Raw genomic sequence first — 285,322 nt, forward strand, 5'->3', positions numbered from 1 at the left:
AGGAGCTGTAGGTTATTATATGACAATAAAGCTGCTTAAGTCTTGAGCCTGTAACATCAATTTCCTAATGGAAGAATACAACAATTTCACAATATGCATCTGCAGTCACATCACTTTCACTTCCTATAAGATGTTATATTAGTACTTTTAAAGAAATTCCAAAAACAACCAGCAAACTTGTGTAAACAAGGCGCTGCCTGAAACACCCTAATGTGATTACTGAAGCTATGTTCAGTAATAAAGTCTACTAGAGGCCAAAGTCCCCAACTTTCATTACGCAATCCTCGTATTTCCCCATGAAGACCGCTCAGACATTGGAAATGATTACACAGTAGCCTGCTAATATGCCCCCACTCCACTTTAAATCCAACTTTATAAAGCACCATTGGCTCCTGACTATTCATGAGCTGCCTCAAACTCACTGTGTCAGACAACTGACGCAATTGTAAGTCATGCTGAGTACAGTCCATAGGGGAGCTGTGAAACAGAACATAATGATGATGAGGAGGATTGTGAGCAAATGAGCCCCGATCCTTTGTGAGCAAAAAAAGTATCACAGCCACATTACACCCTCTCACGTCTGCTCAGAAACACTGGATAAAACTGTATCGTTCGCTTGTATATGCACCCACGGTCCTGTCCTGGCAAACCACATCCACAATCAGGAACACATATGCTCCCACACGCACCAGTTGCTTCTTTTCTGTCCACCCCAGGTTGTCACAGAGCTAATGGCCTCACGAGTGCATCAAAGCATCTCTGGCTGTGGTGTTGTGGCTGTCGAGCTCATCGTCAGTTACAATAAAACTTGATTGGTAGGGGCTTATGTGGCTCAGGGAGCGGCTGTTATGTGCACAAACAGTCTATGCGCTGTAGCATTCGTGTCCATCTGTTCAAACACACATGCACATACTCATACATATATACATGTATATATATTAATTTTTTAAAAAGGCATAAATGATGGCAGCACTCAAACCCAGCTGACATATTCAGTTGCTGGGTTATTGGTTTGTGCTGAAAAGGAACTGCATAATCAGGGGACAGAAACTAATCAGACCCGTGACAGAAAAGCAAAGTCCAGGCACAACTGTAGAAACCCTCCCCCTCCCCAATCCCATGTATCCTGAGCTCATGTCAACACCATCCACCACCCCCGCAAACACATTTCTAATATTCTGCGCCCCTGCCGATCGTTGTTGTTCCATAATTGCTGCCCAAAAATGAAAGGAGAAGTTTATGCAAGTGATGCAAGTCATTTATGGAGAGTTCCACTTCGCAATGATGAGTGTAGCTGCGAGAGTGTCCAGTACAACCGTGCTGCTGTGCATATAAACTGTCAAGTTTGCGAGCCCACGTATATGACCGTGTGATACTTCTCTCTTATCCTTTACACACTATAGCATTTATTTCCTCTTACTTTACTTCTGCTGAGCATACACACACGGGAACACACACACCTACTCGTATGCACCTGAACGCCCTCCCTCTCTCTCTTGTGTCTCACACACGCACTCACGTGGTTCACTATAACCTGGAGTGTTGCAGGGAAAATGGTCCGAGTGCAATTCATCACTTCTCCTCTGTTTCATCTCTCCTCGAGCCATAGTGACCTTTCACTGTGATTCATATCACCACACACAAGCTCACAGTCGCACATATATAGGCGCAGATATACACTTTTTCCTCACATGTTATGCCAGCGTGCAGTTTCGAGCTGTGCGGTTTAAAATGTAAAGCTGAGTTGATGAAATGTTCAGTAGCCAGCGGCGACTGGACTAAGTTCTACAGTAGCTCAGCGGAGCATTGTGATAACCTAAGGATGAAAAATACATTGAGTTATTGGCAAATGGGTTCCAATTCCATTTCCTTTAATGATGTCCATCTATCACAGCCTTTATTTGATTATTTTTATGCAGATTTGTATTGTTATGGTAATGTTACAGCTACTCATCCCATTTCTGTTCTGCTGACTGCGCCGTCCTGGTGCCAACAGCGAGTGTAAGTTCTCATTAGAATTCAATAGTTTGTTAATGTAATTGTGTTTCCCGCTCTATAGTTTAGTTTTTTTAACAGCACTTCTCTCTAACTTTGCCAACTGAAAGTGCAATCGGAGAGAAGACATCGTGACACTGTGTGAACCTTTTTTTTTTTTAAAGGAAAGTTTCTTAACGTCAAACAAAGAAAACAACTCCAAAAGTGAAATTACAGAAGCCCCTAAAAATGTTTTACTCACCTGTCGAGTTTTACCTCGTAAGGGCTCTTAAGATTTTGTTACCACCTGAGTGAATCCAACAAGCAGCTTGTTTCTATCAAACAGCATCAATTAAACACAAGCGATGGCGCCATCAGCGAGGAAGCTCCCGGTGAACTAGTTCAGCAACCCAGATACAAAGAGGGAAGGAAGGAAAGAGGGAGAACTGAAACTACATGAAAGAGAAGCGGAGAAAAGAAATCAGGGTGAGTTGAGGGTGAGACGGGAAGTAACGACAGATTAGGAGAGAAAAGGGGGAAACAGGCACAGAGGGGCAACAAGTGATGGAGGCAGAAGGGCAGACTAATTGAAAACAAAAAAATAAGAGGCAAAAATGATGAGCTCGTGAGTGGGTGAAATGATGGAGAAGAGGATTAGTCAGTGAGGAAGATGAATCTACTAATGCAGATACCGTGTACTCTCGTCTGGGCTGGAAATGTGTCTTGTTTTGCACCGTGTTTCTCCTCTCCACCCAATTTCCTGCCTTTCATCAGTGTCAGTAAGCAAATAAAATCTTTAAGGAGGATGGATTACCCCTTTTTCTGGAGGATGGCAAGAAAAACAGAGGCCCCAAGCACAGATACTGAAAAGTGTCGCCTGATACCTTAAAATAAATTGCTATGACCCGACACTTTTGATTTGAAAGACAGCAGGTTAATGCGGCAAATCAATATATGGCTGGCGGAATAAACACAACTGAGATACTGTTAAATTGTTTCAACCATCTTAGCTAACATACATAGTACAAACTTATAAATCCAGTGTGAATTAAAAGGTCTACAGCCATGACCACCACAGTTAAAAGAATATTGTCATATCCATCTGAGGTCATTTACCGCATTTTTTTGGACCATAAGGCGCACTGTCGATGAACGGGTCTGTTTTCATACATAAGGCGCACCGGATTATAAGGCACAGTAAGCGAAACAAAACAGTCAGATAAGTCAGACTTTACTCAACTCATTCTTCCTCTACTTCGGTACTATTGATTAATTAATGTTGAATTCTCTCGCAGCTGCTCCATTCCCATGTTGTTGCAGTATATTTATGACTAACCTGGTATTGTGGATGGATTATCTTAGTTGTTCTCTTGAACATTGCATTTGTCCCTAACCATCAGGAACCCTCGTGTTAACTTTTATCAAGTGGAAAAAGTTAGCGTTCATCCTCCAGCTTCACTGTTTATTATGCTAACATAGCTATGTGGCTAGCGATCACGTAGCACATCATTATATACCAGCTAGCCTAACTTCAGTAACCCTACAAAAGTCACTGTTGTTTAGTTAGCGTTCATCCTCCAGCTTCACTGTTTATTATGCTAAGCTAGCTATGTTGCTAGCGATCATGTAGCACATCATTATATACCAGCTAGCCCAACTTCAGTAACCCTACAAAAGTCACTGTTGTTTAGTTAGCGTTCATCCTCCAGCTTCACTGTTTATTATGCTAAGCTAGCTATGTTGCTAGCGATCACGTAGCACATCATTATATACCAGCTAGCCCAACTTCAGTAGCCCTACAAAAGTCACTGTTGTTTAGTTTTCTGTTTTCATTTTTGTCAGAAGTGATAGCAGAGCGGTACATTTTAATTTTTTCAGAAATCTCTCAGTCAGAACATGGTATATCATGTTTAGGTGGAAACTAGTGAGCTAACTTCCCTGCTAACTTCTAAATTCGCCAAAATTAATAAATTCTGTAATGCTCAGACAATCCATAAAATCGGTGCGGCTTTGTAGCTTACCAGAGTCGTACTAAAACATTTTTTGACAGACTTTTGAGTGCAGTGTACAACATAAAATCGGTTCGAGGTCAGTAAGCACAACCAGAATTCACACATAAGGTGCACTGTCTATTTTTGTGAAAAATAAAGGATTTTAAGTGTACCCTGTAGTCTGAAAAATGCAGTATATTTGGAGGTTCGGTTCTGTGCTGAGAGGAGCAGGAGGATCTCCACATAGATCTGAGCAGGCATGAATGACAGTATCAGTATTAGACACAGCACAAAAATCACAGCTTGGAAGAAGCTGGGTGGCAAAACGGCTTGCAGATGCATGCCAGCTTTGGACAGGCTTGAAAAGCGAGCGCGTATGACAGTTAATCAGCAAATATTGCTGGGACTGCATAAAGCTTGATCTCAAGACCTGAATAAACTAACTCTAGCTCAGTTCTCTTTTAATAGTGAAAATAACTAGCACACATCATAGATGTATCGTACAGAATACTATCACATTTCTCAGTAGAAGTTTCTAGATCAAGTGAAATTAGACTTTGCTCTCCCTTTGAACCCAGAAAGCCAAAAGAATAACTGTTAAATGTTAACCAGTCTTGCTCTGGTTGGTACCATTCATTTTTAACTCTTGTTTAGTGAACAAAACGGTCCACAAGTTAAAGTGTGTTTTACCCTTTAGAAATACATTTGCACTTCATTACGCTGATTGAACAATTTCAATTTGTAGGTAAGGCTTCACGTTAAAAAAATACTGATTAGCCAACAAAAGCTGAATTAAGCACAGATAATTAGAGCTGCACTCTGCTAATGACCATATTGTGGTCATTAGCAGAGTCCTTGCTTAATCATGCATTATTTCTTTTGAACTCACTGAAGAAAGGCTGATTAAGACCTGGAATCATGCACAACTATGTCAGGTTTTACAGTAAAAGCCTATCTGAGCAACCTTTTTTATATATAAAAAAACAGCTGCTATTCATTAAGTGTCATTATACAATATAATGATAGTTAATGAATAAGTCTGTACCTTAATGACATATAAAGGATACATGTGTTTCAGATGAGCCTCTGAACTGAACTCACACACACAGCCTAGATCAACCACATGAAAACAACCCAACCATGTGATGATACTGGAGGGTTAAAAAAAGAGGAACAGACAGAAGTGTGTGGGTTTTTTCTTTGTCAAAGCAGAGAACTAGCTTGGGTGGAACCTTTGCTAACCTTCAGCTCATAGAGAAAGGCAAACAAACCTTTGTTAGCTACTGTTGCTTCTTACCAAAATCAATTATCAAGTATTTAAAATAATTTGAAGTTTGAGATTTGAGATAAGGATTAAATTTACATGAGGTTGGAGCTACTTAGCTTAGCGTAATAACTGCAAATCGGGAAATTAGGGCTAGGCGATATGACCCAAAATTCATATCTCTGTTCAAAACTTCTACTGCGTGACTGACAGCCTGGAGTTTGAAATCCGCTTCAGGTGCCATTTATGGTCCTTATACACACACAATACGGAGGCTCCTTGGTAGCCGTAATGCTCTGACAATCCATCAAGCGGTGCAGCTCCGTATCTTACCAAAGTCGTACTAAAACATTTTTTTGACATATTGCTGAGCGCCGTGTCCCACATAAAATCTGTTCGCGGTCATCAAGCACAACCAGAATTACAAAAGGCGCACTGACAACTTTTGAGAGAATGAAAGGATTCTAGGCTGTGCAGTTCCTCTGGGCTGCATGGCGTTAGCGCGGTTAGCTCGTTAGCGTGGTTAGCTCGTTAACACGTTGACGCCGTCCGGCGATGCGCAGTAACTCGTTAATGGAGATGTGTCCATCTTGTCGCTGCCTGCAGGTGAAGCGATGGGGGAGGAGGGGGAGTTGTGTTCAGTGAAGGAGAGGCGAGGCGGAGTAACGTTGCGTAGAGACAAAAGTGGACGAAAGAGAGGCAAACTTGTGGCTCCACAACTATAATTATAACGTAACATAGACTATATCGATATAAAAGATATTGTCACATCTTATATCTCGTATAAAAATATATCGATATTTTAAAAAAAAAAACTCGATATATCGCCCAGCCCAACGGGAAATCACTGCTCTGGTAATTTCACATTACAGCAACTCAACTTTTTGCTATTATAAATGGATACTGGTTTTTAAACCACCAAAAAAATAACAAAAGTGTAAAATGTCATGTTCCAGTTTCACAAGTGGCTTTGTGTTGAATTATATATCTTCATCAAAGTCACCAAGTTACACTTTTATTTCTAAATAGTAAATAAAGATACCATTTTGCGATATTTTTGATTCTGGTAAGTGTATTTTTCGATTCTAGACAGAGCTAGGTTAGCCGTCTTCTTTATTTTCATTATTTATATTAAACTCTGCAAACTGGCTACAGATATGAAAGTGGTGCAAATCATCCCAGTTCAGCGCTGACACATTTGGGCCCTGTGTGGGCTCATTGTGACATGTTTGTCTCGGTTACAGCTCTGGCAAATGTTATGTGGAGTGCATGTGGCCCAAAAGTCACCAGGCTAGACAAAAACACAGCTGTGTTTTGTGGCCCAGATGTGGCCCAAATGCCACTACATAGCTAAACATATAGGGTGGACTGAGGCTGAGCTGAGTCATCGTGAACCAACAATAACTGCAGATATGGACCACTTTTGGTCCAAACATTGATTGCTATAAATGATCAAAGCACACTGCTTTCCTCTGTCAGGCTATTACTTGTTTGTTTGTTATCAGATGGGATATCAGATTTGATATGTTTTGATATTTTTCTGCACTACAGAAAAATACATTTTTACCCATTTATATATTCCCAGGCTTTAAGACCTTAGGAAGAGCTGGTTCATAAGACCAGCAAGCTAAACAAGGGCGGGGTGGATCAAATTAGAAAGCTAAAGGCCAGCTTTGTGATCACAGAATGACTTGGTAATACAGCAAGGGAGCGGTCCGTATATAATGAGCATGTACCGAGAACAGTGATGAAAGGGCTCGAGTCGAAGCAGCGGGCTGCAGGAGTGGATTCACTCTGATGTAGGTTAAGTTTGCTCTCTCTCTGTGTTCCTGTCTCTTTCACATGTGCCATCCTTGAATTTCTGTCTCTCCAGCTTATTTTTATTCCGTCAGACGATGTCACCTTCTCAGCTCCTCCGTTACCTTACCTCTTCCTCTGCACTCTCAGACACCTCTCAAATCTCTTGGACTGCTTTTACTTTTGATCTGTTCATCTGCTGCTTTTTCACTTTCTTTGTCTGTGTCGCTGCATTTCAAAGTAGCGGGTACACACTGCATTTCTAATATTTTTTCAGAACTGGGTAACCAAATTGTCCTTTTCTTTCATACCACCTTTCTTTTCTTCTCTTTCTCACTCAGGTATTCAAAAACTCCTTCTTCGCCACCAGCACAGAGCTAACTGACTGAACTTGGAAAATATTCGAAAGGACAGAGTGCAGCTGTGGTGGTGCCGGTAGACAGGCTGTGTCGGGGCATTAAATTGAAAGGAACATTTTGGGATCTGCTTGGACACAGCCGCAAACACACACATACACACACACAGATGGGTGCACTGAAACACACTGAGTGGTGGTTTGGAGACAGTGTGGGAGTGCATACGCCTCCATTTCCCAAAATAACTAGCAGATGAGGGGCAGGGAGGCAGGGCGAGGTTGGTACAGGGAGATATAAATGGATGCTAATTGTATAGCTTCTTCGGATGAAGCTCAAATCCAGCAGACTCATGCACAAACGCACACTTTCCGAGCTTCCATGCTTGCGTGTGAAAATTATCCTGATCATACAGAGTGCGTAAGAGCTTTGACACTCACACACTGTCATGGATGGCAGTTTTAAGGGGAGTACACACACACACACACACACACAGATTAAAGCAGATATAAACTGTATAGCTTTCCAAATCCAACCCAAAGTCCCTTGTATAATTTCTATGAAATCCATCCCAAAATAGAGGTCAAAAGAAGTAAAAAGAACAGATGATTTAATCATTTATTTTCTGAGACGATCCATTAGTGTATGAAAGGCTGACTGTGCAGACTTTGGATGTTTGTCTAAACTTGTAAACTCACATTAGCTCCATTTGGATACACTGAACCAGAGAATGCTGCATCACATCGCTTCAAATCACGTCACAGTATCCACAGAAACAGTTTGTTCCTCCTGTTCAAGTGTCATTTACTGACTCTGCATAAACAGACTGATGGAAAGAGAAGAATGATGTAAAGGTGGAGATGAGGACAAGAGGCAGCGTTACATTTTTAAAACAAGTTAAAGGTTAATAATTACATGGTTGACTTTTCTGTGGTGATGATGATGAAGTGCAATCCACGTGGGACATTGAGCCATATACAGGTTTGCTTGAGGCCAGGCTTTCACATTATCAGTTCTCTGACAGACGCATTATTGCTGAAGCCGTAGATATGCAGGAACTCCCTCCGGAGTTGTAGTTACACGTAGGATAACAACAGTTTATGCCCATTACTTTCTTGACTTAAGTTGCAGCTCAGTTTGTAGTCCTGCCTCCCCACCTGGTGCTCTCACAGGGAATAGCAACAAATTGCTGTCAGTCCTCCCTGCACTTCATTTCAGGAAGGAGAAAAGAAAAGAGCATTTTTCATCATAAATGTAATTTAAATGACTATGGAGTTACTTCTACCTGCTCTTTATAAGGCAAAGTTTGTATTGTATTTACAGTCATATTAATCAGATACAGTAAATGTTTAATCCACTGCTGAATTAGCATGTTTGTTCACTTAAATGCTCACTTAAGTCTCAAATGTTTGTATTAGTTTCATTTTAATAGAAAGAGACAGAATATCAACCAAAAAATCTAGAAAAAACATTACATTACATAAAAGTTATAATTTTATTTGCATGTCATTGAGTTAAAATGAGTATTTGATCCCCTATAACTGAGCCAGAATTCTGCTCCAGACAACAATCAGTCAGTCAGCCATTTACAGATACTCCCAATCTCAACTCATTATATAAACTTATCTATAAAGCACGTCTGTCCACAGAATCAGTTTCTTCTGTTGCAACCTCTCTTCCAGACTGATTATTTGGAAATGGAAAGATCAGTCACCCTCAGTTTGAAGCTCTGTGATCCAAAAATCTTGGATCTTAGATCATGGGGTGACAGTGATTATGAGAAAAGTGGTTGATTAGCCCAAAACTACATGGGAGGAGCTTATTAATGATCTGAACGCAGTTGAGACTACAGTCACCAAGAATACCACTGGTAACACATATACCATAATTGAATTCATAACTGAAATTTTGCAGCACCTGCAATGTACAGGCCTGTCTTAAGTTTTAGCTCAACCTGCCATGTTTGAAGAAGCTGAAATGCTGAGTATTACCTGAAGAACACCATCCCTACAGTCAAGCATGGAGGTGGAAATATTATGATTTAAGGCATTTTTTCTGCTAAGGGGACAGGACGACTTCACTGCATTGAGGGGCCAATGGATGGGGGCAACAAAGCAAACAAAGGAGTGGCTAAAGATGTCTGTGAAGGTTCTCAGTGGCTAAAGAAGAAGCACATTAAGATCATGGAGTTCCCTAACCAGATTCCATAGAATATATATAAAATCTGTGGAGCAAGCTGACGCTTCAAGTTCCCAAGCAGTGCAGTGCAAAACAAGAAACTCTAGATGTTCCAAAGTTTTGGTGCTTTGGTTTAGCAAAGTTATCCTTACCTTCACATGGGTACATGGAATCATAAGAAGGCCCCTGTCTGAACCTAAAAACCTGACTTGTAGAGCTGGAGTGGAGCAATTTAATAAAGGTAAGGCCACACTTTAAGGCCATAAAAGTCAGATCCACAGTGAAACTCACACTTTAAGGCCATGAAAGTCAGATCCACCATGAAACTCACTTCTGTCCAGTGACAGTGATGCTGAGGTGAGTTATTGAGGCTATGCTGAACCTTTCTGTCTGCTTTTACGCTTTTAGCTGATGCTCGCTGGCATTAGTGAAACTTTCTTTTAAGTGGCTCTAACATTGTAAGACTCAGACATTTAGCAAATAAACTCTCATGAGACATAAGAATGTAAGCAAACTTTTTATTATATCCTTTTTAGGACACTCAAAACTAAAATTAGCTGGCATATTAGCTTATATCCACTGGCTGTTGTCATTTAGCCAGCTGTCTGGAGATGGGAGGGTCACATGTTTAATCTGCTGATGATAATTACTGACAACAATACTGGGAATGAATAAGCATATTCATAGCAATAGCACAGCAACCAAAAGAATGAAGTTGTGGAGAAATTATATCTTTCCACTCGTTTCCCCTGGATGAGCTGGTAGAGGCGTCAGATAAGTGGTAGAAAATAGATGGATGGATGGATTTTTATGCAGGTGACTTCAGTTCAGGATATAAAATTTAAGGTTAGGTGGATGATGTTTTATCCAGATGTGTTGTCTCTTTCCTTCAATTGTTGTATTGTTTCTTTAAATTTTCTTTTTCAGATGATGAAACATGGGTATGATCCGTCTTGTATTGAGTCTAAAAAAAGGCCAAAGGCCTACGAGTTCTCTTCTTCTTTGCCTTTGGCGTACCAGCTATGTGGCTGGTCTCTAGCCACATATATAAAACACAATTAGGCGGGATGACAAGTAAAGATGGTGGAGAAAGATGGCAGCTCCCACAAACTATATCCTGCTCTTAAGTATTTTCATTGGCAGCTATAAATCGTGATGATTATACAAAAGTATTTGTCTCAATACCATCAGGGGTTTGTATGCTGTTTAAGAATCAACCTAATACCACTTCATTCCACAGGCCGTTGGCATCTCCAATACAAACTTTTGTTGGCAAGATTTGTTTTCTAAGCAATCTAAAAGCAACATTAAATCTATCAGATCTTTATTTCAGAGTAGTATAACCACGGTACCATATGTAATTTTTTTCTGGAACCGGTTGTCTGATGGTATTATGTGGAACGAAGTTTGGAGACTCCCTAATCAGTTTTTAATTACCAACAAAATTACAGATATTTCTTATAAATTAATACACAGAATTTATCCATCTAAAGATTATCTTCAAAGCAAATTCATATTAGACATTAAAACAAGCTGAAGCTTTTGTAAAACTTCCAAGGAATCTACTATACATCTTTTTTGGTTTTGTAACCTTGTGCAAGATTTTTGGCAGAGCTTATATACAAAAAAAACAAAGACAATTCAACTTTGATAACAGATATATGATTAACTTGTTAATTTTAATGGCTAAATTTCATATTCACAAGTCCAAATGTTTAGGAAGACATCCCTCTTTTTATGTATTCTCCTTTGAACTTGTACAGTATCTTAATTCAATTAAGAACTCCACTAACCCAAAAGCTATAAAAACTATGGGTGTTTGTGAAAAAAAAATCAAGATCTTTCAATCACTTTATTCTTTGGTTTGATCAGTTACTTTTCCCCCTAGCATGTTTATATCGTAGGTTCTGAATATTGTTCATTTATTTGTTTGTTTATGTTATGCAATCTTTTTTTTTTGTAAGTACAACACCATTAATGTGGTACTGTTTAATTCTATTTTGTATTGTACTGTTGTTTAAATAAAGGTTTGAATGAAAAAAAAGTATTTTCATTGGCATAATTCTAAATTCATAAGAAGGCATCAGTTTGTTAGGAGATGTAATGACACACTAATAAATGTATATTTTATGAGTGCAGCATATTTTTTTCCTATTAAACTAAATAAAAAACAAAACAAAAAACAAATAAAGACTAACTGTAAAATTGCAGTACTTTTAATTTAAGAGCATTTTTTTATGCAACCTCGGTATTATTTATTGTGTAGGATTGTAAAAGCGGGACTCTTAGATATAAAGTTTTATTATGCAATTTTACGAGAAATCCAGCAGTTAATTGGTACTGCGCATCTACGCTGCATATTACGGTAAGCCGGTGAGACAAACAAAGGCACAGCCCAGTCCTAGCTCGCAACAGTGACGTCAGCGCGCCGCTGCGGTGCAGTGACGCGCGGCGATTGGGTGAGCGCGGAGCTAAAGTGTGCGGTAGAGTAAAAAGACAAGACGCGGACAACAACAGCTGCGACCGCATGAAGCAAACTAAAGACACACTCGCACTTTTGAGACTCACACGATAAAGATTCGGGTAAGGAGTCATTTTTTGTGGAGTCATTTCCTTACAAACGCTGCTAGCTAAGGTTGGCCGGAGCAGCTTCCGCCCTTAAGGAACTTTCTTTTGTCCTGTTCAGTCAACAACAAAACAAGCGACAGAGTGTGTTTACCGAAGAAGAAGGTGTATTGGTTAATTTAGCAACAGTCAAGGGTCAAATCCTTATTAATAACACCAAATACAGGCCCGTGTTGTCAAAACAAGTCTGGTATCTTGTGGGTAGTTAAAGTGAAATACCTTTGGACCGGCCAGTATCAGGGGCATTAAAAAGAAAGATATAACCCGCTGGGTGTGCTCGGTGGCTGTTCCACCGATACAATGAATTATCCCATTTTACGAGTCTTAGGTATATTTACACATATTTGGGTAATGTGTTATATGACAATAAAATTGCACAAATGCAATATAGCAACTTTTTGCAGTGCAGTCTTCTGTTAGAATAAGATGTAAATTTAAAAAAATAATCAATTTATCATTGTGGGTTTTTTTCTATATCTGCTTGAAAGGTCAAAGGCAAAGCAACGCCAGTATTAACCTGCTGTGGTCATAACAACATTGATCTGTTATGTGCATGCACTTAAGGACACACTGTCATTTCTTTAACCGTTTTTGTCGTTCATATTTCCAACACCACCCTATCTCTCCAGATGTCAGGATGGCTGCAAACTTCAAAATTTCAGACAGTGATTCAGAGACATCAGAGGAGGTAGGGGAAGGAGAAAACCAACAGTCAGCAAGACAAGTTCAAGAAAGCAAGCCCCAGACGCTCTCCCTTCCTGTAATCAAAACGACAGGTAGGAACACAAAATAAATTGTCTGATATATGGTGGAATAGCCAACCCCTTTGGACCATATCAAGACTTGAAATTGTGCATAATTAGATTTGTGGATTAGTGATAACTCCCCAGCTCACGCGTTCAGATATGGTCACATTGCACCCGGTTTCCAAAACAACAGCCAAGGCCACAATGCCAGGCTTGAGGCTTTCAGACGATCTCCCACAAACCAGAGGGTGACATCGCTGTGGCTTCCTCTTTCTGTTATGTACAGTTTGAATCACGAGGTAGAACTGGGGGGGAAGCAAGGTGTGTCCTTATTACAGTATGATATTAATTTTGGTAAGCAAACAAAAAACAGACTTAAAACACACTTGCTGAAAAGCTGATTGGTTTGTTTGTGTCTTTTAGTACAACCCAACCAGTGGCACCCACTTGGCATGAGGGGAGCAATTATGTGAACAGATTAAAACACTGTTTTTTTTTTTTTTTTGTATATGGTTGTAAACATGTTTATAGCTGCAGTATTTATTTATTTTTAACTGTACTTTAAGAGGGGAAGCTGTTGGGACTTGTGCACTGGCTTTACTGTTCAGCCCTGGATGTTGCACCTTGTTGTATGTTGTGGATTAACTGAGCAGAAGTTCTGTTGGCAAAACATATATTGCAGCATACGTGACCACAGCCTGCTCTAGATGAGATCCCCCCCACCCCTTTATTTAGCCATTTCTTGGCTGTATCTGTAGAGAAGTTTAGAATCTATCCTTTCTCCTTATTTTTCTTGAGATGCATTCTGGGGTGGGACATTAAAATGAGGTTGCGTTGTAAGCTAACCTGTTTTGCATTTTGAATTGCTTCATTCAAAGCACTATAGGAGGATGTTTTGGCTCCTTTTACCGTGCAGCTGAAAAGAGCCAAAATAACAGTGTACAATAACAGTCGCTGGTCGCAGAGACAATTAATGATTTAAATTCCTCTATTCCTACATTATTCTTTATTTCCTCCTTTCTATCTGCCTTGCATTAAAACACGCTGAGCCTATCTCACCTTTCCTTTTTCCATTTAGCTGCTGGAAGGCTCAGGGTGAACTCAGAGTCCCACACTTCCTCAATTGCCAGGGATGAGGAGCTCATGGCGAGAGGGGAGGATGAGGTCTGTACTCCCACAGAGGGAGACCCATTCAGGCGAAGGTCAAAGTCAGCTCCCCCTGCTCTGTGGGCTGCCAAGAAGTACGGCAGGCAGCTTCGACGAATGAGTGACGAGTTTGACAGCTTACTAGATAAAGGGGTAAGAATGGGAGTGAGTCAAGGCTTAAATTAGTTTTTTGGAAAAAAAAAGATGAAAAAGATGGTGATGATAGGTTGCTAACTTGACATTATTCCTGTTTCACTGTGCAGGAGATGAAGCTCAAGAAGCTGCACCACTCTAAAACCTGGTGGAGCTATCTCTTTAGTCACCAAGAGACTGAAGGAGAGAACAACCATCTTGAAAACCACAACCAACGCACTGAGTAAGCACTGAGAGGACAAGGATACAAGGTCCGGAGGAGCGGATTGGGGAAATTGTAGCCGAGAGACAATATTTAAGATCAGAACAAGACTGAAGAGGATTTGGCTCGATCAAAAAGAGTGGGACGTGCAGTAAAAAGCAAAAAAGTACATGTTCAGTGATCCCATCATAGTCATGCCATTTTATGTCATTGTTAACTACCTTTAAATAGAACTTTTGTACTCGTGTTGAGTGTGGTGTAAACAATGTTATTGGGAAGTCCACTGTGGAATTGAAAGGCAGCGATGAGGAGGAACTGCTGCCGGAATCCTGCAAAACGGATAAAAAGATGGGCCGAGAGAGGGGCAATAATCTCTTCTAAACACACAAACAAAGCCTTGTTTAGTCGTAGAAGAGACGCTCGGTTTAAAGACGCTTAGCATTACAGTTGTCTCTCACATTGACATTGCACGATGTGCTGTGTATGGAGAGAGGAATAACACCTGACTACTGAAGGCCAAATTGAATGCTGTTAGATTTTTTTTTCCTTCCTGCTTTCCTCATTTTCATGAGGAAATCTCCAGAAGCTGTTTGTGTTTGACTTGCACGCTCATTTTGTGCCAAAACGATCTGCCGGCAACAGGAGACAGTACTGGCATTCAGTTTAGGCCTCTTCTTAAACAACTGTACTCAACTATCATCTGCTTTATATCACAAATTTATCCAAAAAAAAAAAAAAAGAAAAATCTTTTACAAGGACAATCTCTGATGCAGAAGTAATATCTTTTTTGTAAAACTTCAGGGATAATAGCTGAGGGCGTTAAACAGTAAGGCACAATCCAATATGAATATGTTTTTAAAGCCTTGGACGAGCATAAAAAAAACAATTGAAATTTCTATGTGTAAATATTTTAACATTTTATGAAATGGTAAAGGGTGGGGAGGGGGTGGGGGGTGAGTAAAATGGTTTAGCCAGATTTTATTAACGAGGTTACCGTGCTGTTAAGCTCGGCTAACCCAGCAATAGGCAGTGTACAATCCATGGCTGTTGTGATAAATGTTGCGTGCTGAGCTCTCGGTGCATGGATGAATACAGAGTCCAGTCACATTAAAAATGAGGGATTTCCACTTGCTTTTTGCTGGAAGGATTTTCAGGAGAAATCACATCCTGAGGTTTTGTTTTTGTTTATTTTGTTTTTAATCAGTTTAAATGTGAGTTGATCACTTTGACCTGTAAGGGGATGTGATTAAAACTCTCATGCCTTAGCTTTAGAAGTGCTGATCATCAGCTTTGCTGGTGTTTTTTAGACACGTAAGGCGCATATATATACTTTATGGAAATTCTAACTAAGGGCAAAGATCAGCATTTCTGTGCAGCTCGGTAAACATGAGTGGGCTACTTGTGGCTTGTTTCTAAATACGTGATTGCTGAAAATGGTAGTGGGTTTGTTCAAGTTGTCTTATTCTTCCTTCCTCTCGACTTGTAGCGTTGAGTTGTGAAGCGCTCGGGTGTGCAGGCATTTATATGGTTTTCAAATTCAAATTGAAAAATATATATATGCGTATATAAATATATAGCTTGGTTTTTAATCAGAGAATTCCAGACAATCAAACGGTGGCCACTTTACCTGACACTCATCCTGTTCTACCATCCTTTTGGTCACATGTGTTTTGACTGGTCATTTGTCAAATTTAAACTACTTCCCATTATAAAAAAGGGATGAGGAGTTTTCTGATATCAGATTTCTAGAGACACGAGTGTTTAAGCAAGAAACAGCATTTTGCATTTTAACACGTTAGACCCATGTTATCCAATTGCCGGGAGTGCACACACAGTTTTGAGAACTCTGGGTCAGATTATAAAGCTTTACTCTGCTGAAAATAAAGATCAGATGGAATTTAAATGAATTTAATGTTGCAAAGAACTGCCTTGAACATGCTGTGACCTGTGACGCCGCATAGCCAGCCTCGTCTGTTTACCCAATTACAGCCTTAAACTTCACTGCTCGCTTTCACAAGTTACACTCAGAGGAAAAACAGAAAGCACAAAAATGTCCCGGTGCATTTACTGTCATGACATTTTTAAGTGACACACGCGTACACTATAAAATGGCTGATGTGGAGTTTGGCAACTCTTTTGACTTTAAACATCCGTGACAGTGAACACACCCCAAACCTGCCTGGGCACCTGGATTTTTTGCAACCATCCTTAGTATTACTTGAATCTGGAGATGTGTGTGTGGAGAAAATAAAAATGTAATATTACTTTTTTTTCTTATTTTGGTTTCTTTTTAATTTTTAATGACTTGTAAATGTATTTTCTCTACAACTGTGAAAACTCTGGTCTAAATAAATAATTTTAAGAGAGCTTTTAAAAGGTATTTTGTTCTTTTAATTGTCTACTACACAGGCTTAGAAGACCTTTGAATTATGTTCAGTGGAGATTTCTGGTTAGTCAAAGAGATTATGAAGAATAATGAGCAACAGTTAAACTCACAGATATGTAAAAGTTTTTGTTATCCAATAACAAAGGGAAAGGTTCTCACTAAGACATGGCTTATGGTTGACAATAAAGTCATGTGATGGGTGACGTTGCATAGATTTAGAGTTCATACCACAATATGCTGTACTTTTGTCTTGAAATTAACAAAGTGTCGACACAAAACTTGTAACAGCTTTAAAAAAAGACTACCACTGTAAAACTGAAGACAAAAAGGCATCATGGAGGACACAAGCTGGTGTTTCAGGCGACCCCTGACGGATCCCAGCAGTACTTCTGTCCACAGTCCAAAGCTGACAGTCTGTCCATGTCTGCGTCGCTCAGTGTAAAGTCAAAAAGTCTGGCGTTCTCCTGTATTCGGTCTGCGTTTGATGACTTTGGGAGCACAGCGACACCCTGCTGCACCGCCCACCGCAGCAGCACCTGAGGAGAGGGACAGAAGAACCTTAAAATGTTTGCAATAAAAACAAAGGTATACCCAAGATAGCAGAGCGAGTGGGCTCACTTGTGCGGGGGTGCGTTGGCACTGCTTTGCCACCTCCAGGACCACAGGATCAGTAACCAGATCTCCTTGGCCTAAGGAGGAATATGCTTGGAAACAGACTCCATACTCCTCACAAACACTCTTCAGCTCTGCTTGGCACAGACGTGGGTGAAACTCTACCTGAAGAACACAAAACAAACGTGAGATTTCAAACAGCTGCTAATGTCTTTCCCTGTCCTCCATTCAAACTCCTGCATTGTACCTGTAGAACTGCAGGGGGGACTTTGCAGCTCTGCATTAGTTCTCTCATGTGAGCCACTGTATAGTTTGACACTCCAATGGCCTTCAGCTTCCCCTGGCCATGCAGCTCCTCCAGCGTGGCCCAACTCTGAGCTCGGTTTCCTGGGATCAAATATTTATTAGGACCTCATCTCTGCTGTTACTCAATGCCAGCTATGTTGCAGTGGAGGAATGAGAGAAGACAGCTTGAATGGTTTTTGTGCAGTTAGTGCAGCGATGAAATATAGATCACCTGAAACGCTTGAGAAAAAAAAAAGTGGAGTCTACCTGGGTTGCTCTGATCAGCCACTGCTAGACCCTGCGTGCCAGGCCAGTGAATCAAATAGAGGTCAATGTAACCCAAGTCCAGCTGAGACAGGCTGTGAAGGGCACCTTCCATAGCCCGCTCACCCTGATCCTTAGGGCCCAGCTTACTGAAAAACAGGAAGAGAAACAGGGATCTGAATGAGCAGCGCAACACCTCAAGTCAGCTTTAGTGCCCCCAATGTGTTCTCTTAGAAATCATGTGTCAACTTATGCTTTAGAAGCCTGTGCATCACCTGGTTATGAACACATCCTGTCTGGTCAAGCCGTGCTTGGGCAGGAGCTCCCTCAGGGATCGGCCCAGGTCGGCTTCATTCCGGTAGACGGCTGCACTATCAAAGGCCCGGTAACCCGCAGCCAAGGCGGCATCCACAGCCCGATACACTTCTTCAGAGCCGTGCAACTTGTAAGTCCCCAACCCCAGGAGGGGCATTTGAACCCCAGTATTTAGGGTAACAGAGGAGGTGGTGGTGGACGACATCCTGGGCTGCAAGGCACTTCTTTACTTTGCACCCTGTTAGGAATAACTGGTTTGCCAAGCTCTGTCAAAGACGGATAGAGAAAGTGAGTTTAGCTGGTTTTCTGCTGCCCTTTGTCCCATTTTGTGTGTTACATCACTGGAAAATTGTTTGAAAGCACTTCCTTAAACTTGGTAATAATACAGATTTTATCTTGTTTCACTAGATACTTTTTGGGGCTTCTCTAACGCAAAATAAGAAAGGCAAGCAACACGAAGATGTAAACTAACATCACTAATTTAGCTGGTCACAGTGTATGAAGACTATGACACTTGAAGACCGCTTTTAATAATTTCTGTAGGCAGACACGTGGACATTACAATGCAGGAAGGGGACGGTATACTCTAATATATAAACAATTTTACGTGAAAAATATTTCCACCCCACCTTTTTTTCACCTCAAGTGACTTCTTTAGGAAAGGCGGTGCATACACTGGCAGTGTCCTCTCGAAGAAATTACTAACAAGTTATAAAGCAAAGGTAACTTCCAGCTGAGCACAGTTTCCTACTACTAGCTATCATATGTGGTCAGCTGACAGTCACGTGACAGTTGGGTCGGTTTTCGCCGTCACCATAGTGACACCTGCTCTGACACTGTGGATTGGAAGAAGACGTGAGGGATCTAACGAATCACAGCAGCCCGAGCGGCCGGAAGGCGGGAATACATCCTTCTCAGCAAATCTCGAGACAAATTAGACGTTTGATTGACGGATACAGATTTAACTGTTCACGGTCTGCTCGAGGTCGGAGATAACCCAGTGAACGAGGTAGTGAATTCGAGGTCGCCGTTTTAAGCATTAGACAATACGGTAATTAAAAAAAAACTAAAACGAGAGAGAAATTTTGTTTTTTTAACATATGTAAAGACAGTACTGCATGTGAAATTTGCCCTGTAAAGCTATCTGAACATTTTCTCCCTGCTGTATTTCCTATTGAATCCTCACTATAACAATGAATACATGAATTGGCTAATTTTCTCATTTTATTTCCTAAGCTCATTTAGGTCGACTATGCCGTTGCAGGCCTTCTCATTTCCTCTCCCAGAAACTCGATTCTTTAAAGCAGGGAGTTTCATCTACAAGTTCACGATCAGAGGAGGCTCCAGCTACAGGCAAGATAGTGTTATACACAGTGTTTCATACTCAGGCTCTAGTTTATATGTACACAGCTCAGAAAAATGAAAGGAAGGCTTTTTAATCAGAGTATAGCTTAACATTAGCTAAACTTCAGCAATATTGATGTGGTCAGTTAAACAGCAGATGGGGTTGTTAATTAGTTTCAGCTGCTGCAGTGTTAATGGAATTAACAAAAGGTTCACAACAACTGGGCGACAATAAGACAACCCCCAACACAGCAACGGTGTTAGAGGGTGGAGGTCACTGACATTTTCCCCCTCCTGATCATTTGTGACTATTTTTTTAACAGTTTTGCATCTGGCTAGTATTAGTGTCACTGCTGATAGCATGAGGTGATACCTGGACTCTACAAAGGTTTCACAGGTAGCGAGACTCCTCCAGGATGCCCGACATTCTCGGGCTTGCATACAAGCGCGTAGGGGCCATGCAAATTACTGGGTACCATTTTGAGTTGTTCCAATGAAATTTCGGCCCATTTTCAGAGTTTTTCGAGTTCACTTACTCTCTAGGTTGATAATTTTCATTTTCAGGTAATTCTGCATGCTTTCATTCCTAATACACGACTCAGTCAATATCAGTATAGTTATCAAGCATCGTAGTCACAGTGAGAGACAACTGTAAGCGCCTTTAAACCAAGCGTCTCTTTAGTCTACTACTAAACAAGGCTTTGTTTGAGATCTGATGTGTTTTCAAAGTGTTCCTGTGATTTTGTGATCAGTGCGTTTTGCCTCTCTTCAGTATAGAGAATGAACCAACGTCACATCCCCACATAAAAAAGCAGAAATAAACATGGTAACAGTCAAATCCTAATTGTGTGCTAGTGAAAACTTTCTTGTTTGCTCGTTTCTTGGTAGTTTTTCTCCAAACCAGAATGAGCTTTACTAGCATTTTTCAGCAATGAAATAATTTAACTGTGTCTAAGCCTGAGACGATTCCACTTCCACGTGTATCTCTTCAAAGCAGAGCAAACCTGCAGCACAGCTTGAAATCAGTACACGCTCTGCAGAGAAAGTAAGGATTCAGGTTGCACCTACCTTTTTTCTTCTTGCCACGTGGGACATCCCTTTTCCTTTGATAGTCTAAGTTCTTTACAGCACTGTAAAATGTTTTCAATCCCCAAATCAGTTGGGGAAACAGCTGTGCTTCAAGCTTTGATGATTTCCGTGCTTTTAATGCCACTCTTTATAAGGGTTTCTGTTATATATCACGATATATGATTCCTGGCAGTTATTTTGATCAGCAAAAGAGAAACATATCTCACTGGATCTGTCTGTCTTTATTCCAGGATAATGCCCCATAATAAAAGTCTGAGTGATCCTTGATTCTGCCTTAAAGCTATTTTCTGTTATTTAAAATACAACATACATGCCCTGCAGCACTTAACTGTTTCTATTTCTGTCAGGACAACTTTAATCAAAATATTCTCACCACAGTGTGTCATATTTGTTCGTACAGTATGGCTCTGCTCTGGTGTCCACCCACACTCTATCAAAGCAGCAGCAGCAACAGAACCTCAGTGGTAACAGAGGGGGTGGAGGTGGGTTGCAAAGAAGCTTGCAGAGTCATCAAAAACTATTAATGCTGAAACGGTTTAAATAGCACAGTCCGTATGGGAATTCCAAGCAGGATGGCCAGGTTGATAAAAAGCCTTTAGTGACACGATAGATATTATATTTAACCTTACTGCTTTTGTAATAAGTTGACAACTTCTTTAAGAGAGAAACTTTATGTGAGCATCTACTGGGTGTGTCTCAACAGCCAACAGGATGTTATGGGAAAAGTCGCCTTCAATCAGGAATTGGAGGTAATTGTGGATCCTTCTCAGCACTCGTGTTCTTTCACACACTGTTCTCTTTTAGATCCTCTTTTCATGTTTGTGCCTCTTCTTCTCTGTTTTAAGGAAATTATTAGAACCGTTCTTGGCAACCTGGATGACCTTCAGCCCTTCTCCTCCACCCATTACATCATCTTTCCTTGTATCCTTCACCTCTGCATCATCTCTGCGTTTAAGCGCCTCTCATCCCTCAATTTGACCCATTATTTCTCTACCCATGCTACTAAACTGATATAATACAGTCCATAGGCATGTAATGAGGATCACAGAAGTCAAAATGTGAATGGTAGCTCCTGCCTGGTGTATTTTGTTAACTGTAGCTGTCAGATAAGAAACAGTGGGAGAGTGTGTGCAAATATGATGAGATGAATCTGAGCGTCTACCCTTTCACTCTTATCCTCTACCTGGAGAAAAACATGCAGAACGGTGAGGGCAGCTGCACGTCTGCTGGATATCTTGCAGCTTTAAAGCTGACGTACTAACATAACACACTATAAAGTAAAGGAAGCTTCAACTAAACAGATGTTTTAAGGACAGAATCTGGGAAGAGAGATTTAATTCGTCACCCTTATTTATGTTTTTGTGTCATCAAAAGCAAGATGCAAGCAGAGGCATGGACGAATACTTTATAGAGGTGTAGCAGTTTTCTACTCTTTATTTTATGCCACCTTGTTGCTTTTCCTCTGTCCATCTCTTAAGGATGACTCCACTTCATCTGACAGATAAAATATGTCAAATGGCCCATAAAATATAACAATACATCATAACACAGCTATATTGTGCAATACCTCATATTAACTGTTTTCATTTAAAATTATGGCTCCAAAACAAAAAAATTCTTTCCCTGTTGGTTTACACCTGCCTTCTTTATAACTCATCTCTAAGACACGAGGAAATAAGGGAAGGAATCTAAGAGAGAAAATCTTGGAAAATGAGAACAATGATCAAGGATAGTGTTCAGGGATGATGATATCTCATGTCAGTTTATTTGTGTTCTTTCAGGGTCTCAATCAGTGGAGGTGAGTGGATTACTACGTTACTCACAAGAGTACACGAGAGGTGAAGGATACAAGGAAAGAGAATGTTTACATTTTATAATAATAGTTAATAGTTTGACTATAAAATGTTTACATTTTATAGTCAAACTATTAAACAAAGAAATATATGTTGCTGTGGTTAGTGCCGAAAAGTTCTGCTCTGAACACATAGTTTAAAGTTAAAATCAGTGACTAGATGAAAGGTTGTATGATGTTTTCCTTATAATATAATAGAGTGCAATCAGGTAATACAACTGTACAGTCGAGCTGGGAAGTCATTGAAGTGTCTTTCTGTAGGAGGATGATGTAACGCAGCACATCCCCTCCATTCCTGAGCCTCAGTTAAAGAGAGATTCACCACTAGAGGAGGCCATACTAAAGGACTTAATCAATGACATGGAGGCTGAAAACAGGGTGGCAGTGACTGGGTGAGTGTTCTCTCTCTGCATACATCTCTCACAAACTGCATTTGCTCCACTTGTAACATTTAAAATTGTCTTTGAAAATGTAAAAATTGCATATCTTCAACACTCACCTGGTTCTCTTGTGACAAGTTTTATGCTAATGGAAAACAGCAGAGGTTGCACTTGGTTTGAAGTGAAATGGTGAGCTAGTTGAAGGTGGCGAGAGAGCAGACACATAGTTAGCTACTCCCCTAAGTTGGGCATAATAAACCCATCACATACTTTAACAGGCCAAATAAACGTGAGATGATGGGTGGTGGGAATGAACAAAGAAGTAGAAAAACGAACTGGCTGCAAGACAAAGCTGTGGTACAACCTGGAATCGTCTTGGAAGGCGAAGATGGCACAACAGAGGAAGTGGACGGCCAAGTTCACAACGAGACACTCTGAGTTTGGCTTGCTACAATCGGTAGAGACATAAAAGACCTTACGCAAGAGCTAAAAACCAAACTAAGCACTTTAAAAGACGAACTGAAAAGCGAGTTAAAAGAAGAAATTGGTGCTCTTCAGCAGAAACTTAAGCGTGAGCTAACTGAGCATGTAAACAAACTATAGACGTAGAAGGTGAGACTCACTGAAGCCCAGGTGCACATAGCAGATGGAGTTTTATCTTCAAAGCTGATGTTTGAAGCAGGAAAAATGAAAAATTGAACGATTTGAGTGAGTCTAACAAGGACCAAACTGTGATGGCTGGATTACTGGGTCAGAACATCTCCAAAACTGCTGCTCTTTTAGGGTGTTTCCATCTGCAATGGTCAGTATCTATTAAAGTGGTCCAAAGAAGCAACAGTGGTGAAACAGAGACAGGGTCATGAATGGCCAAGGTTCGTGGGGAGGCTGGCCTGTAGCCAGTAGCTCGTCTTATCCAACAGACGAGCTACTGTAGCTCAGATTGTAGGAAAAGGTTATTATTGGTTCTGATAGACAGTTGTCAGAATACACAGAGTATCACAGTTTGTTTGCATAACCACAGACCAGTCAGGGTAATGTGTAACATACCGACGATGTGTCACACCCCTAGGTGTCACATAGTAACAAGAAAGGTACCCTTCCGTGTCCTTATCAAACGCTCGCGGCAGTAAGACACGCTTAGAGAAGAGGCCAGCCGTCCATTCCAGCCCTAAACGTAACCCTGTCACATAGTGTTTTCCAAAGGGATTCCGGATCTGAAAGTGAACAGATTTAATGTACATAATGTGCAAATATTGTGCAGATGTATTGTTTATAAGGTTGGGGAAACCTGCAGTCAGACTGAAGACCGAAGAAGTCACTTGCATGTCTCCGAACGTGTAACATGCTGATAATTTGTCACAGTCGTCGGTATGTTCCACGTTGGGATGAGAACGTGTTGGTCAGGGTGTCCATGGTGGCCCCTGTCCACTACTGAAAGTACCAACAATGGGCATGTGAGGATCAGAACTAGACCACAGAGCATTAGGGCAAGTGGCATGGTCTGGTGAATCACATTTTCTTCTACATTATGTGGTTGGTTAGGTGCACTATGGGAAGAAGGCAAGCCGACAGAGGGCGTGTGATGGTTTGGGCAGTGTTCTGCAGGGAAACCTTGGGTACCACCTACGTAAACAGTGTTGCAGACCTTTAATGAAATCAAAAGCAAAAATGGTTTGAGGAGCACAACAAAAAGTTTGAGATGTTTACTTGACCTCCAAATTCCCCAGATCTCAGTCCACTTAAACATCTGTGGAAAATAAGTCTGATCCATGGAGGCTTTACCTCGCAACTTATAGGACTTGCCAGATTCCACAGCACACCTTCACGGGTCTGGTGGAGTCTGTGCCTCGACAGGTCAGGGCTGTTTTGGAACCCAAAGGGTTGACAATTTAAATCGGACCAACACAACAACAACAACAACAACAACAAAAAGCTGTCCAGTTCTGCTTCCTCTAAATTAGATCCAGCTCTAGATTTAAAACCAATGCAAACTGCAGCAGCTCTTCGCATACAGAATAACATTGTTCTAATCCTGACTTCATGGATTAATCCGTTTGCTCCCTGTGCATTTTAGAATTGATTTTAAGATAATAATAACTTCTAAAGCACGCCCGGACCTGCCCTCTACTTCATTTGAGCCAGTCACAGCGTTAGATCCACGGATGGAGCCTTTCCAAAGTCAAGTTTTCAGTCTGAAGGTCACCATCCTTTTTCAATTGGGGCTTAGAAGAGGACATAAAGCTTGTAGAGTCAGTTCCTTTAAGGACTTGCTTTTTATGTGATGACATCTTTTATTGCCCTTTTTCTCACTTTTTTTTCTATTGATTAACATATTTTAGTCTTTTGGTGTATTCCTTTTTTTATTTAATCGTTATAATTATTATTGTTATGATGATTATTATTATATAGGATCGGCCCATAGCTGACATACTTTTGGCTATCTGGAGGACTGCACCAATGCACATCTTGTAGCTTCTGTATTGGCTCTGTGTACACGCAGAGCTCGACAAAGGGTCACACAGTGGGGGCCTTAACCCTCGTTTAGATTTACTCTATTTCAGGTGAAATAAGGTGACTGAGTCACTGAGGTGACTGACATAGGTAAACTTTCTCGGAAAGAAGCCAGTGCATATTTTTGTGTTCTCCTTCGGAGTCCATTTATGTTGCTGTTATAAGACGATGCGAACAATAAGAGGACACTTGTTCATACAAGTATTATACTGGCACAGTTTAGGGATCAAAATCAGTGTCCTTGTTCATAAAATCACTAAGTCATTCATTTTGACGACCACTTTGTTTCACACACACAAACGCACGCTTCAGTGGTTTTTGCAGTTATGAAACAGGCAAGAGGCGCCACCTCAATCACTCTGACAGTCAGATCAGTGGGGCGAAAATTATTATTTGAAATGTGTGCACACACATAAACAAGGTCCCGTGTTCCATCTAGTTTGTTTTAACTTATGTAAACAGAATTGTCTCCTTTATAAAACTCAGGAAACACACACACACCCTGCAAACGGCACAGCCTTAAGCATCAGAACCAATTCACAGGAAATAAAGTTTCGCTGAGATTTTTAAGCCTAGTCTTGAAAGTAGAGATAGTGTCTGTCTCCCGAATCCAAACTGGAAGCTGGTTCCACAGAAGAGGGGCCTGAAAACTGAAGGCTCTCCCTCCCATTCTACTTTTAAATACTCTAGGAACAACAAGTAGGCCTGCAGAGCGGGAGCGAAGTGCTCTAATAGGGTGATATGGTACTACAAGGTCATTAAGATAAGATGGGGCCTGATTATTTAAGACCTTGTATGTGAGGAGCAGGATTTTGAATTCAATTCTGGATTTAACAGGAAGCCAATGAAGGGAAGCCAAAACAGTTTGTCTTTGTGAATTTCCTGTTTTACTTTGAAGGTCTGTGTCTGTTATCACTGTGTCAGCTTGTGTCTTCCTGTCGTCTTGTGAATTAGCATCAGCTGTGCTTCCCTCTCCTGTGTGCCATTACTTGATTACCTTTTGTGTGTACATATCGTGAGTGTCAGTCTGTGCTCCTTGTCGGTTCGTCTGTGTAACCTGTGTCATTCTGCGTCTTGTGGTCATCGCTACGTCTCTCTGCGCCACACTCTGATCTCCCTTCCCAGCTCTTCATCCCCTGCGTACCTCCTTATGTTTTCCCCGCGTGTGACTTTGTGAGTTATGGTTTCGTGTTTTGTTATTATTAGTTTTCCCCAGTTTAGGTTCATGTTTAGTTCTGCCCTCGCCTTTTGTTATTGAGCACTGTAAATAAACCTCACTCGCATCTCCACCACTGTCTGCAACTTGGGTCCTCATTCACTCCACCACACGGCTGCTGACCCAGCTGTGACAAGTGGCCCCAGACTCTGGAGCTCTGTCACATTGAGCCCGAGATCTGTGGTGTCTTTTAAAAAGCACCAAAAAAAAAAAAACTTTTTAAACTTACTTTTGGCAAATAGTTGGTTCTTATTTTGTTCTTTTTTTTGTGTATTTTATTTATTTTTTGTCATTGACCTAGCAGATTAAAGTTCTTGGACTAACATGTTTTAACAGTAAGCTCTTTATTTGGCCGGACTTGGGTGGTGCTTTCTGTGAAAATAGTAGAACCTGCTTAGAGAATGACAAAAGCTCTGATAGTTTGCTTTTACTGTCACAGTATCAGAGAGAGTTTTTAAGAACTGTGCAGACTAGTTACAGTTAGTAGAAATGTAAAAGAAACTAGATAATCTAATAAATGACCAAAGATCTGCCATCAACGATGTGATTCCAGGTTCTGACTGTTTGCTTATGGTGATAGAAGTTAGCTAGTTGCTGTGTATCCCTTACTTTTTGAAAGCCAGCATTAAAGTGCAGTACCACTCTCTACTATCTTGGATATGTATATATTAATATGAATACATTCATTTTTTGCTGGGCTTTTTTTTATGCAAGTGTGTAATTTGGTCATATTATCATATTTTAAAGACTGCTAGTTTGTTCGAGGCTGGGTGTCATGCCCAAGAAAAGAAAAAAAACATCCTTCAACAATCCCAAAATTTTATCCTGGGATCTGCAGGTAACTGTTGCGGCTGTTGTGCCACCTTGCATGCGTCACCAATCAGAAAGACACTGAACACAAACTTCAAAGTGACCAAATCATAAAGACCAGGCCTCAACGATAGAGATGTTTGCTGTAGTGAGACAGCTGCTCATCAGAAGACCCTCAAAGCAGCTGTAAAGCCAGTTGAAATGTTTGATTGCTTGTTCCTCTGCCTCAGGGACTGGGTCAGGTACTTGCACTGATTCAACTACGGTTTGTGAATAATGGCAAAAGCATTTAAAGGTTATGTAAGGCCTTGTTTCTAAAAACTGAAGTAGACATGGAATTGGACTTTTTAACAACATCCTAAGCAAATACACAAAGGACTGAATGCTGATAGACGGGCTAGATTTAAATCCTATTTTAAATCCTCAAATATATCACCTTAATCTGTGGAGCCACAAAAATCAAAGGCGAACAATTTCCATTTGATGACAAAGGTATCGATCTGTGGTGGCCGAGCGAGCATAACGCACACTTAAACGATCACACCAACACACTTAAATCAGGACAATTATTGCCGAGGCAACCAAAACTGACTGACAGATCTTCTTGTATTCATAATAAAGTTCCTCAGATACTTTTAAAGTTGTCTGTGTCTAAATTACAGCAAGTTGGACTTGGTCGGTGAGCACTCACGGGGAAAGACCAAAGAAGATCCAGGACACGTTGACAAGGTGATCCTTTCCAGTTCGACGTTTTACTCGTAACTTCTGATCGATTCTCACACTCTTCCGTGTAAAATTGAAGCGTCAGTCATTGTTTAGAGTTTACCGATTCCAACGCTTCAAACTCTCATGTCAGTCTCGTAACACCCTTTCATTTCCTCTCTGACACACACTCTTGTAGCATCTTTGTCTTTATTGCAGCCCGAGGCTAACATTAGCGCAGACAGGTAGGATAACGAGTGTCATTAAGGTTAATAATAGCATTACATCAGACACAGAACTCTGTAGTTGTGTGCATGTGAGAGAGTGGTGATGTGCTTTGGTTTAATTAGCAGTAAAATCCAAAATTACCCCTCTCTCCGTTCCTTTCTCGTTCATGCCCTTTCATCTAACCTGATCCTCTGTTTCTACATTTGTCCACTCTGTCTTTTTCCACCTCTCGCTTCTGTTCCTTTTTTTCCCCTTCAGCATTTGTTTCAAGTGGAAAAAATGATTTAAACTTGTTATGTCAGCCCATTGAGTTATTATTGTCTTAACACTGAGAAGGAAGTGTCGATACAAGTCTGCGAGCTTTAAAAAGAATTATGTTCGAACGTTGTGGTCTTGATGATGTTAATGTACATACGAGCTTTAAGAGAAGGATGGCAAACATTTTTATGAAATTAATTTCAATTTAAACTAATGTTGACTGCAAATTTGTGGTTATTTTAAGGAGGTAGTTTGCTTTTCACATGTAGTTTTAGTAACCCAGGACTTCACTTACTGAAAGAATTTTGTGGTCGCGTTTGGTCAGCCAAATGTGCACTTGCTGGTCACCTTATTACTGTTCAGTAAACCTTGCTACTATCAGTTTGGCTCAGCTTTTGCCTTCAGAACGACCTTAATTTTTCATTACACAGATTCAGCAAGGTGCTGGAAATATTCCTCAGAGATTTTTCTCTGAGTCTTTCACATGACAGCATCACATAGTTGCTAGACATTTGTTTGCTGAACATCTGTGATGTAAGTCTCCTGTTCCGCCAGATCCCAAATCTACTCTATTGGATTGATCTGGAGACCGTGGAGGCCATACGAGTACAAAGAACTCATTGTCATGTTCAAGAAACCAGGTTGAGATGATTTGAGCTTTGTGACGTGTTGCGTTATCATGCTGGGAGCAGGCATCAGACGATTGGCTCACTGTGGTTGTGTACCAATGGATGTGGTCAGCAACAGAATTCAGAGAGGCTGTGGTGTTTAAATAATGCTAAAGTAGTACTATGAGACCCAAAGAGTACCAATTGTGTACCACTAACACCAACTTGAGCCATTCATATAAGGCTGGAGGGATCCATACTTTTATGTTTTTACACCACATTCAGACCAAGTTGAATTTTGCAGCAGAAATCAGACTCATCAGACCAGACAACATTTTTCCAATCTTCAATTGTCCAGTTATGGTGACCTCATGAATTGTACCCTCAGTTTCCCATTATTAGCTTACAGGAGTGGTACCTGGTGGGGTCTTCTGCTGCTATAACCCATCTGCTTTAAGGTTCCACATGTTTAGCAGGTTGTCTGGACCATGTCTTCACGTCTAAAGCCATTGAGCGATGCAATGAATATGATTGGTTGGTTACATATTTGAGTTAACAAGAGTTGAAAGAGTGCACATAACAAATTGGCTGTTGAATGGACCACTGAAAACCTCATACTGGCTTAGTTAATGCATCTCTTCCTATGCCCTTTTGTGGCTCTGTCCTGGTCAATTCACATACTTGAACATTTTAGATTTGTTTTGGGTTGTTGTTGGTTTTTTTAATGCTTTTTGGGGTTATATCACCATATGGGAAAAGTGGTGAAAACAAGTTATAGCAGGTCTGTGTTATTTATCTACATTTTCTTCTCTTTTTTAAATAAAAGCAGCCTGAGATAGTACTGCAGGAGCAGGGGACACATGTGAGACCAGGATTTCTGAAGCAGCTGGCCAGGTCAGTATGACAGTGCAGTGCCAACACCATCAGTAGAGTTTTTCCTTGAATGCTGCAGGCAGACACAGCAGGGTAACAGTCAGACAGTTGATTGATTTTTTTACACCCAGGGGAGAAACAAGAGCTGATTTGTACGGTCGATCTGCTGATAAAATAAGATGTCAAAGATTACAATGGGTTGGGAAGTCCCACTCTGCAGGAATGCTGTAATTCCTGTGCATGTAAGCACAGAAATTACAGTATTCCTGTGAAATGCCTGCTCACAGTCGCCCGATGTCCTTAGGCATATCAAGGACTGACATGAGCATGTTCTGAACGAGCATGCCAAACCATCTAACAAGTCTTTTTGTGGTGGTAATGAAATACAGTAGCAGCTCTGTGGGTTGAGCCCAAGAACCCTGTCTTAATGTAATCAAATGTGCATTTTGTTCACTGCAACAATCTCTAAACGTCTTTGTTTTTTCTCTTTGCAGCCATGTCTTCCCTTTCTCATTGTTCGTCAAAGATCCAGAGAATTAGAAAAGCATTTCCTCAGTAATATTACCAACTGAATTGTTTATTGATATGATGCGTGTACAGTGAGACAGTGATGAATGAGGTTGATAGGAGCACAAACTCACTCAATATTTATCACTTAATTCAAGGCTGAATTTAAAGTTAAGCTTAGGGATAGAGGTTGTGGTTAGGCATGTTATGTGACCGCTTAAGTTTATTTGTGCGTGGTTGTTAAGAAAAGAAAATAGAAAATTCACAGAAATTATTTTAAAGTTGCAGAATAGAAATTTATTGACATACAGTTTCATTACAAATTACACAGTGCATTGTTCCTCTTTTTCATTTCCAACATTCTTTGGTTTCATCAATAGATATTATTTACAAAATGACTTTAGTTCAGATTCTTAAATATAAATAAATTGTGTACATTCTTTGGTCTCATGACTGTGATTAGTGGTTACTACAAGAATGACATTCCTCATATATTTGAGCTTTACATTGTTTCCAAAGACGGTATTTCAACTTTTTTGTTAATCGAAGTCAACAAAGACATGACTCGACTGCTATGTTTTCATCCATTTTATATTAAAGTCATTCTAAATCTGACTTTTCATTCCTGCGAGTTTGATTATATCTGTGTCCTGACACTGTCCTCACACTTTGAGTCACAAAGTGTGATGAAAGATGATTGAATTATGAAGTGTTTGCCAAGCCTCAAAGCCCTGAGGCAACACTATAAAAATGTTTAGTTTGTGTGCAGTGTGTGTGTGTGACAGAATGGTTTCTACAGCCTAAACTCAAAGCATGTCAATCAAGTTTCTCTTACATCACATTTTACACAAAAAAACTAACAGTACATTAAAAAGCGTGAATTTTTCATGCAGTAATAAAGTAGTTAGATCTGTAGCCAGAGAATTTACTGTCTACAATTTCAGGGTGTCGTGGTCTTTAGTACGTTTAGTACTGCCGGGAGCTTTTCTATTTTGGATCTTTTGTTATTTCATTTCCTGTTATGCTTATTTTCGATCTTGGACTTTACTAGAGTAGCTTTGCATGAATCACATATCAGATTAATCTTTAATTATCTAATACTGAGCTTTGGTGCAGCCCCTCAGCTCTTCCACTGTCAGAAATAAGTCGTTTTAGCTCCTCCCCCTCACCTCAGGCTCACTTTGTTCTGATTGGCTGTCTGTCTTAAACAAAATATTTGAATTGTGTGCTATATATGTAAACTATATATATGTTTACAGCCAAAACGCTGTGCTTCTGATGACCATATTAAGGATGAGTTTAATTAATATGAGCGTCCACCACTAAAGAAAAGTATATATATTTCACAAAATTAAGGGAAAGCATAATAGGTCCACTTTAGTGAAGGAGACCCTGCTATGAAAGTACCATATTACAATGTCAGTTACAGTTAATTTTGTTCAAACAAGCCAAAATGGACAGAAAAAGAAAAGTTGTCAGTATTTTACTGCCTACACTGTAACCTGGTTTCTCATTGTGGTTAACATTAGTATGCAGTATAATATCATTGTGTATCAATAGCGTGATTTTCGGCACATGTCACAGCGACACGCCTTCGCTGTCAGGATCTCTATTTCGTCATGGTGACGACCCTGCGGGCAGTCCAGGCGAACTTTGACCTAAGTGAAGAGAAGCCAAAGAAAATGAGCAACAGTAAAAATGAAGCAGTAGTTGCTCCTATAAATGTTTCTTCAACATCTCCCACCTCTTACCTTGGCGTCCTTGCTAATGGTGCAGCATCGTGAAGTGGAAGTGATGTTGTGGGTGAAGTTGGAGGCCACCAGTACCGAGTATCTGGATGGAAAGGCACTGGACTCACAGTAGCCCACGCAGGCGTAGACCAGATGGGTGCCTTTACATGTGCCGCGACGGTCGCTGCGGATGGTCACGTTGAAGGCTGGAGGAGGGGGGAAAGTACAGGTGAGTGTTTGGTTTGCAGATCCATGCAGGAATTTAAGACTAACCAATAGCTCACTCCCAAAGTATCATGGTCTTTGATATGCATTCGCACTAAGTCCAAGAGTGCTTAGTTATGTCCCACTGTCATACAATGAAATGCATAAGAGTTCTCAATGTATACATTTTCTCACCACTAGATATCAGTAGATTGCAGATTCCAATCAACTGAGTTCTGTTTTCTTACCTCTCCCAATTCAAGTGCATAGTCCTTGCTATGGTGGCTGCTGTAGGACAAACGGCCAAAAAAACATTCAATCCGTTTGGACTGAATCCATCCGGGAGTTTTTCCCTATCTGTGGAAGGCTGCCATTTCCACATTTCACCTCACCTGCCAATGCTGTGTGAAAAGTGTCCAACTTTATTTACACTGGGAGACGCTATAAAATTTGTGAACAAAAATTTGTGAAAAGAGTCCCATACAAATCATCAAGTCAAGGAAGCTTGCTTCTGAAGAATATTACTGTGGTGATTTGTGAGGATATGCTAAACTGATGGTAGCGTTGCTTTTTTTCTTTGCCACCCTTAACTACTGTACTGTCTATTAGCTACTGTTAGCCTCTATCAGCTGACAATAATAAAACTTTCTTTGAAGTGACACTGGTGCACTTTGGCACTTAGTGAATTAGCACTCATGTGTTGTGAGAATGTAATGGACACTCAAGCTTAGCATTAGCTGGCGCAATGCTTTGGTGTACTGCAAATGTGCTGGGTCTCTGGCTACATGGTGGAGCACGGTGGTTTCCACCAACTTCAGACCAGTTCCTATGTACTTTTAATGCATGAATTATACGTTTATGAGAAGGCAGCATTCCGGGCTGCTCCCAAGTAACCTTAGGTAAACTGAACCCTAAGTTGCTCCCCAGTGCGTCCATCAGAGTGGGAATGTTAGACAGAAAGCACTTAGGTAGAAAAGGTATAGAAAACAAGAGCATATATGAATGAATGAATAAATGAGACATGTTGTATAAAGCATTTTGAGTGCAGTGAATAGAAGAGCACTATATAAGAACTAGTCCATTTACCTTTTATTACATAACCACCACCCCCTCCCAAAAAAAAAAAATGCTGAGTGTACTTTTTAAGTCCACAATGAAAATGTCAAAATGATATTTTGACCTGGGACAGACTGGCGTCCTGTAGAGTGTACCCCAGCTCATGCTATGGCAGCTGGGATAAACTCCAGAACCCCGCGGGGCCGCTGAATTGGATAAGTGGAAGAAAGTGGATGTATGATACTTTGACAAGTACATACAAATTGATTATGGGACGATTACTTCTCGGTCATGTTTATAAATGCAAAAGCCTATAAGTCAGTTTAAATCAGACCTCAGTCTCTGAGGTTATTCATCCATGACAAAGTAAAATATGTTAAAATAAAAAAGAACCACAATTATGAAAAGTATGGTTTGGCACTGTCAGGATAATGCTGCTAGAATAGGACATAATTTAAGTCTGTGAGGATTTAATGCTAAAAGCTAACTTTGAACAAAAAGTATATCTAAGTGGACACTGCAGCAACACTGAACTGTTTCCATTCTGGTTGGTGAACCTATATTTGAAGCAAAACACCAAAAATTTGGTTCTTGTTTGGTTTACAGTTTGGAAAGTAACTGTGTCCACTGGCCTCAGTGTCTGCTGAGAAACAGCCCACACTGGAAGAGGTTTGGGAATTGATCATCGCATAAAACTGTGCAGCCAAAGGTGGGGTAATTTCCATAGTATGAGCATACTGAATCCGCGAATCATCTGTGAATTTCTTCTGGTTACCTCTTCCACAAACTTTAGACCTTTCTTCTTTTTTTTTTAAACTAAAAAGCTGGCACCTGGAAACTGAACTATACAGTTTAAAACTTACGGTAAAGGTGACAGCCTGGGGTGAGGACATCGGAGCTCCAACCAATAGAAGAGGAGAGCAGCAGGAGTGAGATCACTGGTAGGGCCAGCAGGCAGCGATGTGAGGTCATGCACAGCGACATCTGAATGGTTCAAACAGAGGGATACGTTAAATGTTTCTACAAGAACCCAGGAAAGAGAAGTGTTTTGTCCCCAGCTTTTAAGGAAATCATGCAAAATGCACAGGGCCAGTGGTTTCCAATCACTGGCGCAATAAATCAGAGTGGCCTCAGGATGGCTCAGAAGGATTATTGCTGCACAAAAGAGTTTTTCAGCTTTGTCTTATTTTATTTCCTGATTTCCTGTAAAATCTTGGAGAGTTTAACCTCTTTAAGCCGAACAGGCATTGTTTGGTTTTGAAGAACATGCCAAAAAAAAGTTGGAGCCAGTCATTACGTCACTTAAATCAGATTTGCATTTGGTCTTCTGGACCATGAAGAAGCCATGATGTCTTTTTTTTAAATCTTCTCAGGATGAACTTTCCCCTCAAATGAAAGGCCTCCTGAGAGCCTCCTGCTCTTTCTGCCAAGGTGGTTTCCCATCCTGCATGTCTGCCTGTGTGTCACTCGGTTGAGTAACGGCTGATGTGAATAAAGACAACACTGTCTCTATCTTTACAGTCTGCTTCATTTAACAGGTACCCGCTGACACACGCACGCACTCCGTTTAAGTTCACAGAACGTACACAGCCACAAATATATATGTCGAGCGCACTCACAGACGAACACAAGTTGCGATCGATGAGCCTGAACATCGTAGGTTTGACGTACCCACGTGTGCAAACATTAAATTCACGTTTTCCTGGGAATTTCATGCTGCTGACCCCTGCCCTCTAAATTTGCAGCTCTTTCCAGCTCTACTTCCGAGGAATCACGACTGTGGCATTGGCAGAAAGGCCTGGGGGATGCCATTAACGCTGCCTGTACAACCAAATCAACAGTCCAGCCGCTTACATATGACCGCATGACAGTAGAAATTTCCCCACTTTGGGAAAAGTTTTAGGCTTCTCTGAAAATAAAAAAGTAAAAGATAAATATTTAGCTTTAACTTAACCTGTTTCCTTAACCCTAAAGCTCTTCCTGTGAATATGTTACACTAAAATAAATACATATTAGTGTGTTATATATGTTTGTTTGTTTGTTTTCATGTTAGGGACTCAAACCTAGCTGAAAATTAGCTACACCGGTGAGATGTAAAATGAGTTTCAGTGTTCAGATTGTAAAGATCTAATTCATATAAGACCTAAAAACCATTGTGTAAATGATATTCACTTTGCTTAGTTTTGCAAAGATAATTTTGAAAATAAAGGGATACAATTGTAGTCATGACTTTCAAAATAAAACCCCTGCAAAACTCTTTTCTACAAACTGCATCATTTGGATGTATTTTTGAGAAATGCAAATGAATAAAAAATAGCATTTTTTCATATTTATGGATACTTGATATGACGCAAGGCGTGCTTTTACTGTGATATGTTTCTTATTATATAATACATGAAAAATCCTCCCACAGCAGGATGTTAGGAAGCAAGAAAAAAGATGAAAGCTCTCCCTTAAAATTTAGTAATGTCAATATAATCTAGTTTGTAGGAAATTAAGAAAGAAAAAAGCACCATTTGGTTTAAATGCATTAAAGTTTAGATCTGGTGTAAAAAATAAACTGAACAAAAAGGAGAAGGCTCTTACCTGGAGATGCAGAGCTGAGAGTTCTCAAGTGCAGGGGTGTGTCGTCTGACAGGTGTCTGTGAGAGAGTGCTTGTTCTGAGCCTCATGCAGGGATATAAGTAACACAGGTAAGAACGAAGGCACTTATAGCTCTGGACACGCCCACAATTAGAGAGCTGAGCGTGTCTGAATCTTTTTTCTTTTCCTCTGCTCCCGTTTTCTCCTCCTCTGTGGCTGCTCTTCCTACCTGCGCGACAAAACACTTGTGGTACTGAATTCTCTCTATATTCTAAAATCGAGGTGAACCTTTTTTCCTGAATGACTTCTTCTTGGAGCGTGTTACCATCCCTTCACCACTCCCTCCCCCTTTGTCTCAGGCTCCCCAGTTTTTAACCTTTTTAAGGGGACCGCTGCTGTGACACAGAGGAAAACTAGATAGGTTTTCCATCAAGCTCACAGCTTTGCCCCACACGCATGCACGGAGACACACATGCACACACGCACAAATCACACAGGAAATAATAATGTTGTAGGCCTCGGTTGCCAGTTGATACACAGCACGAGTGAACTGAAAGGCGGACCTCACACAAGCCCATGCAGAGTCGCGCTGGCTTTTCCATTTGTGGCTGCCGGAGGAAGGACGGGGTCACGTCCGAAGATTTTGTGGGTTTGGGTCAACTGTGTGTTAGTAAGAGAGAGAGACACATGGTAGGTATATTGTATATTGTGGGGAACATCTGGCTCTGCTTCTCTTCTTCCTCATCATGAACAGAGAGTCAGCTTAGCAACCACCCTCATCCAAACTCCAGCAGGTAAAGACATCCTTTTAACAGACTCCCAGATTATTAGTTGGATTTTTAACAGCAGCTTCAGCAACATGTCGCTAATGTCCCAAACTGCCAGATCAGACCGCTGATGGCTGTGTAAATCTTTAAAAAGGCTCCCGAGGGATGCTTTAATGTCTTTGGTTTTTCATTGAGTTTTATTTAATGCTGTGAGAAAGAATCTGGGACCCGAGTCGACCACTGATGTTAGGCTATACAACTGTGGACCTTTTAAAGCCATCTATGCCCCTGACAGAACTGGATACTGTGCCAGTAGAGACGATTTTAAGAAGTCAATAAAGTCAATGAAACTTAACTTTGGTTTGGGTTCTTTGAACAGATGTTTCTGAGTGAAACTGTCACTCGAGATCAGAAGGTGAAACTCTGCAAGCAATTTCTGAAGGTAACAACAGTGAGTAAGACAGGAGGGCTGCTCTGTGCTCTTATCAAAACTTTGCTTTCTATATGTGCCTTCAAAGATTCTGCTCTGTGATTTACTTATAGATAAATGTGGAGAGAAAATGCAAAAATACCAAGTCCCATGAGTCTTATCAAAAGATTTAGACCATCAACCATAAAAACACTAATACTTTAGAACTTTAAATTGGTTTAAAACAAATTACTAAATTACTAAAGTCACATTTTTATATTTAGTCCACATGCTGGACTTTTTTGAGAAATTAATGAAACATAAGATTTAACCAGTAAATCTGATTTTCCTGTTCAGTAAAGCCATAATTTTAAAGACTGTAATCATTTTTGGCATCTTAATAAACTGCTTTTTGTAAAAGCACAGATTTTAAAATTCACTGATAATAGCAATTATTATATTTTAGCATTAAAAATATGATTCTGATTAAACTTTTTTTTAAATTTAAAAAAAAATGTTTACTGTAAGTTATTTAGTGGAATGATTTTTATTTTACTTTACAATAGCAAATGATAATTTATACACCACAATCAAAAAAATGGCTTTAGAAAAGAATCGGCTGATTTGCACTGTAAGGAATCAATAAATAAAAATATACATAGATTAGAAACATTTTTAAAATTTCAAGCCTGTTGCTTGTAGGCAAAAGTTAGAAAGCTGGGCTTTTCTTCCTTGCAGCTTCTGCTCCCTGGCTTTTAAAGACACCTACAGTGTCTCACTGTGAACAACACTGAAAACAACATTGCAAAATATATCAATACATCATTAGAAAATTAGAAATATAAAATAGTAATGACGCTGTCTGGGATGGAGAGATATTCTGCAACTATAACTGTAACAATATTAATGACATGTGCATTATTGACAAGACACATGGATTTCACTTTTATCATGACTTTGAGTTTGTAGCTAAAACATGGTAACGTTTCTCACTACAAGGACACTGTGAACACTTTATTTGAATGACATAAGCGGTTATATCTCCATGGTAGTGCAAAGCAGTTCAACCCCTGAGAACATCGGTGCTTCCAGTGTGTGCAGCCTCACTCACTCTTCTCTCTCTCTCACGCACACACACACCTTCTTAGGAAAACACAATTATCAATATGGCCCCTCTACCCCAAACATTCCCACTCCAGTTATGTCAATGGAAAATGGAATGTGTGACATCATCACCGTGAACCCCTCACCTATACACACACGGAGACATAAAACTATTAGCCTGTTGACCCCACGTGTCATGGACGGTCACAGTGTGTGTGTGTGTGTGTGTGTGTGTGTGTGTGTGTTTCCTCTTATTCCATGCCAACCAGAAACAAAAAGAGAGAGAGACAGAGAGAGGTTATAAATCTGAAAGGGCCACAGCACCTCATCAGGAGTCAATGAACTGAGTTGAAGCGCACACACGCACACACACACATATTACTCCAGTGTGACTCAGCGGGGTGACTGATGTTTGTATCGCTCAGTGTCCCCGTCACTTTCAGCTGCCATGGAAACCATGGCGTCTTGAATAACTATAATATCATTAATGTGTCCGCTTCCACTTCTGCCCTGTTATTTTAATCTCATTGTGTGCGTGTGTGTGTCTGAAGTGAGGGTAGGGATATTGTGTGCGACTGTTATTCTAAGCGGCGTACGTGTGTGTATCATCACGTCTGACGGGATATTGTGTGTGCTGTCAAAGTGTTGAAGTCAATGTGAGTTTGAGATAAATTACGTGTGTGTTATTTTGGGCACAGAGACAAAGCACGGAGAGGATTAGACAAAGTTTTCCTGTTTCTAAGATGATGTTTTAATCCTGCCGACCCATTTGCTTCCACTGATAATGCAAACAACCTTAGACACACAGACGCACACACAGACGCACAAATTAACAAGCATACAGTCTTTTACTTTTTCTGTATCTTTATAACTCCAACAATAAACACAAATCAGCTGTAAATAACTATTTGTGTGCATCTGAAATAGCATCATATATCTCAGACTGCACACACAAGCTCACAGAAACACAGACACACACATAGAACACTTAACTAATTTAGACTGACAGGAGGAAAGTGGAGTTTCCACAAAGTGAGCTCAAGGTGTACCATTCTGAGGACACGTGCACACACACACGGAGGAGTGGAAATATAAAAAGGCCAGCATTGTCTACAAAAAGCAGAGCAAAAGCCCGTGGAATGTGTTCCTGTGAACTCATCTGACAGTCAGCGTGCCGAGGAGCATCAGGATGTCACTTACTGGATTAAACTCTGCCTGCATCCATTTGAACAGTGTGAGATTTATTTGAAGATGCCTGACATGTGAAGCTGCTCACACTTATTTCCATTTCACTTACAGCGCACTGTTTAACCACTTGATCTCTCACTGTTGATACAGTGCTAAATCCTTTGTAATCTGTAGGTAAACCAGGAGGCAAACTGTGGGCATGTGTCAGAAACTGCAGTTCCCTTAACAGCCACTTGAGGCTGGCTGTAAAAGTGAAACAATAACCACAGACTCCTGAGTTGAAATGTTTGACTTTACAGCGTTCAAAAGCATGTTTACAGCCTGTTTTTTAGTCTCTATAGTTTCCGTCCTCATATCAACTCAACTTGGTTCATGCACTCGGACATTGTGAAGGCTTGGAGTGGAGTGAGGGGATTGCTTGATTACTAAGGAGCCATGACTGTTTCGGGTTGGGTGGTTTTCACCTCCAGTAATTGAAGGTACTGAACTGGAACTCTGTGTTTGTGCTGCTGGTGCCTTTCTGCCTTGTTTTAATTGAAATATTTGACTAATATCTGGCTTGCTATGAGGTGGAGCCGGTCCAAGTAGAAGAAGAAGTAATTCTACCATTTTATTAGTCTGCGACTTAGCATGCATTTAGCATGTGCCTGTGGTATGTGCCAGTACAGATTACGAATGCAGCTTAATACTCTTCATTCGTATATTGTAAGGTAAAGACATTACATCAGTACAGACAAAATCCCAGCAATCAAACGTCGCCCTATGAGCAAGCACTTGGTGACAGCGGGAAGGAAAAACTCCCTTTTAACAGGAAGGAGCAGAACCGGGATCAGGGAGAGGCGACCATCTGCCGAGACTGGTTGGAGATGAAGGGAGGAAGACGGGACAGAAGAAACTGTGAAAGAAATTACTCGTGGAGTTGTGTATAACCACACAGAGAGCGAATAAAGGTGAGTGAAGAACAAACAGTGCGTCATGGTAAGGAAAGTGCTCTATTGGGCCACTTCACACACTGATGGGTAGAAAGCCTTTGACCAGCCTGCCTTTGGAATTAATGAAAATCTGCCCACATCTGGAGCACATCTGCCCACATCTCAGTAAATACATTTTAATTGTTACCATTTCCTTTCATGTGCACTGCTGTCATGTCTCTGATGGCAGACAAGCAGATGCTATGTCCAGGAATCTGAGAGGTTGCAAAGAAGCCAAATGGAGCTCTTTAGGTTTCTGAAGATGTTTTGCGTCTCCTGTAACGAGGGCTGTCTCCTTTGGTGCCGGTTTTGAGGGTCCCGCGGAGGTTTCACCTGCTAACCCCAGTGACGGTAATGACCCATCCGTTTCTTTAATGTGATGACTCATATGATCAATAGCGAGTTAACAGCCCTCACCTCCCTTGCATTAGCTTTCCCTTTTATTTTCACCCATGTCATCTTTAATGTGTTTGAAGCCTGTTTTATGGTACAGGTAGCTGCGTCCCATAGTTTTTGCTTGCTTACAGTGTGTTTTTCCTAGTTTAAGTATTACATGCTGATTCATTGTTTTTTTTAATTTTAAAAAAATGGCACATTTACTGTAATGTTCATATTTGTTGTATTAAAAATTGAGTTATAAGAAAGGTAATTCCACCCTGCAGAAGACGAAGAGCTCTTGCAAACAGTGCACTGCATATTACCTGTTTTGCTTTGTTTTTTCAGACATTGATGTAAAAGTAGGAAAACTGCGGGCTGGAATTTTATTTTATTTTATTTTTGAGTATTCCCAAACATATTAGTTGTATCCAATTTCTGTATAACTTGGTACACAAGGACAGGAAAACTGTTACATTACAAAATGCATTCAATGTTAATTTTTGTGCAGTCTATATAATGAGAAACCGAGTATCGTGAGCATAATGAGTATGACATTACTTGTATTTTTTACAGCAGATGCAAAATAGATGCACATTATTGTTAGTTGACAAAGTCATGAAATATCCATCCTGGACTTTTTTTGTTTTTCAGTATAAACATCCTGCTGTTATATCTTTCTAAGTGCTATCACCACCAATTTAAAGTTTGAATCACAGGTTTTTATCTTTTTTCAGTTCAGCCATCACACTGTTGATGGAAGCATTTAGGGAGAGGAGAGCCTTGTCTGTCAGAAGGTCTCACACTCTGTGTCCTGTGTGGAGCACACATCGCAGTGGCACTCCAGAGCCACGGGATAGTGGTAGAGAGGGGAGACGTCAGGCTGGCAGCCGGGCAGCCGGGCGGTCATGTGGCGACTGCGGTTGTACGTGCACACGCGGTGGTGACGGTGGATGTAGGGGGGTTCTGGTACAGGTTTCTGCAGGGTTCACACACACACACAAACACACACAGGTGAATCACAGGTTGCGATTGGAGGAAACAAAGCTTTTAAGAAGTTGAACTAAAAACAAAGAAACATAAATTTTGGTGGGTTTTTTTGGTAGTTTAAAAACAAACTTCAAATTTTATGTAGTAATAGTTGACATAAAAAATGAGTCTGAAAAACACAGAGACTGCAAGTTGTTGTTGTCTAAAGTTACCCAAAGGTACAGCATTAACATGTCAAGTTTTCAGAAGTACAGTGAAGGATTGGTATCCCCTGACTGGGATCTGAGCATTTCTTATAAAAAAAAGTTACCAGAAAGCTAACGAGACAAGAACAGATCATCAGCTTTGTTATAGTTTAGTACAAGTCCTAGGACATGTAGGTGGGACGTTCAATCCGAATATCGATAGTTTGATACCAGTTTTGGTTAAAAGCACTTCTTCCCTGCACATCATACGCACCACACTCGCTCGTATATCCCCCATGTTTCGATTATTGTATCGTCTGAGTCGTCTATGTCCTCGTCCTGGATATGTCTCTTCTAAGATGTTTTCCTGTTTTGTTTGCAAATGAAGTTGTTGTTTTTTAAAAGATTGTTTCTAGCACGATGTTTCTATCTGCTACCTTCAGTATATAGCCCACTGTATTATCTGAAATCTTATTTACTTATTTTGTTTATGGAAGTAAAATAATATACCTCAAATATGCACTATGAAAAATGCAGGTGTAAATAGACTGACAGGAGGAAATTTCACCTGCAGTGAAATTGGACCCCCCCGACCATACATACATAGCAAAGACATAACGTGGGGACACAGGTCGGAGAGCCTATATCACATATCGCATTAAAACAACAGAAAATAACCCAAAGTCCTTTAGAAACAGGCGTATTTACATTCCATGTCTTCAAAAAACCCAGTTTCAAGATATATAAAAAGCTGAAAGGTGTGTCATTACTGTGAAAAAAATGAAAATCACAGTGATTAGGCAGTGATTAAAAAGTGTTCAGAATTTGCAAATTGATGATGATTCATCTCATAAATTAAAACACACTGCTCTCCCCTACACAGGCTGACTCTATAAGTTAAAAATATCGGTATCGGCCCCGTAATTACTTCGTGTCGGATCAATACCAAAATTTGTAGTATCGACATCTTATTAGTGCACTAATAGGAGATGACTCTTTTATTGGATGTTTCAGTATCCCAGCGTTAAAGACACAAACTCCTGTGTAGGTTACAAGTAGCTGATGTGACATTTATTGTCTCTGTGTGTGTGTGTGTGAGAGAGAGAGAGAGATACCTCCCACGTGTGACAGCGCCCCCAGCAGGCCTCTGTGGTGATGCGCAGCCCCTTGCAGCCAGGCTTGTGGGCCACAAAGGAGAACTCCCGCACTGCGCATCCACGGAAACCCTGGAGCACTGTTGTCACGTTGACACACAGCACGGCTGCCCCGGCAACCAGCAGGAGGAAGAAGGAGAAGGTGACACGGTGGAGGTGCATGCTGGGTATAATGGAACAAAGAGGGTTAAGTTCAGCAGCTTTGTGGAATAAATCATATTATTATTTCACTTAATCATCAGGAACACATGATGTGGTGTGATACATGGAAAGATGCTATCATTGATATTGAAGAAAAAATATTAAATGAAGAAATATTATCACTAATTACTTAAAGAATATGCCTATACAGTGTATATCTCTTCTTGTATATTGAAAACAAGTGATAATAGTCAGTAAAGGTGGTGAATTGCCAATAGTTTACATGAGAACAGCAGTGTGGCAATGAGCATGACTCACAACTCCCTCTAGTGTCTACTCTGGCTACTGCAGCCAGAAACGCCACTAAAAAGTTGGACACAAAAACATTTCTTAGTGTTGAGTACAAACATCTTTGCAGATGGGAAACCTGACACTGGTGTTTACGTGCATAAAACCTCATCTTCGTCTTCTCTTGTAGGACACAGAATAAACGTGTCTTTTCAAAGGTCTTTAATGCTACAGGAGACGTTTACTCAAAAACTGAACGTTTTCAAGCAACCCACCTGAAGTTTACTGAAACAGCTGGATTTAACTCAATGTAGCCAGACTGTTAACTGTTTGACTGGTTTCTTTTAAGAATACATAAAACCCCATTAAGTTAGCAGAAAATTAAATTCTTTCAGAAGCTCTGAGACCACTGTCACTGGACTCACTCTGTAATGACTCTGTAAAGACTGCGAAAGCATCTGAACAAAACCATGCACATCAGGCTCAATTTGTTATTGTCGCATACCCATCCTACCTTATTTTAAAAATGTTTCACAAGACGATCTCTCACCTTTTCAGCTGAAGATCTTTTAGAGGGTTTGAGCTGCAGGACTCAGGTCTCTCTCTGTCCAGACAATCCAGTGAATGGAACCAATCTGTCCTTGTTATTGTTTTTAGAAGGCCAATAGGGCGGACGGACACTCTGACATCATAGCAATTACAATAAAATACCATTAGAGACCCCAAGCCAGAAATAATGGAGACTCCCTGGAAAATAATGATGCTTGTCTGTATTTTCTTAACCTCATCCTGTATTGTATCTCTCTCTCTCTCTGTGTGTGTGTGTGTGCAGTTTCATGTGGGGAGCTGCAGTACTGAACTGTACACCAGAGTTACAGAATAGATAGAAATATACACAAATCTTGGTAAAGGTTGTTGGTTAAAAAACGACTAATAACTTAAAGACCACAGATATATACACATATATACATATACATAGCATCTCTGGTGTATGTCCTACCCATAAACTGTATATAAAAGATGGACATAAGTCTGAAAAGCAGAGAGACTGTCTTTAACCTGCATTCTTTCTAATTCCCAGCAGAGGCGATTCCTCTGATTTATCGTCTTCCTTTACCGGTGTCGAGTCTCATTCAATACAACAAGTCCGTTAGAGTCATAAAGGATAATAAAGTTGTGTCGTCCATTGTTATATCTGGTTTCAAGATGACGACAGCCAAAATGCACAAGCCAAACCGCTGACATCAGCAGTGTTTGCAATCTTCATTTATATGATCTTAATGAATTTATTCAGAATACAGATTAACTGTGTCCTCAGCTACAGAACTGTTTAAACTGTGACCATCGGGGATGGTCTTTTGCACTCACACACTGGCACTGCCAAGTTGAAAATCTAAAAACCAGAGTCACAATTATAGTCAGTTTGTTAAAATACCCCTGTGCGCTAGCAGATACAAGTAAACAAAATCGGAACTGAAAATCAGGATCTCTGAGCACAAAAGCAAGACAAGAAGTGCTGAAAGATTCCCAATGGCTAAGTGTCGTAATTCAGCTGGCAATCTTGCAAATTCTCTTAAATTCCAGAATATAGAAATAACACTTCTTCCTAAAAGAGGCGGTGCCTGAGAAACATTATTGCTACAAAGATAATCATACTGGATTCATGCCCTTCACACAGAAACGCTTGGATAAACAAATATTGTCATATTATAGAATGTTTATGTTTTACTAATGTTTTACTGTCTGATAACTTTAGTCGAAATATGTCTGTGAAGGTTCTCAGTCATCCAGGTCATCATTGTCATGTATTGAGATATGGCTATGTCTTAATGTGATGACTTTTGAACCGGATGTTATTGTCCGAAGGAGGCCCCACTAAGTGGGTAGTTGTCAGATCGACAGTGTTCAATAAAGCAAGAGCAAGACCGTGCTGTATGTCCTGATTTAATTCAGAGTGCTCTGCCTAATTCAGTAATAAGGTGGGCACACAACAATGGCGACGAGGATGACACAGACCTGGAATTGTTTTTGTGAGAAGTAGACCCAGCGGCGGCACGGTGTTAGCGAAAACTTGTGGGCTAACATGGAAAAGTCGGGTATTCAACCGTTCGCCTGCTACACTGATCCAGCTACGCTCGGACCGAGATGGACGCGGTGGTTAACATCCTTCGAGTTGTTTGCTGATGGGAAAGGTCTTCTTTTGACGGATAATGCTACAGATGCGATCAAACAGCGGAGACGCGCTCTTCTACTGCCCTCGGCCGGACAGGACGTGCAGGACGTCTTCTCCACTCTACCACAGACGAGAGAGGCAAAGGATTACACCGCGGCGGTGACTGCGCTCAACACTTATTTTGTTCCTCAAGTGAAAGCAGTATACGCACGCCAAACTTTCCACAAATTGTCCCAAACACCAGGTGAGACTGTGCAACAATTTTGTACACGTTTAAGGCGAGCTGCAAAAGACTGTGACTTTCAAGGTGACAATGGCTGTATCCCACGCTTGAAGTACGCGCACTAAGCGTACTACGTACGGTGCGTACTATAAGTACGAGATGTGCGTACGTGAGAGGCTTATGAAATGGGACGGTCTAGCCTTCGTAGCGCTGTTCAGGTTGCCTAGCAACCATGATACTAACCGCGAGAAACGTTACATACAGCTTTGTTTGACAGAAATGAAGGAGAAAAATGTTTTGTTGGTCAATCATTTTTGTCATGACATCACTTTTATTAGTTGAGTATCTGAGGCTGAGACCACAGGACTGTAAAACATGATTGTTGGGCTTCATTTCTGTACTGAACAGTTATATCAAGAGTAGTTAGTAAATAACAATTAGCTGATGTTGTTCATGAGACTAAAATCATCTCACTGTGGTAATGTAAATATAATATGGCCAATATTATAGTTATTGTCAGATTATTATGATATATATATCATAATAATCTGACACACACACAAACACACACACACACACATATATATATATATATATATATATATATATATATATATATACATATATATATATATATATATATATATATATACATATATATATATATATATATACTTTATAACTAAGGCTTTACAACTAAGTTAATGCTGAAAGTACAAACGTCACTAATGTCACACAACTTTGCCACATGTGGCCAACAGCAATGTTTTAATGTTCTTCATTATTAAACATTTGCACATGAATAAGTGACGTCATATTCAGTACTTACTTTTGACAGTTCACTCTTGGCCGCTCCCTTCTGCCGTATTTTGCGGCAAAATTATCCACACCCACCGCCGTGCTATGAATTGTGGGATATATGGGACCACGACGCGTGCACCGGACCACGCTTGATATTTGGGGAAATCGACGGCGCATTTGGAGTATGCATTTGAAGTACACTTCGAATTGGGACAGCCGTCGTCGCGTGGCGGTGACGTAATCACACTTAAAATGCGTACTTCAAGCGTGCAGACCCTAAATTGGGACACAGCAAATGATAACCAGATACGGGACGCTATCCTGAGTAAATGCACTTCTGAATATGTACGGAGAAAGCTGCTCGAGGAAGGTCCAGGCTTAACCCTAACTCGCTCGTTGGAGGTGGCTTCACACTGTGAACGCGTGGAGGAGCAGATGGTGGCGATGAGCGTCGCCGGGGAAAAGAAGGGAGAGGACACGGTCAGCCGGATTTTTACAGCAAAAAAAGAGAAGAACAACAGACCAAAAGGAAAAATGAAAGATGATAATAAAACAGACAGACAGTGTTACAGGTGTGGTTATACTGACCACATGGGCAAAGATCCCAAATGCCCAGCACGAGGACAAACATGTCACAAGTGTAATGGTAAGGACCACTTTTCAAAAATGTGTCGTACAAAAAGACAAAGAAAACAAAATGTGAAAGCTGTTGAACAAGATGATTACGCATTTACTGTAAATGATGATAATGTACCTGAGAAACTTGCTTTTTCTGTTGGGGGAATAGAGTTGAAAATGTTAGTTGACTCTGGAGCTACAAGTAATGTGATGGGAGAAAACATGGGAAAAGCTAAAAGCTGAAAAGATAAAATGTCACTCATATGTACCCAAAGAGCAGAGGAATTTATATGCATATTCCTCAGCACAGGCACTCATGGTTAAAGGTGCATTCAGATGTGAAATCAAGATTGGTGACAGGACGGAAGAGGCTGAATTTATTGTGATTAGAGGTAATGGTGAACCACTCCTGGGAAAAAAGACTGCTACAAAGTTAGGAGTGTTGAAAATAGGTGAAAACGTGGCAGCTGTCACAGATTTAAAGCACACTCTTAAAGAAAAATATCCAAAAGTGTTCAAAGGAGTAGGAAAAACACCAAACAGATCTGCCTGTACATTGATCCTAATGTGAAACCAGTAGCACAGCCACTGAGGCGCATACCTTATCATTTGAGGGATGCAGTGGAGAAAAAGATCAATGAACTAATCGACATGGACATTATAGAACGTGTAGATCAGGGGTGGGCAACTCCAGGCCTCGAGGGCCGGTGTCCCTGCAGATTTTAGATGTGTCCTTGAACCAACACAGCTGATTTAAATGGCTAAATTAGCTCCTCAACATGTCCTGAAGTTCTCCAGAGACCTGGTAACGAACTAATCATGTGATTCAGGTGTGTTGACCCAAGGTGAGATCTAAAACCTGCAGGACACCGGCCCTCGAGGCCTGGAATTGCCGACCCCTGGTGTAGAAGGACCTACAGCTTGGGTAAATCCTGTAGTGGTACTCCCAAAGAAATGTGACAATAATATCAGAATGTGCTTAGACATGAGAAAAGCAAATGGGGCAATAATCAGGGAAAGATACCCCATACCCACTGTGGATGAAATCTTGCAAGGACTAAACGGTTTTGCAATCTTCACCAAACTAGATCTCAAGTGTGGATACCATCAGCTAGAGCTTAGCCCGGAGTCAAGAGAGATAACTACGTTTGCAGTGCACAACGGAGTTTACCGATACAAAAGGCTAATATTTGGAGTCTCAATATCAGCATGAGATCGCCAATGCACTAGCTGGCATTGAAGGAGTTGAGAACATTTCAGATGATGTAATCATACACGCGCCCGACCAGGAAACCCATGATAAGCGCCTGCATGCTGTGATGAAGAGACTTTCTGACTGTGGCCTGACACTAAACTCAGAGAAGTGTCAGTTCAACATGGACAGACTCGTGTTCATGGGAATACTGCTGACGCAGAAAGGCATCGGCCCAACTGAAGAAAGAGTGAGAGCTGTGGTGGAAGCCCAAGAACCGAAGAATGCTGCTGAGGTGAGAAGCTTTCTGGGACTGGTAGGTTTCAGTAGCAGGTTCATACCACAGTTGGCTCCACTCTCTGAACCACTTAGACGTTTAACTCAAAAGGAGACTACGTTTATATTTGGGCAAGAACAAAAGCAAGCATTTGAAAGACTAAAGACTGAGTTAGCCAGAGCAGGTACCCTAGCCTATTTTGACAAAGAAGCCCCAACCAGAGTCATAGCAGATGCAAGCCCTGTAGGCTTGGGCGCAGTGCTAATACAAATACAGAACGGAGAAGAGGTACCAGTGTGCTACGTAAGTCGGAGTTTAAACGACTGTGAGCGAAGACGTTCTCAAACAGAAAGAGAAGCCCTAGCACTGGTATGGGCATGTGAGAGACTACATCCATATGTGTATGGCAGGAAGTTTGACCTCGTCACAGACCACAAGCCATTAGAGGTCATATACAGCCAGAGGTCTAAACCTTGTGCATGCATAGAAAGATGGGTTCTCAGACTGCAACCATATGACTTTAAAGTAGTGCACATTGTGGGAAAACAGAACATTGCAGATTCACTGTCAAGACTGCTGTCAAAAGAGATACACAAGCATGAATCTGAAGAATATGTGAGATTTGTTGCAGTTAATGCTACTCCAAGAGCACTCACAACAAGAGAGGTTGAAGAAGCCTCTGCTACAGACTCAGAATTAACAGAAGTGCGAAGAGCTATTGAAAATGGACACTTTGAAAAATGCAAAACATATGCACCCATTGCAAATGAACTGTGTGTCATTGGCTACATAGTTTTGCGGGGAACTCGCATTGTATTGCCGGAAAACCTCGGAGCTCAAGCACTGTCACTAGCTCATGAAGGACATCTAGGAATTGTTGGAACCAAACAGCATCTCAGAACAAAAGTTTGGTGGCCAGGGATGGACAAAGCTGCAGAAAAGTTTTGTAAAGCTTGTCACGGATGTCAAATAGTAGCCAGACCAGATCCACCTGAACCACTGAGAAACACACTTTTACTGGATGGACCATGGCGAGATGTGGCGGTAGACTTACTGGGACCACTACCTTCGAACCACTCAATACTTGCACTGATAGATTACTACAGTTGGTACTATGAATATGATGTAATGTCATCTACAACTGCTGAAAAAGTCATTGACTATTGACTGTATATTTAGCAGACATGGGCTACCAGTTACCATCAAATCTGATAACGGCCCACAGTTCAAATCTGAGTTGTTCAGAGAATACTGTGAAACTAATGGAATCAAACATATAAGAACTACACTAAAATGGGCTCAAGCACATGGAGAAGTGGAACGTCAAAATGCATCATTGATGAAAAGAATCAGGATCGCACAAGCCAAAGGACTTGACTGGAAGCGAGAGCTAAGAAAATATGTGACAGTTTATTGCAGCATTGAACATCCAACCATGGGCAAAAGTCCAGCAGAACTCCTGTTCAACCGCAAAATGAGAGGAAAGTTACCGAACATTGGTGAGGCAAAAGCAACGGAGTTGGATGTGCGTGACAGAGACGCTGAACAGAAAGGAAAATCAAAGATTTCTGCTGATGAACGAAGGGGTGCTGAGTATTCAAAAGTTGACACAGGAGACACAGTGCTGGTTCAACAAGACAAAGTGGACAAGTTTACAACACCATTCAACGCAACACCACACAAAGTTGTAAGCAGAACTGGAAACCAAGCCCACTTCCAGCCTACCCGGCTTTTGGAGGACCCGGCCCACTTAGACCGCGAAGGCCGGGTCCTCAGGTGGATGCAGCCTCTGAATTTGGACACCTGGTGAAATCCAATTTATTTAGTTTTTTGTATATATGTATATGTATGTTCACTGTCGTTTTTTTGTATTTTCCCTGGAACACTCTCTCACAGTCTGTTCTCTAAAACCTAAAAGAGGAATTATGGATTGGATCAACTGGTCCCTAAATGCAATTGACACCCTTTTCTCAACGAGAAGTTTGGGCTTGGGTGAGCCTGAGTGCTGAAGATATCTACCTATTTGGAACCCTGATAAAAGGGTTCTTGCTGATCGGAGCTGGCTTGGCCCTGACTTATCGAAGAATTAAGAAAGCGGAAGCGGCTGTTCAAATCCCCACAAGGCTGCCCGCTGGGATTGGAACGATGGAAGAGGCGTGAGTTTCTCAAAATGGGCCCATTGAGTCAGCACGGATAAGATCTTGGAGAGGCTACGGCTACTGTGAATACTCAGAATAAGATCTCTGACTGCAGACTGGATACATCTTGGAAGGGCTAGCCCGGAATAACATCTCTGGGCGCAAAATTGGATGACATCTTGGGGAGGCACACTGTCGTGAGTTCTCAGAAATTGGCTCCTTTAGCACAAGAAATGACAACATCACAGAACGCAAGTATGGCGAAGCTCACGGCTCTCCAACGGGAGATTGAGAGACCAGTGTTCGACTGTAGAACTGCTTTGAAATTCATATGAGCTGTTCGCACTAAAGTAAAAAATAACATCACTTCATTTGGATACCCTCTAGGCGCCAGCTGCAAGGCCGGAGCTGAACAAAACACCCTGATAACGACTGTGTTGAGTCTGTTCCTTCCCATTCCATGCAAGGCCACCAGGGTTGACTGGAAGACTGTTTACTTAGCCTGGCAGAGCGAAGGACACTGTCTCAGCTGAACTATGGACACGCACACACATACATATACTGATACTGATAAGCACTCACTGACGCATCACCCTCCCTACCCCGGATCCAACGCCACCTCCAACGCTTACCTCCCCTCTGATGTGGACATAGGGTCAGCTGGAGGCGCAGTCGAAGATTGCAGCGGTCCCAGATCAGATGTACACACTGGAACACTTTCCCATGTTGCTGTCTGTGTTTATTGTGCTATGGTGTGTTGATATCTGTGCATTCCTGTATTATCCTTTTGTGTTACACATTTCGATGTTTTTTTCCTCGCTACCTAGCCTGACCTGTCTCCCCAATGTGATGTTTGTGTATTGTATGTACGGTCGGCAAGGTCTGTCATCTCGGTTGTGGGCAAAAGACCTGAAACTGACAAATAAAGGCTATCTCTCATCATCATCTCATCTTTTGAATGTCTCCCCAATTCTGAGGTCTCAAGTTTGGCAAGTATGTGATAAGTATCGCAATCATGTCTGGAAATGGAAGAATCATTGATAGGAATTAGGCAACACAAAAAAGACACAGACTCCAGAGTGTTTTCTCAAAGTGAAGTTTTAGTTTTTAGCACATTATATTTTTTTCTCCATTCTACACTTCCCTGTAATGATACATACAGTAGTAAGCCACTCTACATTCAAACCCCCCCACCACTGTGTTGGTCCCCAAAATATACATCTTCTTCGTCTGCATCATCTTTATCATTTTCTCTTGTTTTTTTTTCTTCAACACAACAAACAGACCATTGGGCAGACAGTGCAAATCTAGAAATTCAGTGAAATTGCTACGTAATGCAGTAGTAGGTTTCGGTAACGTTATATTCTCATTCTGTTGCTCTGACTTATTGCCATTCTATCGTGTCTATGTCTTTTCTTTCCTCTATCTTCCCCCTCCTGTTTTCTTTTTTTGTCTTTACTGTCTGTCTTTCATCAGATCCACCCACATCGCCCCTCTGACTTAAAGCATTTGTTAAAATCTGGCCTCCTGAAAACGGCCACAGAGAGGAAATGCGAGCGTCCATGAAAGCAGCGCTTGATGGCTGTCTGTGAGGCGACACCGGAGCTCTCTACAAACACTCTCTCCTCTCTCACTTCCTGTTCTGGAGCAGTTCCTGATTGGATGGCAGAATGCTAGAATTGAGGAATATTATTATTAATCATTATCATGGAGAATTCTTGAACAGTGGGAGCTGGGGTCATCCCAACAACAACAATCTAGAGGGTTTGTGAGTAAGCAACCCAAGAAAAAAAAATCATGAAGCAAACCAAGTTTAGTGACAGCGAGGTCAAGTTTTGTCTCTGTTCGATTGTGTTTCTGAGTGTCACCTGCCTGAATCAAGACATTGTTTGAAATCCCAAAAATGGAAGGGTCTCTCGTTGTCAGCCAGGTGGTGACGTGGAGTAAATTATAGGATATAAGAAAGGAAATGTTCCACTTGTGTTTGGAGTTTTAGGTGATTGAGGATGACGACGAAATCAGGCTTTGGATTTTTGCACTCTTTTTGCAAAATACAATCAAAGAAAAAAGTCGAATTAATGAAACCAGCACCAATAACTTATCTGTAGTTGCCTGCTTCTAGCGTTACTCATAGACTTCAGTGGTGTTCAGTTGTCCTGTTGTTGTAACGATAAGTCAGGCGCCTTTATGTGACGTAGCTTTCAAACAGTCGCACAATGAGTACGGGAGCTTTGTGCTAAATTGTCACAAAATTTGGTTTTTGGCGCCAAAGGTGACATAAGTTGTAAGGTCTTTATAAAAAAGAAAGCAAAACGCAAAGCTGCTTCACCAAAGTTTGAAAGCAACAAACCCTTTTGGTACGAAGCTGGAAACGATTTCGAAACATTGCTGATTCAGACAAGTTTTTAAGTGAGCGTCTAGGAAAAAAACGGTTCTGCGGGGTTTTTTGAAAGTTTGGTTCGAAGCAGCCGACACTTAGTTCTGCCTGTCAAGCGTAAAAAAAAAGAACAATCAGTTTTGTTTCACGATACATTCGGATTCAAACCCTGTCCCACAGGAAGGAGAGAAGGCGAGAGAGAGAAAAGGAAGCAAAGAGACGACTACTTTCTCCCGTTCTCTGTCGCTCTGTCTACGCATATCTCCTGCTCGCCGAATCACTCACTGGATACACGCTCAAGCACCCACGCACGCAAACACATGCGCGCACACACACACACGCACACACACACAACCTGACCGTCAAATAAGGTTACATTTCCTGATCAAATAGAAAATAAATAGCATCAGACTCAGTTTTCCACAAAAAACAAGATTATACAAAAACCAATAAAATTAACAACGTAATTTACAAAGCAAAATCATTTCTCATCAAATAAATCTACACAGAAGGTACCTTTAAGACAATGTGAATATCAAGGACGCAACAGGAGTAAAAACAAGAGTGGGAGGTAAACGTTTCAGAGTGACACCCACTTCCTGTCGTCACCCCCTAAAAAACACAGATTATCCTGAAAGAATGAAAATATTGCTAAAATAATTTTTTTTTCAGTTTTTTTCCTCCCTCTCTTGTATCCCATCACTCTATCATAATGATCAGACAAGAATAAACAGATTTTTGTTGGTTCACATCAAAAAAAAAAAAAGCTTCCTCATCATGGTCACAATCTAGCAGCTTTTGGTCTGCTCGAACCTGCAGACGTTCCAGGCTCAGAAATCCAACTGGATTGCTGTGTTTTTCTTTTGATTTGACACACATGCGGTGGGTTTCATTCATTCTCATGTGTTGGGTGGGCTTTATGAGTCTGCTTGGATTCGTTTAAATGTAATACTCTGTGATGAGGTTCTAAATTAGCGAATAGACACATGTACACACCAAAAAAATATCATCATTTGGTGCCAAATTAAAATTAAAGGTAAGCCGTGGAACTTTTAACCAATAAGAGATGATAGATAAAGCGTGTTTTTATGACTGGATCCAAGTTTTGTTTGCGTGTAAGCAACACATTCACAATACTGATTTCATGCTGTTCTCCTGATCCAACATTTAGTGGCAGCAAAGAGCGACGAAATGTAGAATTTGTGCCAGAAAATGCTGGAAAGTGAAGCAAATGTGCCCAAAATCGCAGTTCCTCAAATGACCACTTGAAGCTCTCCTGTTGAAATATTTATTAATGGTGGAACCCAACCTAGCTGTCTGCTAATCTGACCCAGTCAACTAGACCCACGTGGAAAGCGTTTGTGGGGCTGGTGTGCTCTCTTAGAGCTCGGTTAAGAAGCTCGATCATCCAGGAGGCGCTCAGACTAAAGCTGCCACTTCACCATACAGGTGGTTTGTGTCCTAAAGGCCCATGTATGCTCAACATTCTCGGCCTCGTGAATGACAAAAGTGGCGTCGTATCGCATGCATCAAGTTGCGCTTGGTTACTTTTTGGTGCGATCGCGTCAATTTTCACAACCATTTTATTGACACAGATTTACAGATTGCAACAGTATTGAAAAGATGAGACCTTCTGGAATAAATAAACATTCAGTGATTTCTTTATTTACGATTTTGACCGAACCAGCGCTAATGTGGAGGTTCTGTCTGAATCGTGACGCCTATCATTTAGGAAAATACTGCGGCGAGTACCGAGTCGTGGCAAAGCCATTATTTGCAGACACGACGACCAACACGTCGAGGATTAATTAGCCATCAGTCACAGATGGATGCATGAATTGAGGCTATGCTACTCCCATTCAGTGTATGCATCTTGCTAACAAAGGTTGCTATCATTAGCCAAACTTCAAAACAGGACTTCACAAACCAGTGGGTATCATCACAGAAGCTAAACCTAGCATATGTAGCTTTTTTTAGCTAGCAAAGGCGGATGTTAAAAATGTAAATTCGCCAGGGCTCCCGAACAGACAAAGTACATTCATGATGAGTAAGACATCTACGTAAAACTGTGTTTAGAACAAAACTCCACACGGCACCTTTAAAAAAATGATTCACGAGCTTTAAACGTGGAATGTTTGGGGATTTCTTTGTTTGTTTGTTTTTTAAATCCACCACACCACAAGTAATGAATGAAAGCAAATCCACCCATGCCAATCCAGTTCATTCCTCCTCCTTTTAAGGTCTGCTAAAGGGGAATTCTGCTGAATTTCAGCACTCACATTACAGCCTCATACATTTAACACGTGATGTGAATTCAGAATTCGAGTGGACCTTCCCCTTTATGATATCTGCTACACTAGTGTTTCTCCCGTAATACACTACAGAAATATCCAGAGACATATGTATATATATAAAAACATTATCATCATCAGTAGTACTTAGAGTAGAGTAATAGTAGTAGAGTAACAAGTAAGAAGAAGGAACATTATTGTACTTATATCATCATCTTCATCAGCGGTTATTAGGGACTTCAGGCTCATCCTTTGGTGGAACCCGGCAGACTGGGAGAGGAGTTAACGCCAGAATCAGCCGTGTGTGTCTGTGTATGTGTGTGCGCGTGTGTGTGTGAGACAGTGTGATTTAAAGTAATATTCAGGTGCATGAATCAGCTGTTGGCGTGTGAATTGTTTAACCTGGATAAACTCTCTGTAGCTCTGTCCTCTGATATTTACAGTAAAAATGTACCTGCGCCCGCGTCTATGTGGCGGTTCGTGGGTTCGGCAATAGTTTTGGGACTTTTGTGTGAAATTGCTTCTTTTGTTTATTGATGTATTGTGCTATCCACGCATGAAATCAGCATCTCTGACCAAAAGATAAATACGTGGCCACGGCGCAGACTCGTTCTCCCTTAGGCGACTTAGAAATGTGTTAAACGTGGTAAGTGTTGCACCAAAAGAGATGTTATATCTCTCGTTTTGAGGCAGATTTGAAGCAGGCCAGCACTGATCTGCCGTTTCCACGAATTTAAATGACAGTCTGCACTCGGACAGTATTTATCTTCTGGTCTGCAACATAATGTGTGTACAGCAAAACGTGAACCAGTTTCACACAACTCTGTTAGAAAGAAGGTACATTGTTTACCTTGGATCACCGAGTTTGCGCCTTTTTACAAAAAGCAACCACCTCCGTGACACAAGACGACAGAGAAAAAAAACAGTGGACTTGTTTTGTACCTTTTTCTGTCTCCCAACACTTTTACCGTCATCTTCCTGCTTTCTCCCTGTCCCCTAACCCTCCCCTCCCCCCCATTTGAGCTAATGGAGTGACACCTAGGTGGCGCTCTCCCCAGCTCCAGAAGAGGCCCCGCTGGGCTTGGGCTCGGGCTGGTCGGAGTGAGCTGTCTGCGGGGAGGAAGGGTTAAGCGTGTCCCCTCTCTCGCCTCGCTCCTGGAGGTTGCGCTGGTTCCTGGCGGCCTCCGTGAGCATCTGCATCCGGCGCTCCTGGTACTCCTCCAGGCCTCGCCAGAGCTCGGCACGCTCCCGTTCTCGCTTCAGCTCCCTGGAGAGGCGGCGGAGAAAAGAAAATAATTAATTATAATTAATGATTGTAGATAAAGAGTACTTGATTAAGATGTTACATCTTGTACAAGATATTCTGACATTTTGCTAGTAAAATTAATGTTGGCAAATAGTTGAACGCAAACCATGCTGCTACCATCACCATGCTTTATAGATGGAATACGATTCTGATGCGAGGGTACAGTGTTATTATTTCCCTGAACACAACACACAGTCACAAGCATTGTTCATACAGCCTATTGGTTTATCCAAATGGGCTTTACATGTAACAAAATGCAGACTAGCACTTTCTCTGATCAATAGCTAAAGAGATACTTTTAGTTGTTAAAAAGTTACCTTTGTTAACTCTTTTTTTGTCTTAGGTTTCAAGAAAACGTCTTTGTTTGTTCCACATTTGTCTTGTGAAGATTAGCCTTTGATAGCTAGCAGTCCTTGTTTGAGTCCTTTTCTTTTAACTATAATTTATATCTGCCATCCCTGACTCTAATTTCAGCTTCTATTAAAATGCTAATTCTTACAGAGTTAGAAGAGTCTGGTTCTAGATCTAGTTCGTGAATAACAGGGTCCAAAATTTCTATCCTAAGCTAAACCTAGATAAATTCATCTAGTCTTTACTTCATCACTTAACAAATAAAACGTGTCTTTTCATTAAGAGATGATCAAACTGCTGAGCTATCCCTGTAGATTTTATTTTCCTCTGGTATCTACTATCTTGAGGTTGAGGCTGGAATTATGATGTGATCCGTGTCCAAAAGATGACCTAAGCGATACATACTTACAACGTGAAACACAATGTGACGGATAATGGAACAAACGCCGCCTAAAAAATGACTTAGTTCTTAGTTTCTTCCTCTTGTTGTCACCGTCGTATCCAGTGACACAAAGACGCACACAAAAGCAGTGAGTCACACTCACTTCTGTTTCTCCACTTTGTAGGAGGCAGTGAGGTCATCAAAGAGTTTGCTGTTCATCTCCATGAAGGTCTTCAGCACGTTGTAAATCAGAGACACGATGGTCCTGGAGAAACACAGATGGGTCATCAAATGCTTCAATGATGGTGAGAATATGAAAAAAGTCATTTGGTGTGTACCTAAAAATTTAAATGAATAGTGAAAAGTAACAGGAGCTTGTATAGTAATATGGCAGTATAGTATCAGGGTCTGAATACTGTGTGTGATAAAGACAAGAATAAAAGGACTTCTGTTATGGCTAACTTAAGGGTTCCTACCAACAATTATTTTCATTAATTGACTCAACTAATTTGTAGCCTAAAATATGACAAAAGATCTTCCCAAATGAACTTGCCACTAACAGTCTAAACTCATAGACTGAATATAAAAGATGGAAACCAGCCCCTGCCTACTTTAAGCTGTAAAGCTTTGGCCTGAGTATTTTACATGTTGCCATCTTGGGGGTTTGTAACCGAATATTACGAATGAGGAGCAGATCTCAGTGAGAAACGGAGGGTTATGCATGCTCGTGGTGTGTGAGCCACACGGCTGCAGACTCCTTTTTGACTCTAATGGGACCATAAATTGAAAGTGAACATCAGGCTGTATTCAGAAGGACTTGAAGCTAACGACTAAGCCTGTGAACCCATCAGGACCTTTTTGTAACCAAAAGACCCCCCCCCCCCCCCCCCCCCCTCCACTGGCTTCAATCTTCAGGCCTGTAAGCTACTTCCATCTTTGATACAGTCTGTGTCTGAAAGCATCGTTCAATTGGTCAAAACATGGGACGGAGAAAATCTGGAATGAGGTATTGTTTTTCAGGAACGTCTTGACGCATGCTCAATCATCCAGGTAATTAAATCCCCAAAAGTTGAGTCTGTTAATCTGGATGTAGCGTTTTCAGTGGGAGAAACATGACATTGATAATATAGAGATCTCAAGAATTCACAAAAACATCATCAAATATGATACACTTGGCGTTAAAGGTTTAATCACATAAGCTGCTTTTTTCCTCAGTGGTGCTCCCCGATGACCCTTTTCACCCTCTGACTGGACAAGTTGTGATATTTGCTCGTAACAGAGGTTAAGCTCCACGAGGAAAAGCTACAAACAAAAAGTTATGATGGGAGTGGTTATGCGTGCCACTGACTGGTTCCAGTGCTCCTTGGAGACTCTGTAGAGGGTAGCGAACACCAGTGGAAGGATGACTTGACAGTTTTCCTCAATCAGACTGAGGATGTATTCATTGTTCCAGAAGTAAAGAGCCCGCTCCGCTACCTAAAACACACACACACACACACACACACACACACACACACAGACACACAGACACACACACACGGACACAAATCAAAGAAGAGTTGATTTTCTTTCATCAGAGTTGTGCAACATTCTTTTTATTAAACTGATTCGTCTAAGAAGTAACTGATTTCCCAGCCTAATACCTGGAGGTAATCAGATTACTATAATCACATTTGTTTTAATCCTGGCTACACCCAAAGCAGTTTTAATCTGTGAGTGACTTCTGTGGTTATTGTTTCCACTTCTGCGTTGTTTTAGCACCTGGAAGTGAGGACTGGAGATGCAGGCTGCTATCTGCTTGAAGAGCGGCTCCTGAATCCGCATGAACTGAGATGGCTCTATCACATCCAGGATCTCCTCGATCTCCCCCAGGAACATCACCTAAGTGCGTGCACATTTTTTAAAATGCAGATACAGAGAGATAGGGAAGGACGAGTTAAATCGACACAGTTGCAGCGATGCAACAGTTGAGGAGAAAGAAACATCAACAGCTTTTTTGTCGTCATCGGTCTCACCTCTTTCTGCGTGCAGGTTTTAGGCCAGTACTTGAGCAGCCCTCTGATGATCTGCAGAGCAAATATGAGCACACGTTAAGAGAAATAAACACTGAAGCCATTAGCTCAGCAGGGTAGCTGGCTGACACCCATCTCTACCATCTCCAATGAGTCATTTCCATGCTCTGGCTTTTGCATTAAGAATAATGTCTTTAAGTTTTCACTGACTCTCAACTGGCTGCATGGGTAACATTAACTATGCTGCTTAAAACTCCTACTTGCTATCTGTCTAAAGTCTAGGATCATGGGGTTATTTTAGTTATTATTAAAAAGGCAAAAAAAAAAGAGAAAGATTTTTTTTAAACATATTAAACTGGTTTCTTCGGGGGGTAAAACTAAAATGGCATGCAGCTAAATGTTCAGAATAATTTTGAATTTCCTGTAAAGTGTGAACAGAAGTATATCTAAACCAAAATAATGAAGTTGTGGGCCCCAAAATCAAATCAGGAAAAGATCAAATGACTTAGTTTCAGGAAATTCACAACATATGGCTGCCCCTCGCTGAGTTTTTCTTTCCCACTGTCACCAAGTGTTTGCTCATAGGGGCTCATCTGATTGTTAGAGTTTCTGTATTATTCAACCCAGTATCAGCAAAACATGTAATAGACACACCGGTCCACCGTGTCCATGCTTTGCCTCTCCAAAATGTGAAATAGACATGCACGCATGTTGCAGCACCAGCAGGGGGAGATAATATCTTTAAAGCCAAGAAATCATAAAACATATGGAGTATATTCCAGGGTTAATATGTGTTTACATGTAAATGTGTTAATAATGTCAGTTTAAAACTTTCCCATGATTATTATATTGTTTGCAACTTTTATTGTTTGCAACTTACTGCAACTTCTGCGTGTGTATTCCCTTCACGTTTTGGAGAGGAAAAGCGTGAAATGGACACACTTTACGGTGATATCAGGTTGTGTTTTTGCCAGGTCTTTACTTTGCAATCAAGAACGCTTTGAGGCGACTTTGTTTTGGCGCTTTATGAATGAAATTCAATTCATCCAATAACTTTTTGTGAGTTTATCTCTACAGCTGTGTTTCCTCACTTCACAAATAGTCAGACGACCCACTGTTTACCTTAAAGAAATGATTCATACAGCTTTGAAGCTTCTATGATTATTCACATGCATTATTTTCTCCCATATTTTCAGTTCTTAGGAAAAAGTAGAGCGAATGAAGAAGCAGTCTTACATATTCAGTGACTGTGGCATCTTTCTCCATAAACTGCACCACACAGTAGGCCAGCTGTAACGACAGAGAACACGGGGTTACGCACACACAAACTGTCACACTCACACCTACGCACTCTCTCTCTCTCTGGCGCTGTCAACGAGACAATGGGGAATTTAGCACTTATCCCTCAGGATTACACACTGCTAAAGATCGGAAAGACAAGTTTTCCAAATGTGCGCGAGTGCGCGTACGTGTGAGTGTGTGTCTGCAGCTACATCAGCTTTTGTCTCCTCTTATATTAGCGGCAATCATTTCCTATTATTCTGAGATTGTGTGTGCATTTGTGTGTTTGCATATGTGTGTTCTGCGGTTGCCCCCTCCGCCCAGGCCGGTTGCCGTGGCGAGTGGGCACCGTGGCGACGGAGACTGTGTGTACGTGTGTTTACTTCGGAAGGAGTGATGTCACACACGCAAAGTCCCTTAAGGGCAATGTGAGATAGAGGTTAGACCTCTTGTCTCTCCCCCTCCGTCTATCCTTTGACTGGTTCCCAGTATTACACTAGTGGTTCATTTTATCTTCATAAGTTCGAGCCGAAGTGACTCAATTAAAAGTTTTTTTGGATTATACTGTCATATTATTGATGATGTTTTTAGATCTTTTTGTAGGACAGTTTTCTCCTTTGTTGTTCCTTCCTTTGCCACCTTGTTGAACTGCAGCATCATTGTCTGCCTCACTGTCTGAGCTTTCATCTCTTACAGATTTTTCTGTCTAATCTCCCTTTTTCTCCATACTGGCTATCTTTATTGTTCATCTTCTTCTCTCCCTTCATCCAAGACTTTCCTATTGCTGCACCCGTGGCACAACATGTTTACAAAAATACAGTGTAAGAGGGAGTGGCGGCTAAAAAAGGGAGTGTTGAAAGCTGGAATATAAAGAAAGCAGGAGAAAAGAAGAGGATTAAAATAAAGTGGGCAAACTATTTAAAGCATTAGTGAGGCATTTGAGAAACCTGGGGTAAATATGACATTGGATTCTGCTGTCGAGTCAAGGTTTGCGGTTGCATGAGGCCATTGTTAGGCAGGGATTATGTAGTAGACTTCTGTGGACCTTTGTAAAGATTTTACTGATATTGATTTGTCAGGGTGACAGGTCAAATTAAGGTCTATTTTTGGAGCTGAAGTCAGCTCTACTTGATATTCTGTCAGGAAATGCAAGGCAAGCCCTGCTTGCCCCAAAAAACCTAGCAAAAGACATTAATTAAAACCCAAGTGAGTGCTGTCTCTGTCCTTGCATCCCAAACAATCTGTTCCATAAGCTTCTCTTTAATTGCCTGTTTGCACCATCTTTTAAATTACTGTCATCTTCTGGCCACAGTTGGCTAGTGTCTCTAAAAACAGCTCTGCTTGCCCCTGGTTCCATTGAAATCTGTCTATTTCATGTGCATGCCTGTGTCCAGTTAGCAATGACTGGAACATGTCAAGCTAAGAGGTCTAAAACTTTTTCTGGTTGAACATGTGAGAATTAACTCATAGCATATCAGTTTTTTGCTCTTTAAATACAGTATTGGAATACAAATATTACAGCTAAATAAAGCCTATGACCAAATCATCTTTGTAGTGTCTCTATACTGTTTCCACACTTTGGAATTAAAGAAAATAAAAATATTGAAATCAGAGGAATGAGACCGTCCAAGAAGGACTGCTTGGTTCATAAAAATAAAGTTATTACTATCATAATCCGGTCGTTAAGTCTGACGTCACTAGCTGTGTCTGGGCCTGAACTATGGCATTACTGAGAGTTGAAAAACTGTCTAAAGTCTTTCATCTTTAATAAAATGATCAGCGTTCTGCTCTACCAGAGCAGAACAATTGTAACAATTGAGTTTAACATCCAGGCATCCATGACAACGGAATTTATGACATTTAACGGAGTTAGAAGTTAGCAGGAAGTTAGCTCGCTAGCTTCTATCTAAATACAATATAGCATGTCCTGACTGCGGGGTTTTCGAAACAAATTAAAACGTACAGCTCTGTTATCACTTCCAACATAAATGAAGACAGAAAACTAAACAGCAGTGACGTTTGTAGGATTACTGAAGTTTGGCTAGCTGGTATATAATGGTGTGCTACGTGACCGCTAGCGACACAGCTATGTTAGCATAATATAAACAAGCTAACTTTTTTTCCACTCGATAAAAGTTAACGTGAGTGTTCTCGGTGGTCAGGAACAAATGTAATCACATGGCAGGATGCTGTAAAAGGACCAAACTTCAGCCAGGAGAACAACTGAGATAATCCATCCACAATACGAGGTTAGTCATTCATATACTGCTGCATGGGCTGGGCTGTAGTTACATCCTAAGGTTTTAAAAACTGAGCTTAAATAAATGATTAGCGGTAATAAAAGCTGAGGGAGGTCAACAGTGATCACTGACTGTTTTAGGAGCTTTTTGAGATTAAATAGAAGAAAATACAAAACATTAAACATGTTAACAACACAAAAGCCATATTAAACGCAGACTACTTTAGGCCCGGAAGTAGGATTCATCACGTCATCACTTAACGACCGGATAATGATAGACTTCAGTCACTTCAGTACATCTCACACTTCAGTATCCACAGTAACTGCTCAAAGCCTAACTATATGCTTAAGAAATGAAAATATGTATGTTTTTAAAATCTCAGTGGCAAACAGTAGTGCATGGACCTGCAGCCAAAAATAACAGCCATAAATCGCTCAGGAACACACTTTTTAATTACACTGGTGACACAGTTAATGACTGGCAATGGTTAAGGGGTTAGGAGAGCAGAGAACTCCATTTGTGTTCATGAATAATTTTGCCAGTGCACAAGTGAATAATAAAAAAGCCCCCGTACTGCATCCCTTGCTTCCCCATTTTATAATCAGATTCCGATCATAAACGCTTGCCACCCTGGAAGTTCCTGTTTCTGTATATGAGTTTATATCTACTGCTGAAACACAATCCATTGTTGTTTTAAGAAGCTTGCAGCAGCCAAATAAGTGAAAAATTATTTAGCAATGTTGTGTTTAATTTATGTTGAAGCAAATATATCTGCATTTAATGAAACATGTTTGTGTGAGACGATGTGGACATGTTACTGATGTTACTTGTTTTATTTTCATCAGACAGCCAAAGACGTGTAGCTCGGTTTAAGCTGTGATTTTAAACTAGCCGTAGGTGTGAATGTGAGAGTGTGGTTATCTGTTTGTCTGTGCTAGCCACACGATGGGCTGGTGACCTCCAGAGTGTAACCTGTTTCCACTCCCTATGATAGTTTCGAGAGACTCCAGCCCAGCCCCCTGTAACCCTAAGTGAAAGAAGCTGTTAGGAAAATGGATCGCTGAATAGATGATTAGCTTTACTGAACCCACACTGAGGCCACATACTCTAAGTCAGTGATATCAATACATTCAAATGTATTTCAGTGCTCATCTTCTAAGATGTTTAAACAGTTTGCTGTGATATCATATTTTGATAACGGCATCCAGAACTAGGTCAGTCCTGAACAGCCACACCTACTGAGTACAAAACTGCCATCCACAAGACCCTGCTTCTCCCGTGACCCTGTCAAACCGAGTGTGTGTGAGTGTGTGAATAATTTATGTGTGTGAACCACAGGGAGAGGAGAGATGGGGAGAAATGTAGGGCACAGTGATGCTGAGACCCAGAATACACACAGACACACATTTTGTGGGGAACAAACTGTATCTTCTGCATAAGCAAACAAAGTATGGCACAAATAAAATGCACAGGCGTGCACAAACACAATAGACTGGCAGCCATCTGTGTCACCAAGTATTATAATAACCCAGACACACATACTCGTACACAAACACCAAAAAAAAATCAAAGGCACTCACACACGAATGTAACTCAGATGTGAGTGCGTCTCTCAGCGGCACTATCTGTGACTCAACCCTGCATCCTAGTGGTACATTTGACACATTGCTAAAATGTCTAAGTATTACCAGGAACAATTTTAGACACATTAAGCTCACTTAATTCTTCTTGGGTTCATATATATATTCAAGCCAGATGTTTGTTTAGATGTTTTTAAGTGCAGGAAACCAATCAGGCAATTACAAAGAGATTTTGGTCAAGGTGACAGGTAGAGTTTAGGATAGCTAATTAAAGTGTCTGTCAAGAATAAAAGCAACAAGCTTGCTTCTACCTGGAGATCTTTTTTTTATAGATTTAGTTTACAAAGACATGAATATAAAACTGTGCAAAAGTCTTGAGCTACCCTTCATTTTTTATGTTATTTAATTCAAACCAGTTGAAACACAAATAGAAAGAAATACAGTATATCAGGCAAAAACAGAGTTTGTGCAATTCTAAAAAGCTTAAAAGTTAATATTTGGTATGACCACCTTGATTCTTAAACACTTACCTGTGAGGTAAGCTTTCTTTTAATAATTTCTTTAAGGAATAATTCTCCAGTTTTCTTGAAGGGGACTGAAAGATCTGTTCTGTTCTCTGTCAAGATGATCTCACGCTGCTCTATGTTGAGGTCTGGGCTCTGAGGAAGCCAATCCACGGCTGATGGTGCTTCACTACTCATAACATTAGTCGTCTCCGTCCTTTTCTCTCCCCACACGCCACTGCCTTTCTTGTTCATAGCCTGGTCACTTCCTGGATCGACTACTGCAACTCTCTTCTTTTTGGTCTTAGTCAAAAATCTCTCCATAAGCTTCAACGTGACCTGAACTCTGCTGCCCGTATTATCACCAGGACCCCTTCTATGCACCACATCACCCGTGAGCAGCAGCTTCATTGGCTTCCGGTTAAATACAGCATCAATTTCAAGATACTTTTGTTTACATTCAAGGCTATCCATCATCTCTCGCCTTCATACATCTCTGACCTGGTTCAAATCACCATTCCCGCTCGGTGTCTCTCTTTTCATCCCTTCCCCTTGGCTAGCCACAACAGGGCGCAGGGCTTTCTGTCGCTCTGCCCCCCGCCTTTGGAACTCCCTTCCTCCTGAGATAAGAAACATCACTTCCCTTTCTCTTTTTAAGGCCAGACTCAAAACTCACCTGTTCACAAAAGCCTAATCCACATAAGCTTTTCCATCCTGCTATTTTAATTTATTTTATTTAATTGCTCTATGTTTTATCCTTATACATTTGTAAATTGTTATGTTTGTTGTTGTTGTTGCTTGTCTCTATTCTGCTGTGTACAGTGTTCTTGAATGTTTTGAAAGGTGCTTTATTAAATAAAATGTATTATTACTGTGTTTTTTCTGTCCAAGTAGGTTTTTTCACTGCATGGGGAGTCTGCTTGAGATCACTGTCAGGCTGAATAATGAAGTCTTTTTCAATCACGCACTTTCCAGATGGTGCCTCTAAATCTGACAGAACTTTTCTATGTTCATAATTTGATCAGTTTTGACAAGTTTTCCAATACTCCTGACTTAAATGCAGCCCCAAACCACGACAGAGCCGCCATCATGTTTTACAGATAGCTATATCTCTCAGGTCCTGTGCGAGGTCTTTGCTTTTTTGCTAATTTTATCTTAAGACATGAATTTTATACACTGCTCATCTACTATAAATAGTTTTCAGGCCTGCCACTTCTTCTTTTCCCCACGACTTACCCACTTCCTCAATTTTTCCCAAGATATACTCTTCGGCAATCACCTTGATGGTGAAAAAGTACTATTTTTTGCATGTCAAACTGGGTTATCTGTGTGAGTTTCCATAGATTCAGCTCAAGAAATGGGAGCAAATGATGTGTTTTACGAAAGGCTGCTAGTACCAGAATCAGAATCAGAGTACTTTATTAATCCCAGAGGAAATGATGTGGTCACATTTGCTCCAAGACAGTAAGAACAGTAACTAACTAAACTAAATTAATTAATACAATATATTAAGAAGTTACAAAATATAACAAAATAGCTCTAATTATAAATATCCCAGTATATTACAGTAACAAAGTACCCAAAGAATCCTCTAAAATGGACTGAAACTGAGTGAAGGCAGGTATTTTTGCTTGAAAATGTAACAAATACAAGCAAAGTACACATAAGGACACAGGAAAGTACGGCTGCAAGGAACATCAGTCATTCAAACACATACTCTCCTCTTCATTCATTCGGATGTAATTAGGACATCAAACGACATCAAAAAATGTGACTGCATTCGTGGTGATAAATGGGTGTCGAAAACTGTTTCCCATGGTACATAAAATCAAAAGAAGCTGATGGCAGGGCTAAGCTAACGTTAAAGCACAAATATAAACTGGTAGTGAGGGTAGCATAGTCACCGACCTGCGCGTGGAAGATGGAAAGGGACTTTGCCGTGTGTAGCGGGATGAGGACCCGAACCAGGAACTGCTTATGTTCAGACTTCAGCGGCAGGGCGAAGCCGTTTATGATGCTGGAACAGAGGAGATAAGAAGACAGTTAAAAGTGACCGTCGTTTCTCGGGGGTATGTGGGGGTTTTATGACAAAAAGCACGTGTACGCCTTTTACTTAAGTCATCCTGTTTAAAAATCAGCACCACAACCCTCCAACTTTAAGGCCACCTGTCCAAAAACATCCCGGTCACCTGTTACCAAATGTGATCTTCTAACGAACACATTTCAATCAATGAATGGTGCGAATGGTGATATTTATTTACACCGCAGCATCATGTGTTGCTTCAAAAAAGAAAAAACCCTCCTCTGAGTCACACATGTGTACGCCTGTGCATTCATCTGTGCTCTCAGACTCTATTTTCGTACTGTGTCCGTTTCCGAGTGACTGGACAAGCGCGTGGTCTGCTCTGTTCACAGCTGCACCGGCTGCCCACGGAGAGAAAAGTATGAGCAGCAGAAGAGTGGGAACTAAACTTGGAAAGTGCGACGCTCATTTAGCTGTAAAACGAGCCGTCAGTTTTTTTCACGGGCGATTCATGTGTTTGTCTGCATCAGTCCGTCCGTCTGTCTTCATTTCTAATAGCGCTGTTGTCAGTTTAACAGAGGAGTCCTTCAGTAATATCTCCCTCCTGCTGTTCCTCTAATCTCTCTCTCTGCTTCCTTTCTCACCCTCTTTCTGAACGCCTCCCCGTCTCCTCTATCTGTGCACCGCATCCTCTCTCACCCATCTCTCTCCCGCACTCTCCATGTGTGGGAGGAGCTATAAATACCTCTGTTACCACCAACATGAATACAAACCTCTCTCTCCTCTCCTGCTCCCTCCCCTCCCTCCTTCCTCCACTTCTGACTCACTGTTCACTCACTCGTCCCCTCTCCGGCTCCATCTATCCCTCCATTCCTCCTCCTTTTTCCCTCACCTTGGACTCGTCCTCTCACTTGCCTTCCTTGAGCCGCCACTTGTTTCCGAGATCGCCTCACTATTGTTAAGAGCTGAAAAGTTACTGTTGGTCTCTTATGGCAGGAAAAAACACTCTCAGTCTGGATACATCCTTCTTTTTAACTCCCAAGTATAACATCAGACAAGGAAAGACAAACACACAGGGCAGAGGCTAGACTCCATTAGCCGAAATTCCCCTGAGAGGAATTAATATTTATTGTTTCTGATACTGATTTGTTTGCGTTCCCTATTGCTTATTCCTTCTTTGGTTTGTTGTCTTAGTCTTTCCATTTCTAAGTTATCATTAGCACATCTGTTTATCTGCTCTGGCTACAGACTTAAAACACGGATGCAGCTTCACAGCGAGGCTTCACTATCCGACATCAAGAAGCTGATGTGCTTCCTGTCTGTGACTTTAAACTTGTGCCTTTGTGGGTTTCTCTGCCTTAGACTTACTAGAGTGCCCTTGTTAGCATAACAAGACTGTTAGGCTACCGCTATATAGCCTGCTAAAAAGCTAGGTTGTTATGTAGCTTTAGATTATATGTCAGCATCAAACCAGAACATCAGTAGCATTGCAACTCATCAGCTCACAGGTTACTTCACAACAGTTTGAGTGAAGACTCATTATGCGATGACTGTTTGCGAGGATGCCATTCTTTTGCACTGTAGACAGATGGGCGCCTTGCCATCACATTAGCTCATCTGTACTTTAGCCGGATGAGCTAAAAACATTAAGCTAACTTAATTCAGACTTTTCTCTGGAGTCTGTTCTGTTTTAAAATGGCTTTCATGGCTACAGAAGAGGATTAAGGTCAGAATTCCCCCAAATATTTTTTTTAAGTGGCCCTAATCCTCATCAGTGCAAAATTGATATAATGCTAAGTACTCATCTAAGCTACTAAGCATCTAAGCTAATCTACTGGAAGCAGTACATCTACTTAAATCCAGAACTATTTTTGTGTCTCCTGCAGATGACAAATTTAGGGTTTTTTTGAGTGAAAGCAATATGAGCAATATGACTGGAAATTTTTATTTGTTGCTAGCCAACAATACTAACAGTAGCTCTTTCTTTGGTGCTAATTCTAAAGTTACAACCCCTTCAGCTAATTAACAACAGAGCAATAAATAGATGTATACAAATAAATAAAACAGCTATAACTAATATCTGCAAATATGTAAACATGTGGATAAAATGTTATTACTATATTATTGCTATTATTATTATTATTATACACTGAACAGTCTTACAGGAGCTGGTATAAAGGACCTCCAGAGGTACTCAGTCTTGCACCTTGGTGCAATCAGTCTTTGACAGAAGGTGCTACTGTGCTATTACTCTATAACTACCAGCGCATGGAGTGGGTGTTGATCATGAATGATTTGAGAGCATTCTTCTCATGGCCACCTGCTGGACTGTCTCAAGATCAGAACCGACCACTGAGCCGGCTTTCTCGATAAGTTTGTCTACTCTGCCCCTGTCACAGGGGAAAGGTATTCGCACCAGCAGACCACAGCAAAAACAGAGCACTGGCCACCCCTGTATGACACTTTGTCCCAAGAGTGGGCAGATGTTGCTTGACCTTAGCCTCCTTAGGAAATAAAGTCTATTGCTAAATATTATTGCTTAGAATATCAAATGTAACCATAACGGGTCCACAGGTGTTGATAAAGAGGCTTGGACAGAGCCAGGCTATCGCTTTCTCTTTAACCTAGTCTGATATGCTAGGCTAACCACAAGCTCAGCAGCTACCATGACGGTGTTGATAGTAGTTTTTTATATCTCACAATGACAGCATGCACATTTCACTGATTCGTCCATTCTTGCTCCTGGTTGTTTACATGTGAGGCTCAACATAAAAAACGCGTGTTTGTTTATCAGTTTGCCTTTCTTCTTCGCTGCCTCTTCATTTCTGTCTTCCTCATATTTTCCCCTCACAAAAGAAGGCAAGAAATTAAACAAACCTGTGAGTCATATTTCATTTATATCTTTAACCCCCACCTCCTCCCGCTTCTCTCCTTTCTGCACCATCGCCCACCTCACCCCTTTACTCATTCCCCTCCCTTGCTTACTCTCATTTCCCTTGCCGTCACCCTGGGTTGTCTTTGCTTGATAAGAAAGAAGGAAAAATAAAAATGCATATTGTTTTATGTGCCGTGCAGATGCAGCAGCGGCTGTGCTTTGTAACCAGTTTTTGGTGCCGGCTGTCTCATAAACAGAAACAGCTGGCATGTATAGAGTATATGTGTGTGTGTGCAGCACAGCAGCAGCGTATAGTTCAAACGTGTGCTTTTGCAGACAAACCTGCCGAGGATTTCCAACAGTTCCGCAACTCCATTGAAGTGCTCAGTTTCATATATGAACCTGAAGGTCAGAGACAGGACACACACAGGCAAAAGCACTATTAAATCAAGCTACAGCTGATAGTTAAACAACACTAAAAACAGGAATTAGATAAACATTAAATAAACAGTTTTATCTTTCTGAAAAATGACCTGTGCCTGCATGAAAGTTGCTAGTATTCACAAATTTCCTATCAAACCATGTCTGAAGCACACCTCTGTGACATTCACAGTTCCAGTGAAGTTTATACACATTTTAGCTGAAACTACATTCAACAAAAGGAAAAAATGAAAAGCAAGAAGCGCCTTCACTGAGGCAGCTCACTCTTTGGAGTATCACTATTTAAAAGAAAAGTATTGCATTTTGTTTTCTTTGTTCTCTTTTAACATAGTTTTTAACGTACTTTAAAAAGTTTGTAGTGCAGAAAAAAGAAGAGCAAAGTGCAGGCTTTTCTTATTTGCCCTGTTAAACCTATTTTAATATATTCAATTCAATTTTATTTTATTTATATCGCACAAAATCACAACAGCAGTCACCTCAAAGCACTTTATATTGTAAGCTAAAGACCCTACAATGATACAGAAACACTGGTGACAGTGGGAATGACAAACTCCCTTTTAACAGGAAGAAACCTTTGGGACAACCAGCCATCTGCCACGACCAGTTAGGTTTGAGGGACACAAGACAAAAGACATGAAAATACTTCAAATAATTTTGAGTATAATAATGTTTTTGTTATAGTTACATTTTATAATTAAAGATTATTATATTTATACTGTCTTAAAAACCCATCTTGGGGAATCTTGAAAGAAAGGCTCATATAACAATATCATTCAGTATCAAATGTTACCAACACAAACAAAGGCAGAAGAATTTAAAACATAGTTTTAATGGTAAAAGATATTCTATGAAAGTTTGACCATATTTGACCTTGAAGTAATGTACTGAATGACCACATATCATTTCCTGTATACCTATATGATGCCAGTACAAACAATGGCAATAAGAAACATTTTTAAATAGCTCTGTAGAGCGTTATTATCGCTTTGACTTTCAGATCAATCGATCGACCTTGAAGGACAGGTCCGAGAGGTCATGTGTGACGTGATGTTTTAAATGTTTACACAGTACTTTCTATGTGTCGACAATCAACATCACACTTGTAAGAATCATAGTTTCCAAGTTTTACATCTTTTTGTCAATTTTGGACCAATATAATCTTCTATAATCATCTTCACGACTGATTGATCAATCAGTGATTTAGGACACATGTAGGATGAACATTCAGTGAACACATTCATGTTGTGTTTGTAGGAGAAAGAATACAACTGATTAAAGATTAAAGCTAGAGTTTACCTTTTTGCTACAACACTAGTTACATTAACAGTCCTGTTTTCACTCTTAATAATCTCCTTTATAAACTAAAAGTTCTAGTACAACAAAAATACTAAGCAGACACTACAATTAAGGAACTGCCATCAGATCCAAAAGATATTTTTATTTCTTTCTGAATTAACACTGCATGCAAACCCCTGCAAGGGCTTGGCAAAGTAGAGCCAAACCAATAAACCAATTTTGTTCTTGCAGAAGAGCAATAGCTCATTTCGAGCTCAGGCTATAACCTCAATTAGAGATACAAAGAGCCAGCATTTAACAAGTATTCTCACTAGGTGCACGCTGGTTTAAGTACTAACTCTGAGGTCATTTTGTGGCTGTAGCATAATTATCATTTATGCAGGATAGATGCACAAAACGTGGTTTTTGTGCCTGCTCCCCTTCCTTCCTGCTCATCGTCTTTGACTGTCATGTGATGTTTAATTATTCATTTTTAAATGAGCATGGGTTGGGTGGAGGTTTGGTGTAGCTTGTACCTGAGGAAGATGTTGTTGATCTGTTTGCGGATGTAGGCTCGGAGGCCCAGCAGTTTTCCGTAGACGCGGTGCAGGATGGTCTTTAGGTACTCCCTCTCCCTCGGGTCCTCGCTGTCAAACAACTCCAGGAGCTACACACACACATTTGCTATGAATGAAGGTCTGCACCTGTGAGTATTGCACTCTATTTCTGACCTCCTCACTCTTACAATTAGTCTCTCAAACTTCAGCTTCTGGAGAAAAATCAAACATTTGTACCAAATGCAGCAGGATGAATATTACAATAACAGTTAACAACACATTAAACATAAAAAAAAGTCCATTTTTAATACATGCACTGAGAGGTCATAGTTGATGAAATTTGAGAAGTACAGCTGCATGTTTAAGAGAAGGGCTTCATTTCTTTATACCTTCAAAGCTTTGGTTTTGCATCTTTCCAGAAGACGAAGAGAAAAGGATTACCTGCAAGACAAACTTCTGGTCCACGTAGCGTTTGGCCATGGAGGGCTGGAAGTCCGGGCTCTCCAGGAAACGCAGAAAGAACTCATACACCAGCTGAAAGAGGAACAAACACCACAACATTACACAACATTTGGCGTGTCTGTGTTTTTATCTTCAGTGAATAGTGTGGCATCCAAAATGTCAAACTATTCTTTCAAAGACACACACGCATTTTGACTCATCTCTTCCTCAAGATGCTGTAAAGTGACTGTACATCATGTCTAAATGTCATCTGGGTAAACATTGAGTCTGTGCAGGATTTGTGGGGGTTTTTTTGCAGGATTTGCATTTGTAATTGATGCTGGCTAAACTCATGTGTTGGCATAAAACTTGAGCCAACATTTAAATGATCCAAATGATCCCCCCTCAGGTAAACACTCAACACAGCATTAAAAGCAATTTAACCCCACTGTGAGAGAATTAACAGTGCTAAAGGCATATTTTGCCTGCACTGTGCTTTTTCTTCCATTACACCTTCATGTTAACTTAGATGACGTCTTGTAAATCTCCAGCAACACGTGACTTTGCATGTCACATGGATGTATGGTGTGTACCTGCAGGTGTGGCCAGGAGGCTTCCAGTGTCGGCTCATCTTCCTCAGGGTCAAACTCTGGATTCTCGCTGGGTGGGAGAGTCCTGAAGATATTTACCGAGATCTGGAAAAAAAATCATAAACGCAGGCAAGGAGAAGGAGGTAGTGTGAAGTAGAGAGACAGGAAGTAGAAAAGATGAAAATGCAAAGGGAGGAGGAAGAAGAAAAAGAGATTAGTGAAGAATAAATAATGCATTCTCGCCAATTGTGGATTTAATGGGCAATAATTCAGAGATGAAAGCAGGCGATGAATCGTTTTTAATACTCTATCGCATAATGGACGTGGCAGCCTTGTTACCTTCAGTAACCACCTGCAGTTTGAGGATGTTTGTGTCACTTTAACTCTCGGAAAAGTCGCTGCAACAATGAAACAATTCTCCTTCCGATGGAACGTTTCCAGGAGTAAAGCTGTTGTGTTTGGTGGGTGTCTGTGATAATCTTTTATGTCAAATGACATCTACTTAGCAAGCGTGAAGATGTTTTGGGATGAGGGAAAAACATCTTTCTGTGGTTTATGTTATCAGTTTCCAAGCAACTTCCACTACCGCTGGTCACACTTGAACAGCTGAAGGTTTAACTCACCCTGTCGTTACTTGCTCATTTTAAAGCGCTGTGTGAATCTTGGATAGGCCGAAATCATCTAACCTGTTCGTTTTTCCATCTCACTATCTTTAAGATTGTTTATCTGCTGCAACCTTTCCTACTGTGCATCTCCAAACCGTTGACTATCAAAGAGGTCCAGAACATCAAAGCATCTTAAATTTGCACATTTCATTTTAAGCTTAATTAAATTACTATTTAAACAGCATAAACACTTTTTATTTGGGTGAGCACACACAGCCACAATCATTCGGCGCACTGCTCGTTCGACAGCTGTCCAGATGTTTATCATCAACAGAGGGAAAACCATAGATGATGATCGGTAACAGGACTGTTGCTCAGACAGACAGTGTGATAGAAAAAGGTCTGCAAGCAACAACGGTGACCTCAGCTTTGAGAGGATTGTCAAGAAAACTCAACAGAAGAACTTGAGAGATTCATGAGGGGTGGGCTGACACATGAAGAGTGAGCATGCATAGATGTCTTCAGGAAAGCAGAACCAGAGGCATCATCAGAAGCGTCTGGTGTGGACTAAAGAGAAAAAGAACTGGACTGCTGCATTATACACTGTATTTTAGTTGGAAATCAGCATCCTAGAGTCTGGAGAAAGAGTGGAGAGGCTCAGAATCCAAGGTGTTAGAAGCCCAGTGTGAAGTTTTCACAGTCTGTGATGATTTGGGCTGTCATGTCATCTGCTGATATTGGTGATGGTGGCGTTTTTGTTTTTTACAAGTCCAAAGTCAACACAGCATCTGCCAGGAGCTTCCAGAGCACTTCATGCTTCCTTCTGCTGACCACAGTACTTAACTACTACTAATGGTTTACCGCATCTGTTATTACTGAGCTTGATTGGCAAGCCCACTCCTTAACCCCACAGAGAACCTATGGGGTATTGTCAAGAGAACCAAAAATGCAGATGAGCTAAAGGTCACTATCAAAGCAGCAGTAACACCTCGTCAGTGCTGATCTGCTCCATGCCACAGCACAATGACGCAGTTATTTATAGGAAAAGAGAAACAAAAAGTCACGAGTGCATAAATGAACCGACTTTCTTTCTTGGCAATCGCATTATTTCCATGATGCATACGTGTTGACATCACTGTGAGGACGTTAGCATGACTTTAACCTTTAACTCAATACCACTGGGTAATAACACAGCATCACAGAGAGTCTAGCTCGACTTAAAGACTCTTAGGTTTGCAAAGCGTAGCTTTTTTTTCTTGGCATGTTTCTCCAACGCTGCTTTCATTCCATAATGCTGCACTTGGCTTTAAGAGTTTGATTTCTAAGCTTTTTTAAGTTCATTCACTTTCCTTCCACCCCATCCTCTGTCCTATCAGCATTTTCACATCCTCTGGGTATAGCACCTCTATCTACTGCTGGCTTTCTTTTCCTGTTTCAGACCCTCCTTTCTCTCCTCCTCTCTTTATCCTCTGGGATCTCCGGACTCCACACTTTCACTCCACTCTTTCTTCCTTTCTTTTCCATCTCTCACACTCTCTCTCTCACCATCTGTGCAGCCGATTGCTCTTTAGCACCTTTGTAAGCATTCTACTCTTCTCTCCCGTCCTCCCTTTTTATTTATCTATCTATCCCTCGCTCATCACCTTTGTTTATCTCCCATGGTAACTCCACCGGAGATCCTCCATTGGATACCACACTGACTAGCTTCTCTTTATTTTCCCCACAGCTTGGGATGGGCATCCAGGTGTTTGACAGGGACTGACTCACAGGTGAAAATGTCTTCTAGATCTCTTCTCCCTTCAAGTATCAGGCTATCGATTCATTCGTCCACCCACCACTGTTTGTCACTGTCCATTCCCAAAATATTCCTGGTTTGGTTTTTGGATAGTGAATATTGGAGAATATTGCCTTGTACCTGAGGTCTCTTTTTTAACCCTTCCATTAGTGTTTTAGTGCTTTTTAAAGTGCACTAATTTTCCACCTCTCTATTCTTAAACTGTACTACTGTAACTTTGTATTAATCGCCTGTGCCTCAGTCCAGCCCCTCAGTTCATACTTCATCTGAAACAGGCTGTTTTAGGTCCTTTCTCCCAGCTTTCTTCTGATTGACTGCCCCTCAGAAGCACAAGATTTTCACGGATGTTTGGAGCTTTTACTTTTTGTGGGCATAGCCACAGCGCCAGAGCATCTAAAACCTGAGCTTCAAGCTCACAGGGATTTGTATACATGCTATCCTCATGCTTAACATGAACATTTACCACTGGAACCAGGATTTCTGCCCGTGTGTTGCAAGTCTAAGAGAGCTACCAGTATTTATTTTGGCAAAAGAAAGAACCTTTACATTAGATAATGTATTCTCCAAGCCCACATTTACTGTTAAGTATTTTCACACATAAACAAAAGCTAGAATAAACAAGGGGATTAAATAACCAGCAGAATAACAGTTTTACTAGTTACGCTGCTATCCAACCACTTGTCTCCACTAATGATGTTTCAAGAGATAAATCGTTCACTGCTGTATGTAAATGATGTTATATATATTTTATCCTGATATCTGTACACATCTGTTGTTATGCTGGAAATGGGAAATAAACAAATTCCCTGGTGTCTTTGTTTTCCTACATCTCTTCATTGTGCAGAGCTGCATATACACAGTGCTGATTTCTGTCTGCGTCACTGCACAATTAACCAGTAAGCAAAAGGGGCATGCCACATTAATGCTGTTCAATATTTAACTGTACTCGGAGTGCTTTAAATTAAGTACTATGTACGAGGTGATGTCTTAACATCGCCCTTGTTTTAAGGGATTTTTATAAGATCAAAGAAAAACAGTAACCATGTTTCCGAACGAATACAAATTAGAGGAACATTTGTGCATCCTTATCTATGAGCTATGATCTTTATCTTTGGGCTGGAATTGTTTGCACTGGTGCATTAGTTTAACCCCTAACCTCCCCTCCTACTGTACCATCTTTATAGCCTCCGGGTAGAGAGGCTCTATGAGGACTCCTCTGCTCGTGGCCACGCTCTCCACCAGTTCGTTGAGCGCCGCACGTTTGATCTCCTTCCCTTTCAGGTCAGCCACGCAGTCCAGGAAATCAAACAGCACGCAGCACTGCTGCAGCTTCTTACAGAACAGGTCGTGCAGCTCTGCCACCGGGGCGTCTGGACAATTGAGAGGTAGGAAGAAAGAGAGAAAGAAAAACGTCAGACACGGAGGTTAAACGAAAAAATACTCCCCTGTGTGTAGAGTGTAACGCAGGAAGCTGGGGTTTACGTATTGTTTGGCGCGGATCCTCTCTAAAAGCTATTGAGGGATAGAGAATATTACTCTACAAACACATCTGTACACACCCACGCATACACACACGACTATCCACACACACACCTTCCTCCAGAGGGCTGTGTTGTATCTCACTCCTATTACCTGTCAGATTCATTCCTTAGACCAGTTTGTCACGATGAAACTACCTGCTGCTGGTCGTCACGTTGAAATCTCATGCCTCCAAAAACTCCACTTTTCACAGAAAAAGAGAAAGCGCCTGATGCATTTGGATTACTGAAGCCCTAACTCATACAATGAGTTTTAAATTGATTCCACAGGCCTGGGGAGGTGGGGAGGAGAGGTGCAGAGGTGCGAAACTCAATGCAGCCTGTGAAGCTTTATGCAAAAGAAAAAAAAACATAAAAATCCACACAGAAAATAGAGAGCTGCAGGGTTTGACAGCAGCCCAATGGGAATGCTTGGTTTCTTTTTATGAGTAACCAGATGATTGATGACTCAATAGCTAAAAATAGCAGCAAAAATCCACATCTAAGTGAGATGTACGAGAGGCTTGCACTGAAAGATAATAAACAAATCCATACGGAGAAAAATTATGTTAAAAAAACTAGTGCAAAATACTAAAACAACTCCTCTGTGCTAACATGCTAACAGCAACAATGTAAAAATGCTAAGGTGTCATAGGATGTTCATGTAATGGTTTTGGACTTTGGGTGAATTCAATTCCTGTCATTTCTTGTTTTATGATGTAACCCCCGACTGTCGTGCAATATTTGTAGTTTTTTCTCCAGAGTTTGTTTCAATTAAAGACGTAGATATGAAAACTTTTTACTCCAGAGTTTGCATCCACTTTTTTGACTACATTTGATTACAGTCAATTTAGTTTTGTCACAACAATATTTCTTTCAAAGCAATTTATATTGTAAGGTAGAAGCCTTACAGTAAAACTGAGAAAAGCCCAACAATCAGATGACTGTCTGTGAGCAAGCATTTGGCAACAGTGGGAAGGAAAAACTCCCATTCAACAGGAAGAACCTCCACCAGAACCCGCCTCAGGGAGGGGCAGCAACATTTTTAAAAATCCAACTGAACCAGCAGCTAAAATTTTAAAGTCTAAGGAGCTTGGAAGAAAAAGCGTCTGGACTTCTTTAAGTTGCTTGAAGACGGTTCACCTCTCATCTGAGAAGCTTCTTCAGCTCAAAGGTCAAATGGTGGAGAGTCCCAGATCATCCCGGCCCTTCTGGCCACATGATAGGGTGGGGCTAGGTTTCACAATGAGTTCACCCAAAACCTTGGCTGATTGTGACCCACACCCATTCTCACACCTTGGCTCATGTGATTAGAGGACCATCAGGGGGTCCTTTTGTCCCTCTTTGGGGGGATACTACCACTGGGTTTAAATCTGGGACTCTCCGCCATTTGACCTTAGAACTGAAGAAGCTTCTCGGATGAGAGGTGAAACGTCTTCAAGCAACTTAAAGAAGTCCAGACGCTTTTCTTTCCAAGCTCCTCAGACTATGATGACCTGGATGACAGAACCTTCACAGACCTAAAACTTTAAAAATAACTAAGTACAGATACACTGGTCAGCTGACCAGAGACCAGAATCGGATGATTTTCGGCATGCTAAGAGAAAAGTAATTAATGCATCTGTAAACTGGTGTAAAATTACCATACTTAAAAACATATGGCATTTAATTGCATTTAACTGAACTGGTGTATACTGGTTACTCCGTATCCTTTCAGTCTGATATGTCCCATTAATCTCCCTCTGTCAGAGGAAAAAAATACAGCTTACCCGTGGCTGGGAAACAGTCTAGACTAACTGTGTTCGAAGGTTCGCACACTCACACACACAGCGGGAGTGGATTAATTTTAACCCTTCTTAACCCCCAGGTGGGAAGCACAGGAGGGATATGGGAGTGCTGACTAGAGCTCTTCCAAGCCCCAGACCCCTCACCTATTGTGGGCACACCACAGCCATCTGCTGCCTTTGGCACAGAGCTTCACAAGGATAGACGAGGACTGCCCTTCGCTTGAGGTGTGAGAACATGCTCTGTCGAGTCCGTTTTATTTCATCGTTTATGCCCTTCTGTGTTTTCCATACGGTAATATCTCAGTCACGAGATCAGTGACCCAGGTTATCCGAATTTGCACTTTGGGGTTAGGATCAAGGTTATGTTTTAGAGCCTGGTCCAGGTCTTGTTTCTGCTCCATGAGTAATCATTCCAGCAAGCTCTTCATTCTGATGTTTCTACAACCTTCTTGCCTTCCATAAACACTAATGGCTGCGGTTGGGGCTGGCATCCCTGAGCTGCACTGAGTGGTCAATTTGTTCTTGAATTGGAGCCATTTCTCTGTGACTGGACAAACGTGTGAAAGCCACGTTCGCACAATCTTCTGACTATTTGCGACGGGGAAAAAAGCGAGTGTGAAAAGTCCATGGGTGAACTACTTCTTCTGACAGCTCGGAGAACAAATGCGAGTTTAAAAGTACAAACATTTTCATGTCGTTGACGTGAAGACGTGTCCCACCGCTCCACTTTTCCTCGCTTCTTCCTAATCTACCACCCCCCGTCCTTCCCATCTTTCCAATCTTCTCTTCTGACTCCTCAAAGCTCCACACCCGTCTCCCAACCTCTCCTCTCTTTCTGCTCTTCCTCTGTAGGCCGACTGTGAAGGTGAAATCTAATCCGTTTTTAATGGAGAGTAATTGTATGAAGATGTACCGTGCGGGACTGAGAGGAGGAAGGGAAAAAACGAACACGGCAAGGTGAAAAGAAAAGGAAATGAAAAACTGCGTTTGTGCACTCGTGCAGACAGGCAACGAGGACGGGAGGTGAGAAAAAGAGAGGAAGGATGAAGGGAATAAAGGGACTCGGTGGGTCGTGTGAGAGCAAGTGTGGGAGAGAGCAAACCAAAAAGCCGAGAAGAGAGGGGAAGAGTAGGGAGATGACAGCCACAGACGGAGCGGCTGATCTCACCCCGTCATCCCGCTTACAGGTTGACGGTGGTTAGATTTAGAAAAAGACCTTACAAGGATACAAATTGAATACACAATGAGACGGCAGACGGATCAAACTGAGGCGATAATGAGCGTGTTTCAGTTTTTTGCAGGTCACTGCAGACTCGCTTATTCAAAGCAGCTTTAATATCATGTCAGTGAAGCCATTAGAATATCAACTAAGGATCTTAATCACACTGAGTCACTTGTGACTGAGCTATTTTCATGTTTTCTGACAATCCAAATTGGCCGTGCTCTGACTGTAACACCGCAGCCATTAAAAGCAAGCGGTTACATTTTATTTTTCGATTTAGTGCGTCTGTATTAGTTTAGGACATCCATCATCGACGTGGCACACACAGACACACACACCGGCGTTACTTCGCCAGCACACAAATATAATATATCCCTTAAAATATTCCCAGTGTATTAGAGCCGGTAAGCTATCAGTACTCAAAAACTGCTTTTCTAATACTTTTTTTTGCTGCTGGTCTTTGTACGGCTGCAAAGAGAACAATTTTTTTCAGACATGAGAAGAATAATTGATCAGTTTGGTCTTTTGAACTTCTTTAGTTTTCCTTTATATGTAACGTTCTCAGCTTTAAGCTTTTTGCTTTGGTTTAACCTCATTTCCAGCGATAGGCTGGTATTTTGAGGGGAAACGGATCTAAATCCTGCTGAACACGGCCTGCCCATGACCAAAGAGTGAACAAAGTAGGCCACTTTGCAAATAAAGACCCAAACGTTTGTCTCGGGAGAGGTTGGAGGCCAAAACAGAGCCAAAAGGAGAGTGAATATTTGTGTTGCATTTGTCAGGTGCACAAAAAAATGTCCCCAGGGTCATAAATGCAAATGTAAACGCTAATGTAATCAGGCCACTGCTAGCAAACCCACATCAACTTTAGAAAGTAAGCTGGTTCCAAATGGCAAATTAATATATTACTGTACAACATCTTATTGATTTTTATTATTTAATCCATGAATTAAAGTTTTAGAGTTCAGGCCGCAATATGCTGTCGGGACAGATTCGACGCACCCTAGCATGGTAATTTTAAAAAGATTAAAAGTGTGTTGAAGATGTTGATGCCGAGCATGTTAACATTTCAAAGGACACAGTATATTGTTCACATCTACCCTAAAGACAGGGACTGTCACCCTGAAAAAAAAACATTTCCACTAAGATAGAAATGTTTCATCATAGGACGAAGATGTTCACTCTGTGTAGCTGTGTACGGGTGGTTGTTTAGCTCAGAGGCTAGACGCACATGCAACCACATAGCCAAAAACAGCAGCTCGGGTTCAATCCTGTCCTAAGTGTCTCTGCTGTCTTTCCTTCTGTGTCAACATGTTTTTTAACAAAGCTGAAAAGAATAACTGTGTATTCATTTGCAGTAACCATTCCTCTTAAGGAGAAAAGTGGGACCAAAACACACCAGCCAATTGCGATCACTTTAATGTGTCGCCCTTATCTTCACTACTATTGATGCACGATAAAAATACTTTCATATTAATTTTTAAAAATGCTGAAGGTGCAAAAGGAGTTGAAGGTATGAAAAAAGCAATTTAGTTGGAAAGTTGTAACAGTAGCTGAACTAAAGTGATCAAGAGTTTATGTTCGGTTTAGGGAAGAAAATTAAATTAATAAAGAAGCAGTGCACAGTTTATGGGATAAAAGCTCACATATAATGTGTGAATGAAAATTAGGATGATTTTACATTTTACTGATACGCAGAAGTTCATTTGCACATAAACTGAAAGTCTTAAATAGCTGCCTCAAACAACTGGGCCACTATACCAAAATATGACCATTTATACAAAAGAAAGACACAATTACAAAATACAGAGATCTTTATGTGCCGAGGGGATCGCTTTTTCTCCTCAAATGCATTTTATCCAAATCAGAGCAGCATCTTTGTGAGGTTTTTCCATTGGGAAAATCTACTGTCGTCTACTCAAACCTGTGTGTATTATTTATTAAAGCCTAAAGGGTTAGAGTAACTAAACTGTTCTTTCTGCAGGTCAAAATACTGTTTTTATATTAAAAAATGCTGATTTATAAATTCATATGATACAGTTTCATTTCATGTCTAAAACATTCAGGTTCACACAGTGGAGCTGATGTTATGATTTTTACTTGTTGCTAAAAAAACACCTAAATAGGCTTGTGTCAAGTGCTGTTGTCATGCATCTTGTCATGTAGAGTTAAATGCTAAATTCCTGACACAAAGCTCTCGCTGTGCAACGTGGCAAGGCAACATGTCATAAAAATATAGTTTTTATTAGTTATTATTAATCTTAGGCTCTCTTCCACACTTTGTTTTTGTCTTGTCTTCCTCCCCTCACACCCCCAACTGGTTGTGGCAGATGGCTGCCCCACCCTGAGCCCGGTGCTTCCTGTTAAAAGGGAGTTTATCCTTCCCGCTGCCACCAAGCTCGTGCTCAAAGGGGATTGTCTATCCCCTTTGTCTTCTTTATATATATAAAGGCAACTCTTGTTGTGATTTGGAATTGAAGTTTAATTAAACAGAAAAAAAAGGAATCTCCTCAAAGGTGCTCGATCCTGAGTCAACACTGCATTTGTTGGGCTCTACTTTTATCATCATTGTGGAATCACATGTTAACCGTTGTAAATTTGTGTTGTGCATCAGCAGCAGGGTGGTGATTGTGTATCAGACGTTTACCATGAACGAACGCATGACCTGAACAGATCTGGTCATGAAGACCACAGGCACGGATGATGTTTTAGCGAAGCTGAGCCATTTTCTTTTAAAAAGGGTTTGTTGACCATAAGAGAAATCTCCAGCATCTGCTTTCCACACAGAGAGGAGAAACGCTCGGTGGCTGATTAAGAAAAGACGATGGACCACGGAGAAGGAACAGACAGAATGTGACGTAGAGTAAAAATGTGGGAGGAGGGTAGGGCTGATTTGGTAACGGGAGCATTAAAATGTAAGAGCACGTCGCAACACCATCAAAACACAAACACTCACATACCCCCAGCTGCATGCGACTAAATATAGTCCTGCTGGAGAGCGACACAGAAAAGAAGGAAGAAGAATCTGGGGAGGAAACAGGAGAGAGGAGAGGGGAGCGGTACAGGGTTAAAAGATGACATCATCCCCTTCCTCCTCATCCTTCTGCTTCTGTCTCGCTCATCTATCCATCGATAGTTCCTCCCTTCATTTTTCTCCTCTGGTCCCTCTCGTCACTCATTCATTCCCCTTCCCTCCCCATCTCTCTGATGTTTTTTTTTTTTTTTTAAATAAGCAAGTACAGCTCTGCTCTTTAAATAAGAGTCATTCTGTTTGGGGCTGAGTGTGTGACACAGAGAGACGGCAAGAGAGGAGGACAGCTTCTGTTTTAGCTACCATGCAAGCCGCCTCTGCAGCCCTGTCATTAAGCGCACACGCTCAATGCACAGATAAAGTGACGCAGAGAGGAAGATAGGATGGGGAGGGAAGGGAAGAGGGGGGGCAGAAAGAGGTAGAGGGAGATAAAGCAGAGAATGGCACAGTTATAAATAGTAGAAGGAAGCTACAGCAGCTATCAGAGTTGAGACACCATGCAGTGTGTAAAAGTCCGGGCGGTATAAATATCACCTTAAGGGGTTTAGGTGACGCGCTTTAAGTCCATCTCTAAATAATCTAATCCTCCTGAAACACACGATGTGTCCACATCGTGGCAAACTGTCAGGGAAACATGTGCAACATGTATCTTGCTCATATAAACAGCATGATTAGAAGCGAGGGTTGCGATGTGCGATTAGACGTCCCCCGTTTTACGCGTTTTCAATAAGACTGAAGTGTAAACAACAATTTATCTCCCAGGGAAGCTCAGGACCAGTGATCCTGGTGCTTTAAATTAGAGAAGGAAATACTTGGAAGTTGTCATTTGGTGACAGTACTGAGAATTGGTAATGAGACCAGCTGGGTATTAGCATACAGGATGTAAATAGTGTTGTATGTACAGACTGTTAGAGGCAATCGAGCCTATACTGGCAAACAGAAATGGTTAAAAAAATGTGGTGTTTTTTTTGCTCTTATTATATTCCTCCAAGTCAGCTCAGATATCAGAACCGCTTTTCATGAAATTTGGTGGCATAAATGTGGTGGAAGGGTATTCCAGATGTCTGTTCTCCAGTTTCTCCATCAGGTGTCCAAACTACCTCAGCTGGCTCCTTACAGTCTCCGCTCTAATTCATCCCAAAGGTGTTCTATCAGGCCGAGGTCAGGACTGTGTACTGGGGCGCAGTCACAAAGTTGGGAGCAGGAAACTGTCCAAAATGTCTTGGCATGCTGAAGCATTAACAGTTCCTTTCACTGGAACAAAGGGGTCGAGCCCAACACCATAATCCCTCCTCCTCCAAACTTGGCGCAAAGCAGTTAGACAAGTACTGTTTCTCCTGGCAACCGCCAAACCCAGACTCGATTGTCACACGGAGAAGCGTGATTCACCACTTCAGGGAACACTTCTCTGCTGAGTCCAGTGGTGACGTGCTTTACACCACTGCATCCGACATTTTGGATTGCATTTGCTTGTCCATGGAAACCCAATCCATGAAGCTCCCTATTCACTGTTCTTGAGCTAACCTGAAGGCCACATTAAGTTTGGGGTACCATTGGGTTTCTTAATTTTTGTAATTATCAGAATGATATGAAAGCTTTAAAAAGTTAATCAGATTTGTGCAAATGGATTATCTTATTTAGTTTATGATCTGCTTTTCAGGAAAATTGTACAAATCGTGGCATTAAATAAATGAATATATGAAATCGCTATTCAAACTTCCAGACTGCACTTGAGCTAATCAAAACTGTGACTGATTGTCACAAGTGTAAGTGGTAAGAGTAAGTTTTTGGGGGGCAGTTTAATTAATGTAGTGCTTATTTTCTGTCATATGTATTCTATATTGTTATTGTTCTGTATTGTAATGAATTCAGAATACAAGCTATCTTCTTGAGGCAAAAGCTCAGGCTCCAAGGTGCTCTAAACTCTCAGTTTTAGACATTTTTTACTAGTCTTGGGTCCACATGACATCACTGAGAGAGGATATTCCTAATATGGTCATCTGGTCAGGTAAAAGTGGATTATTCTGAACTGTGAATCATGCAAAGCTACTCTAGTTGAGTCTGAGAACAAACATAGTGAGCTTGACATGAATATTAAAGGTCTAATTTAAGATAAAGTGAAATGTTTTGTATCCAGGAAACCAAACGGACTATTTATGGTGTTGTTCAGCTAAAACACCATGAAGAAACATGATTGTACCCTACAAAGACTGACATGATCTTTAGGCAAGCTGATTTTGTCATCATCCTGGTCTGAATTTTTAAACGTTACGCAGGATGTTTGAAAGGTCAAAATAAAATTTACTATAAACTTTAGAAAGGACTGGTCTTGTGGCTTTTAAGAAAGTGACAATTATCTCTTTTTTTCCTATTTTTAGGTCAAATCATCGCTAGGACCTTCTGAGTCCCAAAAAACAAGACAAAATCATATTTATGTATCAGTAATTTCTGATCGTGCATGCTAAAGTAAAACGAAAAAAACGAGGTTGAAGTGAAGCTTGTTACTGAATAACAATGACGCCGACAGCCACATCTGAAGACCTGCGCTCCAATTCGGCATTATATTTTAATAGCAGCAGATATCAAAACACGCAGCGAGTCTTTATGCCTTACTCAGCCATTCTCTGTGTGACAAAGGCTGTGAAAGAAACCTCTGTCATGGCAAAAGATTAAGTAGCGCGCTAAGCCCATCTTTAAATAATCCAATGTTACTAATAATACACTTTTCCACCACAAAGCATAATGAACAGAGACCGACTGGGCGTTCAGGCCGCGCGTTCACATCTGTTGTCTGTGATTTATTTATTTTTTGTTGCTTTGGTCATTACCTACGATCAGATTAGTCGCAATCAGGAAATGGATTTCTCATAAGGATCAATAAGAAACAAGCTATTTGAGCTGCCAAGCATCGCCACTCGTCTCCTTTCTTAAAGTCCACACTGGCGTTGACAGCAGAGCGACTTTCAAAGATGTTGAAATTTTCCTTCCGAAACAGAATATTTGCTGTGAGAGATGTAAACACAAATTGGAGACGGTTAGTAAACAAATATGGGAGAAGGTTATCCCAGCTGGAGACATCCTCAACATTTGATTAGCAGCTTTCTGCGCTTCTGTTGCTGCTGCTTTTCACAAACAAGGAAATGTGATAAATGAAAAAAAATCTCACATTTCTTGTCCTTGATTTAGGCCGATTAGCATGATTTTTTTTTTTAAAGCTGCGTGTGATTCATTGCAAACTGGGAGCAAGCTCCTTGCAACGTATTTATTTTCCTGCTTTTAATATCTCACCCTTCTAAGAGCATTTTCCTCAAAACGACCGTTCACGGCTCGGCCAGGATTTGATGAGTCTTTGCTTGCCTTGCTTTGCACGTGTGCATATTTAATAGCGAAGCACCCACAAAGGTCGAAACTTGCAGTGATTCAATCAGAGAGCTTATTTACCCGAGCATCGCTGTATTCCTTTAAGGATCCACTGTTTTTTCAGTGACACTGCAGCGCGCGTGCTTATTGCATTGCTGCCCGTTTCATTACATCCTCTTCCCTGCAATATCCTTTTTTTATTTTATTTTATTTTTTATCTCTACCGTCTCTCCTCCTCCACCTGCCAGCTTAATGCTCAGTCATTTCCTCTCTCCTCATCCACTCCATTTCTTTCATCATCCCCCTCACTTTCTCCCCCCCAACGCTCCCTCTTAATTGATCTTAGACAGTCAGAGAGAGCAAAAACTACTCCATGCCTGCTGTAACCCAATACCAAGGCCCATCCAGCTGGCCCTAACACACACACACACACACACAGAGAAAGAGAGAGTCATTCAATCGCCCACATGCAATCTGTGTGAGAAGGTGAATGTTTTACAGTAAACAGCACATTTAAAACAGAGCCTTCTGTACATTCATTATTTTAATGTGGACAAACACACAGCCCAGACAAGATAAAACACAAACATGTGAACACTGCTGCTCATGTGGGGTTATGATACGCTGCACAGACAATATTTCCCTCGTTGACAGATACAGTATGTAACTCTAAAAAAATGAGAGTAGTGAGGAAAATGAAATACACAAGGACATGACATAGCTTTAAATACTTAAACATGTGCTTTTTTTAGGGGAAATGGAAAATGTGGAGATTCAGAGGTGGATAAAGTGCACCTCGGCTTAGCTCTTTGGGCTAGCACAGCACAGTTTTTCTGTCACATTCACTGGTGTGGCTAATATTAGCTAATATTTGTAAACCTTATAGATACGGTAAATATTATTGAATTATGGACATGTTTGGTTACGTTTCTCTACTCTATGACTCCTCTGCCATAGTTTTATTCCACAGGTTAGTACATTTTGCCTTGTTAGCATTAGCCATCAATGGACTAGCAGAGCACCACTGATGTATATAAACACTCATCATGACCATGAGTGTCACGGTAATTTGGGGCTTTTGAAGGGTTTTTTTTAACTGATTATACAGCAGACACCTTTGATGACTAAAAAACAAGAAGTGAGTGCAGAAGTCTGAATTTTGAATTAAATGTTCTCTAATCTACAGGAGTTTAATCAAAAGTTTAAAGTTTGAATACAGAATCAAATAGATAACTTTAATTAGATGATTTTGGTAGCCATCTGATCTTCTTGCGGATTGGTGGAGTTCATTTATTTTGTTGGTTCCCTGTCACGGACCAAGCTTTTAAACAAATTTTCAAGATTGCTGAGATCAGAATTTTGGACGGCCATTCCAGATGCCAAATGGGCTAAGTGAAGATTCAAGAGTCATTAGTCTAAACAATTGTCTACCTTTGTACCAAGATCTGGAAGAAGACCCAAAATGTCTCGGGAACAACTCAGGAACCATCAAGGCTCAATCATGCCATGAACTGGAAACTGCTAGAACACCAGCTTCATAGTCCATGGTGAAGCACACCTTATATCACCTGACCAAGAATGAAGCCAGCGCTCCAAAATCCAATGCCAAATGCATTCTGGAGAAAGTTTGATGATAAGATGAGACAAAAATAGGGGTGAAGCTGAAGCTTTAAGACTTAAGTACTAACCAAGCATGATGGTGGTAGCATGCTCTGGGGCTGTTTGCTACCAGTGGTATTTGTCCATCGCACAAAGTGGATAGAATAGTGAAGGAGGATTGTTGGCTCAAACTTGGATACAATTGGGTGTTCCAGCAGAACAATGATCACAAACACACATTAATGCTGGTTTTGAAACAGATAAATCAAGCTAACATTAAGCTTCTGGAATGGACTTCCTAAATTCAACTCAAATCTATTCAAAATGTGATTTAAAGCCAGTTCTGTGCCAGGAAACCAGAAGATTTAAATGATCTCCACCAGTTCTACCAACAACAATGATCAATTATCCAGCCAGAGTGCCACAAAGCATCAAGTTGGTCCAGCTGCAACAGGTGAGTGATTTTAACCATATATCAGTGGGGGTGCATGTATACATTTAATCCTGTATGGATTAGAGAAAATTCAAATTTGTGTGCCAATTCTATTTTTTTTTTCAATTCACTAAAGATGTACGCTGTACGTTGCACCCTGGAAAAAGAAAAGTTTATCATGAAAATATTAAAAACCCAAAACTGCTATGACGATCATGCCCCTGATGAGTGTATGTTAACTTTTGACCACAACTGCAGATGCTGCCTTCAGGCTTGTGAGATGCAGAAGGTACGACCTCTTTCTATTAAAAAAAAATACTTTGTGCTGCTTTGTGACGTTACAGTAAGAAAAATGAAAAGCAGCCAGCAGACCAGTGAGTGCTACTTCACAGGTGCCAATATTATTATGACATTTGGTGGTAATCAGCTATATCAAAACAATAAATCCTTTTTAAGCTACCTAAATGAAGTGAGTGTCTGACACTGAATTAAACTACCTTACGTCAGATAAAGCAGACAAAAAGAGATAAACTATATCAACAATATGCTGACAGTGAAATTGTCCTTTGACTAAGCTGTATGTGTTATTATGTTAAGTGATTTTAAATTATCTAGCAGACAGCCATACTGAAGGGGAAATACTCAGAGTCATCTGCACCTCTTATTACAGAAGACTTCAACCACACTGGATACTGGTTTACATGACGTCAGTAATCCAGTCAGTTTTTACATGATACAGTTACTTTTTATGGGAGTAGCAGCTGCAACTGTGATTTATATTAGAGAAGTATGATAGGATACGTATAAAAAAATTAAATACTGCATTTTTATTTAACTACAATTCTTGTGTCATAGTTGCAGCATTTGCAGAGCATGCCTTACGTAGCGTGGCCGAGCGGTCTAAGGCGCTGGATTAAGGCTCTAGTCTCTTTGGGAGCGTGGGTTCGAATCCCACCGCTGCCAGCCTTTTCTTTTACATAACTTTCTTAAGGATCAATAAAATATTCTGATTCAAGGTAGAAATGCATTGTTGTGTTCTCAATCCACAGCTCTCTTAAAACAGAGAGACAGAAAAACAACGCAGTGTAGCCACTATGTTGCTATAAGTTTGCCCATTTTCTGCTACGTATTAACGCAAAGGTTTACACAGCTGCTTTTTATCTACACCTGCCGGTCACCGCATTAGGTACACCTGTTCAACTGCTCATTAACATAATATCTCATCGGCCAATCAAATGGCAGAAACTCTTTACATTTAGGCATGTACATATGATCAAAATGAGCTGCTGAAGTTCAAGTTAAGTGCTGATCTACTATATTTTCCCACACAACCATCTGTAGCTAGATGGCAGAGGTCAGAGGAGAACAGCCAGACTGTTTTTATTTGACAGAAAGCCAATAATAACTCAAATAACCACTCATTACAAACAAGAGATGCAGAAGAGCATCTGTGAATGCACAACAAACAACATGAAAGCGTGTATCCATCCTGCCTCCTATCGCTGGTTCAGGCTGGTGGTATAATGGTACAACCGAGGTTCCGGTTGGTACTGTTATTGACCATTTCCATCCTTACATGACCACAGTGTACCCATCTTCTGATGGCTGCTTCCAGCAGGATAACACCAAACCAAAAATAATTTCAAACTGGTTTCTTGAACGTGACAAGGAGCTCACTTTGTACTCAGACGCCCTCCACAGTCACCAGATCTCAATCCACAGATTCACGTCACAGACCTGCAGCTACTGTGTGATGCTATCATGTCAACATGGACCAAAGTCTGTGAAGAATGTTTTCTGCACCTTGTTGAATCTATGGCACGAAGAATTAAAAGTAGGGTTCAACCCGGTACCACTATTAGTACCTAATAAAGTACATTATAGAGCAGGGCCATATGACCAAAGATATTTATCACGATATACATTTGAAAATTTGCGATAACAATATAACTGACACTAAACAAAATACTTTACAACTCCTCAACTTTATTCGTGCAAAAAAAAAAAATCAAAGTATTTTCACTTAAACAAGCAGCTGTTTTTTATGTGCATTAAAGTTATATAAAAATGTAACAGTGCAAATTCCTTGCTGACAGTTTAACCAAAAGGCATTTCCAGTGGAAACTGGCTGACATATCCTCAGCATAACCATGTACAAAATCCACAAAACTTAAAAAGAGGTTATACACACAATACGGTAATATTATGTTGAAGCACTGTACGTATCACTCCGCGAGGCTCCTGCCTACGATAGCCGTAATGCTCCGACAATCCATCAAGCGGTGCGGCTTTGTAGCTTAGCAAAGTCGTACTAAAACATTTGACAGATTTTTGAGCGCGGTGTACATAAAATCGTTTCGAGGTCAGTAAACACAACCAGAATTCATACATAAGGCACACGGGATTATAAGGGCCACTGTCGATTTTCAGAAAAATCAAAGGATTGATTTTAAGTGTGCCGTATTTTCCAAAAAACACGGTAATAACAACGGCCCTCTTGCATGCTCTACCAAAAATAGTGCTTTGTTGTGTATCTGACGGACGAAAGCTTCCACACCACTGAAGTTGCAGCATTTTTACAAACCAATTCTGGTTCATCTGTTTCATTTAACGATCCGCTTTTGCCCTTTTCATTCTCCGTCGCCGGCACGCTTTTTCCGCCATGCGCGTAAGAAAACAAAGGCACTGCGCATGCGCGTTTTACCCATATTCTATCGCAATATTTCATTTTCCTATCGTTGCCCGACATTATACCGGTATTACCGTGAACGGTATGATATGGCCCAGCCCTAGTACATTATGTCGTCCTGACCACACATTAAATACAACAGCCAAAGTGGCCGGTGAGTGTACATCACCAGCACGATTTGCACTGAACCAGTGGAAAGAGTAAGACTGAACTTTTATTAGAATTCATCTTCTAACTCAAAGAAATGTCCTTATCCCATTAGCAGAGTGTGACGCTGCCAGATATTAACCTTTATTTATTTTTTAACTTCAAACACAGTAAGTCTCATACTGAACAAAACTGCAGTCTTTCTCTAGCTACATAAGATACCATTTTCTTATTCTGTTAGATTTTAGCATCTTCTCTAAGATTTCAATATGAATGTCTGACGGCGTGTTTTTTCCTTCTAATCCCTTCATTGTTAGCCGTGAAAATGGCCCATTTTCGAGAACATTACGAAACACAAGCAGCAGTGTATTTTTGTACTTTCCAAATCAGCAGTGGGAGCGTTTGAAATGCATTTCCTATCAGAAGCAGAGGCACTAAAAAAGCATACTTCGACCTGGTAAAGAGCATTCAGTGGGCTGATAACATAATCAGGCAAATGAAACGCTGCTAAGAAGCACACTTGCAAAAAGACTGACTACCTACTGTGCGGATGAGTATTTCTTATCTTAAAGGGGAACACGAGCTTCGAAACTATTACTTCACATAACCACTTATTCAAAACATGAAATGACATTCAGGTCTTCCTATTATCCCACAATGCATCAACTCACCATCTGTTACTCTGTGAAACAGAGTCTGATTGTTTGTAGCGCTTGTCTCATGTCTGCAGGGTGTTTCGTAGCTTTTAGAGCTGCTTAAATGCTACATCGACTGGCAGAATGGGTTTTGTTCAGGTACGGGAGATTTAGCGCTCTCTAAGCTCACACAGCATCCTTTAGGGTCTTCCGTTATTTGAAGACACTCAGCAGCCCTTTGAAAAGCCACTGCTGCTGGCAGCCAGTGATGAAAATGTCAAGGACGGAGAACATCATGCATGGCTATTCGCTTATGAGAATATTATTTCTTTGGTATGGTTCAAATATCAGTGAGAAATACCAACGCTAGTTTGCACGGGCGGCTGTTTGCATGGAAATATGTGCATGCTGCAGTTTTGCTGCTTTCACATAAGTGTGGGAGGTAATAATAAACAACTAGGTATCAATTTTTGATGAGCAGAAATCCAACACCATGGATGACTGCAAGAAACAGCTGTGGTGAAACAAATGCTTTATTATTATTTATTTATTTTTTTGCCCTTCATTTGCTGCGGTTTTACCAATAAGATGGTGAGCCTGACCAAATTGTCCTCGAACTGGGACGGCAAAACTAGAGCCTCTGGTGGCATTCGTTTTACAGGAATAGTTCGAGTATGATCATCTTGTGATTTCCAAATACAGATACATGTTTGCTTATGCCCTCATTTTAAAAGTAGAAAACGAGACATAGGGCAGGGCTTGAAGAAGAGCTTCGACCTTCCCTTGACGTTGGGTCTCCTGTTGATCCATGTTTGGATTACATCATTCACTACAGTCAAATATGCAATGTAAGCTGTAAAAGTGGGAGAGAATGAGCTGCTGGGCTGGGCTGAGCAGAAAGTCTGCTTTGTGTGTTTTCTCTTTGAGCCCCATGATCTCCCCGCAGATGCACACACAGTCACACACACTCAGACCTTGGGAACATTTTTCGGGCAGCTCAGAACATGATTGTTGATCTGCTGCATAGTAAAACCACAATTTTGACTTTAACTTGGTAAATGGTAAATGGACTGGTTCTTATATAGCGCTTTTCTACTCTTCTGAGCACTCAAAGCGCTTTACACAACTTGTGCATTCACCCATTCACACCCATTCCCACAAGCACATTTTTCCTAGGTGCTTTCTAACTGACATTCACACACATTCATACTCCGATGGATGCATCGGAGAGCAATTTGGGGTTAGTATCTTGCCCAAGGATATTTGGCATGCAGATTAAGGGAAGCCAGGAATCGAACCACCAACCTTCCGATCAGTAGATGACCTGCTCTACCACCTGAGCTACAGCCACCCCACTCGAACTTATTTATATGGCACCAAATGACAACAACAGTCGCCTCACTGTAAGATAAAGACCCTACAATAATAGAGAGAAAAGCCTAATAATCAAGCAAGCACTTTGGCGACAGTGGGAAGGAAAAACTCCCTTTTAGCAAGAAGAAATCTCCAGCAGAACCAGGGTCAGGGAGGGGCACCCTCTGATTGGTGGTAAAACCTGAAAAAGACTCTAGCTCCTATCATGCTTATTTGCTATCTGGACATCACTTCTCTGTACAGTAATAACATTTGTCCTGCAGTGCAGGTGCTTTTATTTTCATTCACCATGTGGGCTTTTCTATTAGCACACATATTATTTCACTTTAACCAATCACTGTTGATATTTCTACCAGCAGCAATGGCACTTCTGCTTTGATGTTATTGCTCGTGGTGTGTTTTGTTCTTCATGTCGATTCAGTCTGTTTGAGAAAGAGGTTGTGCGGATTGTACATGACCTACATGAATTACTGTAAATCAGACAAGAACGTAAGCACAGTGGAAGCACAGGCCTCTAGTATACTGTACTATATTAAGAGCAACAGGAAGAAAAGTGCGAAACTTAGCTGCAGAGGGAACAGAGACTGAGTGGATGTCAAGGTCAGTGGATGTCAGGCCTGCTCACAGCAGTTGCAGGTTCCTGTTTTAATCTATGGCGACAGCTGGCTCGGTAATCTCAAAAATCATCCTGAATCACATATGTGCAAATTCTCTTTGGTGTGGGAAAAGGCCACAAATCTTAATCACAAGTTTGCTCGTCTGCTGACTAGATGTCGAACAGGAATGTGACCTTAGTCTCGTTGGCCTGCCAGCAGCGACACAAGACCCGTGACCGAGGAGCTGTGCTGGTGTCTGTGGCCCCAGGGGAGAGCATCGCAACTGTGAAGGAGCATTGAGCTAACAGCCTGTTCTCTATTTAGGCAGGCAACTGCAGTGCACCTGAACAAATGGAGGACTAAAACCGGGACAAACTCAATGAGCACCCCCAGCTAATAATTCTGCAATCAAATTCTTCCATAATATGTAAAGAAAAAAATGCCAAAACTCTGGATCTGACTGGTGAATCCCTTTAGGGATATGTGCAATTAATTAGACGATTAAATATTTTTGCCCTCTGTTGGCACCAGAAATACTAATAGGTTAAGCTAATTATCCATATTCATTTATGTGCAACAGCAATTAACTGTTGTTCTTAGATGCCCCTAGCCAGCACTATAGTCCCATCAGACAGCAGCACCATTCTCACTATGTGACAGGAAGTTGTATACAAGAAAGGTGGAAAGTGAGACGAATAAAAGCCTGGCAAAACACATCTACCATACAGTCATTGTAAATGAACCTGAATCCATAAATCATGGAGTCTATGGTGCTAGCAGTGGTGTTGCTAATAGAGGTGGCAATCACATGACACATAAAATCAAATGTATCTAATAAAATATTGATATTCGGCGTCTATGCATTACAGTTTTTCTCCATTGGTTTGGCTCATTTCTTGAAACAGAAATTACATTCTCAAAATAACATGGACAAACCTCCAAACCTCTTGGCAAATGTTCACAACAGAATGGCATTTCTCATTCATTTTATCAAATGGCAAATGCCTTAGTACATGTCTCAATTGTCTCAGTGCATCTTTGCAAATGATTAAGTACAAGTAGCCTACAGTTATACAGTTAGCCCACATTTAGCACATTTTCCAAATGAATAGATCTTGTAGATCTAAACTGATTAGTTGATTCTCAGTCTAATGATCATTCCCTCCAAAACATGTCAGCATGATTTCATTGTATAAGTACTCGCATGCACAACCGTCTGGTCAATTGTCAAAATTGGTCAAGAACATAATACCATGAATACCAAATATGAATTTCTTTGAATATTTGATAAACTGATGACAGTCATTGACAGTCAGGTGAAACTAGGTGTCACACACAGGTGTGTTCCATGATTGTGTGCTGCCAAACACAGATGTATAGAGCTTAACCAGAGCCAGTCTGATCTCTGAACATGGATAGACAAGGCCAAGCAAACGGACAAGGGGAAGGTCTTCCTCAAGGAAGAGGAGGACAAAGAAGAAGAAGAGGAGGACTGAGAATGCGTGGTGGAGGAATAGGGGGAAGAGGAGGCCGAGGAGCGCGAAGACACTGTGCTGTCCCGAATGAATTTCGGGCCACAATTATAGACCATGTCATAAACCATGGCCTCACAATGGCAGAGGCAGGTCATCGAGTGCAGCCTAATGTGCCTCGCTCTACAGTCTCCTCCATTATTTAAACCTTTCGCAGGGAAAACAGGTATGTACTCTATGTAATCTACAATGGAATTATATGTTGTATAGGACAGGGCACTGTGCGTGAGGCACAAAATGTATAACTTACTGTAGAGATTTGTGTGCATCTGCCTACAGTGGTAGGTCTATACTAGCAGGTGGAGAGGACTAGTGGAATGTTTTGATACTAAATATGACAAGAAATATATTGTACAAATTACTGTAAACTATGGAATTACATAATTCATACAGTTTAGAGTAGTATTCCAGTCACTGTGCAGCGGGAGAATGAGTACAGCGAACACTGAATAAGTCCTTGTTTTTTGATTTTGTGTTCATACAATTTACTACTGTAATGTACATTTTCTTTTTACATATGTATGAAACTTTCTTTGCGTGTGAATAAAAAATGGTTATCATTTCCTTGGTAGTGGAGTGCAATCTGTGATGTCAAACCTTGGAGGCTGCTCTTTTCTGTTGTATATTGTTGGTCCTCTGCCATAGTGACAAAACATCTAAACATTTTGTATGGCAGTACTCACACAATGCCAAAGGGACGATGCATTTTGGGGGCATTGACTCTTCAGATTAGAAAGAAATGTAGTTTTGACACATGAGTGAACTGTTTTAGGGGACATATGAGCTTTTGCAGGTGGACCATGTTGTTGTGATCAACCATCCAGGTTTATTTTGACAAAAGCACCAAGAATGATGAGAATATCCGATCTGTGTCGAGAAATGAGCCAAAGCTATTGAGAAGGATCTTTGCCATTTTGGAGACACTGACTGTTTAAATGAGAAAGGGATTTAGATTGAAGCCTGAGTGAACAGTTTTGGAAGAGATATGAGCTTTTGCAGGTGAGCTATAGTGTTGTGCTAAACTGTAAGAGTGTTTTGCCAAATGATCTTAGAGTTTTGAGAATGTAATTTCTGTTTCAAGAAATGAGCCAAACCAATGGAGAAAAACTGTAATACAATATCGCCACACAAAATATTGCCATACCACGCTATATATCAACCCCACCCCCACCCCTACATGCAACACTAACCTGACTGTATGTGTGTGCAATGTTCTGCCATTGAGTTAAGTGGTTTAAACCGCTATTCTTTCTAATGGCTAGCAAAGGCCGACTCCCTCAGGCGGACAGATCTGTTAAGAAGTCTGTTGGAAAACGAGCCTCAACATCTTTGCTCTTTGACCTCAGTGAACACTCTCCTGATGAGTTTAGTTTTAAATCCTATCCTATAGTACTGTATGATGTCTTTTTTCTTAATTCTTGATCCCTGCTAGAGTAAAAAAGGATAATAAAAACAGTATGGCATGTCTACCAAGCAACTGACAAGTCAACGAGCCAATGAGTGCACAGTATCTCTCAGTTTCTCAGTCGGATCCACCCCCGCTCATCATGTCCGGTTTCAAAACACTGAGATGGAACTGGAAAAATACTTTTCTTGAAGCTTTATATTGGATTTTACTGACCCAGAGGGTGACGTTACGGTGACTATCCATTGTTATAGTCTATGTCACAGGTGTCGAACTCCAGGCCTCGAGGGCCGGTGTCCTGCAGGTTTTAGATGTGTCCTTGATCCAACACAGCTGATTTAAATGGCTAAATTACCTCCTCAGCATGTCTTGAAGTTCTCCAGAAGCCTGGTAATGAACTAATCATTTGATATTGGTGTGTTGAAACAGGGTGATATCTAAAACCTGCAGGACACCGGCCCTCGAGGCCTGGAGTTCGACACCCCTGGTCTATGTGCTCTGCACAGCAGAAAGTCCCAATTATGTTATCAGCATTTAAAAAAGCTTCGGTTATTAAAGAGGTTGATATAAGAGCTTCAAAGAGCTCAAATATCTACATGGACAATGTTTAACCTTTAATGGTGATTAATCTGATCAGTTCTTACTTTCTTACCAGTCAATTAATCTATATTTTTCACTCATTTCAGTGACTTGGTTTCCTGCAAAATGACCTCTTTAGGATTTGGATTGCTCATCGACTAATGGATGGATGGGTGGTTAGGTAGGTAAAGAGCTACCATGCGTTGCTCAATTTCAGACTGATTCGGGTATTTTACAAAAGGAAACAGGGAAGAGAGGACCGCGGACAGTTAGATCCACTTGGCTACGTTCCCAAACCATTAACTCCCAGCGTCTTTACTGGACACCATCCTCAAGTGTTTTATAATTTTTTAATGCAATGATGAAAGTGTGGAGAGAGTGGAAAGGAAGGCAATGCTTTCACCGTGTCTAAAACATTGCTGATGCCGGTCTGTTGGCTCTGTATGTGCTAATATGCTGGTTCTCCGACTTTATAATCACCTGCTTTTGCTGAAATTGAACCAAATCTCATTTGTGAACGCTAATTATTGACATCTATTTGAAACTTTGCTGTTAAAGCTCAGTTTTAACAGGAGAATTTAGATTTCAATGAAGCAGAACCACTCAAAACAAGAGCACGTGCTCATTGCAATAAAGGGGATGTCTAATATCATGATTTCATGAAACTGGGACAGAAATGTGAGGTTGTGTCAGCTGTTCTTAAAAAAAAGTATTCCTGGATCTTTTTTTAAAAAGAGTCTTTTACTAGTAAAGGATTTAACAAATCATAAATTTCACGTTTTAAAAAGGCGTTTCTATTTGTATTTAGACCAAATGTCCTCTGCAGATCGAGGCAGCCGCTTTGAAGAACCAGTCCTAAAGCACAGCGCCCAGAGAGCAGTGAAATGCCTGTGTTTGTGTGTGAGTGTACGTGCGCACATGCATGCTGCAGGCCAACTATGAATACACTGTAAAAAAGGATTATAGGGACCCAGTATCCTTCACCCTTCATCTGTGGATTAATTGACTTTCTTGGCTGTGCCTGCTACTCTTTTATTAGCCAGTTCAGTGTTTCCAGATCAGCTCCCTGTTTTCACAAGTCTCATGTGTTTATCTCACATTATTCATCTTTAATGCAAAAAAACCTTCATAGTAGTCTTTAATTTGTCTGATTTATCCCTAACTATCTGAAGAATAATATTAATAACACTCCTTCATCTAATTAATTCAAGAAACTTCGACGTCAAATCAAATCTCGATCACAAGTCAATACCTTGTTCAACAACACACTAGCAAGGTAGTTGCTCCCTTACATTAAAGTTTAACCAGTCTGTTTTACACATGTATTTATGTCATGTCTGTGAAATTCGCCGTAACAGTTACAGTTTTTCTCCATTGGTTTGGCTCATTTCTTGAAACAGAAATTACATTCTCAAAATAACATGGACAAACCTCCAAACCTCTTGGCAAATGTTCACAACAGAATGGCATTTCTCATTCATTTTATCAAATGGCAAATGCTTTAGTACATGTCTCAATTGTCTCAGTGCATCTTTGCAAATGATTAAGTACAAGTAGCCTACAGTTATACAGTTAGCCCACATTTAGCACATTTTCCAAATGAATAGATCTTGTAGATCTAAACTGATTAGTTGATTCTCAGTCTAATGATCATTCCCTCCAAAACATGTCAGCATGATTTCATTGTATAAGTACTCGCATGCACAACCGTCTGTTCAATTGTCAAAATTGGTCAAGAACATAATACCATGAATACCATATATGGATTTCTTTGAATATTTGATAAACTGATGACAGTCATTGACAGTCAGGTGAAACTAGGTGTCACACACAGGTGTGTTCCATGATTGTGTGCTGCCAAACACAGATATATAGAGCTTGACCAGAGCCAGTCTGATCTCTGAACATGGATAGACAAGGCCAAGCAAATGGACAAGGGGAAGGTCTTCCTCAAGGAAGAGGAGGAAGAAGAAGAAGAAGAAGAAGAAGAAGAGGAGGAGGACTGAGAATGTGTGGTGGAGGAATAGGGGGAAGAGGCCGAGGAACGCGAAGACACTGTGCTGTCCCGAATGAAATTCGGGCCACAATTATAGTCATAAACCATGGCCTCACAATGGCAGAGGCAGGTCGTCGAGTGCAGCCTAATGTGCCTTGCTCTACAGTCTCCTCCTTCATCCAAACCTTTCGCAGGGAAAACAGGTATGTACTCTATGTAATCTATGATGGAATTATATGTTGTATAGGACAGGGCACTGTGCGTGAGGCAAAAAATGTATAACTTACTGTAGAGATTTTGTCTAAACATTTTGAATGGCAGTACTCACACAATGCCAAAGGGACGATGCATTTTGGGGGCACTGACTATTCAGATTAGAAAGAAATGTAGTTTTGACACATGGGTGAACTGTTTTAGGGGAGATATGAGCTTTTGCAGGTGGACCATGTTGTTGTGATCAACCATCCAGGTTTATTTTGACAAAAGCACCAAGAATGATGAGAATGTCCGATCTGTGTCGAGAAATGAGCCAAAGCTATTGAGAAGGATCTTTGCCATTTTGGAGACACTGACTGTTTAAATGAGAAAGGGATTTAGATTGAAGCCTGAGTGAACAGTTTTGGAGAGATATGAGCTTTTGCAGGTGAGCTATAGTGTTGTGGTAAACTGTAAGAGTGTTTTGCCAAATGATCTTAGAGTTTTGAGAATGTAATTTCTGTTTCAAGAAATGAGCCAAACCAATGGAGAAAAACTGTAATATGACTGATTACAGCATCATTATGTGGTGCTAATTATTGTCCATTGCCAGCATTTTTTTTAAAATCCAGCAACCTTAGATTAGCTGATACCTGTCCACACATCTAATAATGTAACTTGTAAATTGTATGTTATATAAACTGCTTTAGCAGGTCTAGAACTGCTTAAAAATTGCAAGCTGCTTTGCAACCCACTTCCAAGTAGGGCTAGACAGCTGAGCTTTAATCTCAATCACAATTTTGGTTCATTAAAATAAAAAAAAATGACTGAGCAATACTAAAACTGCATGCTCTGCCAGCAAAACGCAAAGCAAAGGCAAATCAAGCGCTCCCTAAATCTGCGCCTGATACTGTGCCTGCATGTGCCAATCACAGCTGTTCCCTGGACCGCACAGTGTGGAGTTCCCTGTGCGCACTTGACCTCCGTGATATGCAACAGATAACACAGCACTGACACAAAATTCAAATTTGTGGCACAGCAGAAGGTGAAGAGCTTGTCCCTTGAAGCAGATCGTCATCTGTTGTTTGGAAATAATTCAAATTTAGGGCAAGAGACGTTAACCAAGAAGAAATCATAAGGGCGCCACGTGGCTGCACTGCAAAGAAACACAAGTTAGTCAGCCGTCTAAAAACACGCCACAATCTGCAGCAGAACCAGTGCACGAGGCCAAAGAGAAACGGCGCAGCATCCGACACAAACTCGCACGTCCAGGAAAAGGAGGCTGCACAGCATGTCGGCGTGTCAACACCACCCACAAAGATGAAGTCTGAACTGAAGTCAGTAAAGCAATCGCATCCCAGTTTGCAAGATATGGCACAATACGTGACTGATAATCAGTAAGTAACGACGACTTCAGCAAAATGGTCAAGACACTGGACAAAAAAGATGTTTTCGCCTTTTTCTGCAAACCTGCGCTGATGGGAAAGATCACAGGAGAAGTGGAAAGGCATACACAAGTTTCAAGTTTATTTTTACATTGATTATGCAGGCACCACGAATGTATTTTGCTTCTGGGAGACGCACAAACACACATTCGTCTGCAAAGATAAACTGAGGACTGCAGCACAGTGTTAAAGTGAAGCAGCTCTGTTGATTTAATTTTGCATTAAGCTTTGGAACAATTTATATTTCATATTTTTCTTCAATGAGATGCTCTGAATTTAGATAAATAAAGAGGAGCAAATTTATTCTGCTGCAAAGGAATGGTGCAGCAAATGTGCAAACACTTTACATGACAGTGAAGTAAAAGCATTTTTGCACTATACTTAGTGATTGATATTGATCAAAATAACTGTGATAATCATTTCCCTCCATCCCACGTGACTCAATAAAAATCCAAATACAACTCAACTTCCAGACATTTGCTGTCCACCTCGATACAGTTGCTGTTCTTAGAGATCTGCACTGATTCTGGACTGAACTTTGTCTTCGTCTAACCCACCAAAAAAGATATTTTTAAGACAGATATATTTCACAGGCTACTCAGATCGCAAAGCTATGAATGGATTCCATGCTAAAAGGGACCATTAATATGGTCAGTGAGGAAATTAACCTCTCAGAGATCAGCTAACAGCTTGAGGAACTTTACACGATAATACTGCAGATTGTGGATCGGAAGAGGCCAGAGGACTGGCCTGTTTAAGGCTTCTGACCTGAAAAAGACACGCTGTTAGATCATTCCTGCTGTCCAGTCATTCATAATCTCTGAACTCAGTTGAAAATGTTGTTTTTCATTCAGATTTCCCAAAACCTGCCTTTTGTACGTTTGCTATTTTACATTTAGTGACTCACTTTTCATTGAAATGCCTTTTGAATACCACTAACGAGAGAGTTGGCTTTAAGCCACTGAGAGCTTTTAGTGAAAATATACGGTTCCATGTGCAAATAAGTTGTTTTGAAGCAAAATCAAGCACATGTTTTAAAAAAGTCCTTGGTTCTCTATATTTCTGCTCTAAGCCATCCATCCATTCCACTGATCCAAATCAGGGTTGTGGGGGTGCTTGAGCCTACCCCAGATGCCACAGGGCGAGAGGTGAAGGACATCCCGGACAAACAGACTTTACAAAACTAACACAGAAACAGCCACAGAGGCAGCACAGCGGTGGGGAGGTTAGCGCTGTTGCACCACAACAAGAAGGGTCTAGGTTTGAATCCAACCTGGGGGCTTTCTGTGTGAGCCAGAATAGTTGACTGTTGCTCAGCTTAAACACTGCTAATAATGTGTATTTTTATGACATATTCTAGTTTGCTGTTAAATGTCAGGCCTTCCAGTTTCATTTCTGTCATGTCACAAGAATGAGATGAAGCTTTGCTCAGAGCTTCGAGTGCAAGAAGCAGGAGGAGGAGTTCAAATTAACAAAGAGAATGTGACTCCCTGGAGGGAAAAACACCCACAAGTCTGTCTACACTTGGCCTACATACTGCCCGTTAGAGACTTCCCCACACCAGACGCTTCTCCTGCTGCAGAATCTTACTATCAGTTCCTCAAGGGGGTCCAGAAACAGTGCAGCAGCAGTAGTGCAGTAACTGGGACTTCTACAGGACATGTGCAGAGACCCACCTCAACCAAAGGCGCTGTACTGATGCGGTAAAAACCTCTTATCACCTTGCTGCACACACCCCTCGCTCACGTGCTTCAGAAGAAGTTAAAACGCAGGCGCACACACCTCATGCCTCCTCTGAAAGCACAGAGGTCTTCTTTTCAGAGGGTTAATGGGAAGAGATTGCAGGCTAAGTGAAAGGGAGAGTAACCTTATAAAGAAGGGTCAGAAGGACACACGAGCACATGCAACCTGCTTTTGTACTGTACACGCAAGCGAGAGAGACAGGAGTAAAGCCACGAAGCCAGAGAAGAGCAAGAACGTATATAAAAAGGACGGAACATGAAGCGATGGGGTTTGTTGACTGAGTGAAGCAAAGTACAAATTTATTGATCTGGCCAGCTCTAACGTGTACTCGCTGCCTAAACACAAAGCCTACCAAGAAAATATCTGCTGTTACAGAACCTGTGCATGAAATCAATGCTGCAGCACGTTTATAGAAAAGCCATAATGTCAGTGAACTCTTTTTACGCCCGTTACTGTTCAAGAACCAAACCAAGCATCCACAAACCAAAGACATCAGCAAAAGCTCACAGCTGGATTCAGAAAATACTATCATCCATGAATCCATGCATTTGCTTCACTTTACTATCTTTGTTTTACTTTACAGTCCACTGCATATTCGTTTAGCTAATCCAATCACAGGTTTTCCATAGTATGATGTTGGGATGCACCAATTCCAGGCTGGGCTAAGAAACAAATCTTCATTATAAAAGATAAACAGAAACAATCTTTGAACATTTAGCCACCGCAAACATTAATGCACACGTAAAGCAGGCCATGCCTAGTGGCTTGACCAGGAGGCTTCACCCAGGCAGGTAGAATATACAGGATACGCAGGGTGGTGCTTTTGCATCCTTGGGGCTTGAATCTAAAAGGCCACAACACGCCTGCACAGATCAAATTGGCCTCTGTGTAGTAACTCCAGCTCTGGGATTACAGCTATGGCAACGACAGACCTGCAAATAGCGCAGCTCTGCCTGCCTTCATGGTGGATGCTGCACCAGCCTGAATATCAACATCTTTGGGGTTTCACAGATTTTACAACCCGAGGTTTATTTACCGAGGCAGTCTTACCGACAGTGACCGTCAAGGGGAGAGGCCTCATGATGGAGAGACTCTTCTCTCATCCTCCCCCGCCCCACCCCACTATCAGCCAATCAAGAAGACAAGCACATGTTGGATGGGTTTGCTTAGTGTGGGTGAAAGTGGTCAATGCAAATGAAGTGATTTCATTCATCTTCAAGAAAACAAAAGACAAATTATAAAAAAGCTCAAAAGCAAGCATACGGTCCGATGAGAGCTCGTCTGAAACAAAAAAACAGACACTTCACTGTCACCTGACTGAGAAACAGTCACATCTCAAAACCACCTAAAGGACAGAAATGCAACGATGATTCAATGCACTGACTACTTCTGCTCCTCCACTGCAAAAATTCACTGCTGCTTTAAAAGGACCTTAAACTGATTCTGTTATTATTTGGCTGTGAAATACTGCGATGGTCATTTTTTCACTTGTTTCTGACATTTGACAGGAGGGGGCAAATATGCATGACACATGTTAATCTATTAACTGCTAATGAAAAGGACTGTTTGTCCCAGCACAGAGGAGAAGATGAATAACAACAACAGCAAAAACAACAACAACAGGCCTTTTACATATCCAAAAGAAGACAGGCAGCAGATCTGTTAAATAAACCAAATCCACCACCGTCACCTCCGCCTGTCAGACCTGACAAGGACTGAGAGGAGAGCATGTTTAAGTGGAAACCAGTCAGTGGATATGTGTGTGTGTTGTGTTTTAGTCATGTAGGTGAGCAAAGAAGGCAAACACAGATAGCTGACTGTGACCTTTTACTGTCACAGCTTTCTCAGTGTCACATGTTCCAGCTGTTGTTTCTCACATTGATCTGTGGCTGCTTTGGGGGAATCAGAGCCTCACCTTTGAGCAGGGGCAGCGGGGTGAGCTCCACCTGGGAGCTCTGGTAGCGGAACTGAGAGGAGCTGTGGGACCTCCTCTGTCGGGCCCTGCGCATGGACCTTCGTGGGAAGCCATCCACCTTCTCCGCGGACGGCACCGAGAAGCTGGTGGTCGGCGAGGACGGGCTGGACGGAGGCAGCTTGGTCGTCTCCATGATGGCTGGAGGTGGAGGTGGTGTGGATGCTTTTGCGAGTGAGTGTGTAATGAGGGGGAATGTTTATTAAGAGGATGTAAGGCTGAATAAAGCAGAGGATGAGGGTGGAGGGGGGGGAGTGGGTGGCTATCTGAATCACAGATGGATTATCAACTGATCAGAATAAAAAAAAAGCGGCTCCAGGGGTGGTGGTGGTGGAGGAGGAGGGAGGAGGAGGAGAGGGGTGAGAGATAGAAAGTATGGAGGGGGGAGAAAGGTGCAGAAGCGGAGGAGAGGTGAGGAGAGGTGAGAGAGAGCTAGATTTTCTAGGGGTCCAGTCACGTGCTGCGCGCCTCGTTGTCTCTATCAGAGCCGGACTGGAAATGGCATCTTCGTCATCGTCATCATCATCCTCGAAGCTTCAGCTTTTCACACACAGATGAAAAGAATCGCTTGTGTATCATCGCCGTGCAGGAGTAGCTTGGAACAGCTACCAGATGATGCTCAGACAGGCGCGTCTCCTCCTCACACACACACAGACACACACACGCCTCTGCTGCTGCTGCTGCTGCTGCTGTATTGGCGTCACACACCGCCTAAGTCATCAGCCTGGATTTGGATGTTTATTTGCTGTATGATATCAAGCAGCTGAGCTCCTGATAGGCTTAAAAAATAAAGACAAAAAGCACCTCCTGTTTATCCAGACGCAAACAAACGTCCTCCGTGCCACTTCACAGCTTCTTCTTCTTCTCCTCGATTTTTTTTTTTATCAATAAAAATCAGTGCTCGGTCCTGGCGGTGAATGATGATATCATAAAATCATCAATCTGGGCCCACTTCAGCTGCGGCATCACTGTTGTCCTCCTGCCTCGTTTTTCCCCCTCTATAATGGGTCCTTCTTTAAACCGTTAAAACCTGATATTTCTTTTTTTTTTTCTTTGATTTCTTTGAAGGCTAAAGATGTTATAGTCCACTCAGCCTCCTCCTCCTCCTCCTGCCTTCCTTCAACCGTATCAGGGCGGGGAAACAAGCGGTCCCTCACCGCACCGACATGTGCAGGTCCTCCGATGTAACGGCGAGCCCCGCAGCTCCGCTCCGCTCGGCGTCTCCCTCCGCGGTCAGAGGACAGGGAAAAAAAGGTAAATGAAAGAAAAAAGAGGCCGCTCCTCCGCGCAGGGTCAGCCGGGAGAGGAAAAGCTGAAGGCCTGTATTATACAATAGCAAAACCGTCTGCGTCTGACACACTGACGCGGTTTTTTTTTTTGTTTTTTTTCCTCCTGTACCCCCTTCTCCGTTCCCGTTATCCGGTTGTCCTACAGCGACTCAGTGAGCTGCGTCAACGTGCACGCGATGAGTCGGGAACATACAGGAAATGAAGCTTCATGACTTTCACAATAAAATAGGCTACCGGTGCAAGCATGTGTCTGGATTGCGGAAATCAAGCCCCTTTTCATAGACTGTACATAAAAGATGGTAATAGACAAACTGACGACACTTTTTGTCAGTGACGTTTCCTATTCTTTATCAGCAGCTACTTAAAAATCACAAAAGAATAAAGAATAACCCGCTTTATCCTCATAAAGCTGGGTATAATGCCATTAAGGCCAGTACACCAGCGCCACAACATCATCACACAGTCACTTTTATTAATGCTCGCCGTTAAGGTGCTTTAAGACTCTGCACCATTCAGTAGTATTATTTTGCTATTTCCATACAGTTGTGTATGTTGTACCGGTGCACGCTACAAGAACTACAAGTGCACTTGTTGCCAAATGCAGTGATCTGATTGGTTAAATCTGTGTATCTGGATCTGGAAATCGAGCTTTGTTCAAAAAATAAATGTCGCAAATTCATCCAGCAAAATTACTCGGTCAGTGTGAACGGCTGTATTAATGATAGGTGAATCCCATAAATCTTTTTGATTAACGATATATTTGCACAAACCTTTTCTAAAGGCCTTAACTGTGACCATAATTTATAAAATGAACGTCACCCTTTAATAAATAAGACTGGAAACTAGTGACCTTGACCTCGAGTGCCTGGTCCCAGGTAATTCTAAACAACTGTACTTAATTGTGAGCGCAATTGTGGCTTAACTTTTCAGACCTAAAAGCTGTTTTAGCCTGTGAGGGTTACTGGTGGAGCCTAAGGGCTTCTGTGTAGTCATAAAAAAAAGGAAACTTCTGAGATCTAAATAGATTTTAATACGGCAACCCCTTAAGACAGCGCCTCAGGATCATCATGGATGTCAATAAGCCTGGTTACTTTGGTAACTGCAGTGCTATTGGACTGAAGCGTTAACTTGCAGGTAGAGATGAAAGCAAGGTTGAAAGTCTCTTTTTGATTTCTCTAGTTCAGTCTAGACAACAACAGCAAGATGTACCAAATAAAAACTGAGCTCAGGAATTCTTTCTTTATAAGTATAATGGATGTGCAGAAAGAACTTCTTACTCGTTCTGTTCTACACAGATACTTTCATGGTTAAAAGAGAAAATCCAACATGTTTAACTTCTTTTCGTGTACAGGCACTAAGCACTAAGGCGGTCAGCTATGATGAATCTTCTCTGGCATTTTTCACTGCGGAGTACAGGCTCAGCCAGGATAGAATCAATAAATAAATAAAGATTTTATTTTGAAAGCGCTGAGCAGACGCTGCCTCGTCTCACTCTCCGCGTCTTGACGCAGGTTCCTCAGCCTTGAGGTGGTGCAAGGAGAGAGAGGAGTGAGCCTCCTCCACTGCGGATGACGCTATAGGATGGAGTTATTTATTTATTTGCCTTTATTTACGCGTGGCCGGCCCTGGCTTTTTAAAGCCGCTCGATTATAAGCAGGTGTTTCATCGGCGTTCCTGCTCTTGCCGCACCACCTTTGGCTTTCTCACTGCCGTTTCATCCAGTGAAGAAATATCCCCTCCTATCCTCCATCAGTGCACCGCTTTGACGCTCACCGCCTCCCCCCCATTCCTCCCCCTCCCTTTTCCCCCATTTTGCTCTCCTCCTATTTGAGGTGAAGCTGGCTTTGAGGATCAAGTCCCATCCATTGTTCTTCAGCCCGCTCAGCCACTTGCTCGCGCTCACTCTCTCGTGTAAGCACACACGCACGTGCATTTAAAGGCGCATTTATCCGCGCCTTTCATCTGTTTCTCAAAGTCACACACACACTGATTTTCTCCCCATAAACACACACAAGCCTATTTTATCTCATAGAGACTACAGTGCAGTAAGTGCTGTAACTGCGCATGCGTCATCTGCTTTACATTACACCCTTGTCCCCTATGTGGTGTATCAGGTGAGTTCACCCAGTCATCTTCCGGGATAAAGACACAGGCACACAGAGTTTACAGTGTGGGTCAGGGCAGCATTGATGCTCTGCTTTACATTTGCTATCCGGGAGGCTGTGGTGCTGTTAGAGACGCGCTGGTTAACCAACATTCAACAGCATTTTGGAGTTTTTTATTAGAGCAGTCTACAGTTGTTAGCTGTGCAGTCGGCATTGTGAAGTCTGTTGGGGCCCCTCCAACCACCATTCATCACCATTATGTTATGAGTAGTCTGACAGCACCAACAGCAGTCCTCTAAAACAACAAGGAAAACATTACTACAGCAGAGACCATGTTTATTTTAGCAACAGTGACCAAGACCAGGTTGTCTGGTTATGCAGTGTTAATACTATAGAGTGCTGTGCAAAAGTAACTCCTCATTCTGTTATGCTTTGACAGAAAGAAGAGGAATAGATGCACTGGTTTACTGAAAGGTTTGCAAACATATGAGGATATAAATACCAAAAATAGAGTTTGTACAGTTATTGAAAGTCACAGCCTGAACTCTCTTAGGCAGCTTTCTTGACATTATTTCAAGTAATCTTCAGGAAAAGTTCTCCAGGCTTCTTGAAGGACATTCAAAGCTCTTCTTTGGATGTTGACTGCCTTTTGTTTTATCGCAGCAGGCGACCACCCACTGAGACTATTTCTGTCGAGGCTTCTGTGAACAAGTGGATCAGTTGAAGGTCCAGATGCCACTGCTGTAGTTTAAGGTTTCTCAGCCCTCAGGGCACTACCAGGCACCCGGTGCCCCGAGTAGTCATCTGCCTTGCCTGATGTCAAGAGGCACAACCGGCTATATATTACAGAATGTGCATAATTCTGCTAATAGACCCCAAACAAATATTCATATGTTGTGTAACAACATATGAATGAGTGAGCTGAACTGCTTGAAAATTGTACTGTATTATAAAATTAAATTAAATTAAAAACTCAATCAGGACAGCATTTTTTTAAAAGCATAATACCCATTTTAATATAATTTTATTATTAGTTTCCTTGTTCAATATATTATTTGATCCATGATAAATACAAATACTACAAAGCCCCACAGCTGCCATATGCACAAATATACAGGTATACCATATAGGCTGAATAGCAAATATATAAAATAAAAAAAATAATTAAATGAAAGGATCACTTGGAAAAAACACTTTTTTCAGCAGCAGTTCCTTTAAAAGACATTAATCCGCCTCCTGGTTAACAGGGTCAAATCACTTGAAATGAGCACAAAAAATGTACTAAAACATAAATTGTGTTAAATTGTCAGTTTGGACCAACAATTTTATATTTTTTATGGAAAGCAAGAGCTGCATCAAATATAGCATCTGATTTATAGAAAGATTTTTTTTAAATTACAAATGAATTAAAATTACAGGGTAATTATTGCTCCCAATCCACCTGAAAAATAATGGGTGAAAACCATTACTCCATGCACAGCATACTTGTGTGCACCCCCCATCACCCACCCCTTGACATTCAGAAATGATTTTTATTTCTACGTCAGCTGTAATTATCCTTTTGGGCTCTATGAACAAACATAAAATGAATAACTTCAGCAACAACAGCTGCAGGTCCGTCTTCAACCTTTTAAAGCCAAGTGTATCACAGCTGATACATGAGTTTTCGTGGGTTTACATCATCCTGACGTCTACATCATCAGTGAGATATGTTCCTTCTGATTCATTTATGAGGAATGAATTGCAAAAATATGCAGGATGCAAATTAATAGTTAATTTTTTTTTTTTTTTGTTTAAATGTCGTTAAAAGGTTCAATAAACACTCCACTTTCACTAAAGTTTGAATTTTTAGGTAATCATTTCACAGTTCAGGCTTTGAAGGGTTAACCAGTCAACGGTTATACATAAGAGGTTATTTAATCTCATAGTGTGCTTCTACATGGAAGTCATGCTTGTATAAGCAAGTCATAAGAGTGCGTGACAAAAAAACAGACCAAACAAACATTAAAATGTTTCTGTACAAGACTTTAAAATGTTATAAACATGATCTGACTCAACCACTCCCAATGAGCTACACTGTTAGAGAGTTAGCTCCATCCGGTCGTTAAGTGATGACGTGACAAATCCTGCTTCTGGGCCTAAAGTGGTCTGCGTTTAATATGGCTTTTGTGTTGTTAACATGTTTAATGTTTTGTATTTTCTTCTATTTAATCTCAAAAAGCTCCTAAAACAGTCAGTGATCACTGTTGACCTCCCTCGGCTTTTATTACCGCTAATCATTTATTTAAGCTCAGTTTTTAAAACCTTAGGATGTAACTACAGCCCAGCCCATGCAGCAGTATATGAATGACTAACCTCGTATTGTGGATGGATTATCTCAGTTGTTCTCCTGGCTGAAGTTTGGTCCTTTTACAGCATCCTGCCATGCGATTACATTTGTTCCTGACCACCGAAAACACTCACGTTAACTTTTATCGAGTGGGAAAAAAGCTAGCTTGTTTATATTATGCTAACATAGCTGTGTTGCTAGCGGTCACGTAGCACATCATTATATACCAGCTAGCCAAACTTCAGTAACCCTACAAACGTCACTGCTGTTTAGTTTTCTGTCTTCATTTATATTGGAAGTGATAACAGAGCTGTACGTTTTAATTTGTTTCCAAAACCCCGCAGTCAGGACATGCTATATTGTATTTAGATAGAAGCTAGCGAGCTAACTTCCTGCTAACTTCTAACTCCGTTAAATGTCATAAATACCGTTTTCATGGATGCCTGGATGTTAAACTCAGTTGTTACACCTGGTAGAGCAGAACGCTGATCATTTTATTAAAGATGAAAGACTTTAGACAGTTTTTCAACTCTCAGTAATGCCATAGTGATCGTTTGATATATGGACCTGCAGCGGAGTTTAGGCCCAGACACGGCTAGTGACGTCAGACTTAACGACCGGATTATTAGCTCTGATAGCTGGGATCGCTACATCCTAATGAAACCTTGTAATAAAGCAGCCCTTTACAGTGGATCACAGGGAATTTAGAAGGCCAGCGATCCCACCGGGGCTTCATAGTAACTGTACCAATTTCATGAAAGTGGCTGATTTCACTTTAAGATTTAAATATCAATTAGCAGCAGTAGCAGAATATGTGCTGAGAATGTGTGTCTTCAATTAAGATTAAGGTACAGAAATAAAAAGAAGAAGAAAGTGAGTAAGGATGTGTTGTTAACTTTGGCACTGCCCTGTGTTTGTACTGCAGCTTAGAAGGAAATTTATTCTAGTAACCTTTCTGTGAAGTTGCAAGGAAGTGAGAGGACCACTCCACCCAATCTAAAATTAAAAGTTACAAGTTTCACCATGTTGACTCAGTTTTACTATGTCTCCTTTTTCATGATTTAGGAAAGAGCGGCACCTGCAAATGATTACTGACTGTGGAAAAATGTCTTTTTAGACACTGGAATTTATTGCGTACATTCGCATTTCAAAATCCTCGATTCTCAGCTAGGATGACTGGATTTTGGCTTGAAATTAGAGATTTCTGCTCAAAGACCCTCAAAGTTCGGGAGGCATTTTTATGCCACTCACTAATAAGCGCAGACATAAATATTAGTTTAGTCTCAGAGAGGATGAGATAACCTGTGACGCTGGAGGTACAAATACATGAGAATCTAGTCAGCTACTGGTTGCATTCTGGAAACCGCAGGGTTCAGATTGACAATTTTTTCTGTGACCAAACCAAATGGAAGCTCAATCATGAAATTGCTGCATTTTCGTAACAGAAAGCTCAATAAATAAGTAGCATCTGGTATGAATATGAAATATGACAGAAGACATTCAGTTACTAGCTTGAGTCCAGAGGTCATCTCCTCACAACACATAAATGACTTTTCTGTAGCGCTACTGGTTATTATTCCCACTTATGAGCCAGTCAAAAAAATCACAAAGTTCAAGTTCCTTTGAGGGAACCTCTGGTTGTGGCGCCAATGGCGGAGGTTCAGACGGAGCCCTATCGAAGCTGCTGGAGGTAGCTTGAGATATATCGAGTGGACCGGGGACAGTGAGCAGGGAGAGCAGAGACACACTGTTTGATGTATTGTCTTGATCATAACTCTGCTTTGAGGAAAAAGAAGGCACGGGTGATGGCTCCAAACCTGAAACGGCTGGAGCTAAAAGAGAAGGAGGAAGAGGATTTTGAAGAGGTGATGGTAAAAAAGTAGACGGTGAAACTGAACTGCTCGGGTTTCCACTAAAGCGACATGGAGGCAGCTGGGGCCCGCAACCCGGTGCTACTACACCAGCGCTTCCAGCCTCTAAATGGGAATAAGGGGGTGTAGCGTCAGCTGTAGCATTTAGAAAAGATGTTTTCTCCTTAAAAAATCCGTCCGCTGTGTAACCCATTTCACAGAGGGTGTCTTGCTCCGGCGTGGGCTGCGCAGCTGTGGAGAGCACACCGGAGGGAACGGGGTTTGAAATAAGACCGTCACAGATGGGTATACCATTTGTTGTGCTTGAGGTCATTATAGGTTCTTTGCTAAATAAAGAGTGCGGAGCTGTGTATGTGGTGAAAGATGCTGAATAGGGAACTGTCACTGGGCTGGAGGAAGAGGAGGAGGAGGAATGGAAGAGCTTAGGTGAAGAATGAGCAGAGGAGGCTAATGTTGTGTTAGCTGGAGGAGAGACGTGGTTCCTTTTAACGCAGTCAAGGCTCTGAAGTCCCAGGCTGGAGGTCATGGAGGTCAGAGAGAAGGGGAGCGCAGAGGAAGCAGCCAGTGTGGAGTCCGAGGCCTCAGCGATTCCGTGATGGTCGGAGCTGGTCTGACAGTCAGCTGAAGAAGAACCTGCAAGGCTGGAGGGGAGGCGGCAGTAAGGTTCGTGACGCTCCAGCGACGTCGTGTACAGGTGCAGCTCTTTTTTCAATGCGGCGATCTCCTTATGAAGAGCCGAGTTCGAGTGCTCAAGACTCTGGAGTTCCTGAGGAGAAAGGGGCAAGAAAAGGAAGCAATTAAATAAGGGGGTGGGGAAAAAAGACAAAGCGGAGGGATCAACAGTAAAGAAGAAAAGTCGGGTATATCTTTATTATCCCTAATCGAGGTGCTCGCCAGCCATAAAAACTTATTACAGACATACATCAAAGGACAAACAATGAACGCAATCACATGCCACCCACATAATATCACACCAAGCCTGTGCTGCGCAGTAATAAAACGGCACAGCGAAACAATCTTAATGACGCTCCTTTAAGGCTCCGAGAGTGTGCAGCAATAGAAAGCACAAGAGGCATAAAGCGGATGAAGTGTGGCCAACGCCAGAACCCCAAAGGAGAACTGAAATATTGCTCCTAAGTGACAGCGCTGCAAGATCAGCATGAAACGAGTGGGTAGGCGGTGGAGAGAGAACAAAAGGTGATTCCTTGCTGATAAGTGCAGACTAATGCATGGGACTAATTAGGAAAATTTAGAATTGAAATGTGGCAAAAAGCTTTCCCAATAAACCTGCCTTTTTGGAGCATTTACAACGGTTTTCTTTACATTTAGCGGTAAACTTAAAGCACTTTCGAGATGCTCTTCCTTTTTTTAGTGGTCATATATACATACTGTTAGATTGGTGGCCATAGTTTCAAATACATACAACTAATGAACTCAGTCTTTAACAATAAAATTCACTGTTTTTGACTGTTTTTGACTGCAAAGAGCAGACAATAAGAAGAAAGCTGAGTCAGACCTCAGTAAGTTAGGCCTAGAGATCAGCTGATGACCCTCGGTAACCCCCGTTCACTATGGGGGGATAATAAATGTATATTCCACGACCACCTCTTCGGCTTTGGCTGCTAGCAGAGTCGCCAGTAGTTTGCATGGAAGGCACCAACTCCTGCAAACACTCGCTAGCTAACCACCAGCCGGCCGATAAACTTGAAACAGTGTGGCGTAAACAAGAAGCAAACAAGAACAAAGACCTTCAAAGTAAAAGTTGCACCTTATCGCTGAAACCAACACACGTTAAAAGGCACAACTTCTTGACGATGAAGGCAAAGGTTCTTTGTTTTTATCTGAGGTCACACTTCTTCCCAAATTTCACTACTGCCACAGACAACTCAGCGTCTTCCATAAAAACTAGAGGCCATCTCCGACTAACCAAAGCAAACACAGGGAGATAACGCTGACGAAAGGCAATTTCGCCTTAAGGCGATGCCTAAAGTGGGCCGGAACAATCCGGAGCAGCATTCCAGCTCATTCAGTAAAGTGCAGAGTAGTTAAATGTGATTGGCAGATTTGACTAATGCATAATGACTAATGATTTCATTTGCAGCCTGCTTTCAGCTGACAGCATGGAGATATCTGCGTAGTTTCCAAAAAAAAATCCTAAGAACAGAAGAAAAAGGAGGTCAGCATACAACACCCTCAAAGATATGAGTGAACAGAGAACAGGAGAAGAAGATGATAAACTGTTTTCAAAGTTAAGAACTTTTCAGCAAGGGACATTTGATAAAATGGAAATCTTACTTGCAGTACTTGAATCTACACATGATTTGCTGCTAATCATAGTATTTTTTTTATCTATATATTGCAAATCTCCAAAAGTTGATTCTGTTCATCTGGACGTAGCGTTTTCTGGGAGAAACGTTTCGTCACTCATCCAAGTGACTTCTTCAGTCAGTCGAGACTGAACGCTACGTCCAGATGAACAGAATCAACTTTTGGAGATTTATTTTCCTGGATAATTGAGAATGCATCAAGATATATATTGCAAAATTGTGAAGGTTGCATGAAAATACTAGTCATTGTGGTGCAAGTTACAGTGGTTAGTTAGTAGTTTTGTGGCAGAGCCTGCACACACACACACACAAAATCTACTGTTGAGTTCAAAAATAATATGCAGCTTGTCTCTAAGTGACTATTTTCACCCAGCAGTAAGGTTCCCACAGCTGCCAAATCCCACTTTAACCTCTACATGAAAGAAGAGCTTTTAAAGGAATGTGTGAAACCAGCGGCTACACCAGCGTACCAGTTAAGATTTAACTAAGGATTATTTTGAACTGTGACCCGTTCAAATCTACTCTAATAAGCCGTCACTTCAGCACAGCTAACATTCGTCTACTTTTAACATTAAAGTGTAAACTTGACAGTTGCCCTGAAGAAAAGTCAGAGCTGTGCTATGCAGTTGTGAGTCACGGCCTCTGTCCCATTGAATTGTAAGCTGCTGACACAACTTTGAGTTTTTAACAAGTTCGAGTGGCTTGTGGCAACGACACTTCCCAGAACTTCAAGTGAAGCATACACACACACACGCAGCAGAACTGAAAGAGAAGGAAAGAGGGAAAGCGAAAGTGCAAGTTCCCGACACAAAAAAGACACGCACACACATTCACACCCATTCATAAATTTGGTACACGCAGACATATTGAGCAGGTTACAACAGGTAGGATGTAATCTAGAAGGAAAATAGAGCTTAGTGGTAGTAAAAGAGCACGAGCTCGGGTGCAGCACAGCAAACCGGTGGTTTTGTTTTCTCTTTGTCAGAATGAGAGTAATTAAACACATTTTATGAGCGTGAACTGACGGACGAATCAGATTAGCGACATGACAGGAGAACAAATGCTTCTTTTTACTGCACAGAAACCTGAATTTGTACTACTCAACCTGTTGGTTAAATAGGACTCTGTGGCTTGGGCTCATCCTCATGTCCACTCATACTTTTTTGGAATTGGAAATGGCAACTTTTTTAAGATAGTATTAGAAAAAAAATTGACCTAGGCTAAAGAAAATTGTACAGAAATATATATACATACGAAGCATAATTATCAAATGTATCAAATTATCAAACGAAACTGCAGATCTCATGTGACGGGAGAAATTTTAAAACTATGAGCCAAGTAATCCGGCTGGAATACAGAAGTGCAAAGTTTAGCAAGATAAGACAAGAGGAACCTATTAAAGGTCTCACAAACAACCAAAGCAGGTGACCAGTGAAGTGAACGCAACACAGGAAGCATGCTAAGATACGACATTCCCACCGTGCTTAAAGATGCACATCACCAGATTAACTGTGTGTACAACTGTGTGCCACTGCTTATCAAAATCACCAGCATATGACGATGCACTATAACTTAGTTCCATTTAGCTCTTCATGTAGCTAGTAGCTAACATTATTTCAGCATTTTAGAGAACACCGCCACCTGAATACTTTCTGCTTCAATGGATGGGTTTCAAATCTCAATAATAAATCTTGAACGCCACATTTTTACAATAACCCTTCTAATAGTTGTCATAATTGTAATGCATGTATGACCTTGAAACAGCTTTCAGGGCTGCTGTTAGGCTTCTGTGTAAGCACGCGGTCATCAAAGATACTTTAGAAATCTGACTGAGTGCTCTGGGAAGCGTGTCCGTGTGTGTGGATGAGTACCCTGACCTGTGGAATTTGCACTCGCCCCAGGGGGAAAAAAAGACAGGCAAGTACAGACTGAAAACAAATGCGTCTGTGTGTGTGCGTGTGTATATGTGTGTGTGTATGGCAGACAGGAAAGGGAGGGCTGATAGGGAGGGCAAAGCAGAGGGAGTGAAAGTCCTTCTCCTAAAGCAGGCTATTTACAAGAAACGCCTGCAAGCATGCTGCCAGATTACACAATACGCACGCGCGTGCACACGCACACACACTGCTCATCAAACAGGCTGTGTGTGAAAAGGAGACAGAAAGTGACAGAGTCAGAGGATGACAATGAAGGAAGCAGAGGGGGAAAGGAGTCAGACCTCATGAAGTTCATCTGCTCTCTCTGTCTGTTTTCTGCGGCTCTTCCTCGCCGCATCCCTGTTCTTCTCCCGTCTTTTTGTCCCTCTGGGTCCCATCTGTTGTCCCCCTCTTTCTCTCTCCTGCCAAAACAACGACAGAATTAAGGCGAAATATCTGAGGTTAATTAGACCGCACAGTGACACAGTGGGCGTTCAAGTATGCACTTGTATTTTGACTTTGGCTTTCTTCTTTTTAAAGGGCGTGTATCGATTTCATTTCGATACCGCATTTTTGTTTTAAAGGTATAACATGACTTACAAGGTCATGAGACAAACCAATCACATGAGACAGTGCGTGTGGCCCTTCAAAATAAAGCGGGTCAATAATACGTGAACTGCAGCGCGTGATGCGAAGCAAAGGCGAGGGCTGACAAACCATATGACAAATAATAAGGAAGCTTCTTTTTATTGCACACAATAATTCAGGTCTTTATTCGACTACACCTTCCATTCACTTCATGAGTCCAATTTTCTCTCAGCACAGGTGTTGCTGACTGTTCTACAGGCAGTATATACAATCTGTGTATACTTTGCAAACACACACACACGATAACTGCAGTAAATAACCTGAGCCGAACATGAACTGAGGGTTCAGGGCACCAGAGGTGGAAGACCAATACTCAGTTTAAAAACTAATAACAATAATGATAATTAAGGTACTAATAATTTAAATGAAATTTAAATAAATCACTTATTTTACAAACAGATCTGTTTGGAGGGCTTAAAGTGGATCTGAGTTGATAAATAGTGGTTTTAGAGGCAGTGGGTGATGATTATAACTAGCATGACTAATAATTAATACTATATATTACTATATATTGCTGTATATTACTATACAATGATGATAATAATTATAACTTTAGCTTTAATAATATATCATTTTATTTACAGTGTAAAAAGGAAAAAAGCCAGAGGTTCATTAATCAGAAGAGGATCTGACTCAATATAAACAGTAAATGGGTGTTATACCTGATGTAGCCCATTATTATAACCAGTATCTGTGTGAATTTTACATCACATAAGGTTACTCTTAGCATCAACAGCGTGAAAAGGTCCATAGGATGACCTGAATACAGGGATTTGATGATCGAGTCAAGAGACGAGAAAGAGGAACTTACCGATCCTGCAGTACTGCTGGGGCTGGCGGACTCGGACCCGGACCCGGAGTCCATGAATAACGGGGACATCTTGACCCACGCTCCTGCAGCAGACTGGCTCGCCTGTCGGCTGGTCGCCTGCGGCAGCACGAGGCTTTCACCTGTCTTGGACCATGAGTGCAGCACGGGAAGCCGTATCCATTCATACGCGATTATCGGGATATCAGGACAGAGCAGGAGTGCAGGTTACAGAGCAGGTAATGCTGGGACCTGTTGCCGTGCTACAGACTAACATCGGATGTGTTGCTTGGTGACTGTGTGGCGCTGACTGAGGCGCTCAGTCGTTTTATCTGATGACTTATGAGTTCAGCAGGTTTGGCAACAGATGATGCAACATGATGCTGCGGTTCTCTTTCTCTTTCGGTTTCTCTTTATTTTAAACTGACCCGTTGCCATGCAAAGCTGGAGGGGGGTGGGCGTGCTGCTTTCACGTGCAGCATGTTAGTTTCACTCCCCTGAATGCGTTATATTAAATAGCTGGGGAAAGTTTCACAAGGGCAGGAAGCGCTCCGGTCTGCTGACCATATATAGACTAAGGTGTCTCCTTCCCCATGTGCAGGGAATTTCTAAAGCGGATTGCCAGGAAATTGTTGTCCAAGCCTCCAGAAACAAGCCAGCGCTTGGAAGAGTTCTCGGCAGAAAATGATGTAACTTTCCACAGAAACATTTGAGCTCTGAGGGCTTCCGGTCTTCTAAGCCAAGAAGAAAATGGCTAACTCATGGGATTTTCAGAGATACCTGATCCAGTCTGTAGGCTGAAGGGTTTGATTGTTTTGTCTGCATGTCACATGTGTATAGTGACAATAAAATGCATTCTATTCTATTTTTCTTTCTCTCCTTTAAACTTAGCTTAATATTAGAAGCTGCCCTTACTGCCCTACTCACCAAGGGATCCAAGTTTAAAATACAACACATCTGGGAAGTGTTCACAGCACTTCACTTGTTCTACTTTTTGCATTGTTACAGCCTTATTCCAAAATAAATACATTCATTTTTCTCACTTTGTAAATATGGGGTATTGTGATTTGAAAAATTAATGTAATCCTTTTTTGTTTAGTGTAAGGCTGTAAAATGACAAAATGTAGAACAAGACAAGTGCTCTAAATAGATCCACTGTATGATATATTCGGTTTTTCCTAAAAAAAAAAAAAAAAAAAAAAAAAAAAAAGCCCCCCCAAATGCTGCTATTCCTGGTGTTAAAGAGTGAAAATGTTTTCCAGCTGAAGTGGTGAGGGAAAGTACCAACAAGGTGGGTGGTGTATCCTCTTGACAGGAAATTAGAAAGGGAAAGTTGGTGGTGATTTAAAGACATACTGGAAAGCATTTGAAGGTCTACAAAAAAAGAAAAAGACCAAAAAAAAGTGGGAAATGAACAAAGTGCAAAGAAGAACTGGGAGGCTAAGTGTACAGCAAGAAAAAATGTTTAGAGTGCATTGAATGTGAGTCTCGACAATAAAGGAAGGCGAAAATAACTTGTCAATTGGCTAGACAGAGATCGAGCTGGAAAGGATGCGCAGCAGGTCGGGGTGATTAAAGATAGAGTTGGAAATGTGCTAATGAGTCAAGTCAGGGTGTTGACAAGATGGAAGAAATACTTTTGAGGAACTGATGGGTGTGGAAAATGTAAGAGAGAGTAAGATGGGTGGATCATGGATAAGAAAGGACGAAGTGAGGGCAGCTATGAAGAGAATGAAGAGTGCAAAGGTGGTTGGTCCAAATGACATACACTACCAGTCAAAGGTTTGGACACACCTTTCCATTTAATGTTTTTTCTTTATTTTTACTACTTTCTATATTGTAGATACATCAAATGTTATTAAGCAAGATATATGGAATTATGTAGCAAAGAAAACATTGATAAACAGCTCTAAATATGTTTTATATTTTAGATTCCTGAAAGTAGCCACGCTTTGTCGACAAATGTTTTTTCTATCACAGGTGTGCCTTGTCAGGGTTCATTTGTGGAATTTCTTGCCTTCTTAATGGGGTTGGGACCATCAGTTGTACTGTGCAGAAGTCAGGATGGTACACAGCTGACTGTCTTATTTGACAACTGTTAGAGTTCATTTTATGGCAACCAATCGCATAAGTAAAGTGAAACGATAGTCTGTAATTTCTTTAAGATCTGAATCTAAGTCAGTCAAAATTTGAATGTGTCCCAAAGTGGAGTCACAAAACCATCAATCGCTCTGATGAAACTGGCTCACACGAGGACCGACCAGGAAAGGAAGACCAAGAGTCACCTCTGCTACTGAGGATAAATTCATCTGAGTCAGCAGCCTCAGATTAGAGCCCAGATAAATGCCACACAGAGTTCCAGTAGCAGACACATCTCTACATCAAATGATCAGACTGCACGAATCAGGCCTTTATGGTCAAATAGCTGCTAAGAAACAACTCCAAAGAAAAGCAACAAGCAGAAGAGATTTGTTTGGGCGAGGATACAGAAGGAATGAACATTAGACCAGTGGACATGTATGCTTTGGTCTGATGAGTCCAAATTTGAGATGTTTGGTTCCACTCGCTGTGTCTTTGTGTGATGCAGAAAAGGTGAACATTCATGGTTCCCACCGTGAAGCATGGAGGAGGAGGGTGAAGATGCTTTGCTGGTGACATTGTGGGGCATTTACTGAAAACTGAAGGCACACTGAACCAGCATGGCTACCACAGCATCCTGCAGCGACATGCCATCCTCTCGGGTTTGCCTTTAGTTGGACTATCATTTATTTCTCAACAGGACAATGACCCCAAAACACACCTTCAGGCTGTGTAAGGGCTATTTGACCAAGAGAATGATGGAGTGCTGCACCAGATGGCCTGATCTCCACAGTCACCTGACCTAAACCCAATGGAGATGGTTTGGGATGAGATGGACCACAGAGTGAAGGCAAAAGGGCCAACAAGTGCTCAGCATCTCTGGGAACTTCTTCAAGACTGTTGGAAAACCATTTTAGGTGATGACCTCATGAAGCTCAGAGACAATGCCAAGAGTGTGCAAAGCAGTAATCAAAGCAAAGAGATGCTATTTTGAAAAACATGTTTTGAGTTATTTCACACTTTTGTGTTCACTACATAAGTTGATGCCTTCAGTGACAATCTACACTGTAAATAGTCATGAAAATAAAGAAAAGATTAAATGAGTGTGAAGTAGTCAGACTCAAACGTCAAGGAAGGTGGTAGGGAAGCAGACTATGCAGACATTTCAGGTTTCCAAGGTGAGCAATTTATTTACAGTGAACTTAATTTTATGTAACTTAACAAAACTCCCCCCCAAATAAACTCTATTACCAAAACATGGATCTGGTGACACAGCTCACCTCTCCTCTCTCCTGCATCTGGTAGAGACTGGCTTTAAATAGGGCCATCAATTTCCCTCCAATTGCCCAGCCAGTACCACTCACTCAGCTGAGGGATCTAAAACTCTACACAGATTATCCAAAAACACAAAACCTCTACACACTTCTAACATGCACATTTACACAACTAAATGGCAGTATTAACTAGAGATGGACCAATCCGATATTACGTATCGGTATCGGTCCGATACTGACCCAAATTACTGGATCGGATATCGGCGAGAAATAAAAAATGTAATCCGATCCATTAAATATCAAAAAAGCACCTCACAAAACTTGCTACACAGCGTAACTCGGCTCATAACCGTAGCACGTTGCAGCAGTATGCATCACGTGATAGAGTGGCTGTGTGTATTTGTAGCCTCACTACCAAACCAGCATTTCATCTCCGAGGAAGTTATCCCAGAGAGAAGTAAAGCAAGTGTGTAAGTTCATATCTCTCTCTCTCTCTCTCTCTCTCTCTCTCTCTCCTGCTACTACTTCAATCGGGAAACTGCTTATGATCAGCTGATCAGCTTTTCTGTAGCAAGTCCGTCTTTCTTCTTAGTTTTTGGCCCACTTCTCACCAGAAAGAGGAACAACAGCAGCACTATTAAGTTTGATAAGCTGTTGTTAGAATTTATTTAATATTACTTTCTACACCAGGATCTTTTTCTACGTAGCTGACGGCTGGTAACTGTGCAGGGGCGGATCTAGCAAAGTGTAGCCAGGGGGGCCGATAGGGCATGAACAGGCAAAAGGGGGCACAAAGACATACTTTTCTTTCTTATTCTCATTTAAAGTGTCTAGCTTTTAATAAATAATTATCTGACTCTTACACCCAAAGTTTTAATCTGATGTAAAATATATAGAAGTCCATTACTGTATATAGTAACTGTTAAGTCTAATATACCCTAGTAAGCTAGTACTTTTTCCTTTGGGAAGATACCATCTGTGCAGTCTGCAATTCTGTTGAAGAAAGATGTTGAATCTATTTAATTATTCTTGAAAAATAATTTATTTCTGTGCATTTTCCCCCTGCATCAAATTAAATTTGATTACATCGATTAAGCATCATGAGGTGGAGGGTGGTTCCCTATTTTTTTTTTTTTTTTGCTGGGAGTTTGCAACCCTATTAGTTAGGTTGCTTAATATTTCTGCTAAGTACTCTTTAAAATACCAGAATAGGGAGGATGGAGTAGGTTTAAGTTTATTAGATTGATCAGTATTGCTGAATTATGAAATATTTTGGGCGCAGTGTATTTTTTACATACAGGTATAACAGAATAGCTTTAGTGTTGTTATTTATTTAAACTTGAGTATGAACTTATACAAAATGCAGCAAGATATTAAAAAAACGTTTTATTGATTAAAAAACACACTATATTGGATTCATATCGGTATCGGCAGATATTCAAATTTATGATATCGGTATCGGTATCGGACATAAAAAAGTGGTATCGTGCCATCTCTAGTATTAACGAAAGGAAAAACATTCAAAAAATCCCTTCTAAACCTTAACACAAACAAAAGGAAGCATCTCTATGGAAAAAGAAGCCCCTCCACTTGGTTTGACCTGCTGATGTCATATGTGACATCATCAGGACTTTAAAATGAGGAAATGCCAGGCGGGCGTTTCCCCACACATGACCCTCATGAAGACTGAAAAGCCAAACAAAGTAAGTATGAACAAATGACTTAATCTGTAACATAATAGAATATAAAGAAACATGTAACTGAGTATTTAGCTTAATTTGCAGAATGTTTGATTTGCCGGCAACAGAACGCTTACACAAACAAACCCGGGATAGTGAGTGAAGCAATGTTACTTGACAAATAGCAGATCATAGCAAATACATAGAAACAGAATAATGTGTATAATGTGCAAAAAAAAAAAAAAAGGTAAACACATATGGGACAAATGGAGAGCATTGCAACTGCTCCTCCACTTTGTCACAATGAGAAGGTGTCCAAACCTTTGACTAGTAGTGTACATGTGGAGGGGGAGAAATCTAGGAAAGATGGCAAGGGACTTTTTAATCTTGGAGAGTGAGAGGATGCCTGAAAAATAGAGAAGTATAGCTACTGATTTAGAAGAAAAATGGTAAAGTTGGTGTGCAAAGTTGTAGTAACTACAGAGAGATAAAGCTGATGAGCCATACCATAAAGCTACAGGAAAGATGTGCTGAAGAGTTGCTGAAGCTAGGTTAAGAACAGAGGTGACGATCAGTGAGCAGCAGTATGGAGAGTAAGAGCACCACAGAGCTGATGTTTGCTTTGACAGTGTTGATGGAGGAGTTTAGAGAAGGTCAGAAGGAGTTGCACTGTGTTCTTAAGGATTGGGAGAAAATATAGGATAGGTCAGACGAGAGGAACAGTGGTGTGGCATCAGGAAGTCAGGAGCAGCAGAGAAGTATGTGAGGGTGGTGCAGGACATGTATGAAGACAGTGAGCCAGGGGATAGGATTACCATCTTGCCCCTTCTTGTTTGCAGTGATGATGGGCAGGTTGGCAGATGAGGAGCCAGAACTCTCCAGCAACTCTGATGTTTGCACATGACATTATAATCTGTAATGAAAGCAGGGAGCAGGTGGCGGTATGCTCTGGAGAGAAATGATAAATGGCCTGTATTTGTATAGCGCTTTTACTAGTCCCTAAGGACCCCAAAGCGCTTTACACAACCAGTCATCCACCCATTCACACACACATTCACACACTGGTGACGGCAAGCTACATTGTAGTCACAGCCACCCTGGGGCGCACTGACAGAGGCGAGGCTGCCGGACACTGGCGCCACCGGGGCCAGAGAAGAGGAATTAAAGTCAGTAGTGAAAGTGAAAACTGTTCCAAAATAAGTTGACTGCTTAGGAACGCTGCAGAAGTGCTGAGTGTGAAAAACAGCATCACTATCAATCACAAATATCCACAAAAAAATCTTGATTTTCACCATCTTGTGAAGTCACCGCTGCAGACGTATTTGCATACAATGACATTTGACCACATCCACACCAGCTCCCTGTGAGGGAGAGCTATTTATAATAATATGTTTTACTTAATGTAAATAGATTAAATTAGTTATTTTAGACCAATTATTGTTAGAAATGTCACATCTTACTTAAATATATTATGTTTTCTCTAAACAAATTCATATTTTACATTTAGATTAACTGACCTGTTTAATTCTCGCATAAAAACTTTTGTTAATTTTTTTTTTTTTAAAGAAAAAGAAGAAGAAGAGGGAAAGAGCTGATATGGTAAAGCTTTGGACTACAGAGCCTGAAATGTATTTATTTTCTTTGGTTCTCTGTATATTAACTTAGATTAATTAGATTTTTAAATTAGATTTATTAATATTTATTAATAAATCACATTTATCCTAAAAAGGTGTCATTGCAATTTTTCCAGTGTATTTTGTTAAAAGTTAGAAAAGAAGCGTCTAAGAAATCTTTGCAAAAATCTGTAAAGTGGATTCAGTGGTTGAAAACTGTGGTAAAAATAGCCGCTTCCTAAATGAGTCTCAGTGGTTCCATAAAGAGTGTTAACCATTTAACCATTCAAGCAGCTATCGGATTTCTCACATTTATAACTCTTAAATGTAAAAATGTTCACATTTCTGATTCTTGTTTTCATTTTCACAAGATCGTTAAAAAAAAATTTTTGAAAATTAGAACATTCCCCAAACCGACTCAAATGTGTAATTTCCACAACAGACACAAGTAGGCGCTGCCGCAAACCATCACAGTAGTTCTCTGGCCTCCACAGCCCGGCCACACCTTAAAAATGCACACTGACCAATCTGCCGGCGCCGGAAGTTAAAAGCAACCAATCCACGTTCTCTTGCTGCAAAACAAGCCAATCGGTGGCTACATGGGGCGGGATTAGCACTGTGGCTTCTTCCTGAGTTGCAATGCTGCTTATGAGAGCCGAACATTATCATACTAAACTTTAAAATTATAACATACATTTATTACAGTATAACAGTTAAACGGGGCAGCGTCACGATGGGTTTACTAACAATTTTGAAGAAGATGAAACAAAAGGAGCGCGAGATGAGGCTGCTGATGCTGTATCCTTTCTGTGACAGGTTTGGCTAGGCTGAAAACAAAGTGGCATTCGTGCACTTGGTTTATTATAACTATACATGTATCAAATAAGAACCCGCAAGCTTCTCTATGTGTCTGTCGTTAGATAAAGATGCCGGATAACGCCTTTCTCTTTATTTTTCCTCTGTGCGGATTCATCCTTCTTGCTATGCTAGCTATTACACGTATTCCAGTAAATATACGAGACGCTGATTAATCGATTAAAACCCCTCAGGTGTGTGAGTTGTCTTTAACCTGGCGCGTGCAGAGGTCTGGACAACGCGGGGAAGACGACCATCTTGAAAAAATTCAACGGGGAGGACGTCAGCACCATCTCTCCCACACTGGGCTTCAACATCAAAACGCTGGAGCACAAAGGGTAACGTGAGCACGGGCCCAAACACGCGCACACGCACGTTGCTTTGACACCCATGTTTCTTAAAAAAAAAAACAAAACTAATCTAGTCACGGAAAAATTTCAAAGATGGTCGATATAATAATCTAAAGTGAAAATGTGCCTATATGAAAGTAGGTTTTGTGTATTGTCTTGTGTGAAAACCATGACAAATAATAAATGAAGCCTCAGTGTAATAAAGGAATAAAAGTCACAGGAAATGCTTTATCCCTTCAGATCTATTTGCCTCTCTTTCCTTCCACCTGTGGTGCCTTTTGATTTGGCTTTTATTTCTGTATGTCAGCCTGTTAAATCCAGAATCAAAGTTAAAATCCTTCATCTCTTAAATAATCAGGCCCATCTTACCATAAAACCAAATGAGACTGTATCGTCCCAATAGAGCACTTCGCTCTCAGGCTGCTTGTCAACTTGTGGTTCGTACGGTATTTAAAAGTAGAACTGAGGCAAACGTTTGCTGAAAACCTCCTGTGTTAATGTACAAAAGTATTCTTTACACCTCTTTTTTTTCTAGCTCAGTCTGTACATTTCCATTCATGCCTCCCACTCCTTGTGTTTCCAGGTTTAAACTGAATATTTGGGACGTAGGCGGTCAGAAGTCACTGCGCTCCTACTGGAGGAACTACTTTGAGAGCACAGATGGGCTGGTGTGGGTGGTGGACAGCGCAGACAGACTCAGACTGGAAGACTGCAGACAGGAGCTCAGCGCACTCCTCCTGGAGGAGGTATATGAGAATGACACACAGTGGAGTGACAGAATCCTTTATTTTGGCTGTTTTGTTTTTTAAAGGATATTACCAGCCTTAACCCTGGTATTCCGCCTGTCATTTAAAAGGAATATTTCGCCCAAACGGATCAGAAGTATCCATTTATCTTTAATAGAAAGCAAATCTTTAATCGTTTTTATCAATCTTGTTTTTCTGAGTTGTCTGGACTTTCTATATCTTTTAAGATATTTTCAAAACTGGGCAACTCACACTGGCCTCTGTGGACAAACACTCCTAAAAGCCAGAGTCAAAATATGTAAATTTGATTTCAGTATGAACACGTTATGCTATTTTTAAATAAGCTGCGCTCCGTTCTTTGCAGAGGTTAGCTGGTGCAACGCTGCTGGTTTTTGCCAACAAACAGGATTTACCAGGAGCTCTGTCCAAAGAGGCAATACGAGAGGTGAGCTCTGCGCCCACTTGACGCTGCATTTCAGCAATGATATAGTTGCATATATCATGGTGGATGCTGACACTTTGTTCTTCTGCAGGCACTGGCCCTGGATAACATCAAAAGCCATCACTGGTGTATCATTGGTTGCAGTGCAGTAACAGGAGAGAACTTGTTAGCTGGTGTGGACTGGTTATTAGATGACATCGCTGCGAGGATCTTCACTGCTGACTGAATGTTTAACTACAGACCAGCTGGTCTTTGTTCATGACCTGGAGCCTTAAGTGACTGAATGCTTTTATACTTGTCCCATCAACTGACTTACCCAGCCATCCTGGGTTTGCACGGATTTAAAGGAGGCAGACCATAGTTTACTTGTATGAACCCAGTAATAAAAGTTCATCCATTCTTGTGGCAAAACACTCCAGATGCCTTCTTACAACATCCACACTTGATTCTTGCAGACTTGTTATGCTCATCTTTATGTAGTCTAAAGTTCTCTTTGACATGCAATTCTTTGCAAATTCAGGTTGTATCACAAGCTCCTACAGAGACAAATTTGGTGCTTTCCATTCTTGCACAGGCCAGTGCTGGTTCTGCATAGTTTGCAATCTCATTTATCAGCCTCAAGCTAATTCTTTGACAGTTAGCATTTAGGTTTATTTAATTTGTGCTACAACAAAGCATCCAAGCCAGAAACCTGATATTCTAAAAACCTGCATTATTAAAATGTTTTGGTTTATTCAGTCTCCCCACAGTCACACTTGAAATAAAACAGCTCAGTCTGCTAAATTTTAATCACTTTATTGTTTTGTTACTGCAAATTTTAAGTGACAGAACTCCACAAATGTAAACATTATCACAGGTGTCCACAATTCCAGTGTAGTTCAAACTGCAGTCATCTTGGTGGCAGCACACAAGAGATCGTCACAATGTGGTGTGTACTGTCCAATCTGCAAAGTTTAAAAACAAAAACTTAGAAACATGGAGGGCAGGAACGCTCATGTTATGATCAAGTCAGTTTTAAATCAGAGTATACCAATCAGTCATGAATCTTCAGACTGGGGCGGTTAAACAACCTCATCACTTCTGCTTAACACTAAACCGTTGCCTAATTAAGTAATGTTTCCAGTTTAAACTGGTTACTCACCATCATGACTGTGCGCAATGTCAGTCTCGTGACATGAGGTGCTGGACACAGACCACATGACTCCAGTGCCTCAAACAAAAAACCTGCAATAGATGAAATGTGTTAGTAGAGTCTGCTTGTGGAGTGACTGAGAACACATTTTAGCTGCTGAGATCAGAGTATACCAATCAGTCATGAATCTTCAGACTGGGGCGGTAAAACAACCTCATCACTTCTGTTTAATGTTTAACTGGACATTAAGCTGCTGCATGCTGTTAAAACAGAACCAGTGTTTGTACTCACCAGCATGGACCGACTGAACCGACGATCTGGTGTTTAAAGCTGTTTAAAGACAGACAAGTATTAAGTATCCTGCTGAAGCTCTTTTGGGGAAAATGTCAGACTGACAATAACACTGTAGTGAAGCAAATCTATAAAGCAGCATTCAAAGCCACTGTGTTATAAAGTGTCAAAGAAGTTTAAATATGACATTTCTGGGATGTGATCAGATGACCACCTGTCAGCCATGCCTCAGTCAGCACTCCTTCTCCATCAGAGCACCAGCAGGTCACCTTACACCTGGAGGGGTAACAACACTCAGGGTTCTCAGCGCCATGCTGGGCCAACAGGAGGGGAGACCAACCGAGTGTGAGGAGGTAGAGTCAACCCCCTCTTTGACTGTCTTAGCCAATTCATCATTTGCACAAACCCAGCAGTACTAAAGTCAAGATCCAGGGCTTTCAGTCTTATCAGACAGGAAGCATGACTGTAGTTTTAGACCTTAATACCAGAATCATTCATCCTTTATTTTCACTATGATCCCTTTTCTGTTGATGTTAACATGCACAGCACTTACCTAGGGCTTGCGTCCAGCTCACAGCTTTGACAGGCAGCTCTGTCCTGAAGGACGACACAAAGTTACATTAGTTTTCTCACAGTGACGTTAGGCTACAGGTTTGTTCCTGTGCAGATAAACATCAGATGATTCACAATTCCATTATGTTTCCATTCAGACTGTTGGTAACCCCAACAGGTCATCCCCTTATTGCCAAGGCAACACCAGTGGGTTCACCTTTTCAGGTCTGGCATTGACACGAGGCGTAAGACGGCTGCCAATATCATCATACAGGAAACTGGAGTGACAGGCATCAGTCTAAATAAAAGTTTTTAGAGTCCATCAAGCTCCAAGCCTCCTACATAAAGATGTCTAGATGAGCGAAGCTACAGAGTTCACCCACCTGGACAAACAGCTGGGATGGTGATGTCAGCATCTGGAGTCCAAACTTCAGCTACCTGTAAGATGATTGCATCAAGTCAAGGTACAGAAAGGAGGTTCAAGTCTCACAGTGTTCCCTGTGGACCGTCACTGACTTCAGATTTAAATTTTATCAACAGCAGTTCAGACGAACGAGATTCCAAAATTTCTCTCATCATTTTCAGCAGGTCTGAATATTTAAAACTGCACAGATATTTTTTTTAACATACCTTCAAACAGGAAAGCCTCCATGGAAATCCTGAAGCAGTCATCAAGTCACCTGACAACAGAAATCATTTACATCACTCAAGTGGCCATGCAGATTGTATTATGACAAATAAAATACACAGATGATAGAAAATCCTTCAAAGTGAAAAGCTGCAGTTGCTCAGATGTTCGTGTCGTTTCACATCGGGTCAAAGTGAGCTAAGTTTCATCATCACTGAAACTGCGCTGCAGATGAGACGTCTCGTCTCTGCACGACAAGCTCAAAGAATATTCAAGTCTTCAATTCTTACCTTGAAACTTTCTCGACTGCCTTCCTTTCCCAAGCATTTGGTGGAAGTCCCTAAAGGAGAAGTTGGACCATTAATAAAAAGCAGGGACTACTTCCTGTGCCATTAAGGACTTGCATGTTTGATCAGGGCTTTGGTGACAAACTGCCATGTGACATATGTCGTCCAGGTGTTTGATGGGTGCTAACCCATTTCATCCTTTCAAACGGTCAGAAATGCCTCACATTATCGAACCAATTAATTTAGCATTTCAGATTCAATTTATCGAATTTGGGGAAATTGGCATTTCGGACAATTTCACATTAACCTGAAAAAATTAAAGCTTAATACTTACATGCTGATTTGGCATCACTTCCTTCTGAAACAACTCCAACTTTAGCCTAGCAAACAAATACCAGACTGTTAATCATTTGCAATAACTAACATTTACATGTTTGTTAGCCTAAATTAAAGGGTAGTCAGATTAAAGGTTGACATCACATTAATCAGGCATATGCTTGTCATTAATGGTAATCATCATGCTTAAAACCCCACTGTGGAATTTTAACAACGGCGGAAAATCTTAACTGACCTCTGAATTTAAGCCCCTCTGAACACTGCGGGGTTCACATCACAGGACCTACACAGAAAAAATAAATATCTTGGTTAATGAGATCTGTATTTAAGCCCTCAAGAAATTAGAACTAGAGATTTGTCAATTCAATCACTGCCCTTAACTTTAAACCAGTCATTGTCTTATAAAAGTGTTTTAAGAGCTATTATAGCATTACAGCACAATCAGGCTGGAGCCTTCATGCTGCTCAGAATCTGGTAAAGAAGCTTCTTCAAAACGCTGATTCAGAAAGAGAGAGTTCCAAGACTCATCACCGCAGCACAACATGCTCATTTATAGCCACACAGATGTTCAACTGCAGAGCCAATGAGAGAGATCATTCAAATTCCTAATCCAGATTAAAATCTGAAGCACTCAGAGCGTTTTCTAATTACCTGATGTAGGAAGTGTCATCACAGGCCATGCCTGAAACCAGACGAGGAGAAAAAAAATATGGCGCCGTTAGATAGTTGTAAAAGAAAAAGCATGAGATGATCAGTGGTGATTCCTTCATGCTACTCAGTGTTTGAAATGCTGTCTTCAACGTTTTTATTCAGTGAGAGAGTTCAAACAGGTCATCACAGTAGCATGACCTTTCACGTTATGCCATTTAATACGTTTACGTGACCCTACTCTCCACCTTATAATGCAATAAAGCGAATCTGTAAACAGACATTACCTGCGCAGGAAGCACGTTTCCAGCAGCTCCACATCTGGAAAGAAAAGAAAGAATGCGTTAGCATGCTGCAGCTAGCAACCAGCTAGCCATGCCGTTTACCACGTGACCGCTAAAATTTAACGTGCTACTGTTCGCATGAAACAGTATGAAAATTGAGTTTAACAGCGTCTCAAATCAGAATAAAAAGAGTGCAATCACTGCCATTCAGGACAGGTCTGTGAAAATTTTCATCATTTAGAGACGCTGTTAGTTGCCGTGCGGTCACTTCTGAAGCCATTAAAATGCAAGCCTGCTTTACGTTTATGTCTCAATACTGGATGCATCAGGTAGAGAACATATTTTTATTAAAAGTGACAGAAGTTTCAGTCGAAATGTTTAAATTCTGCTGGTGGATGGTTGAAGATTACGCTAAAATCTGGTCGGTGCTCAATGCAGAGAAACTTCTAGCAAAAACACCACGCAGCGTTTAAAATGGCTGAAAACGAGACGTGAACCAACGTGAAACTGCAGTATCACTACAGTAGTTTCTTTCTTTAAAATCATCCAATTAGTTGATAAACTCTGCAACTGAACTAAAGCGGCTAAGTGTTGCACAAATCTTACCTCTGCCAGAACATCGAAGGAAGTGGAAGAAGAGCGCGGTGCATCTCGTTTTTATGTCCCGCCTGTTGGACTCCGCCCACCGGCAAACGTCACCGAGTGGCTAACGCTTATCTTGACTCTTATCTGTATTCAGCTATGGGGGAATTAAACTGGGTAGAGTCTTTTGTACACAACCTAAACTCTGTATTTTTAACGCAAGAACATCGCTCTCAGCATGTAGCTGGAGAAAGCCTACAGAGAGTGGATTTTACTACATCACTTCCGCTAAGATTGAGCGCCATTTTTACCTCCACCAGATGGCAGCAAAGACACGGAAACAGGCTGCAGATTTTACAGACCTTAGTGAGTGTGTGTGCGGGAGGAATCCAATTTCTACATCAGACGGGACAGAAAAGAATTATCCAGCTAAAGCATAACATATATTTAAACAGCGGAGCACTTTACTATCAGTAATACCTGCGTAGCCAAATAATGCAAAAGCAATTTTGACTCAGAACACGTGATTTTCTACTCTTCCACCCTCCACATTGTTATTCTTTCATGTAAATATCCTCCTTTCCAGCAGTGGGCGAGATCGGGATCTGGGTATGACTATTGCAAACTAAACATTGTTCATTTACTGGAGTGATTTCTTTTCACTGAGTTCAGGATTTGAACACAACCTTAAATTAGGAATGATTTTTTTACTTATCATTAGTGATGTGCGATACCACTGATTTCCTTTCCGATCCGATACCAAGTAATATTCAGGGTGGTATCGACGATACTGATCCGATACCGATACTTTGTACAAAAACTTATTTTATTTATTGTATCTCAAATTATAGCGTCATAATGATTACAGGACATCAGATTACTTGTTCTTATCACTTAATAATGCAGAGTTCATCATACAGAAATAAAAATCTGAAGTTGTGCTATTTGAACACCTTGCCTGCCTGCAGCACTAAAGGACTCTGTGAGAGACGTCTGTCTCGCCCTAGCAGCACCTGTCCCTCTCTTCTTCTTCAGTTCACCTCAACATACACGCCTCATATTCTGTGATATGATTTACTCTGAGGTGTTTGAGAAGGTTAGTGATGTTGCCACAACCATACATGCCAACCCTCCCGATTTTTCCGGGAGAATCCCGGAGCCACCATTCTCTCGAATTTCCACCTGGACAACAAAATTGAAAAACCATATCGCAGAATTCATAGCGCGGCCCAGCCAATTCGCTACTCGGGTTAAACATGATATATAAGTCACTTTGATAACTTAAAAATGTTATTGTTTGGCTTTTTCAGTGTTTTATTTGTTCGTGAGTAAATCGGTTTGGCTGAGATTAAATTTATTAGATTAGATTAAATTAAATTTAACTTTATTAATCCATCGGGTGGGTTCCTCCGGGGTTTTCACACAGCTGAATAAACATCAAACAGAAAACTAATTAAAGAAAGTGTGGGACGGTCGAGGGTTTACGCCAGCGCCCGGTTATATTTTAGATAGCAAGGACCAGACGGCAGTTTCACTCCACCGAGGGAGCTTGTGACGTACTACCCGGCTTTCTTTAGACCACGAAGGCCGGGTCCTCAGGTGGAAGCTGCCTCTGAATTTGGACACCCCCGCTGTTTCCGGGCCGGCCAATAATAACGGTGACATTTAACGTATTTTATCCGATAAATAAACACTGTAAAATATATTTATCAGCCCTTTTGAATGTCTCCCTAATTCTGAGGTCTCAAGGTTGGGAAAGTATGGCCACAACACCTCACTCTTGGAGCACTTTTTTTGCCACATGTATCGCAAACCATGACTCAGCTGTTTGCGGAGGTAAAATACGTCCGCACAATTACGCTCAGTCATTGTTGTGAGTGCGCGCGCCAAGGGGCTGCGAGACATTTATACAGCCGTATTTCGCACATGACTATGAAAGGCGGAAGAGGAAGTAGTTCCTTTGAATGTAGACAATCCGAATGTTATAGTTTCTTTCCACTGTGTTCCTGTTAATGATAAACTACAAATTAACCCTAAATTACTAAAATATCGATATTTTAATGTGAGAATCGATTCTAGAACATAAATGACTGGTATCGGAGGAATCGATATTTCAGGATCGATCTGCACATCACTACTTATCATCTCTCATTCCCCTCTCTAGTCTTGACTTGTCCCCATGTAGAGATAATGTCACAAATGTCTCGCTTATTATGCTCGGATTCTCCAAAGTGTCAAAAAAAAAAAAAGACATGGTTTTATCTCTCTCTCTCTGTTTTTTTTTTAAAGGCAGAAAATAAAACACTGTCCAGCCATCGATCTGGAACACACAGTGCTTGGATGAAGTATGAAGTGCTACCACAACATGAACAATGTGTTTCTGATACTTCCTGCCAGCCAGCAGCTCATGTGTGAGGGCAAAATAACCTGATAGTGACAGCAAATGATGAATCCAACCTGAAACAGTACGTTCCATGGTAACCAGAGCAGCTTTTGAAGGAGCCATCCAAGCCAGGGCGTTTCAGCAGAGGCTGGACCACTGCCTGTTTAAAAATTACAGGTACATCGCCTAAAGTCAGGCTGCTGTTTATAAGCCTTTGAATATAAGGTCCAGTAGTGCCCCAAACTTCTTTTAAAAAAAAAATCAGGGGGAAGGACATCACTGGGAGAGCCAGACTTGATTTGGGTGACAATTTTACCCATTTAAGATAGAGACACAGGTTCAAAATGGCTAAAAAATGCTAAAGGCGTAAAAATAACAGAAGGGGGTAAAATATGTGCTCTAATAGATAAAATCTGGTCCACAAAGAAATTTAAAAAAGCTTCACAAGTTTCAGCAGAAGCTTCTGTACAATTTGATTGGGGAAGGTTAAGAACAGAGTTTAAAATACTAAATAAGACACGGGGCTTATGGCAGTTGTCATTAATAACACCTGCAAAATAGGCGGATTTCTGGTTCTTAACAATTTTCTGATATTTATGCCAGCTATCTCTTAAGATATCATAAGACACTTGTAGCTTGTCTTTTTCCCATTTGCGTTCTGCTTTTCTGCGCTCTCTTCGAGCAGCCCGAGTGATGTCGTTCAGCCGCGGCTCAGACTTCAGTTTAGGCCGCCTGACCTTTAGAGGAGCAACAGAAATGCTCACTGACTCGACCTGTAAGAACCAAACACATTACTTGGTGGAAACTCACACTGTGGGCAGCTCTTTATGTTTGAGTTATCAGATTCCCCCCCCCCATCAGATGCCCTTCCTGACACAATCCCAAAAAGGATTTGTGTCTTCTGCCAGGATCAAACTGGGGATCTTTTGCTTGTTAGGTGGATGTGTATATCACTACACTCTAGAGGCGCTCTACATTATGCTTTATGAAGCCTAATACGAAGTGCTGTCCCTGACAGAGTAATAGAGTGGTGTGATTCATCACGCAGGTCATAGCTGGCATTTGGACCAACTTATAACTACTTTTTTTACCGGTTATAAAGCCGAGCAGATTAAGTCTTTATCTAGATTCAGCTATCTTTGTAGGTCACAGCAACAGTGGCACCTGAACAGTGGATGATGCATTTTCTAAATGACTCTTTTTGATTCATCCAAACTAATTAAAGTCTGATCTACCAGGTTACACCTCAGACTGTCCTGGAGCTCAGTGATGCTCTGGTTCAGATCTGGAAAGAGATTGACCAGGAGACCAGACTGTCTCATTAGGAGCATGCTCCAACAATCTGAGACATGCATACAAGCATCTTGAGGCGACATTTGTTGTGATTTGGCGCTATATAAATAAAATTGAATTGAATTGAATTGAACTTGGGGGCCACACAAACTACTGAGTATCATTTTGAGCTGCTGCATAATTTGTTAACTTGATTTTCAAGATTTTCAAGCTGTAGGTTCTCTGTAGGTTGATCATTTTCATTTCTGTCAATGTGGGATCCTTTATTTCCCAGCACATTACCCAGTCCATATCAGTATAGATCTGCATGATTTGTTCCCACTGAGATCTAAAGTGTTCATTTCCTTTAATTTTTTTAAAGTGTATGTTTTTTAAATTTTTTATATATATATATATAAATAAATTTAAGTTCCCATCTTTTATCCTTCATGTTCGGGAGGCCCTGGAGCTTGGGGGTCCTGCGAAGTATCTTTGCTGTACCTAGGACTGCGCTCTTCTGGACAGAGCTCTCCGATGTTGTTCCTGGGATCTGCTGGAGCCACCCTCCACATCTTCTCAAGCTCTTCTCTGAGCCCTCGGTATTTCTCAAGCTTCGCATGTTCCTTCTTCCTGATGTTGCTGTCATTCAGTATCGCTACGTCTACCACAACACCACTGTGTACGGTTGGTTAGCCACCACCATTTTGTCCGTATCTGGAAGGATCTTAGCTCGGCCATTCTCACCACCCCAGGGGGCGTCTCCCATTTTGACCTCGGGACTTCTAGGTCACACTCGGCACAGATGTTTCTGTATACTATGCTGGACACTTGGTTATGGCGTTCCCTGTATGCCCTACCTGCTACCATCTTGCACCCTGCCATTATGGATCTCGTGCTTAGAGTATATATCAAATATATATCATATATATATATATATATATATGATATATATATATATATATATATCATATATATATATATATATATATATATATCATATATATATATATATATATATATATATATATATATATATATTTGCTGACATCTGTTCAGTATCTGTGAAGTGGATAAGGGCAATAAAAAAATAGATGAATGAATGTTTGAAAATTAAAGACCATTTATTGCATTTTTGTCACATCTACAAACGTCCATTATTAATAGTTCTTAAATACAGTCGTCAGTTTTACAAATCAAACACATAAAAAAGACACAACTTTGCATTCAAATAGAGAAAATATGCACTATTTAATACGACTTTTTTGACCAAAAATAAGCATTATCTTTTTCTGGACGGACATCTAAGCTTACACCTCCCTGCTCTGTCCCTTCAGGTTTAATAACCTTCACTAGAACACACACGCAGGGACCTCATGAGGAAAAAACAAATAAGCTGTAATAGAAACTCTTACATATTCCTTTGCACAAGGTTGGACCATGTCCGTCTTTTTCACTTGCAATAAAGCCTACATAAATAATAGATTGTGTCCATAATAATGTGAATCCCTAATAAAGTTTAATTACTGCATGTCCTACACTCATAAATAGCTTGTCTGATTAGGCAACGAGCACCACGGATAATCCTACAGAAGTATGTATTACTCCCCAGCTAAAGTCCATCAGTCAGCTGCTACGTTTTAAACTTTCCACCTGCTTTGGTTACACATCAACACTCGAGGAGTTTCACAGCGCTAAACCAAAGGAAGCAGAGATCATTTGCACTGCGAGCTCTTAGTAACGAACTGGATGGTAAGAGCTAAAATGCTCTTACTTGACTAAAACTGGAGATTAGAAAGGGACGAGCAGCTGCTGAACTCAGTCACATAAAGACCAGGGATTTCTGTTCAGGCCAGTCTCATAGACTTCACTGTAAAACCAGCAGCCCATCGAGCCCTGCAGTTTGTGTCCTGACTAAGGTGCATCCTAACAAGGCGTTAAAGGTTCAGCTGAGTAATTAAGACTCAGTAAGTTACATAATTGATTAATATTCCTGAGGTGATGACTCAGACACGTCATGTGGTAAATGTTATTCAGGCAGGATTGTCTGATACTTTGCAGCAGTCGTGGTAAAACGCTGCATGACCCTGATATTATTAAATATTAAGAAGCCTCAAGCTTCATTGTCCATCTCTATCTCCATTTCTATTGAAATTCTGCTAACACTGAATTGTGCTGGTGCTTCTTCTTCGACGACGGTGAAGACGACGATGGCGAGGAGTTCACCGGTGCGAGTGTGACGCTGTAGAGGTTGGCGACGAAGGCCTCCCAGCCGCGGCGCAGTGCTCGGTCCAAGGCCTGGTGGGAACAGGAGGAGTACGGGTTAGCTACATTACAGCCGCTGACAGGTGACAAGAAGAACCTCAGATGTAGTTACAATGTTACAATGATAAAGGCACTCCCCCATGGCAGCAGTCTCCCCTAGCAGGACATTGCATCACAGACTAAACAGCTCAGCAACACCTCAGGGAATGTGACACAGCTGCTCGAGCGCCCTCGAAACTCTACATCACAGTCCGATCGAGCATGTGTGAAACAATGGAGCAAACTGCTAGGACCCAAAGGATCCCACCGCAGGAGACCTCAGTGCTCTTGTGTCGATAATGAGTCAGTAATCAAAGCAGCTCCATGAAGCTGTTTTGTGAGCTTGTAGTTAGATGCTGAATTTAAATTAGCCAAGCGCTTCATTAAACAGGTAAAATAGTAATAAACACCTGGAAGTAGCCATTTGCTTAATATAAATGTATTACTGGAAGTTTTTCTTTGAATTTTTAAATATGTTGAATGATAATGTTCAACATTATCCTGCTCTGGGCTCATTTCTTGTGCACTGAATAAAAGGATTTTTCCTGGAATTCACTGGAATTCCTGTGCTCAGTATACAAATTAATGATTGTTTCTGTTGTGTCGCAGCACGGCTGCTTCCTGGGAAATTCCAAGAGACACGCTATTGACCTTTTCTATAAAAAGAACCAATGAGCTTTATTTCCATCTGGAAAATAATGAGCTCACTGGAAACAGGTTGTGAACCGAAGCTGTGGTAACTCATGACTAAATATTTAACCAGCGCCGCACACTGAGCAGAAACCGACCAATCGTCTGCAGAGCTGATTAACAGCACTGGAATGTTTTTTCACGGTGTGGGGTTTAGCAGGCGGGTCAGCATCACCTGACCTCGTTCCACTGATCAAAGGACATGATAGAGGAGCCACAGGAATGTCAGAAATTCTTTACAATAACCTGCTTAATTTTTCGTCATTAAAAATGACGTAAAGGAAAAACTCATTTGGGGGTGACTTCATGTGCCGTGACACGCACCAGTGGCCGCTGGACCTTGGACGCGCAGTGGCAGCATGTTATTAAGGTGATATGATAGTCTCCATGGCAGTTAATAACCCAGAGTGCATTACGTGGAGGATGGCGAGGGAGAACTTTACCCCTCTGTTCCACACATGCTGGGCGTGCAGTTATACAACCTTCAGTTTCGGCTTAAAGTTTAACCCAACGGAGCGAAACTAAACATGGAGTTTATGTAAATGTGACAAACTGAAGAAGAAGTTGATACAAGTCTGCAGCCTAAAACAACACCGCACATTTTCTCTCACCTTGCGGTAATTTTTCCTCTTCACCACTTTCATCCCTTCCTCTTGCTCCTTCGTCATCCTCCTCTCCTCCTCCTCTTCGTCTTCTCTTCCTCTCTTCTTGTCTCGGATAAGGACTTGGTCGTCAGCGTCCTCCCGAGCCGGGAAGTGAACGAGCACGGGTTCCTTCTCCCTGCCCGCCTTCTCATTTTCTTCCTCCGCCTTCTTCAGGTTCTCCATCTCTACCTCAATCTTCACCCTGATGTCCTCGGGGAAGTCAGCTGGACCCTCCGTGCCCAGGCTGGGCCTCTCCTCTCTGGCTGCGTCCTCGTCTGCTCTCCCCTCTTTCTGCTTCCTCCTGGAGCTTCTCCTCCACCTGCTGCTGCGGCGGCTGGGTTTCCTCCTCAGGAGGCTCTCGTCGTCATCTTCCATCATGCCTTCGCTGAAGCCAAACACCTCGCCTTCTTCCTTCTCATCAGAACAATGCACCGCGGTGATGGATGGGTCACTCGAGACTCCCTCCTCTATGTTGCAAACATTTACACCAGTCTCCTCTACCTCTGTGGCGGCCTCGGGCTCGTCGAGGCGACCGTAGAAGCCACTCGATTTGTCCAGAAACTTTGGGGCCCTGATGGAGCTTCGGACTGAGCTCATCCTGGAGTTCTTGCCAATAGCCATCTTTTTGTTGGAGCTTCTTCGAGTTTCTGTCTGTTACTTCTTTTGGCCTCTGGTGCACTTTCTCACACACTCTTTCTGCTCCTGGTTTGTTCCTGCTGAGAGAGGAGAGATTAGAGTTTAGTGCTGTTACATAACCGTGCCCTCTGTCAAACGCACAGTCCGATCCATTTCCATGCAGGCAGCCAAAATTTCAAGAACAGTGATAGGAGATAAAAGCTGAAGGAAAAAGCGTAAAAGACCATAGACGAAAGATAATTACTTTTCACATCAATGTGAGTATGTGTGTGTTTTATCAGCCTGTCTGGATGGTAAGTACTGTACAACAGATATGCTATGCAGGCATCACAAGAATGTCTGTGTTTGAATATCGGTGGCCGTGACCAAGCCTGCAGGTCAGAGTCAATGTTATCGGGGTTGTGATGATAACAGATGTCAAAAAACTGAACGCGCAGCATTCTTAGCGCTGAAGATAAACACACAGGGAGTCTGACGGCCGGATGTGCAGCCAAAATCAATGACTTCAGACTAACTGTCGGTGTCAGCGACATGCTTGTCTGTCCATTCTCCACCTGTTCTGAAAGTCAGTCATACAATCTGCTTCAAACATCAGCATGTGTTTTTCGGGGGTCCCGTGTAAGCACAGTGCCAAATCACGGGCTGTTTAGATGAGTTCCTTATATTCTGGCTGTGTTGGAGTGGCTGATGACTGCTCCACTCCGTGTGCAGGAAGAGTAGCACGCACTCGCTCAGACGCAGGTGCTTTTGTCTCTGTGAGGACTTTTTTATTTTATTACCTCCACCAACGAGGTTATGTGCCGGTGGCGTTGGCACGACTGATCCGCGTTAGCGCGTTAAACCAGGCTAATCCACATTAACGAGTTAACGCAGATCAATCCGTGTAAGGGGTTACTCGCCGTTAACGCGTTAATGCTGTCATTGCGACTAACGCGATTAACAATTAACCCATCTGGAGCGCAGACTGACTCAAAATCCCTGAAATGTCTCTGTCAACGCATTTTGGGCAGTTCGTCCATTTTAATCGCGTTAATCATTAACCACGTTAACGCAGCCCTATTAGAAACTATTGCCAACATATTGAAACGTCCTTATAACATCTTAAATAACATGTCACATTTGACCTCTGACCTCTACAATGCTATATAGAGCTATTTAAAATGACAATAGGTTTCTAAACATTTAAGCTAATTTTAATAAACAATGAAATGAATGCTACGAATGTACAATATCCGCATAAAGAATAAACAATACAAAACAACACTTATTGCACTTGTTTTGTCCAAAAAGTCGACAGGCCTACCTGTGTGTATGTGTGTGTCTTTGTGGGGACCAAGTATTGGAAGTTTACTGTACTTGTTGGGACCAAAATCCTGGTCAAACAAGTTTGAAGGCATTTTTGAGACTCAAAAGGTGGTTTTGGTGACAGGGTTACATTTGGGTTATGATTTAGGGTAAGGGTTAGGGCTAGGCATTCATTTTTCACGGTTAGGGTAAGTGGCTCGGCAAAGTTCAACTTTATCGTCTTACATTTGTCGGCTACTCTTATTTTTCTCTCTCCTTTAAACCATGACTCATATTAACACTCACTTTAACCAATACAGATGCAGCCAATAGAAAAAGTGTAAAAGCTCAGCCTGAATCCATGCTCATTTTAATTTTAACCCTAAAAACAACTTGAAACGTTCAAACAAGCAGGGGCAACACGAGGTTCTACACTGCAGCAGGAACCTTTTTTCCAGTTTCAAAGATTTTGGAGTTTTCTCTGAGAAGTGACGGCTCTCATGAACGTCGCAAGTCACACAATCAACGAGTGTCTCTTAGAGCGCTCCTCCTTTGAGGCCCTCAATGATCATTGCTTGCTCGACTGTTGTGTGAATTAACAGGAAATCATGTTAATCAACTTACAGATGTGCCTTTTGGGCAGAATTGCAACTGCAGCAAAAGCTTCGCTCGTACTCTCCGCCTGGTGGGACACTTTTAATTAATAAAAGAAAAGCGGCCAAACAAACTTGTGTGTTTGAAATGAGACGTACTCAGGGGTTTTGACTCTGCAGTGAAAAACTGCAAGATCGCTTCCCCCCCTCCCTGTTAATTACCTTGTAAACCGTTTCACCGCAAGTTACATAATAACCAAGTCCACACTAATGCTCCTCTGAAGGAGTACACTTCCTGCTAATAACCAGAAACTGCAGACATATTTGGTCTCCTTTTCAGATCAGCTTTGTTTTTGAAAACAAATTAAGACTTTGGATTGTTACAAGGGTGGAAACAAAAACACTTCCTTCTGTGCTCTGACAAACGGTGTCCTGGAAATCTCGAAGACTTGCGAAGTGCAGGTAACGTTTCATATAATGTGCAGATTGCAAAATAAAGACTGAAAGGTGTCGTGTAATAGGAGGCGAATAAAAAAAGGATGACTTAATTAAAGTGTTAAAAATTAAACAGGGCTGAGAAGCAGCCCAACACTGAGAGCATTAAACAGGAGTGAACAGAAATGCCTGCTACCACATATTTAACAGTAACGCCTTCAACAGGTGAAGAAATAGTTGGAGCCTTACCAGATCTCTCGCTCTCGTCTCGTTCCCCTCTCGGTGTGTGAGTCTGAGTGAGTGACACGGAGCCGGGAGCGCTGCTTATTGCCCTCATACACGTCACACGCCAACCCTGCCCAGACCTGCAGAGTCTTCGTCACTGGTACAAACACTCTCCCTCTCTCCACCTACTCACACACCTTGTCATTACATCCTTGAACACACACTGACTTAGAGATAAAGCCATGTATTAAACAGGTCAAATATTAACTTACTGAAAAAAAACTCAGCAGCAGCGCACGTCCTACTTTTGCTGGGTAAACTCGCGGGATCCAGCTATAGAAGCTTTGCAGGGATGCAGCGGTGGGTCAAGTCAACAAAGTTTTGCCTTCAATGCTCAATGCACCAAGGTCTCCATGGTCAAATAAATGATTTATTGGTCTGAGATGGACACAAAGCCTTATGACTTAAAAACTATGATCATTCAATCTCTGATTTACCTCATACTTTGTTTTAAACAGCTCTTTATAGATTAACCTTTTATAAAAACTCTATTAACTTTATTCTGCCATTACAACAACATACAGTGGGGACTCTGTATATCCTGTTGGTCCTGGAGAGGCTTACCTGATCAGTCTGTTAACTTTTTGGATACTACTCTGGATACCAGGACTTCCTCCCACAGTCCAACAATATGTAATTAGTGAGGTTGGGTTAAATGTTAGCCCTGTGACAGTCTGGCAACCTGTCCAAAGTACAAAACCATTTACCTACTGCATTAATCGATCATTTTATAATCAAATTATTTGGAATATACATTTCTCTTTCATTCAGTTAGCACTTTATCATCAGCTGGTTATGTTAACAGGACAATTCGTCACTCGCTTGGTGTCCAGATATCAGAATGAATCAACTTACTTCAGTTCCTCTCTACACTTTTTATCCAGGCTGCCTGTCATGTGGTCTGTGTCTACGGTTGCAGTTTTGTCTTTGTTTTTGTCTGTAAGTTTGTTAGCTTATTATTAGCTGTGATGGAATGACAGGAATCGTTGTCCTTATCCTCCTTCCCATGAGGATATCAGCTGGACTGTGTCCATTTGCCAGTGGAGTGGCATGTTAGGCATTAAGGGCGAAATAAGGATCACCAGAGTTCTTCCCTTCTTCACAGAATGTGTTGTTAACATCAGGAATATAACATTTATGTACCATTCTGAACTGTATTAAGTTAGTGTAGATACGTTGCATGACCTAAACTAGACTGACTGATATGTAGAGAACAACTATAGTTTTTCCACTCTTGCACGAACCTTGGTCGTAATTCAAATTGAAGGCGTTCCTGTGAAACATGTTATTCTCTCAAAACACAGATACATTCATCCAAACACAAATAACACATTAATCTCTCTGCAAATCTTGCACAAAATCTCCCGTAACTGGTTGCATTTTTGATTTGTTTGCCACAAAAAAGACAGCCGTTTAAAAAACACTTAAAGCTTTGTCTTTTTAGAATAAGTGAGGGTTGCTAGAGAAGCAAAATGAGATCAAGCAGTTTGTTTTGAAAATCAAAGCTCTGCTTCATGTGTTTTTTGTTTTTTCTTCTGCCATATCCACCCGTTTGTATCCAGCGTGCCTGCAATGATTTTTAAATCCAGCAGATGTCGCTATTAAGCAACACACCAACACGGCGTAAACACGGTAAGGGTCATGTAGCACACACTCCGTGAGGCCTCATCTAGCCGTCACTAGTCTGACCTGATCTGATAAAACAGTTAAGTTTGTTTCTGTCACTTTGTGCAGATCTAAAGGGTCTTATAACTTATAGCTGCTGCGTGCTAGGTGGGCTAATTTTTGTGAATTGTGGGTGCAGCTAACCAGCAGGTTAACTTTAGTTATGTCTGTTGTAGATTCATCACTCTGGTCTCCAGCCGTGGAACTACAGAACACAGGGAAACACAGGGAAGAGGTATCCTGCCATAAATCCTATACATATAAAGTAGTAATGGTAATGTAGTTGTACATAAACCTTTTCTGGAGTAAAAGTACACATGTTCTATATTAACAAACATTTCAGACTCTGTAATTGTTTAGTCATTGAAGTGTACACCACAGCTGGAGCTAATTCACTCAATCACACCATAATTTATTATTTGATTAATAGTTTCATATGAATCTTTTAGTTCTGCTGAATAGCATGAGAACATAAATTTTTTTTATAGCTTCTCTGTTTTTGAATGAATCAAAAATCACAGTGAAAGAGCTAATCTGTGCTACGCATCAGTAACTTGCTGTCTTGAGGGTTTGTTGACTTTTTGAAGGTGAAGTTTGCCAATTTAACGTTAGGTGTTGTTTCCACTGAGCACCGGTGGATGCACTGATTTATCACTGGTATTTCTACAACGGCAGTATTGTTTTACTCCCTTAAAACGTACGTAGCTTTTTGTTCTCTTCACAGATGGCACAATAGATGTTGACGTAGCCCTGAATCCCCCTTGTGGACTTGTAACTTAGTGTCGTGGAGGGTATGTAGTGCTCTTCTCTGGTCAAATTTGGACAAGCACGCCCAAAGATCAATGATTTGTTTGGCCTTGTCCTCTCTCCACAAGGCAAATAATTGGTGACGTTCTAATGAAAGTTTTAATGAAAGAAAGAGCTTCACAAATTAAAGTGCATTAACAAGAGAAAACACGGTCGATGCAGGACACTTGCAATACTTAGGGAGGTGTCGTTTCAGTGCAGACAATCCCACCAAACGCTTTCAAAGCATACAAATGTGGCATGAACTGGATTCAGTAGAGCATCCCTGTTTTTTAGTTACACGATGAACACAAAGAGGGTGTTGCACCAAAGACCTCACTGTGCTCGGATTTCTAGCAGACTGCCATCTGCAGCTTGTATGAAAGACGTCGACTCGTCTGCAAACACTCGCTATTGACACAATCGCACTTCAAATCTATGCGTCAAAACGAGTCAAATGATCCACAGGAAGACCAAAGCCAGTGTCAGAGACCTTTTAGATGGTCTGAACATAAAACAGTGCCATACGTCGATATCAGACTGCACATTCCGTCCTACGATCCCACATTCCTAGCTCTGTGAGAAAACAGTCTTTCAGATATGCCGGAGCCTCCTGAATTTGGATGGGAAATGCCTACTAAAATCAGAAGTCTGCTGGCTGGCCTCTGGCTAAACAGTGTCTAAAACAGGTTCTTAGGCGAAGCCTCAGGTGGATCAGTAGAAGTTTCTGGTGCCTCAGGAGTCTCTGAAAGATTGTAACTATTTCTTATCAGTGTGCTTATCTTGGCTAGCAAGGTCTTGGGTCCAAATCCACCTGCAGCCTGTCTGTGTGGAGTTTGCATTTTCTCCTCGTGTCTGCATGGTTTCTCTCCAGGTACTCTGGCTTATTCTCGTGGTCAAAAGACAGATAGTGGGTCAATTGGTCATTCTAAATTAGCCTTAGGTGTGAACGGTTATCAGTTCCTGTGTTGTTCCTGTGACAGGCTGGGACCTGTCCAGGGTGTACCCTGTGCCTCACCCTAGGACAGCTAGGCCTGTTGCATGGCCTAAACTAGACTGACTGATATGTAGAGAACAACTATAGTTTTTGAATCTTGGTCGTGATTCAAATTGAAGGCGTTCCTGCGAAACGTGTTATCATCTCAAAACACAGATACATTCATCCAAACACAACTAACGCATTAATCTCTCTGCAAATCTTGCACAAAACCTCCCGTAATTGGTTGCATCCTTGATTTGCTCGCCACAAGAAGACATTTAAAAACCACACGTGAGTCAGTGTAACACCCTGAACTGTTAACTTCTAATGCAGGTAAACCCCGGAGTAGGAATGTGTGTATATGGATTAAAATCAGTTAGCCTGGTCAATGATATGGTAGTGTTTGCACAGTGAACAATTTGTCTGGGTGGGACTGGAAGTGGGAGCTGTTTCCTGTGTGTGTGTCAATGCCTGCTTTTTTTGCCCGTGTCACATTTAATAGCCCTTTGTGCACCTTCATGTAAACACATGCAGAGGGTTCCTCTGCAGCTGTGATGACACACCATCAGGAACACACACAGATTAGTTATTCATGACAGTGAAACTCATACTTTTACAGGTAATAATACAACTTCTTTCATTATCACCACTAATATCGTCTACTGCGTGTTCATGCAGCTGCACTTGTGACTCATCGAGGACCAACAGTGGCGTACATGTAGCTCTGACTTCAGCTCCTCTTACTCATCTCCCACTGCATCTTCATCTTGGAGTCCCTCCGCGAGTACACCTCCGCGCGCTCCAAATATAGTCACCAAGTGGGCCGCTTCCCCTCAGAGAGGGCGTACCAGCTGTCAATCACGCAACTTCAGCTGTTCTGAGGTTAGAGAATCCCCGCCCACGAGAGAGTAATCACCCATGACTGAGCAGGTTGCAATGGTCGCTGTCAGGCACAGACAAGTTGGGGCTCGGTATCTGGACGGTGAGGTGAGGATGCGGTGAATGTGCAGAACATCCGGCTGGAAGACGGCGTTATAGACGGTGCTAGGTGCAGACGTGATAAAAATAACAGACACGCTGCGTGACAGGTCAGAGGAGAGGGACCAAGTCATATATCACAGCTTGACTACTGAAAGTGACACGCTCAGACAGAGAACAGATGTGCACAATGAATGGTGTGTCAAGTTGCTGCAGGCAGCATGATTTTCAATATAACTGCTGTTTTTAAAACAAACTAATTTTAAAGACAAAAAAGCTTCACTTAAGTTCAAAAGAACTGGAGACAAACAAAAGTGACAAAACGTGTTTTTCATTACTTTTATTTCCAAGGCCAGGGACAGACATGATCACACTGTACAATGTAAAGAACAGTAATAAATACATTATACACCAGTAGAGAAGTTACTTACAGGCACTAATTACACGTAAGCAGGCACTAGCTGTTTTTACAGCGTCTGTTGCATTGCAGGGAGTGTGAAAGAAGACGAAGCACAGCTCCAGTTTCCATATACGGCAATCTTTAAGTACCAGGGATTTCCTGCCTGCTGGAGGCAAATTCAAGTGTTTTTCTGATCGCAGCAGTGTCGAAATGTAACGCGTTTGTTTATTGCATAACTCGTTTATATGCGCTTCAGCAGAGATGTTTGTTTAATTTACCTTAAATGGCTTCCACTTTGAGCGTGGTTTTTAAAAAGCATCACTAAAGCTGCTCACAAAACACTGGGTTAAACTAGCTGTGGTGTGATGACACCAGTTACAGCCCAGAACTTGTGCGTTGGGTGTGGAACCATTAGACGGGTGTTTGCCGTGCCCGTGTTGCTAAGTTGCACCACTTTGTCTGCAACACGGGTTGTTGAGGGCTTAACAAAGACGCAACAGCAAGTCGTCCGTGGGGTTTGTTCACTGCTCGGCGTGTTTAGAGAGCACCGTCTCAGTCATGGATATTTTTATTGTTAAAAAAGACGTAGAAGGATTCACTGCCTTGGCTCTACAATGCTTAATCCTAGTCATTGTTATTACAGTTTGAGTAAAGATTATTGACATCGCTTTGATGCTGATGACTTGTTTTTAGGGGTAAAAAGAAAAAAAAAAGGATCTACATCCTGAATATTGACTTACAAACACAAAAATCAGAAGCCATGCATGAACTAAGTGCACAGTTGTAACTGATCCTTGGCCTAAAACTGGAACGACACTGAAGGCTGCACTGCTAAACCAGGGTACACATTATATCCATGTGATTGAGGGACCAGAGCCAAACCTGGGACCATATAAACCCCTGTCCAATCAAAACTGTCCAATATACTGTTTGCTAATATTATCGGCCGATATCACAGATATATCCGTATCATTTCATGTTTTTTATACAAAACATAAAGCTGAAAAAGATCTAGGTGATTTAGAAATCTTGTCACAGTAAAGTAGCTAAGACGGCTAATTCCTGGAAAACATACTCTAGATATCAGTATCAGGTTGTTTTAAACCCCCTAAATATCGGTATCTACCACAAATGTCCTGTATCTGTCAGAGTCTAGTAGACGCTTCCCTTGTTAATCATTTGTATATAAAAATAACAGTTTGCACAAAACGCTTAGACATGAGCTCAAATAAGCAGCTCAGTATCACTAAACATAAAATTCAGACCCAGAATTGAAAAAAAGGAAAATGTGTTTGGTGATCTCAGTTCTGAAATCATCACCAGCCCAAATCTGCTGTGTGAGCAAAACGGGGGTAATAAACAGTCCAACACCTTCAAAGTAACCTTTCTTACTTCATTGTCACACTCACACTACTGAAATGTACACGAGGGTCCTTTGAGCTGCTCCCTTACTTCCCATGAGGTCATCCTTGCAGACTTAACCCTTGGGACTGCTAATAGGAGTTCACTGGCTTGTTCTACCCCGACGCTGCATCTGTGTCACCTCCTAGTCCCAACCCGGGGATCTTTGGCATGCCAGGCAAAGGTTTTACCCACAATAACATGAAGCCACAAACATTTATGATCATCTAACAATAATGATAAAATTTAGTAATCTTTCCCCCTACAAGGCAGTTTGTGAATGAGACACTCACAAAAAAAAGCTTGGTTGTCTGTATTTCCCCCTTCTTTCTTCATCATCACATTGACTCAACTCACTATTTAAAAAAAATGAAATGAAAAACCAAATCCTTCTTTTTAAAATACCACTCCATGTTTTGGAAAAGGTATATACACGGTTTCTGCCTGTCACATCATTTATACATCCAGCCCCTGATAAAAACATCTAACTGCTGCCGGGAACGGGAAACATCACGGGCGTCTAACTGAGCTACAAGTAAACAGAAGTGATACAAGACGACCCTGCTATGAGACGCACCCTCCCTCCAGCTTTAAGCCGCAGTGTTCCAGCAGCATGGCTTCACAAACTAATACACTGGCGCCCCCATCAGGTAGCAGTTTAACATTGACACTGACTGTACTGCTAAACAAGGATTGCAAACTCAAAAACGAAAAAGACGCACACACTAACATACAATCAGCACAGTTATGACAAAACACACACTCGGTACACATCTATATTTACAACCGGTGTAACAGTCTCTCAAAACCAGGTTCTCTCCTGTACTTTAGTGTTTACAGTATTTACAATGCAGTTACGTATGCAGCATTAACAGCAGAATATAATCACACACTGTGTGTGCATGTGTGTGTGAGTGTGTGTTGATGTGCATGTGTGTCCCTCAGACCTCCACAGCAGGGTCTGAACCCAGTCCCTGAGCCTGCAGCGCCTCCTCTCTCTTCATCTTCGGTTTCTCTGTCCGTGTGTGCCACACCAGCACCTGCAAAGCACACAAACACACTATTACTACACGTGACCTTATATATAAACTGTTACTAGAATCGTAATGCAACTACTGCAAATGCCAATGCACGAACACTTATTTCTTAAAGGTCTCTTTGTCTGCAGTTTCCATAAATCATAAAGAGAAAAGACTGAAGACTTCAGAACAAAGCATTTCACACTGAATCATCTGTTCTAAAATAATTATAGACAAGTCTTCATTCTTATCTCTTAACGCACACGTACTTTAGTGCAGTTGTCTGCTTTGGGCTCCAGTTCATCCATGGTAACCAGTCCCTGAAGAAAGCTGCTTTCCAGCAAGCCCATTGGTGCCTCTCCGTCAAAGCATGCCTCTGGATTGGCCAGGACCAATTTAAGGGAAACGGCGAAGCCAGCCATGTCAATCGGAAAGGGCCGACTGGGACGCCAGCCGGTATGGAAGCGAACAACCTTAAACAAACCATCGTAAATATGATCTCAGTATTTTAGATCAAACGAAAAAGCTGAAAAGCTTAGCTCTTAGGTGCAGTTAGATGCAGGGGATGTTGCATCTTTAAAACAGCAGCATGGCAAAATGTCAATGACCTTACCTTTCCTCCTTCAACCACAGGCCTCTCATACTTCATCCCTCCAACCAGGCCCACCGGCCAAACTGACACCCGCTGTGTGCTCCTCATCTGAGGAAAAGAGGACATTTGTTCGCAGACATCAGCAATAAGCCTAATAGTGAAAGAAATAAACATAGTCACACACTTAAATATCCCACCTCCTCAAACAACTGCAGGCTGTATGTGTTATCATCATCAGCAAAGTACACCACTCCTTGCTGGTTATCCCCTCCTGGCTGAGCCCTCCTGTCCTCCCTAAGCCACCGTAGCCCTTCGTTTCTCTGCTCCACCCCACGGGGCTTGAGCCAGCTGGGGTCACCCTGAGCAGGAGAATGACTCAGTGTTTTTAAATAAGGAACAAAAAGAATTGCAAGAAAATGCATGGATAAGACAAAAAATAAAATAAAATTGAACGAACCTCCTGTAGTTTGCGGTCCTTGGCGGTGGGCATGTGTAGGTGAGTGTAGGTCAGGCCGCTCTTCATCAGCAGGTCGGTCACCAGAGGCGTCTTGTGTGGCGAGTCCTCCACCAAGATCCAGTGGAGTCGAGGGACATGGAGAAAAGTCTGGGACATACGAGTCAGCTCGGCCTTCTGCACCAGCCTGAAAACAGATGGAAATCGGAGAGAGGGTGAGATCAGCGCAGGAATGCACAGCGGAGGGTGGACACCAAGCAACGGTCGCTTGGAAGACTACCTTGCATATGTCGGCGTGATAACAAAGATGGTGGGCAGGGACGGTTTGGCTGGCTGCTTCTGAGGTTGCTTTGTTACTTCAAACTTCCTCATCTCCTCCTGAAGACGGTGTAGTTCCCCACGCAGCCGAGATATGGTGCGGTCTTTAGGGAAGTCATGTTCTGTACAGTCACAGCGCTGGCCTGCACAAACAAATCAAAGCAAAGTGAAGCTCTCCCACTCAGGTTTGCACATTTTTGATTCCTTTACACCTGCTGATGCTTAAATTTTATACCATTATTAATTCTGCTCATAGGTAGGATTCACTTACCGAGCTGCATCAGTGCATAGATGAGGCCCAGGAGCGAGACCATGAAGTAGAGCAAAAATACAGTCTTCAGCTTAAGCTTCATCCTCGTTGCCATGGTGCCCTGACTAGCTGAAAGTTGACAGAAAGTGCAACTTGTTCACGCTTTTCTTATTAATCCAGTTGTTTGCGTTCTGATGAAGTTGTGCAGTCTGTAACCGAGGAGCTAAACTGAGTTCAAATGTACCCAATTTGACACAAGCAACATTTAGCTTGCTAACAAGCTAAGAGGGAAAGCATTCCCATGCAGCGGGACGTTTCTGAGAAGCTAACTGAGGAAAAGTTGAAGCTGTGCACGGGTCCGTGTGGCCTAACTCCTGACGAGGTCGAATAACATGAATCTAAATTGAACTCAATGATAAACCAGTGGAAGCTAAGCTGTATTAACCAGACAAGCACAAACATTCCCATTTTCTTCTTTTCTTTTTTTTTTCTTACCGGAGGCGACAATCGGCGGAGCTGAGCGATGGAAGCTCAGAGCTTCATGTCATTTTGGACAGATGTGAGCAAAGGCACCTCACAGCATCCATTCATTCGGCTCAACTATGACATTTTTTTCTGCAGCTAATGTACCAACAGCGTCCGGTTTCTGTGCGACGCGAAAAGGAATCCCCCTCGAAACATTTACAGCCACACAGACAGTTCCAGAAGCGGCACAGAAATCTGTGCAGCGTAAAAATGAAAGAAAAAAAAAAGTACTTATCAAATTAATTATCACTCATTTTGATAAAACAAATATTTTTAAAATCTTAAAAAGGAGGAGCTCATTCTCTCGACAGTACTTTCGTTAGAGGATTTTTTCTTTAAAGGTTGCATTTTAGGGTCAACTTGAAAGAAAGCTAGAACAGCGAGGTCAGAGGTCAAATGTGACATCGTATTTGAATGCACATTATCATTTAAATATTTTGAATCCCAATATATAAAATTCCATATGTACCTGTATGTTGTCAGTAAAAACAGTGATAGGAAGAAACTAAATAACAATTATTTATTTGACCTTTAGTTCTACTGACTTTGGAGGAGAGGTCAGAGGTCAAATTTGACATATTGTTTTAAATCACGCCACAGTGCTTTCTATATGTTTTGAATATACACCACACCTATATGTTAAGCATCAGCGACTGGTCTATACAGGCAAATCGGCAACCCTAACACATTTTGACGCAGCTACATGTGTAACAACAGCATAATGAAAATCTGAAAAACTGGTTTCCTGGCACATAATAATGAATAATTACCTATAAAAAGAAAAATACAAAATATATTAAACCTTTCCATACATATCCTCTTTTCCTGATGGAAATTCACTCATGTTTAAAAAAAGAAAAGAAAAGGAGGCATTTCTTGAAAAGTCAAACAACTTTCCTTTATTCGTAACATTATTTGTAACATAAAACACTGACAAGGCAGAATGACTTAGTTTTCCCTTTCATTGTCATTTACGGACAGGACTGGAACACTCACTCTCAAACACAGAGGGTTTTTTTTTTTGTCTTTTATTAACATCATGTTTAAAAAAGTGTTTCTCCTGTAAAAGGCCAAGAAATGAAGATGGATCCACAACAGCTTATATATTTATATATATTTATATACATGTTGAGAAAAGACCAAAAGCAGTATCTGGAATTTTTTGTATCTGGAACCATTAAAAAAAATAAAAATTAAGTCCTCACTGACTTCAAAGTAAATTAAATTCAGGCTCATTTCCAAAAATTACATTTTCACACAAGATTTTTATTTTATTTTATTATTTTTTTTATTCCCAGTGAGCCTTTTTAAATTCTTTATGATCATTTGTTTTAACTGCCCACATGCCTGGATTGAATATGACCACCGAGTGCAGATCCAGTCTCTGTTCAAACTTTGTTACATTTACTTTCATGCAACTTCACATTTTCAAAGAATAGAATAAAACTAAACAAAAATCTCCTCCTGAATACCAGGACTACTTTCCGGTTGTTTCTTTAAACAGGATGGTAACAAGACTGAGCCGTGGGTCAATCCAATCCAGCCAGCGGCTGACTGACTGACAGCGTGGCTGTTAAGTACAACAGATGAGGTTTGATTATGTTTGATTAACCTGAGAGAGAGACTGTCAGTCCATCGATCTCCTACCCCTATGTACAACATCCTCTTTTTTTTTTTGAAATTGTAACATATGAAGTACAAAATTTTTTTACTGTACTATTCAATCAGATAGTCTAGTCCCCGCAAACAAGCATGTTTAGTTGTTTCTGTTCCTCAGAGTTCAACCAAGCAAGAAAAACTACCATGTCTCCAGGTGCAGAATGTACTTTTAGCAGGAAACAACCAAAGCTTTCATCCCAGGATCCCATAAGATTTTTCTCCTCAAACCCTTTAGTACCAAGTATTTATACCAAGTGTGTCTACTTCACACAACAGCCTCTAACTTCACGTACTTGTAGCAGGCTTTACATTATTATTTCCATTATTGTCTGTCATTGGTGTGCTGTTACAGTGGTGGATCCAGCATATGTACACGTCCTCTCTGTGAACCAAAAAACTCAGAGTTTAACACAGAAGCACTGTTTCAGACATGTTTATCTACTCCTGGCTTTGTGTGATGTCAAGGCGAGCCTTAATATAGATGACAATTGAAACCATCAGTTTGTCAGGGATAGCCAATGAGAGGACAGCTGTCTTAAAGGGACAGGAGCTGTAACAGCTCATTTGAGACAGTGGATAAAATAAACTGCACCAGAGGCCAGGATAGGATAAATAAGGATTATTTTTAACTGAATCATGCAAAGCCAGAGAAAAAAAGGACACATGGAGCTGGAAATGTGCATAACAGAACCCCATTCAATGCAGTCAATCTCAATTTTAAATCAATTAAAAAAAAACAAAAAAAAAACACAGCAATTTAATCCAAAAACACATCAAAGGCTTTGTGAACAGGCGGGGATTCATCATGGTTAAAGTGGAATTAAGATTATTCTAGACCAACATGAGAATTTTAGATGCTGCGTCTCGCAGTGGACCTAAATTTTAGAAGCCACTAGTCCGTAATCCTAATTTAAGACTAGATTTACTCCACCCGCCCCCACTCCCAAAAATACCTAATTTTACAGGAGGTGGCCAGGAAAACAAGTTAAGACTGTGGAAGAACTAAAACAATTTAAAAAGCAAGAAAAAGCTCCCTCAAGTGCGCTGCCGTTACCCTCATCTGCATCCATTCACGTGTCGTTTTCAAGCAGCTATACGATCAAACGGTGACCTCTGTTGATGCTGTTCCACCTTAAATCCACAAGATATGCAAGAAGTGCAATGGAGGATGGACTTAGTTGTTTTTAAACAAGCCTAGTAGTGTCAGATTTGTCGTCAGAAACTAAAAGCAAAGAGGGAAACGGGTGCACTACGAAAATCTGAAAGCTCAGTAAAAATGAGAATTGTGTGGCAACCGTGGTTGCAGGTCAAGAAGCAGGAAAAACTAAAAAAAAAGGAGGCTGAAAGCTCAAATGATGAATTTTCACAACTAAAGATGTCTTCTGTGAAGCTGAAAAAGCATCCAGTTACAGCATGCATCTCTGATGAGGCGATATGACACAGGTGGGGACACACTGGGAATATTTACTTAGTCGGATGCAGATTTACAGCAACTGATGATGTTGCGAAAACATTTTTTTTTAAACGTATTTTACTGAGACTCGAAAGAAAAAGGCAATCTTGGAAATCTCATCTGATAAGCTGTAAGCATTAAAAGCGAGGGAGACATCGATACATTTACCTGATCGAGGAGGCGGGTGGTGCCGATGGTGTATTGTAATCATGTAACAGCAGTATCACGTGCCAGCTGCTGCTAGCTGCAGTGCTTCTGTTACAGAATAACTTACAACTAGAGTCAGAACAGATAATATTACAGTGCAACGGCGCTTCTTGTGCTGGTTTAACCAGGACCTAAACTCGCGCTTTCACATGAAGCCCGATCCGAGGACCCCGGTGCAGTGAAACAAGCAAGTCGTCTCAGTGCAAAGGCTCCAGAAAAACCCCGAGCTGGATTGTAGAAACTGACTAACTCTGAGTTATTTTATCTGCTTATTTTGGATGGTTTTAGTTGTGATTTCAAGACTCAACTAATCCCGTTTTACACTTGAGAGACCACAAGTGGGGAGTTTCTTTAATACAGCTCGAGGCCAAGAGTCAACTTTAGGTCTCGAACCACAGTTTAAGAAGCAGATCCAATACAGTATAGCAACACAGAGAGATGATGAGAGCTGCATGGGAGAGGATCAGCTTTTTCTTGACTGGAAACTAGTTCTGGTAATAACAGCGTTATGAGAATGGGAAGAGATGATTTGGACAATGAGCCGAGGGGCTGGAAAACAAATCAAACAAACAAAACAAAAACATAGAAAAGGCTGTGTGCGAAAGCTCACGCTGCATCGAGATGCCGGCTTTTAATGCGCAGGTGGGTTTTCCCACCTGTCGGCCTCCATAATTCAAAACCACTCGTGGACTAGCAGGCAGCTGAAGCTTTCGCACGCAGCCGGTTAAAGTTGCTGGCTTTTAACCAATCGCGTGGCGTAACCGAAGCAGATCAGTGGCAGCAGCCCCCGCAGTGTCCGCCCCCGTGGGTGTGTCCCGCCGAGGCCTCGCCGTGCTTGGTCCGCCTGCTCAGGATCTCGTAAGAACAGTCGTCGCCGCAGCAACCGGACATGCTCGGTGAGGTCTCATCGATCTCAAACCTGGAGGTGAGGGGAGACGGCGAGCTTCGTTAATGGGAGACCGAAGGAAGTCTGGTTTCAGACGAAGAAGGACCGTTTCCTGCCTGTATGTGACCTTTATAAGTGGGAACTTCCTGGAGAGTTAATGCACTAATGATGGCGATCACATTAAGACGCCATAACTGTAAGACCCGCCAGTGCCACACGAAAGAGAAAGTAAAGGATAATTCATTAAGGCAGCGCCGTGATGTCGCCATTATCCCAATAATAACCCTCAACAATCCTCGTGTTTGCAGCGCAGTGATCATAACAAAACTGACTGTGGTATCATGAGATGAGGACCACTAAAAATGAAAGTCACCAGTTCAGTGTGGGACTAAAAGGGAACTCCGGTTGCAATCTTTGCTTCTGTTCCAGTGTTACGACATTGAATAAAGGCCAGAAGTTCCACATTTCTCTATGATTTCATCTCATTTGTGTTACATTTTCAGAGTTAAAATTCCTGGATTATGTCCAGAAATACATTTTTGGGAACTGCCAGCTTTGCCCGTTCCTTTCTGATCTAAGACAGCAACTTCACGAGAAAGAGACTAACCCACAACACCCGTGGAGCCATTAATACTGAGCTGTGAACCACGTCATAGTCTAAGGAGCTTGGAAAGAAAAGCGTCTGGACTTCTTTAGGTTTCTTGAAGACGTTTCACCTCTCCTCCAAGAAGCTTCTTCAGAGCAATTGGTGGAGAGTCCCAGATTATAAACCCTATGGGAGGGTCAGGGTGTGGGTCACAATCAGTTTCGGGTGAACCCATTGTGAAACCTAACCCCACCCTATCATGTGATGGCTTCACCCGAAACCTATTTTCACACCTTGGCTCGTGTGAGTAGGTAGAGGATCAATAGGGGGTCCATGACCCTCTTGGGGTCATTACAGATTACGATGACCTGGATGACTGAGAAGCTTCACAGACAACTAACCTTATATCATATTCCATAATAATATAATATAATATAGTGTCCATTGAACATTTGTCTCATTACAGTTAAACCCTCCATATTTCCTGAGCGTTAAAGAGCCGGCATACTCACTGTAAAGCTTCTCTGAAGAACTGGTAGGCCCCTTTGTTCTGTTTAAAAACTGTCAACATCACCTTCTTCATCTGTGTACTGGACAGAGGACAAAAAACAAAACACTTGTCTTTAGTGTAAAGTGACCTGAAGGCGTGACCATAGACTGTATATAAAAGATGGATGTAGCCCATGTTTTAGCATTTGTTTGTTATGATAAATGTGCTGTGAATGCGATGTTACAGTCAGCTGTAACCAACTTCACAGTCACCAAAATGTTCCCTCCCATAGTCACACAACCGAAGTGTTTTACCTGTTAGCGATGAGCTGGAGTATCTGGATGAGAAACTTGCCAAGCCCTTTCCTCCGCACTCTGCTCTCTAACTGCACCTCATAGCTGCAGAGCGAAGAAAGAGGCGCAAATTTAAAAAAAATAAAACTTAGAATAACAGAAATGAGGTTTGAAATCTTTTCTGAAATCCACAAACACACAGCTGGGTACCTCACCAATATAAAACCTCCTCTCCGCACTCTATGTCGAACCGAAAGTGGGAGAAGGCCACGGGGGAGGAGTCGGCGTCACGGGCCAGCAGGTACCAAGCCCTCTCGTCATTCATCTCCTCCCTCTTTTCCCTCTCCTTCCATCCCCACTCGCTCTGCTCGTACCTGCAACAGAAAGACAGCAGACAAACTTGAGTATGGACCAATAATTGTAATTCTTTGCTCTCAGATTTTTCTAAACTGGACAAATACCGTTTAAAACTGAATATAAGACAATATTAAATACAGTAACTCAATCTCTACCTTCTTTTTATACTCTGCGTTTAATTCATGGCCTCAGATCCACATCTTGCCATGTGCCCTTATCTCATGTCACAAAAAGAATTTCTGGCCTATCTGCACTCTGCTCTGAAAAAGATAGGTCACTCTGTTCCTGAACTACTTCGAACTCTGAGAGGAGGCGAGAACAGACTTCTTACAGCGTCTGCATGTTGGCTCTTGTGAGTTCGAAAGCCCACTCCACAGACAGCGGGTTAAGCGCGGTCACTCTCTTGCACTCTATCTGCAGGTTCAGCCTGGAATGGGAGGACAAGTCAACGTGTGAGTTTATGAGTCTGTGTCTCTGGGAAAAGCGGCTGTTCCCTCCATGCGGTAAAAACAAAACAAGAATGAATTTCATGGAACGGGATACTGAATAAATCCTCTGCGGGTGTACAAAGCAGTGCGTACCCATTTCTGTCGTATTTTTTGAAGGCTGGGAAGGCGGCCAGGGGGTCTTCGAGCTGTGAGAAGAGAGGGCAGAATGAGAAAACGCTAAACTATCAGCACTGTTCTCCTTTAAGCAGCCTTTACGCTCAATGACCTGAAAAGCCAAATAAGGGCAGGACAGGCTACACGTCCATTAGTCATTCACGATGACACAAAAAGTCAGCTTCACCTTGTTACTGTGAAGATCAAGACTACTCTCATCCTTGGACAGATTATGGCACACTGGGCCACTCAGACACTCGGGCTCAGAGAATTTAAGTATGAAGGCCAAAGACGGACCCTCAAGATCAGGTTAAATTGCTCATTTATTCATTTGAAACTATGGTCCAGGCGTCACTTTAGGAGATTTTCTTGGATTCCTTTGCTGTTATCACATCCACGACAGTGGGGGCAACTCATTTTGAAACAAAGTGACACAAAAGTAATCGACCCAGCCAGACCCATCATGATCCCAATGAGGAAGCTGCTGCAGCTCAGATCATGTTGTGCGAGCTGTTTTCCTCCAGTTTGCTAACGCTCTAGCCAACCTCCAAGCTGCAGGAGCTGTGCATTCGAATAGACGGGTGGGGGATTTAATGATGCAGATTAATTATGCATAAAGGCACACATGGTGCGGTATTTGCCTTTTCCTGTCATGCCCATATCAATTAAGGCTGTAATCGGGGTGAGGGGGGCATCCCCGAGCTTTTTTTTTTGTGCCTTAAGCTTACAATGGAACAGCGTGCGAGAGAGACAAAAATCAAACCGCGCATTTTTAACTTCAGTGCAAAGCCACAGCAGAAGATTTCTCCTTTTCACTCATATCCACAACTGAGGTACCTTATTGGCTGCGTCTACTTTGGCGCATACAGCATCCATAGCTGCCCTCTCCTCCAGACGTCTCGCTTTCTTCTCCTTTGCTCTGTTGGACTTCCTCTGAAGACACAAAATGAACGGAGAGGAAAAAAAGCAGGGGACATTTGGTGAATTACAGATGGATCAGAATGACATTTTTTCACCCTGACACACACACAAAAAATGCAAAATCCTGAGATCACTACAGACAAAGAGGTGCTATAACCCTTTGCCTTTTTTTACCACTTAATTTATTCCCTTCTCTGCTTCGCATGATCAGTGCCAGCCATTTTTCACCACTTCTTTACTGCTGAATCGATCTTCTCTTGTTAAAGAGTCCTGTGCTGACGAAATGACAAGGTAATGCAGCATTCTGGCACAGCAGCTACAGCCTGTCAGGTCACAAGAAATCACGATGAAACCTGGTGGCAGCAGAGCCCACAAACACAGAAGCAGGTAGTAGCCAGAGGATACCACTGTACTTTTTTGCCAACACACACACACACACACACACACACACAAACAAAATCGATCAAACGTAGAGTGCAGTCTTTCCCACTCATCTGAGTATTAGCAGATCTTTGAATTTCTGTTTAATAATGACGCGTGCTGCTGTACACGTTTTAATTACAACCCCAAAGCCACGTGGCAAATCAATCAGAGAACAGATTGACCCTCAGACACTACGCATGAGCACATCCGGGAAGATCGAAGCTCCAAAAATACATCAAGGTCTGGAAAACAATGAAAAAGCAGAGCTTATTACTCTTAATAACGTGATTATTGTCTCTCTGAAATGCTTTCATTCTAAAGCCATTACAGCGGTATAGTATTTCTATAGCCTGTGCTGCTCCCTGTGGGAAATTTCTCTGATACCGTTACTCTCATTAAGCCTGCTCCTGGTTTGATGTCCAAAGCATCTGCATTGATGGTGCAGCCATAACTCACACAAATGACCCTGATAGCGTTTATGCTGTGCAACAGAGAGATTAGACACTTTAACAGTTCCTATTACCCATCCTCTGGACCTGATGTAGTGATTTTTTTTGTGGCTCCATGCCATTTAGATACTTATTTGTCTGGTTGAGTCAAACAATCACAAATAGTATTAGTGTATTGCCCTGGTTGGAAGACTCCATGAGTTATTAGAGTTGGTCGTGGTGCGTTTAGGGTGCAGAATTGGTGCTTCACTGGAGAAACAACTAGACATTAACTGAATTCCTTCATTCCAGGGCTGAGCAATTATGAAAAGGAATGCCAACTTTAGCTCCAAGCATTAACTCTGTACCAAGCACAGGAAGGCTGCACACTGAGCTGGGGAAGGGGGAACACGTGGATTGGTTTATCTGGAGCCAAAGAGAAGGACAAAGTCAAGTCTAGCTAAAGTTAATAAACTCAGCTTTACAGCTTCAGAGTGTGTGCAGGCCTGGCTGGTGCAGACAGGTAGCTCATATTATCAACTTCCAACATGTGTGAATTAGCCAAGGCCAGGTGGGGGAAAGACCCCACATCCTGGCCTGTTTGGAAAATGTACACACACATACGCGCGCGCGCACACACACACACAAACACAAACACAAGTGACTAGCATTAATGGTTAGCAACGCACTCGCCATTTGCTGTAATGGCATTCCCCGACAGCTAACAAGGCTAGCGGGCTAACAATGTCACAACACACATGACATGTTAGTGTGCGCAACGCCAAGGACAATGCAGTAACCCAGCTGAAAACGTCATAAAAAGCCATGTGTGTGCTCGAGCTAACGCTACAATGCTATGTTACTGGGTTCATGTTTAGGCAGCTAGACGGCTAACAGCCAAACCAGCACCTTCAGCCACATCCATCCACCATGGTCTTTCTCGCTTTCCCTCTCTCCTGCCTTCCTTCTTTCTTTCTTTCTTTCTTTCATATCTCCTCTGCTTAATCAGCCACTCACGAGCTAAAACCTTTCTTTGTGCCACCTCGCTTCATATATATATATATATTTGGGGAAAAACACATGCAACTCACCCCCATTTTGCTGCCGTATCTGCTCGATCCCCCTGGAGAAACACACCTCTATTGTCCCGGTGCTTTGCTGAGTTATTAGTATCGTGACTACAGGCAGAAATAAGGGGGCCAGATGAATATGACAATGATGGATAGTGTGCTAACAAAGCTAGCTGGCTGGCTACAGCAGACGACCGAAGGCTTTGAAAGAAGCAGCAACCGGCTGCGAATTTGATTCCAACGTGAGTGAAAACCGAGCCGTTTAATTTCCCTCTGAAGTCGGATTGGCGCCAAGACTGCGAGGCTGAATTATCCGGGCTGCTTCGTTGCCCTTTTCTTTTCTCCTCTCCGCCGCGTCCAGCTATGCTGCGTTCAAGTGTTCCACCTCACCTCGGACTTCTGACTCCCTTAGACCGAAATAGATTTAAATAGTCTTCTTAAGACTATTTTGGGTTAGGGTAACCCTAACCCAAAATAGTCTTCTAACCCCTACTTTTCCTCTCCCTACACTATTTACTATAGTGGTTTAAAACAAAACTAAAACCTAAAAATGTTAACTTAAATAAAAATATAAAATGGAAAACGAATTTAAACTACATTGTTTGTTTACAAAGCTTCAATAATCATTCAATTCAATAATAAGTTGTTGTTTTTTTTTAACTCTTAGCTGTAATATTTATTAATATGGTCATCAGGAGCCTCTGCTGCATGTTTATTTAGACTTGGATGTATACATGACTTTAAGTGTTGTGTTTGTGTAATATTTAATCTGAATTTCCTAAACCTCGACCGTCTATAATCTTTTTTTTTAAGCCAAACACTTAACATGTTCAAACAATAAAAAGGTGAATTGAAATGAGCAAACCCACCCTGGAAAGTAAGTGAATTTAAACTGAATTGAGAACGAAAATTCAAAATTAAACGAAAATTAATTTTTTTTTTAGGCAAACAATAAATATAGAACCTAAACATAATGTGTAGTATCCTCACATACATCTACTACATGAAAAGTGGCACTGGAGAAAAGCGTAAACTATAGAAAATCAGCCACTGTGAAAGTGTCTTGAGCTTGCAGTCCATCTGAAGGCCACTAGATGGCGACAGCTGTGTTGCAAAAATACTTGAGGTCCTATTGAAGTCTAACGGAAAACAGTTTCCTGTCTTGACCTCTGTAAGCTCGTTGATGCTTGATTTATGATCTCAGTTACTCATTTGGAGCTATACTGAATAAAAAAATGAAGCCTATTTTGGCTTTTAGTCAATCTATCTTTCAAAATAGATCTGTATAAAGCTACACAATCATTTGCTAACTTGTCAATCACAAGTCACAGCCAATGAGTGTATGGTTTCACAAACCTGCACCTACTTGTCACATGTGGATTTTGGCAATCAACATGGCCACAGTGGAAACAATCAACTCAATGTTTCACATCAAGAATTCAGAAACCAGTGCGTGACACACATTTATACCATGTGTGTATTACTGCCAATTGACAAAAACTACAGGAATTTACTCACCAAAACTGAAGCACCTTGAACCATCTATAGCGCATAACAAGCCTAATTATTTTTCAGATAATTCCACTAAATCCTGTAAAAGAGACTAACAGCAAAAAGTCACTGTTCAGTGATTCCAGTTAATGGAGATGAGTAACTGTAGCTGCCAGTGTGGGATAAAATGAAATAATAATAATAAAACAAATAAAAGTAATCATTATGCAAATCCCCTTACATTGTGTTGGTGTAGTAAAACTTTAAATTCATTAAAAGCTGTTTTTTTTCCATTACTATTCTACATCATTTTAAAAGGAGCCAAATATCCTTGAATTATTGAAATTATACAGATTTCACTATCAACTCAACTGTCATACCTAATTCTGTTGTTGTTCTGCTCACAAACGTTGCGTAAAGACCACATGTTTAAAGTAAATCCTGTGTGTATTGACTGCAGCTTTCTATGTGTACTTGAAAAATGTCTGGCAGCGGTGGGATTCGAACCCACGCCCCCGAAGAGACTGGAGCCTTAATCCAGCGCCTTAGACCGCTCGGCCACGCTACCACGTGCAAGGCAGTTTTCCTGAAAGAGCTGTTGGTCACTTTTCTGACAGTACCTGAACGCACCGCTGCGTTAGCGCGAACATGGTTTCCTTGTTTGTGACGACAGAGCGCCAGACAGCACAGGTCAGGAAGCACGCGGCACTTTCAGAACCAGGAAGATGACCTCTGACCTTTACGGCTACTCTTTCTATGACAGAATAATGCTCAAAACGTGAAAGGCTCATAAATAAGAGCAACACAACAGACTGGGAGTAACATGAGCGGCAGCTACAGTAATCTGGTAACTCGTTAAATACATTTTTTCCAGTTCTGGTTATCTGAGTCAAAATCATACAAACCTGTAAAATAAAAGTGATCGTGAAGACTCCATTGTCACCGTCACTCAAACGCACATGTGTCAAACAGCTGCATATATGACAGACAACGTATGTAAGCATTGTATTTTCAAATAAGACCCTATAGCCGAACATTTCTTTTTTATAATGCACCGACTGTGTTTTGAACAAGTTTTCTCAGCGTGAAAACAAACCATCCGCATTTCACGCGTGAGCTTGTTCATTTTCCTGTGCTTTGTCTCTGTTTTCATGCAAAGCAACGGAGGTTTAGTGAAATTATGGCACATTTGCCTTCTGAAGTCACTCGTCCAGTTTAGGGTGTTACAGCATCTAATGCTAATGTTACCACTTGGACCACTTTGGACTTCACTTTCCACATCTGCTCCAGCTGTTCCTTCAGCCCCTGGTAGCCTCTATTTTCTTGTGCCGCTTCTTCCTGATGTTGCTGTCTGCTGGGATTGCCACATTTATCACCACTGCGGTCTGCTTCTCCTTCTCAAACACCAATATGTCTGGTTGTCAGTCTGGTTTAAGTCCCACAGGACCTTACCTCCATCAGCTTTGTCTCCCACCAGGAGTTGGAGGCTTCTAATTTGGGGCACGTTTTTCAAAATATTTCTTTCTCACAATATATATTCACTTACATCACAATACTTTACATCATCATTATTACTAATAGTAATAGTGGTTAAATAATTTAATAATTTACATGGAAAAGAATAAAAGAAAATGATTTCAAAGTATAGTTACATAATTATTGGTTGGAATTTCCAGTAGAAAATTTCAGTGTCTTTTCTGCTATTTTGCTAAGATTTTATAAGAATACAAACCAAATACTCCACTTTTCTCAGTTGTGCATCTATAGCTCATAGTTAATCATGCGAGTGAAAGATAACTGCCACAGCTTGAAACCCCATGCTGCTCCTGGCAAATCTGGCATGTCTGGAGGAGTTTGCCACAGTGACCAATAGGTGGAGGTGTAGGTTTGGGATATTAGCCAGTTCATACTACAGCTCTTATTTCATTCTACTGAAGCTAGAAATGAAAGTTTTTCTCAATTACTCTCTTTTTTTTTACAGCGTTTGTAAAACAAGACGCATTTCCCCAATCAGCTCATACACGCAGCAAAACATTGCAACTAATGTAAAAAAGGTTGTAATTTAAAAACCTTTAACTGTTTATCAAAACAAACTATCTGCATTAAACTATAACGCTGGTCAGCAGTTTGTTCTTTTTTCCAGAGATGAAATGTGACATTTCTTAATGACTTTGCTGAATCCAAATATAACAATTTAAATGCATGATTGGCTGTTTCCCACGATGTTGAATTTTTTTACATTTCACACTTATATACGTTGTAACATTTTAAAATAAATTGAAAAAAACAGTTCCACGTAGAGACAAAATTACACCACAATACAAAGCAGCGTTGTTCAAGTTCGGTTCACACAAAGAGTCTGTTAACGGTAAATTTATCTGGGCTCCAGCCTGCCAGGCCAGACCAGCATGTTGTGTTTAGGTGGGATAATGTTATGACATGAAACATGACATGTTGGTTTCTTCTTCTTGGCTGCATGTCTCTCTGTGGATCTCCACAACCAAACTTAGTTCATCACTTAACAATGTGGGGCACCAACAGTGAAAATGCAAATGTTTAATTTGCATATCATTGGTGCGCGCTCTGGGAGTCACGTCACTTAATATATTTTTAAAAAATCACGCAACTTTACTCTGCAGCATTACACATTTTCTGCTACTGGAAAGGACAAATTTAAGGTCACAGTACGGGTCAAAGGTCAAACAGAGAGAATATATTTAAATTTGATATTTGCTTGTGATGCTAGATACCTCCACCTGGGCCACTTCTGTCAAAATTCAGGGCTTTACTTTATTTATTTATTTATTTCAGAATCACTGACTTTTTTTACCCACGTGTCGCCAGGTGTAGAATTCTGCTGTGCAGAAGTAACACAAACCTTTTAAGAATTTTGCATGTTGTTTTAAGAAAAAACTTTGATTTGCATAAATCTGTAAAGATTTAAATTAGTTTCCAGCTCATGTAAATATCGCAGTATTGTTAAACTTGTGGTAACATTTTGTCTTCTTAGGACGGCCCTGCTGTTTTTCCTAATAACAGCCAGGGGTCTGACCTTGATTTTCCTGCTTTTTTGTGGTTTCTTTACCACAGTGACTTCTTTCTAATGCCTTATCCAACAATTGGATTGTTCGCACTAGATCGGTCTGCTCTAAATGGAAGCCAAGCCAGTAAAGGTTGACATAAGAGTTTATATTTCCTATACTGCCTCATCAGTTATTCTTGTTAGGGTATACTTTTTACTACTGAGCATTTCTCCTTCTTTGTTAGTGTCTGCACATGTTTCTGCACATTCAGGCAAATAATTAGGCACAACTGTCAATCGTTTGAACAGTTACTGCCTGTATAATATGTATGTTTAAATGAAATTGCATGTGACATGAGAAGCTACTTTCAGCTGCCTCCTCCTTCGTCACAAGAGGTCACCACAGCAGGTAGCTCTGCATATTTGGCTTGGCAGGGTTTTTACAGCAGATGTCCTTCCTGATAGATGCCTCAAAGGGATTTGTGTTTCCTCCCAGGATCAAACCAGAGAGTTTTCACTTGGTAGGCAAACATTTAAACTAGTAAGGTGAAGAGTCCATCTAGTATTCAAAATCTGAATGAACATGGAGGAGCTGCTCAGGTAAAGAGGAAGCAAGACTATAGATTCTTCATTGCTTTTACTGCAGGAGGGGGGATTTATGAGGACTGACTGTCAGTCGCTGAATGGAGTGACAGATATTACAGTTATTTTGTTGTTGTAATACACTGTTGCATATTTTATTTCCACTGTATATGTTTGTTTTTTGTTTTCCGTATTTTTTCCATAAGTTTCTTTATCACCGTGTGAACAGACTGGTCAAAAGTAGTATATAGAAGACTTATATTTCTACAAGAAGACTTATATTTCTATAAGTCTTCGTAAAGAAAAGACTTATATTTCTATAAGAAGACTTATATTTCTATAAGAAGACTTATATTTATATAAGTCTTCTTATATAGAAGACTTATATTTCTATAAGAAGACTTATATTTCTACAAGAAGACTTATGTTTCTATAAGTCTTCGTAAAGAAAAGACTTATATTTCTATAAGAAGACTTATATTTCTATAAGTCTTCTTATAGAAAAGACTTATATTTCTATATGAAGACTTATATTTCTATAAGAAGACTTATATTTCAATAAGTCTTCTTATAGAAATATAAGTCTTTTCTATAACAAGACTTATAGAAATATAAGTCTTATATTTCTATAAGAAGACATATTTCAATAAGTCTTCTACTTTAGTATATATTAGTAAATATCTGCTGTACCAAGCTACAGATATTTGTCTGAGAACACACGGCTGCTCATCGTGTGACTTGTTAAGGGTCACACATTATCACACTTTGGCTCCTGTGAACTGTAACGACTCGCATGATGACAGAGGGTGGGTCAACGACTCTCTGGACCAACTTCAAGGTGACAACCCCACTAGGTGTTAAATACCCAGTACTCAGAGTCACAGGCTGTCGCTCCACGTAACCACACACTCTCAGTTATCTCCCTTGAAAAATATCAGGGAGGGACTGCTATGTATGCGGCACTCGTCTGCATCTTCCTATATTCTGATGCCTCTCACCGCCACACATCCTGGCTTCTCATCCATGGGCAGACGGTAGCCCTGGTGAAATATTTATATGCAGGTTCCTGCTTGTTGCAGTTTTTCACTCTTGCTTTGGCTTTGTTCTCAAATTGCTTTTAAAGTTATCAAAAACATAAGAAATGCTTCACAACGTTTCATTCAAACTGAGATTTTTCATTGTTATTGTTTGGAAATGTTTTAAGACATTTACACAAGTGACTTAATATACTGTCTACAGTTTACATGTGGGCAAAGTAGATGTATTGTTCTCAAGCAAATGCAATATTTGTGTTGTTATTTCCACATTAACAATACTTTTGACTTAAAAGACTGATGTCCCAGAAATTAGAGGTGGTATTATTGTGCAGCTGACATCTAAGATCCTGACAGATGAATCCTCCTACAACACAATTAGAGTGCAGCTTACATTTGTGTATCCAGGAGCACGATCCTGTCCATCATATATTTTACACTTTGAATGTATTGATTTATTTATATTGGATCAGTTCGATGGTGAATCAGTGCACCGAAACTGGTGTATGTTCTGAATAATGAGGAGGTAGCTATTCTAGTCTTCTTTTAAATATTGGTCATAAATGTCTTTGTGAGCAAAATTGATAACATTTCTCTAAAATGTGCTGTTGTTATGTTGTTGTTATATGAGCCATCGCATTCAGGGTAAGCCTAATTCCCTGAATAAGCCAACCCCACAGGGTCGTGAACATCACTTAAGTGGAGTTAAAACAATTTGTGAAGATGGAGGAGAAAATATTTCTCAGGAGAAATAGTCTGCCAATAAAAAAGGAACAGGGGTAAGAATGTATCACGGTTTAGAAAGTAAACCACAAGGGCTCAGAGCTGACATGCTGGTTCTCCTATTATCGCCTATTTGTTTTAAACGACTACTGAAAACTGATTTTCATAGATTAGATTAACATTAATCTTGTCCCCTTTATTTTTGCTGATAGTTTGCAACTATGTGCATGAATGTGTGTATGTTGGCATGAATGTCTGAACGTATGGTTGATTATGTCTGTATACTGATCTTCAACGTGAAGCACTCTGTAACCCTGTGCTTTACAAATAAAGTTGTTGTTTTTTCCTGTCATTGTAACTGTAGTTGATTATAATGTGTGACCACTGAGGGAAAAGTCTTCCCCTCACAGTGCACGACAGTGTAAGGGTGCTTTGTACAAACTAAACCTGAGACTGAAGAAGTCACTTGGGCGAGTGATGAAACGTTTCTCCCACGGAAAACGCTACGTCCAGATGAACAGAATCAACTCTTGGAGATTTACTTACCTGGATGATTGAGAATGCATCAAGATGTACAAAGTAAACATGCCAGTGAAATCAGCACCTGAAGAATATTCACTCAGGAAATCCAGCATGATTCTGACTTCATCTCCTCACAGTTTAAACACATTGGTTTACACATCGCTGAAATAATTTGGTATTTTGGTGAAAGTGACTTTCTTTAGTTACACTAAAAAAGAAATCTTGACAGATGATTAACTATTCTGGCAACGCTGCATTTAAAGTGAAAAAAAAATGGGAAAAGCTGCTTAAGAATTGAGAACATGAACATTTTTAGCAAAAAATGTGCAAAAGCTGTTTGTTTTAAATACTTATGACTTTCACCCAGGGGCTCTGCAGACGACATAATGTGCATGTGATGATTTCCACAGACTGTTACGTCTCTGCTGAGAGGAAACAATCTATTTGGATCACAAACACATATACAAATTCTTCTTAATTCTCAAGTAAAACCTTGTCCTCATGAGTTCAGGATGTGTAGAGTTTTCACTTTGGGACACAGTAGCAACATTCTCCTCAGAAAAATAATAATCTGGTGCAGTAGGCATTCGATGTCAATGATGACACTCTTTTATTATTGTGAAAAGTTCATTTGAGACGAGAATAAAAGGTTTTGAGCAAGCTTCCACATTTTGCAGGTTAACTACAGTGTTTCCTGTACATATGAACAGTTTGGGGTACTGATTGTGTACTGGGTTTTTGCTAAATTTAAGGGTCTTCAGCTGTTAACTATGGTTACATATCATCTATGATCAGCTCTTCTATATCTGGAGCATACGCTCTTAAATCCCAAAAGACTCTGTTTATCAGTAATTGTAGGTTATGACATCATACTGGTGAGTAAAGGGTGGTGAAGTAATTCTGAATACCATGAACTGCCTTTCCAAATAAATTTTAATCTCATTGATCAGACGTTTTGAAGCCGACTGAAGGGTCGCCGCCTCAGTACTTTTCCACATGTTGGCGTTGACTACAATAAGGCCAGCCCAAAACAAAAGGGTTAATTATTAGACTCTGGATTGTTGACTCTGGGAATTCTTGGTTTGGTGGGATATGAAATGGCCACCGACACAAGCCCACCCACTTTTCCATAATGCAAATAAAGGCCCTGTGTATGGGGGGTTCTCTCTCTCAGTAACCTCCCCAGCGCAGATGGCCCAGTCTCTAAACCCCGCCCACAGTCTTTTGTCTTCAGGGAATCTGTCTCTTGGCTGTTAGTAGAAAAACTATTTATTTCATGTGTCAGTAGGGGGCGCGACGAAGCCTACTGAGGCCCCATACTCACTGTAACAAGCAGGTCTTCTTTTATTTTTGGATGCATAGCCACGGCAGAAACACAGAATTATAAACAGGACCTGAACAGAAACTATTCGACTACATTTTCTTTTCTTTTGTCTGTAAATATGCACAGAGACCAGCATATGAGGGGATACTAGAAAGCAAGCTGCCCCCCCCCCCCCCTCCCACTACCACCCACACATATACCGATATAAATGTTCACGCGCACAACTGTGAAGCTCAGTAATGCTCTGTGCATACATACATAGATATATAGACAGGCACAAACCAAGAATATTAAGACAAGGACAGATGAGAGCAAACTTGAAAGGGTGAAGAGCAAAGTAAATGAAGATAGAAGAGAAAGGATGAGGAGGAGGAGAGAGGTGAAAGATGAGGCAGCAGGGAGACACAGAGAAGCGGAGGGGAGGAGGATGAGAGAGGGAATCAACAGATGCAGTGTGGAAAGGACCGAAGGAGAATGGTGGATGAGAACGAGGCCTCTTTCAGCACAGAGAGCGCTGCAGCGTAGAACTGAAAAACAGACTCGATATCCAGTTCGTGGCTGTCTCACTGTTAAAAATGCTGCACCGGATCCATATTTGACCTGAAATATCTGATATCTGCCTCCAGAATCCCACGTCTATCTCTATTCACTGGAAATATTTAATGTTTTATTTATTTTCAGGCTACTCTCACCAGATTTGTTTTTATTATTCTCCAACCGATTGATTGTTAATGCGAATGTCTGATCAGCTGTCACGTGGAAGCACCTCAGTGCGTTCAGGCATATAGACATCGTCAAGATGTCTATATGCTGTAGGATGGGGGAGAAAGGTGATTTTAAGTGACTTTGAAGGTGGCATGGTTGTTGGTGCCAGATAGATCATCTGAATATTTCAGAAAGAGCTGGTCTGCTGGGATTTCCCCCCACAACATACTGTAGAGTTTACAGAGAACGGTCCAAAAAACAGAAAATATCCAGCGAGCAGCAGTTCTTTGGCCAGACTCCTTCAAGCAGGTAGGAAGGCAACAGTAACTCAAATAGGCACACGCTGCAGCCAAGCCATGCAGAGGAGCATCTCTAAACACATAACACATCGAACTTTGAAGCAGATTGATTATAGCAGCAGAAAACCACACCTAACGTCAATCCTGTTAGCTACGAACAGGATAATGAGGGTACAATTCACACTAAAATTGGACAATAGAGGAAAAACAGTGTTGGTCTGATGAGTCCCAATTTCTGCTCTAACAATGAGATTTAGCACAAAATGACATGAAAGGCTGGGTCCAGCCTGCCTTGTATCATAGTTCAGACTTATGGTGGTGCAATGGTGTTAGGGATGTGTTCTTAGCACACTTTTGGGCCCTTAGTACAAACTGAACATTGTTTAAACACCACAGCCGTTGTTGCTGAAGATGCCCATCCCTTTATGACCACCATGTACCATCTTCTGATGGCTGCTTCCAGCAGGATAACGCACCGCATCACAAAGATCAAATCATCCGAAACTGGTTTCTTGAACATGACAAGTCACTAGTCACCAACAAATTCACATTATGGATGCACAGCTGACAAATCTGCAGCAACTGTGCGATACTGTCAGGTCAATATGGAGCAAAATCTCAGGAATGTTTCAAGCACCTTATTGGATCAGCTTTGAAGGCAAAAGAGGATCCAGCCCAGTGCTAGCAAGGTGCACCTAATAAAATGCCCACTGAGTGTATGTGGATCCAACACCTCTAAAATGTAAAGAAGTGCCATTTGATTGGATACCCAATAAACAGAATTTTGATAACCACTTGTCAAAACTCAGTTTTATATAAGAGCATAACTCTGGTAACAATGTCTGTTTATCCAGAAAAAAAAAAGATTATTACATATTAGCATTGTTATTTAAACAACCCCCTGATAATTAAGATTTTTTTCAGTAATGTTAGGACCTCAGAGTGTGACATTGCTTCTAAGATTGCTGTGGCTACCGATTATATCATCCCTTAAAGAACTTTTACTGACGACCCGCTGAACATCACTTGTCACATTTTTCACTGGCAGACCATATGGAGGGCGGAGGAGGACCCAAATGCAGACACTTGGAACAAAGTTATAATTTAACAAAAGGCGAGCCGTTTAATTGTGGCTGGGAAAAGGTACAAAACAAAAGGCAGATACACACTGAGGCTAAACTAACCAGAACTATGGGAACAACTAAATGCTAAACAAAAAAGACAAAGAACAAAACCTTGAACATGATAAAAAACTTGAACATGAAAAAACCTGGAAACATGACGAGAACTCAACAGACAACCTGACACTGAACAAAGGAAGACAGGACTTAAATACACAGAACGGTAATGAGGGAAGTGGAAACACATGAGGAACATAGCTGATACAAATTAACACAAGGGAAACAAAACTATACACACTGAACATGGAAACACGAGACTGTCAAAATAAAACAGGAAACATAATGAGATGAAAACTGTGACGACACGAGCTTGACAATATGACATGGAAAACACAGACATGAAAGGTATAACAGACTGGGGAGACGGAATGATACACAAGGAGAGGAACATGGAACCAGATAATGGGAACGAGGCACAGACGTAACTAAAAATCATATATCGAGGACAAGAGACTTACACAGGAAACAGAAAACAACAGAAGGGAGCATGGATGAAACTTTAACTAAACAAAACCTAATTAAGACATGCTAATAATAACACTAGAACTTACCATTACTCTAGTACATCAAAAGAAATCAGGCACACAAAATGAACTCAAAATACTGGGTCGCGCCCTGACAGTCACTAACTGTACCTCTTCAGAGCCCTGGAGGCCCTTGTACCACGCCTAGGCTGTATCTCTATTTTTTTTTATTAAATGACAGCCACCATTTTTTAACAAAAGATGCTGAAATGGCATCACCGGCTTACTGTGACTCAAAGGGATTTGTTGTGCTTGATTTGAGTTGCATCAGCTTTGGTGACGTTATAGTTAATAATTCAACAGATTTATTAGCAATAGTGCTTACTGACCCAGTGCTTTACACTGCAATTTAGGCTACAAAGCTGAATAAGTAGAAGTAAACGTGTCAATATGTACTAGAGCTTTTAAGTAAAAAATGTGCTGGACAGCTAAGGTGTAAAGTTTGAAATGAACTAAAGACTCAAAAGCAAACTTTAATTTGTCTAAAAGCAAAGTCCAGAAAGGAACCAAAAGAAACGCACAATCTTCATAAGAAGCCAGAAAAAGAAAATTCACCTGGGAAGATACACCGATGCTATGTGAAAAAGACTAAGAGGAAGGACAGGACTGTAAATACACACAGACAATACACTGGGGCTTGGAAATAAGACGGAAAGAGTCAAAGTTGAAACTAATCAAGATAATATGACAATCTGGAAATAAAATTCAATACCAGAGAATAAAAGAAAAGATGTTACCAAACTAAAACATGAAACTAAAGACAGACAGTAGATGCAAACAAGAAACCCCAGACTAAACATGACTCAGAGAAACCCTGGGGAGGATAGAATAACAGAATCGAGGGAGAAAACAAAACGTAAAAATATTACAAACCTGAAGTGACTCACAAGACTGACAAAGCCCAAGCAGGAAGTCAAATCCTAAAGAGTGTAATAAAAAACCCAACTCAAATAAAGCAACAACAGATGTTAAGCAGAAAGGGACATACAAACAGTATTAAACAAGAATCCAGACCTCAAAAACACAACCAATCCCAGATCCCAGCTGTTACTGGGTAAACTTTAGGGTGTTTTTTTTCTTTTTTTAGTTGAAAAAAGTCAATATTATCCCAAACCTAAGAGATTGCCTGAGGCTCTTCAACTTCTAAGAGTGCATGAACAGTGGCTGGATCGTTCTGTTCTCTAAACATGCTAATATTATTAAACTGTGTGAGCCACGTAAGAGTCAAAAGCTGGCCATGACACTTTTTGTGTGTTATTTTTTACATTTTGGACAACTGAATTTAAGGGTTTGGATGAGTTGCACCCTTTTGCAGCTTTCTAGCCTTAAGCTACAGTTTGTGACTGGTACTGGATAAACTACCTCTGAGTTAAGCTGATAAACCAAGGAGGCTAAGTCCATTTTTTCCACCTTAACAACGCTTTTGACCGTAAGAAAGGTGTCTCAAAAACTGAATGTTGTGTTTTTGTGCAGTTTTTCAGTAAATTATGCCCCAAAGCAGGGATCCTGACTATCTTTGGTGACTAATTTCCACCGGCATCAGACTGGAGTTTTGCATCAGTCAATACTGACACTAAATCTGCTGAGTGCAGTCATGCTCCTAACATGGCTGATAATGGATGGCAGTGTTAGTGCTTCTGTGTGTGTCTTTTTAAGTTCATCTTGTTGTATTACAGTTTATACTAAGGCCTGGAACCTACTTGTGGGGGTTTGAGCACGACATGCTGAGTACAGAGCCTCAGGAAATTAACACCTGATCTGTGAGCAGAGAGTGCTTTACAGGGAAAAAAAGGTAAAAGTGATGAGGCCTTGAGACACGGCTGCATATCTATTATGCAAGAGTTCCTAATTTCTTGTGCACACGATGACATTGCAGATATACAGCAGGCCAAGCTGTGCAGCAGACACTCCAGTGATGTTATTGTCCTTTTAAACGTTTACTCAGCTTGAATTTACATACCCTGATCCATTTCTGTCGCAAACCGATGAGGCCTCATCGCATTTCACCGTGGCACTAAAACGAGCAGAAACATTCAGTGGTCCTCCAGTACAATGGCAGCTACAACCAACCTCGGCAGGAAGAATCCTTTCTATCGCATCGGATTCTACACCTTGCATCTCTTGAGATCAGAGAGACTCGGGGGAGTCAAAGGAGGGATAGATGGAGGGATGGGAGTCAGGGGGAGGAGGGGGACTGAAGACTTGGGGAGATAGTAGGGGAGACACGTTTTGCCTCAATGGAAGAGAGAAGAGCACACAGACTGACAGATAGACGGGCTAGAAGGAGAAATGAGACAAGTGGAGAGCTTGGGTGTGTGTCTGTGTGTGGGGTGGGGGTGGGGGGGGGAGGAGGTGGAAGAAAGAGTGAGCTAAAAAAGAGAGTAGGAGGTACACTCGGCTCTGAGAGATCGAAGAGAAACCGAGCGCGAAGAGGAGGGAAGGTGGTGGGGGGAGATGGAGTGACAAGTGGAGGGGAGGACTGAGGATGAGGAGAGGAAAGGACAGAGAGAAAAGGGGGAGGACGGGTAAGGGGAGAAGGGCTGAGGGGAGAAATATAGCAGTTGTTCATTAGTGAAGATGTGTTAGGGACTGGAGGACTGAGCACGAGGAGAGACAGTGGAGTGGAGGGGTGAGTTATGGACACTGACTAATGAGAGGAAAGGAGGGAAGGGAGACACCAGGGGAGAGGAAAGGAGGGTAGAGGAGGTGGAAAGGGTGTAAATGAGACTGGAGAGGGAGGAAGAAGAGGGAGGGAGGAAGAAGAGGAGCAGGGGAGGGGAGGGGGGGTTAGAAAAGAGCGAAGCGAAACTGATGGGGGAGGGGAAGAATTTGCACGTACGCACACACAGAGTTGAAAACTGCAAGCGACATGAGAGGGAGACACAGGGGAGAGGAAGAGGGCAAGGAGGAGGTTGAAGAGAAGGAAGGAGGGGAAGGGAGAAAGACAGGAAAAGAGTCATTACTGGAAGGTAAAGGGGTGAGGAGGATGTGGAAGAGCAGAAGAGGGGAGGAAATGGAGAGAGGAAGGGGGAGAGGAAGGGAGAGGAAGGAGGAGAAAAAACAGGGAGGGGGCACAGAGAGAAGACAAGAGATGAGGGGGGAGGAGAAGGAGAATTAGGGCAGATATTTAGGAAGGAAGAGGGAGAGGGGAGGAAGGAAGGAAGGCAGGAGAGAAAGGGGGTAAAGTAGTGAAGAAGAAACAGGAGCAAAAACAAGGAGATGGAAAAAGAGAGAGAGAGTAGCAGTGAGGAGATAAGGTGAGAAGTGAGAGGATGAAGAGGAGGAGGAGGAAGTGGTGATACCACAGAGAAAGAAAGAAGAGCTGTAGGAGTTTGTAACAGGCTGTTACATGTCAGCAGCAGGCACTGGTGACGAGAGCAGTGGCTTCTGGGAGAGTGTTACTGCGAAGGTTAGTGGGTTTATTCCCAGCATCAGGTGAGAGAGCTCCTGCTAAAGCTAACACTGAAACATCCCCCATTCTGCTCACACACACACTCATCCACCTGTGAACTCACACGCGCACAGGCTCGTGCACACAAACACATCCAGGTCGCAACTCTTTGAACTGTTCTGTTTTAAATAAATAAATAAAAACGAGCACACTGAGGCTATTCATCTGAGTCACTGTCAGTTTATGCACAAAGTAACGCACGCGCCTGAAGACACGTTCGCATACTGACGTACTCGCGCGCGCACACGCACGAACACTCGTTTCAATTGTGCTCCGCTCCTGCCCTTTTCTCCACCAAGCAAGTCTGGACAGCCTGCCTCAGTACAGAGATGCATTAAATCCCTCCGCCGACACACTGACAAGTAGTCCCTAATTTATGGGATTTTGATAGATAGCGGATTAAAACTCTCTAACACCTATTGTTTTACAAAATGAAATACCTACACGTTTCTCTTCCATTTAAAGACAATTAACGATCAAGACGTGAATTATCAGGCAGGCATATTTATAAGGCAAAATATTTGTAGGACAAAGATTTTAAGTATCACGCACTGACGTGAGCACTCTTAAAAGTCGATTCACACACATGGCACATAAGGTAAAATCCAAAACCAAGACTGAGATAAAGTTAATAGTTAAGGGACTACTTCTTGTCAATCCAAACGGCTCCTAAGCTTGGGAGAGGCGAACGCATCCAAGCGGATGTCCACCTCACTTTTCTCCGGGTGTTGTCCGTCTCCCGGCGCACACACACACTCACACACTCACAGCTTCCATCTATCCGTGCAGTTCTCCTCATTGTAGTGTGACTGTGCTCATCAATTAGGCTAGAGTTCAGGCTTTTTAGACACACTAATTGCCTTTGAGCGCTTCGGAGGGGACTGCAAGCTGCGGACAGAGGCTCGGAGAAGTTTTGGCTGCGGGGAAGCGGTGAGAAACGAAACACAGGTACAGTGTGACTATTATCTCCACTTCTAACTACTGGCGTTACTAATGTAACGCGAGGGTACTAGCCGCAAGCTAACTAGCTAACGTTAGCATCCCAGCGACCAACTAGGCTAGACTTAAATTGCACTTTGGTGATGAGGAGAGATGTCGTATATATATTTTCTAGTTTCCAGCCTTTTGGAATGACTTGGACCTTGGAAATTGCTACTATTTTTAGTTTAAGGACCCTAAACATACCGGCAAGTTGGGCAATTATGACATAAAGAGCGAGTTTTTTTTTTTTTTACTCCAGGGCAGCAGCAGACAGTAGCGTTGGTAGTAACAGCAGCGTACGCGTGGGGAAAACAAAAGGACTTCAAAGTGAGACACAGCGTACAGATGACTGTACAATGAAGCTGTTAAAAATATTGATTTTTTAAAGCTAGTAAACGTGACTCAAATTTGAGAAACACCCGGTGCGAGTCCGTCATCTCTTTTTATTTTCTTTTTAGTGGTGGGATCTCAGGATTTAACAGCTTATAAAACACAGTCCGCCTATTACAATGTTAACTTTAACATGTAATGTCCCCCCGCTTTAAGGTCACCCTGTGCTGACTCTTGCGAGCCACGAGCACCTGTCTAGTCACTGTAGGAGTACTATTGTTTTTCCTTTTACCACTGTGAGTCAAAAAGTGTTCATCATCAGACTACCCACTTAAAAATTGCGGTGAAGAACCTAAATAGATTTTAGACATATTACCCAAAACTAAACGATCAAATTGCTCGTGGTATTGTTCACTATAGCGCAAAGCATATCTGATGACCGAATATTGTGTTTAAAGTGAGGAAAAGTTTAAAAATCTGGTCATATGAGAGAAAAGGCTGTAGAACAGGAAAACCTGCATGTAATCGCCTAGTTGAGTATCACGTATTACTACGAGTATCCCGTCCCTGTCGAGGTTATCAGTTAATATGTTGTAGTTATAGCTCTCGTTCTTGAAACGGTTGATAAATCTGCCAGTGATTGAGGCTACCACAACACTCCCCCCACCCCCTTCCACCACGAAACTCGCTGAAAGTGAAGCGGGGCGGTCTCACGCAGCCAGTTCTCTTGTAAATAAGTAAACTTGAGTATATCGACAAAGACGAAGGGATGTGTTGAAGGTGGCGATGTTTCCAGTCAAGCCGGACGGGGGGCAGCAGCTGTAGTTTCGGAGGCCACCGGGAACAGCGATAGACAAAGACCACCAGAGAGCTTCAGACACTTGTATTGTCTGCTCGGAGTTTGGTGTGTATGTTTTTTAATCGCGAGGATCGTGAGGGTTGCGACTCGTTTCCCCGCAGAGGCTTGACTGGCTCAGTATGTTGTGCGGTGGTGGTGATGTGTATGCGGGGGTACAGTACTACATCGGTCACCCAACTTTGAGTCCATGCTTTGTTCTGGCCGCGGTTCAAGTTGACAAGTGAAGTTGGGGGTGAGATGGTGAATGAAAGCACGCGCCTTTTAACGTGCGTTTGCACTGGGACCCGTGGTGTCCCGGTGTCGCCAGTCATTGTTTTAGGGGCTCTTATCGTTTGCGCTTGAGGAGGAAGGAGGAGTTTAGATAGGCTACTTTCTGCAATATTTCATTGGCCCAGAGATGTAGAGACATCGAGAAGACGACAAATGTCATGTAATAGTATAGCAATGGCTGTGGATCACACTTCGTCTCTTAGAGGAGGGTCTTATTTATTTATTTGTTTGTAGTTGTTTCTTCTCATCAGCGATTATATTCTTTGTTTACTGATGTTGAGGTAGATCCCCACTGAACAGGTTTTACCTTTGCTTTGCCTTTGCTGTTGGAGGGGCTCATGTAATGGATTTCTCTTTATGTGTGATTACTTGCACTGGAGCAACCAGCGCCTTTCTGCACCAGCAGATGGGTGGTGTACTGGTATGAGCCAACAGCAGCCTTGTTGACTGATAGTATATTGGAAAGTAAAATTTGCATCTCGGTGGATAATATTTACTTGTTGTGTCAAATCAGTTTTTTAAATGTCTATTTGCATCCTTGTAACAAAAGTAAGATGCATAAAAGTTACAAAAAAATAAACAAATATGTAAAATATTGGTACCAGCTATTATCAGCCTAACAAATAAAGGATCAGTATTGATATCAGTATTTTGTGCCAGTATTGAACTAAAATTTGGTTCACCCTTTTTTCTTTTTCTTTTTTTTCTACATAGACACAAAGGTAGCACCACATCTAGTTAATTACTCACTCATCTAATCATTATTTGTTGGATTAAAGAAAGCTACTTTCAGCTTCTTCTTTGTCACAAGGTGTTGACACAGCAGGTAGCTCTGGATGTTTGATTTGGCAGAGTTTTACAGCGGACTTTCTAAAAGGATTTGTTTTGTAAATGGCTCTAAAAACGTGACTTGTTAAACTTTTAGCTGAGAAATACTTGATTATGTTAACTGTAATCAAAATGATTTGATCAATTACTTATTATTATTTATCTTTAATATTGTTATTTATTTGAGTGTCATAAAAAAATTGTCAGATTTTGGTCCAGAGCTCAGTGTCGTGTCCTTGATGGCTCTTACAGAGCGACTGCGGTGAGATAACAGATGTTCATTTGGGAAAAAATGGGATGTTGACATGTCACTTGAACTGTAAACAATGGGTAAAATAGGCCTCTGTTCTGTTTGTTTGTGGGTATTGCTCCACCCAGACAAGAAGACATCTTTAATCAGCTGGAGCGACAAAGGAAGACTCCGGTTAATCAGTCTGGCTCTTTTGTTGAAGATGAAGTTGTTCCTGTTGATTTAGTCAGGATTTGCTCTTGATAAGTCAGAACCTGAGCCGAAAACTTGCATTTAGAGATTTAATCATAAGTAGTTGAGGTCTTGAATGAGTTCTTGTATAGAAAGCTGTTTTTTGGAAAATAAACTCAGCTCCAGGTAGATAATGGGATTCCCTCCAAGGTAGCAACATAAGGGCCCATTTTACTTTACAAGCGTGAGTTGGTTTTTATAGGGTTGCAAGTGGAAACAAATAGCAGCCAGTGCACTAATGAGACAAGGCATAACTCATAGTTTAATAGGAGATTGAATCGCTTAGGGCAGAAATGTTGATGAATGGTGCATTTTTAACTAGTGACATGTTATGTGTGTGTGTGTCTGTGTGTGTGCAGTCATGCCCTCAGTGATGGAGCGCTCGGGGGCTGGGGTCCTGTCCAGGAGCAGAGCCAAAACCGTAACCAACGGGAATAGCCAGCCACACTCTGAGGAGGAGAGCAGCGATGAAGAGCATGCTCACGGTACACACGTACACACTTTTCGTTATAGTGTTTGATTTATCAGATATCACAGTAAACGTTCTAACATGGAGCATTACAAAGTGTACCTACATCTGATACTTGCAGGCATTTTCCTGCCAGCTGTTCCTGTTGCATGCATTGCATTGCTGCAGTGCTCTCTGTCATCCCCTCTCTTCATCCTTGTCCTCTGCCCACATACGTCTCTCCTTCCTCCATTCTCTCCTTCACCCACTGACTTCCTGTTGATCTTTGAGAAGCCTATTTTAAGATAAGAAATGGCAGTTTTACACAACTAGTTATCCTCTCTGTTACCTTTCTTCCCTCTTCTGTTCCTTCTATCAAGCATCCTTCTTTATCATGCTCCTTCTGGCTCCATTCATTTCACCCATCTGCTCATGTTTCTATCATCCCCTTCTCCTCCCTTCCTGTCCTCTGTCCCAGAGGAACCTGTAATCTGTCTCTTCCTCCTTCAGGTTTGCTTCCCTGCATTTCTCACAGTCTCTCTTCACTCCTCGCTTTCCACATTCTCCAGCTTCCTGGTTTCCTGCTAGCTTTACCGCAGCAGTAATTATCTGATGTCTGCCATCCATCGATGCTCTACCTGCTCGTCTTCGTCGGGTGGTGAACAATATCAAAATGTTAAATAGCATTTCTGAATTATCTTATTTATTGTTTTTATTTATTTATTAATGGAAGTTGTACATGGAAGTTTTTCTTTATTTAAATGTTTTCTTCATATACCAGTGTTTTCCCCCACTTGTTTTTTACTGTATTTTTACAAATGTAGTACAGTTTTGTTTTAATGGGTAATTAGAAAATATGTAGCTGACCTTATTATGTACCAATAGATTAATACATAATAAAATAAACAATAGATGCATTTAAAAACAAATTGGTTTGTTTTGAACATTAAGACTATATTTAAAAGTTAGATTTAGCCTGTGTGTCTAAAAAATGAAACAAATACAAAAATGCCTGAATGAATTCTTTCTACTGCCCTGAAGGGGGGGTGACACTTCTATGCCAAAAAGACACCTGGTTGTATGGACGTTTATGCGAAAAGAGAAGTTCAGATTCCTCAGTAAACGCGTTCTGAATTAATTTATAGTTACAGATGCTAGTTTGAAGTTTTAGTGACGACTGCGTGATGTTAGACACCTTGACCAGGAGGCATCCTTGTGAGATACCTGAAGCACTCTCCAATGACTGAGCTCCTCCTGTAAGGGAGAGCCCAGCCATCCTTTACATAAAGCTCATTTCCACCGTTTGCATCTGTGATCTCATTCTTTTGGTCAATACCCAGAGCTCGTGACCATAGGTGGGAGTAGCGACGTAGATTGGCCAGTAAATCAAGAGGTTTGCATTTATGTTCAGGTCTTCTCTTCACCACAAAGGACCGGTGCAGTCTGCATCATTACACTTGTGGCCCAGATTCATGTGTCAATCTCATACTCCCCTCAGTCGTGAACAAGACCCCGAGATATCTAAACTCCTCCAATATGACTATTTTATTAATTTTATTTTTCTCTTAACACCTCACTTGTTACTGTGGTGTGATCCACTTTGTTTAGTTTTGCAACTTGGACCCTTTTCTGGTGTGTTACACAAATGTTTTTGCCCGGCATTGCAGCTCTTGAAATATAAACTTATGTACGCTTGTCTCTGCAGACAGCATGATCAGAGTGGGAGGAGACTACCAGGCTCAGATCCCAGAGTTCAAACCAGGTAAGCTGGGAGGGAGAAAAGCACAACAAAAGGAGACGACAGAGGGCATTAAAATTGACGATAAAGAGAGAGAGAGGGAGGGAATAACCTCTGTGTCTCCTGTTGGAAGGAGACACAGAGGTTGAAGAGAAGTGTGGAGGAGACTACGGATGAATGCAGATTAGTAGAGGATGAAGGTCAAAAAGAGTCATTTTGCAATAGAACAAAAAACAGGAAAATGAAAAGAAGGCTGGAGGGGAAAACGAGGAGCTGTTTTCATCTTTGTCCAGTAATGCAGACGTCAGAGTGACGCTTATTTGTCAGCGTTTTAGTGTTATTGAATGCAAAATCAAAAGGTTCAAAAACATTAAGTGTCCTCCATGAAAGAGCCCTGTTGCTTTGCTTGAGTAGATGAAAAATGTTTTGATGCTGAGAAAACAGTCGTCATAACCTTTATGGAGGAGCGGCAGCATGCTTCAACAGCTTGTACCAAAGAAGGGGACAAGCAGGCAAAACAGCATAATCTGTTTTACTGAGTGCACAAATGTTGACTTCCCAAAGAGTTCAGCTGATGAAGAGGCAGCTTTAGCCAGATGGAAACATGCAAAGATGGATAGATGGATAAGAAAAGAGAGATGCTGGGGATTGAGAGAGCTTAAGTGGTGGATAGGAGGGACATGGAGGTGACATGAACGAGTAAAAGAGGGACTGACAAATATGTATAACCTCAAAGTGTGGATTTAAGTGTTCGCTTTGTGTTATTTGTTTCCATTTTCAGACAGCCCAGCCCGCTACAGTGAGAAGGACCAGAGGAGCATGTTGGTCTGGTGTCCCAACAGCCAGCTCTCTGATGCTATGTGTAAGCTCCACACACCTGCCTTACCTTGATTCATGTGTGCGAGCTAAAAAACTTGACCTTCAGTTTAATGGATATACGCTGACTGGAGGGTGGCAATTAAAACTCTCGACTGTCTCTTCCTGTGCACTTATGTTCTCCCTTTTACCCTTTTCCTCTTCATCTCTCTGTTTTCTGTTATTGTGCAACCCCCCCTATTAATTTTTTTAGTCTTCTCTTCATTCTCCTTCACCATCTTTAGATTATTATGTATTATTTTAACAGTTTTTCTGGGTGTTTCTGTCTTCTTCCAGTGGACGAGTACATCCTCATGGCTAAGGAGAAACACGGATACAACATGGAGCAGGTAAGGGCAGTGCATCAGAAACAAAAGCTCAGATGTTTATATTTCTGTCTTCTGACCTAAACTTTTCCTGGTTTCCTGACTTTTGGCTCCATCAGGCTCTGGGGATGTTATTATGGCACAAACACGACGTGGAGCGCTCGCTGGCTGACCTGGCAAACTTCACCCCCTTCCCAGATGAGTGGACAGTTGAAGATAAAGTGCTGTTCGAGCAGGCCTTCAGCTTCCACGGCAAGAGCTTCCACCGCATCCAGCAGATGGTGCGTGCCTGAGAGAGACACACATGCACTTACCATCCTAAATATTTAAACCAAGTGATGAAAAGTAAATTTTCTTTTTTTTGTGTTTGTAGCTTCCAGACAAGCTGATCTCCAGCCTGGTAAAGTACTACTACAGCTGGAAGAAGACCAGAACCAGGACATCAGTCATGGACCGACAGGCCAGGAGGCTGATCAACAAGAGAGAGAAAGATGACAGGTTTGAGATGCCGTCACCAATCGTGGAGAAACAACTGCTCACCTGAGATCTGACATTTGGAGAACTTTTTTGTTAAATGACACTCAGTGAGCGTGGCATCCTGGGAAACTAGGCTCATGAATATAAATAAGACAGGCTGATATTATTTCTTGTCTTTTCAGCTGACATTTTAGAGCATTTCAGACGTGTGTTTGATGAAATTTCAACAATAAAACAGCACAAAGTTTAAACACTGGTGTGCTTTGTGTAATTTATTTATGTTTTTTGTCTTGCAGTAATGATGAGATTGAAGAAGGAGAGCAGGCCAGTGACAGTGATTTTGAAATTGATGCCAAGAAAGAGGTGAGAAAGTGTGTGTGCACATTCAGAGAAACAACTTCTGTGAGGTGAGGACCGAGCTGCCTTGACACTTGAATGATATTTGCGATTCGATGTGCACACAGGCGGCAAAACAGAACGCGAGCAGCACCAGCTCTGACAAAGCCACGCCCAGCCGCTCCGGTCCAGTGAAGAAGGAGAACATCGGAGCTCAGTACAGACACCACCCGCTCAGAGCCCGCCGCAGGCCACCCAAAGGCATGCACCTGGAGCAGGCGGACATCATGTCTCTGTCGGCCTCTCACGATGCTGGAGTTCTAACCATTCGCCAGCTGGACACACAGCTGGTTTCACTCAAGAGACAGGTGCCAGGGTTTTCAGTGTGGATGTAATGTCTTTGGTCATCAGATTATAAATGCAAAGAGTAAATGCACATGAATGTTCTCAAAGCAGATTTTAGCTGCGAAAACTACCACTCGGTGCTACCAGCTAAAAAATAACCCTACCTCACTGTCCCTCCTGTCTCAGGTCCAGTCTATCAAACAGAACAACAGCAGTTTTAAGCAGAGCCTAGCTGAAGGTGTTGATGGCTCCAGACCTACAGACGTAAGTCTTGAAACTCCCCTCTCTATGCCCTTTCCCTCCTTTCCATATCCCTTATTTACTGCCTCATTTCTTGCCTGTATTCAATTTTCTCCTCCCTTGATCTCGCTCCAGTTTGTTCCTTTGCTCATCTATTCACGCTGCCCTTCCTCAACTCCCTCCAGACAGTATTTCACCCCTCGTGGGACTGACTCTAGTCTTAACCTGCTCATTGCTCTCTTAATGCCATCTTCCTCCCTCTCCCCCCCCCCCTTGTTTCCTACCACCTACCTACCTCTTATTCTAATCTCTAGTTCTTTCTCTCCTAGCCTGCCCCTAAGATGAACTCTCGTTGGTCCACAGAGGAGCAGCTCCTTGCAGTGCAGGGTGAGTAAAGGCTGTAGCTTCCTCTTCCTCCCCCTCCAAGAGGCACCTCTTGTTGTCAGCTCTCCTCTACCTGCCTCCCATTCACAGCCAGATGTCTTATTAGACATTCATATTGATATTCTGCACACACAGGAGCTGCCTGTACTCATGTGTTGGTACGGTACAAGCTCCTCGATTACTTCTCCAGGAGCTACGTTTGGATATTTTGCAGTGGGCTGATGCTGGTGGGAGTTTTTGTCCTCAGGGATGGTAATGTTTAGAAAGCTTAATTTTCCCCTAAAAGAGATGTTTATTTTTTTTTATTTTGACATGAAAAGAGACAAAGTCCTATTGTGAAGCCTCCGGGTGTATTTGCCCTCATTATATTAGTTCTTTTGAAGACAGACATGAGTATGGGGTGATCTGACTGTGAGTGAAGCACTTACAAAAACTTATCATTAGCTCATTCCCAAAGTGAGGGCCGAGGCCCCCTGGTGGATCGCAGTCATAACAGAAATTCAATTTGAAATTAGTGGTATTAGGAGGTAGTTGGGTTGTGATATTACTCATTACTCTACCCTTGTGTTGAAGTCTTTGTCCCAGTAACAGGAGGCTCACACATTGACCTCAACACTTTGCATGTAATATAATAATATTAGCCATGTATAGCCAACCGCCTGCACTGTTTGATTTTGGATCAAATTTCTTAGGAAATGCTTCACTTCTGTTTTGTATTTTGATTAGCATGAAGATTTAGGATTGGGTGGGCCTAGTGGGAATTTCTGGTTTTTAACTGGGCTGCACCACTCTTGACTTTGGGAATGGTTGTCCTAATTAATCTATAGTTTTGTCCTTGATGGAGACCATAACTTACAAAATTAATGTCATTTTATTTGGTATGAAACGAGCATTTGAGCTCAGAAACTCATTAAGAAAGTGCTCACTGAGGTCAAAGCGCAAGGGAACCAGGGACTGTTTCCCAGTATACCTCTGCCTTTTTTGCCCATAGATGAGTCCCCCTGCTGGTCATTAGACAGAATGAATTTAAGGCACTTCTAATCTACTCAGTTCTGACGTTTAACTCCCATCACCAGTATACAGTCTATAGGGGGAGAGCCCTGTTTGTTTCAGTTTTTCATGACACGATGGAGCTACAGAGTGCAGTTGGACTGGAAAGCGCCGTAAACCTCAGGTCTGTTCATGTACGTGTGCATTATTTCAGCTTTAAAAGCGAGCACGAGGAGAGAAAATCAGAATTAGTGAGAAAAGGCTGAAGTTGTTAGGAGCGTATCAGCCACAAAAGTGGAAGGTAAAATTAGCAGCTGCAGCCCGTGTGCCTTTGAGCAAAGCCTGTACCTCCATGTAGTACAGCTGCTCCAACAGAAAAAACAAAACAAAAACCCTGAAAGTGCGCAGTGAAGCAGGTCAGGGCGGGAAAAGAGCAGGTGCACTGAGCCAGCTGAGCTCAGATGGAGGTTAACTGTAAACATGCTCACCATACGTGACTCTTCCTGTCCCTCCTCTCACATCCTCTGCCACACACCCCTCACTGAGCGAGAGGAAGCTAGCTGACTCTGTTGCGTTTGATTGATATATGCTGCTTGGTACAGGCAGGACATTAACCCGACTTCTCTTTTCCAGCTATCCGGCGTTATGGTAAAGACTTCACCGCCATCGCTGAAGTGATCGGGACTAAGACTCCGGCTCAGGTGAGCTTCCTCTTTCTCACATGTTGAAAGTGTGTGAAGACCACCTCTCGTCTTATTCTGACCTCACCCAGCAGTGCACTTGAGCGAGCTGCCTATCAGCTTTTCATCTCTTTTCCATTTTCCCTTTTATCCTCCGCCTAACGGTTTCCCCTATAGGATCTCTGTAATCTCCATCATCCCTGCTTTCATTTGTCTTCTCCCCTCTAACGTCCGCCTCTGTGTCCTTGAGATCGGCATCACTTTGTCCTCATTCTCTTCCTCACCAACTCTCCATCTCTCCCCGGCTTGCTCAGGTGAGCTCGTTCTTCGTGAGCTACCGGCGCCGCTTCAACCTAGACGAAGTGCTAAGGGAGTGGGCGGCGGAGCAAGTGGCCACCAGCCGAGACCAGAGAGACCCCAGGAGGAGTGGTGAGGAGATGGCAACGGCTACGGATGGCGGCGTAGAAGAGGAGGAGGTGAGGACAGTTAATACCCAAGAGGTGCCTGTAAGAGTTTGATTTTGTTGTCACGTGAAATCTGTTTAAGAGAAGTTTTACATGAAACCGAAGCAGGTTGTAAGAATATTATTTGTATTTAATATAAAGCCGTCAGCATGTGAGTGCTGCACATGAATCTGTACACCTCTGTTCTATCTTAATTGCACCTTCTGCTTTTTAATAAAGGATTAAACACACGACAAAGGCTGTAAACAGATTTGTATCTCTGTAAATAATTATTAGTTTGATGGAACTACTTTCAGCTGTGGATTAATACGTGTGTTGCAGGAGAGCACATGACTGAGTGTAGGACATGCAACAGCATGTTAAAGCAACATGTAGCTTCAGTAATATCTGGAAGTAGTAGGACTGGGAGCTTTGCCATCTCCACCAACCCTGTCCTGTGTCTCACTGACAGATTTAAAACAGACAGACCTCGTAATGCAACGTTGAGTGATTCACAGTTCAAACTCATCCCTATGTATCTCACACTGGGTGTCGGTGTAGCCCCTCTGTCCCACCCTTGCAAACAAGATTTGAACAGCAGGTGGGCGGGGCCTCTGTGCTCACAGACACTATATTTGCTTACTCGGTGACAGCACACAGAGCCAAAAGTAGAAGAAACGAAACGCAGCATCCGATCGCAAAACGTAAAGTTTTTATCTGCCCACTGCTTTTGTTCCTCTCTACATCTTGTTTACACCTCCTGACGCTCCTCCATCTGTCTCTTTCCTCCCCCTTCAGGTCAAAATGGAGGACCCCCCCTCAGACGCCACAGGCAGCTCCTCTCCCCCCTCCTCCGCTCACGCCCCGTCCTCTTTCTCCCAGCCTCCCCCGCTGCTGCGTCCAGCTCCTCCTTCAGCACCCCCGAGCCTCCTCCGTCAGCCGCCTCCTCTTCAGACGCGCCCGCTTCAGAACAGAGCTCCCCACAACCACCCCCCACCTCCGCTCATCCGGCCCGCAGTGACCGCCACCACCACCTCCTCCGGGAGTCTCAGGGGTTCTCCTCCCACCTCGTCCTCTTCCTCCGCTGCAGTTCAGATGCCTCCATCACTGGTCGGGCTTAAAGTGGAGCAGCCCAACTCACACTGATAGACATGCAGCAGTAGGAGTAGACACAGACACGCGCACACATAAAACACACAAACACAAAGCTTCTCTTCCTTCACCCTGGGACCATTACATGACCACATCATCAAATGACACGCTCAGGTCCCCAGTGTGACATCAATCGTCATTAGTGACGTGAAGCTCCTTTACTGTACTGACAAACACCTACCTCCAACACAGTCCTCTAACACACACACAGAGCTAGGAACTCCAAACACTACCTGCACACAACACACAGAAGAGACACTGGATCATGAAGCCGTTAAAGAAAGCCACAACCACAAGAGTGCAAATCCACCTGCACGTCTCCATGGCAACTCTTGAACATCTGGAGGACTGTGGATGAACACTATGTATATCTATATGCTGTAGTTGCATCGGTCTAGTCATCCACACAACCATCAGGAGAAAGAAAAGGAATAAATGAGGGAAAGAGGAAGAGTGGCCCACAGCTGAGCCAGACGTGCTGCTCCTGAGAGGGCGTCTACGTCACACGCAGCATTTTGTTTTTCTTCTTTCAGATTTAGACCCTCAAAGGGGAGCAGAGGTACTTTTGCAAAAGCTTTGTGAACAAAGCTGAATTTTTTATTTTGGTTTTGAATTGTTGATTCTTTTCGTTCTGCGTTGGGCGAAATCTTCCCTCATAGCCATGTATTGCTAGTATTAACTGGAGTGGTGTTTTGGTTTTGTTTTTTTTTTGGTTCAACTAGAGTTTTAAAGGTGTGCCTGAGGTAGGCAGTTAGTTACTGTAAGTAGATTAGATGGTGTACTTTGATTACTGAGCGTAAAGGAGAAAAAGAGCCTGTTAACATGCTCAGTCTCACGTTTCTGGAGCTGTTCATTGGCTCAGTGTTCAAATCTTGTTACTTTGGAGGAATATTTGAAGTGATCAATCCAACATCTGCAGTGCAGCTCTAAACATCAGTCTGATGTTTCAATAATGGTGTTAATATTCTCTAAATAAGTGATGTTTGATCTTTGACATCTGCGCCTGCCAAAGTGTATTGTTGCTTTAAACGCAGAGTTAGGCACGGAGCGTCAGAGAGGAGTCTGACATTTTACATGGTTGCATTGTTTCTTACACAGGAAGCGTTTGACATTTTTGGAAACACTCGTTTGTGCTCTCGCGGTCTTCGAGCGGCAGCCTCGATTACCACTTCAGAGTGGTATCTCTCTGCACTCGTCAAAATGCCAAACCAGTCATTTAAACCCAAAATAGAGCAAGTTGTGACTTTACAAAGAGGTGATGACTTTGTGTTCCCCCAAGTCCAGATAAGGCAGCCTCGAGTCCTGTGCTGTCCTGGCGCAGAGGTCAAAGGAGCTCTGGAAGACATCAACCACTTGATTCATTTATCCAATAAACTGAGTGCTTCTGAGTTGTGCAACAGTGCAGTTTTCTGTTCATGGCTAGTGCTTCCAAAAGTGATGGTATGGCACAACCTGATGAATAAATGCAGATGATTGAAGCATCTGTCTGGATGACCTTTGTTGTTTATTTCTGTTGCTAGTCTTAGACTACTCTTGTCCAGCTGTCTGCATCGCTGCCTTTTTATGCAGATCTGAGGTCAGTGGTCAAGCTTCCTTAAACTGTGAAGTGTTGCCCCAAGCGTAGCCTCAAATCACCTACTTTTGTTAGCAGAGGCCTTCAGCGTTCAGTTGAACGCGGCACTGAGGAGGAACGGAAACTGCATCGCTACGTTTGGCTTTAATAGAAGTTTTGCCTTTTTCACCTGTTTTGTTTGTTCCTCCAAAAAACCCTGCTTGTGTGTACTGTATGTACCAAGGTGTTTACATTGTGGAAACTGAACTGTGTTTGAGGCGTTTTTTCTTTTGAATAAACAAATGACCAAATTCTTCATGATGTCGGTTTTTGAAGACATTTCTCCAGCTAAGCTATATTTTCTGTCATAGATAGTTCAATACGAATAAAATGACTTTGTTAACGCAAGTCAGTGCGTTCAAGAAGTCCTGCTGAAGTTCAAACAGAATGGTGAAGGAAGGTGATTTAAGTAACTTTGAATGTGGCATGCTTTTGCTTCCAGACGGGACGGTCTGAGTGTTACAAAAAAAATACTGCTCTACTGGGATTTACGATAGGGGCTTGGAATGATCCACAAGACGTGCAGGTAACAGTAACTCAAAACCACTTGTTATGACCAAGGTGTGCAGAAGAGCATCTCTGAATGTACACATCAAACCAGATGGGATACAGCAGCAGAAGACCACACTTGAGTGCCACTCCTGTCAACTAAAAGCAGGAAACTGAGGACAACTCTGAGCTCACCAAAAACTGGAAAATGCTTCCTAGTCTGAGTTTTGATTTCTGCTTCAACGTTCAGATGTTTAGGTCTGAATTTAGCATGAACAACATGAACGCATGGATCCCTCCCACCCTCCTGGTGGTGTCATGGTGCACGGGACGTTCCCTTGGCACATTTTGGGCCCCTTAGGATCAAGAGGCTACCTGAGTGTGGTTGCCAACTATGCCCATCCTTTTTACCACAGTTTTCTCACCCCTTTTGGATGTGGTGCAATTGGAGAATCCCATCAAGACAAAAGTGCAGAAAGTCTGCCATCTAATCACTGGAATATGGAGTGTGCCACGAAGAATTGAGGCAGCTCTGAAAGCAAAAGGACATCCAAACTGGTACGTGCAAGGTGTATGTAATAAAGTGGCCAAAGTGCTGCAGGGGAGTTTCATGACTTCGTAATGCCAAATCATCAAAACCCTTTGTTTAGTTCTAACAGGTTGGATCACCTGCATTAATCACATGCGGGGCTGCAGACACCAGCCTGCTGAGCTTGACCTCTGTGACTCTTTCTGCAGAATGAGAAAGAAATCAAAGCATATTCTGATAAATATGCAAACTTTAACTTCAAAGCTTTGATAAAATCATAATGAAAACCAAGATTCAGTCACGTTGGAAAGAGCCGAAAGAAAAAAAAAAAAAAGGGGGGGGGGAAGACACGTCTCACTCCTGTACAACATCCACTTGCCCAAGTTTGAACACAAACATCGACTCCATCTGCTCAGGTGATGCGACAAAGACTCACAGCGGCTACTAAACTAAACCTCAACTGCTGCTCATATAATGGATTTTCAGAGTCAGGCTATCATTATATCATTGTTTTTATTACTATCATTGTAATTTTTCATCATTTTGTCTTTGCACAAAAAAAGAAAAGAAACAAAAAAACAAAACAAATAATACATTTTTCAGGAGTTGATCACCCCCTCCCAACCCCCCAAAAAACCCACCACTACAGTTACAGTTCGCTCAAAACACATTTAAATCAATGTAAATTACAGCAATGTAAAACGAAATAATGTCAAATAAAATCAACCCTGAAAGAGATAATATAACAGCAACAGCCAGAATAATTAGAATCCAATACCCAGCACCTTAATACAATGATCAACGGTTTAAAAGGAAAATCTGATGTATTAAAAACTGAAAGAACTAAAACAATAAAATTAAAATAAAAAAATAAAACGACAGTGTGTCATTGTGAGAGAAAGAAAGAAAAGTGTTCAGTTAGGTACAACCAGCTGACGGGCACCAGCCTTACTCCGACCCCTGCGTCTGTCCGTGTGTGTGTGTGTGTCTCTGTGTGTGTGGTTTCTTTTTCTGCATTGACAAAACTGGAGCATCAAACGCGACGAGAAAACGAGTTAAAGGAAGTGACTTCTTCTGCTTGTGGTTTCGAGAGTGAACGTGTGCTCTGAGAAGTCTTTCCTGCTTTTTTTTTTTTCTTCCTTTTTCCTCTCTGCTCCAAACTACTCTGGACCAACGAGTCCTTTATATAAAAAAAAGAATTAAAATAAAATAAAATAAAAGAAGGCCAAAAACGAACGAGCAGTAGTCGTCAACACCACCACCATCAACATCATTAAATACATCGACATGTCCTGCACCGGAGGGGAGGAGGGGGGCTGGGTTTGTCCGTGTGTTGAAGGTGCGCTTATACTTTGGGAGGGGAGGAGACAAAAAAAACAAAAAAAAGGCAGCGATGATGCGATCTGACAGTGAGCCTTCACTGCGCCCCAAATCTGTACAAACTCGACGACACAAAAATATATTATCAAATCAAAAGTAGAAGAAAATAATTCACCATTCTTCGTCAATGTCGTCCTTAATCGTTTTTGTTGCTTTTTAGTTTTTCCAGTGATCTCTTACAACACAGTCTCGCACACATACCAACAACCACGACTTGTGTGTCTGCTCTTTGGGAACACCAAGCTGGGGCGGGGGGCGTAGAAATGCGTCGGTACTGGGTTGACATTCTGGATATGAAGGCGCGATGCCAACCAAGAGGTACCAAAAAAAAAAAAACCCATAGGAAACCAGAAATCATCTGAGCGTTTATGTGCTGACAAATGGCAACGAAAACAAACGCCCAGATTTGATTCTTCAAAAGAAAGGCAACTTTAAAATGAAAAGAAAAATTCCATCATCAGTCCTCCCCTCTAATAAGATGCTGATCTTTTTCCAGTGCACAACTCTTTAAAAGCCAATAAAGAAATTCAGTTTAAAAAAAACAAAACAGAACTAAAAGTACGGACTTACAAAGCTGCAGCCCGCAGGATCAACTGACCTCCTCGGACGTGACTGTGTGAAAGATTAAAAAAAAAACATAATGGGGGGAGAAAGGGAGTGAAAAGGTGAAAAGATGGATGTGCTTGTGCTGACTTCAGTCTGAAGGCGGAGGAAGAGACAGCGAAGAGTGTGTGAGGGCAGGGGGAAGGTGGATGGATTAGATTTTTTTTTGGGGGGGGGGGGGGGTGTCCTTTAATCTTTAACAGCAGAGTTTGTCCATCCAAAATCTGTGTGTGTGTGTTTGTGTGTGTGTTCTGGCTCAGGCTCTAGTCCACTCAGGTTTGGAGGAGAATCAGAGCAAAACTTCTTTTGAGTTTTCCAGCAAAATAAGGCTCCACGTTCCATTCTGAACTTTCTGTCAATCATTCAGAGCAAAGATTCCCCCCCACAGCATCCCTCTGTTTGCTTTGATCTCCCATCCACCTGCCTGACCCCACCCCACCCCACCCTGTCCCGTTCTGGCATCAGAACCGTGCAGAGAAAACGGAATAAATAGCAGGAAGAAATGATAGGAGTGGTCAAAGTGTGCCTCCTAAAAAACAGAGAAGAAGAAGATCGGACATGCAGAAGAGTGGAACGTCTAAGTAGAACGTGACAGAAACCCCTCACCCTACAGGGGGTGGAGAAGAAGAAGACCGGCCTGTAAGTTCTTCACAACTCAGAGGAATTCGGCTCCGGTTCTCTAATCCGAGCGCCTCGGGGAACTTATGGAACAAAACTTCTAGGGAAAAAAAGTTTTCTAGTCTCAGAACTGGCAGCCCGACGTCAGACATGACGTAACAATCGTGTCGTTTTTAAAGTGATCCCACCCCTTAGCTTACGTCCTAACCCAACCTACAGCATCATCACTCCTCTCGCCCTCATCCTTCACCCTTGCATCTCTTCTTCGCTGCTCCTCTGCGCTCACAGTTTGAGCTCGTTGGCGATCTTTGAGGCAATGTTCTTGAAGGCGATGGACGTGCCCGAGATCCGCTTGAAGCGCACGCCGTTGAGGGAGAGTCGCGGCAGCTTGCACACCTCCATTTCCCACTGGACGAAGTCGTCGTGCGCCGGTTTCCCGGACATGCACAGCAGCATGTAGCGCTCGCGCAGCTCGTACTCGCAGCTGTTGGAGTCGAGCACCTTGCGGATCTCGCGCATCATCTCCGTGGGCTCCATGGACGACGTGGTCTTCATGGACCAGGTGAAGCGCAGCGAGCGCGGCTTGACAGGGTCCTTCTGGCTGGAGATGGCGGGAGGGGTGCCAGTGCCACCTGGAGGAGTGGAGAAGAAGAACAGTGAGAGGAGAAAGCAATAATGTCTAATTTAAAACCTCATTAAGACGATTGTCTAAAAAGAAATGCTGACCTCACCAGCACCAGAGGTGGATTTAGTGTGCCTGAATGAGGGAACTTTAAAATCCCAGAGATGATCAATTTTCAGGAAATGTAGCTACTTATCGAATCTGCCATATCTGATCTCAACAGCGCTCTCTAGTGGTTTAGTAGACCTCGTTCACCAAACCAAAAGTAGAGTTTCTCTTATAGCCCTTTTCCACGAGTACCTACTCAGCTTGTCTGGACTCTGTTTTTAGGGTTTTCCATTAAGTGGTAGCACCTGGTACTTTAGTTCCTGCTCGATCAGGGTTCCAAGCGAGCCGAGTTGATCTGAAAATGTGATGTAAACAGAGAGCACGCTGCCGATTGGCCACTCAATGGCATCACTTCTTCTTCTCTCCTTCAGAAATATCAAACCTGCCATTTTTGAACCTTCGCAAAAAGGGAAGCGGCAGCAGAAAAAACACCACCCTGGTATACTATCGCCTAGATGTCCTCCATTGCTGTGTTGTGTATCTGTCACATATAAAATGACCAAAACTGAGTTGAGAAGGGTCAAATTGTCATGAACCCACCAGTGTTTCCAGATCCTGGAGACGAGTTGTTCTCATCGTTGTTAGAAGAGGAGGACAAACCACCGGACGTCTTCTCGGACTTGTCTACAGTACTGGTCAGCACAGGCCTGTGTGGAGCGATGGGAGGGTGGAGGAGGAGGAGATAGTGCGAGAGAGGGGGAAAGATAAAAGGGAAAAGAGAGGCCAGAGGGACAGATAGGGGAGGGGCAAGAAGGGTGGAGAAAAGGAAGGAAGGGGAGAAGGCAGGAAAAGGAGGGAGGATGGGCATAAGCAAAGAGAAAATGAGGAGAAAAGTGTGAGAAATCAGAATTATTTAAAGAGCAGAGACAAAAAGGTGGAAGGAGGAGGAATGCAGAGGAAGGAAATAATGAGGATTGTGGAAATGAATGAAGACAAAAAGAAAAATTTGAGCACCCCTGTGTGCGTTTGTGCACACGACTCGCCGGGCAGCACGCGGGTCGATCAGGCCCGAGTGCGCGTTTGCGTTTCGGGTGTGCGAGCACACAAACGCACATCGGGGGCGCTTGGATTCTGATTTTCCCTTCACACACAGGCACCACCATGCAGCATCAACCTCCGCACCATCACTCTCAGTCTCTAAGATACTACCATTCACCTCTCATCTCCCATCCCCTGATTGGTTAAACCGTTACCACCATCACCAACTAATTACACATCCACAGCTTGCCCCTTACCCCGGCCCCCACCATTCACAACAAGCTCAGATCATCTACTCATTTCTTCCACTCTACTGATTGAAAGGCGATTCGGTAGAGTCTGGGAGGTTTGTGGGAGTTTTTTTGTTTGTTCTGTATCTCACCTGCTCCCCTCATCATCACCCTCTCCCTCATATGGACCCCTCGAAAAAAAAAAATCAACACAAGTTTAGTCTTTATATTTTTTTAAGGGTTTATGGCAACAAGTGGGCTCTTACACAGACAGGAAACCAGCTGGCTGAACACAGTCACGCCGCTCACCATGCCCGCCTCAACCTTCCAAGCCAACCACTTCAAGTGTGTGTGCCAAATATTGAATTCCACTCCAACTGCCTAAAAGTCTGAGGACTCCACAGCCCACAATGCACTGCTGTGGCAGGTGTTCCAGGTTATACCAGTCCACTGTGAGCAAACACTATCATAGTACCACCACTCAGTGGAATTTAACAAGTTCAATTCAGCTTATCTAAACAACGCCAAATCAAAACAGCAGCTGCCAATATAAATAGTTGTATAATGTAAGGTACAGACCCTACAATAAGACAGAAATCCCCAACAGTCAGACAGTGGGAAGGAAAAACTCCCTTTTAACAGGAAGAAACATGTGGAAGAACCTCGCTCATGTAGGGGAAGCCATCTGCTGCTGCCAACATTAACATGTATTTACTAACGCTAAAAAAACAACAACCCAACAACAACAAAAGATTCAATGCATCACTATGGACTTGTTCAACCTGTTTTAATGTTAGAAAACTCCACCTAGAAAACACCCAAGTTATAAGGTGGAATTTAAGGAACTGGTTCAACTCGCTCTGGGATGGATGAGAAAATGTTTATGAGTCGAAATAAATTAAGAATGAAGCGAGTCCGAATGAAATAGCTAGCCACAAATGGAACGGCTCACTGTGGACCAGAAATGGGGTAATTTGAAGAGTATGGAACAGCATGGACTTTCACAAAATGGAACGGTGGGGTAAATGGTGTAACACTTTGGAATGGAGTGGAATCCAACAAACATGGAACACATCATGAAGTGGAACTGTTTAGATACAAAACGGAATGGTTTGGAAGAGAATGGTCGGCATGGTGAGGGCAAGTCCTGTTGCTAGGAGGAGGTTAGGAGCATTAATAATCCCAGCACTGCGTTAAAACCTGTATTAGTAACACTTGACCTACACGAAAGCTGTTTACCTCTCTCACACACACACACACACACACACACACACACACACACACACACACACACACACACACACACACACACACACTCCCTGTAAACAACACATGAACTTGCAGCCCATCTAACATTTGACATATGCACACGCATCCTCTCTCACACCTGCAAACAACAACGAACGCACACAAACGAGACTAAAGCAAGAAAAGCAGACGACAAACAGAAAAACACAGACAACAGCCAAACACGTGCAGACGATGCCAGGAAAGTGACACGAACATGGAAAAATTCAACACATGATTTGCAATTCAGTTTGTTTCAGATAAAGACAAAATTCTTGTTTTACATTATTGAAAAGAAAATGGGGGGAAGAATGACCAGAAACACCATGTCAAATACCTTCTGCAAAAGAAGCCATGGTTAAAAATATAGCACAGTGGAAATGACGAGGAGGAGTGTGGGGTGTGGGGAGACCCCAAAACAAACTGTAGATGAGGAATTCTGTAACAATGTAAAGTCATTGTGCCATTTTGCATCCCATTGCCATTTAACTTAATACGAAGGGATGCAAAATGGCTCCCAGAGTAGGAACACCGTGACCGTGATCAGTCTTTTGTTTTCCCGTGAAAGAGAAAACAAAAGACTGATCAGATGATTAATTGATTTTAAATACAGCTTACTCAGTCCCAACATACAGGTATAATAATCACTGGAAATATGACTATTTAGTCATGTGTTTAGCAGTAGCTTTAGATTTCACCCTATAGTTTTTCTACTATTACATTTTCAATTTGAAATATTTTTAGAGTCACTAAACAGCTTAGAGAAAACAGCTATAATAATATCACCGTGATAATAAAGTAACAGCTTTAAGCCAGCAGGTGGAGCAATGGTCCACTCTAAGACCTGCTGGTTAAAATCATCCAATACACTAATCAGGAGACATGTCCAGTCTGGTTGTGTACATACAGAAATGTAAAATGTGTCAACACGTGTCTTTCATTTAGACTAAATATGTAGATGGACATGGAAATAATGTGTGTGTTTTTATCTTAATGTACGCACACAGACACACTGAGCTCAGTGTGCTCAGTGCGTAAATGTGAAACAAATGTAATTGTGTTTATATATTCACAGCATTAAAAAACAGCTTCTTTTCCAGCCACTGTAGGTCAAAGCCATCCACTTGTGTTTCCGCTGCTGTTAGAGAGCCAGTGCTACAGTGAGAACAGAGCAATGAATGAGTGGAAAGAGTGCAGCCTCCAGGAAATAGTGCAGCCCCGTCCCTCCTTGGCCCTCTCCTCCTCTCTGACTTCGTCCACAACTACAACCGTATGCTGACGGGGAGTTATTACAAGCTACCTCCCCACTGGGATCTAACAACAGGACACCTTTAGCCTGCGTGGCTAAGGCAATTCAGCTTACGGAGACCAAACTAATGAAAGCAGGAAGGTGAAATGGGTGATGGTTTGGTTAGCTGGGATAATGGTTAGCCACACTTTAAAGAGACTACTGGTTCTATTGCTGTGCTTCTGTTATTTCTACACCGACTTATTTATTGTAAATCGTGGTCAGCGACATGACACGTTTTAGTATTGCCTCACTAGTTTTACATTTTACTATGATCCAGAGTAACAACATGACTGGCACCTCGAGCTATGAACGGGTTAAATGAGGGAATGGATGAGTTTGATGATGGATTCGTCATTAAGCTTTGACCTAAATCTGGGACTCTACAGGGAGATGCAAGCTCACACACAATCTAACTGGAAAACAAATGTGGGGTGAGGATGAAGTAGAGGTGGGCGGGAGGGACGATGGAGGGACGAAGAGGAAGATGAGTGAGGTGTTAATGTGCCACGTGATGATGGAGTGAGTGAGTTAAGTGAGTGGATGGCTGGGTGAGGGAGGGGAGTTAGTAAAATGAAATACATTTTTAAAAAGAGAAAGAAAATGGACCAAAACACAGCAATCAAAATCAGAAGGCTCAAAAAACAAAGGGGCCAAACCACAGAGAAACAAAAAAAACAACAACAAAAAGGTGAAAAGATAAAGGCTCAAGGCACAAAAGGAAGATCTCAACAAAAAGCTGCACGAAACACCAAAAGGGGAGGAAGTATTTATATATATATGCATATATATATGTAAAATATATATAAAGAAGAGATGTGTGTTTATATAAATCAAGGGGTTATATTTAACGTTGGGGATGTTGCCTACCTTCTCGGAAACCTGAACGAGAGATTTCTACAAAAACAAAAGAGGGATAAAGAAAGAGAAAAAAAAACGTATGTGTAAAACGCATATATCAATGACGTTCTTGTAAAAGACAAAGCTGCCCTCTGAGGAGCCAACTTCAACAGAAAAAAGAAAAATCAGTCCAGACTCACTTGGGATTGAAACGGCAAACAACACCACAGTTAACACAAAGAGAAGAAGGACAACAACAACAACAAAAAGAAGAAGTTACTGCACTGCTGTCGACGTGCAATCTGAACGTGTTTAGATGTACCCTTTATTGGTGTGAATGTGTGAACAAAAACACCTCAGAGGGATTTAACGGGCTCGCTCTGAACACACTCCCCTCCCTTACACAAAGATGTCCGGGATGATCCTGAAAAGAAGCGTTTGTGAGGTGAAAAGTTCAAATGTGATAAAACTTTCAAAAGAAAGAGAGAAGGCGAGAGAACAGCTGCTATAAAAACACAAATCACACATGTACAAATGACACAAAGAAAAAAGAAAAGCAGACGTTAAGCAACAACTTTTATCTCCTTTAACACAGACAAACCATCGCTCTCCAGACCAGGGCGCTTATGTGATACGGTAACAAAACACACAGATTTACCGTGTGTGTGTGTGTGTGTGTGTGTGTGTGTGTGTGTGTGTGTGTGTGTGTGTGTGTGTGTGTGTGTGTGTGTGTGTGAGTGAGAGAGACAGACAGAGAGACTGGTCAAAATGTACAAATGCAACACAATCTGTCTGCCTGCTGTGCTACAGGCACATAACTGTCTGTGTGTGAGAGCATGTGTATCAAGGTGTCCCCAGTAGCGGTATTTATAGTTGAGGGAAAAGTGATATCTCCGGTGTAACCATGGATACTGTCACCACGGAGCTACAGTATCTCTGAGTGGGAGGCCTGGAGAGTGGCTGTGCCTGTACCCTACACGCAGACAGACTCTACACCATGCACGTAGGCTACACATATGATCATTTTTTAAGCAGACAAAAACAACTAAAAATACAAGCAAACATATTCTCTCCTCACACACACACACACACACACACACACACACACACACACACACACACACAGGATAAAAGAACAAAAAAACCTTATATGGTGGCTGTGACACATTGCTCACTTGGAACTTTTCTCCCTTTTGTCAGAGGTTTTCACTTCCTGTTCTGAGCATCTCTCATCCTAACATTTGTTCTCACTGTGAGGTAGCTACATTAAAAACTCCTCTCATTAAGTATATGATATCTTCGTCTTGATGCATTCTCAATCATCCAGGAAAATAATATCTTATATGATATCTTAAATGTAACATCTGTTACTTAATCAACTTTGCCAAGTGTAAAACAACCTGCAGGCCATGCATCTGAAATTAACTGTGTTCATGTGGTTTATGGTAGTTCACTGGAATGAGTCAGTCAACAAATCTTCTAAGACCAATAAAACCAATAATAAATCCACTAAAATCTGCATTATTTACTCAGAATGCTATTCTTCTTCCTATATGACAAACACTGACAGTGCAGTTTATTTGGAGTCGGGTCCAAAGTCCACATACGCAGAACAGCTGCTGGAAATGCTAAAGTAGGAAACATTAGATCACATTAGCCTCATTGTTTGATTACTTAAACATTTTTTAACATCAGCAACATCAAATTCTCCTGAAACTGAAACTTATTTGACAAATGTAAAAATCAGTATCCTGTATTTACCCAGCAGAGTTAGACAGCCAGATCAAAGCAGGAAAAGTTCACTTTACTTCCAGAGAAAGTTATAAATATCAAAATAAACAGTGCTGCCTTTTATTACAATCAGGTACCCTGATCAGCGGCTTCACTGCTGCAACCTGCACTACAAGACTGAGATGAAAACTAGGCCAGACTGGAACCACAACCAAAATTACTCCTCCGTCACCACTGCTCCAAGCAAAATTATAGAGGACGCACAGCTGTTCCCTTCCTCTCCCTTTCTGCTCTGAGCACAGTTACAGATCAGCGCGTGGTTAGTGACAGACGAGACCAGCCCCTTTAAAAAAGTACTCAGTGATGATACGGCCACAGAGTACAATGTTCCTCGGAGAACATCAAAATGACTTGTAATGGAAACTTAGTCATTTTCTGGTTCAAGCTGAAACCTCATAGACTTTAAACTGCACTGGTAACTGGATAATAAATAGACTGGCTGTTATCACAACTGCTTTGCATTTACCAAACTCCACGCTTCCTCCTTCTACACGTCCTCTCCTGTACTTCAGGTTTTTCGACTTCCTTCTGTTGCTCTCTAACGCTACAGAATCAAACATCAACTAACCAGTGTTTACTTTTTGTGTGCGGCTTACGCCCGTTACTCACTTGCGTACAAACTTGGATGTGAACTTGCTGAAAATCCCCGTGGCGCCATGTGTTCTTCGGGCCTGGCTGTTGCCATGCGACAGTGATGGAGAAGCAGGCCCGCCGGGGTAGGCGGAGCCATGCTGGTCCCGGGCACTACGCTGCTGACCTGCGTGGAACGTGCTGCGGATGCCCACCCCTCTGGAGAAATTGGTACGGTCTGACACGGCGGCGCTGCTGATGTTGTGGGCAGAAGGGGAGGCGCCAGGTGCCCGCTGCGCCGGGGCACTACAGGAGAGAGGGTGGAAAGACAAGAAGGAGACAAAGAGAAGGAAGGATGGTAAAGAAAAGGCGACACAGAGGAAGGACAGCGGAGAAGTGGTCATGAGGAGGAGGAAAGAAGTGCGAAACGTTTTTTGTGAGCAATAAAAGGTTTGAAGGTGCGATAAGTAAAGAGGTGGGAACGAGGAGGTGAAAATAATAAAGAATGGTGATGGATATGGGACAGGAGACAACAGAAGAGAGGAGATAAAGGAAACGCGGAAAGAGAAGGATGAAGTAGACGAAAGTAAAGTGTGGGAGGAGATGCAGGAGGAGAGAAAAGGGATGAAGAGAGAGGATTGCAGTGGAGAAGAGTGTGGGACAGGAACATACAATTAGTCCAACAGCTAAAGATTAAAAATCACCTCCTTCTGATGAGCTGTTAACTTCAGCGCAAGGTCGTGTTTCATCTAATCCCTCAAGTCAGTATTTAGAGCCACATGAGGTCAGTGGCCCGTGCACATGCACGCACACAGACACACACGAGAACGCTTTTAGCTCAGTGACTGGTTGCAGTCACTGAGCTAAAAGGCTGGATTTGCTTTGTAGGGATGTGCATCTTCCATGACAGCGTGTGGCTGCAGCACGTCTGCAGCAGATGGCAACAAACAAGCACAAATGCATGCACACACACAGATAAACACCAACACAGAAGAGTAGCAATACAAAAATGAACACTCATTGGCAATGTAGCAAGTCCGCTCGGACGCTTCAGGTGCCCATCTTAACAGTTGCCTACCAGCTGAAAGTTGTTGCCAGTAACTGGTATGATCACAGTCTAGCTCGAATGATTGCTGAGCTCTTATGAGAGCAGGTGGTGCTGATCAAAAATGCAGTTTCTCAAGTGCAACAGAAACCAAACGGTCCTGCACAATCCCACTGACAGCTTCAAAATCAAGAACAAAAACGAAAGAAGAGGCTCATTCAAAGCACCAGTGAGACGGAGCGAAAAACAGCTCAAGGGTGTCCTTTAATTTGATGTAGATGTGATCATGCTGTCCAGTAGATCAAAGGTATCCAACACACACACACACACAGATGCAAATTCAAGGAGAGAAAAGCTGGACGAGGCAGATTAGTAGGGACCAGTGTTTTAGTTGAAGATGATAAACTTAATCAGACTGGTTAATATTTCTGATTGGTTTAAACCTATTTTCCTTCTCATTGCACATTAAGTGAAGTAGTGGAGAAAAGGTGGTTCAGGGTCATATTGTAGTCTGCACCTACCCTATATACGTTTCAGCACCAACCTGCTTTATGGCAGTACTGTTATGAACACGTCACTCAGAAAGATTTCAGACTAGATGTATCAAACAGGAATGGATGTGAGTTAAGGGTACAGATTATGTTCTGGAAAAACAAGGTGCCTAATCATCACTCAGGGTACAGTCTACGTGTTGAAGCGGTACCTTCTCTCCAGCGTTCCCAACCAGGTTCTGAACAGCCCAAGCTGACTGCTGAACGACGCATGCAACAGAACAAGACTTCAACATAGAGCAGACAAAACCACATACAGCCAAAAAGGGCCACCTTAACACGTGCATGGGTGGAATCAGTCAGACATCTTTTTTTGTTTTAAAAAAGGGTCGAAAGCTATCACAAAAATGGCTGGAGGGTCTGCAGACTGAAGTTAAGGTAGCTGAGGGACACATGCAGTCCTTCCACCTTGTTCTGCGAGACACAGCTGTCTGAACTAAAGCCCAAAAATGTTAAAGTAGCCCGTGAAACAAACACTGTGAAGCAGGGGAGCTAGCCAACAGAGCAACATATACAGACAAACACACAGATGGCAAATACACACAGGCATTTCACACACATATGACCAGTAGGATCCTCGGGTCATTACTTCATTTCACTGACTCACAGAAACAATGTCAGAGCACAGTTAATGCTTAATAGATGAAAATGGGGTTTTCCCAGGCAAATTCATAACTGAGGGAGGATTACATATATCAGAGAGACTGTATGAGGGGAAAATCTTCCTCAAAGAGCCTTTGGGAACAAAACACTGAGGCTGGGAAACCTTAAAGGTGGATAAATTCCCACAAACAGCTGAAAAGCATTTCTACCAGCCGGGGAAAACCCTCATCAACAAACACAATGTGTGCCATAATATCAAATCGGGGACAAAGGGAAAATACCTATAGAGGACATGCAACAGATAACACAAAGGTGTTTTCACATAAACAGAAAGTAACACAGCTACATCTGTAATTTGTCTGGTTCTCCCCAGAGCAACTGCACATTCTTTTATTTCCTCTAAATGACACAACGCAGGGATTGTCCGCTCCTTCAGCTTTTCTATTTTATACGCTGGACTGAGAAAATAGTGTAGGATTATCAAAACCAAGATTCTTATGCAATCTATTAAGGCTTCTGAGAATAGAGACATAATTCTTGTTAGTCCGCAGATGGTTTGTGCTGCGAGGAAACAAAAACAAGTAGAAAAACAGCTCTGGCCTGTTAGAGCTACAGACAGCTTAAAAAATAAAAAAAATGAACCTGCTCATCTTGTTCTCAAATCCTGCCTGCTCAGTTATGTCTCCACTGATAGACGAGAGCTTTGAATGTGAGTGACTGGCCAAAGACGAGCTGTGTCAACATCTCCACAATTGTGCAGCTTTTCTGAGCTCCACGATGTACTTCCTGGCCGTTGCTAAGTAACTGGTGAGCCTATGATTGCAAGCCTTAGAAATGTTGACCATCTCAGTATGGTGATGTTATAGTGGAGAATGTATACATGCAGACAGTGCATATCACAGCAAGAATAGCAGCAGCAGAGCCTCACTTAGTGTGTTTGCTGCTGCACGTTTCTTCACAGTTCTGCTTCGTCATGGGGGGAATAATTGTTACCATGAAGTTATACAGTGACCGTAAGCTTTATGCAGGATATCCATCATAAGAAAAAGAGGATTTTTTTTCTGATTACTTTACACTTTACTGTTTTGTGATGTTTGGTCCTGTAATCAGCTGCATTTAGTCATATTTTTAGAAGCTTTTAATCAATTCTGCATTTAGTGTAGATGAGCAGGTGTAGCACAATCTGAGGACCTTTCTTAGTGTGCTTGGGGTAAATCACTTTATCCCGTCTTCATCTCTTCTTTTTCTTTTGTGTCCACTGCAGGAAAGATGATGATCTGAGCAGAGGTGTGTGTGTGTGAAAGACAAAAAGAGTGTGAGAGACTTGCCTGGGCCGTGGTGCGTGCAGGTCAGAGGGGCATGGATGATTGGAGGAGGACAGGGACTTGTGGTGGCGGGGACGCGAGGATGAGGAGGAGGAGAGGACGGCAGCGGCTGAGGCAGTGGAGGCGCGGGAACCCGGAGTGTTTAGGCTGAGAGGAAGGACGGGGAGGAAGAGGAGGAGGAGTGCCCCGCCCAACACACACACACACGTATATGCAAACACACCCACAAACGTGAGTAAGACAGGACAGGCACGCCAAACAGAGACACAATCAAACATCCACCCCAAAAAAAACAAAACAAAAACAAAACACAAGCACACCGGGCGGGGTTTGTGTGTAGGTGGGCAGGGAGGTGAAGTGGAGTATGGTTAGAAGCAGCACTTATCATACACTGTAAGGGGGGGAGGGGGGGAGGGGGGGGGGGAGAGAGAAGAGCAGAGAAAACAGGACACAAGAGGAAGAACAGAGGAAGTAGAAACAAAGAGCGACAGAAAACACACACACACACACACACACTGGAACAAAGGAGGAGGGCCAGTGCGTTGCTGTGAACATTGCTTCATTGTGAAACCTCATTCAAAAGGCTGCCTGTCCCTTTAGCTTTACATAAAAAAATGTACGTGACACAGAGGGCAGAGCACAAGAGACCAGCTTCTTATCTCTCACACACTCACACACAGCAGAAAGTCAAATTATGTGGATAAAGTCAATAAACACACAGTAAAAACAAAGTTTTGCCTATAAATTAAAGAGATAAATAAATCCGTGCCTTCATTTCGGTATAAAATCTGCCAGATCTTCCCTCCATGACAACGCGAGGCTTTAGCGTAATGTAGCTTCTATCTTTAGCGCAATGCCCCAAAGTTCTGACCACCTGCACTCGTGCATCTGTGAGTTCAACACAGACGTCAAACTGGCACCGAGAAGGCATCAGCCTGACAAAACCTCTGAACAGAGCGTTCAGCAGAGATCGGCCACTTACGTGTATACATCACCGGGGAAAAACGAAAAACACACTCGAAAACTCGACGTCCTTTATGTACACAGTAAAATAACAAACGATATTTTTCCTGTTAAGTTCCCCCATCAGTAGATAAATGTGCTTTGTTGCCTCTTTTAGGACAAATTTGTTTCGTTACATTTTCAAAATAAATACTACTGATAGAAGCAAAATGTGCTATATTAAGTCAATTCTGACAACAAACTGTTTCCTTTGCAAACAGTCATGCCAAAAATGCAGATTCCAGCAAATGACACGTTAACAAGTTTAGTTTCTTACAGTAAAGCAGCTGGGTAGGAGATCAGAGCTTGCAGTTCCTGACTTACCACTTTCACATACCTCCTCAAATGTAAACAATCCAAACTTTTTCCATCTATTTTATCATCTACAAAGTTGCACAACTGACATATCTTATGAATTACCTAAGAAAACAAACAAACAAAAAGCTGAGTTCCTCTTTGAACCCTCTGCTAATCAGGAGGCTGCTACAGCCTACAAAGCTCTGCACATTACCGACGCCGTTAACTTGACCTTATCCACATGCACAAGAGAAAAAACAGACAGACACACACACAGAGTGTAAGGGACAGCGGAGAGTGGTACCGTGGAGAGACAAGAGATATCAAGAGAGTGTGGAAGAATGAACACTGAGAGAAAGAGGGACCTTTACACAGAAAACAAACACACAGCTGAGAGAAACACAGGGATTAGCATGGCTAGTGATGGAAAATATTAACTGGATAACCCAGTGTGTAGTGAGTGTGAATGACTCGTGTTGAAATTTGTGCATGCCCAGCCGCCTCTCTGCATGTGAGTGGATGTATTTGTGCATATGTAAGCCTATTAGGAGGTGAACGCGGGGACCATATAGTGCCACTAAGAGTTAATATTCCATCACAAGTCTCTAATCTCCTTAGAGAGAGCGGAGGAAAAGAAAGAAATAAGAAGAAAGATTAATATAAGGACAAGAAGAGGGGGAAAAGGGAAGCTGGAATAAAACAAAGGAAGGAGGTGCCAAGAAAATGTGAGCAACTCCAGAGGGAGGCTCAGCAGCAGATAAAAGAAGCCAAATTAAGGAAATTAGAAAAGGACAGAAAGGGGGGGGGGTGGTGTGGGTAGGGTATAACAAGTATAAAAGCCCAAACTTCAAAGCATTAGTGATGATCAAATAAAGTAACTTTAAAATCAAAGCAGATGACAACCACTGAGTTAGCAGAGCCTACCATAGTTAACAGACCCACAGTACTAAAAAGCAATGCTGTCTCAAATGACCGTTTCCAACAGTGAACGCAGAGGAGACTTGATTTTACAGCCTCTACTTGGATTCAACTGAATCTGCCATACTGTAGGTGGCGCGCCACGTTGGGAAAAATGGGGTCATTTGAGACGGACACATGAACAGGTAAACAAAGCAGTATGAACCATGACCATGAATGCTGCGTCCTAGTAGGGATTATGGTTTGGTTTTATGTTTAATGCTCATGAAAAAGCCCACAAAGCACATGGCTGGGTTAAGCATGAGTGATGTGCGTATAGCTGTATGCGGGGACGTGTTATGAGCTGCTTGAGACCAGAAGTTAGCACGCGCAGAACCGTCAGAGGGCAACAAGATTTGGACCGTTCTTTTAAAAACCGAAAGGGGATCCAGGATGAGAGGAGAGCCGGGAGGATGAATCACACGCAGAAAGTTTAAAATGAGAAATTAGAAAGTGGAAAATAGGGGGAATACTCCATAAAACTCCACAGTAGCTCGTTCCAGTGAACAAGGAGGGGGGAAAAGATGGAAGCTTGACTTAAGGCTAAAGAAAATGGGGACTAGTCGATTATTTAACTTAAATGCTGCTTTTAGCCATCTGGGATTTTATAGGATTAATGTCACTTCTGCACCTTCTTTTACCTTGGTGCAGCACTTCTTTTATCTTGGTGCAGCATGGGTGTGACACCTGAAGGGACTGTGGAGGGACTTATAGGTGTCACACTTCTATTGTGCGTTTTTATAGAGTTTGAAGTACGTAAACCTGCACACTTGGATGCGCTTGCACGTCGGGGCTTTCTCCCGGCCTTCATCAGGCCATCACGAGTAATCTGTAATCTTCTGGAGGTTTGGCCTAAATTCCCGAGAGAGCCCGATTTCCATGTCCAGCAGAACTCACCCCACCCTGGGGGAAGGCTGCGGGCCTCCCTGAGCCAGCTGGCAGAGCTCTGGAGAGTACCAGCCAAGGTCTGGGATTCAGTCACTGAGACAGCTGTGGGCCTGCTTCATTCACAAACCATGGTGAGTGTGTGTTTGTATTATGTGTATATGAGTGAAGACGCGGCGCTGCCTCAAAGCAACTAGTTGGGCTTTGAATGATGAGAAAGAGTGCCTGTGAGAAGCCTGAGTGGCTGTGTTTGCCCTTGTCTTCTCTCATTTGTAATTCTGTGTGTGTATTTAGTGTGCGTGTGTTTGCGTACCTGTCTTTGCCGTTCTGAATGCTCTGGTCGAGAGTGGCTCTGTCGGTCAGAGGAGAATTCCGACTGCGGCCGGTACCGGTGGACAGGATGCTATTCTGAAACGGAGGAGCATCAAAACAGAAATGTTAGAAACAAGGGACAAAGGTTTGATTAAGGGTTGATGACCCCACCAAGGTATCCAGGGAACAGCCTTTCAGCAAACTTCTCAATGGAAAAAGGACAAGCAGCTTAAACAACCTAATATGAATGAAAAACCTCCGTAATAAGCGCTTAAGAGAATTTCCCGGATCAAATTAATTTTTATGCACCCTCGTCCAAATTATCTGTGAATGACACAAGAAAAAACCCCAATTCATTTTCACCTTGCCATGTTGAATAGTCATTTGAAACCTCTCCACTCCCACGTGTGCACTTTCCATGAGAATGACAGTTAAGCTCTGCACAGTTTGAGGTTGGGCAGAGCTATAATACATGTCTGTTATGTCACCAAAGCCCACAGATAAATGATTAATAAATGTCTAAAGGCGTGTCGAGCTGACAGGTGCAACAAACAAAGTTTCTAAACACCCACACAGTCCTACCACGAAGTCTGTCCAGGGGCTTTAAACCAAAACGGTTGGACATGAAATTTCCTAAAATATTTTTCAAATGCACGCTCGACCTTTACAGTTACGTTTTAGTTTAATGTTTGATGGTAGGCGTCAAATACAGATCCCTGTCAGGCACTTCCTGTGTCAGACGTTAAGGTTATAAGACTCCCTCAGGGTTCTGCCAATTGATGCCAGCTGAGCAGATGAGAGCGGGTGAATGCACTTAAGGCATGTGACACGTGCTTATGTCATTAAATGAGCGAAGATGTAACCAATGCGGGCGGATGTGCTGTGGAATGCATGTTCTCTTTGTTCAGGGTTGTGCGAGTAACTGGAAAGACGAGCTTCTGAGCTCTCGTTCTCGGAGGCCTGAGCCCGGCACAAGGCTGTGAAACATCAAGTTCTTCACCAGGTTTGTGGACGCTGCTCTCATCCCTGGTGAGACGTTTTGGGTGTATATAACTTAAAGATAAAGGCCTTATCTAACTATCTTCTAATGTAAAAGCAACTACATAGCACGGCAGTGTAACAGCTCCACACCCGCACAGTTTCACTTTCACAGAGCAGTTAAGATGTTCATAGTTTAAAGGCCACTTGTTTTATTTAGTTTGATAATTAACTAGGAATTATTTTGATCTTTGGACCACAGCATGTGAGTAATTATGGCTGATGACAGCATACACTAAAGGGCAAAAATTACAGCTCTGCAGACGCAGCAGTGACTTGTGCGCATGTTTGGGAATTTGTGTGTGTACCAAGCGATGACGCAAACACAACGCTTTGTGTTTTTGATGCGGCTTAAATGCAAATATATCAGCAGTATGGGTATTAGGTCTCACGGTGGAGGGTGTGCCACTCTTCTTGCGGTCGGACGAGGCCAGAGGACTGGCCGGCACCTTGGTGGTGGAGCTGCCTGATGAACCCTTCCTCCCAGAATCCTCCCCTGCTGACCGGTTGTCTGTCTGACCTCCCCTTTTGGAGTAGGAGGAGCCTGGGGGAAAAAAAAGGAAGACAGTGCGTCAGACCAGCACTTAATAGGCTTGAACCTTGGACCTTTCTTCTGCTTTGTCTGCTGGTTTGTCACTTCCTTTTTTACTTTAATCAATCAAGAAGCAGTCATAGCAAGCCCTCTACTCATGCACTCACTCTTCTACTTCCTTCGCTTAACCGTCTCTTCCTTGTTCATTCTCCTTGTTAACCTTTATTCCAGCCTAAATCTACATGTCTACAACACAACTATGTCTCCAGTGTTCCCCTTCAACACACACCAATCTCACCCTGGTCGGTGGTTCGGCGGTTCTGAGGCTTCTGGTTGGATGACACGCTGCGCTGTACCTTAAACAGAGAAAAGATACACAAAAGGTCAGAGCAGCATTTAACATGCTTCAATACACAACGGGATAGTTTCATGTAGAAGCCATGACCTATGTGTATGATTAAGAGCCTCAAACATCAAAGTAAAGAGCTTTTGCTACATGTATGTGGTCAAGTCAGTGTATCTGTGTCACTTGCTGGAGTTGGGGAAACCTCATTAAGCGCTAGCTGAAGACATTATGTGTTCTCATTATACCTTATGAAGCGGGGAGGGAGCATTTATGTTGCTTACATCACTTCCCGGCCGAGGTTTGATGCCACCTTCATCAAGCTGAGGGAAAAACCAAAACAGACGTCTTAATACGAGAGAAAAAGAGAAAGAAACTGGTGTAGGTCACATAAACAAAGGACTAAAAAAAATATTATTACATATTATTAAAAAGAAGATGTATAAAGATAGAGTCACTTCTTCATAAAGGACAGCTCAGCTCTGACAAACAGTACCTTGCATAGTTATTATGACTCTGGTATTACAGGGTGAAGCGTGATTTAAAAAACCTGAGTAACCTCAGAGTTCCTATAGTCCAGAAGCAGGTATGTGGCCATCACGTCGTTGTACTTCTGGTTCACCAGCGAGTCCTGGATCTCCTCCTGAGAGAATCCCATCTGCAGCATGATGTCTGCACATACAGTAAAACCATGTTATAAATAGAACGGTGAGCTGACACCAACTTTATATAACTCCTTAAGATTAAAGAAGAAGAAGAAGAGAAAGAGAATGTATACAGGCTTAGGTGTGGCTGTGTGTGATGAAGAAAAAGGGGTTTAGAGAGTCATCTTTTTTTTTTTTTCTTGCCCACCTGTCCTCCTGGGGTCCTTATAATCTGGCTGAGGTTCGATGTAGGGTTTGAGTTCCTCTTCCTCATAGCCCACATTCATCCACCGGTCTCTCATTATCTGCTGCTGGTAGAAAGCCAAACAAACGGATAAAGGGAGGCATGAGTTGGCAAAAAGGACAAATGGGCAGAAAGGAGTGTGGGGAAGGATGAAAGATGAACAGAGTAGTAGTAGTTCACCAATACTTTTCTCCTGGGAAACTAACGGTGTCGCAATTCAGATACTACACTGACAGAAGCATTTAGACTTTAAGGATGAAGCCCACAATATCGCTTATACGCTGCAGAGTCCATGATGATGAAAAGGGACGTTATATAAAGACTGTATGACTGATAAAAGCTGAGCGCAATCACAGCAGGGTTCAGTTAAGAGTTATTGATCCACTGGCTTCTTAAAGCAGATTAGACTGTACAGTCATTGTTTGAGCGAGATGCACTTTGCCGATTGAAACAAGTGCGTACAATCTTAAGTGGGTTTAAACGAACAGGCACATGACTCATTTTTAAAAACATTAAACTGAATTTATAGGGTTGTTTTAGCACGACCAATCAAGGATCGGGAATAACTACATACGCTATTAAAGGAAAACCTACAACGACAAGCCAATGCAAGCAGCAACACTTCCCCCCCCCTCCCTGTCACCTTAGTAATATTTTTCATCCGAGCAAGTTACCTTCCATCCACATTCAGCGCAACCAAATTAAATTACTCTTAACAGGTATTTACTAAGTCTTTAAAAAGCCCTTTGCACCTCAGCAACAAACTCACATATGGTTGATGAAGCAAGTCTAACTTTACAGTCTTATATGGGCTGTAAACACCATTCTTAGCAACGAGCTACATTCAAAACATCTGTAGGACTCATGCAGTTACATATAGGTGGCTGAAATGATCGTTTCATTCACAAGGAAACAAATGCAGTAACTGAATTAAAGTCATTTTGTGACTTGTGTATGTGCGCGTGGCACTGCTGTGCGTTATACCTCGAGGCTGCCTCTTTTTGAAGGGTTCAGGATGAGGAACTTTTTGAGCAGGTTCTCACAGTCGGTGGACATATAGAAAGGAATCCTGTATTTACCACGTAGCACGCGCTCTCTCAGTTCCTGGAGATGGACAGGTATATGAAAAGTCAACAGTAAGCGCAAACAATCATCAATTTTAAACACAAACACACACACACACAGCTTTCCTTTGAAAATAAATTTGGCCAAAACAAAGCAACTAAACATCCAAAGGTTTATGTAAAGATTAAACACTTTATGATGCGAGTGAAGAGGAAATCTCATCAGTATTCCCCTACCTCAATCAGATATGGCTCCACATAGCCAAGCTAAACATTATCTATGCTTACAAATGAATTACAGTTTTATTAAACAGGAACCATATTCATATAAGCTGGTTAGCATTTCAAAAAGCTCTGATTCAATCAGAGCTGCAGCACAGGACGTGGGTGATATAAGCATTAAATGAAATTCACTGACTTGTGGGTATTTCTACTTTAGCTTTAATACGAGAACGCACTTCCAGTTCCCAGGCACAGAGTAAAATCGCAATTCAACGTTTTTTAAGCTCATTTATCAACTTTCATGTGCTCAGACACGGAGCAGGTTAATGCACGTAGTAACGCTTGTTAACACAGCTGTAATGAATGTGCTTATTCTGTCAAGCACTGCATTTTCATAAAACTCAATAGGAGGTAGAGCAAAAGGCATGCTCAGTAAGCCTAGATTATATTTCTCTGGCATTTTAATATCAATACCATCACATTCAATGTCATATCGCCCACCCAAAATGTGTCTGCACTTCCAGAATGAGTCATGTGGGTACTGACTGAATGCACAGTGTGATAGGTGGTGTGAATGATTGGTAGCAAAAGCAGTTCAGGAAACATTAAATCTCCTCTCTTTAAACACCGAACACACATCATCAACAAATGCAAATTTGGAAAGTCAATACAGGCAGAGAGATAATAACTTTCACCCATTCTAGAGTTTAATTTCTGCATTCTGCAGGAAGAGGGAACAGAAACCAGCATGACAAATACTACAACCACCCACAGAATACAGACTTCCACTTATGTAATGCGTGCACACACACACACACACACACACACACACAAACACACACACTCATCCTTCCGACCTTGAGGTTTTGTCCATCGAAGGGCAGCGAGCCGCTGACCAGTGTGTAGAGGATCACTCCGAGGCTCCAGACATCCACCTCAGGCCCGTCGTACTTCTTGCCCTGGAAGAGCTCTGGAGCTGCGTAGGGCGGGGAGCCGCAGAACGTGTCCAGCTTGTTCCCCAGAGTAAATTCATTACTGAAGCCAAAGTCGGCTATTTTGATGTTCATGTCTGCGTCCAGCAGCAAGTTCTCTGCCTGCAGGCAAACAGCGAGGAGAGAGGTCAGAAGAAGGGGCATTTACTATATTCAAAATACAGGAGCACAAATAAAGAGGAGGAAAGAAACCACGCCATAGCAAATGTGCCAAAAAATGAAAAACAATTAAGATCTGTTTTGTGGGCTCATCAGATCAGAGGCACAAAAAGTATAAATCTGAGCTGTTGACAAAGTGAAATTAAGAAACTGACTAGCTTGGGATCAAATGTAACATGATCTGACATGCAAATGGCTTTGTAGGCAGCACATTCATGGTACAGATGGATTTCTAAAACACTTTTCTTTGGGTTAAAATAAACAGCTGTGTGGGAAAGAGAGCTTTCACAGGAATCGTCTGTGCCGTTCAAGCAGCGCACAATGGGTAAACGTGAGAGACCACAGTTTTTTCCTGCGTGTTTGTATCTTTAAGCTTGAAGTGAACCAGTGAGCAAGGAGGCTGGGGTTGCCTAGCAACAGGTCCGCTCTCCTTTTCACTTGCTCTGAATACTTTGCAGCTTCTGTGCGTTTGAGTGTGTGAGAGTGTGCATGCACACATTAAATACAATACTGACATCATCTCTAACCTCTGAGCTAAAAAAAAATTAAAAAAGGAAAATCACAGGTTTTTAATGATTTGTTGTTGATATTAATTACCTATTAGTCATCCACATCAACCTTATTATCTCTCATTAAAAGAAGCAGAGATACAGTAGAGCATGACATCAACGATGCAGTATTCATTTATTTATTTATTTTAAGTCTTGGCACTCAAATGGGGTCATTTTAGTCTCTGTGTGAAAATGCACACTCATCAAAATTTGCTCTCAGCGTAAGACCAAACAGCAGGCCTGAAAAATGAAGCCATGGCATTAGTGCCTAAACCTGCAGTTCATCTTGTGGCCACTTGAGGCTGGCTCTAAAAGTAGGTCAATCTAAGTATGAGGGTCTAAGATTAACATGTTTACAACCTTGCCAACCAATTTACTTATGGCCAAATATGGGTGATACCAGCAGGTCTACAGCCACCCTTTCAGAGCACTTCTTAGAAATAAGCCTGTGCTCTATTTTTATTTTATTTTACAACCCTCAGATCAACAGTGATTGTGTTAATGTGAAGGAAGGCAAGCATTATGATAATCCTTCTGTCTCAACCAGAAACGGCTTACTTCTCAGCCTGCCTTTTTTTGTGTGTGTGTTTTAAATGACAACCATTAGTAACTGTTATCCGTAGGAAATCCATGACCTTGCTAAAAGCTGTTAAAATTTCATTAAAAACCCAAAATAGACTAGAAAGAACTTTGAAATAGGAGGTTTCTGTCCCACTAATCATGATAATGTGTTGACTACAGGTCTGTCTGGTGGGACAATAAGAGGATTTACAACTCTGAATAATACTATGAACCAAACTGACCCAGAGGCCTTGGATCTGTGTGTGCATAATGTGCGCTTTGGTTTTTGGGATAATCTAAGATGAGCTGGCAGAAAGAAAAAATAACAAAAAACAACAAAACGATGACATAGGAGGAGAAATGTATACAATGCATGTTTGCGTTTAACAGACTTTGTGAATATCGTCTGGGTGACTCGTTTGTGGAGGTGGGATTTCAGCTCAAAGAGCCAATTGTATGAAGATTAAATGTGGAGGTGAGGAGAGGGGAGGAGGTTGCTTTGACACCAACTCTAATTCAATAAAGCCTTCGAGTGTGTTCTCACCTTGAGGTCTCTGTGTACTATACACTTCTGATGGCAATACTGCACAGCTGACACAATCTGGAGAGTGACAAAGTGAGCGAGAGAGAGGGAACCGGGAGAAGCAGGGGGGAGGAGGGATGACAGGATGGAGAGGTTCAAACAGTGAGCTCTTCATTAGGAGTTCATCCAAAAAGCAATTTCGAGAGAGAGCTAGTGATGCAAGACTTAGTACAAACTGTACACTCTTAATATCAGTCCAAACTGGCTTGAAACAAACGACGCTTACAAAGTTGGACTAGTTTCTGTGAAAGGAGGGGAAAAAGCAGCAGTTTTCAACCCAACACACCTGTCTGAATTTGGCACGGGCTTCCTTCTCCTTCATCCTGCCATGAGCCACCAAGTAATCAAAGACCTCTCCTGGGAGACGACAGAAAGAGGAGGAGAGCAGATTTAGTGCTGGAAATGGATACCTGCCTCCAGAATAAAGGGTCAGAGGAGTACTGAACTGAACGTTGTCGTTTAGGAGTTTATTACTGATACTCTGTTTTATTACAGACTTGACTTATAATGATACAACAGCAGTACCAACAAGCAGTCTGCTAGCATTTTCCAATTTCATGTTTTCAGGAGAAAGAAAGAAATAAAACTCTGGTCATCACATTGACTCAATAACACAAATAGATTATTATAATAACATTTACAGTGGCATTTATTTTCAGCAAATTTATCAACAATAAAGCTTTTTGCAAATGATCCTGCTTATAAAGGTCTTTTTATTTTTTCCCTTTACTTATGATCTATCACAGAATGACAACTTTTAGGGGGAATCCTTTCACAGTGACACGCACTTACCTCCACTAGCGTACTCCATTACCAGGTACAAAGTCTTCTCTGTTTCTATCACCTCAAAGAGCTTGACTGCATGTGGAAAGAGAAAGGCAAAGCAAGAGGAATGGAGGAGGAGGGAGTGATGGGGCAAGGGAATAAGAAGAGAACAAAGGGAGAAGCAGAGCAAAGAGCAAGAATGAAAGTAAAAAGGGGTGAAAAACCAAAAACAAATAGCAGGATTAATATTATCTGGCTACATGGCCTTAAAAACACCGGCTCCCAGCAAGTGACGACACACTTGAACCTCATGTTTCAGGGTGACTCACCTATGTTGGGATGATTCAACATCTTCATGATCCTCACCTCCCGGAAGAGCTGTGAGAAACGAGACAGACCGTCAAACACGCCATCAGACTGCAGAGGGAGTTGCTCTTGTTGTGACACTCATTTATACGGTCATTTCTCCAGTGTAAATGTCTATCACTTGATTATGTGCATTTGCTCCAAATAACAGGGAGCGAAAACAAACACCAGTATTGTAATTTCTGTATGATTACAAAGACTCCAGAGTCTCTGTTTGTGGTGGGTAAATTGACACTGACACACAACCACTCACTTCCTGTTCAAGAGGAGGAAGGAAAACAAAAACAGTTAGTGATGATATACCAACAGAGATCAAAGTAACTCAGCTACCAATCTAAAGTCTGGTAAAATTTAGAATTGCATAATTGAACAAAAACGAGTTAAAGGCGACTATTTAGCGTTTTCTAGACAAGCACTTCCTGCAGGTAACATCTGAACATATCAGCTCAATAACTTTTCCGTTAAAGTCAGAACCGTAATCTTTCTAGATCTGACCCAATAACACTTCTGTCCGTTTCCGCACGGCCAAATTGATCGTTTTAACAGTTGCTGGTTCCAGATGTTTCTCAAAGTCTTTCATGTGAGTTTATTACATGCCTCCAGCATCGTGCAGCAGCAGTATCTATTCATAAGCTTCTCCAAAATGAGAGATTGTGTTCTCTACAGAGGCACAGTTTATAAGCTGTAATAAGCTGCATTCCCATAACTGCATAAAGGGAGTATGGCCCTTTTAATAACCACAATAGCCAAATATCAAAATAGAGACCCCAAATTTTAAAAGGTTCTGAGTCCATTAGACTGTAGTGTTAAATCGTGCATGTAGTATAAAACATTGCATATTTCATATCAGGAAAGGGCGTAAAGATGCGCTGCTCCCTGCTCATTATATTTCTTCTGAGTCAGCAGATAAGGTCAAGCGAGGCCGACTGAGCACTTTATGGGCCCATTAACTATTTATCCATATAAAAACTGTGCAAACCAGGAACTATTAAAGTTACCAACAGCCCTAAATGCACCACTAAAGCAGCATCTCAGCGTAAAATATTTATTGCTTTGTTACAAGTGTTACCTTCTTCAAAGACTGCTGTCCTTGAGCGTAATCTAAAAACGACATCAAAACATTAAAGCTGAGTTTATGCTTATGTTAACATGAAAGCGGCTACACTGTTGCACCTATTGTGTGCTATGCAGCTAGAAAAAAAATACACAAAAATACAGCCTCTTAGTTTGGATTGCAATCCAAACAAACTTGTATTAACTGTTTGATAACCCAAATAAAACGGATAAATGAGCCACATTGCACTGGAGTGCAAACGTGTACTAATATGGTGGACTATATAATGTGTACTCCGCCACATTATATAGTCCACAGCAAACATATTTAAATCTTATGCTGAATGAAACTAAAACTGCTTGGCTTTTTTTTTAGATTTAGAGACTTGAGACTGAAGTATTCTTAGTTCGGCCTTTATATAAATCAATGTTTAAAAAAGAAAAAGAAAAAGACACTTCAAGATATGATAGCGTATTTTAACTAGCATTCCCTGCCAATTCCTGTTCTAACTTCCGTGTGACCTTTTCCCTTCGTCTTTACATTTCCTTATCATCTGTGCGTCGGCGTTTATAGAAGTACATACTCTATGTTATATATATGTCTGTGGAGTGGTTGGTGTGTGCGTTCAGTGTGCACGTATACATGGTTAGACAGTGTGTGCGTGTAAGTGGACAGACCCCACCCTGCCACGATCAAAGGAAGTAATTGCAGCTTGTTTCCTGTAATTAAAACTCTCTCCGAAAACTAGACCACTTCAGAAAGCCAGAGAGAGCGAGGGAGAACGAGAGAAAAAGACACTTGGGGCAGGGACAGTGGCTTAAAATGACTTCTGAGAAAAGGGATGAGAAGGACTGAGGTTTAAATTCTGTGCTGGGAGTGTGTGTGTGTGTCTGTGTGTGTGTGTGTGTGTGTGTGTGTGTGTGTGTGTGTGTGTGTGTGTGTGTGTGTCTGTGTGTGTGTGTGTGTCTGTGTGTGAGTGTGTGTGTGTGACAGAGAAAGAAAGCGAGGTAACTCACCTTTTGCAAACTGGAGGAGTTGAGCTGTGTCTTATCTATGATCTTTACAGCCACCTGGAAGCAAGAATGTGCTCACTTGTCAATTACACTTTGATTCATTTATTATTATAGCGCATTTTGCTCACACAAACCCGCAAAACCACAGCCTGCGACAGCCACGCACAAACACAAACGTCCACACACTCCTCTCTTTTTGCGACACATCTCTCTCACACACACACACGATACAATTTCACAGCATTAAGTGATAAATACACAATCGCAGCAGGTGATAGTTGCATAATAGGATAGAAAATAGGAGAGAGGCACACACACTCTCAAGCTCAAGCATGCTTTTTATCCGTGCCATTTTAAGGGCCTACAGCTCATAATCCAACAGCAGTCCCCAGCAAGGGAGACTGAAAAACAAAAAGCCATAAGGGCAAAGACAAATAATCAAAATAGCCGCAGAGGAAAAAAAATATATATAAAGAGAGAAATGCACAGATGGGATGGATTCAAAGTGAGAGCTGTAGGAAAAAGAGGATGACGCAGAAAATGAGGAGAGAGGACATGAAGGCAGGGGGAACAAAGAATCGTGTCTTCAAAGGGACACGGGAAAGGGAGGGCTACTCCTCAGTCCAATTATTGTCTTTCACTGTCAACTAACGTCTTTCTTTCACTGTTTCTGGTCGTGCTCGTCTATCTGACTCCTTCGTGCCCTCTGACTATCCCTTGTTTTCGTTTTGTGCGAGAGTGCGTGTGCGCCAGCCAGCAGGTCACATGGCATGTTATCAGGGTGTCAGGCACAGAGTTGTCACACATTGACAGAGCACGCCCACCCCACTCTCTCCCTCTCTCTCTCTCTCTCTCTCTCTCTCACACACACACTCACAAACATGCACACACACATACACACAGTTGGAGAGCCGACTTGACTGGGCAACAGACAGAACCAAGCATGGGCTCACTGCAGTCCCAGCTTTTCCCTTAAAGGGACTGATCACCGGGTTACATCACATCTGGAATTCAAAGTAAACCGGAGACATTTAGGGCGTCTCTATTCAGGCTGACAATGGTGAACTAATCTCCTGCAGCTGATGCACTGTCTCCAAAGCCATGCAAGCCTCAGATCAAACCTACTGTGTAGCACAGCATGAACCCTCCCCTACACTCAGCGACCAGAAAGACAGATTAACACTTAGCAGCCATTTTTCCTGCTTTTTACCATCTTTGCTAACTGGAAAGAAAAGGTTGAGGCTTCTTTTCTGTCAAAGTCTAATTACCAGGTATACTTGTATTGTCAATAAGTACACTATTATTTCTATTACTGTTTTTATTACTATTACTACTATTATTATTGTTATTATTATCACCACCAGCAGTGATCATCAGGTTTCATCATCACAACATGACAGCATGTCTCAGCAGTTTCCCTAGCATTGCCTGTTTGTTATTGAAACACTGACGAGCCCGTTTCTGGTTAAATAAAGAGTCAATACTAGAGCATTTCTCCTGAATGTGATCGAAGCCGCTAAAAATAAAAGCCAAGTTCACAAAGTCAGAACGACTCTGTAAGTGGAACCGCAGGATAAGATTAAAGCGTACAGTCCAATCTAGCCTGTGCGTGGGCGCATGCGCTCATGCCTACCTCTTTTCCGGTGAGGACGTGTCGTGCCAGTTTGACCTTGGCAAAGTTGCCTTTGCCAATGGTTTTCAGTAACCGATAGTTACCGATGTGCGGCTGCTCGTCTGATGTGGTCGTGGCCACGGAGTTTCGACCTCGCGACGTACTGGAGCGGCCAGATGATAACTTGGACTCCTGTGAAAGAGGGAGTACAGTGCAGTTTAACCAAAAAGACAATGTAATGACTTGTAAGCAAAAGGCTAAAGAAATTTAACTAAGAAACATGACAGAGCACAAATTACATTTAAAAGGTTTGTGATTCTCTGACTTTTTAGTGCCACTGACCAGCTCTATTTCCTTAAAACTGCAAGAACACAGAATCAGTGATGATTAAAAAAAAAAAAAAAAAAAGTACAGCAATCTTCTGAATCTTCAAAGCATTTGGGTCAGTGATTATATAACAATTACCCAAGTGAAATATAATAAGCATCACACACAAACACGTTTTTTTCTGTGAACTTTTGGAGGAAGACAGTAATAACGCATTTTAAACCTAGAGATGTAATTGGAAACCGTCCTCATCCGACAGCTGTCACCATTATAGAGAAAACACCACATCTGTTGCTTCAGATGTAAGAAAATCTGTAAATAGCTGGGAAGCAAATGCTGATTAAAAATACAGCAAGAAATGGAAACTCCCCTTTTTTCTCCTATTAAAACGTGTATAGGTTACCGGTTCTGCTGGTGGACCGCTCACGTTACACCATTTCTAACATTTAAGATTCAAATTCACAGTTTTCCCTGTAGTACCCACCACATTATGACAGTGCTTATTATTTAGGCATGTGTAGACGTCAGAGAACTGCTGAACTCTAAAACTAAGCTAACAGTCTGATAAACTGGTTCTCTTATGTACTGAGGATAGGCGCTACCACTGTGGGCTTAAGCCTCAATTATCCTCTGTTGTGGTCACAGGCAGCTGGAGACGTGACGGCCGAGTAGTCATTCCTGTTGTACTTCAGAGGTTTGCTTCAAGTCTGTTGCCTGAGGTGACGTTGGTGCGTTGTAAAGTCACAAAAAATTAGCAGGTACGCGGATATCCCCACAACACAAACCCTTGCGCTCACAGTCTCAAGTTTACGTCACTAGGAAAAGCAGACCCTTAGAGGTTGGTTATAATCTAGACACGCTAGATCTAGACATGCTGGCCCTGTTTTTAAGCAACAAGTTTTTAGTTACTGAGTAGATTATTTTCTCCTCAAAGCCAAATATTTTCCCCCAGTCTCAACATGTTTACATATTCTCAGCTTTTAACAATTTGGGGCCTTGTGTGCAACTGGTGACAGGTCTGGACTGTAGGGCACCCAGACCATTACGCTAGCCATACATGTGGTATACATTTAGCATGCTATTAGGACCCGATGAAGTATGCAAGGCCTTCCCAGAAAAACCATGAACGTCAGCATGTGGCACTGAAATTTGTAAATATGGTTCAGCATAAACTGTGCCTTATAAGACGTATGAGATAGTTGTGGCTTTTGCACTTATCACACAATATCATCACAGAAAATGGCAATTCTCTGCTTTACCCCAGAGTCATTTTAATTGCATTTACTCATACCAGGTAGAAAACCAGGAAATAAAAACTGATCCATTTAATAAAGATGTTCCAAGTGTTTGAGCCGATCCACCGAGTTCGAGTACAGAAACATCATTTTTTACTGCAGTGCCACATGAAGATCTAATATTAGGTTTTCGGATTTGTCTCTTGCATCCTGAGATTTCACAAGCATGTTTACATATTACTAAAAGATTTAATGTAGCTGATGGACTTTATGAAACACTGTTTTTCAGCATATTTTCAGTGATTTTAACATTTGATATTTTGTGTAACTACTGTTTAACTCAGCTACTAGGCTTTTTTGGAAAAAAGCTTAGACATCATTTAAGTTCTTTGCACGACTCAGTCCAAGGTCAATGTGTACGTGTTATTTTAAGTCCTTTAACATGGTCGTACTGAGCCTTCGTTCATCTCAAAGCAGACAGTAAGTTGTTCGAATCAAACGCAAACACCCCCCAACATTAAAAAAAACAGAAAAACACAACCTTGCTGTGCTGGCAAGTTTTGTATGGCTGGCAACTGCGATTGGATTTCAGCTCCAGGAAAGGGTCACAGCAATTGTGTGTCTGTGTGTGTGATCTGAGCAGACAGGTGACGGGGATCAGGGTCAGAGGAGAGAACGACTGGCTCCAGGGTGACGAGTCTCACACTCTCACACACACACACACACACACACACTAGAATACGCACAAAGGTGAGGGTGTGAGTTGCACACATCTCTCAGAGATTTGATACCAACGGAAGTCAGGTGAAATTCACACTGCTGGTAAAGAGTAAAGATGTCAGTACAAACTGACCCTTTTTTTCGTCATCTCCCACTGACCGGTCATTTTAAATCACCCAATTATCTCCCCCTGGCTTGCGCGAATGAGAAGCTGCCGTTAGGTTGCAAAATACCCTCAGACCACGTTTTTATCAACACCGTCTTCACCGTTAGCAAATCTTGAGCCACGGGAAAGAAAGATAACCGTGATTACTTCACTATGGTTGCGTGTTCCTTGCTCCAGATGGTATGATCTAACGTCTGCATCCCGACAAACCCCCGCGCACACATGCTCAAGCATCCTCATCCTGACAGTGCAGACCTGCATAACATATAATAGGCCAGATTAAGCTCCAACACAATCGGGGGAATTGAGATAAAAAAAAACAAATGACAGCTACATTAAGCCCAGAGGACAGGAGAAGGGGGCTTATGTGCACTTATGTGAGGGGCGAAGCAAATGATTTTTATTTTTGGAACATGTGGGAGAGGGAGACAGACAAAATGTCCAGTGTGGGCATTACTTGAGACAATGAGGCCCAATCTGACGGTGCAAAGCTGATTTCTGGGCTGTCCTCAGAGTTCGCAACACAACATATTATACAAATATCCCAGTATACGACATAAAATTGCTGTACTTCTCTTATACTGCAATAACGTCCCATGTGTACATAGGAAATCACATCATGGCTTTTTCCTCTCAATGCACTTTCAGCTAGACAAGAAACTGTACATTTCCATGACTGAAGTGTTTGCAGGAATCAGTGATGTGTGCTTTAACTTCACTGCAGCGGATATGACTGAAATGACAGTAACAGCCAGACTGACAGGTGAAGCTGTCGCTGTCAACAATGACTAAGAAAATAAATCAACCATTCTGTGTTAAATAAATAAAGACAACTGCACACAAACAGACCGCATTACAATACACGAGTGGCGATGGAGACACTGTAAATCATGGGAAGAGTCAAGTCATTTCCAGTGAACCGAAACCTACTCAGCTGTCAGCCTCTACAGCCAGATAGAGAGAAAAACAGATATCACGATGTTCCACGCGTCAAATATTTGAACGCTTCAGAAAAGAAACACTATGAAGCGATCTAAGATTTCAGTGCGGACGCTAATCTTAGGATCAGGACTTTATCACACGGCAACACAGAATGACTAACCTTGTGTTGTGGATAAGGTCGTTTCAGGTGTTTTGTCTGTTTTCTGTCTACTTCCTGTCACATGATGGCATTTGCCTGCCTCTTATTAGGAACAATTTAACCCCCATCTTACATGTTCCCTAATGTGGTTATAACGGCCTAACCACAGCTCTGCAGCTACCACGAGGAAGTGCATTAGGTTATGTCAACTAACCAAACTTCAGTAATCCTCCACATATTGCTGGTATTTACATTTTTATGTTTACTTGCAATAAAGTTATAGCAACGCTGCCTGTTTGAGGGCTGTTCTCTAGTCTCCAATCTGCATTTAAAAAAAAATCCCCATCAGAGATACACTTCTAAAGATCCAGCAAGAGGAGATAAAGAGGAACAGCTCTGTGAATCCAGAAGAAACTGCATTGAGAGCACAGGTGCAGCACAGCACTGCCACTGTTCAGCTGTGCACGTTTTGGGGTCAATACAGTGACGGTGTAAAGTTGAGAACAGTTTGTAATCACGATTGCTGAGCAGTAAAGGAACTGTCAATTTGTGTCTGCCAGAGCGACAGCAGCAGGAGTCATTCACGCTGTTTAATTTCTGGGTGGCAACTTTAAAAATAAAAGACAAGCGTACACTGAACTAAGAGACTGCAAATACGAAAGTTTAGTCTGTGGGAGTGTGAATTCTTTAGTTTCCTGCAGAGGAAATAAATACTGAGGAAAATCTAGATGACTATAAGGTTAAGACTGGACAATTTGTGATTAGGATGCTTTCCCACACTTTAAGCCAATTTTTCACACGCGCACTGAGGACCTGAACTCTTGCCCGATTGCTGGATGTTACACTGCTAGCTCCCTACCACAGTGCGATTGTCCATAAAAGCATTTTAGACTCCAGGGACAGCCCCTTTCTAAACACATAGTATTTCAGGTAACAACAAGGTTACTGAACAATATCTACATGTGAATGAGCAACTCTGCATAATCTTTGGGAGTTGTAAAGATGATTCCATTTTTTATTAATTAACATTAGTTCATAAACAATGACTGAATGTAAATGTGAGAGACACTTCAAAGGGCTAATGTGTGCCTGCTGTCACAACGCCATTTGATACATTACATTAAAACAGAAACTGACACAAAAACAGAAGCCAGAAGAACATTAAAGCATATAAACGGGCTGACCGAGGCAGTGTAAAGTATGAAACTTGACTTCTGAGGGCGATACCATCTGAAATTCACACCTAGATGAAGAGAGAGAGTGCGGGGGCATTGTACCACTTCATCTAGTTCTCATTTTTTTCGCCTGTTTACTGTATTTATGGCCTTTTTTTATGTGAAGTCCAGATACAATGAGCGTGCACAATTAGCTTGGCTTTTTAAACAGTATCGCATCCCCACTGACTCTGCGATAGCCGACTTTTCACTCGGCCACTGGACTGTGGTTGTTCTAAACAGCTACAATCAGTGGAGATTCCTGCTGGGATAGCACGTCCTGCAAACTAGTTCTGAGGGCAAATACTGGTCTTTACAATTCAAGCGTGTTTCCTCCAAGGTCCTTCATGCTTCCTACACCCCTCTGCTCTTTAGTCTTCCTCCTCTCCTATCCTCTTTCATGTCTGACTATTTTTGTCTTCTGATTCTTCCTTCATTTTTGGGCAGCTGCAGACCATGCAACCCCCTCCCCCAGTATACACACACATGCATACTCACTTCCCCCAGTTTTAATTATAGACGTGTCGGAGGACAATAAGTGACATCATTGTTTTCTACTCATATTACCCTCTGAAGTTGATTCTGACTCATGAATACCAACGTGGAACTGGTAATATACACAGGTTAGACAAGAGTTTAACCACACAAAGACTCAGCGTAATATAAATGTTCATGTCCGTCAAGACCGTCAGAGGTCATAGGAGAGTTGATCCTATTCTCAGTGGAAAAAGTTTAGGTAGTAAATTGGAGACAAAAATCCCAACAAATCTACGTAGCAACGCTAAAATAAGGACAGAAATTAAAGGCACAATTTTAAACTTTAGTTAATAGACCAGCACACTAATGAGGGACATTAAAAAAAAATCTTTCCAGTGAAATCAGCTGCATGTTTTTAGTCTTAATTTTCAAATCGAAAAATTCAATTATGCTATCTCAGAGGTCTGAGAGTTAATTTAGTCCAGATTTTACAGACAACTTCAAGTCAACTCATTCTCGTGTCATCTCGTGAAATAGTCACAACCTACCAAACTAATGATTCGAATTTTTGGCCTTCATCCCCCCCCCCCGCTCCTCAAGAAAGATTTACCACCATTTACTTTCGATGTCTGCACATGGCTTCTCTTACATATACATGAACAAATAAAAAATTCTAACTACAACAAACTGAAAACCACACAAACCATCCATCAACCAGCTATCAGTGTGAACATTTGCACAATTTGGAGGTTGGAGGTTCTGGTGGCAGAGATGGCTGTCTTACCAGAGACCACAATTCAGGTCATTAATATCTCAGATTTTTATCATTTCTAAATACGCTAATAATTAAAATGCTGTTGCCTAATTAAGTTCTTGCATTATCCTAAAACAAATCAGTCATGTGTATGGAGTACAGAGGGCGTGTTTAGGTTTGAATGTGAAAAACAAGTTGGTTATGTTTAGGCATCAAAAGCTGCTGGGTCAGGTTGACCAAACCACAAGCTTAGGTTAAAACTTACAACAACTGCCACTTCTTTAAAAACTTCACTTTCTTGGTTGCCATGGTGACTCCTAACTTTCTCTGGACCAACTATGTGCTTCTGTTCCAAGACAGTACTTGGAGATTCATGTTACTGACATGAAAAACAAAAAACGAGTCCAAATATGGACTGTAACACTTTTATTTTTATTATCTCTTAGTTAAACACTCCTGTGGCGATTGCATTGCAGCATCTATAGAATGCTTAAAACCAAAACATGCACATTGTGCATATGTCTTGACAGCTTTGTAAGCCACTTCCTTATAGTAACACACAAACATTAACATGTTTACACAAGTTTCTGGTTTGTATAAAGTAATGAATTTTATTTTAAAACAATACATGATACCGTGGGGTTAGGGAAGTATTCTGTTTTAATTATCTTCATACACTTTGCAACTTAAGACTGTGGGGACACTGTTAAGGCATACTAAAAGAAACTGTGCGCCTGTGCACTAAGGGTGACACAGGACACTAATCAGATGTACCCTTTCCCCCCTATATATAAATGCCCATCTTCATATATTTAAATTTTAGAGAAATTACAGTTTAGTTCATTTGTAATTTGGCTGTTTCATATTGTTGTTACTTAATACAAGGTTGGCTGTGAAAGTTCACGAGGTTTACCAACCTGTTACACATCTGCAGTACAATGAAATAAAGGGAGATAAGCCACCCGCAAAACTCAGAGCCACACTTTTTTGGCTACCGTGTCTCAACTAATCTGCAGTGAGGAAAGCCCTGTTCTAAAACATGAATATAATGGCAGTATAGTGTTCAGACCCAGTCCAACTAAAACACACCTCCCAGCACACGCTCAAGATGGAAAGTCACTGACAAGATGTTTGCAGCTTAAATCCACTCTGTTACACTGTAAACACAAGCATTTGCAATTGACCAGAACACAGACATACAGGCAAAGCAGTCGAGCTAATCTAAGGTACTGCCTGTGTTTTGACTACCAATCACTGACCTTTACTAGTTTGAGTTCTGGGAGAAAGGCACTCAGATACAGCCTTTTTTCTTTTAAATACAACAGTGCAGTTACGAAAGTAAGGGAGGGCTGCACAAGAAGTACGCGTTATGCACTAATAGTAGGACAGCCGAAACCAAATGTGAGATTGGCCTGTGTCAACTGACCTCAACAACAGAGGGCTAACCTAAGGTTTAAAAAACAGGGAACAGGTGAACTTTAAACACACCAAGAAAAATGATCATTACAAACTGAGCCAGGGTAAGAAATTTAAATTACCCAACTTGCAGCACATTAAGAGAAACAGACACGGTTCATTCTTTCCAGTTTACCACTACCAGACGCCAGTTAATTATCAACTATTAAACTGATTAAGCGTTAAGTGTACATTCAATTGTAATCACAACTGAAAGTTTTAGTTTTTATAAGAGAAACAGTCTGAAATTAGTATAGAAGGACTATTTTTGTTACATCTCTGTAGAATGTAACAAACTGTGCGAGTTTAATTCGAAAAAAGCAGTATTATGACAAAGACATGTCAACTAATGCAATTACACACAATTAAAATCTTGCAACTTTGTTGCCAATGTTGGCAGCAACTAACACGGTACACTGGCAGCTACTATTAGATGCTGTTTTTCTTTCCAAATTACATTTTTAAATTACACATCCCAAACTGCTGTTAACAATTAAACATTCTGGCAATGTTCCCCGTCATTTGAAATGATTAACTACAAATTTGCGACTCTTTCCATTCTCGTCTAAAGACAACTTCAGTTTGTTGTTGAAGGCTCAGAGAAAGCTTTAAACAACACACTGCACTGTAGTATTTTAGACTGAAAAGTAACTGATAAACAATTTTTTCATTTTTTTTTTTTTTTAAATGCATGAGTAATGAGCTGAGTTTCCTATTTGACAATACATCAATATCTGTAGTTTTACCCTAAAGCAAAAACCTACAAATCAGCTGATAATAAGCAGGGAGACAATCAGCTGTCCACACAATGAGCCATGTCCTCAGTGTTAACAAAAGTAGAAAACTAGTGCTACTTTATCGCTAGCTTTAATTGCTTATTTCCGTTCATTATATGTAGAATGCACTTTTATTTGCTTTGCAGCAAAGAGTAAAGAGCTCTGAGTATTTTCTTATTGACAGTATGGAGCATTTAAGTGATTTAGCCGAGAAATGTACCGAACCATGGCAAGTTTATACTGAACCGTGCTTTCTAAGTATCATTACTCCCTCATAAATTTGTAATGAATATAACCTTACAAATGAAGAAAACAACAGCTGATAATTAATCAAAAAATAAAGCTTATAACTTATAAAGAGGGCATGGAGCTGGACAATTTCAACATAGTAGTAGTAATATTACTCTATTGTTGAAGCTCCAATTAAATCCAGAGTTAAACCAATTCATAACTCAGAATTTTCGCTTTTCTTCAATTTTAAAGACCGTTTACACCAATACTCAGCTGTAATTGAAAGCCTGTACATCCAACCAAGAAAAATGGAAAATTTTCAAGCCCAGCCAGATTCTCTGACTTCATTAAAAGAGCTGCTGCAATGTCAGTTACATGTGATCTTACTAACAGGCTTGTAAGCTGCCTTCAAATAGCCAATTTACCATGTGAGGAAATCTGAGGTGGTCTGTAACAAACCTCTTGCTGCAATTTGGCAGCAAGATGTGTAGTTGATGAGAGCAGTCCTCCTTAAATACACTTGTCCAAACTTAATCTTATTTAATAAATATTAAATTGGGCTTGCTTAAGTGCGGGCATGCTGCTATAAAAAGAAAAAGTTATTAAGCTATAGTTTTCTGCCCCCAATTGCTCACTACCAATATCCTTGAATGCTGTGCAGTAAGCTAATGTCCTATCGGTAGGGCTGCAACAATTTGTCGTTGTAATCGATGATGTCGACGCTGAGTCATATCCTTAAGTCACATAAATGCATTTTTGTAACTGCAATACACTACAGGAAGCTATGGGGTCAGTAATGCCTGTATCGTCTGTCAAGACCGCACGCAATACCAATGAAGAAGAACAAAGGACAGAAGTAAATGGAAACAAGATATATATATATATATATATATTTTTTTTTTTTTTTTTAATGTGAAAGCATTTGACAGAAAACAAATTTAAAGCAGACTGTGCAACGTGGACCTTTCCTTCCGCGACAGCAGTGCTGCAGCACACGAGCATTTAAAACGTCAGCACCCTGGAGCTGTGACGTTTCAGAATGAATAGTTAAATTAGTTTATGTTAATGTTTGTACAGTAGCGTTTATGTTAGCTTACCTGTCGGAAACTTGTCCGAATGAGGTTTGCTAAGCGAACACCATTTCAATTTTGTTAGCTAGAAGTAAGCCATTAAACAGGAGTGGCTACAAATGGCTGAAGTCATGAGAGAGAGCATCGTTAGCATGTCCACTGTAATCGTAAACTCATGAACTGAATCATCTTTAAACTTTCAACGCTTTTTTTAGTTTCCCCCATTTGTACATTCGTTTTTGCTTAAACATTACTAGCACTTTAATTTTTGCTATTTTTATTTATTTAATTTTTATTCTGACGGTCCTATTTAATGATGTTAAAATACTTTTGACTAGTTTCAAACTCACGTGTTTCCTGGGTCATTAATTTTATTGCCTGTGGGACTAGACAACAGGGTGATATTCACAGTTGGGCAGACTTGAGCAGGTGAGGTACTGGAGCCTGGAACAGGAGGTTTGCCCACAGGAAGCGGTAATAACAGTTACTGAAATAATCATTGACTAATCGAAGAAAAATTTGGCAGATTAGTTGACTATCCAAAATAATCTTTTCTTGCAGCTCTAGCTACAGGTGATACTCAAAGCACAGTTTGTTTTTCATGGCATCAACACAGGCGCCCTGTGAAAAAGCAGCTGAAAGCAGCTGCTGGTCCCCATTCGTGTGCGATTTGAAAGCGTTGATCATATTCCTATAAGCACTTTTTGGCATCAGTTTGCCAAGGGTTGGTCTAAATGCTAGCACCAGCAGCGTTCTTTATGAACAGAATTATGCGATGCTTCTACCAAGCGGTTATGTCAGCTTACTATGACACAGGCTACATACAACCTTTGGTTTTCTAGATCAAAACAGTGCAGAAATGTGCTGCTTTTCACAGCTGCAATCCATCACAACTTTCCACCTAGCAGAAATGCAGCTCCAATAGGAGGCTGCTGCAGAGCATCTTAAAGCCAGCAAATGATGCAACAAAAAATTCCAAAAAAGAATATTTAGTTTAACGAGCATTTCTGGTTCTGACTAGCAAAGGCAGCAATGCTTACATGTCTAGCTGACTAGTGCACATTTCTAATAAGAAATTAGGTAATATGGGGACAACAGTTATAACTCAAGTCTTAAAGTCATAAAAACGTTACTATTGCATCAAGGATTCAATCCCCCAACAACATTTGGACTCAATGTGCAAACTTACTTTACTACACACAGAACAACTACAGACAGAAGCTGCATTACTTCTACTTTCTGAGTGAGAGGGAACACACACACACACACACACCAAGCTGAAGTCATGATGGCTGTGTTGTCATGGAAATTTGTCACTTCCTAAATCCTGCCATCTATCTTAATGCTGGTTTCTTCTTCATACTTCTTTTATTACCCGTTGTGCTCTCTTCCTTCCCGTAATTCTTTTCTTCAACCCAAGATCAAAGCACATAAAAAGTGTACGTGACAAAGAGAGTTAATTGTCCTTAGATGGCAATATTTTGTGTATCATAACTGTCAGAAGTGTCAGAAAAAATCCATCTGAACAGAGCACACTGTTATTATCTAATCACCATAGTCAGGATTTTCCTGGCTCAGAATGGGGCTTTGGTACTAAAGGCAACCAGCCTCCAATCAATCCTGGTTGTGTTATTTGACAGAAATTGATGCATTTCCTTGTTATTTGTGAATACTACAAAATAGATTAAACAAATTCTACATGATAAAACGCAAGGAGCTGTGGGCCATCTTAGACAAGGATTAATAAGGCTTCGCTATCAGCATTATGCATGACTTGCAGGGCAAAAATAAACTGCTGTACAAGTGTAAGAGTTACATTTTACACTCATCCTCGTCAACCAAGGCTTCTGAACATCTGGCATTCGGTGAACTAGACCTTTACACACTTGGACTCATGAGAACAGGAATTTTATCAGAGGAGCTTCTTTGTTACAAAATCAGGGCTTTAGCGGTGAAGTAGGTTAGAATAATAGCCTAGAAATTAGTCTTAGTGGGCGGCATAAAAAAAAGGAATATACAAAAGAACGGCTTTTGTTGAATGTTGCAAAAACAGTTCAGAAAGTTGGAGATCGGCAAATAGATTTAACGTTAGCTGCAGACAATTCTCATTCTAAACAGACTGACTTCCCTGCTGCTGTGGGGACATCGCTAATGGAAATAAAAGTTAATTCAAGTGGTCAATCGCTCAGATACTGGAGGGCATGATCTGGTGCTGAAATGTGGCACTTGACAATGCAAAGGCGTGTGTTTGTCTCTTACACACTCACAAGGGTTGGCTACTCTGTAATAAACTACTGCTAAAGCCCCTGGGAGAGTCTGGGATTTAACAGAGTGCTTTCTGCTCAGCTTTCAGACCATGGACAGTATAAACATTTCATTTCTTAATATTAGTCCGACAGAATCCGTATGCTTTATGCCTGAATGAGCAGCCTGGCCGTGTTTTTGTAACAGTCAATGACTGGAACGTTTACGTATAACTTTCAAAGCAGCAGTGTTACCTCATGCACACACAATACCCCGACAGCATGTATCTCTGGTGTCCACTTCGAATTTACAGTAAGATTGAAATATTAATCTACAATGAATTTTTGCTGTTCAAACTCCAGAAGAGGGATCTGTATCTCTGAGCCCATCAGCCAGCACCGAGCTCACACAGAGTCACAAATCACTGATATGATATGTCTCAATGAAGTCACGAGGAAAATAAGCAGGTCATGTCTGAATGGGAGACTTTTGCAGAATGCTGATGTTACATATCGAGTGTCTGAAAAATGCCTCACTTAAGAGCAGATCTGAAAATGCACCGTTCATTTGATTAAAAAAAAATATAAAATAATGGACAGTTTTTAAAATACAGTTAGACGCCAACACAAAGGACAAATAATTTCGACAGCAAGTGCCAAGAAATGTGCCAATGCATATCAGCTTGCACTTTCCTTCGGGTGTAGGGAACAATGACGTGATTAAGCAACATTTCCGCTGAAGCGGTAATTCATAAATCCAGGTGTAGATCCATCTCAATTTGAATACAGGACAAAAAGCGATTGTAATATTAGTACACTGGTTAATATTGCTTCTTTGTCATGCCTTCTGAAATCCTGCAGGCTAACATGTAATGTACAGTACAGCTACTATATATCCATACTAGCCAAACAAACTTGACACCCCGCATGAGGCCAAGTAAATCTTTGAGAGGCCCTAACTTTAACAAGGTGGTGTCACGCTCGATCTCAGTTTGCTGTCAATGAAGTGTTGTGTGTGTTCTCTTACACTGAAACTCCCTAGATAAGTGAATGTGTGTGTACATGTCAAATCAGTTCAGAGTTTGTGTTTGCACTACTGCTGTCACAGTTGGGACACACTGCATAACACTTCCTTGTGTGCCCTCCTCCTGCTGCTATGTAACACTGGGTGTGAGCAGTGTGTGCGAGCCACCAGAGTAAACAGGTCTGTGTAGCTCTCACAGGGTGGAAAAGCTGAAGGTTACATGCGTGTTACATGCAGATGAAGCACCACGACCGGCCACCTCGCTTTAAACAAAGATGCTCTCTGACAACCCTGTAACACATTTACTTGCCCATTCTCAAAGCTCCACTGCAATACTGAGGGTCACACAAATAAGTAACAAAGTCTGACGGTACACGTTAACCAACTGATACAAATGCACAATGTGGCAAAAGTTGACAAAATTTGTCGTGTGGGAATTTATTTTTCAAACAATCAGTCTCACAAACAGTAATTTGAACTTGCGGATCCAAACTAACAAATTAAACCAAAAACATAACCAATGCAGGCTGTAGACAGAGCAGCAAACTCACCCATCGTGCAAAGTAAAATTACTGTGTCGATTGAGTTTGCTTTGATGATGGTGCATAAAGGGTTTTTCATTGAAAGTAAAGGCCTAAAAATGTTCTTAATATAGCATACACTTAGAGATAGATTTTTTGTAGGTTACTAAAATCCATTTGTAGATCGCCTGGCTTCTGTGCTGGTCAGTACTCCATGATGAGCGTACCGATTTCCATCTGCTTTTGGAAACACTGGATCAGAACCTCATACATGCCAACTCCAAAAACTTTGAACTATCCCCAACTGAGTGAGCCCAGTGACAGTTAAAGTTATTTACATTTTTATAGATCTCCAGGTTTTCTGAAAGACTTTCAAAGTTTTTCTTTGGATACTGGCTGCTGTTTAACTCACTTTCAGTCCTGTCCTTGTACTTGAATGATTTCTGGCCGCAGCACCCAGCCCTAAGCAGAGATGACGTCTCTCTAAGCCTATAACATAGCCTGAGCAGGTGCCTGACGCTGTTCCCAGCATTTAAACCTGTGCAACAACACAGTCAAAATTCTAGGGACGTGTCCATCAGGTTATGATACAGGTTACACTGTAAGGTTTTGGATGGGTTTGTGGTAACAATGTACCTGTAGCATTTAATCCACACAAATGTTATAGTAGTGAGTGCAGCATGAAGTTAAATATTAAGCTGGGCAACTAAAACCACTTTCAAAGACAACTAAGTAGGCAAATCAAGTTCTGGCACAGCCCGTCTCAGCCTTGGGAAATATGTTTTGGATACTGAGCTGCACCACAACAGCATGAATGTAGTCAAGAGAGCAAAAACAACAGCCCTTCGGATGAATGTTTGAAAGCCCTCGTTTTATGTTTGTTTTTTAAAGGTCAAACTACATAAATAGCTTTACTTCAGGAAACAATTACCTCAGGAAACAATTATGAAGAAGTTAATAATCAAAAATGTGACAATTTAATGATGTTCTCAAGTTTTTAACTTTTCCTTGACACAAAAACCAGGCACACTGGATTACAGGAAGAAATCCAAGTATTCACAGCAAACTGATATCAAGCGACTGAATTACATTGAAGCGGTGAAAGAAACCCACACCTTCACCTAAATGACGTCAGGCTCTTCAAATCGCACATCTACAGTTGGCCGCCACACCTACCACTCTGCTCAACTGGTAGGGCCTGTTTTACCCTGTTCTCTCAAGACACAAAACACACACACACAGACTGAGCACTGAATTTCAGTGCATGTCGGTCAGATCCCTCGGTAGCACCTGCACCCGAACCTTTAGGTATAAATGCACTTGCAGGTGACTAACTGAACGTACCCAGTTGTAAGGGGAAAATGAGAGACTGCTTGTGCTCGTGTGTGTGTATAGGCAGGAGCAAATCCGAGTGTGAGGAAGTAAACGCTTGTGTGTGTAAGGCAGGTTCTCTGTTGCTAAGGCCCTGGCCAGCTTTGTCTCTCTGTTCATCTGCCTAGTGATGGCTCTAATAAGGAGCGGGAGAGACATGGTTTATGGTTTCCTGGGCATTACAGCAACTTGTGTGTGCATACATGTGTCCTATAGCTCCTTTACACGATGACTCATCCAAAAAGAGCATGAATGAAGAGATGAAAAAAAAAAACAACAACACAGATCAACTAAACACACTCACACGTTCAGTGCTCCTTTCTCATCTATATTACATTTCCAGCTCCCCAGCTTGGTGGGACATTCTTGCCTTTTTTCATACGCCTGAGGTATCGAGTGAAAAGCATCAAACTGTGCTCAGCTCTACTCCTATTTCCTTCATGTTTGCTGTTGTGACACTCAACAGGATTTTGAATCTGCAAGCATCACTGTTTCAGTTCTCGTAGCGTTTACAAAAGGTCAAACTAAAATAGAAACTACTGTACTACTGTAACAGTTCAAGTTATATTAACCATTTTATAAATCAATAAACTGATTTAGATCAATGAACTGCCATGCACTTCATTCAATGACTTTGTTTTTGGTACACAAGTTACATTTTCCACTCACTAACTAGAAGTAACCTGGTGTCTGCCAGTGACCAATGTCAGGGTAAACTGCAACCCTGACCAACCTAAGCCTGGAGAGTTCCACATCCACTTTGTAGGTATATTGCTGGGAACCCCAAGTTCATGTTGATTATGGTTTCCACAGGTAAAAGGATCAAACTATCCATAAGATTTGGGGGGTTTGTTTACAAAACCTGAGCTACACTCACATCTTTTCATCAGGATACTTTTAAACAGATTTTTAGTAGTTAAAAAAGTATCCTGCTTGGAATAGTTAGTTACTTTTGACTGTTTTTAATAGTTACTATCTAATACAGTTTAACCCTCAGTTGTCAAGCTACTATCCATCCACTCAAGTTCACCAATTACCATAGGCTCAAGGCACTGCTGTCAAGACTGAAAGCAAAGGCAGGCGTGGTCGACGGCCTTCAATCATTCACTAATTCTGTGAACTCCAATCAGTCTGATCCAAACATGTGCGTTTCCAACTGACGTTGCACCAGTCTCAATCACACTAAGTGTCAGAAGGATGCTCAATGATTAACCCAGCACTGAAACACACTTGACAAAGGAGGTATGACGGGAGAAATGACAGTTCATAAAAAGGCTTACGAACTGCACTTGTCATTAATAGCTGTTTAAGATAAAGCATATGAACATGCCTCAAGTTTGACATTTTCCATAGTCCTGTGTACACGACAAGAAAAGAAACCGATATACCGATGATGATATTCTGTACTGTAAAAATATCTGTCTGCCCCAGAGCAATATAGATATTTGTTTGCTTATCTTGTTGTTTATTCCTTTGTTTTTGCTTGAAAAAAACAAAATGTTAAATTCTTTCAGGAGCTAAAGTGGAAAAAGCCAGTGCAAAAGTGGAGTTACACAACAAATAAACAGACAACTAGATCACTATGTTCCATCCCATCGTGTGTGCCCACCACCTCATATCAACCACAGTGAGCTACACAAAACATGTTTATGCCTGATCTGAAGGTGAGGAAATTCTCCCCATACATTTTATAATGATTTTAATAAGAGTGTGTAAGTGAGGATGTAACATCTGCATGTACTGTTTTATACATCTGGCTGGAGGTGGGCAAGTGCTTTATCTCCTATTGTGCTTTATTTCCTTGTTCCTTGTTGTAAGTCCTTTTGGAATAAAGACTTGTGTAAATAAACCTCATGAAAACTCAAAACCTCTAACGCCACTTCCAAATCTAGTTCAGTTAGTTTTACATTTTCTCCCAATGACCCAATAAGGAAATGTCTCAACTTTGACAAATTAATGGTTTGGCTCTATAATGTGCGGAAGATCCGGCATAGTGTGTAACCATCCAAACAAAGAAGGATGAACTGACAGACCTGAAGAGCCATACCAGTATTTCTAGCTATATTAGTGGGTCAGAAGACGTGGCTTAATGAATAGAGAGAGAGCACTGTAAACAGGAAATCAGACAGTTCAGTGATCATGTCTAGGGAAGTAGACAAACTGTGCAAACTTGTTAACAATATGACCTGTGCCAAAACCGAACTGCATTTCGAACTGCACTCATGTAATATTTTAACACCAGGTAGTTTAAACACAAAAATACAACCTAACACGTAGTAAACATGCATTTATCCTGTTATTTAACACTGAAATGTTGTTACACTCATGTGGACCACACAAATAAGTTCCTCAAACTAACAGCAGGCCTGAAGCCTTGCACAACGTGGGAACGTGTCCGATCAAAGCCACTCAACATATCTGCCATTTCACACCGTCAGAAAGATGTCATAAGTCACTTCTCTGTATTTGACAGCTCTCTAATTATACGTGTGCGGCAACTGTTCATGATGACTGAATGGAAAACTGTGTTGGTCAGTAACTTTACTTCACAATCCCCCCAGACCTGTAGAACCATTAACTCACAGATTAGCTGGCAGTCATGTGTAAAGAAGGAAAAAAAGAAAAGCTTGCAAACTCTAAAGCCAAGTAAAGCAGCTCCCAATTAGGGTCCCTCAAAATATTAAAACAAACCACTGCAATCAAGTCTTTAGCAGATACAAGCAGATCATAACCTGCTCGTGGGTTGAAAGGATCAGAACCTAGACTTAAATCTCTGACGGGCACAGAGAGACTTGTCAACACTTAGCCCGTCCTCGTGCCCGGTGCCATTTTGTCCCGTATCTTGAGACCTGACACCAAAGGCTTTCTATACATGGCCTTTAAAGACAGACTGGACTTGTGTGGGAGTATTCATCCATGGCCTTTTGCCTACAAACCTAGTTAAGAATTCTCTTTTTTTACCCCTCAAATCCAACCCTAAATCCTCACTGGATGCTGTGGGACGAGAATGGACGCATTCAGAACAACAGCAGGATTATTTCAAACCGACATAAGGTTAAGGCCGCACAAACAGCGTCCGACAACACGTTCAGTTTGAGGGGTTATTAATCGCCAAGGTACCGCAGTTAGGTTTTACACTCTTATAAGCCTGACAAGATATCACAGGAGCACTTATCTCCCTTCCTGCTTTGTGTGTCCTGTGCTACAAACTAAACACTGCTCCATATTCTGCCGGTTATGTCTGCTTTCAAGTATTTGCCTATCAGAATGGACAACGTTTGATTGTCCATTCTAGATCTAGCTAAAGTGGAGCAAGGTCTGACGTTTTAATCGACCGGTTCTCTTTCGCCAAGGTCCTGTGCAGAAGCTGTCACACTGAACACAGTGAGGAAGCTTCTGCTCATGACTTTGTACATGTCTCTCTTACAGCAACATGTCCAAAAGTGCCCAACTTTCACTATGACGTCAACTTTTAAGATCCCACTGGAGATGGAAATGCCCTGTCTGTTTGTACTGTGTGCGAAAGGCAGCTACAGTGGATGACTCTACTGCATTACTGCTGACCTTTGTTCCCATAAGGGTGTAGCTGTGTACGCATGTCTCATTGTCACTGTGTCTACTTATTTGCCTACATATGAATATAAGCGCATGTCCACTTTTCTTTACACCCTGACGCTGTTTTTAAACAACTCAGAAAACAGGTGAAAAAGTCTAAAAGTTTTTGTTTGGGTGAAATCTGACTGATCATGTGGACTCATTAGGAAGCTCGTAGGGTAGGTTAAAGACGGTTTGTTTGATCAGACATTTGCATTCTTGCACATATGTCCATCAGGTAATAAATAGAAGAAGTTGTTTGCAGCTGCACTGCATGTGTAAGAAAAAAAAAAGTGGTTTAACAGAAGTGGCGACAGGCAGCGGTACACGTGCATTGTATCTACTGGTAAACTTATGTCAGCATTTTGCTTTTATGGGAAGTAAAGACAGAAAAAAATATCTTTGAACCCTTCAGTGTTTACTACCAAGACACACTCCTATTGGCTGATAAAATAAGTTCTGTATTTTGGTAGGGCCATGCATCAGCAGTTCACACTTAAGTTTGGGGTTTTCGTCGTTTCTGTTTAGCTTGACAGAGTGCACTGTAGCACTCCCCTTATTGTGTTTCTTTTGTGTTACATAGCCACGCATCTAATTTTTCACAAAGGTTTCATTAAAAATACTTTGCACGTCGGAAACAATAGTTCTAGTTAAGTTCCCACGCTCGTCAAAACTGCTGATCAGCTGCTAAAAGCAAATCCTCACCACAGATGCATTCGTAGGACAGCACCGCAAAGTGGGTTTAGCTTCAAACGCTTGCTGACATCATCCAGTGGCTACACTGTCAATACCTAGACAATTTTCCTTCCCCATCAAACATTCAGAGATTTTAATGAGGCAAATACCACGTGATGCTGAATATGGACTGCCCGAGTCACACTCTTCACTAGAAACTATAATAGCTTTCATGTGAGCAAATGCGGCTTTCTCATAATGGAAAGATAAAACTGTCTGCAAGATTAAGACAGATGCTGCAGATAGGGAAGCTTATTTCCAGCGATCTAGTATCAATTTGGAGCACATACCTCAAAGAACTACTAATCAAATGTATAGAAAAAAAAAGGGTTCTTGAAGCGGGAAACCATATCTGCACAGCCTCTGCAACTGATAAATCTGAAATTTTAATTGGGATTTTTTTGTAGCTCTTTCAAATATGGATGGGGGTTAGCAGGCTTTTACTAGGTCAGAAGATGTGTATTGTTTGTACAGCCTGAGTGCCTTCAGTCACCCCCTATAGCCCTACTTGCAATCTAAGTTTTACTTTTTTCCCCTTGAACAATGATCCACAAGGGTTTATTGTTAATAAACTGAGGATATATCCAAGCACAAACCTCCTTGCAAGTTCCCATTTGAAATACAAATTCTCATTTCCATTTAAATGCCACTTCTTCTGTCTGATAGCTTTGTGACACATTTAAGGTTGCCAAATAAAGAGTGCAACAAGCAAACACCACAACTTTCTTCCCGAAGGACAGGTAAGTTGCAAATTAGCATAAATAAATAAAAAAGAAATCTACATGTCTTCATCAAACTTTGTGATAAAGCAATGTGTTGAAAACTGACTTTCAGCTTTATGATTGCCTGTATTGCAGAAGGTCAAAAGTGCCAAAAAGTCAAGTGGGAGGACATGCCTAAACACAGACTAAACAGAAACCTAAATTTGCTCTGCTATCCTGTAAGGAGTGGGAAATCCAATGTGAGTGCGTAGGCAAGCTGGTGAATCACTGCTCTGTGGCAAAGACAACAGAGACACAGGAGAGGAAGGAGAAAAAAAAGAAACCAGAGACAACCAAAGCCTGTAAAAGGCCAACAAAGGCCTCTCTCCCCAGCAGATGAGAACTTCAAGTAATTTTGTGGACAAATATCACAAATAATTACATTTTTAAGAGTAATTTACAAGGACATCTTACCTGCCCGGCCGAATTTTCAATTACTTGAACCAGTGGGGGCCTTGTTGACATTTTTGAAGGAGTCTGTGTTGCCAAAAAAATAAAAATTAAAAATGGAAAAGGAACCTTGAAACTAGTACGATTCGTCAGTCTCTGCTGAGCATTTAAAACTTGTGTAGTTGATAGCTGAGGAAAATCTCCAACAGATGTCCAGTGCTAGCCAGCTAGCAGCGCGACAGACAGCCTGTGAATCAACAAGTTGAATCCCACCATCAGCGGCTAGCCGAGTTAGCCAGCTAGCTCGAAACTAGCTAGCAGCAGCAGCAACCGCAGGTCTCATGTTTGTCAACAAGCAGAAAATGGGAAAAACTAATGTTTTCTTCAGCTCCGGCCTGGGTGTGAAGGCATTCAGTTACCAGTTCAAGTTGATCTGCGTCGATAGCGAACAGTGAGGTATAGCACGGATGTAAGACGCGAGCTAACTACCTGCTGCTGTGACGTTTTGACCAGCTAGCTACTTATGCTAGCCTGAAGAAAAAGTTGGGCAATGGTTGTATTGAAAGAAGACAAGGTTCAGATAGGTGGCTATCGTGCTAACTTGTAAGGTCGCCAACTGAGGTTTGAGGAAACCAATGACCGCTTGCCAAAATCTACAGCAAATGTTGACACGGCGTCGTTTTCATCGCGCAGTGTCGCCGTTTGTCTTTCTCCTTTTGTGGCAGAGATGTTTCCTTTTAGGTCTTCAAAGCAGCTCCGAGGTCTACAAACTTTCGGGCCAAAGTTATTTCCCGGCGAGGTCTCGACCTTCGCAACTCTCACAAAGCAAATTCAAATATTCCCAGTGAGTTATCCGGGGCCAGGGTATCCTAAAAATAAAAGCAGCACCTTGTAAAATGGTCACATGGCAGGTGAGAATCACAAATTAATTTGTTCCGCTAGCTAACTGGTCGACATTAGCCCATGTAGCTAGCTAATTCAGGATTTTTTTGAGGTAAGGCTAGCTCGTTAGCTTATTCCCCAGCGACCGCAGTGGCGGTGACTGCCCGAGAGCAACCCACAGAGCTCAAAATCCACGGAAATCACCGGCGCTCTTCCTTGTGTTGCGTGATTGGAATAAGGTCGTTCACCAGTGCTGCACTGCAGTGTGGCGATATACCAGTTCGTCCTGTCGGTACACCGACTAATATTCCAGTCACCAGCCGACCAAAGGAGGAATCATCAAGTTGTAAAATCCATTATCAGCAAAGTGGGCTTTTCTTGCTCGGAGGTGCGTGTCACGGGCAACGGGGAGGGGGGAGAAAAGCGAGGAGCTGCGCCCGAATGCAGTCTATGCGCACGATCCTGCCCTCATACCGGAACAAGCTCGCGGCAACATGGCTGCTTGCTTGCACCACGACTTGAAAGGGGAGGGAGGGAGTTCTGAGTTCGGCTTCACTCGATTTTTTCCGAGCCTTTACTGCTGAATGACCGCAATTCCTCCATGCTGGTAAATGGCAGGTGCGGGAGACTGTAATTGTTCTCCCCCTCAACCTGGCAGGAATGAAGGCTCTGTCACAACTCCAGACATAATGGAAGAGAGAAACTTGGAGCCTCCGGGGTGCAAAAGTTCACCGGTCTTCCAGTTCATTTCCTCTTTTTTTTTGGTTTATTGATTTATTTAAGTATGCCGATGAATATTTTATCGGGCTCTTTGCCTCCTGCATTGTTAATATTGTGGCAAAGTCTTGTACAGAGCGCTCCTGACAAGTTAATGTGCATGTTTCTGCTTCCAGCTGTGATGGAATTTCACCCATCCAAGTAAGTCTACTATCTTTAATTACAAACATGAGAAGCTTTACTCGAGTATGTCGGATTTATGTGACTGTACTCCACTACATTTCAGAGGAAGAGATTGCACTTTTTTACTACACTAATCTGCATTTAATGGTCATATTCAATACTTATAAATGTGCTGATTGGAGGAAGTTTCTGATCTTTACAGATATTACCAAAAAAAAAAACAAAAAAAAAAAACAGAGAAGTGCCTACAGCATGAATGCACGTAGTCCCATGAACACTGATCCCCCTTTCAGTAAAGCCAAAGAGAAGCTGGACTTTCATTCAGTGAGTAACTAGTATTTCCTCATTATGTCTGCACAGATTAATTTCATCTGTAAACAGGCCTATGGACACACACCTCTTTCTGCTCATCTCTGGAAGCTCCAGTTCTGCAGGCAACACCTACAAGAGTTGCCAGATATTTTTACCACTGAGTCACATCCCTGTTTCCTTTCATCTGTCACACGTTTAGCTTATTCCCATCACACCTCTAAGAATTCCAGTGCTCATTTAGTGAGGCACACTGTTACAGTGCAACACTTATGGAGGGCACATAAACACTTCAATCTTTAAGCCTAAAACTAGTCTATTGGCTAGGATTTAATATTTTGGACTAAAACAATAATACTTTGGTTGATATACAAATCCATTTGAAGACAGATTTTTTTTAAGCCAATTAGAGAACAATACCTCTTGGCAGCCACAGCTGTAAAAATAACATGTAAATAGAAACTCATGCCATCTGAAAGTGTGAGATGCTGACTGCAGGTACAGACATTTCAAGTTACTTAGCAACAGCCATAGACTGACAAAGGTAATATGACTTCCACTGGAAGTAGTGATGCCACAAGTCTGTCAGCTGGGAGGTCGACAGAGGTGCAATATCAAAAAAAATATTAAAAAATCATAATTTGAACAATGTGAGGATGTTGTGCAAAATAAAAAGAGAAGAATTCAGGATACGAACGGGTATGAGAAGGTTGTTGGGGACAACCGGGAGAGCATCCAACTGGCAGGATTTCCCGATAAACCAAGGGGGGGAAAAAAATCACCTCCCTGATGATGGAGGGAGAGCACTCCAGGGTATGTGCACTGGGTATGTTCCAGGAAACAAACACGCCTGCTTTTAGCATATCAATCTACCCTCTATATATTTAATAATGAACCTTGTTAATGCAGAATCACTGCACCTTTCACTCAGTGCATAAACCTGGATCATGTCCAGTTTCATGGTGGATCAAAGTAGAGGGATGCCAGTTTGGGTGGGGTGGGGGTGGGGGGGGGGGAATGTCAGAAAGCTATAGCAAAACAGTAAATATGTAAACTCAGTGACACCACAGTCTTTTTTTTTAGACTGTACATGGACCATTTTAGCGGGAGGCAAGCTGCTTACAGACAAATCTGTGCTGAAGTGTCGCCATCTGCAGGAGGCTTCCTTATATTACATCCATCCATCCATCCAATGCACATTTGCACTGAAACACATTTTCTGGCTGCTGTAGAGAAGAAACAACACTCTCTGTAGGAGGCTGAGTCGCAGACTGAATTGCACTAATCTGAGCATATTTTAAGTGTCACTGGAGGAACATTAAATAAAATATATCAGCCTTTGAGTCTCCAATTACTATTTCCATGTGCCAAATGTATCTGGCTGCTTTGAGGATGTAATATGTAACCGTTATTTTTGATATACAGTCAATAGTTTTCCCAGTAGAGCACATAAAAAAAGGCTTTTCCAGCAGTTGTGCTTTTCAGCAACTCCCCTCTGAAACCCACCTCAGCCTGGGTGTGTGTAAGTCAGTGGAAAAATACAGATCTTTACTAGTACAGCACCTGATTAAAGCAGCACCCTTATTTAGTTATTTTTTTCTTTCACATAGTTACACGTGAACTGCTCTAAATCCACTGGAGCATGAGAAAAATCCAATTTTTTAAGCAATTATTAACTATTTTTTAATTTTGATATTTCAACACTATTATATAACCCATGGCTCAAGTCACTGCATGCATGACATGCATGTATTTGGAGCTACTGATGTTGTAGTTTTGTGTCATACTCTATAATCTCCTGTTCTCTGACAAATTCAAGCATTATTAACACCCACGCATATGTTTCAAATAGTTCTAATTAACACCTGTATTGAGTGTATGCATGCTGGAGTGCTGTGGGCCATTAAAGTGTAATATTGCTTATCCACCATGTAGAAGATTAAATGAAGCATCACAGGGGTGGCTATAAAACAAATGGAGCAATCCAAGGAAGCCAGGAAAAGAGTGGAGAACACAAACATAAAATTAGTGATTCCCTTAGAACCATTATTCTTTCTTCAGCAGTCCGCTGGGTGACAATCCTGCCCTTAACCTTAGCAATTTAGAAGCTGCTGACTCGCAGCGTGGGCAAAAGTAGTACAGAAAGAACCAAAGCCAAACACCAGGCTTTTTATCCACACTGTGCTATAATCACAGTAAGTGCAACACCGTGTAATTAGATAAATGGATTGAAGCACATTACCGTTAGTTATGATGAACATAATAAAGACTTGTTTTGTGGCCCATTAAGCACGATGCATAGCAACACGTTTTGTTTTTTTTCCAACAGTCTGTGAAATAATGAAGTGAGGACGGTTTTATATCCACAGGTATAAAATAAAATATGTTGAGGAAGTCGGGCTTTCCTTTGTATCGCCACAGGAAATACCATGGAGTAGGTGAAAGCAGTTTGATGGCCTCCGACTGATTGTGACCAGTTTGTTTTTGAGTTTTCAAGGTAGAAAAATTGCAAATGTCTGCCTCTCTCAGCAGATGTGGCGCCTTCCAAGAGACACTTTGACAAAGATATCTATAACAGACTGAGGTCTTAATTGTACGTAAAATATAGCAGAATTTTACTGTTGAAATATTCAGTTGGATGGTCATTAAACTAAAGGTTTGATGCACATGTAGCAGTCCTAGAACATCCTGTCTCAACGATGCTGAAAAGCTATTCAACGTGTTACTTCTAGGCTGAATTAATGTAATTGTTTATCAGGTTTCCCTAAAACAGGGGTGGGGAACTCCAGGCCTCAAGGGCCGGTGTCCTGCAGGTTTTAGATGTGTCCTTGATCCGACACAGCTGATTTAAATGGCTAAATTACATCCTCAACATGTCTTGAAGTTCTCCAGAAGCCTGGTAATGAACTAATAGTTTGATTCAGGTGTGTTGACCCAGGGTGATATTTAAAACCCGCAGGACACCGGCCCTCAAGGCCTGGAGTTCCCCACCTCTGCCCTAAAAGATCTCAGAAAAGCCTTCAGTTGATCCAAAACACTGCAGCAAGAATCCCGACAGGGACTAGAAATTGCGATGATATCACTCACATATTAGTTTTTCAAGTCGCATGTGGTAGTTGGAGGTGTTAAGACTAAAGTGCCATGTTAAACAAACAGAGCACTTCACTGTGAGAATTCAGGCTGACTAGAGTTTCTAAAACAGGGGTGGGCAATCTCAGTCCACGAGGGCCGGTGTCCCTGCAGGTTTTAGATGTGTCCTCAAACCAACACAGCTGATTTAAATGGATAAATTAGCTCCTCAACATGTCCTGAAGTTCTCCAGAGGCCTGGTAACGAACTAATCATGTGATTCAGGTGTGTTGACCCAGGGTCAGATCTAAAACCTGCAGGGACACCGGCCCTCGTGGACTGAGATTGCCCACCCCTGTTCTAAAACATGAATTAGAGGGAGTCTTCAGCTACCAGAATCCAGACAGCCTCTCTACTTTAAATATTAGGCTTCAAACTGTACTTTTTGATAAAGCTTATCGTTATGGCTGGATCAGCTGACTCTGGCATGTTCACCATACATCACATATCAGATAAACATGCAAGTTTGCTAACTTTTGCATTAAATACATTTACAGCTGGGGATGATGTGGATCGCATTTCTTTTGCAGGTTATGTATTAAGGTACGTAGAACAGTTGGCCATGATGATGACACACGCTTAAAACTCTTTCTAAGTGCTGTGAGAACGAATCTGTTTTAAATTAAGTGTGTGTTTACTGACCTCTGTTAATCTCAAGTTACCCAACGTGGGGCTGTCTGTTTAATCCAGTGAAAAAAGTTCAAACACAGCCACAGTCATGACACCGTTATCAGGAACCGAGCGGATATGAACTTAATCCCTCCCACGCTCCATTAATCTTTTATTAAAAAGTCTCCATTTAGCTCTGGCTCTCTGAAGATAACAGTGTCACGCTGCAGGTCTCACGTTAGCTTGCGTTACTGTCAAGTGACCACAGCAGCATGAACAGCCTTTTCTGTTTAAAGCTGTCAAACCTCTTAATTGATGTTGGTTTGATTTTGTATTCTCATGCAGTAATGCATAGACTGTACAGTCTACTCTACATACTATCCATGTGGAAAATAATATGCAAGTGGGTTTAACTTAATATAATATTAATATTGAGCAGTTATTATGCAGCTGTGTACTTTCATTCTTGGGACTCTGCTAGAGTAGCTTTGCATGATTCATAGTTCAAAATAATCCTTGTTTATTTTATGTAGGGCGTCAGGTGCATCCATCAATTCATACTGTCTGATACAAGCCATTATACCTCCCTTTAAACCAGCTTCCACTGGCTGCAGGAAGTTTTATACGGCAGGTAGGTGGGACATTCTGCCATAATGACCATATTAAGGATATCTGCTCTTTCTGACATCAAACTGATCCAAGAGGTAAAAAACAAAAAACAAAATCTGAAGCTGAGTGTATATACATTGAACCAGTATATGCACAATTTTAAAAAAATATAATAAGAGAAAATACAATAGTTAAACAATAATTACCTTTTAATGTGTATTAAGTAAAATCAGGAAAAGCAAAATGGTACAGCCCAGTGACATGAATGGAAAATTCCCCACCCCTGATAGTTTGAACATGATGACAAATAAAAACAAAAGCAGGAATAAACATTGTAAAAAATTCTGATGCCCTTACATATATCTGCAAGAAAAAATATATATATTCTGAACTAAAATAGAGCCTCAGTTTTTAAAAAACACAATCAATATAAACCAACATTTTAAAAAAGTACCTGAGGAAAACAAACATATTTACATCATCAAATCTGCCCTTTAAAGCAGATGTTGTTTTTATGAGTGGGAGCTCCACAATGAGAGAAAGCTTTCTTAATCCTTTTTTCACGCCACCTTGATCTTTTGAGGTCTCTCTTTAGATGCTCAGATGTATCAAATAAAACCTGGAAACCTTTTAAAGCGAAATAAGAAAGGAGACATTCAACAGAAAGGGATAAAAACCCACAGGATTATAAATAACAAAGGGTGAGGGTTTTAAAATAGCTTTACATCCAGTGAGGCAGAGAGGATTCACCTCTGACTCGCTCTCTTTAAATAGCACCGAGCAGCTCCTCCACGGCGACAGTCGTCAGGTCGGAGTAGAAGTTGCCCTCGTTGTCCCCGCCTCCGAACACCAGCAGGGTTCTGCCGCCGTTCATATCCGCGTCTACATCTTCCTCCGAGAAGCAGCGGTGACCGGCCGTCTCCATGGTGATGATGGAGTGCCCCGCCCTGGGTACAGACAGCTCAGGCACGCTCACCTCTGTCCAGCTGTTGGTGTCTGAAACAACAAAACAAAGGCATGAAATTTGTATTTTTCCGCTAATTCTTGTTTTTACACTTTATTTTCAGAATAAACTCAACAGTCAGGTGAAGGTGGCGGTTAACACATTGTTACTTATGTAAGCTACTTTATTGTTTATATGTCTGCGGCTTTTATTTTAAATATTAAGGATGTGAAGGAGATATTTTTTTGGCACAGAACCAACCGGACTTACAGTATGGATTGTGCAGGAACAGTAGAATAAGCAGTGTCTCCTACCTAGTTTGGGAATTACGTTACCAAAACCCTAAAATAATTCTGTCTTGATCTTAAACCCTCTATCAGTCAGACTCTGTCATCAACAACAAAAGAGCTACTTTTCAGAAACCAAACCTCTGCTCACCTATATCAAAGACGAAGGCGTCACTGAGGGCATTGTTTCCGTTGTAACCACCGTGGATCAGGAACTTTGTGTCTGACAGCACAGCGCTGCCGTGCCAGCTGAAACACACAAGCACACAATGTTCACATTTAAGTTCCTTAAAGGTTCTTGAAATGACTGCAGACGATATTCTAACAATCTCTGCTCTCATTTTAATCTCCTGTCTTATTAAAATCGTACTAAAACTTCATTTGAGGAATGTAAATGTCTCCATAAAGCCCCATTTGTCCCTAAAGGTTACTGCTTGTGTTATGTTTATAATACAGCTGTGCCTACATAAAAGAAAAGCAGCTGGTCTCAGAGGCTAAAGTGTGGAATGAACCGAGCTACCCACAAACATCATCGGTCTTTCCCCATCACAGTACATGATGTCCCCACCTGGGTAAAGACATCCATTAAAGCACATGTTTCCAGACAGTTTGTAGTAAATTGCCTCAGTAACTACAGGCCAGAGGCTGTAACACTAAGAGACTGATCCTCAAATACATCAAGCACACTCCCACCTACTCTGAACCCACATCAGGATTTATACAGAACCAATAAGCCAACAGATGTTTCCATTTCCAGTGTCCTCCACACCACACTATATTATACCACCATCTGCCCACTGACTCTAGCTTTCTTGAGAACCTGGCCAAAGTTGATCAGGATGGGTCCCCTACCACCCCTCCATCCTCTCCAAAGGAGCACCACAGGCAGTTTTGAGCCCTTAATAGCATCTCACAACACAAATGGCACCATTAAGTTTGCAGACAACACAAAAAAAAGACAGGAATGATCACTGGAGGAGACGCAAAGAAGCTGACAGACTGAAAACAACTTGGCTCTGAACACCAAAAAACAAAACAAAACAAAACAAAGAGCTGTTCATTAGTTTCAGGAGAAATCAGAATGACCATCTGTCACTGAACATAAATGAAGAGGACGTGAAGAGTCTTTAGTTTTGGGTTCCCGGGATCACAGATTTCCATGGACACACAGAAGGCACTGCCTCATTTAGGGAAAAAAAGTCTGTTTTCTGAGAACTGAGATAATTAAATCAGCCTCAAAACCTGGTGTCTTTCTACCTCTGCACAGCTGAAAATGTCCTCACAGCATCCTGACACAGTACCCAAATGGCTCTGTAGCGGATAATAAAGCGCAGCTGCCTGCTCCTTAAGACGCATAAAGAAAGTATCCCCAGAGGATGCCCATCAACTGTTCATCAAAGCACGTGTAACACGATCAGATCCATCGTCACACTGAACTCAGCTCTGACGTCTCACACGCTCACATAATATTTTGAAGTGTTATGTGCGATACCTTCGAGGAGAGGGGGGATTCCCAGTTGTTTTGACTGCAGAAAACTCCATCAGACCTAAGACATAAACACGTTGCATTTTAATAACGCAAGCATGGATGTGTAGTTACACGTTTCCCCTGATTTAGGTACTTTGTGTGTGTGTGTTGCTCACCAAGGTCCAACATGTACATGTCATTGTAGCATACAGGAGTGTCCCAGCCACCAAACACATAGATCTTCCTCGCCTGCATCACACATGCAGAATGACTGCAAGACAAAAAAAACAAAGAGAAGGTTAAAAATATAGAGCAATTATATTTAAAAAGAAAAAAGTTAGAAAGTGTGCGTTAAATAAAGCTTTGGACTGAGCTGTGTTACCCTGAGCGGGGGGAGGGTTTGTCTCCGGTGACGATGGGCTGGTACCAGATGGAGAGGCGGGGGTCGAAGATATACAGAGAGTCGCTACAGCCATCGGGCTCTGGGTTGGGCCGAGGAAACACCCCTCCCAGCACGAACAGCTCACCCTGAAACATACTGCAGCTGTGGTAGGCCAGGGGAGGAACCTTACCCTGAGCCTGAAGAAGAGGAGCAGGAGGAAGTCATTTAAAAACAGAAATAAAGTGAGCACGGTGTGGACACAGATCAACACGCACCTCTACCATGGTCCACTTCCAGCTCTGCGTGTCCAGGATGTGCACGTCATTGAACCACTTCTTGTTTTTAGAGCCCCCGAACACAAAGATCCGTCTTGAGTCGGGGTCGTAGATGGCTGTGTGGCCGATCCTGGCCTCAGGAGTCGGACCCTCAGCCAGAGTCTCCGCGGCCACCCAGGACACGTCCTCTGTTGCACACAGAACGTCCCCTTAAACACGGCTCTCACCTGAGCTGTGATATCAACGAGAGTCTAAAATGCTGTTGAACTGACTGACCTGTGCAGAGCTTCCACATGGGATCTTTGCAGAACTGCATCCTGGCTCCCTGGCCTCCAATCAGAATTGCTGTTTGAGCATCGATGGGACATAACGTCTGACCCCAGCGACCTGACGGGCTGGCCAACGGAGCTGCAAGAAAACACGACATGTCATGTTCTGTTGGGAGTAGCCAGACACGATCATCACTCAGATCATGTTTCTGAAACACTCCCAGCAGCCTGTATTCCCCATTCCAGCGCTTGGATGTTTGTCATCCGAATCCTGTGTACTACAAGCAGGATTTGGGGCTTAGTGACTTCACTTTAGTGTTACATTACTGGATTACATCTCCATAGTAACCTGATCTGTAGAAATAACCTGCTCTGGACCTCCATGTGCAAGTTTTGTAGAGTCAGAGTCAAACTGACTGACTTCTCAAGTGAGCTCGACCAGTTAAACCTGTATTTTTAAGGTGAAAACAACAAACAAAAGCCCTAAAACTGTGTCCACACTGGCAGTGACGTGACAACCAGACACCACAGAAAGTGATATTCAATGACTTTAAGCAGCTAGAGGTGAAAAAGCCAGCAGCGATAACAAGTTGAGCGACTCACAGATAACAAATAAACTTTTTTCAACTACCAATGAGAGCACAGGAGACTGTTGACTGGCTTATGACTACATTAGATGTTTACCTAGACAACTTGACCCTGGAACTGGCTTCAGCTTTAAAGTGACATGCGAATCATTTCCTGTGTGGATGCAGCTCTCATTTCAAGTTTGTGTAGTAATAGTGACATTGTATGGCCACACAGTAATGGTGACATAAAAAATGACTTGACTGCAATTTATTACACTTTGCATAGCCGTGCAGAAGGCTTGCTCTCGTCTCCTGGCCGCATGTTTGACGGCCCTGCTGTAAATCCTATGACAGATCCAACATATTCTCATCTAACATAGATATATTCCCCCATTTGTGATGCCAGCTGCAAGCAGTTCTCATTAAGCAGACGGTCTCATTATTCTACTGACATATGGCAACATAGCCCTAAAACTGCAGAGCCTTGTTTGTAATTGCAAACAGGCCTCATGTTCGTTGTTTATGTGCTCACACACAGTCTGACACCAGCACTTTACACTACAAGCCTCATTCACACATCCCACCATAGCTGCATACGAGGTGCGATTGGTCACATGCTCCCAACATTGCCTCTTGAAAGCAAACTCGCTCACTGCTTTACTGGGAAGGCCTGGTTTGACCTCTGGGTTTGATGGCCACCTTAGAGAGGCCAAATTTGAATTTCTGGCAGCGCTTCAACATGCTGATAATAAAGTGAGAAACGCTGTCTAGATTAATAATTCCCCAAATGCTCTTCCAAGTGATTCATTTGTTTGACTTGCAGGAATACCGATACAACGCCAACGGCGCAATCTAAAAATCAAACAGTCGGAGGGAGCCGAGCCCCGCGTGAGTCACACGCCCGGGTTTATGTTACTTTCCTGCAAGTGAGCAGTGAATGGAAAACATCTATGCGTGAATTGGGATGGGCTGTGTCAGCTGCTGGGACAGAAGAGGGAATAAATATGACAGAAAAAGGAAGAAGAAAAGAAACAGCACCAGTGTTTGTGGGAGCCTTGGCCTGCCTACTCTTCGTCCTGACTGCACTCTGAGGAGGCGTTCTTCCCACAGTCCCCTGCATCTCTGCTGCTGTGTAGTGAGGACAGAGAGAAAGCAGGTTTGAAGGAAGAAATAACACCTAAAGAATTTTTTTTTTTTTTTTTTAAACACAACGAAACAAACAAAAAAAAAAACCCCACCTCCTTTTTCACCTGCTCCCTTCAGCTTGGTGGTATCGGCACTGCTTGCAAACAGCTTCTGGCTGCCTTTGGCTTGACCTCTGACCTTGCGCACAGGTGTGGTCTTCTCAGTAGTTGCATTTGGACGCATGTTCTCTTCTTCTTCTCTTCTGTTTGTCCAGTCATTGCCTTCTTCTTCTGCAGTTTGCTTTCTTTTCCTCTTGCCGTGGAGCTCTCGGGCTGCGGGTGGAGCAGCCGTGTCCTGAGATGCAGCACAAATTGATTGATGTCATTATCGCTATCTGCTTTCACTGACAGGAACAACATGTCTTTGTGATATTATAAGACACAGTACATCCTTATCAGATTACCTTTGGCGTGTATTCCTTCACAGCCATGATGACTTCTGGTTCTGTTGACTGAAGAAAAAAAAGGGAGATTATATACATTAACCTGTGACATCTGTCCATATCTTAAAGTTTTAACTTAAGAAAATCCTAATGTTTTCATAAGCTCTTTAGATTTCCTTAGTATTTACCAGGTTTCCTCCCTCCAGAGAGACGTTCAGTGTCACACTGTCTATCCAGGTCTCCTCTTCCCACTGCTCCCATGACAAACATCTGAAGGTGAAATATGCATCATTCACAGAAAGGCTGTTAGAGTGCATTAAAAAAAACAACAAAACGGATAAATAGGGCGAACCTACTTATTATAAGGAGTCAGTTTTCCAATAGTGATGGGCATCCGATCAAAATCGCTGAGCTCTGCGTTGACGCAGATCCTCTCCCCCCACGGGCCGCTGCTAAACAGCACCACCTGGCGGACGCTTGGTGGAACTGCAACACGGGCCCTGCTAGAGCCTTCAGCGCTGACACGGAAAAACAAACGAAGAAACAAGCAAATAAAGGCACACTGCTCGATTTTACATGCAGAAAAACGAGAAGCGAAAAGTATTTACTGTTTTAGAGAAAGAGAAGTTAAGCGACTGTGTGTAAACAGGTCTAATTCAAAGAGGCGCCAATGTGGAGCAATAAAAGTGTAGCGACAGAGCTGTTGAGCCCAGCAATTTTAGCTGAAGGCGACTGAGCTATTTAAAGACACACATGAGCGTCTCACGGGTACAAACGAAACACAAATACATGACATTATGTGCAAGTCGAAAGCCTGCGTTACCTCAGCAGCTTCTGAGGCGGCCCGTTTACTCCGAAAACAGCATAAACTCCGAAATCATCCATCCTCGCGAAGTCCTCCTGAAAAACACAAACAACATCCACCCGGTTCCGACTATACTCTTTTATTTAAAAGTACGGTTTTAAATATCTCAATAAATCACTCTTTACCCAATCTCCCGCCACCGCTGTTTGTACAGTATCTGTACTCCGCGCGAGCTCTGGGGTCAGTTTAGGTGCGCGTGTTTTGTCATCAGAATATCGAGTAGACGCTGAAGGCTACACAGCAAACCAGTTCTCCGCCCGCACGGCAAACGCGGATAAGAATTTCAAGCAGACTCAGGGCTGCAACCTTGGGGGCTGCAAGCCAATCGCAGGCCTGATTTCGGAGGCGCTGCGAGACGCAACAGAAGCTGCGTTCAATAACACCTGCAACAAAACGGTGAGTTCTAGTTTAATTAAGGCATTACTTTTATTAGTAAGTTAATTCTATTTACTAATTAAGAAAACCTATCCGGTATTTAGAAATTAAAACAGCAAATTAATAATAGAAACATAGACTATACAAATTATATACAGTGGGTGTACATAAATTACAACCTTTATGGGACCAAGTGGTGTTCAGGAAGAGTGTTTACAATGATGATGGAGAGGCTGACAGATGATGAAGGAGGAGTCTTTGTGGACTCTAATGCTTGCTGATGACATTATAATCTGTATTGAGAGCAGGGAGCAGGTGGATGAGAGCCTTGGGAGGCTGAGGTATGCAGAAGAGGAATGAAAGTCAGTAGAAGCAAAACAGAATGTGTGTGTGTGTGAATGAGAGTGAGACAGGTGTAACAGTGGAGATGCAAGGAGCAGACATAGTGAAGGTGGATGATTTTACATACCTGCGGTCAACCATTCAAAGGAATCAACAGTGCACAAAAGAGGTGAAGAAGAAGTGCCGGCAGGGTGGAGATGAGTGTCAGGGGTGATTTGTGACCAGAGGATAGCAGCAAGAGTGAAAGTCAAGGTTTATAAGATGGTAGTGACCTTTGTGGTTTGGAGATGGTGGCTCTGACAAAAAGACAGGAAGCAAAGGTGGAGATGTTAAGACGTTTATTGGGAGTGAGGAGGATGGACAAAATTAGAAACATATACATCAGAGGAACGGCTAAGGCTGAGTGGATTGGGGACAAAGTTAGAGAGGTAGGATGGTTTGGACATGTGCTGAGGCAGCATATGAATGTTGAATGCTGAAGATTGAGCTGCCAGGCAGAAGGAAAAGAGGAAGACCTCGGAAGATCAATGGATGTAGTGAAGGAGGACAGAGGAGGATGCCAGGAATAGAGTGAGATAGAGATCTGCCACTGGGACCTCTAAAGAAAGCAGCCAAAAGAAGGCGTTTATTGTGTGCTACTTATTTATTTATTTATTTAAAACGGGACACTTTGATGCTGCAGATAAATAATTCACGCTCATATCACCAACATTTGTTTTATTTCAGAAACATAACATCCTGAAATAGTACATCTCAAATCGTTGACAAACTACTGCTGTTTGTTCTTGAACGCACCCCCACCAACAGCGCATGCTTTCGAAAAGCATTCTGGGATCCGATGCCGGTGGAAAGCTTCTCGAAAGAACTGCAAAGATGATGGTGAGTCAGCTAGCATCATGCACCACACTCAAACATCTAATCCACCTCCATCCTGTAGTTTATCGGAGAACATGGTCTCCCGGAGTGCGCCTGGTGTCGGTGACGGGCCGTTAGAAGTCCAGGAAAGCTCTTATTTTATGAAATGGCTTTTAAATAGGTTATTATTTTTAGCCAGACAATGCTAGCATAGCCGCTATCAATGGGCGGATACGATGCTAACGGTGATGCTAAACGGCTTCCTATAAACTAGTGTTAAAATTTGAACTAGCGTCGTGTAGTTACATATTTATCTACTTCACGTGGATTCACTTTCAGCATTTGAACATATTTGATTTTAATACCGCCCTCCACCTAGTTTGTGATCCGAGCTGCTGTGTGTTTAGCCTCTTTGTACGGCTGAGGAGCTGCACCGGCTTATGTGATGTTCTGCTTTTAGCAGTAAAAATCTGAAAGCTAATGGCCCGGAAAATGCGAGCTGTACAAACCTACATGCATGCACTGACACCACTGACAAAGCTATTGCTACAACAGTGTCGTGTATAAATAACCTAGGCATTTGTACTTTGACATATTGTTCATCCTTAAGAGTGCCTACAATCTGACATCAATCCCTCTGGCAATGTGGATGTACAATAGATGTTTGCGCATCGTCACTGTCACAGTGCTTTTGCAGGACTTTTTCCTCCTATTCTTGGATTTGTGTGATGTCAGAGTGTATATGTCTGTGTAGGTTCTCAGTCATCCGGGTCATGATCGTCTTAGGAGCTTAGAAAGGAGGCGAGTGGACTTCTTTAGGTTGGTTGAAGACATTTAGCCTCTTATCCAAGAGGCTGCTTCAGTTCTGAACTGAAAGTGAGAGGGGAAACATCATCACCAAATTTAAAGAAATCTGTTTGCCTGCTTTTAAAGCACCTGAGATCAGCATGCATGTATTTAAAATAGCACCAATGTGAGCAAATAAACCACAGCCACCTTCTATTTGTGAGGGATGGACAGTCAGAAGAAATTTGAGGCTGAAGTGTGTTAAAATGGTTTGTTCCAGATAGTGGTCAGACTGAGAGGCTTTGTTGCAAAGCTCCTGCAGCGGAGTCCAAAAACACTAACGTTGTGCTGGAAACGAGCAGAATGATGGGATTTCTGAGGTGCCCGCTCACGATGGATGCTGCTGACAGGTGTGAGCAGATTATCAGTTTGCTTACCCTCTCTTCTTGTCTTCCCGTGTCTCCCTCTCTACTTCAGCCCACACCGGTTATTCTGCTTAAGGAGGGGACGGACACATCTCAGGGCATTCCCCAGCTCATCAGCAACATCAATGCCTGCCAGGTCAGAACATAAACTCATCTCTTTGTAGTTCTCTGTGTCTATTTTTCGTTTGCTCTGAATTTAACTAAACATTCTTGAATTCCTCTAAATGTGCTGCTCGTGTTTCCTTCTGCAGGTGATTTCTGAGGCTGTCAGGACCACCCTGGGGCCCAGGGGGATGGACAAACTGATGGTGGACAGCAGAGGTGAGATGGATGGGGAAAAGAAGGCGTTATTGTTCCTGGATTGGTCTGCGGAACAGTCGGTGTAATGCAAATGTTTATTTTTCCAGGAAAGGCCACAATCTCCAATGATGGAGCCACCATCCTGAAACTGCTGGATGTGGTTCACCCTGCGGCCAAAACTCTGGTGGACATTGCTCGCTCCCAGGACGCTGAGGTGAGCCGTTTGAGGCCATTCGTGCATCTGAGTTTATGCTGTCAGGAATTTCAGATTGACACCGTCTTTGTCCTCAGGTTGGGGACGGCACCACCTCCGTCACCCTCCTGGCTGCAGAGTTCCTGAAGCAGCTGAAGCCGTACGTGGAGGAGGGTCTCCACCCGCAGACCATCATCAGAGCATTCCGCACCGCCACCAATCTCGCCGTCAGCAAGATAAAGGAGATCGCCGTCTCTGTGAAAAAAGACGATAAGCAGTGAGTTCTCTTTTTGACTTGAGAAACTTTTGATGTTTCTCCGGTGAGCAGTACAGCTGACGACCTCTTTTCTTTGCTTCACTGCGCCAGAGAGCAGAGGGAGCTGTTGGAGAAATGTGCGGCCACAGCTCTAAACTCCAAGCTGATCGCCGGTCAGAAGGATTTCTTCTCCAAAATGGTTGTGGACGCAGTCATGTCACTGGACGAGCTCATGTCTCTGAAAATGATCGGTATCAAGAAGGTCCAGGGAGGAGCTCTGGAGGTTGGTGCCAGGAAGTGTGATTTTTCCTGTGTAAAATCTTTCAAAACAACAGTGTTAAAGAAGCAGATAATATATCAAACATGGTCTTACCTCAACATGTTGGTTTTTTAAATTGTTCAGGAGTCCCAGCTGGTCTCTGGTGTTGCATTCAAGAAGACGTTCTCCTACGCCGGCTTTGAGATGCAGCCCAAACGCTACGAAAATCCAAAGATCGCTTTGCTCAATGTGGAGCTGGAACTGAAAGCCGAGAAGGACAACGCTGAAGTCCGTGTGAAATCTGTGGAGGTACGAATCAGCCGCCACAAAGCTGTTCGTGAAAGGGTTTCGTTTCCACGCTCCTTCTAACCTGAACCTTTGCTGCAGGACTACCAGGCCATCGTGGATGCAGAGTGGAACATCTTATACGACAAGCTGGAGAAGATCTACCAGTCAGGAGCCAAGGTGGTCCTGTCAAAGCTGCCCATCGGTGATGTGGCCACCCAGTTCTTCGCTGACAGAGACCTGTTCTGTGCTGGGCGGGTTCAGGAGGAAGACCTGAAGAGGACCATGATGGTGAGGCATTCACAAACTGTTAGTTTTTTGTTATGGATCAACCGGGACTTGGCTTTTAAAGTGCTGACGCTTGGACTGATTCTGAGGGTGAAAGCAGCTGACTGTGTAATGTAACCATCAGGCCTGCGGAGGCTCCATCCAGACGTCTGTAGGAGCGATGACCAACGATGTGCTGGGACAGTGTGAGCTCTTTGAAGAGGTCCAGGTCGGAGGAGAGAGGTGAGAGAGGCATCTATTGTGACCATACATAAGTGTAAAACATGTTATAATAATTATGCTACATTCAGTTTTGCATATTCTTCATCCCTCTGAGAGTCATCCCTGTTTGTGGTGGGTTGCACTAGAGCTACCATCGTATGGCTGCTGAGGAAAAGGAGGGGTGTACACTCCAGGGGAAGCTTTTATTTTTAAGTGTTAATAAAATTTTCATCCATACATTTTCTACTGCTTATCTGTGTTTGGGCCATGAGGGCAGCAGTCACCACTTCCAGCTCATCCTGGGAACACTGAGCCTGGGAACGACCTGCCAAGAGGTTGGCCAGAGAACGTTCACAGTTTCTGTCCTGGAGCCTCTTCACAGTAGGACACGCCTGAAACATCACCTAAGAGACCTCCTGCATCAACTTGCCACATTTAAAGATCAGAACGAACTAAACCAGCAGTTTCTAATGTTGCTTTTCTCAGGCTTTGTTGCAATGTACGGTAAAACAGCTGTGAATGGGAGGAGGTGACGAGATCAGCAAAACGGTTTCTTTCACTCCACCAGAGTTCACGTCTCAGTCACAGCTCCGCTTCTGTGCGTTGCAGCCCAGCACAAAAGCTCGAGAATAAAGCTGATATGGATGCATACTGGGCGTCTCCTGGGTGAGGTAGATCCAGGACACGCTAGAAAGATTATATCGCTCAAATGGTCTGGGTGGGGTTAAAGAGGTCTGGACTTATCTGCTAACACGTGTATTATAATTCTGCAGCAGATCTACGGCGTAACTTGCACTATAACTGGAACCTCATTTTAGCCCTACGCCGCAACCATCTGCACAAGCTTACATGCACCTCCCTGAGAAATGTAACTACATGTTGGTCGGATGTTTCCGGTTACTATGCAAGTTAAAGTCTAAATCAACGTAAGGCTGCTGCCCCCTCGACCCCGGCCCAAGAGAAGCAGAAGAGGATTGATGGATGGATGAGATTTTAGTCCGTGTGACAAAAGACAAAACTGTCACTGCAATGACAAAAATAGTAAAGCAGCAACTTTAAAGTGACAAATTTGTGTTTTGTTGTGTATTTTTTTCTGTAGGTACAACTTCTTTAAGGGCTGCCCGAAGGCAAAGACATGCACCATCATCCTGAGGGGCGGGGCCGAGCAGTTCACAGAGGAGACGGAGCGGTCGCTGCACGATGCCATCATGATCGTGCGCAGAGCCATCAAGGTCAGCGCCACAAGTGTTCAGATGCTGATTATTCCTGGTTGAGTTTAAAGAATCAGTCTCTGTTTTTATTTTGCGGACGTGGGAGGAAAAAACATTTGATTGTACTTAAAAGTAAGATTGTAATTGGATGATGATAAATTACATGCGTACTGGTTGCTTGGCTTGAAACATGAGTAGAGCTTCAGCAATGCTTCATGAGGAGAAAGCAGCTTGTTTTTGAGTCTCTGATTCTTGTTTCCTGTAAGTTTGGTTTATCTTTGCTCGCCACTGTCATTGGTATATTTTGATTTCCAGTGTGTTAACTGTATCAACCCTCTTCCTAGAATGACTCTGTTGTAGCGGGTGGAGGAGCCATAGAGATGGAGCTGTCCAAGTACCTGCGGGACTACTCGAGGACCATCCCTGGAAAACAGCAGCTCCTGATTGGAGCATACGCCAAGGCCCTGGAGATCATCCCCAGACAGCTGTGCGACAATGCCGGCTTCGATGCCACAAACATCCTGAACAAACTGCGGGCGAAACACGCACAGGTAGGAAACAAACAAACACACACACACCTTTTAATCCCAGGTAGTATTTAAAGTGAAGGTGACTGTGTGCGCTTCATCCGTCACCTGTCAGGGGGGCATGTGGTACGGTGTGGACATCAACAACGAGGACATCGCAGACAACTTTGTCGCCTGCGTGTGGGAGCCGTCCATAGTGCGGATCAACGCCCTGACGGCGGCGTCAGAAGCAGCTTGTCTGATCCTGTCGGTCGACGAGACGATCAAGAACCCCCGCAGTTCTGTGGACGGACCTCCAGGTGGCGCCGGCAGGGGCAGAGGCCGCGGGAGACCCCATGCTCACTAACGATGTGAAACAGCAAAACCCCATTTTAAACAAGGACTAAATCCAAACGCCAGAAAGAATGTGTCTCCTGTAGCGATGCAGACAAAGATTTGACATGTTTTACCCACGTTTGGATTTTAATTTTGGATAAAATGAGGTGTTGTAAGCAGTGAGTCACACGGCAGATGTTAAGTTTAGTCAAACAGCAGGGGGAAGAAGAACGACGGCTGATGTTTCTTGTTTTTTTGTCTGTAGGTTTTCTTACTGAAGCTTTCACACGGTAACATCCATTAAACATTTCAAGCACTGCATCTTTTCACACATTTTATGTTTTTTTTACTGAGGAATGGTGAAGTGAAAGCAGACTGTCAGCAGCCCCCCTCTTTAGTAACACACTCCTGTGTCCTGTGATCTGAAGGAGTCGTCCCATAACTTCTAATTTGGTTTTGTGTTACGTGACAAGCTGCCGCGTAACATGGAAAGTGAAGCACTGATGCAATGTCGAGCAGTTCTGAAGCATTTGTTAGCCCCGCTGTGTGAAACTATTTATTGGAGCACTCTCATCAATAAATTCACAGCTGAAACCTGGACTGTTTGTTCTGACTGACGTTTGTGTGAGCACCGAGATGACCTTTGCTTAAAGAAGTGATCCAGACATTTCTGTGTTGTATTCAACAGCGATGTGGATACAAATGCATCCCAGTTTAGACAACATAAAAGATGAGGTCGGAATTATATTTATTCGTGTTAGGGTTATTACACAAATACACAAGAAGACAGTTACTGGTTTACCATGATGAGGTCTGCATGACCTTAGCTCCACACGTATACCTGATTTTCTTTGTACAAGGCTCCACTGATCAAATCTTGAGAATTATTAGATCAATAAAGTGTAACAATTACACACTGTTTATAAAAGATGGATATAGCAACTATGATGTCAAGTACTTGGCAAAGTCATATTTTGTAACAACTGTAGTTGCCAGTTAGGCTTTCCACAGCTTTATTATCTCTTTCCTCCACAGTGGGGACCATCATTTCCAACATACACATGTGCTGATTAAGACCTGAAACCTTGGACTTAGGTCTGAAGCTTATTAGACATAAGTTGTAACTGAGTGCATAGATTAGGTTAGCATTTTCTCATATATGTTGGACAAAACGACACTCACTGCTTCATTAGTAACCAATGCTAGTACCGGGTTGGACCCCCTTTGACCTTCGTTCTTTGTGGCACAGATTCAACAAGATGCTGGAAACATTCCTCTGACATTTTGGTTTATGCTGACGTGACAGCATCACACAGTTACAACAGATTTGTTGTTGCAAATCTCCCATTCCACCACATCCCAAAGGTGCTCGACTGCACTGAGAAATGTGATTTGAGTTTGTGACATCGTGCCTTATCTGCTTGGACGCCAAATTCTGACGCTATCATTGAAACCTTGCAGCACAATTAAGAATGATCAAAGCATGCAACATTTTTCCAGTCTTGTCAGGTTTTGGTGAGCCCGTGTGAATTGCTGCTCGCTGGATGTTATCTAGTTTTCAGATCTTTATCTATAAACCCTAGAGGTGGTTGTGTGTGACAATCCCAGGAGATAAGCAGTTTCTGAAATAGACCAGCACCTCTGGCACCAACAATCATTCTCCATTCAAGGTCACTTAAGTTGCCATTCGCTCCCATTCTGTTGCTCGGTTTGAACTTCAGCAGGTCATCATGACCATGTCTGCGTGCCTAAGTGTACCTAATGAAATGACAAGAACGCAGGGTTAAGGAACTTAACAATAGGTTTCAGTTTAAAGACATAAAGCTGCATCCATCCGCAGGTAGTGAGTGAGTTCTTATGTGCATGTGGTGCTTCATCTGGTGTTTCCAGTAGTAACGATGCATCTGTAGAGGGCTATTTCCTGCTGTGTGCCGGATGAGAAAGTCCATATGTTAAAACAGGACATGTTAGCGACTAGCTGGTGGACATAGTGGGGCGTTTATCAGCTGATGAGGCAAATGTTTCCTGATGAAGCCAAAAACAAAAATAAAAAGCCAAAGCACTGGATTTAAATTAATTAGTTTCCTCTCAAAATAAAAGCTCACAACTTTTAGAGGTTACGACATCGTGTTTTAGGTTTATGAGCTTCGCCCTTCAAATAGCACAACTTCATTATTTTTTTGTTCAAAGTGGTTTGAAACATTTTAAATGTTATAAAGCCACAGTTCTTTTCTTATAGTATGTTTTGATGGATTCCAAGGCAGTGTTGTAGGTCCGTCTCTGCACCGCTAGGTGGAGTGCTTTCACATTAGAGAAACAAGGCTGCGGTCCAGTCGGTGACGTTATTATCTGCAGCGTTGCGTTGGTTTAAATAAGGCATTGTTTATTACACGAGGCCCAAAGGTAAAAGTCTGTATATTTAACGATCAACACGAGCGAGTTTCACTCATTAGGTAGCATATTGTGTTTCGTTAGAGTCACTGAGATAGTAGAGTCCGTTTGTGTACTCGCTCAGCTTTCATTCGTTTCCACAAAGTTCCCACAAAGTGTTTCTCTGACTGTTGGCGGGAAATGCTGCTGACGACATTATAAGTAGTGATGGGATTTCCGGCTCTTTTTAGAGATCCGGCTCTTTCGGCTCGGCTCACTAAAAAGAGCCGGCTCTTTCGGCTCCGAACCGGCTCTTCAGGTTGTTTTGTTGCTTTAATTATTTAATCATTAACAATAATATAAAATTATGCAGAAAAGGAATTACTAATGTAAAAAAAGTGGTTTTATTTATATATGTTTATATATGGCCCCTAGAGACAAAGCACGTACAAACTCCAAAACACATTTCTAGCATTTACTGAACTTCCAAAGCAGAGCTACCCAGATCACTTAAATTACACAATAGAAAGCATGTGTGTATTGTTTGTGTATTTATAGACAAGCACTCATATTTATTCAAATAATTTAAAAAAAAGTTCATTTACCTGTTACTACCACACACCAAATCCGGTTGTTGATACTTCCTGGCTTGTGTAGCCACGAGGTAAGAAAAGCTCAACACTGCACCCAGCATCCTGGAGCACTTCTGTTGTCTTTTGTACGTGATTCTGAGTTTTTACGTGTGTTGGAGTTTGTATGTGCTTTGTCTGTAGGGGCCACCATAAATATACTTTATTTATTCACTCCACATAAAATGTAATAAATAAATCATATAATACAAAAATCAACTATTTACATTTCAACTTTTAACTATTTAAATTTTCAGCTTTTTCCTTTTAAACAAATTTTATGTGAAACAACACAAAACACTGCAAACCACAACACAATTAAATATAAATTATAATATGAAAACAAAAAGAAGATGCACATTCTCTGTCATATGGGCCTGCATGATTTCTGAATCCTTTATCATCTGCAACTGAAAATAGTGGATTACTATACCTTTCTAATGTGACGTTGTTGTCCCTCGCTCTCTTTCTCTCTGGCTCTGCTCCTGTGCTACTGCGAGTGTAACTAACGCCCCTCCCCCCTCTGCTCAGCGCAAAGTACAGGCCGCGCATGCGGAGTTTAGCGGAAAAAAGGGCGAGAGAGAGGGTGAGAGAAAGAAAAAAAAAACCTCACGGCTCCCAATAAGGAGCCGGCTCGCGTCGTTCACTTCAAAGAACCGGCTCTAAGAGCCATTTCGTTCGCGAACGACCCATCACTAATTATAAGGCGAGACATGACGGACTTTGTCCCTCTTCGACTTCAAAGAGATTGAAGGACTTTGGTGTTTGTGAAGCATGGATTCTCTCTTGATCTTCTTGCATCCTAAGTTGCAAGTTGCTCCTAAGAATGCAGTGTTTTTCCAACAAAACATGTCGCCCACTCCCAAAGTACCGCTTTTTCTAAAATTATCATCCCTCCAATCAGCTAATGTGTGTTTTTGCATCCACGGCTCCACTTCCTGCTCCTCCTCAGTTAGACAGGAAGTCTATGGAAGCCCGGACGGAGCGGTTAGACATGACATCAACGGCCGTGACTTTAATCTCCGTGTCGCCAAACTGCATGGTCGCTCTGATTTCCCTTCTCTCTGGGGTTCCTGCTCCTGCTCCTCCCACCGCACCCGGTGGCGGTAACGGTTCGGGCAGGTCTAAGGTTATTGTCCCACACTTCCTGACTCCAGGGTCAGAGATGTATGTGACGTCGTCGGTGGCGGTGCAGTAGATGTTGATGATGATCTTCCGTTGGCCCAGACGAGCAGGCGTGTAGCTTCGCCTCACAACCTCGCCCAGGGCCACCGACTGATCGACGGAGACGAAGCGATCGAGGATGTCCGTGCACCACTCACGGCCGTCTTTGATGAGGAGTTTATCCCGTGGGTGGCGTCCCTCCACAAACCTGTTCAGGACACCAACACCATAGGTCAAAGGGCAACGACGCACTCGGACCTGTGACAGAGAGCGAGAGAGAACGGTCGTAAGATAATGTGTCACATTACTACTCCGATACTTTCCGGTATTCCCGAACTCTCACCACGGTGGGATCCAACCCGAAGAGCACAGCGCCCTTCAGTATCGTAAGACCAACGTCGTGAGGAATGATGATGCGGCACGTCCTCCCCAGCGCCTTCTGGACGGCTTTTTGCAGCATAGGGGATTCTGCAAAACCACCAACTAGGAAGAGGAAACGCACACCACGCACTTCTGGTTTTGCCATCAGCTCCTCTGTGAAGGAAGAAGATATAAAGCTTCTTAAGTAATTTGTCTTTCCATTGAGAGAATTTCTGCCTTTTCCAGCAGCTGTCCCTGGTGTTTCTTCATGTCAAACCCTTTGTTGACTCCCAGTTTTCTTTTAATGACCACCAAATATTCATACTGGGAAACCATTCCATGGTTTTGAATGTACCACTGGCATGTGCTTGATTTGAAACAGACTGCATTTTTCTGGTTTTGTTCTCTTTTGAAAAGGCTGGAAAACCTAAAAATGAAATCACAACCATCTTGAAAAGGGTCTCAAGGAAAACCATTATGTTTTGATTGATTTGAGCTGTAATTTGTAGCTGTAGCAGCTTTTGTGCTTTTACATCTGAATAAGCACACTTCATGCTTTTGGCAGTCGATAATCTAGTAAGGTCAGGAGTTCGAGCAGTGTGCAAGAATCTAAGCAAACTCAGTCTATGACTATCTTTAGTCTATGTAATCTGGGTTTTTTTTGTTATGTTTTTCTTTTGTTTTGTGTTTTGGAAAAACAAAATCTGAATTAAAAAGTCACCAAATATTGGTCTTAAAAAATACTATTACTTAACCAGGCTTTACGAATGATGGAAAATACATGGTCACAACTTGGTATAAAAATAGTGCAGCTAATTTCCATTTCCATTTCATTACTGGGCCCCTAATAGAGCTGCTAGGATTCAGTTTAAATTTGTTTTGGCTTTTTTAAAAAGGTGGTGATTTAGTTTTGATGAGTTAAATTCTATTATTTCGTTAGTCAGTTACCTAGCACTAATTAGCTGAAATCTATTGCGCATGATTAACCCGTTATGTGCACCCACAGACAATAAATTGATGGACGTAGCTTCCGGGTCTGAAAAGCGAAGCCAAAACATCAGCGCGTGAAACCTACATTCTTTTCAACGGCCACCAGATGGCGATAGCTGTGATTACGAAAAGACTTCCGGTCCTATAGAAGTCTACGCGGAAAAAGCTCTCTGATTTGACACAGATAAACACCTCCCTCATGCGTTTGTCACTTGTTTCGAATAAGATATTAATGTCGTTTGATTTCAGAAATGAGGATCATCCAGGTTAGGCTATTTGCAAGCAGTTTCACGTTCAGACACGCCCCTCTCTCACATCCAGTTTCAACACAAAGATGGCAGAAATTCATCTCGCTCCAGGCTTCAAAATGGGATTAATGGGTGACTTCATGGTAGCTGCGTCTATTTTTTATGTTTTTAATGTGTGCACTTGAATTTTGCCAGTGCTAGCAAGCAACTGAAACACGGTCACTTCTGGTTCCAGAAAACCCTTAAAAATGTCGATAATTTCAAGGGCCTATTCTGCACAGGTTCATCTTGACGCCCAAGCACGGCGTTTGTTGAGCTTGAATACTAGTTTTATCTCGGAAAGCCTTTGCACTGGCTTTCTCCTGGGGTTGTTTTTCAGGTTTTCCTCTAGTAGATTTACTGCAAAGTTAAACAGAAGAGTTATGTGAAAGTACACAAAACATAAGTGGGGAGTGGAAGGAAAAGGAAGTTTTTAAGTGTCAATCAGTACATTTTTGTGTATAGCATGTGTGCAGCAGCCCCCTTCTCTCGACATTTTTCTTTCTTACCAATGTGCTTCACAATCTTGCTGATGGTGGGCTGGAAGAGCTCATTCATGGCTTCCTGTGTCAGCCGCAGCATCCCCTGGGAGGACCACTTCACTATATTCATACTGCACACACAGAAGGAAGTAAAAAATCACTCTGTCATCTAAAGTTGCACGTATTCACTCATCGCACCTCTCAGCCCACACTCACTTGCTCCTTCTCAGGGCAGCCTCCACACTCTGCCCTCTGTGCCTCTTGTAGTAGTCGATGAAAGAGAAAGGCAGGGAGATGTTGAGGGCGTTGGTCCTGCCCGGAGACGCTGTGCGTTTCCTCGCCTCAAACGCGATCATGAGGTCCACCCAGGCCGCTGGCCGCTTGGCTTTAAAGCTCTGGATGAAGTCCTCGCCAAAGATCTGGCACAGCATGGCTTCGAAGGCCAGGTCGACGCCGACGGCGCCGTAGGGACCGCCTGGCGGAAACACTGCAGCTATGGAAACTGTAGGAAACGTGTTTGCTTTTTTTGTCCTTTGTAAAAGGATGTACCTGAGGCCTTGTAGAGCTCTTTAAGAGTTCCCTGTGGCTGCTCAATCTGATGGACTGTCAGGTCAACTGTTCCTCCTCCGCAGTCTGCAACCACATATCTATCACCTGAACAGAGAGGGCACGGATGAACACATGCTGTTGTTTTGTTTGCATCCTAAGAACATTTTTTGCTTTTTCATGCCTCATATTTCAGATATTTGAGAGAAAAAAAACACATATCAAGCACATCAAGCCTGTAGGAGGAAATCGTGGAAGATAACGCATCTTCATTTTTGTGGACGATGCAAAAATGCGTGTGTGTATATTTGGTTTGTCTGCAGCTTCCCCAGAAACTCTTGAACACGCAGTGTTTTGAATGTAAACAACCTTGAGGCATCTGTGGTTGCTGCTCTTCGCCTGCTAGAGTGTATGTTTGTGATATGTGCGGTGATAAGGGTTAGTTTTCGTGTAGCTACCCTGACGACTGCACCCTAAACACGAGAGCGAGTGAGACGTGTAGAAGCGAGTGAGGAAGAGAAAAGAAGGCGTGTGGTGGAAATGAACAGAAATAAAAATATAAGACGAGAGGAGGAATCAAAGGATGTTTGCAAGGCAGGAAGATAAGAGACTCTCTTCTTCTTCACTGTATCTACCGTGCAGAGAGTCCCATGGGCTGGGTCCTTCCTGTGTGTGTGTGTGTGTGTGTGTTGACAGGGATGAGAGCACTAAGGGTCAGCAGGCGCACGTGGCTCCACAAAATGCTGTCATGCCTCAACAGCAGAGTGAACAACTTTCATTTTATAACCCAGGAAAATGCAAAGTATGCAAAGTAATTGTTAATTTTTCCATCATACATATTTACAGTAAAACAAACAAAAAAAAGATCTTATTATTAAAACACATCAGGAAGCCATAATTAGATTATTTAAATCAGTTCAAATAGAACCTGCAAACATCAGGTTTGGTGTTTGTCCTCTATTAAAGTGGGCGGGTTTGTTCCTCAGAGTCTGCAGGCTGGGGTTAAAGGTCAAAGTCATCAATATCTCCCACATGTGGGGTCTGCCTGTCTCTTAGGCGTTGCACATACGCACAGATGGCCTTACCAGTCTGCAGCTCTGACCACAGCTCTCCAGTTCCACTCTCCACCAGGAAGGTCCTGCTGTGTCTGGATCGCCTCAGCTGCTCCCTTGCTGTAACAGAACACACGCACAGAATTATTTATTTATTTATCTAATATTTCTTTGCTATTCAGAGGCACGAGCCAGAACCTCTTCTGTCTTTCTGTGAGTCGAAAAAAAAAAAATTGAGCATTGAGGTGAAAGTGATGCTTCTCCAGATGGTTCCATCACATTGGCATTACTAATTTTGGGAGAAAAACATGGAATCAAAAGGGAATTCTCGAAAACAGTTCTTCTCTGTCAAACACTAAAACTGTTATCGGCTGTTTCCACAGCAGGTAGCTCTGCATGTTTGATTTGGCAGTTTTTTCACAGGATGCCCTGCAGATGCAACCCCAAGGGGAGTTTGTGTTAGCAGCTGGAATCAAGCCAGAGACCTTTCACCTGCCAAGTGTTATCCGTTACACCTTTGGAGGCGCTTGATCAGGTTAAAATCAGTAACATGAACATATTTATAGAAAGAAAGAAAGTGTACTTTATTGATCCCCGTGGGGAAATTCTTCTCTGCATTTAACCCATTCACTCAGCGAAGCAGTGGGCAGCCATTGGGCGCCCGGGGAGCAGTGTGTAGGGATGGTACCTTGCTCAGGGGTACCTCAGGGTAGCTGTTCAGGGGAATCAAACCTCCGGCCTTCCAATCATGGGCCACCATTCTACCTACTGAGCTATCCCTGCCCCTATAGGCTGGTACAAAAACCAGTTTTGGTCTTCATGGTTAATTTAGCACTTTGGGCCACTCTGAATGATGAGCAGCTGTCCTCGATCTTTGCTAATTTATGGCTTTTTGGACCATTTTAATATAAATGAAATATCTAACAAAATTAATGGCCTGCTGTGTGGCATTGATCACCCATGACTTTTGCACTTGAGCTTGGTTAATAAAATCCCAGCTTTTTCTTAGTGTGTTACTGAGCACTAATTAGCAAGTATCTGCATCTGTACATGTTCACATTTCGTGGATACAGCGTATTAACGAGGCTTGTTAGCCTAAATTGATAATTAAGCCCTCCATCCATCTGCTAACCTAAATATGTGACCCAGCAGTAGAAGAGCAGACCATGAACACACTAGAATCCCAGCTGTGCACAGAAACAGCCAAGCAATGGCTTTCCAATATTTACAGTGTTGGTTGTCCTAATGTCACTTCCTGCAAACATCTCTCAAAACCTTACCCAAAAAATGCAGTTCATTGATCAGTTTATGATACATAACCTGCAAATAACACAATTTTGCCCCAAATCCTCATCCTGGGAACCTCTATGAGGGCAAAACCTCTGCTTGGCGCACTCAAAAAGACCTGGATGTGTGACCTTGCTGGTCAAGCCGAAGAAGTTTTCTGGTGACTTTTGCATTCTCACTCTGTGTTGATAATGCAGTGTGGATTGTGATCGATTAGTGGGTTTTGACTGATCAGTGGAGGTTTTCAGAAACTGCTGATCTGCTGAGATTTCCCCACACAGACGCGTCGAGGGTTTACAGAGAAGGATATTTTCCTGGCACACATTAGGCCTCCTTTAAATGCCACAGCCTACCTGAATGCTGCTGCTGACTGTATGCATCTCATCTTGTGCCATATAGGAGGCACTCAACGGCCTCCACAGTCACCAGATCTTAATCCAGTAGATGTGGTTAAAAAGAGATTTGGATCATGGAAGTGCAGCTGACAAATCTGGTGTCTGTTAGCAGGTCTGCCTCCTGAATTCTGCATTAGGGTCCTTAGCCCTGCAGTCCAGTAATTTGACCGTCATTTATATGATCTGGAATAAAGAACTTATGATAAATATAACTGTTTGCCTCCAAGTGACCAAATAACTATTTGCAAGATTAATGCACTTAAAAAAAAGAAGGAATTTCTTGGGACTCTCTCCAGCTGCAAGCCCATAGAGTCATCACCACCATTCACCACCTTGCACCGCCTCGCCTGGATTCAAACATTCTTTATCTCTCTGTATAAACACACTTGGTGCACGGTCAGACACTTAAGTTTGCTTTTGACTACTACTCCTCAATGCAAAGAGGTTCGAGCCAAAGCACAATCTTCCTCAACTTCAACCTGGCAGAGATAAATGTTTGTAATTTATGCTACATATGAGAGTTTATGGCATTTGTGCAGGACGAAGCATAAGTCATCCGATCCAAGTTGAACAAGAAAACCGTACGGTCATAATATTTTTATGTGACAGGAGCAATTTGTTGGAAATGAAGAATGCTCTCGAATTTCAACATTTTGTTTGTTCTCGACGTGTAAACTGTGAGAGTGGCGGGCTAAGTGGACGGATGGGGGAGGCCAACAAAAACACAGCAGGCTCACATGCAGCTGGCAAAAATACAACATACCTGACAGGCTGTTTGACAGAGCAGATACACTATATATGCCTGCACACGTCAAGGTGAACACATGAAAGGAGATATAATGGTTCGGAGAACCAAATAGTTACAAATTAATGGAAAACTAGATGAGAAAGTTAAAATGTGAAAAAAAAAAATATAGCACTAGTCATTTGGTAAACTGTGAGCCTGATGAAAGGCAAGCGTAAACATGTGTGTCATAGGCAGCGAGTACGGCTTTTGATGGAGGTTAGTGCTGGTGAAAGTGGTTTTTACATGGTTTTCTCAAACCGCATGAACACCACACACCACAATAATTAGAGTAATCGACGGGGGCTTGTGGGGGAATAAGAACAAAGGTTGGAGACTTATTGGGCAACACTGTGTCGAAAGCAAATATACACTTACTGTTGTTTAAGGATCTTGGATGACAGAGAAGGTAATGTATGTACCTCTGTGTGTGTGTGTTTGTGTGTGGTTGCACATAGTAAATAAGCTGAACGAAGAAAAGCACAATCACACAGGCCTTGATTTTGCCGGTGCCTGCGTGTATGTTTTACAGGGGTGATGGATGGAACGCAAGTCTGGAAACCATTTACATGAAACAGCAGAAAAAGAAAATGTGTGTGCGTTAACGACTCCCCGGTGCAATCTTTGGAGATGAAATGAGGTGGAAGACGCGCTAAAGATTGTAAAAAAACACGACCGGGAGACCAAGTGTGTGTGTGTAAATACGTCTGTTTGCTCGAGTCCTCGGAAAGCGAGCAAAAAAGTGAAAGAGGTAGAGAGAGTCTGGGAGAATAAAGGGAAAAATGAAAGTGAGTGAAGGAGAGGGAGAGGGAGACTGACAGGCCAGGAGGGGGTGAGATCATAGTCTCGCTGCACCTTGTTCCAATTACAATATCCTGTGTTTAGTGTGTGTGAATGTGTGTGTGTGTGTGTGTGTGTCACTGACTGCATATGTATAAATGGGCCTTTGCAGGGGATTTTGGTCAACATGTGCGCCCACTGAATTATGCATCACTCTTCTTTCTCCCCAGCTTGAAGTGACTTTTCTTCATTGCTACATCTTCGTGGTATTTCCTTCATGTGGGCACGAAGGACACACTCTTCTGTTTTGGAAGTTTTTTGTTGCATTTTGGCTTTTTGTTAAAGTTCTCACTTGTGTACTGGTTCTGGAGGTACTTTCCCGACTGTAAATCCCCATATTTGAATTTTCTTTTAAAGCTGCGCTCTGATCCAGATTTCTATAGCAACAGTGGCTAATTTGTAGGCATACACTCACCGAGAAATATTGCCTGAATTTATTTTCATTTCATTTGGCAAACTTTTGGGTCAAAGCTTTGGTTTTTCATGAATAAAACATGACTAAGTATTGATCTACTTATTGGCAACTACACTACAAACCCCCCAAATTGGTAGAACCAAAAACAAGGAACCAGATTTCCTTAATTTGTTTAAGCTGGTGACGTTTTTTCATTTTAATCTTTTAATTAAATTCCAAATGTAGTACATCACTTAGACAAATCAAAGCAATTATTACTGACTTAACATATTCAGTTAATAGGACTTACTTTGGGTAACTGTCTTGTAATCACACAAAGTAGTATAACTATACATTCCTAAATTACATGCCACAATTGCTAAGAGTTAAATGAGATCATTAATTATATGGTATGTTCGATGGAGAGTGACCTTTTTCTTCTAATGAACCCATGCTTACTAAGCCACAGACCTCAGTGATGCCTTTGACATGGATGGCCATCCATCCGTGACTCAGATGCAGCCCTAAAATGGTTCAAATGATCTCTTCATACCAAGAAACCTTGCTGTCTTTGTTCAAGGCTTTGTGTCTTTGAGTCCCACCAAGCTTGGTTCTCGGGCCCCTGTTATTCATTTGTCTCACATCTCTGGGACAGATTATTGAAAGTTTTAAAAGAAGCTTAATTGTTACTTATTTGCTGATGATAGCCAGCTTTATTTCTCAAACCACATGAGGTCTGTAAGGTCATTTATGCTAACGCCAAAAATGCTATCAGGGATTAGTAAAAATGGTAGAACTCTGCAGCTTGATGCTGATTTTGGTTCTGGTCGTCGTCGTCCTCATCAAGAATAATCTGGACTGTTGGCCTTTGCTGTTAATGTCAGTATGTGTAATTTAGAGGTTATCCTTGATCAACCCCTGTCCATGTTAAACAAATGTTTCCACCAGGGAAATATTTCACCGCCCTGGCTGATTGGGACCCACACCCAGTTTCACACCTTGGCTCAGGCGATTAGAGGATCATCAGGAGGTCCTTTTGTCCCTCTGAGGGGGGATATTCTCCCACTAGGTTTAAATCTGGGACTCCCCACCATTTGACCTTAGAACTGAAGAAGCTTCTCGGATGAGAGGTGAAACGTCTTCATGCAACTTAAAGAAGTCCAGACGCTTTTCTTTGCAAGCTCCTTTGATCACTGTTCTAACATTTTTCCTTCCCTCAGCCCCAACCAGCCATTGCAGATGGCTACTTCTTCTTTAACCTGGTTCTGCCCTCAGTTTCTTCCTGTTAAAAGGGAGTTTTTCCTTCCCACTTTCGCCAAGAGCCTGCTCATAGGGAGTCATCTGATTTATTCTCTATATTATTGTAGGGCCTTAACATTATCTTACAGTATAAAGCTCCTGTTTTTTGTCATTTGGCACTAACTGTAGCAGCCTTTAAGTACTATTTGAGTTCTATTTTCATTTAAAAAGTGTAAAATGTAGCAGAAATTCAAGCTTGTTCCTTTTTAAGAGTTTCATGTGATTTCTCATGAAATGTTAAGTGCTGTGCTTGTACTTTGTCTATGCAGAAAGTGATCTACTGCTTAACTAAACACTAAACACTTCTAAGGAAAAGCTTTTCTGGCACTGCGTAAAGTTAATTAAAGAGCTGATGTGCTAAATAGTTCCTTGCATCCTCTTCGTGGGAATTCTGTGGTCTGTTTCAGATCAGCCCCTATGGTCTATCCAAACACTTCATTGCACACACAACTGCAAAGTCATGAGTAGTATCTGCATTCAGATCGCTGTGCTTAGTGCGCTCTCTTTCTTTGTTTCTTTGTCTTTAACAGAGGCACATTTAGCCTTTGAAAAAAAGACCCCACAACCCCCAAGTGAAATCAAAAAGCAGCATTTCCAGGAACACAGTGCGGTTTCACGCTCATGCTAATGGCAAAGTCAACAACAAGATCCCTGCTCAACAGAAATTACATGCACACATGCTCTCTGTTCTCTACCTTGTCTGAAGCTGGAATCAAAGGGCCGCGAGACGTCCAATTCCAGGCCGTTTGTGATTGGCTGCATGCTCAGGTCAATCACCTGGTGGAGGCGGAGCTTCCGACAATAAATGGATGCAGCCTCGGGTTCAAGAGCAATGAGGAGCTGCTCAGGACAGTCAGGAGACACCAGACCAGCCTATAAAGGACACAGCAGAAGCTTTACCCATATTGGCAACACTTTTTAGTACCTGGATGAAAATCCTTTGCAGTTAATTTCTGCCTGTAGTTTAGAAAATATGCACATCATCAAAATCCTCCCCCCCCCCCCTCGATTGAAATGCTCTGCCAGGCACTTACTGCAGCCACCTTCAGCTGTTGCTTGTTTGTGAATCTTTGTGCCTCAGTTTTGTTTTTAGTAAGTGATTTAATAACTGTAGGTTAAGGATCAGGTGATCGACTTTGTCTTTCTCTGGCATTATCCATTTGCACTGTGAAGTGTTGTATGAGTAGTTTTACAGCATTTGGCTGACTTCATCCTGCTACTTCTTTTAGCAGTCACAACATCATCGAAGACTGATTCCACTGGCAGCATTAGATGCCAATCCTGTAACATTGTCTCCACTGTACGATGTGGTATGCTTCACATCAAGAGCTGTTCTTTTACGTCTCCATACGTTTTTCTTCCCATCTTTCTACTATATCATCTTGGTTTCATTGTCCAAAGGATCCCCCTCTTTTACAATCTTTCTGGAAAATTTTAATTTGATCTTTAAGTTCTTTAGTGTAACCAGTGGTTTGCACCTTGCATTTACATCCATGAACATATCTCTTGATCCTAGTTTTGCACACAGCACTTTGCTTTCAGACTTCTGGCCTGCTTGTGGTTCCTTGAGTAGAATGGGAGGCATAGTTTTCAGCTTTCAGCTTCCCAGCTTGGATTCGGGAGACAGTTTTAAGATTAGGCTTAAAACTTTCCTTTTTGATAAAGCGTATTGTTAGGGCTGGATCAGGTGACCCTGAATCCTCCCTTAGTTTTGCTGCAATAGGTCTGGGAAGTTGCTGGGAGCTTCCTGTGATACACTGAATGTTTTTTCTTCACTCACCTTTTTTCACTCTCTATGTGTTTACACACCACTCTGCATTTTAATCCTTAGCTATTATTAATCTCTGGCTGTCTTCCACAGAGTGTCTTTTATCCCGTCATCCTCCCCTCACCCCCAACCAGCCGCAGCAGATGGCTGCCCGTTGCCGAGCCTGGTTCAGGAGGAGGTATCCTCTGCTAAAAGCGAGGTCATTCACTATTTCCCTAATATTTTAATCAAGAAAACTAGAATATGAAATCATGAATGTATTATGAATTTTAAAAATATAGCTAATGTAGGGAGAAAAAGAAAAATATTATAGAAAACAAAAGCGAATGCATGGATGCATGTTGTCATAATAGAGATAATTAAAGGAGCCATCCATATATTTATAACTCAAATGTCAATGTTATTTAACATAAGCAGCACACACACACACACACACACACACACACACACACTGAATTACAGTGGATACAAATAAATAGAAACAAACACACATGGTGAATGACAGCAATGGGAGCAAATTCACTGACAGTTGGGATAAAACACTGAATAGAGTAGGAGAGGTGTATAAGCATAACTCATGATATATTGGGGGTAAAGTTGAGTGTGAATGTGTGTGTGTGTGTGTGTGCGTGCAGGGCGGGGGTCTAGTTTAAACTTCCTGTGTTTGTACGCCGGTCTCCCTCATTGTTTAGCCATGATGACATCATCACCAGCAGGAAGTGCACACGCCCCAAGAATCAAGCCAGGAGCCAGCTCAGGGTAAGTATGTGTGTGTGTGTGTGTGTGTGTATCAGTGTTAATATCAAAAAGTGTATGGATTCGACTATTCATGTCTGTACTAAAGTGACTAAATGGTAGATGGCAGATAAAAGTAAATAAATAATCACAGTGTTTGTTGCGTCAGTAAAGAAAGGGTGGCATTAAGAGTAAAAGGTTGTTGAGTCTTTCCCAGGCTGGTCCTTTCCCATTGATTTATACTGGGATAGGACCTTTTGCATTCTTGGGCTTGTACGTACACTTCCTACATCTTCTATGCACAGTTCATAGAGGACGGTGTGTGCATGGGTGGGAAGATGTGCAAAGAGGAAAAGAGCAGTGTTATAATTTGTGTGTGTGTGCATGTGCATGTGTGCGTGTGTGAAAGAGATTGTAAATAATCCTCTGTGAGAACATCAGTCCTTATCTCATGCTTTATTCACTATCTTTCTTTCCACTGGCCCGTTGTTCTTCCTATTCTTCCGATTCACACACACACACACACACACACACACACACACACACACACACGCACGCACGCACGCACGCACGCACACGCACACACACACACGCACTCCACAGTGATTCCCTGTGTATCCACATGTGCACAACACCGTGATACACCGTAAATAGTAATAATAATTTTTAAAAATCAACAAAACAACGATGCGTTTTCATACCAGGTATGCTGCTTCTCTCATGAACTGTTTGGCAGGTTGTCTCCACACAGCAGGAACAGTAATCACCCATCTGATCTCATCTCCCTCCAGCACTGATGAAGACTGGTCTTTCACCTCCTAAAACAGGAGCCCCACCCCCCACAAAAAAAATCATTTTCTTCTTCTACTCTGAAGTGAACCACACAGAATAAAGTGATCTCCCAAGGGGTTTCATTTAAAAGTGCTAAACAAAGACGTCCTATCCTAGAATATGAGAAAGTATTCACTGCACTGCAATGGTGAATGAAGTGATCTGAGGTGTACCTTCAGCGCATGTTCCCTGAAGAAGCGAAGGGCATGAGCAAACACGTCTATGGCCCTGACCTTTTGACTGTTCACCGCCTCCAGTTCCGTCTCCATAGTGAGGTCCTGCAGCAAACACAATCACAACTGCTGAAAAAAACAAAACGCCGCACCAGGAAGTCTGCAGCACCAGTTAAAGCTTGTTACTTTCAACCACAGTTTTACTTCTCAGCTGTGGGCAGTGATATAAAAACCTCCCACTCTTGCACATGTCAGTGCACCATAATGTCCTTTAACACCGGGTACGAGATGTCACTATTTTCACATCTGTTTCTTACACTTGTGCTGTGGATCCTCATTTTGAATTTGTCAAAGTACAGCCAGTGCCGGGCCTCTTCTGGATCCAAGTCATGGTAGAAGTCTCGAGCGGCAAACCCAAAACTGTGGAATCGCAAATCTGGAGTGAGTAGCAGACATGTTGGGCTCTTCTGGTTGGCCACTCCAGGGTCGCCACCCTCCCACCGCCTGCATTTAGTGAAGAACCACTGTCAAAACTTCAAAATAAAAATACAGAGTATATAATTGATGAGAATACACACAGGCTCTTACTTCATCATGTGTATGGCTTCCGAGTCCTGTGTGAAGCTGAAAGCGTAGCCGCTGGAGGTCGTCCCAAAGTCTATAGCTATGACAACGGAGAATGGACAAGCCATCCGGGGCCTGACCTCCACCCTCTTAGAGAGCGATGAGAGACAGAGAGGTAAGAATGGATACGGCTTATATCAGTAAACCTGGTGGGGTTTTTAAACTGACATTCCTAACATTAGTGGACAAAGTCAGAACAGAATTAATAAGCAGGCTTAGAAATCAGAAGCTATTTTTGATGGACCTCTACTTGCACACATTGGCGCCAAGTTGGTGTGTTTCTTTGCCACTAATTTCAGTCTCTCCGTAAGTTTCATACTGTAAGGTAAATGTTATGGTAAACCACTAAGAGCAGTTAGAAGTGGATGTGGCATTGCAGGCCTCGTTTAAGGACTTTATATAAAGTTAAATGAGTAGTAAGAGAGGAATGGGTGTGTAGGAGTGCCTGTGGTGAGTGGCCGTGTGTGTGTGTGTGTGTGTGCAGTAGCTACCGGTGAGGGTGAGGGTGTGAGGGGAGTGATGCTGCAGTCATTTCTGGCTGTGGCAGGCGAAGATGGGGTGGATACGTTTTCACCTGGAAGACAAGGGAGGAGATGAAATGTGTGAATATGCAGTGGTGCTAACAGGGGATGTGGCTAATGAGGGAAGTGAAGGCGAATCCCCTCTTAAATATGAAAGTTTCTTTAAGTATTAATATTGGAAAAGCACCACATGCACTCCCTGAGAACAAACATAAAGGTCATCCTGTCTGTTTAAGGAGATATGCAGTTATGGGAAAACTATTATCATAAGAAAGGAGGTGGTTCTGAACTGTCATCGGCTACTGATACTAACATGCTGAAAGTGTATTTGCCGAGTAACTGCAGAAAACACCTCATTTTTCACCGTGGAGGTTAGAAGATTAGGTCAAATGTAAGCACACTTGACCTCTCTAGATCAAAAAGTGATAATCGTAATGAAATGGAATCGTGGGAATGCCACTGGAATGTGAAGTGTGTAGTATAGCCAAGTGGGAGAGGGACATGGAAAGGTCAGCGTGTCCACGGTCCAACAGATAAAGAAGGAGAAGTCATTTGGGCAGGACTGCAATAGCAAACTAGTGTTGATGTGTGTGTGCGTCCGTGTCAGTGTTTGAGTGTGTATCTCACTTGGTATCTGCAGGCTGTTGGAGTCTGGCTGCAATACGTCAGCCATCTTTACAGGAGCCAGGGTCTGCAGAGAAACAAACCGATGATAACATGATGAATGGAAAACGATGTCTGTGGGAAACACTGCTGTAATACATATTATCACCTATTTGACTCTTAACACAAAGAAAAAGAACTTTACCCAAGTTTCATGATATATTTATATGATACATTAGCTTTTTTAAAGCAAAGTCTTATCTGGCAGGCGCACTGGCAACACTGTTGCCTCAGAAAAAGAAGAAGGTCCTGGATTTGAGTACACTGGGCAGCAGAGATCTTTGTGTGGGGGTTTGCATACTTCCCCTGTGCCAGCGTGGGTTCTCGCCTCCCACAGTTCAAACATATAAATGTTTGGTTATTTTGTGATTCCAAATTGGTTGCAGAGTGAGGTTGCTGAGTGCTGAGCTGCGTAGTGCGTAAAGGTCCGTTCCAAACCTCCTCTTGCACAAAAACTGTGCAGCAGACATGGGTTTTGACAGCATAGCAGCTCCTGCACTTTTGTCCATGTCGTTTATCATCTGCTGCAGATACAATGATTGAAACCTGACCTTTTTATTCACGTGTTTCAACATAACAGCACACGGATATCATGGCTCCATCAATTCACTAGCAGGTGCACTTTTATGGCCTTCAGGGATACTTTCGGAAGTTATTGTCAGGATTATTATTAGTAATAACACTCCTGATCTTTGTGCCGTCACAAAAACCAACGTACCAGAGTCAAAGCATCACATTACGAGGTCTGTTCACCAAACAACATGACGCAGACACTTCTTTGGAAGGCGCTACGTGCTGCATAAACATGTTGGAAAAATAGAAATAGGAAGCGAATGGGGAGTTGTTTTGGACGAAGAAAAGTCACATTAATCAGCGAAGGAGGGGAGGTGAACGAAGCACACGCAAACCATCGTTCACAGCTAACATCAGCATCAAGACCTGCACAGCAAAGATTATAATATGATATAAGTAAATGAGAGTCGATTAAAATTGTAAGATATGTTGTTATATGCTGTTGCTGGAGTATATCTGCTCCATGCTCTGTACATACGCTGCATCTGCTGAACTGACTTATTTCTCCTAAAAAAAGCAAGTACTGTATGTGTGTGTGTGTGTGTGTGTGTGTGTGTGTGTGTGTGTGTGTATTAGTATTGATTACAGCTCTGGGATTATACTGTGATCTGAGCCAGGAGTAAACTAAACAGATGAGTGCAATGAAACAAAGATGTGTTTGTTTAAATCTCTTTCTTGTGAGTGTGTGTGCGTAAGAGAGAGAGAGAGAGAATAAAGCGACCATAAGTTAGCTTGACATCCTTTCTTTGCATACATGCATGCAACATCTGCGTGCATTTATCCGAGCCTGTGCCTGTGACACTGGAATATATAACGTGTGTGCATCGCTCGCTTCCTTTCCCAGCAGCTGTCCTCACTATTTGATGTTAAAACCAGAAAGAGGATGAAACTCCCCAGCTATTCCCTGCCTTTTTGTTTTGCATGTACCTGCCCCCCTCAGTAATGTCATTCTTTTTCTCTCTGTCGTCTCATCATCTCCTAAGCCTAATGTGCGGTGGATGCTTCACACCCACCCGAGTCCCAGCCGTGGATCAGCAGAACATGCAACTAAAACTCCTGAGTGACAGATTTTGCAAAACGCTCCACTTTTATGCACCATGAACAATAAGCTCGATCAGTCTCTAGATTGCACAAACAGGATTTTGCCATCTTAGACAAAAGTTTTTTAGCTCGGAATAGAAGGATTATTGCATTCCTCTTCAGAGAGTAACCAATCTCATTATGCCAACAAGAGCTGGACTCCACAAAAAAAGCCTGATCTTTTAAGTTAACTCACCCTTTAAGTGCTGCTTTCTCCTCTGTGCCCCTTGTTGTTTCAGCCGCTCCTGGCTGCAGCACAAAAATATTCCCAAACTCTGGAACTTGGCAAACTTGGACTCTATCTCCAGGGGTTTGCGATGGAGAGAAAAAGGGAAGAGGAGGAAACGAGAGGATGCTTTTCTAGGAATCCCGTGTTAAGAATGCAAGACTTCTTCCCAGCTGACTTGCAGGCAGATTCTCTGAAACCGGAATTCCAGAATCGGAAGAAAACGATGGCTTGTGCAAGAAAAATGACAGGGAAACAAAGAAAATCCTCAGTTGCTTTCAAATGGATTTCTGAATTGGGTTTGCAGCTCAGCCTCTCTGCAGCTCAGCTCACCGTCTCCCTGCTCTGCACAGGAATGTCAGAGAAAAGTGGTGACACACACACACACACATGCAAACACAGACACGCATACACCAGTTGCAGAAGTAGGAGGGCTGTGACAGGGCACGGTGGGGGATTTACCCCAATGGGAAATTGCCGTTTGCGTTGGCGACTGAGGGTGGAGTCGTTTTGAACAGTTAAGTCATCTCGCCCTCTCGCCTCCCTCCCGCTCCTCCACATCTATCCTTCCACAGTTTAATTAGCTCTTCCTGTCTCCCTTTTTGCTCTTCTTTTCATCTTTTTCTCTGTTTTTCTTTTTACTATTTTCATTCTCAATCTCATATCTTTGCACTTTCACCGATATTGCAGCTGGCCTTCTTAACCTCTTCACACAGGCGTGCAGATCATACAGATATAGGGGGCGTTTTTTCTTATGCTTTGGGTGTCCGTCCGTGCATTGAGGTTGAGTTCTGCGCTGCAGGGATCTGATTTCTCCCCACTAGAGCTGTGATGGAAAGCAAACATTAACCCCTTGTGCTTGCATACACACACACCTACGCACAGACGACACATTATGACTAACTGGGCCCTCTCCCAATGCACAGAAAAAGCAAGAAGTGAGAAGGAAAAAACGGCCCCAGGTACATACGCACACATCCCCATATACGCCCCTTATCCCGTCAGATTTCCAAATCGAATTAGAGTGTAGTCTTACTAGTGTGCAAGTGTGTGTATGTCTGGAAACCATTACCTGGCACGCCTCCCCTTTGCTGCCCAAAAACCAAGAGGCCCCATACAGATCCTGCCATCACCTCTCTCTTTCTCTTTATTGCCTTTTTTCATGCACGTTCCCCCCCCCCCCCCCCCCCCCCCCCCCCCCCACATTTAAAGCACACTCTTTCTTTGTTTAATCCCTTTCATTTGATCTCTTGCCCACGTTCATTTGCTCCAGCTAATTTACATCAGCAGTCGGGCGGTAACATTTCAGATCTGCGCTTTTCATCATTTCGATTGTGTTTAGCAGTCGGCTTCATCCCGATCATCATCACATCTACAAGAGGGGCCTCGCTCGGGTTCCGCTGCCCCTTTCGTCAGCCTCACCATTCCCCTCCGAGATTCAGACGCAGGAAACTGAGCGCGGGAAGTGATGGAGTCAGGTGACAGGAAGGAACCCCTGCGTGGCATTCCTCTCATGAATTCCACATTATCTCTGGAACCCTGGAAGTCCTCGAGCAAAGGAAACACACCCATAACACAAATTCTAAGACAGCTCCTCTAAATAGCTCACGGTCACAGACACGGCCTGAATGAGAACCTGTTCCCTCCCAAGATAACATCAGACCATATAACGTTGATGCAGAAGAGCCACGTAATAACAGTTCCTTTCCTTCTTGGTCACAGCACCCAGCTAACTCGGGTTACCGATGACAGCAGGAAGAAAACAGTAGTTAAAACTCCAGTAATACCCGATGTATAAATAACAACATTATTTTTTAACTAACATGTTTCACTTTCGCTTATGACCTTTATCAAGGTCACTGTGTTCTGTAAATGATACACTTTTATAGCACCTTTCTAATCAGCTGAACACAACAGCTCATTGCATTTAACCATGCAGTCATGGTCAAGACAACCTGCTGAAGTTCAAACCGCGCATCAAAATAGTGAAGAAAGGTGATTTTGAACATGGTATGGCTGTTGGTGCCAGACACATCAGAGCATTTAAAAAAACTGCTGATCTGCTGTGATTTTCCCACATAACCATCTCCATGATCTATATTTCCGGTGAGCGACAGTTCTCTTGGTGAAGGTGCGTTGTTGAAGAAAAAAGCCAGACTGCTTTGAACTGATTGGAAGACAACAGTGACTCAAATGACCATTCAGCACGCAGCACCTTGAATGTTGAAGCAGATGGGCTACAGCAGTAGAAGACCTGACCGAGTGCCACTCCTGTTAGCAAAGAACAGGAAACTGAGGTACTGACTAGACCTGAAAGTTGAACATATAAAGCATCGTCTGGTCTGACGAGCTTTCATGTTGTTTGGCATAAAAAACATGAAAGCATGGATCCGTCTTAACTTTTATCAGTGGTACAGGCTGATGGTGGTGTCATGGTGCAGGGGATTATTTCTTGGCACACGTTGGGGCCCTTAGTACCAAACAAGTATTGTATTAAAGCCATCTTTAGACGTCTGCTTCCATCAGGATAACTTAACGTGCCAGAAAGTCCAGATCATCTCAACTTTGATTTTTTTAACTGTTAGAAGAAAAGAATTTTCTAAATCTGGGATAAATTAAATCAGTCTTATATCTCATCTTATTAGCTCTTCTTAATGTTGTTACTTAGCATGCTAAGTTTTATGATAAACTAAGTCACTGCTGATGGCATTACTGGCTTCAGTCTTATCAGTGTCTTTGAACAAACTGATTGTGCAGCATGAACATGCAAGACCTTTCCATTTAAAGAGAACATATTCTACTTGTTTCCAGCTTCAAAGCTAGTAACTTTACTAATCCCCATTTATCATATACCTTTGTGCAGCCAACAGTTCCTTAACTGTCTAAAACAGGCTGTTTCTCTGCTATGGAAGTCAAGTTCCTGCTGACTGGCTGCCTCTTGTAAGCAGAAGGTTTAAAAAGCAGGTGGGTGGGGCTACTCTGCCAACTTCTAGAGCAATGAAGCTTTAACCTCATTATTTGACACTTTAGCAGTGTGTATATGAGCTTCCAGGATTGTAAATAACAATGGCACAATACATAAACTATGGAAATCATAATAAATGTGAGCCAAAGTATATTCAGCAACCAAGAGGCCCCGAATCTGAACACTTGAGGCCCACAGTGTAGAACACACGGGGGGAACTGTTAGAGGGGGAGTGAAGCAGCAGTATTGGCAACGCCGTTTCTCATTCTTTCAAACTTTCAGGAACAAATGTACAACAAGAGGATTTTTTTAGTCATGCTTAAATTAAACACAGTGCATGCCTGTTGTTCATTGCAGTGCTAACAGAACCTTGGATCATAAGCACCTGCATGCAGGAATATTGCAAGAATTCTGAGTTTCTGCAGAAAAATAAAGGCCAGTATTAGACTTTTGGGTGCTTTGCGTGTGTGTGCATTAACGAGTCATGTCCTGTTTGTCTGTGTGTGAGGGTGTGTCTGATGTTCCACAGTGTGTGCTCAAACTGTACATGCAAATGTGTTTCTGTGTGCAAGCTGCATCGGACTAAGTCACCGGTGCAGCCTGGGGTGGGGACCAAGAGCACAGGAAAGCCTGAAGTAGATGGAGTGGAAGACACCCCCCCCACACACACACACGCACACACACACACACACACACACACACACACACACACACACACACACACACACACACACAAATACACATTAAGCATGTCTGCCCTCTGACATAAAGTCTGCGCTATTGTGTAATAAAAAGTATAGGGAGCAGGGGATGGGGGGTGGGGGTGGGGTGTTACAGGATGTGAGTGTATGATTTATCATTCAATAGCAAAAGACAAGGGATGAAATTTATAGCAGAGGGAAGTGAGGGAAAGGGGGAAGAGGGAGGGGGATGTGGTGCAGCAGCAATGAAGAGGGGGAAAAAGGGGGAAAAGTCAGAGGGGAACATTTCTGCAAATGTGTGCGTACCTCGTTATTTTACCACAAACTCCTATAACAATATACGTGTGGATGTATGTGGTGTGCATCTATGCTCAGTTTTCCAAGTCTGTCTTGAAGCAACACTCTGGTACCCATGTGACCACTGAGACCGTTTTTGTTGGATGTAATCATTCGTTTCATAGCGGCCATTAAAAGATTGTTTCCTGATGGGGACAAAACCTGCATTCCTTGTTCTGAGTTGCAAAGTTTAGCTGAAACTTAGAAGTTTAAGTTAGTCAAACAAAAAGTGGTATGTTTAAAAGTTACAGCTTCTTTTGTGTTACTTTACCTCAACTGCTATTCATAGAAAGGCGTGTGCACAACACACAGAAGGGAAATGATCCTAAGAAAAAAAATCTTCTGGAAGATGTCCAGTGGATTTGATTAAATCAAACTAGTGGAAGAGCATTAAGATGTTTTTTTCTTTAGATCTTGAAAACTCTCAAGCCATCCTTTAAAATAACTGAAGCGCATGTCTTCTTTTAGTCAAAAACTAGAACTCGTTTTGCGTGCTGTTTGGATGCAGTTTTAGTTGTAGTTTTAGTCTTTAATCACAAAGACATGAACCATTTCTTTAACCCTTTGCTTGTTTCCCACAGGAGAGATCGCTGCGGCTGCAGACAGATACATGCACACACATGCGTTTAAGCTGACACTCTATAGGGAACATCTGGTGCGCTTGAATGCTCATTTTATGTCTAGCATCTCCTTCTGAGCAGACACACACACATGTCGGGTATTCATATCTTATGGGGGCATCTAATTGACATAATGCTTTCCCTAACCCCTTACCCCAACCCTAACCATGAAAAATAAATGACTAACCCTAACCTTTACCCTAAACCTAACCATAACCCATTTGTAACCCTGACACTAAAACCACATTTTGAGTCTCAAAAATGACTCGTGGGGACCAGGATTTTAGTCCCCACAAGTATAGTAAACTTCCAAATTTTGGTGCCCACAAAGATATGAATACACACTTAAACACACACACACACA

At 41.9% G+C, this 285,322-nt stretch overlaps 16 protein-coding genes, 1 long non-coding RNA gene and 7 other non-coding genes across 37 annotated transcripts; 6 read left to right on the forward strand and 18 right to left on the reverse strand.

Moving 5' to 3' along the window:
• Positions 1-11,986: 11,986 nt before the first annotated feature.
• On the forward strand, positions 11,987-16,795 carry badb (BCL2 associated agonist of cell death b). Its single transcript, XM_035912830.2, has 4 exons — positions 11,987-12,140; positions 12,812-12,958; positions 14,007-14,227; positions 14,338-16,795. The coding sequence occupies exons 2-4, from the start codon at positions 12,820-12,822 to the stop codon at positions 14,452-14,454; spliced, it is 477 nt and encodes a 158-aa protein (XP_035768723.1). The 5' UTR covers positions 11,987-12,140; positions 12,812-12,819; the 3' UTR covers positions 14,455-16,795.
• Positions 16,340-19,092, reverse strand: zgc:101765 (uncharacterized). Its single transcript, XM_006802455.2, has 6 exons — positions 18,921-19,092; positions 18,252-18,557; positions 17,980-18,125; positions 17,675-17,814; positions 17,434-17,592; positions 16,340-17,351 (listed from the first exon to the last, which is right to left on the reverse strand). The coding sequence occupies exons 2-6, from the start codon at positions 18,494-18,496 to the stop codon at positions 17,172-17,174; spliced, it is 870 nt and encodes a 289-aa protein (XP_006802518.2). The 5' UTR covers positions 18,497-18,557; positions 18,921-19,092; the 3' UTR covers positions 16,340-17,171.
• A 22-nt stretch (positions 19,093-19,114) lies between these two features.
• On the forward strand, positions 19,115-31,284 carry majin (membrane anchored junction protein). 3 transcript variants are annotated; one of them, XM_035912829.2, is made up of 10 exons: positions 19,115-19,342; positions 19,528-19,644; positions 21,428-21,473; positions 21,570-21,645; positions 21,831-21,929; positions 22,506-22,522; positions 22,838-22,968; positions 28,156-28,222; positions 30,116-30,183; positions 30,657-31,284. In XM_035912829.2, exons 2-10 carry the CDS (start codon positions 19,544-19,546, stop codon positions 30,700-30,702), a joined length of 651 nt encoding a protein of 216 aa, XP_035768722.2. In that variant the 5' UTR covers positions 19,115-19,342; positions 19,528-19,543; the 3' UTR covers positions 30,703-31,284. The 3 variants fall into 3 exon arrangements, with proteins under 3 accessions (XP_035768722.2, XP_087693791.1, XP_035768721.2); XM_087837665.1 differs by having other exon boundaries at positions 30,119-30,183; XM_035912828.2 differs by having other exon boundaries at positions 19,116-19,300.
• Positions 31,285-32,222: 938 nt separating this feature from the next.
• Positions 32,223-34,643, reverse strand: gpha2 (glycoprotein hormone subunit alpha 2). The gene is made up of 3 exons (XM_006802507.1): positions 34,523-34,643; positions 32,421-32,605; positions 32,223-32,327 (listed from the first exon to the last, which is right to left on the reverse strand). The coding sequence occupies exons 1-3, from the start codon at positions 34,641-34,643 to the stop codon at positions 32,223-32,225; spliced, it is 411 nt and encodes a 136-aa protein (XP_006802570.1).
• Positions 34,644-41,435: 6,792 nt separating this feature from the next.
• gphb5 (glycoprotein hormone subunit beta 5) lies at positions 41,436-46,314 on the reverse strand. 3 transcript variants are annotated; one of them, XM_087839362.1, is made up of 5 exons: positions 46,199-46,314; positions 45,831-46,107; positions 44,365-44,496; positions 43,347-43,548; positions 41,436-42,035 (listed from the first exon to the last, which is right to left on the reverse strand). In XM_087839362.1, the coding sequence occupies exons 4-5, from the start codon at positions 43,545-43,547 to the stop codon at positions 41,847-41,849; spliced, it is 390 nt and encodes a 129-aa protein (XP_087695488.1). In that variant the 5' UTR covers position 43,548; positions 44,365-44,496; positions 45,831-46,107; positions 46,199-46,314; the 3' UTR covers positions 41,436-41,846. The 3 variants fall into 3 exon arrangements, with proteins under 3 accessions (XP_087695488.1, XP_087695487.1, XP_087695486.1); XM_087839361.1 differs by having other exon boundaries at positions 45,831-46,202; XM_087839360.1 differs by lacking the exons at positions 45,831-46,107; positions 46,199-46,314 and having other exon boundaries at positions 44,365-44,577.
• A 6,004-nt stretch (positions 46,315-52,318) lies between these two features.
• Positions 52,319-106,882, reverse strand: ppp2r5b (protein phosphatase 2, regulatory subunit B', beta). The gene is made up of 13 exons (XM_087837666.1): positions 105,362-106,882; positions 77,335-77,531; positions 73,765-73,866; positions 73,172-73,264; positions 72,710-72,840; positions 70,800-70,859; positions 67,468-67,576; positions 61,192-61,245; positions 59,959-60,009; positions 59,705-59,824; positions 59,292-59,419; positions 58,107-58,208; positions 52,319-57,171 (listed from the first exon to the last, which is right to left on the reverse strand). The coding sequence occupies exons 1-13, from the start codon at positions 105,552-105,554 to the stop codon at positions 56,943-56,945; spliced, it is 1,569 nt and encodes a 522-aa protein (XP_087693792.1). The 5' UTR covers positions 105,555-106,882; the 3' UTR covers positions 52,319-56,942.
• On the forward strand, positions 89,992-90,073 carry trnal-aag (transfer RNA leucine (anticodon AAG)). Its single transcript has one exon. It is a non-coding gene; the product is annotated as a tRNA-Leu (tRNA).
• A 5,768-nt stretch (positions 106,883-112,650) lies between the features above and the next one.
• batf2 (basic leucine zipper ATF-like transcription factor 2) lies at positions 112,651-118,928 on the reverse strand. Its single transcript, XM_087837667.1, has 3 exons — positions 118,712-118,928; positions 117,555-117,674; positions 112,651-113,778 (listed from the first exon to the last, which is right to left on the reverse strand). The coding sequence occupies exons 1-3, from the start codon at positions 118,778-118,780 to the stop codon at positions 112,705-112,707; spliced, it is 1,263 nt and encodes a 420-aa protein (XP_087693793.1). The 5' UTR covers positions 118,781-118,928; the 3' UTR covers positions 112,651-112,704.
• Positions 118,929-125,961: 7,033 nt separating this feature from the next.
• arl2 (ARF like GTPase 2) lies at positions 125,962-128,184 on the forward strand. Its single transcript, XM_087837668.1, has 5 exons — positions 125,962-126,151; positions 126,436-126,546; positions 127,142-127,304; positions 127,669-127,749; positions 127,838-128,184. The coding sequence occupies exons 1-5, from the start codon at positions 126,087-126,089 to the stop codon at positions 127,970-127,972; spliced, it is 555 nt and encodes a 184-aa protein (XP_087693794.1). The 5' UTR covers positions 125,962-126,086; the 3' UTR covers positions 127,973-128,184.
• Positions 128,185-128,525: 341 nt separating this feature from the next.
• LOC102784671 (uncharacterized) lies at positions 128,526-132,543 on the reverse strand. The gene is made up of 12 exons (XR_437341.3): positions 132,511-132,543; positions 131,908-131,941; positions 131,624-131,654; positions 131,208-131,255; positions 130,971-131,016; positions 130,640-130,689; positions 130,352-130,401; positions 130,105-130,159; positions 129,723-129,766; positions 129,170-129,208; positions 128,888-128,970; positions 128,526-128,690 (listed from the first exon to the last, which is right to left on the reverse strand). It is a non-coding gene; the product is annotated as an uncharacterized LOC102784671 (long non-coding RNA).
• On the reverse strand, positions 128,760-128,831 carry LOC118455065 (small nucleolar RNA SNORD31). Its single transcript, XR_004844009.2, has one exon. It is a non-coding gene; the product is annotated as a small nucleolar RNA SNORD31 (small nucleolar RNA).
• LOC118455064 (small nucleolar RNA SNORD31) lies at positions 129,035-129,106 on the reverse strand. The gene has a single exon (XR_004844008.1). It is a non-coding gene; the product is annotated as a small nucleolar RNA SNORD31 (small nucleolar RNA).
• On the reverse strand, positions 129,871-129,996 carry LOC118455066 (small nucleolar RNA SNORD22). The gene has a single exon (XR_004844010.1). It is a non-coding gene; the product is annotated as a small nucleolar RNA SNORD22 (small nucleolar RNA).
• On the reverse strand, positions 130,505-130,569 carry LOC118455060 (small nucleolar RNA SNORD29). Its single transcript, XR_004844004.1, has one exon. It is a non-coding gene; the product is annotated as a small nucleolar RNA SNORD29 (small nucleolar RNA).
• Positions 131,743-131,815, reverse strand: LOC148104322 (small nucleolar RNA SNORD36). Its single transcript, XR_015718780.1, has one exon. It is a non-coding gene; the product is annotated as a small nucleolar RNA SNORD36 (small nucleolar RNA).
• A 4,700-nt stretch (positions 132,544-137,243) lies between the features above and the next one.
• On the reverse strand, positions 137,244-143,132 carry sb:cb1058 (uncharacterized). 2 transcript variants are annotated; one of them, XM_035912804.2, is made up of 3 exons: positions 142,974-143,132; positions 139,744-140,489; positions 137,244-138,436 (listed from the first exon to the last, which is right to left on the reverse strand). In XM_035912804.2, the coding sequence occupies exons 2-3, from the start codon at positions 140,395-140,397 to the stop codon at positions 138,284-138,286; spliced, it is 807 nt and encodes a 268-aa protein (XP_035768697.2). In that variant the 5' UTR covers positions 140,398-140,489; positions 142,974-143,132; the 3' UTR covers positions 137,244-138,283. The 2 variants fall into 2 exon arrangements, with proteins under 2 accessions (XP_035768697.2, XP_006802515.2); XM_006802452.3 differs by having other exon boundaries at positions 139,744-140,492; positions 142,974-143,131.
• A 4,616-nt stretch (positions 143,133-147,748) lies between these two features.
• b3gat3 (beta-1,3-glucuronyltransferase 3 (glucuronosyltransferase I)) lies at positions 147,749-152,500 on the reverse strand. The gene is made up of 8 exons (XM_006802450.2): positions 152,347-152,500; positions 151,873-151,980; positions 151,564-151,744; positions 151,287-151,470; positions 151,027-151,188; positions 150,851-150,937; positions 150,507-150,710; positions 147,749-150,258 (listed from the first exon to the last, which is right to left on the reverse strand). Exons 2-8 carry the CDS (start codon positions 151,964-151,966, stop codon positions 150,160-150,162), a joined length of 1,011 nt encoding a protein of 336 aa, XP_006802513.2. The 5' UTR covers positions 151,967-151,980; positions 152,347-152,500; the 3' UTR covers positions 147,749-150,159.
• Positions 152,501-153,248: 748 nt separating this feature from the next.
• Positions 153,249-162,130, reverse strand: naa40 (N-alpha-acetyltransferase 40, NatD catalytic subunit). Its single transcript, XM_006802449.3, has 8 exons — positions 161,773-162,130; positions 159,747-159,842; positions 158,889-158,941; positions 158,639-158,734; positions 158,166-158,324; positions 157,972-158,055; positions 157,680-157,757; positions 153,249-156,614 (listed from the first exon to the last, which is right to left on the reverse strand). Exons 1-8 carry the CDS (start codon positions 161,776-161,778, stop codon positions 156,467-156,469), a joined length of 720 nt encoding a protein of 239 aa, XP_006802512.1. The 5' UTR covers positions 161,779-162,130; the 3' UTR covers positions 153,249-156,466.
• A 1,598-nt stretch (positions 162,131-163,728) lies between these two features.
• Positions 163,729-163,810, reverse strand: trnal-aag (transfer RNA leucine (anticodon AAG)). Its single transcript has one exon. It is a non-coding gene; the product is annotated as a tRNA-Leu (tRNA).
• Positions 163,811-177,321: 13,511 nt separating this feature from the next.
• rcor2 (REST corepressor 2) lies at positions 177,322-190,655 on the forward strand. Its single transcript, XM_087837669.1, has 14 exons — positions 177,322-177,557; positions 180,718-180,843; positions 182,512-182,568; positions 183,326-183,406; positions 183,697-183,749; positions 183,845-184,006; positions 184,099-184,223; positions 184,499-184,565; positions 184,667-184,906; positions 185,070-185,147; positions 185,453-185,510; positions 187,131-187,198; positions 187,492-187,653; positions 188,419-190,655. Exons 2-14 carry the CDS (start codon positions 180,720-180,722, stop codon positions 188,764-188,766), a joined length of 1,623 nt encoding a protein of 540 aa, XP_087693795.1. The 5' UTR covers positions 177,322-177,557; positions 180,718-180,719; the 3' UTR covers positions 188,767-190,655.
• Positions 190,656-191,896: 1,241 nt separating this feature from the next.
• Positions 191,897-241,942, reverse strand: mark2b (MAP/microtubule affinity-regulating kinase 2b). Of its 7 annotated transcripts, none has more exons than XM_035912842.2 (21): positions 240,607-241,942; positions 220,459-220,629; positions 218,829-218,882; positions 216,722-216,770; positions 216,420-216,485; positions 215,914-215,984; positions 215,589-215,645; positions 213,639-213,875; positions 212,480-212,599; positions 211,460-211,559; positions 211,167-211,279; positions 210,856-210,930; positions 210,563-210,620; positions 210,125-210,276; positions 208,696-208,790; positions 205,245-205,388; positions 201,757-202,023; positions 199,387-199,413; positions 196,094-196,132; positions 195,274-195,380; positions 191,897-194,635 (listed from the first exon to the last, which is right to left on the reverse strand). In XM_035912842.2, the coding sequence occupies exons 1-21, from the start codon at positions 240,655-240,657 to the stop codon at positions 194,286-194,288; spliced, it is 2,403 nt and encodes an 800-aa protein (XP_035768735.1). In that variant the 5' UTR covers positions 240,658-241,942; the 3' UTR covers positions 191,897-194,285. The 7 variants fall into 7 exon arrangements, with proteins under 7 accessions (XP_035768735.1, XP_035768736.1, XP_035768734.1 ...); XM_035912843.2 differs by having other exon boundaries at positions 210,892-210,930; positions 211,460-211,562; XM_035912841.2 differs by having other exon boundaries at positions 211,460-211,562.
• Positions 241,943-247,211: 5,269 nt separating this feature from the next.
• On the reverse strand, positions 247,212-253,877 carry krcp (kelch repeat-containing protein). Of its 3 annotated transcripts, none has more exons than XM_035912811.2 (14): positions 253,771-253,877; positions 253,604-253,680; positions 253,137-253,298; positions 252,969-253,050; positions 252,802-252,849; positions 252,464-252,692; positions 252,252-252,341; positions 250,652-250,783; positions 250,376-250,563; positions 250,101-250,297; positions 249,895-249,989; positions 249,743-249,797; positions 248,402-248,499; positions 247,212-248,016 (listed from the first exon to the last, which is right to left on the reverse strand). In XM_035912811.2, the coding sequence occupies exons 2-14, from the start codon at positions 253,663-253,665 to the stop codon at positions 247,787-247,789; spliced, it is 1,668 nt and encodes a 555-aa protein (XP_035768704.2). In that variant the 5' UTR covers positions 253,666-253,680; positions 253,771-253,877; the 3' UTR covers positions 247,212-247,786. The 3 variants fall into 3 exon arrangements, with proteins under 3 accessions (XP_035768704.2, XP_035768703.2, XP_006802505.2); XM_035912810.2 differs by having other exon boundaries at positions 252,252-252,338; positions 252,452-252,692; XM_006802442.3 differs by having other exon boundaries at positions 252,452-252,692.
• A 1,295-nt stretch (positions 253,878-255,172) lies between these two features.
• cct7 (chaperonin containing TCP1, subunit 7 (eta)) lies at positions 255,173-260,863 on the forward strand. Its single transcript, XM_006802441.3, has 12 exons — positions 255,173-255,241; positions 256,481-256,564; positions 256,680-256,749; positions 256,836-256,942; positions 257,020-257,198; positions 257,289-257,460; positions 257,581-257,745; positions 257,824-258,012; positions 258,134-258,231; positions 259,310-259,442; positions 259,766-259,972; positions 260,064-260,863. Exons 1-12 carry the CDS (start codon positions 255,173-255,175, stop codon positions 260,292-260,294), a joined length of 1,704 nt encoding a protein of 567 aa, XP_006802504.1. The 3' UTR covers positions 260,295-260,863.
• A 3,103-nt stretch (positions 260,864-263,966) lies between these two features.
• On the reverse strand, positions 263,967-280,688 carry hspa12b (heat shock protein family A (Hsp70) member 12B). The gene is made up of 14 exons (XM_006802440.3): positions 280,307-280,688; positions 278,422-278,485; positions 277,765-277,847; positions 277,238-277,362; positions 276,967-277,153; positions 276,650-276,754; positions 276,347-276,463; positions 273,838-274,015; positions 268,177-268,263; positions 267,095-267,199; positions 266,762-267,020; positions 266,573-266,676; positions 264,770-264,960; positions 263,967-264,684 (listed from the first exon to the last, which is right to left on the reverse strand). Exons 2-14 carry the CDS (start codon positions 278,465-278,467, stop codon positions 264,211-264,213), a joined length of 2,061 nt encoding a protein of 686 aa, XP_006802503.2. The 5' UTR covers positions 278,468-278,485; positions 280,307-280,688; the 3' UTR covers positions 263,967-264,210.
• Between the last annotated feature and the right edge of the window lie 4,634 nt (positions 280,689-285,322).

The sequence above is a fragment of the Neolamprologus brichardi genome, chromosome 3 (genome assembly GCF_056152115.1).
Source record: "Neolamprologus brichardi isolate AB-2024 chromosome 3, ASM5615211v1, whole genome shotgun sequence".
Taxonomy (NCBI): domain Eukaryota; kingdom Metazoa; phylum Chordata; class Actinopteri; order Cichliformes; family Cichlidae; genus Neolamprologus; species Neolamprologus brichardi.

Coding starts and splice junctions, on each gene's coding strand:
- badb (XM_035912830.2), top strand. CDS start 12,820: ATGGCTGCAAACTTCAAAATTTCAGACAGTGATTCAGAGACATCAGAG. Junction 12,959..14,006: donor TCCTGTAATCAAAACGACAG/GTAGGAACACAA, acceptor TTTTCCATTTAG/CTGCTGGAAGGCTCAGGGTG. Junction 14,228..14,337: donor ACAGCTTACTAGATAAAGGG/GTAAGAATGGGA, acceptor TTCACTGTGCAG/GAGATGAAGCTCAAGAAGCT.
- zgc:101765 (XM_006802455.2), bottom strand. CDS start 18,496: ATGTCGTCCACCACCACCTCCTCTGTTACCCTAAATACTGGGGTTCAA. Junction 18,126..18,251: donor CAGGATGTGTTCATAACCAG/GTGATGCACAGG, acceptor CCTGTTTTTCAG/TAAGCTGGGCCCTAAGGATC. Junction 17,593..17,674: donor TCCCCCCTGCAGTTCTACAG/GTACAATGCAGG, acceptor TGTGTTCTTCAG/GTAGAGTTTCACCCACGTCT.
- majin (XM_035912829.2), top strand. CDS start 19,544: ATGCCGTTGCAGGCCTTCTCATTTCCTCTCCCAGAAACTCGATTCTTT. Junction 21,646..21,830: donor CCATTACATCATCTTTCCTT/GTATCCTTCACC, acceptor TGTAGCTGTCAG/ATAAGAAACAGTGGGAGAGT. Junction 28,223..30,115: donor ATCCAGGACACGTTGACAAG/GTGATCCTTTCC, acceptor TTTAAATAAAAG/CAGCCTGAGATAGTACTGCA.
- gpha2 (XM_006802507.1), bottom strand. CDS start 34,643: ATGTCGCTGTGCATGACCTCACATCGCTGCCTGCTGGCCCTACCAGTG. Junction 32,606..34,522: donor CCCAGGCTGTCACCTTTACC/GTAAGTTTTAAA, acceptor CCCCTCCTCCAG/CCTTCAACGTGACCATCCGC. Junction 32,328..32,420: donor CCATTAGCAAGGACGCCAAG/GTAAGAGGTGGG, acceptor CTCTTCACTTAG/GTCAAAGTTCGCCTGGACTG.
- gphb5 (XM_087839360.1), bottom strand. CDS start 44,528: ATGGTATTTTATTGTAATTGCTATGATGTCAGAGTGTCCGTCCGCCCT. Junction 43,549..44,364: donor AAAGATCTTCAGCTGAAAAG/GTGAGAGATCGT, acceptor CATTATACCCAG/CATGCACCTCCACCGTGTCA. Junction 42,036..43,346: donor GGCGCTGTCACACGTGGGAG/GTATCTCTCTCT, acceptor TGAACCCTGCAG/AAACCTGTACCAGAACCCCC.
- ppp2r5b (XM_087837666.1), bottom strand. CDS start 105,554: ATGGAGACGACCAAGCTGCCTCCGTCCAGCCCGTCCTCGCCGACCACC. Junction 59,825..59,958: donor AAACCTGCACGCAGAAAGAG/GTGAGACCGATG, acceptor GCACGCACTTAG/GTGATGTTCCTGGGGGAGAT. Junction 59,420..59,704: donor TCTCCAGTCCTCACTTCCAG/GTGCTAAAACAA, acceptor TGTGTGTTTTAG/GTAGCGGAGCGGGCTCTTTA.
- batf2 (XM_087837667.1), bottom strand. CDS start 118,780: ATGTCCCCGTTATTCATGGACTCCGGGTCCGGGTCCGAGTCCGCCAGC. Junction 117,675..118,711: donor CCAGCAGTACTGCAGGATCG/GTAAGTTCCTCT, acceptor TTGTTTTGGCAG/GAGAGAGAAAGAGGGGGACA. Junction 113,779..117,554: donor GAGCAGATGAACTTCATGAG/GTCTGACTCCTT, acceptor CTTTCTCCTCAG/GAACTCCAGAGTCTTGAGCA.
- arl2 (XM_087837668.1), top strand. CDS start 126,087: ATGGGTTTACTAACAATTTTGAAGAAGATGAAACAAAAGGAGCGCGAG. Junction 126,152..126,435: donor GAGATGAGGCTGCTGATGCT/GTATCCTTTCTG, acceptor TGGCGCGTGCAG/AGGTCTGGACAACGCGGGGA. Junction 126,547..127,141: donor AAAACGCTGGAGCACAAAGG/GTAACGTGAGCA, acceptor TTGTGTTTCCAG/GTTTAAACTGAATATTTGGG.
- sb:cb1058 (XM_035912804.2), bottom strand. CDS start 140,397: ATGGCTATTGGCAAGAACTCCAGGATGAGCTCAGTCCGAAGCTCCATC. Junction 138,437..139,743: donor AGAGGAAAAATTACCGCAAG/GTGAGAGAAAAT, acceptor TGTTCCCACCAG/GCCTTGGACCGAGCACTGCG.
- b3gat3 (XM_006802450.2), bottom strand. CDS start 151,966: ATGGCAACGAGGATGAAGCTTAAGCTGAAGACTGTATTTTTGCTCTAC. Junction 151,471..151,563: donor ATCACGCCGACATATGCAAG/GTAGTCTTCCAA, acceptor ATCTGTTTTCAG/GCTGGTGCAGAAGGCCGAGC. Junction 151,189..151,286: donor AGGACCGCAAACTACAGGAG/GTTCGTTCAATT, acceptor TCTCCTGCTCAG/GGTGACCCCAGCTGGCTCAA.
- naa40 (XM_006802449.3), bottom strand. Junction 158,942..159,746: donor AAGTAGACGCAGCCAATAAG/GTACCTCAGTTG, acceptor CTCTTCTCACAG/CTCGAAGACCCCCTGGCCGC. Junction 157,758..157,971: donor CTCCAGCTCATCGCTAACAG/GTAAAACACTTC, acceptor TCCTCTGTCCAG/TACACAGATGAAGAAGGTGA.
- rcor2 (XM_087837669.1), top strand. CDS start 180,720: ATGCCCTCAGTGATGGAGCGCTCGGGGGCTGGGGTCCTGTCCAGGAGC. Junction 185,148..185,452: donor ATGGCTCCAGACCTACAGAC/GTAAGTCTTGAA, acceptor TTTCTCTCCTAG/CCTGCCCCTAAGATGAACTC. Junction 185,511..187,130: donor GCAGCTCCTTGCAGTGCAGG/GTGAGTAAAGGC, acceptor TCTCTTTTCCAG/CTATCCGGCGTTATGGTAAA.
- mark2b (XM_035912841.2), bottom strand. CDS start 240,657: ATGTCAACAAGGCCCCCACTGGTTCAAGTAATTGAAAATTCGGCCGGG. Junction 215,646..215,913: donor CCCGTGCCAAATTCAGACAG/GTGTGTTGGGTT, acceptor GTCACTCTCCAG/ATTGTGTCAGCTGTGCAGTA. Junction 205,389..208,695: donor ATTCAGAACGGCAAAGACAG/GTACGCAAACAC, acceptor CCTTCCTCTCAG/CCTAAACACTCCGGGTTCCC.
- krcp (XM_006802442.3), bottom strand. CDS start 253,665: ATGGATGATTTCGGAGTTTATGCTGTTTTCGGAGTAAACGGGCCGCCT. Junction 253,051..253,136: donor AAACTGACTCCTTATAATAA/GTAGGTTCGCCC, acceptor TTTCACCTTCAG/ATGTTTGTCATGGGAGCAGT. Junction 249,990..250,100: donor AAACCCTCCCCCCGCTCAGG/GTAACACAGCTC, acceptor TTTGTCTTGCAG/TCATTCTGCATGTGTGATGC.
- cct7 (XM_006802441.3), top strand. CDS start 255,173: ATGCTTTCGAAAAGCATTCTGGGATCCGATGCCGGTGGAAAGCTTCTC. Junction 255,242..256,480: donor AAAGAACTGCAAAGATGATG/GTGAGTCAGCTA, acceptor TCTCTACTTCAG/CCCACACCGGTTATTCTGCT. Junction 257,461..257,580: donor TCCAGGGAGGAGCTCTGGAG/GTTGGTGCCAGG, acceptor TAAATTGTTCAG/GAGTCCCAGCTGGTCTCTGG.
- hspa12b (XM_006802440.3), bottom strand. CDS start 278,467: ATGGCTGACGTATTGCAGCCAGACTCCAACAGCCTGCAGATACCAA. Junction 277,848..278,421: donor CAACAGCCTGCAGATACCAA/GTGAGATACACA, acceptor CTTGTCTTCCAG/GTGAAAACGTATCCACCCCA. Junction 264,685..264,769: donor TCGGGTTGGATCCCACCGTG/GTGAGAGTTCGG, acceptor TCTCTGTCACAG/GTCCGAGTGCGTCGTTGCCC.